The sequence below is a fragment of the Lygodium microphyllum genome, chromosome 30 (assembly GCF_053477565.2).
Source record: "Lygodium microphyllum isolate KBCC chromosome 30, Lygodium_microphyllum_v1.1.10, whole genome shotgun sequence".
Classification (NCBI taxonomy): domain Eukaryota; kingdom Viridiplantae; phylum Streptophyta; class Polypodiopsida; order Schizaeales; family Lygodiaceae; genus Lygodium; species Lygodium microphyllum.
This window is the reverse complement of record NC_141164.1, coordinates 109,330,171-109,618,528: the sequence shown is the minus strand read 5'-3', so window position 1 is coordinate 109,618,528 and position 288,358 is coordinate 109,330,171.

The window sequence follows — 288,358 nt, the reverse complement described above, 5'->3', positions numbered from 1 at the left end:
CCCAGACTGGAACATAACGTTTCATGTACACATAGACGCCTCTAAGTCCGCTATTGGAGCCGTGCTATGCCAGCCTGGTGAACATAACTTAGATTACCCAGTGAGTTTTGCGAGCAGGCAACTCATAGAGACCGAGATGAACTATTCCACGATAGAAAGGGAGGGGTTGGCCATGGTATTTGCGGTAAGGAAATTTAGGCATTACTTATTGGTCACTCCCTTTGTCTTCTTTGTTGACCATCAAGCCTTGCTATATCTTGTGAACAAGCCTTGCGCTACGGGATGCATAGCTAGATGGTTACTCCTTCTACTAGAGTTTGACTTCTCTGTGGTTGTATGCAAAGGAAAGTAGCATTACATGGCTGACCACATGTCCCGCATACCCATAGGAGAAGCCGCTGGACAAGGCATACCTGACGATTTACCAGATGCTCATCTCTTTAACCTGTCTAGCGAGAGAGAATTGTTTAAAGCTGATCTGACACCGTATTGGGCCGATGACATAGTGCAAGTGCTAGAGAGCGGACTACATGAGAGACCCATTGAGAAGGCCAGGCTGAGAAGACTTATCGTGAAAATTCAGCCATACCAACTGATAGCCGGCCAACTCTACAGGTTGGGACAAGACGGTTTATTGTGCAGATGCGTATGTGAGCACAAGATGCACGATGCATTGAAAGAAGCACATGGCGAAATCGCTGGAGGACACTTTAGCGAGGACACAACAGTCCGAATGGTGCTACAATCCCAACTATGGTGGCCACCCTTTTCCGCGATGCAACTAAATTCGTAAAGCACTGCGATGAGTGCCAAAGGACCAAAGTGCCTGTGTGGAAAGACAAGATGGAGTTGACCCCTGTCATACCCCGACAACCCTTTGAAAAATGGGGCATCGATTTTATTGGACCTATCAGTCCTGCAGCACAATATTCCCAAGCTTGCTTTCATCATAGTGGCAACCGATATCTAACGAAGTGGACAGAGGCACGATCCACGAGGAAGAATGATGCTAGAACCACTGTAAAGTTCTTGTGGGAGTAGGTCATTTCACGGTTTGGCTGTCCAATCGAACTTGTAAGTGACCAAGGCATGCACTTCATTAATGAGGTGATTTTCCACCTACTCTCTACCTTCCTAATAATTCATCAGAAGTCCTCTCCCTATTACCCTCAGGCTAATGGCCAAGCCGAATCCACGAATAAAATCTTAGTCAACATGCTTACAAAGGTAGTGTCTACTTCAAGAATTGAATGGGACAAGAGGCCCAAACCCACCAAGAGTGCTCACAAGGCCAAGCAGTCCAAGCTTATATGGGTGCCAAAACGGCAAAGACCACATTCGGGTAGACCACCCAAACGTGATTCTAAACGCCAAAATAATCAGCCAACCATCACGGCCTAACAGACAGTCTAGACGCTATCGACGTAGACGCACAACCACGCCGGGATGGATCCCCAAAGATCTCTTGCGAGCACAAGGATACTACGAGGGCAACCCCTGGATTTGGGTGCCTAAAAATGGCAAGTTTAAAAGCTCATCTACAAGCAATATCAACCCAGTGAGGGAGGCTTGCACACATGGTGCCCAGAGCATAGTCAGCAAACCATTGCCTGCTGTGGCTAGTAAGACCCAACTCATCTATCGACCAAAGCAAATGCCACAAGCCTTAAACTTACCTAATCCAGAGAACTTAAATACCCCCATGACTGCTCACTCAGAACCCAGCACAACTCCCATGCCCCGAGAGCTTCCTACAGCACCTCAAAGTGCTTCAGAGTGCAAAGCCACACCTATGACACCAATGATGGAGTCACCACTATCCAGTCCATTTGCACCATTCCCACCAGCAGGTCTTAAACCTTCCTACGTGGTACGACCTTTCCTTTCCTTGGCTAAAGACCTCGCCGCGACTTCTGGGGATGACTTAGTAACCTGCATCAAGATGTTGGACAAAACTTTCACTACATTCGCTAGAAGTTATGAGAGGCTAGACCTAGGTCTTCTTGACAAAACTCTTACTTCGAATGTTCTTGCATTACCATGCACTTGGGAAGAATACGAACTTATGACCAGTAAATTTCCCAAAATTGCTGTTGAACTGATAGCAAATGACAAAATCTCAAAGGAGCAAGCTGCCCTCTGAAGAATAATCACTTCATATCGTAAGCCTCCTCGTTCTGTTCCTGAGCACGAGTTGCAAGAGCTCACGCAGATGGCAAGCTCGCCTTCCACGTTCTTGCAACAGTGATTTGCTCTGAGAATCCAATGGGAGAAAAAAGGTTGCCGGATAATGACCAATGCTAAGCAACGCAAGGCAGTTAAAATCATCAAATATAGCCCTACTTATGTGGCACCTATCTCGTTTAGGGTTTTGGCCATCACCTGCAACCAGCATTTAGACGACCATGTGCTCGCTCACCCTTACATTGACCAATTCCTTACAGAAGAGGAATTACATGTTGCAAGTTGCCTTAATACTAGAGATCTCTTTCACGATGTCTTGACCTACATCTCCCAAGTCTCCATCCAACCATCTGCTCTTGATTGTCATGCCCAACTCGAATACAATTCAAGCTTCTATGATTGGTTATTGGCTAAGTAAGTCAATCCACGAAAAACAGCATTTGCCTCGTACTTCCTGTGCTAATCCTAGGAAGGATTCCTTGAAAGATCCAAGACGGGGGGGAGCAACGTGAGCAAGAGCAGAGCAAAATGAGAGTCAACAAAATGAGAGTCATGCTATCTAGCAGAATGTTATGATTAATTGAGTTTCAATGGAAGATACTCCAAAGGGAAAACAATAGCAATTGCTGCTGTGAGCTTGTCTCTAAAATTCAAGCCTCTAAGAAAGTATACTAATTTTTGACACATATATTTTTCTCTCAAAATTGAGTTTTGTTAGAAATAAGCCGATTTTTAAGCATTAATGTTGGCATGGTGTGTTGACAGGTAACCACCATGGCAGGACAAGAGAAAGGGGGCAAACTCCCATTTTCTGAAGAAAAGATGACCAAGTTCCGCATCAGCGTCGAGACACGAGGATTCAGTCAATTCACCTTCAAGTACACGCTGAACCGAGATGAGGCCATCTTGGAGGAACCTATAGTCAAAGAATTGGTGGACAGATGCCACCTCCACAAGTATGTGGAAAAGGTGGGGCAGGACATGGATTACGGCATGTGTGTTGAATTTCTGAGGAACTTTGACAAGGGCAGGAACTATGGCACTGTCACAGTGAGGACAGGGAAGCAGGAAAGAAGAGTTGAAGTGCCCCTCAATGCGGCAATCGTAGAGAAGGCCTTGGGGCTCGTACCCAAGAAAGAGAGGCAGCCGAGAAGGGATGTTTACGCCATGCTGGGGGTAAAGAAAGAAGAGGTGCACACAATGGATGGAATCAGCTTGGCTAACATCCCGGATCCAGCAGTGAAGGTGCAAGCAAAGATGATCCACACACTCTTCTCGGGCCAAAGGCACAATGTATTGATGAACAGGATCGGGGTCCCGTTGTTAGAAAGCATCGCATCAGGAGTCCCTGAGGAGGTAGACTGGAATGGTTTCGTGCAGAAAACCATTCAAAGCTCAGCTGCCCTTCTCACTCCAGCAGAAGCACCAGCAAGAGGAGAATCCCTTGTCTCAACAGCACGCTCCACAAGGAAGAAACCTGCCTGAAAGGCGGCCACAATTAGATATGGTGGTGTTTTGACAGCCATCATAAATGAAGCAATGAAGGATGCTGGAGTCATGGAAGAGCAAGCTGCACATCAAAGCCCACCTCACCACGAAGGAGAAGAATCAAGTGAAAGAACAATAAGTGACAAGGGAGAACAGGAGGTGCCGCCTACACAAGCAAGCAAACCAGAAGGACAAAAGAAAGGGGACAAGAGACAAAAGGAAAGGAAAGAGGAATTAAGCAAAGAAGAACGAGTTGAAATCAAGAGGGCTCAAAGAGAGTCTAGGAGGGCTGAGGAAGAAAGAAGAAGGAAAGAGGAGGAAGAGCTTGCAAAGATAAGAGAAGAATCAAAGAAGGTAGAAGAGGACAGGAAAAGAAGGGCGGAAGAAGAAGCTGAAGAGCAGATACTGAAGGAGCTGGCTGAGTTGGCAGAGGCTACACGAAGATCTGTGGAAGAGACCCACGGGGGTGGAGAGCTCGAACCTGTGAACCCCCGTCATAAAGCCGAAGCTAGTTCAAGTGTGGAAGCAGCTCCAGTGGCTGTAGGCAAGGGCAAGTCCCTACTACATCCACTTCCTTCCTCTTTTATGCTTGCAACGACTGAAACCATGACTACAACCACCACACAACCCACACCTCCCCTCGACACGGCACAGCTAATGAACATGATGCAAATGCTAGTGAGCAAAGTGGCCGAGATCGTGCCAGAAACCGGATTGAAAAGGCCCGCTGCCGCAAATACAGAGTCACAGCAAGACCCTAAAAGAAAAAGGCTGGAGGCATCAACCACCACACCCCATACTCCCATGCCTGCCGACACTAACTATGACGCATATGTGGCTGAGCTACTGGCACAACTAGACAAGGTGAAGGAAGAGAAGAAAGTGGCCTTGATGGAGCTAGAAAAAGAAAAAGAAACGTTAGCTGCTCTTAGCCTAGAAGTCTCAAGGCAGGGAGCTGACCGACGAAGAGAAATGAAGGCCCTGCAGGACTAGCTAGTAGCAAAAGCAAAGGAAGCCTAGGACAATGAAAGCCGCCTTAGACAAAGGCTGGAAGACGAAGAGCAGAACCTGGTGGCAGAGCAAAGGAGTCTAAAGCTACTAGTGCAGCAATACAATGATCTACAGCAAAAGGTCGCTCAAGTGGAAACACTAAGACAGGAGGTTCAAGAAGGCGAAGCCAGTACACCACAAGAACATACCATGGAGCTCTGTTTGTAGCAAGAGCTAGAAGAACAAAATAGATTAATAAGTGAAATCAAGTTTGTGAAGAGTGAAGGGCCAGGAGTCTCAGCAGCATAAGCAAAACAGCTACAAGATGAAGCTCAAAGATTACAAGATGCGTTGGAGACGTCCCAGGAAGATGTAGAGGCCCTCATGGCCATAGCTTTCAATCAAAAAAGGCTATTCCTTGCTGAGATCCAAAGCCAAGAGTAGATGGTGCAGGAAAAATCAGAAGTACTGGCCGAGGTGCAACAAAGGCTCAGCATTGTAGATCAAGCTAAAGGGATTGCTGAAGAGCAGCTGGCTTAGAAGTCAAGAGAAAGGAACCAGTTGTGGTTTTTAACAAATGAGCAGCAACACGTAGTGACCACCCTGGCGAGCCAACTGGAGGAAGAGAGAAAAAGGATGGAAGAAAGAGCTATGGATTGGGAAGGGAATAATTTTGACAGGGTGAGAGACTTGACCGAACGCTTGGCAGTGGTAGAATGCAAAAGAGTGATTGCAGAAGCCAGGGTTGAAGCTGCTGAAATAACTACTAAAGCACAGTGGTAGGCCTTCCTCAACACGGTACTCCATGTCACACAAGCTGAGGGTGATGATCCAGTGGAAAAGGTGAAAAGAAAGTTGGAGCTGACCACCCGAGCTCTAAGATATGGTCTTCAAGAGCGGGAGCTCCCAACAAGTACAGGGATCACTAAGGAGTAACAATTCCACTACTTTCGCTGTACGGGCCTTTCCGCTATTGAGCTCAAGGAGCTAGGTTTTGAGGAGCATGAACAGCCACCACCACCACCGCCAATCATCCCATCTGTGCTTGAGCAACATGTCGAAGAGGGTCCGGATTTCAAGCAAGGTGATGAAGAAGAGCAACAAAGAATGCCGAGTCCGCCTCAACCCGATCTCCCACAGGAAGAACCTGCAGATGCCCATCTGCCTGAGCGTATGGTTGCAGCAAGGAGGAGAAGACAAGAATTAGCTGAGGAGGCCCAACACCGAGCACGCACAATTCCAAGACAACTTCCTGAAGAGCCCATGCCACTGAGAGGTGATGCACATCCTGTAGATTGGCCCCAGGAGTTGGTCATCTGGCATCAATAAGAGTTCTAGAAAAGGTTGTTTGAGCTCTCATTTGCTTTCCCATGCTCTCTGGACTGAGCCCTAACTCTAGAAGTCTTAGCCAAGATCAAGGATCTGGCTAATGAACTTGCAAACAGGTGGATTGAAGAGAGGAGCCTGATAATAACTAGGTGGCGACAAGAACCACAGGATTACTGGGAAGATAAGGTCAATCTAGCTCCCAAAACCGTCCAAGGCTATGAGGCATAGCCGAAATGGTGGAGGAGGATTTGGGACACTAATTTTGATACATGGATCGCCTTTTGCAGTTCACTCCCCGAAGAGCGCAATGATCCTATCTACATGCCCTACCCCCGTAGGCATGGAGTGGACTATGATAGAGAATTGGATGGGGATTACGACTTCCCAAAAATATATAATGTAAATGCTAGGATCCCTGAGGAATGCTTAGTGTTTAGGTTAGAAGATATACTTCCTTCTATAAATTGTTTCCTTGCAGACTTCTCTTCCTGCCCAGATCCAGCATTTTGACCACTTGTAATTACCTCCGACTTATCAAATTCATGCTACTCCAAAAACCCATAGCAGAGGAAGCCCATCTCCCCCCACTCTTCTTTGATATCAACCTAGGAATAGATAGTAGAGATATGACTAGGTTAATGATGTGGGCTACTCACCTTCCTTCCTTCTGTCTAGAGCTCTTAGAAAATATGAGTGACACCCGCTTCACAAGGTGTAATCACCCTTTCTTGTCAACCACTCCTTTGAGATCTAAGGCCGATATTAAAGAATACCTACAAAGTTGCGCATTCTTATCTCAATGCCTGCGACCGCCCCGTGATTAAATGGGTGTGATATGCCTTGACAATTGTACTCCCTTTCTCATTCTCAAAAAGAAAAAAGAGAAAAGAAAAGAAAAGAAAAGAAAGCAAAGAGAGAAAAAGCCACAAGGAAACAAAGACAAGGTGACTGGAGAGAAAGACAAGAGCAAAAAATAGCAAAGCTGAAAGATGAATCTACTACTAAGCAAGTTAACAAGGAGAACACTTCACATGTGCTTGCAGTCTCCCTTCATTGTTATTGTGCACCACACTCACTGCATCTAGGGTTCTCCCTAGCCCCTTCCCACTTCACACTTAGGGCACATCAAGGGCAGGACTTTCAGACCTGTCACCCTAAGTTCTGCACCGCACCTCCCCAAGACTTAGACAGGTGCCTGAGTGCCCTACTAGTAGGACCTGGAGAAGACATGAAGACACGGAAAGCAACAATATAGAGGATTGGACGCTGCCGGAGCTGCTTGGATTTATTGACAACCTCGTGGAGCTGGAAGCAGAAACAATGTCGGGATCAAGAGGCGAACGAGGAGAGGACCAATTATACTTCGGAGAATTTCCTACCTTAGTCCAGGAACTGGTCCACAACTACGATCTACTCACTAGGACCGTAATCCAGGGCAGACTTGTAGAGGAAGTGGTAGCAAACCTGGAAGAAGAGAGAAGAGCAATCAAGAGAGCGCTAGAAGGCATAATTGCCTAGAACCATGAGCAAAGGGCTAGAAGGCTACAGCAAGACGTAGATATGTACGAGGCTAGACGAGTGCTAGACCTAGCAAGACGTAGATATGTACTTGAACTATCACTTTCACATATTATAATGCAATAGTACTTGTCTCTTTCTGTCAAGTGTCTGTGTCATTGTTGTCCATATACAAGATTGTGTTTATGAGTTCAAGTCTCAATCTTGAAACCTAATTCACTTGTGTAATAGTTCTCTACATTGTCATGTCAACATGAGTTGTGTCCTTATCTTCCATCCTCCATAGCTTCTGCCTTTTCCATGCTCTAGATCCCACATCTTTGACATGGTATCAGAGCCCAGTCGGGCATGGCATAACTCCCTTCTCTACTCTCTCAGTACCTCTTAACGTGAGGTCAACTCAAGTCCAGCTCATTGTTCCATTTCTCACCTCCATCTCTACTTGACCTTCCTTGACAGCCATAGCCAGTAGCACCCTTCAACTTCAAGATCATGGATCTCTCTCCACAGGTCATATCTGAAACTACTCTCTTCTGGACATTTATTCTTTAACATCCAAGGCTTCTCTGTATCACTTAAGAGCTTGACATTGGCCACTCCATAGCTCAACATTGATCAAATTGTCAATCACTGCCATAGCCTAAATCTGTGACCTGCAGGACATACCTTGATTGGAGTCCCTGGATCTCCCAACACAAAGCATATCTTCTCTTGCTTCCTTCTAAGGAATAATTCCTTACATCAAGTCACTTCATCCCCAGCACCAAAATCCATGACATTGATCACCCTCTGCTCCAGCATTGACGAAATCGCAAAAATCTGGCTGAACTGCACCTGATCACGGTCGTCTTCTCTGTGCGTGCAGTACGGGCCGTGATCTGGATGAAGAGGATAGGGCTTTGGTAGAGCATCACATAAGCTACATTTCCATAAAAAATTTTTTGAAAATAATAAACCATAGCTCCTGCAATGTCAGAAAAACCTGGCCCCTGTCATGAAACCCTAAAATCCACCATAGCCAATTTTTCACTCAAGCTAAAAAATCTCATTATTTTCTCTCTCCTGCCACCTGTAACAACACATTGCCACTCTGATCTATTGTCCCAGCATCAAATCAAGGAGGAGAAGGACCTAGAAAGATTGAAGAAGGATCGACGACCCCGAACAAAGAAGATTCAAGCTCAACATCAACACAGACATAGTCTCCGCATAGTGTGTTTTCACACTGTCATTACTTGTGTCTCTTGACACATTGTAATCTACTCTTCCACTAGTAAATCTCAAATTATGAAGTTGATTTGCTACTATTCCCGTAAGTCTAACATGGGCAAAGACTCTCCAACTGCTCGTTTCAAAGAAGTCGTGTTTCACACTTGGCAGACCTGCATCAAACTCATCCTGATGAAGAAGGGCCTCTAGGCCATTATCACTAGAAAAGAAAAGAAGCCTCATGATGTGGATCTTACTGTAACTTGGCAAAAGAACGATGATAAGACCCAGGCCATTATCAAACTAGAGCTAGACGATAGCTATATCCACCATGTGGATAACTGTGAGACCTCACGGGATACATGGAAGAGACTTGACACCTTGTTCGGTGCACAGTCTAAATCATCAAAGTATGGTCTCTTGATTGAGTTTTTCAGGCTTGAAATGAAGTCCAGCACATCACTTGCCACACATCTAAATTACATGGAAGGACTTCTAACCCAACTTGCAAGAATCAATATTAAAATGGAAGAAGATGTTTGCATCGGTGTTCTACTTAAGAGTTTGCCTCCTGAATATAATAATGTATCAACAACTTTAATCAACATGCCAAATCCTGAACTTGTTGATATCCAGGCATCACTGTTAGAATAGTAAAAGAAGCTAAAAACTAAGGAAGAATCAAGTACCTCTAGAGATGAGCATGCATTATATGTTGGCAACATGTACAAAGGCAAGACGGATCAGCTCTTCTGTGACTTTTGCAAAAGGACCGGACACACCGAGAAGTTCTGCCACACAAGAAAGAGGTCCCAAAAGGCCTATCTAGTTGCAATCAAAGAAGAAGAAGAAAATGGAGCAAAGGAAGAAGAAGACCACCAAGAGAAGAACAAACCTCATCAGTCCTTCTATTCAGATAGACTTTTTTAGTTTTGTATTTCCTAGCCCTAATGTCTAAAAAATAAACTTGTAATATCCTTAGTTATCCTTATACTACAGCCTCTGTATACTTTGTAAGGCCCCTGCTACAGCCTCTGGATGTCCATCATGTTTGTGGTACCCACACTTAGCCTTTTCTACGACAGCCTCTAGTGTTTTGCCATGTTTATGGTGTGCCCACACTTTGCAGGTGTTGCTTTCACTAAAGCCTCTACACACTTTGTACGTTTGGTTGTGATTGAGGAGGGGTGTTGAGATATTTGCAATCACACCTACTTTAGTCCCTTTGTATGGAACAGCTAGGCTAGGAAGATGCAGTCCATTCTAGGAAGAGAGACAGATCCCATATGCACAGTGGATGTTAAGTGCTACCAAAGAACTCTATATAATGATGTACTTGAACTATCACTCTCACATATGATAATGCAATAGTACTTGTCTCTTTCTGTCAAGTGTCTGTGTCATTGTTGTCCATACACAAGATTGTGTTTATGAGTTCAAGTCTCAATCTTGAAATCTAATTCACTTGTGTAACAGTTTTCTACATTGTCATGTCGACATGAGTTGTGTCTTTATCTTCCATCCTCCATAGCTTCTACCTTTGCCATGCTCTAGATCCCGCTTCTTTGACAAATCATGTGTCCATTTTTGAGCCTTTGGACCAACCATCACTTGGCCATGCATTCTATCCAACTATAGACCAAAAGTAGAAGCATGTACCGCCGCATAAGCATTTGGGACAGTCAAGTCTTCCAACAACTTTGGCATACCTCCCTTTCCAAAATTCAAAGCAAGAGGCAATCCCATTTCTTATGCATGGATCTTGCCATCTTTCCAAAAGATAAGCTATCGTGCCAAGGTCTCTTGATAAGTAGCACAATCCTTTCTCTCGTGCTGCAAACTGTCACACCACATACATCTTTTTCGAGGCTTAGGGGCTGCTGCCCATCCCCTTTCCTCTTGTCCTTTTTCGTCCAATTTTGCAACCTTCAATTGAATATTCCGCATCCCTTTGACCAATTCATCCAAGACATCTTTCCTAACAGAGGGAATAATAGCAGGTATAGCCATAGGGTTAGCCACAGAAGTGGGAGGCTTACTGGATACTTCAACTATTTTTCTCGTAACAGTGGGCAAGCTAGAGACATGCAATCTTTCTCTTCTTCTATGCTTCTTCTTCACAAGCAAAATAAGAGCTTCCTTGACATGTCTCCACTCTATTTTCAAACTTGTCTTTGTAGTCTGATCCTCTAGCAAATCATCAAGCTTCTCTTGAAGCTCAGTATGATCAGCTACCTATAGAAACAATTCAATTTTTTGACTTGCAAGAGCTTGTTGTTCTGCGAGATCCAATTGCTCAAATCGACTTTCAAATTCTCTTAACAATTCTATATCCACAAGACCCTTATTGGGTTGTATAACCCACTCTTGAAAAGTCTTGCGTGTAATCAAACTGGTGTCCTCAATGTAAAATTCTTCCATGAGTGTCTTCTTGAAGGCTATCCAGTCTGCATCCTACCTGCGAGTATAATTCAGTAATCCATGCTTTCAGTTCATGAACAGTAACATGTACAAAATACCAGCTCCATGCAGATTGAGCCACTCCAAAGAATTTCATCTTCTGAGCATAGGTATGTACATATGCAGATACATTCCTGCCATTGAATAACTTCACCTCGTGCTCAACTGCTTGCAAAGCATTCATCACAACACTTTCTGTTTGAGTTGAAGCTTGCATCACCTGTTGTTGTTGTACCTACATAAGCATATTCATATTTTGCACCAATTGTTGCAAAACATCACTAGAGATTGTATTCGAAGGTTCTCCCATATTATATTTCCTTCTTTTGTGACGACCTTTCACGTTGGGCTCACCAATGTCGGAGGGATTTTTGTCAAAAGGTTGAATCCACCCGGGATCAGAGGTAGAAGGAAGTAGATATAAGAGATGGAAGAGAAGAAAGAGAATACCCAAGTGGTAAACACTACAAAAACAAATCACAATGAATTGAATCAATATGTATTGAAAGAACCTGAAATCTTTACACTACTCAGAAGCAATCTCCAAGCATTAGATCTCCTTCAGCTTCTTCGTAGAATAAAACGTGCATAAAATTTACAGCTCCTTCTCTGCTACTTGGAACCCAAATTTGATGGCTCGGTTGGTTCCCAAAGGAGGGTAAAACTCTAGGACACCTGCTCCTCGATCTCCCAGATCACTCCTTCTTCTTCTTTCAGTTTAATCTGCAGTTTTGAGCCTATTTACAGCGATCGCGATAATCGCGATTTTGTCAATCTGTCCCTCTTGTGAAAATCCCCTAATTGGCTGAAAAAGCAACTTGCTTTTTGCATGCCATCCTAATCTAGAAGATTTTTCTAAATTTTTTGAATTTTTACAATAAATAATATCAACAATATTCTAAAATTATCCAAAAATCTAGTATTTTTGGATAATCCATCAACTCACACTAGTACTAATGGCTCAGATCACATTGACTCTCTAGATCAATAAAGAAGTCGGATGATGATGCATTCCATACTTTTTCACACTATGTCCTCATAACATCACGACACCGATCACTCATTTTCACTCACCAACATAAGTAAAGCAATAACTAAATATTGTACGCGAACAACCTTTAATGGTTTAAAACTTAAGGTTTTTAAGGTTAGAGTAGTTTAGTTATTGTTTCATTGTTTCATTTCACACTTTCTCTCTTCATCTCTTTATATTCACCACATCTCTCCTATCTGCTACGATGGATGCTCGCGCACACTTTGATGAGGGGATCCACCAGACCATCTCCGCTAGCCACTCTGACGAGATATTTCAAGTTTTCTCTAAGAACTTCAACCTTGAAAGCATGCTCTCATTGTTGGATCCCCCCCTTCAGGTTTTGGAAGACTTTGTGAGTACCATTGCTACCTACACATACTCCATCGAGGGATCTGACATGACTTGGGTGCCTTTTGGAATAGCTCATGGTATTTTAGGTAGGGAAGAACCACCAAAAGTGGTGAATAGCTGTTTGGCCCACATGGATCCTTCGCACAGAGTATGCAATATTCCCATGGGCAGTGCATTAGGTACAACACCTTTGGATATTGTGGAGTGTGATTGCACATTGGCAATTTACTTCCTTGCATTTGATACATCCCTAGAGGAGAAGAGAAACAAAGATACAACTCCAGAGATTGTTGCTATCACATACACATGAGAATAACCGATTGAAGAGCTCATAAATGTTGAAGAGAAACATTGAGTGGTGGCAGAGCGAGGGTTGACTCTCATGCTGCCATCTTCTTTAGAACAGCCACACGTCGACAAACCCAACCTTGCCTCCTTGATGCCCATTGAAGTAGACCATGTACAATACTTGCTTCTATTAGATGTACTGCAATACTTGGAAATTAAGGTAGAAGAGTTATTTTCCATCCTAGTTAGGGATTTGATGGAAGACTTGATTGATTATGATTACATGGATGTGCATCCAATGATGCAAGAGATTGGAAGATATGATGGCACAAGCTTAGTTACAATGAGTGCCATCATAGCAACACACGAGCACATTACATCAGTTGAAGAAGACTACTTTGTACCGAATGCTAAATTTGAAGCACTACAGCATGATTTGTTTGGACCAAGGCCCCAATTTCCTACCAAGGAGTTTGTAGATCCCTTTGCCCAATGAGGTGCCTTGTTGACACATGAGGAAATGAAGATACATAGAAGGTAATATTTCTAACTACCATATATTTTTATGCAACAAAACTTGACGGTAGGGTGCATCAGGTCCCCCAAAGTCCACCGGTGAAATCTTGGCAAAAGATGATGCCTACAGCTACCCCTAGCATCTAGGGCCATTTTTGGCCTACAGCTATCCTATTCAAAGTCTAGTGTCTAGGGCCAGTTTTGGTATGCAGTTGCCCTTTCCAAAGTCTCGCATCTGCAGGCATCAGTTTTAGCCAAGATTTCATTGATGGCCCTAGATGCTAGACTTGAGACATGACAGTTGCAAGCATCATTTTTTGCCAAGATTTGATTGATGGACTCCGGGGGATTCGATGCACCCTACCATCAAGTTTCATCACTTTCAGATAACTCTAGGTTGGTTGCTAGGCCAGAAAGAGGCTCCAGATACCGGACTTTGTACATGGCAATTGTAGGCATCACTTTTTGCCAATATTTCAATTGTGGACTTCGGGGGACTCGATGTACCCTACCATCAAGTTTCATCGATTTATGATAACTCTAATTTAGTTGCTAAATATATTATTTGAGTTGATTTTGTCATTCAGGACATATTGTATATAGATGAGTTTGCATCAAGGCAAGGAGAAGCTCGGCATGCAAATCAATGAAAGGATTCAGCTCTGAAGGAGTACATTGACAACCTTGTTGTAGACTTGGTGGTCTTTCATAACAAGTACTCACCACATGAGGGCAAGAAAAAATCATGAAAATTTGATCTTTGACCAAGTTTGGACCTTTTCAAGAGATACTTGTGACATCTAGTTTGAAGAAGGTGATGCTAATCAAGTGCACCAAGGAACGAATGAGAGTTCTTGTTGGCTATTGGCCTTTTGTATATGCCATCACTATCAACTATCACATGTATTTTTCCTGATGAATATAAGATATTTTAATTTGTCTCTATAAATAAATATTTATTGAATAAATATGTGGCTTGTGTAAGTGTGATGATAATGTGTGGTACGTGAATGACACATTTGCATACGTTAACATAATCCAATTTAATTATGTCAACACGTAGTACTGCACTTGCGATTGTACATAAGCAATAATGTAACTCGTATCTATATGTATTACTACTTTTGATGCATGTGTACGTTAAATAAAAATTTAAGAGTCGCGTGTTTCAAGAAACAAAACAAAACAACTTTACTCAATTATTTGAATTCAGTATACATCGCATGAGATATTATGTATATATATATATATATATATATATTCAAATGTGGTATAGTATACAAAAAATTTTGGCCTTCCAAGATGCTATGGTGCTATAATACCCATATATAATACCTTGCATCATTAATCTCATAACCTATGGAGGAGTCCCTTTATCGTATTGAAGCCGAATGATAAAGTTTATGTCTTTATCTGTGATTGTAAAAAGCTTTGTATGTATGGCCACTAGTTGTGTATCATCAAACAAATCGATGAGAAACCCCTCTGCAGTCATTTGCAGGGCCTCCATAGCTGCAACAGTCCACCCTCCTACTGGTGGGCTATCCCACACTCACGCCCAAAGTCTTCCCATCTCTTTCAGCTCCAAGTCTTGCATGACTTCCCAAACAACCTTATCAAAAGATCTTTTCATGATGAGAAGCTCATATCCACATTGGATTCTCCTTATCTTCGAAAGGAAACAGTGCTTGGTTTCCATCTCTTCTTCTTCTGTGGTGGTCATTGTGCTCTATGGGGAGCACCTGCTACTACACTAGAGGAGGCTCTATCTTGTGCTCCAGGTGGCTGGCCTTGACGTGAGGTCTTCTTGTGGCACGACAACATGCTTGCTTGGTGCAAGCCATGCAAACTTGAGGAGGGAAAGATGGAGAAAAGACAGAGGTTGGGGGTGTGAGAATGGAGGAAGCAAAGAAAGCAAGATATGAAAATGAGAAGAAGAATGAACTTTTAACCCACTTAAACTCCAAAACTGGATTAATGCAGCTTCATATGCATTGTCTATTCACTACAACAGAAACGAGGCATAGACGCGCACGTTAGACGCACAAAGTCGGGCACGTCTATCAGAGCGTCTATAAATGCGTGTAAACGTATGTGTAAATAGACGCGAATTTTGCGTCTATATATCTGCGCAAATAGACGCTAATTTAGATGCACTATCAGACGCACAATTATTTAATCACCTAAAATTAGCAATTCACATAATTGAAAAACCAAAGTTAATAATTATTTAACCACCTGAAATTGATTCTTGAGCATGCACATGTGTGCATGATAAAAACCATAGAATTAAGAATACACATTGAATCATTGAATTAAAAAAATAGAGTTAATAATTACTTTTTCATTGCTCTCTAATGAATGGCAGTTCCTCCAGTTGACAAGCCTGATATAAGTAATTAGCGGCAAGCGACAGAAACCTTACAATTAGTAGCAAGCATTGCAATATGTATCTCGTGATTTCTCTATGTACTTGAAGATGATAAAAGATACTTCCTTTTTATTATGGAAAATTCAATGCTTGCTTTAAAATTGACTATTGATTCTTGAATATACACGTGTGCGCATGATAAAAAGCATAGAATTAGGAATACACATATATTGAATCAATAAGCAAATTAAGTATGTTACAGTGAATGATCCATCTCATCTTCAATGAGATCAACCCTTGCTAAACTATCTACTTCTAGGTCTATGTTACCAAGAGGTAATGAAACAAATAAGTCTATCCCACTATTAGATGTGTTGCTACATTGCTCAATAACTTCATCAATATCATTGACAATCACATTATTGTCTTCTTGTGCGTTTCCTTGAACATCATCGCAAGATTCATCTTGTACTATATCAGGCATATCATCCATTATGGTGTCATCATGCACATCATCATTATTTGTTGGATTGTCATCTGCTATCTCCATGTCGGTAATATTACCATATATTGGTTTTCAACAATTAGATATAGGGATGACATACCACCATTGGTTATTGTCTACCATTGGATGATACACAACCTATATTTGAAAAACAAAAGCAAAAAACTTAAGTACTTATTATATTGTGTATATGTATCACATGTATACATATAAAAAAATTAGCCTTTGCATATATACCTGCTCGCATTGTTGAGGTAGTACTAATGTGTCATTCTTGTTTTGGTGAAATTTTTTAGAGTCAATGATTACAAAACCACTTGGATGATGTCTGATTGTGCAATGCTCACCATTTGTTACCACTTCTTTAAACCACTTCACATCCAGTACATATATAAAGAATCGTCTGAAGTCAAGTTTCAGAATATCTTGGATCAAGCCACATTAACCTTCCATGGTACGATTGGCAGCCTTGAAGTGAGCAAGGACACCACAATCTTGGATATTTCTCTTTTCATCTATACGTTGAGTTTGAAGATGTTTACCCTCACACCAAAGTGCATTGAATAATGTGCACTAGTAGTAAAAGATAAAAGATCAAACATGTCAATTATTTATATAAAATAAAACTTATAGAAACAAATTAATTGATAGTATGTCTCACCTTTGATAAGCAACCTCGCACGTATTCCCACTCTTCTTGAGATATATTAATTTCCTCCTCTTTTTCCATTCTCTCCATTTCCTCGTGTAACCAATCTATGTCAATATGACGTGGGAGCGCATTTAGATGATCTGGAAATGAGATATTACGTCCATATCTAGTGCGAAATTCTTGTCTTTCACTTTTTCTTCTTGCCCTTTCTTCATTATATAGTGTCACCTATTTGCTCATAACATCACTATTGAGCACACAAAAACTATTTAACTTACGAAGTTCTTCTTTTGTTAGCACTTTACTCATTCCTTTTCCTTGAGGTACTATAGAGGTCATCCTCAAGTCTTCATCATCTTTCCATAGTCGTGGTTGAGAGGGATCCACTTTAGCAAGATATTCAGAGATATAAACAAGGGATGATTGCACTAACTAATCCTCAGCCATGCTTCCCTCAGGCCGTGCTTTTTTCCTCACAAAATCTTTCAAGGTTTTCATGAAGCGCTCAAGAAAAAACATCCACCTTACATGAACTGCCCCACAAAGTGCGATCTCATCAATCAAATGTACGAGTAAATGTAATTGAGTAGTCAAAATGGATCGAGGAAAAATTTCCTCCACCAAACAAACCACCTCAATAGATAATACTCGAGCATCTTGCAATGTGTTTGGATCAATTTTCTTCGAGCTCACGTATCTGTCAAGATGCATTTGAGAATTGTTTATTTTTGTGTGGAAATTCAAAGATATATAATGAAAAAATACAATGTATACACACCTCACAAGCTCTCCCATCTTGTAAATGACTGAACGTATATCTTTGGAGGCACAATGGGATATGCTAGTAGAAAGTACGAACTGAATGTAAACAATATTCATAGATACAAATTGTCAGTAGAGGAAAAAGTCATCATACCCCAAAGTTTACACATAGTTACACCACTAATTACTATATTCATGGTTAGAGATACCCTTACTTGAATCATTTTGTGCCAATCGTGGGACTTCAAACCAGATAGTTGCTCCACACCTCTTTTCTTTTTCTTTATGAAGGCTCCCTTGAGACATCTCATACATCCTGTGGGTGTTCGAAAGCTATATATTTGTTCCTTCACTATTTTTTCCTCGTTCTTTGACAATATCCAAGGTGCATGGGGTAGCTCAATCTTTCCTCTGGGTCCAATTCATGGCCAGGCTCGTCTCATGCGACCAATGTTACGTAAATCCTCCCTTACATTAACTGAATCGCGAGCCCCTATCAAGTGATCCCATAATGTAGATACAACATTTTGGAATATGTGCATGGGGTCCAACAGGTGATTGATCTTGAGTTCAATCCAGTACGGAAGATGAAAGAATATAGAGAACCTAACAAACAAACAATATATTATGTAAACATTTCATCATGCTAAATACTTTAAAGTCAATCGAGAGAAATGCACTTCTTATTGACTCATGGCATGTGGAGGGTGGATGTCGGCATTAATCCATCTCTCCTTCCAATCTCGAATGGTTAGAGATTGTGGAGTCATTCCATTAGTAGGGAGAACATATTTGGGATGGTCAATAGGAATAAATCGATGATGATTGTCGTAGATAACCTTCTTTAAACGTGACGGCCTAGAGGAAACTAGAGAGGGACCGCAAATAGGACATGCATGATATCCTGACGTGGTTAAACCTGAAAAAACAAGTGAATTAATAAAATGCAATTGATTCAAGTCTTTAATTTCAAATATAGAGTTATATACATGTACCTGAACACTCTTCATATCCTGGAAAGTCGTGCATGGTCCACAACAACATGGCCTTCAATGTGAAATCTCTAGAGGATGCAGATGCACTTGTATCTTGCACCTCAATACCTTCCCATAACATTTTTAACTCTTCAATCAAAGGCTCTAAGTAAATGTCCATGTTTTCTACCTTGTGCTTTCCAGGAATCAGAAGGGACAACATCACATGTCCCTTTTTAATTGCCATGGATGGAGGAATATTATAGTTCACCAATACCACTGGCCATACACTATATGATGTGCTTTTGATGCCAAATGGATTGATTCCATCCATACCCAAACCAAATCTCAAATTTCTTGGCTCTTCTTTGAAAACGGGCCACAAATTATCTATATGTTGCCATGCAGGTGTGTCTGCAGGGATCCTCCATTTTCCATCACTTGAACGATGACTAGTATGCCATGACATGAGCTTTCCAATAGACTTACACTTGAACATAAGTTTTATACGTGGAACGATCGGAAAATGTCGCAAAACCTTACGAGGCACATCCATTGACTTTATCTCCACTTCGTATCTTGATTCGCCACAAATAGGACACTCTCGTGCGAACTCATGAATCCCACGAAATAAGACATAATCATTGACACATGCATGGATCTTGACATAATCGAGGCCTCCCAAAGATGTCAAGTAATGTCTTGTTTGCTCTCTCTTAGCTAGCAATTTGTTTCCTTTTGGAAGCATTTGTGATAATAACCTACATATATTTTAAAAGTGAGTTAAAAAACCACCAACATATATTTCTGTCTGATTTCAAAATAGAGAGGTTAACAATTAATATTATGATTCATATATAAGCCAAACTGAATCGATACCTACTTCAATAACGCATCCAAACTGACATTACTCCATCCATAAATTGTTTGCAAGTTAAGTATCTCGAGGGACGCACGAAGAATGGAGTACGTACAACCTTCATACAACGGAGTAGATGATGCTACATATAGTGGATCATCTGGCTTTGTAAAGTGACCTTCTCCCTGAATCGGTTATGAAAATAGATGGTGTACCATCTTGTCCAAAATCTCATCCTCTACGACTTGATGGGGCATTTCATGAGGGCTACTATCATGGTCGTCAGTCTCTACTCTTCTTGAAGACTCTGCCTCCTCGCGTCGACCTTTTGCAGCCTCTCGACGCCCGAGAGGGAGCATCTGAGGATGTGGCACCGCATCTTGCTTAACCACAAAAGGGAGTTTCATGTACGTTGATATATAATTCCCGTAACATAGACTAGCAATCTTCATGGTAAAAAAAAACAATGAATACCGGTGATTTTTCTTGGTCCCATTCTCCATACAAGCTGAGGTGTGACATTTCAATTCGACGTGCTCGAAAAATACACCCTCGACAACGATCACACATGCATCTAATTTTTCGTCATAGCCATGCATCTCGATTATAAAGACGCAATGTTTCATCCTCACTTGAGGATGTGCTCATTGACTCACCAACTTGCACCGCACTAGGTGATGACAACGTCGACATGATTAAACCTAATTCATGACAACATCAAAATATTTGTCATTCATATATTTACATAAGATCTTAATTTTAAATACACAAAAATAATCATAAATACACTAAAACTTATGATAATAATTCACTATCAAAACTTATCTTAAAAACAAAAAATTATGATAAATTCCAAATGACGTCTATATCCGCGTTTAACTACGCGTCTATATTCGCGTCTACCTGAACAATAGACGCACATATACACGCGAAAATAGACGCACATGTCAAAATTCAAACCATATTTAAATCATTTCTTTTCAAAATGTACCTTTCCTTTCTTGGGTTTTTTGCGGTTCTGAAGCTTGAGTTTAGCCGACATGCAGTCTCTTCATGCCTTACCTAGTCTCTTCATGCCTCATCTCCTCATGACTCACCTCTTCTTTCATTTCAAACACACAAGAAGGGAAAAAGGAAAGCCAACGAGAGGAAGAAAGAGAGAACAAGAAAGAGGAGAACAAGAAGAAGCAGTAAGCAAGCAAACAAGCATCAAGGGAGGGTAACTTACCAAGGAGAGGAAGAAGGAGAAGGAGAAGTGCCACCACCTGCCATACCAAACACCCAAGGTGAGTCTCTCTCTCTCTCTCTCTCTCTCTTTGTTTCTCTCTTCCTCTCTCTGCTTTGTCTGTGTATTGCTCATTTGTGATTCCATTATAATGTATTGCATTATGTAAATCGTCAATGGCTATCGTCGGTCTAAAATCGGCCGACCCAGCACGTCTGCAAGCGTGTCTACATCTCATTGTAGACGCAGACATAGATGTGCAAAAATTGTCTCCTCTCAGTGCGTCTGAGAGCGCGTCTTACAGCACGTGTGCTGGCGCGTGTGCTCTGCAATGCACACGCGATGATACACGCGCTACACACAAGTTTGACCTGCAGTCTACACGTGATTTTAGATGCACATTGACCTGGGATGCGTGTCTGGCAGCGCGTCTGTGTTGCACGTTAGATGCGCAAATAGACGCACATTCACTTGGGATGTGCTTCTGTGCTGCACGTTAGATGCTCAAATAGACGCGCTGGACAGAAGATGAACAACAATGTTATGTCAAAGGCTTAAAAACTGCAATGTTATACTTTTATACACATTAAAAACTGCAAGGTCCTATTGTGTGATATCACCTAGAGTAGAATCTTGTTGCGTGGTATTGATTAACTCCTAAATAGAAATCTAGTTAGATCTAAAAGTGACAAATTAGGAAATGGTATACTTTTATACACATTTATACAAACATTACGTTCTTTACATAAAGTGAGATTGAAACTTGTGTGTTCTACATGTGGATCTCGTGAATTAGAGCCCTTACCTAGGCATATAGGCCTCAATGTGCCCTCTAGTCTATGGATAGTCACCTCCACCCCTCATCCATGAATTGCTTGTACTACACAATATCCTCCTATATTTTTTGTATGCAAATAATTTTGTCTTTTTTTTGTATTTTTTTTGCAGATGTCGTATCCTTGTTCACCTAGCAATGACCCAGATGTGGATCGCATGAATGATACATTGGCCTCCTTTGGCAGGGGGGTCAATGCATTTTTTGGAGGTTTTCCTAGTAGGGAAGACTTCATGGGAGAGATGACCAGACACCTTGGCCGCTTTCCCACAGCGGACGAGGTGTTCAGTGTCATGTCTAGGACGCCTCTAGCGTCTTTGCCTGGCACTACTTCCTAGACTCCACATGCAGGTACTCCACATACAGGTACTCCATATGCAAGTACTCCATATGCATGTACTCCACGTGCTCCACGTGCATCGGCTGAAGCACAAGCATCTGTAGAAGCTCGTGCGTCCAGCGAGGCAGAGGACAGTCGACAAAGAGGGAGGAGGGAGAGTCGAGGGGGAGGACGAGGGTTGTGTGGGGGTTGCCTAGGAGGTGGCGAGCGATCACCCTCACCAGTAGATCATGTAGAAGAAGTTGTACGCCATTACTATAGAGTTACAGATACCGGTGGCATCTTTCATGATGATGAGGGAAGGGATGTAATGGCGTACATGAGGAGTGTCGTGCATGCGACGTATAAAGATTGTTTCATTGCCTTCAAAAATCAGAAAAGCGGCTTGTGGCAGGAGGTGTTGAGGGCAGTCCATAGGAGGTACCCAAATCCTGAGGGTCAGCAATTCTCGAATGATTCGGGACGTACAAAAGTGAGGGATATGCTTCACAACAAAAGATCCCACCTCATGACACGGGGCACGGACTCACTGCGGAGGCTGGAGGAGCGGCGTGGAGCCTACAGCCAACCACCTATGTGCCACCGCGTAGAGTGGAAGAAAGCCAAGAAGAAAGCAGCAGAGAAAGTGAAGAGTCGCCAGCATGCAGAGGCGTGACGGATCCGAATGGAAATAATGGGATCGTCGCATTACGGATCGGGCGGCAGAGAGTCGTGGGAGGCAGAGTTTGTAAGTATATTTTGATTTCTAGTTTTTTTAAATGTATATTTCTTTAAATTCTTTATATATTTTAGTCTAATATATTGTGACATCTAATTGTTTGTATATCTCTAAATGTTTTACAGACTACCATCGTTGGTAGGACACCTACCCCTAGAGAGGTAGGTTACCATCGAGGCCATAAACGCGCAGCGACATGGCTTCACTTTTATGAGGAGGGTCTCATCACTGAGGACCAATACAACCAGGCCATGAGGATTCGATAGCCAGAGGAGGTATGTTTTTCTTACTTTCCTATTAAAAGTATAACTAATTATAACTTTTTCTCCACCTTGTCTATGTAAGCAACCCTGATCTTTTGTGTGTGTAGGCGAACCCGGATGTGGAGCACAGCGAGGAGGGGGATAGCGACGCTAGTAGCCATGGTGATACTAGCGAGGATGTTTCCTCTTCAGATTCGTAGAGGAGCACCATACCTCCTCATGAGGCCTTCTTTTCTTGTATATGTATGATATCTCTTTGAGCCTACTGCTTGCGGCCACGCTTTAGGTCGCAAGCACTCAAAACTTCCCTTGTAAATGCTTTGATATATAATAAATACATGGACTTTCACTTTCAATTCTCGTGCCCGTAAGGTACATTGTCTTTTTCCCAAATACACAATCTGATGTATGGGAGGGGGAAAAAAAAAACCAGAGAACATACTCTTTGGTTTTCTTTTTTCCAGTTTTGTTTTGCATGTCTATCAGCGCGTCTAAATTGCAGGTAATTCGCGTTTATTCGCGCGTCTATAATGCAGACTACACGCGCTGCATTATTCAAATTAAAAAAGAAAATTAAATATCTTTTTTTTAAAGGACATTTTTTGTTTTCCGTTCGCGTCTATCAGTGCTTGTAAAAGTGCATCTAAAAGCGTGTCTATATGCGCGTGTATATGTGCGTCTATTGCGCGTCTATTTGTGCGTGTAAATTCGTCGATACATGCGATTATAGACGTGGAATGATAGACGCGCAAATAGACGGGTGGATAGACGCGCTCGTAAGTTTTTCTCTGTATTCAAAAATCGCGTCTAAATGTGCGTGTATGAGGCTTTTTTGTTGTAGTGATTGTGCAATCATAAATCCATAATCTTTTATTGAAATGTGGAAAACTTTATACGCATACTCGTTAGGTGGTCGAGGGCCTTTTTTTTTTCAAAAAAAAAAATGCAAACCCCTGGTCCGAAGTTTGGCATCTAAAGTCGTCTAGAGCTACTTTTCTGCTAGGAAAGTGGCTCTAGATGCCAGACTTCAGACCACGGATCTATAGGCATTTTTTTTCTCAAAGAAAAATTTTGGGCCCTTGGCTACCTAACGAGTGTGCGTGTGATGTTTCATAGCATTCCGATATAGTTTAGTATTCTAAAAATTAAATTATGGATGGATTGATAATCGAGATATCAACATTGCAACTACTGGCCCTTAGAAACTTCGCACCACATAGACTATACACAGGCATTAGGAGTAAAGTCAACAACAAGAAATGGCAAATGTTGATAATCGAGATAAAATCGCAACTACTAGCCCTTAGAAACTTCTCACCACATAGACTATACAAAGGCATCAAGAGTAAAGTCAACAACAAGAAATGGCAAATTTTTACATGTTTTTCCTATTGAAATTGACAATGCTAGCAAAAACGGTAAGTAAGAGTTGAAAATACAGCGAAGATGCACACTCAAAGCTAAGAGTGAAGGACAAGAGTAATTCATATTTTAAGGGTGCATACAACAATTTTGCACTAGGACATAGTTATATGTCCAATGCACGAGGAGAACACTATGCCAAAAAAGATAACATTACAAACTGTGTTCATTCCATTGGAATGAATGCATCCTTTAGTGCTTGAAGATTTTTTACAAGTTGGAAGTCCTTGTGAGTTATAGTGATGTGCTTTGCATATATTGCACAATGCTGAGCATCAATCATCATGTCAACTAAAAATGCCTTTACAACACACTATAGAGCATAAAGACATTCTTTTGTGCAATCAGGTCTATCTTGACCTTATGCCAAAAACTAGCTCCTATTTTTTGTGTGGTAGAGGTCTTGCACAATCTCATGAAATATTCTCGAGAAGCTCGCCTTTCGAATGATGAGATCAAAAGAGCATTGACACTACCTGATTTCTCTAAGGGCCACCGTACCTAGCTTCCACTTGCGTGGGGATGCTGAGTAGGACCCTTGTGAGGGCAACCTGAGGAAGCTGGGTTAGGTTGAGAAGGGGATGCATCTCAGCTAGTAGATGATCCAAGGTACTGAACACGATATGGTTCTCTAAGCGGAAGCTTATTTACAACTACCTTAGACCTAGCCATCTTTCCTGCACAAGAGATGTGAGAACTCAATAAATAAGAGAGAAAGTGAAATCCTCTTTTATATAACCCTAAACTGTAAGACTCATCCACATAGATGCACACTCTCTCTTTCTCTCTTAAACTATGAATTGCATTCACACTGAACACATTGTTCATCTTACTATCTTATCTCTCTTTGAATCCATTTGCTGCCTTGTCAATGCCCTATTTCTAGCCACTTGGAATGGTTTTCTTTGGCACTTGAGACTTCATAACGCACTCTTTTAGTGACATGATGTGATTCCATCATATTTGCAGCTGATTCATCAATACTTTCATTTGCTTTCTTTTGCGAGAGTTTAGCTTCATCCGTTGCTATAATCCTATACCACCAATATAGCAATTGGATAATTGGATTTCTACCATTCACCCCTCCACCATGATCGGTTTTTCTTTGGTATGCACCACACACTATCCAATGTGAATTTTCCATCCCTTGTGTAGACCAAACTTCGATGCATCCCTTTTCTACAAAGTATGGCCCATGTGCCTCAAGGATATGCTACAAAGAGACATATCACACATGAGTAAAACTATGCTCAATAGTTTATACAATTCATACAATTTTAAAATATTAACTTAGTACATATCATGTAATGTGTGATAGAGCGTTTTTCCCATGCTCCCAACCATGTTTTCCTAGAAGCTATGCACAACATCAATGAATTCTTGCTTATCTTCATTGTTAAACACCATCTTGCAAAGTAAGGGAGCCAATTTGTTAAGACCTATCCAAACCTTAGCTTTGTCCAACCTTGTTTTTCCTCCATTACTTTGATTAGAAACTGCAAAATGCAACTTTTTCCACCCATCATAGTCATGTGGCCTACGAACCATGACATTTCCTTCCTCATTGATGGGTACTGAGAGAAACTTCATAGCCTTTTTGGCAAGTTACTAGATTTTCCTGATCTCTTCTCATCTTTTTCAATCGTCACTTGATGCTTGTGTAGCCCAATTTCTGATAACACTCGCTCCACATTCCTACACATTGCAATGGCTTCTTTTTTTTGTTGCATCCTATAAGCAAAGCAATTGTATTCATATACAAGTTTCTCCATGATTTTGAAAAAAGCATGCAATGAACAAATGTGAATATGATCCAATGGAATGTTGAAGATGGACTTCCAAGTGGGATCTTCTCTATTGAGCATCGGTGTAGCACTTGTCACCCTTTTCTAGTTCTTCTTTCTATCCTTTCCTTCCACCCTCTTTGTTAAGCAATATAGGCATGGATTCTTTCTATTTACACCATTAGAGATTTCACACATGCATTTTAAAGTTTTCAAGTCTCCTGTAAGATGCCATTCAACCACGTATTGACCATACCCTTCAATCGAGAGTATCTCACCATTTTTCTAATGATCGATGATGCTTGGAATGCTTGTGTGCATAAAGAATAGGTGCAGCACCTCAAATGTTTCCTTAAGAACTTCAAATGTAGCAAGTCGCCACACATGGCACTTGGATTGAACACTAAAGTTCCTTGGGTTGTTCTTGTCAAGTTGTAAAGCTCTATTCATCAAAGTTACACTAACTCTTTCAGCTTTACTCCTTTGACGATCTCACTTTCATCTAATTTTATAAAAAACTGCAATTTACCATTACATTCCTCAACATACATATTATAGTACATTACCATTACCGACTGCACCTTGTACAAATCTAAATAGTAATTATTGAGTTTGATGAACTTCACCTCATATGCATTTTCGGTCCCAACCTTTAGTGTTTCCATGCATTGAACATGCATGGGATCTCCTATCAGCTCCAAAATCTTTGTATTAAGTTTCTGTGGGGCCCTTATTAACTTTGAAGGTTGAGAAAGAGGCACGATTATATTTCTCTTCAACAAATGACGAATCCCAGCCTACACACCTTTGAATATCTTTGAGTACGTCCTTATGCTAATATCGGCCCTATCACAAATGGATTGTGCATCCACAGCTGAGAACTCATTTGACACATCTTCTAATGTGTTCTCAATCACCTTTTTCTTCATAACCTTAAACTTAGGATTGCTCAAAGAATTTTCCAATGTACTTGCCTTCAGCAATCTACTAATACATGATCCAACCTCACTCTCACCTAGGTTCTCATTCTGAGCTACCTTACATGCTTTGATACGTCACTTCCACTGGCCGCTATTCACAATTAACTCATTGATTGGCTTCTTCTTTCGTTTGTGCTCCTGTGTTAGCTTGCTATTGATCTTTCTCAGGTTATCCAATTGTGCCTTTGCCTCCTCATATGAGACACCAATGTCATGGATAATGTCCTACATTGAAATAATTTGATTGTTCTCTTGAATTATAGTGTCACTTAGCTATATCACTTGTCCTATGAGGTGTCGTATATGAAGTTGATGTCTAGCAATCACATCATGACAATTTTTTATGGTTTCTTGGCAAGTTGTAAATACTTTGAACAGCTGATCATTGAGCCGCCTAGTGTAACCAAGCAACCCATTTTCACCCTCGCACACATACTTCAGCAAATTTGTGATTCTTAAGAAAGTTGAGGGTCTATTATTTAAGGGGCCAATTGGGAAGATTTTCCCATCAACCCACAAGTCCACATGTTTCAATCCCATTTGCCTGTAACGCTGCAAAACCTGAGGGTTGATACTAGTACGTTGGGTTCTTTTGATTAATGGGGTGTATTTAATCTCTACCCCAATATGCAGCTCCTTCTTTCGTGTATTCATTTTACTTTTAATAGAAATGGGGAGCCTACTTGGTTGTCACAGCAGATAGAGTGGAGATGCATAGAGAGGCACACAAAGGTGCCAAGGGAAAGGAGGGTGTAAGTAATTCACTTTGTTAATGAAGGTTACATAAATACAGAGAAGAGGTCATAATAGAGCCATGAGAGAGCATAGATAAGGGGAAAAATAGCTCAAAGGGTAGGGATGTTCAAAAATTTTCATATTTTAGACATTTCTATTTTACATCCAAAAACATTTCCAAAAAACACAAAATTTGACCAATTGGTTTTTTTTTTTACAAGAAGCTAGAATACAAAAAATCCCCAAAATATCTTAAAGGGAACTTTTAAATTTTCATTTTTCTTATTCTCGATTTAAAAATCAATTACCTTGTATTTACTAATCATTTTGCATTGAAAACGAAGCATCACACTCTCGTAACTAACTCCTTTGGTTGAAAAAAACCTCTTGAATGAGGAGAGAGAAGGAATTTGAGTATATCTTTGTAAATAATACAAACAAGGAAAAACAAGATTGCAAAAGTGGAGAGAGAAGAGGATTATTTTACTATTCTTCTCTCCTTTTTTCCTTGTTTTAAGGAGGAGAGGGAGTATAAAAGGTCCATTTGTGAGTTCATTTTTTTCCTAATGAGTAGTAGATACAATAAAAGATGTCTACATGTCCTACTAGGCCTTAACTTGAGCAAACTATGGAGGATATGTCAAAAGAAAAGGATCATGTACATGCTAAACCAAAGGAAAAATAGTCAAGCTATAAGTTGGAATCAACTATAAAAACTTCAACTAACTTAGACTAGGAGATAATCTCTTTCCATGGACAATCGTACATACTACAATAGCTTAGAGAAGGCTTAATATCAACTCTAAGTGAAAATTTTGGAGTTTAAGATAATCTATCTCTTACATGTTTGAAATATTATCTTTTTGGTGTTCAAGTTAATGCACTATCATGAAATGCTGCTTTTGGAGTGACATGACAATGTATCGCCTTTAAAGTGTAGTGTGTAATTCTTTTGCTAAAACTATTCTAGTGTTCTAAGCTTAGTTGGGGTATACACTAAATATTTTTTATACATTGTATAATGTAAAAATGGGAGCCATATAACTCTTGCAAGACCCACAAATAGGGGTTTTCCAAGATCCTTTGCTTGTAGGTGATGTGTTTCCTTTACAAATAGTGAATTCCTCAGGATTCCGCATTCCTCTCTTTCTTTTATTCTCTCTCACACACACAATGAGTATCTCATATGATGTAACATTATCATAGTTTCAAATCTCGGGGAAGTTACTATATGTATATCCTCTACATCATGTGTATTTAAGGCCTATTAACACCATATTAGGGAATATGGAAATTTCCCAAAAGTTTGGAACACATTCATGGGAAATCAAGTTGGTGACATAGATGCTGCTGAATTCATCTGTTTTCTCATAGAGCACAGACTTTGCCTCATGGAGCATTACACTGAACAGTTCATAACTTTCTAACCAGATCTTAGATCGCCAAGCTTCAAAAAGGAAATTTGTAGCTCTCTTTCCACTCTATAATTATTCAGAACAACTCAGAGTTAAACTCCTTGATCTGCTACCCTGAAACAACTCTCCACAGTCTGTAGCCCTAAATTCATGCATACTCTATACATCAAACAAAACTATTCTATTCCAAAAGCACAAACTTGCAAAGGGAAAGTCACATTCTTTGACTTTAGATTGTTATTTCAGCAAACCAACAGATACATCTCAGCGTATCTTCCATCGATAAAGAGTTGCGGGAGCTTCGAACTTTATGAACTCGGATTCATTATTTTCTTGGCTACAAATCCTTTTTGATTTCCTCTAACTTGAACTCATGAATTCAACATCTTCCCATAACACATATTCCTAGCCATATACCCAGTTTTAGATGTAGAGATCCTTTACTTCCATTCTTCTCTACTGACACGAAGCCTCACACAACAACTAACCTACATCACTCTCAACATGATGAAGAACATCCCTCCGATGTCTTTCGCTCATATCCATACATCAGAATTGATCTACGAACTCTCTGCCCCACAAAGTAGTAGAAGAAAAAAAAGACAAAAAGAAGACTTATTACCATCATCTGAAAATTGAAAACTCGCATCAGCCCATTATTTTCAGCAGCCCTGCCATCTTGCTCCTTAGCTCCCATAACTTCAGCTTCATGGTCTCTTTCTTCTGACAATTTTTTCTTCTTCTTCTGAGCTTCAAATTTCTCCCTTCTTCAGCTTGCAAGCTTCTTCTTCTCCCTCCCTCTCTCTCTCACTCACACTCTCTCTTTCTCTCGTTTGATTGTGTTGTATCGAACACTTCTCTTCTCTTATTTTTTCTCTTTTTTTAAAGAAACTCCTCGTGTTGTTAGGAACTTTCTGAAAACTGAAAACCCCAAGTCAAATTGTAGTTAGATTTGATTTCTGTTAGCTTAGTTGTTTGTGTGACTATTGTTTTCTCATTTTGTGATTGGATTTTCAGTGATTATCTAGCTTAGGGTTTGTTTCTGTTATTTTGTTTGGTTTGTTGAGTGTGAAGCTTGATCGCCTTGGTCAAGCTTGGTATATTTTTTTGGACAGGTTGGAGTTGGAGTTTTGTTAGTAGCTGTCAAACATTGTGGAACATGGTATGTTTTCCTATCGAGACTCTTGCACATCACGGGGATTATGGACTTACGAGCACTTCACATTGCACTTGTCTATGCACTGCACTCAGGGGTCATCTCCTATTCTTATCAAATACTTCCATGCCATGGATTAGGATTATGCATGTTTTGCACCATTGTTGAGCACTAGCATGGCATGAGGTCTGCTGCAGCTTTATGTAGTAAATCTTAGTTGCACGTGCACATGAGAGAGTACATTCATTGAGCATGCACATTTCTTGCACACACGATATTTGGGATATTCATCACATAGTTAGGAACCTTTGGTTGAGTGGGTAAGGTAGTAGGGTGATTTAGAGGGTCGTGAAGGATGCCACCAATTGTGAGATGGGTTATTCTTATGTAGTCAACATCTTGAGGACCATCATTTCTTGAGTGACTGTGAGATTATGGTCGGATGGAGACGAGTTTGATATCTTATTTTCTTTCTGAGAGTTAAGACGTGAGGATAAGGATTTAAATAATCAAGGAACTATGAATTCATTATGCATGATGCACGAGCATATCTAGATAGGCTAGGTACGATTCTTCAATGCATACATATTTTTGTGTGTAGCAATGATTGATTGGTTCCATATCATGGATCTAACTTTGCATATTTTTTCAAATCATGAATGATTGGGCATGGAGTCCATTTCAAAAAACCATATTCCTACTAGGGCACACTGCATAAAAAACAGGTTCATATCTAGAGAATGTTTATTTTGAAGACTCAAGGATCAAAGGAAAATGTCATAAGTTTTACATCGTCAGCAAGTATTTTTTGAAGAAAAAGAGGATATGTGTGCTGAAAGTATGTGCAATTACAAGAACAATAGGCCAATGAAGGGAATCAGTTGTCCAAGATAAAAGATGGAGAAAAATGATGTGATTTACGAAAATTAATATTTTGGCCCATTTTTTATATATTTTTGCAATTCTGCTTGCATTGGCTTGTCGACAAATGCATTCTAATCCTTTTGAAGTCCCGGATGACTATATTTAGAGTTCATATGAAGAAGTTATGATCCAAACAAGTTGCAAACAAGCATAGGGTAGAAAAGACGAAAATAGTGAAAAGTAGTAGAAAAGCAAAAGCCAAAAGCTGAAAGCAAAAATCCTTATGTATGTGAGAGAACTTGTGAAAACTACATAAGGATGAGGAAGAGAAGGGCAAAGGGCCTTCCCCCTCAATTCTAATTGTACTTTGTGAGAGAGGTGAGAGAAGGGTCACATGCAAGAGCAAACTCTTGTTGTGCTAACTTGTGAAGTTAGAGAATTTGGATGTCGAAGTACCGAGTGTCGGCCAAAGGTTGTCAAGGTATGAGAATACTATTCACTTGGTTTTTTTTTTGAATTGTTGGTGTTTTTAAAATTGTTGAAAGGTTGTGTGATGCTCTACCCAAATTTGGGTTTTTGGACGTTTAAGCTACAAGAAGAGGCATATTGTGTTGTTTGGTTTTGTGTGTGGCTTGTGGTGTTTGTCAACACATTTAAATTTTTTGAGATGTGTTGTGCATCCAACGAAGTCAATTTTCCCAACTGGCACTCCTTAACATCTTGTTATTAGGTTATGAGTAAGGCTTGCTTTCGATCACTGCTCGTGTAACAATGTTTTTGCTTTTACCCCTTTTTTTCCAAGTTTCCCCTTGCATCTCCTTAGTTGCTAGATGGCAAATATGCCCCTTTCCACATAAAATTCCAGTCGGGGACTCAAAATCGGAAGCGAGAACACATTTTCTTCTCTTCCTGCATGAGGCGTGTGTCTCAAAACTGAAATATCACAACCACGTGTCGAATATGCATGCTACCACTTGGGATTTCCATTTATCAACTTGACTCTCGCTACAGGTAAGTTTTATAAAGACAAAAAAATGATACTTGCATGTGTTACCCCACTTGACTTCATGGAGCATCATATCCCCGATCGCTCATTTTCACTCATCAACATTATGCACACATATATTTATCAATAACTTACCCGAGTTTCAAATGTGTGTTTTTGATGCTTCATTAATTGGAAAATTAGATGTGCTTGTAAGTTTTTTTTCAAATTCAAAAAATATATCAATTTGGTCCTCTATGGGACTAATTCTCTGTAGTGTTACAACTTCCTACATGAACCATTTAGAGGGCAAGCTTCTCTTTGGAAACCATGGTCACATCCTATCCCACATTTCATAACTCCTTTGGAATCCTTACACTCTCAATACAATGAGATAATTTGAAAATGAGCATGAACTCATCTAAAGAGGAGAGGAAGAAAACCTCTTTCCATGGACAACCATACATAATCATGATTGAAACCATGGGTGCAAGTGCTAAGATAAGATACAAGGCTTAGAGATTGAGTAGTAGATACAACAAAAGATGTGTACACCTCCTATTAGGCCTTTACTTGAGCATGCTATGGATCATGTTTCAAAAGAAAAAAAGCATGTACACCCTAAAACAAAAGGAAAATAGCCAAGCTATGAGCTAGAGTCAAATATAAAAACTTCCACAACTTGGAAAAGGTTCTAGAAGAGTTTACCTTGAACAATAAAGTGGAATCTACCATAAGAGAGACTTTTGGCATTGCCAACAAAGAGTTTCATGAAGAGATAATTGATATCATTCAAAGAAAACAGCATAAAGTTGGAGATGCGACACATGCTATAATGGTTAAGGGAGAAGAAGAGCCTAGACTATAGGGTACTAAAGTAGTGCATGATAATGATAAAGGTACCAAAGCTAAATTTGTTCGTAGTGGAATGCAATTGTTGAATATTTAAATAAACTAGTAATACTAAAAATGTAGCAACTTGTAGCCATACACAAAAAGGAGTGGGTTAGATGCATTATAGCAATGAAGATGCTAAAAGTATTATACCTAGAAGACATTACACACAAAATCATTGAGCTTATTCAACCATTGATGAAGAGCTACAAGTATTGTACCTAGAGGACACCATATACGAAATCATTGGGCTCATGCAACCACTAAAAAAATAGTGAAAAGTTGGGGATCTTGTGTTAGTTAGGATTGCTCTAATGATCATGGCTTTGAAATCAATGTTATGGTCAAACATTTGTATGAGAATGGAAAATGGTTGGTGGATACAGAGTATGAATGGAGGATGCGAGCTATTAGCATGCTCATAGGGATTTGCATGCATCTTGTCCCAATGTAAATGTGACTACTGGAGGTATTAAAGATGGAAAGTACTTCTTTGTGGAGGTCTTGTATCTTGCAAAAATGATGTGAGAGGATACTTGAGAAAATTGCTTTTATACATTCACACATTATGTTAGTACATTCTACTTGCATATATGCTAAAGAAGCTTTGGGTCTATGAGTGAAATGTTTATGGGTGATCCATTATAAAGAGTTTTCTATGGTTGGGTGGCCTTGACTAGTAAGATAACGTTTCGAACACAAGTGATAGACATGGTTTATAATAGGATGATAGAACAATAGATCCTTTAGGAGAAAAGCATGGTAGAGTACGTGATCTTGAGGCCATGGAAGGTGCTACCACTCTCAATGAACCAAGCATGAGTTCTTATACACAATTGTATGTTAATTCTTGAACCCAAAGGGTATAATGTTTTCGATCTATTTTGTGGAAGATGACCTTTACTACATGCGAGCAAGATCTAGGCCATAGTTACCACTATGGGGCAGTAGAAACTAGTGGGTTGCTATTAATCATCTGATTGCTTGATTTGAATAGATTTGTTTCAAGTTGATGGAAGGAGGAAATGTGAGGGAAAATATTCTAGAATTTGGTACTTTTCTTGAGTGATGAGGCATATACCTTATTCTCCATGTTGGTGAAAGACCTTGGATATCATAGTATCAAGGGGAGTAAACAAGACAAGGGGTGAAAACCTAGTAGAGAGGCAAATTGCTCTCCTCAAAGCATGAATCATTCCAAATATCTTGCACATGCTAGCATTGGGTGGATAATAGGATGACAAGGTGGAACTAAAACATGACAAGGACTTCCCCATGCTCATGTATTAGCAATTGCTATGGATAGTTTTACAAATGCCCAAAATAGGGGCCTAAGCACACAATTCTAACTCATAGTACATAAGCGACTTTGATAGGTCCTGCCATTGGTTCCCTTTCTTCGAAATGAGTACAATTGAATCTTTTATATTTGGTTATTGAACAGAAATATGCATCAAAAGTTATTGTACAAATGGCTTGGCATTTCTACCTAAGTTCGCTCTCCAACATGTGTAGAAAAGCTAAAGTCCATTACATTATTATATTTCATTGTATGATTTTAAACATCAACTAATTTCATTTTGGAAAATATCTCTCATTTTCTATAAAAACTCAACTTCTCTATCATGTTGGACTATGGGTTATTTGTCATATAACTAGTTTTATGTTTGAACACACCTTTTCTTATTGTGAGAACAAATCCTTCTTTTTTAAATTATTTTATGCCTTTGAACTTACATTTTGATTACTATAAATAGGAATAAAATTTTCATAACAATCATTTTTTAATTTAAAATTTATTTCCTCATTATTACATTATATCCTAAAGGAATTGTGTCTATGGAAGTCATATTAGATGCATCACTCTTTTGGCACTTTCTCTTCCAAGCATAAGATGATACATGAGTTTATTGTTGTTGTGTGTGTGGGTGCACATATGTACTTATATGTATATATGTGTATTATGTATATAAACTTGCATGCGCGCGCGCACACACACACACATGTATGCTTGCATTTATGTATGTGTCTATGTGTGTATACATGTATTTCTTATCATGTCTAATAGGAGATAAATATGACATTTCATGGTACTATAGGCCCTACCTCAATAATATAGTATGCAATATGATAGATACTCTTTTGTACAAAAACTACTATTTTCATTTTATTTTCAAGTTCAAGAAAGGGACGTCTATCCATGTGCGTATGAGAAAGATAAACAAATAGACATAGCAGGGACATATGGAACTACTCTTTTTATTTTATTCTTAAGTTCAAGAAAGGTTTATCTATCCATGCACATATGAGAAAGACAAACAAATAGACATAAGGGGCATATGGAACTACTTGTGAAATTGAGATACAGGCATTTATTTCACCTTCATCATTACAAGTAAGATATGATTGACCTTTTTTTGGGTAGTACTGTTTCTTAATGAAAAATTATTCCATTCAAGTCAACCAGAGTCTTAATATACATATGTACCTACATGTGCATAGACATTACTAATAGTTTTGGATCTCAATCCTTTGTAAAGAAAATATACTTTTATGATAGTTGTAAAGTATAAATGCAAGTCGTTTGGATTATGCACTCAATGGTGATTACTTTTTGCAAATGTGTTCGATCACATAACTTAATGGATGAAATAATGTTGTTTATGTTAACTACAAAATTCATAAGGGGCACATCTATACACTATCATAAGAGATATTAGATATACCTCAAATATGTTACAAGTGGTTTCTTTATTGGAAATAAAAGTAATGTGATAGGGATAGCTCTTGAATACTAACTACCTTGGGGTTATAGGTCATAGGAAGGAGAGAGAGAGAAAGAGAGAGAGAGAGAGAGAGAGAGAGAGAGAGAGAGAGAGAGAGAGATCATGTGTGTGTGTATTTTTATTAGCACTAATACTCTCATGCCATATCTCCATAAAACTTAGATATACTATTATACAAAAGGTTAAGGAAAGCCTAGATATAACTTGTACAATATTTAGGTTGGGAGTTAAGATGGTTGTACCATTTTCATTGCAGAGCTAGATTATGTCTAACCTATTAGGTAGCTCAAGTTTACATTTGAAACTTTGGGGATGTTGTGTATACAATTTTTATTTACCCTTTACTAAAGGTTGTCTATTTAGATTTTTTTTACATTCAACTTGTTCAACTTTCACTTAAGTCTACATAAAATGTCATACATAGTTCTTCTACTATTACTCACTCATACGTCTCTCCATGTTTTTCTATTTTAATCACTCATATGTCTCAATATGTTTTGCTATTATGATCACTTTATGCATTGGGTCAAAGAGGCCCCACTGGCATAGCTTAATAATCTTGGATAGTGTATGCATGAGGTCATATAATATTTGTTCAGATTATGTATACTCTTTATCACAAGTGTTTAACAACATAGGTAGTGGGTATACCAATGTACCTATTGATATATACAACCTAGTTAGAGAAATGGATAGGTAGGGGGTATATCAATGTACCTCTTGATGTATACAACCTAGTTAGAGAAATGAATAGAATAAAATGAGCCTTATGTAATTACACATGTACATAAAATTGTTGAGTATTCCCATGTTGTAAGTTGCCAAATCAAGTCTCTGCATTGTATTCAATCGCCTTTTTGGAAACAAAGAAAGAACACAAGCATGATCTCACATCATTTATCAAAATTGCAATACATCACATCATTTCTCATAAAAACTGTAAAAGTTACATTGTCACTATGTTCTACACTCATGAGTTTGTTGGTTCCAAAAATATATTGGCGTAGCAGGTCCAATATCTACTGTCTTGTGCCTTTAGAGTGTCTCATATTTCATAGCTACTTGATTGGGTTGCTTATGCTAGTACTTTGAAATGTAATTTCAAATGGTTTAAGAGATTAGTCCTATACGTTAGGATAGCTAGTGAAAGGGAATGTCTACATTTTGTAGATATTTTTGAAGTGGCTTACTAACTTACTAGTCCCTTTGCACTAGATAATAGTGAAAACAGAACCTGTACATTATGTACACCTTCTGTTTTTCAAAAATCGCCACGTTTTTAATAAAAGCGCTCTCAAAGTCGAACAATTATCGAGTGATTTGCAGGTTTGTTCCCCACAATTTTGTAAGTACGATAAGTGAAACTAACCCTAAATCTTAGAACTAGAACCTTCTCTCCGACGATTTTGGAAGTTTTCTTCAGAGTTCACCAGTGGGTCGCACACATGCAGAACACCCCGTCCAGATTCCAGTACTTTTGGTTCCTTAGTGGAAAGCCTTGCCGTTCTAGTGATGTCCAATGACAGCGGTATGCGATATCCTGAGCTCACTCTCTCTCTCTCACATGAAGCCTTAGAGTCATCAGCGTACTGCTGGGTCAAATATATGTTTTCAGCTGCAGCCTGCTAGAAGGCAATTCAGTAGCATATGTCAAGCTTGACGTAGTGAGCTGATCGATCCAGATTCTACATGAGTCTGCTCAGCTTTATCGTGTAGGCAGTGCGCCCATGTGATTGACTGGAAACGATCAGAGATGAAGAATCGATTTGACTGCGAGCTCTTCTGAATGCTGATCTGATGGCGGACGGCAAGCTTTACCAGCGTTGCGTAGTCCCGACTCCCGAGATGCCGATGCAGCAATATGATGTTGGGTTTGTTCGCAGTATTGATGTGACTTGTTATCATCATGCAAACGAAAGCAGCAGTGCAGCACGCTGGCGTAAAGTACCACATCAGGAAGGTACGTCCCGACTCCCGAGGGCGCGCGATTGAATGGCCTTTCAATATCTTGAAAAACTCAAGCGATACTAGATAGTGCTGCTGGGTGGCCTGATTTATCCTGGTTAAGGTCATGAAGTGTACTGTGTACTTCAGAAAGTCCCGATTCCCCATCGCCCAACTTCGCCTAGCAAAGTAATAGAGGGACCACTGAGCTGTGTCAGTCACGCGCTCTTCAGAACTTGGGCTTAGTGTCAAGTCACAATAACTCAAGCATCACAAACTTATCACTAGGCTCTAGCCAACGTAGCCGTAAATTTCAATGCGCAATTTGATTTTGTTCTTCTTGAATGTGGTGCCTTTCGGCATATCTTTTTCATTAGACGGTTTCACGGTCAGATCTGGCATTTTAGCGAGATACCCTCCCGAGTCCCCTAGCCCGAAGCCCTCAACCAGGAGTAGATCTCAAAAATGAAATAACAAGGACTAAAAAATGTAACCTTGGTTAAGAGTGCATTTCAACCATGGGAGGCTCTATAACTACGGGGAAAATTTTTTGTTTCATTTGTCTCCCAGTTTAATGGGACACAGGGCACAAAGAGAGGATGTTTCTCACTCTCCAAAAATTTTTACCAAGAGGATGTTTCTCACTTTTCCAAAAAAAAAGAGGAATTTTTTTGAATGAAATAATCAAGAGGTAAAATGCTTATATTTGAATGTTTTTATATTAAAATTCATTTGATTTTAAAGGTCTTTTTGCTTCTTAATGTTAGCTTTAGATGTAAATTTCAAAAGGTGGGACTTTACTAAACCTAGGTTCTTTTCAAGTATTAAAGATGATTATATATGTGTTTAATGTGTGCCAACTCGAGCACAATTCACCTTTTTGTCAATATGCAGTTAAACTTCCTCAATTTCCCAATACTTCATGTGTAGAGGATATGAGGATGAGCACATGCAACCCATACAATATTCTTACAGAGCTGAATCACTACTCCAAGATACACTATAATGACTATAGTTTTTGACACAAATTGGTGCAATCGCTATTAGCATCATTATTTGTATCACTAAATGCAAATAGCAATGGCCTACTGAGAACAAAAAAACAATGACGAAAATTTGAGTGTAGCATTTTTAGTGCAAGCTAATGAAAGTGGATGAGAGAGAGAGAGAGAGAGAGAGAGAGAGAGAGAAACTTTGTGTGTGTGTGTGTATCTATGTATAAGCGAGAGAGAGAGAGAGAGAGAGAGAGAGAGAGAGAGAGAGAGAGAGAGAGAGAAACTTTGTGTGTGTGTGTGTATCTATGTATAAGTGAGAGAGAGAGAGAGAGAGAGAGAGAGAGAGAGAGAGAGAGAGAGAGAGAGTCGGACCACCATCACTGCCGCTACCATCTACAAAGAAGGAAAAGAAGAGTGCAAAGGCGAAAAGAGATGAAAGTTGTAAAGACAAAGGGTTTCTTTTTGGAGCCTTTGAGGTAGGTACATTATTTCTCCTCTCTTTATTTTTTATATTTTTTTCTCTTCTCTTTATCTCTTTATTTGTGAAGAGATGCATTGAGAGAGAGAGAGTGTGTGTGTGTGTGTGTGTGAGGGAGGAAAAGAAAGAACAAGGGAGATAAACAAAGAAGGAGAGAGAGGGGTAGAGAAAAAGTTAGACGGAGGGAAAGAAAGAGAAAGGGGAGGAACAAGAGAGAAACAAATAAAGAGAGGGGAAGAGAGAGATAAATGGAGAGGAAGGACAGGAGAGAAAGCAGAAAGTGGGTGAGAAGTAGGAGAGAGACAGAGAGAGAGAGAGAGACACAGAGAGAGAGAGAGAGGGAGAGAGGGATGGAGAGGTGTAGAAACAAATTAGAGGAAGAGAAACAAATAGAAAAAAAGAGAGGGGGAAAGAGAAATAAAGATATGAAGGGAGAGAGAGGGGGGAGTAAAAAATAGAGAGGGAGGGAAAGAAAGAGAGAAACGAGGGAGAGGGGAGAGGAAGAGAAATAAAGGGAGGGAGAATGAGAGAGGAGGAGAGAAACAAAGAGAAAGAGAGGGGGGTAGAGAAACAAAGAGGGAGAGAGAGCGGGAAGGGAAAAATAGAGAGATGGAGGAAGGGAGAGAAATAGAGAGAGAGAGAGAGAGAGAGAGAGATGCGGAGAGAGAGAGAGAGAGACACTACAATAGAAATGAGGCATAGACGCGCATGTTAGACGCGCAAAGTCAGGCGCGTCTATCATTGCGTCTACATGTGCGTGTAAAAGAGTGTGTAAATAGAAGCAAATTTTGCGTCTATATATCTGCGCAAATAGACACCAATATAGACGCGTCAGCAGACGCGCAATTATTTAACCACCTAAAATTAGAATTAATATAATTAAAAAACCAAAGTTAATAATTATTTAACCACCTGAAATTGATTCTTGAGCATGCACGTGTGTGCAAACCATAGAATTAAGAATACACATTAAATCATTGAATAAAAAAACAGAGTTAATAATTATTTTTTCATTGCTCTCTAATGAATGGCAGTTCCTCCAGTTGACAAGCGTGATATAAGTAATTAGCGGCAAGCGACAGAAACCTTATTATACAATTAGTAGCAAGCATTGCAATATGTATCTCGTAATTTCTCTACTTGAAGATGATAAAAAATACTTCCTTTTTATTATGGAAAATTCAATTTAGCTTTAAACTTGACTATTGATTCTTGAGTATGCATGTGTGCACATGATAAAAACCATAGAATTAAGAATACACATTGAATCATTAAGCAAATTAAGTATGTTACAGTGAATGATCCATCTCATCTTCAATGAGATCAGCCCTTGCTAAACTATCTACTTCTAGGTCTATGTTACCAAGAGGTAACGAAACAAATAAGTCTATCCCACTATCAGATGTGTTGCTATATTGCTTAATAACTTCATCAATATCATCGACAATCACATTATTGTCTTCTTCTGTGTTTCCTTGAACATCCTCGCGAGGTTCATCTTGTACTATATCACGCATATCATCCATTATGGTGTCATCATGCACATCATCATTAATTGTTGGATTGTCATCTGCTATCTCCATGTCAGTAATATTACCATATATTGGTTTTGAATGATTAGATATAGGGATGACATACCACCATCGGTTATTGTTTACCATTGGATGATACACAACCTATATTTGAAAAAAAAAAGCAAGAAACTTAAATACTTATTATATTGTGTATATGTATCACATGTATACATATTAAAAAATTAGCCTTTGCATATATACCTGCTCGCATTGTTGAGGTAGTACTAATGTGTCATTCTTGTTTTGGTAAAATTTTGTAGAGTCAATGATTACAAAACCACTTGGATGACGTCTGATTGTGCAATGCTCACCATTTGTTACCACTTCTTTAAACCACTTCACATCCAGTACATATATAAAGAATCGTCGGAAGTCGAGCTTCAGAATATCTTGGATCAAGCCACAATAACCTTCCATGGTACCATTGGCATCCTCGAAGTGAGCAAGGACACCACAATCTTGGGTATTTCTCTTTTCATCTATACGTTGAGTTCGAAGATGTTTACCCTCACACCAAAGTGCATTGAATAATGTGCACTAGTAGTAAAAGATAAAAGATCAAACATGTCAATTATTTATATAAAATAAAACTTATAGAAACAAATTAATTGATAGTATGTCTCACCTTTGATAAGCAACCTCATGCGTATTCCCACTCTTCTTGAGATATATTAATTTCCTCCTCTTTTTCCATTCTCTCCATTTCCTCATGTAACCAATCTATATCAATATGACGTGGGAGCACATTTAGATGATTTGGAAATGAGACATTACGTCCATATCTAGTGCGAAATTCTTGGCTTTCGCTTTTTCTTCTTGCCCTTGCTTCATTATATAGTGTCACCCATTTGCTCATTACATCACTATTGAGCACACAAAAACTATTTAACTTACGAAGTTCTTCTTTTGTTAGCACTTTACTCATTCCTTTTCCTTGAGGTATTATAGAGGTCATCCTCAAGTCTTCATCATCTTTCCATAGTCGTGGTTGAGAGGGATCCACTTCAGCAAGATATTCAGAGATATAAACAAGGGATGATTGCACTAACCAACCCTCAGCCATGCTTCCCTCAGGCCGTGCTTTTTGCCTCACAAAATCTTTCAAGGTTTTCATGAAGTGCTCAAGGAAAAATATCCACCTTGCATGAACTGCCCCACAAAGTGCGATCTCATCAATCAAATGTATGAGTAAATGTATTTGAGTAGTCAAAATGGATCGAGGAAAAATTTTCTCCACCAAACAAACCACCTCAATAGATAATACTCGAGCATCTTGCAATGTGTTTGGATCAATTTCCTTCGAGCTTACGTATGTGTTAGGATGTATTTGAGAATTGTTTATTTTTGTGTAGAAATTCAAAGATATATAATGAAAAAATACAATGTATACACACCTCACAATTGCTCCCATCTTGTAAATGATATCACGTACATCTTTGGATACACAATGGGATATGCTAGTAGGAAGTACGAACTGAATCATTTTGTGCCAATCGTGGGACTTCAAACCAGATAGTTGCTCCACACCTCTTTTCTTTTTCTTTATGAAGGCTCCCTTGAGACGTCTCATACATCCTGTGGGTGTTCGAAAGCTATATATTTGTTCCTTCACTATTTTTTCCTCGTTCTTTGACAACATCCAAGGTGCATGGGGTAGCTCAATCTTTCCTCTGGGTCCAATGCATGGCCAGGCTTGTCTTATGCGACTAATGTTACGTAAATCCTCCCTTACATTGACTGAATCACGAGCCCCTATCAAGTGATCCCATAATATAGATACAACATTTTTGAATATGTGCATGGGGTCCAACAGGTGATTGATCTTGAGTTCAGTCCAGTACGGAAGACGAAAAAATATAGAGAACCTAACAAACAAACAATATATTATGTAAACAATTCATCATGCTAAATACTTTAAAGTCAATCGAGAGAAATGCACTTCTTACTGACTCATGCCGAGTGGAGGGTGGCTGTCGGCATTAATCCATATCTCCTTCCAATCTCAAATGGTTAGAGATTGTGGAGACATTCCATTAGTAGGGAGAACATATTTGGGATGGTCAATAGGAAGAAATCGATGATGATTGTCGTAGATAACCTTCTTTAAACGTGCCGGCCTAGAAGAAACTAGAGAGGGACCGCAAATAGGACATGCATGATATCGTGATGTGGTTAAACCTGAAAAAATAAGTGAATTAATAAAATGCAATTGATTCAAGTCTTTAATTTCAAATATAGAGTTATATACATGTACTTGAACACTCTCCATATCCTGGAAAGTCATGCATGGTCCACAACAACATGGCCTTCAATGTGAAATCTCTAGAGGATGTAGATGCACTTGTATCTTGCATCTCAATACCTTCCCATAACATTTCTAACTCTTCAATCAAAGGCTCTAAGTAAATGTCCATGTTTTTTACCTTGTGCTTTCTAGGAATCAGAAGGGACAACATTACATGTCCCTTTTTAATTGCCATGGATGGAGGAATATTATAGTTCACCAATACCACTGGCCATACACTGTATGATGTGCTTTTGATGCCAAATGGATTGATTCCATCCATACCTAAACCAAATCTCAAATTTCTTGGCTCTTCTTTGAAAACGGGCCACAAATTATCTATATGTTGCCATGCCGATGTGTCTGCAGGGATCCTCCATTTTCCATCACTTGAACAATGACTAGCATGCCATGACATGAGCTTTCCAATAGACTTACACTTGAACATAAGTTTTATACGTGGAACAATGGGAAAATGTCGCAAAAACTTACGAGGCACATCCATTGACTTCATCTCCACTTCGTATCTTGATTTGCCACAAACAGGACACTCTCTCGTGCGAACTCATGAATCCCACGAAATAAGACACAATCATTGACACATGCATGGATCTTGACATAATCGAGGCCTCCCAAAGATGTCAAGTAATGTCTTGCTTGCTCTCTCTTAGTTGACAGTTTGTTTCCTTTTGGAAGCATTTGTGATAATAACCTACATATATTTTTAAAAGTGAGTTAAAAAACCACCAATATATATTTCTGTCTGATTTCAAAATAGAACAATTAATATTATGATTCATAAGCCAAACTGAATTGATACCTGCTTCAATAACGCATCCAAACTGACATTACTCCATCCATAAATTGTTTGTAAGTTAAGTATCTCGAGGGACGCACGAAGAACGGAGTGTGTACAACCTTCATACAACGGAGTAGATGATGCTACATATAGTGGATCATCTAGCTTCATAGAGTGACCTTCTCCTTGAACCGGTTGCGAAAATAGATGGTGTACCATGTTATCCAAAATCTCATCCTCTAGAATTGATGGGGCATTTCATGAGGGCTACTATCATGGTCATGAGTCTCATCCTGCTCAACCACAAAAGGGAGTTTCATGTATGTTGATATATATTGAGTAACATAGACTAGCAATCTTAGTGGTAAAAAAAAACAATGAATACTGGTGATTTTTCTTGGTTCCATTCTTCATACAAGCTGAGGTGTGACATTGCAATTCGACGTGCTCGAAAAATACACCCTCGACAACGATCACACATGCATTTAATTTTTCGTCGTAGCCATGCATCTCGATTATGAAGACGCAATGTTTTATCCTCACTTGAGGATGTGCTCATTGACTCATCAACATGCACCGCACTAGGTGATGACGACGACATGATTAAACCTAATTCATGACAATATCAAAATATTTATCATTCATATTTTTACATAAAAACTCAAAGCTAGCGTATTAATTATTCTAAGATCTCAATTTTAAATACACAAAAATCATCATAAATACATTAAAACTTATGATAATAATTCACTATCAAAACTTATCTTAAAAATAAAAAATTATGATAAAGCCTAAATACGCGTCTATATCCGCATTTACGTATGCGTCTATATTAGCGTCTATTTGCGCGTCTATGCTCGCGTCTATAGTCGCGTCTACATGAACAATAGATGCGCATATACACGCCAAAATAGACGCACACGTCAAAATTCAAACCATACTTCAATCATTTCTTTTCAAACTGCGCCTTTCCTTTCCTACGTTTTTTGCAGTTCTGAAGCTTAAGTTTAGCCGACATGCAGTCTCTTCATGCCTCACCTAGTCTCTTCATGCCTCACCTCCTCATGACTTCCCTCTTCTTTCATTTCAAACACAGAAGAAGGGAAAAAGGAAAGCCAAGGAGAGGAAGAAAGAGAGAACAAGAGAGAGGAGAACAAGAAGAAGCAGCAAGCAAGCATCAAGGGAGGGTAACTTACTAAGGAGAGGAAGAAGGACAAGGAAGAAGTGCCACCACCCGCCATATCATACACCCAAGGTGACTCTCTCTCTCTCTCTCTCTCTCTCTCTCTCTCTCTCTTTGTGTCTCTCTCTTTCTCTCTCTGCTCTGTCTGTGTATTAGGATTTCTGATTCCATTATGTATTGCATTTTGTAAATCATCAATGGCGGTCGTCGGACTAAAATCAACCGACTGAGCGCATTTGCTAGCGCGTCTACATTTCAGTGTAGACGCAGGTATAGATGCAAAAAAATGTTTCCTCTCATTGCGTCTGAGGACGCGTCTTAGAGCGCGTGTGCTGGCGCGTGTGCTCTGCAGTCTACACGCAATGATACACGTGCGTGCAGAGCATTGACCTGGAACTCGTCTGAGAGCGCGTCTAACCTGCAATTTAGACGCGGTTATACATGCACCAGATCTCCCAGCTCTGATAGAAAACAATATATTTTTGCAATGATGAATGTGACCCATCCCATGTTTGTGTTTATCAGTTTTCTTGTTTATGAGAAGCATTAGCACTTAAGTTTTATGCTCAATGTCTAAAGAAAGCTGTTTGAAAATGTAGGTAATATATGATTTTTTGTATGCAAACAAATTTGTCTTTTTCCTATGTTTTTTTTGTAGATGTCATATCCCAGTTCATCTAGCAATGACTCAGATTTGGATCGCATGAATGATACATTGGCCTCGTTTGGCAGGGGGTCAATGCATTTTTTGGAGGTTTTCCTAGTAGCGAAGACTTCATGGGAGAGATGACCAGACACCTTGGCCGCTCTCCCACAGCGGACAGGTGTTCACTGTCATGTCTGGAAGGCCTCTGACGTCTTTGCCAAGCACTACTTTCCAAACTCCAATTGCAGGTACTCCACATGCAGGTACTCCACGTGCAGCACTTGTACATGCATCGGCTGAAGCACAAGCGTCAGCCGACGCACGTGTATCTGCAGAAGCACATGCATCCAGCGAGGCAGAGGGTAGTCAACAGAGAGGGAGGAGGAAGAGTGGAGGGGGAGGACGAGGCTTGTGTGGGGGTTGCCTAGGAGGTGGCGAGCGATCACCCTCACCAGTAGATCACATAGAGAAGCTTTTACGCCAGTACTATAGAGTTACAGATACTGGTGGCATCTTCCATGATGATGAAGGAAGGGATGTAATGGCGTACATGAGGAGCGTCGTGCATGCAACGTATAAAGATTGTTTCATACACTTCAAAAATCAGAAAAGTGGCTTGTGGCAGGAGGTGTTGAGGGCAGTCCATAGGAGATACCCAAATCCTGAGGGTCAGCGATTCTCGGATGATTGGGGATGCACAAAAGTGAGGGATTCGCTTCACAACAAAAGATCCCACCTCATGACACGCGCGAGGGACTCACTGCGGAGGCAGGAGGAGGGGCGTGGAGCCTATAGCCAACCACCTATGTGCCACCGCATAGAGTGGAAGAAAGCCAAGAGGAAAGCAACAAAGAAAGTGAAGAGTCACCAGCACGCAGAGGCGTGACGGATCCAAATGGAAACCATGGGATCGTTGCATTACGGATCGGGCGGCAGAGAGTCGTGGGAGGCAGAGTTTGTAAGTATATTTTGATTTCTAGTTTTTTAAAATTTATATTTCTTTTAATTCTTTATATAATTTATTCTAATACATTGTGTCTCATAATTGTTTGTATATATCATAATTGTTTTGCAGACTACTATCATTGGTAGGATACCTACTCCTAGAGAGGTAGGTTACCATCGAGGCCATAACCGCGCAGCCACATGGCTTCACTTCTATGAGGAGGGTCTCATCACTGAGGACCAATTCGACCGGGCTATGAGGATTCGACAGCGAGAGGAGGTATTTATCTTACTTTCCTATTAAAAGTATAGCTAATTATAACTTTTTCTCCACCATGTCTACGTAAGCAACCTTGACCTTTTGTGTGTGTAGGCAAACTCGGATGTGGAGTATAGCGAGGAGGGGGATAGCGATGCTAGTAGCCATGCTGGTACTAGCGAAGATGTTTCTTCTTCAGATTCGTAGAGGAGCACTATACCTCCTCTATGGCCTTGTTTTCTTGTATATGTATGATCCATCTTTGAGCCTACTGCTTGCGGCCATGCTTTAGATCGCAAGCACTTAAACTTTCCATGTAAATGCTTTTGATCTATAATTAATACATGGACTTTTATTTTCAATTCTCGTGCTTTTAGATCCATTTTCTTTTTCCCAAATGCACAATCTGATGTATGGGAGGGGAAAAAAAAACCAGAGAGCATGTGGTTGCAAAGAAACCACATGCTCTCTGGTTTTTTTTTTCCAGTTCTGTTTTGTGCATCTATTCATGCGTCTAAATTGCAGAAAATGCCCATTTATAAGCGCGTCTATAATGCATAGTACACGCGCTTATACACGTGCTAGCTAATTCAAATTTAAAAAAGAAATTAAATATCTTTTTTTTAATGATATTTTTTGTTTCCGGTTCGCGTCTACGGGTGCTTGTAAAAGTGCGTCTATAAGCGTGTCTATATACCCGTCTAACTGCCAAATAGACGCACTAATAAACACACAAAATATATTAAATAAATAGCAATTTTGGTTTATTATGCGTTTGTATTTACGTGTGTATATGTGTGTCTATTGCGCGTCTATTTTTGCATGTAAATTCGTTCATGCATGCGATTATAGACGCGACATGGTAGACGCGCAAATAGACGGGTGGATAGACGCGCCCGTAAGATTTTCTCTATATTCAAAAATCGCATCTAAAAGTGCATCTATGAGGTCTTTTTGTTGTAGAGAGAGAGAGAGAGAGAGAGAGAAACAAAGAGAGAGACAGACAGACAGAAAGAGAGAGAGAGAGAATGAGAAAAATGGAGAGAATCAAATAAAGAGAAGAGATGAGAGAATGAGATAAAGGGAAATATAAATAAAGAGAGGGAGGGAGGAAGGGAAAGAGAGCAGGAGAGAGAGAGAGACAAAGAGGGGAGAGAGAAGGAAAGAGAAAAATAGAAAGAGAGAGAGATAGAGAGAGAGAGAGAGAGGAAGGGAGGAGAGAAAGGATGAAACAAAGCAGGAGGGGAAGAGAAATATTAATATAGAGGGAAGAGAGAAATACAGAAATAGAGGGAGTGAGAAAAATAAATTAAAAAAATATAAATAAAAAGTTAAAAATAAAACTATAGAAGAAGGGAGAAAGAGAGAGAAATAAAAACATAGAGATAGAGAGAGATAGAACAAGGATAGAGAAGGAGAGAGATAGAAGAAGAAAGCGAGATAAATAGAAACAAGGAGAGGGGGAAGAGAGACAAACATAGAGAGAGAGAGAGAAGGAGAGCAAGGGAGACAAACAAAGAAAGAGGGGACAACAAAAAAATAAACACAAAGAGAGATAGAGAGAGAGAGAGAGAGAGAGAGAGAAGAGAGGGAGGAAGAAAGAGAGTGGGAAAGGGATATATGTGCATCCAGGGAGGAAGAAGCAGAAAGAGAAGTAGATAAAAATATAGAGGGAGGGAGGAAGGGAGAGAGAGGAAAAAAGAGAGTGATCATTTGAGAGAGAAAGGTGTATTGTCCATCGTGATTGAGAGACATATCTCAATCAGCATGTTCTATCCATGTCAATGATGCTTGTCTATAGATCATATGCAATAGTTCGACCAGTTTCAATTGAAAATCATCAATTATGCAATATTGGTGTGGAAACTTCTCGTTTGACCGCCAAGACCCATAGACCGCTTATTGTTTTAAGTGTTTCACTACAAGGATTTGAGCTAGTAGCGACGCCGATTAGCGACAACGGATAGCGACGCTCCACAGGGAAAAAAAGCGGGCCGAAACTGAGCGCGGTTTCATTTCGCGTTTGCACATTGTGTGTTTTGAGAGCAAAAGCGAGGGAGAGAGTGACCGTCGTGAGAGAAGGAGAGGAAGAAGACTTGCCGCCGCCGCCGCCGCCGCCGCCACCATTGTTCGTGAAGGAGAGGAGGAGCCTTCATCGCAAAGAGGAGCCGCCCCACACTCACCATATCTCATCGATGAGTCTCCCTCTCTCTTTCTTTTGCTTGTTTAAGGTTTAAATCACTTTCTCTTTTGCTTGTTTAGGAGAGGAAATGAGACAGAAAGAGAGGGAGAGGGAGAGAGAGAGAGAGAGAGGGAGAGAAAGAGAAAGAGAAAGAGAAAGAGAGGGAGAGGGAGAGGGAGAGGGAGGGAGAGTGCATTCTCTCTCTCCCTCTCCCTTTTGCTTATTTAAGGTTTAAATCACTTTCTTTTTTGCTTGTTTAGAAGGAGAGAAAGAGAGAAAGAGAGGGAGAGGGGGAGGGAGGGGGAGGAAATGAGAGAGGGAGAGAAAGAGAAAGAGAGGGAGAGGGAGAGGGAGAGGGAGGGAGAGTGCATTCTCTCTCTCCCTCTCTCTTTTGCTTGTTTAATGTTTAAATCGCTTTCTTTTTTGCTTGTTTAGGAGAGGAAATGAGAGAGAAAGAGAGAAAGAGAGGGAGAGGGAGAGAGAGGGAGAGAAAGAAAGGGAGAGAAAGAGAGAAAGAGAGGGAGAGGGAGAGAGAGGGAGAGAAAGAGAGGGAGAGGGAGAGGGAGGGGGAGGAAATGAGAGAGGGAGAGAAAGAGAAAGAGAAAGAGAAAGAGAAAGAGAGGGAGAGGGAGAGGGAGAGGGAGAGGGAGGGAGAGTGCATTCTCTCTCGCCCTCTCCCTTTTGCTTATTAAAGGTTTAAATCACTTTCTTTTTTGCTTGTTTAGGAGAGGAAATGAGAGAGAAGGAGAGAAAGAGAGGGAAAGGGAGAGGGAGAGAGAGAGAAAGAGAGGGAGAGGGAGAGGGAGGAAATGAGAGAGGGAGAGAAAGAGAAAGAGAAAGAGAGAGAGAGGGAGAGGGAGAGGGAGAGGGAGAGAGAGTGCATTCTCTCTCTTCCTCTCCCTTTTGCTTTGGAGAGTGTTAAGATATATTGTGAGAGGGAGAGGAAATGCGAGAGAAAGAGAAAGAGAGGGAGGGAGAGGGAGAGAGAGGGAGAGAAAGAGAAAGATAACATATATTGGAATGATAGCATATCCATGATTATGGTAATGGTATCCACTTTGCTTTTTTTATGGGTACCATTACATCGACTCCTTAAGAGGGCTAAAAATTAGTCATACACTTTATAAAGTCTAATTAGGAGATTTAAGATGCACGATAATAGACTTATCGATAATGGTATGCAATGTGCTTTGCCATGGGCCACGTACATTGGTGACTCTTTAAGATGGCTTAAAATTGGTCATGTCCTTCATAATGTCCAAGTAGGGGATCTAATTGTGATATGCATAATTCATTGTTTTTCTATTAACTTTATAGGCATAACAAATTAGAAATCATGCCAACTAGTCAACGGAAGGACTAAAAGAAAATGATACCCTAGCTAATGGTCATTACGGTACTTCATCAAAATGAACCCAAAAGTATTGTTATAGAAGAAGAATCCCTTAAATTGAGCATAGGATATTTTCTCTCAGGTCTTATGACTATGAGTAGAATTGATTGAAACAAATTTTATTACTATAGTTGATAAATTTCATAGATGACATTAATTTTAATACGCGATCCTAGGACAAAAAAACCACATTTCTAAGATGTTTTTTGTTGAGACTGATTTATTATTAGACTAAGAGATCCTCAATGATGCTCATAAATGGATTACTTATACTCAAAGCCCTCTAGTGCAGTTTTTTACAATAACGAATAATTATCTACCGGGACAAACAAATCCTTGAGCATGATATAGGGCCGAGATATAACATCAATAAATCTCTCAACTACTATGTACAATGCAAGATTTATGGTCAACTTGCAACTTGACATACATCTCCATAAAGCTATCCATTTGAGCCTCGTTTGCTGTAATGTAGATAAGATGGAAAACGAAGAAGGTCTTATTGTTCAAGATCGCGACGCATATCTTAATCAGCATGTCCCATGTCCTTGCTCTCAATGCAAGTTGGCAATTAGACGAAAACGCCGATTGTCTATAGAACACGTACGACGATTTGGCGAGTTTCAATCTGAGATCATTGATCAGGCGATTGGGGATTTTCAGCAAACGGTAATTTGAAGTTAATATTAATCATGCATTGTACTCACAAGCTAATTGAAAACCATACACAATAAGATTGGGTCTTGTTGGCAAATTTTCTATCCAGGGAGGTGATGTCTCGACCGAAGGGGGAGTGCACCCTTTGCGGCCAATTAGAAGAGTTCGTGGACGTGCGATGGATGGATTGCAGGAGCCAATCCACCACTCGCAAGGCCCATCTATACCGTCAATGCCAGAGGAGACAGACAACCTTCCCGACATACCTACAATCTTGGAGCCTGAGATGGAGGCGATGATCGATGCATTGATTCCCATGGATGTTGAGACATCTGATCCGCTTAGAGAGGAAGCATCCATACCATTATATGATGGGTGCCGAGTATCTCGGTTGAAGACAATGCTTGCACTCTTAAGTGTGCAAGCAAAATACGGCTGGAGCGATAGAGTGTGGCCGAGTTATTCAGGTACCTTGCACATAGGCTTCATTGATTATTTTTTTTGACACTATTATTACAAACATTTGTGCTTTTTCAAGGTGTTTTATGATTTTTTTCAGGTTATTGAAATATCATATATTACCACCTGCAAATACCATGCATGAGTCTTGTGATGATGCACGACATGTTTTACGGAAGCTTGGCATGGACTACAATAACATCCATGCATGTATCAATGACTGCATACTGTTTCAAGATGAATACGAGACTATGGAGACATGTCCAAAGTGTGGTGCTCACAAGTATCGACAGGACTTGCAAGGGAAAACCATCCCTCAAAAAGTTCTCAGACACTTTCCGCTCATCCCCCGCATAAACCACATGTTTCGCACATCCGGCATGGCAAGCTTGACAACCCGGCATGTGCAGAATAGGTCCATGGATGGAGTTCAATGAATATCAATGGATTCGCGTGCATGGAGCCACATTGACTCTACCTTCCCAGGCTTTGCGGGAGAGCCAAGGAATCTTTGGCTCGGTCTCACAATGGATGGTGTGAACCCATTCGGTCTGCACTCAACTTCTTACAGTATGTGGCCTATAGTGCTTGTCAACTATAACATCCCTCCATGGCTTTCTACGAAGAAAGGACATCTCATCCTTAGCTTGCTCGTCTCAGGCCGCTACAAAGTAAAAAATATGGACATGTATCTTCGTCCATTAGTCGATGAACTTAAGATTTTGTGGGAGGAGGGGGTCACTGTGCAAGATATGAGCAGGCGCAATGGTTGGCGGTCAGCCAACATTCGAGTCATTCTCATGTGGACGATGCATGACTTTTCGGGATTGGGAGAGTGCTCAGGTGAGCAGACCTCCATTCTCGCTGGTAATATCTATATTTTATCTCATTCAATCAGGTATTCACTAGGTCATGGCTCGCCTTACAGGTCTGGTTACCTCAGGTTATCATGCATGTCCATTGTGTGGGCCACAGCTAGACTCCCGAAGGTCACGAACCATGAAGAAGATGGTATATCAAGGACACACCGCTTTCTTGCCAGAGGATCATGAACTCAGTGAAGGTTTCCTTGGACGACCTCCAACACGTATGAACGCCGCAAGCTAGTACGAGCTAAAAATGGTAAACCCGGAATCACATCCAAATGGAATGCGACGGTTCTCTGTTTTCTACGAGTTGCCATATTGGACCCACTTACAGGTCAACCACTTGTTGGATCCCATGCATATTTTCAAGAATGTGGGCAGCTTGCTATGGGACCACATCACAGGAAAGAGAGATACTATAGGGTCACGAATGGATTTGAAGGAGGTAGGTAAGATGGAGGCGCTTTGGCCGTAGTCGAGTGCTGATGGTGGAGTGCAGCTTCCTCACGCTCCTTGGGTTTTGTCCACTAAAGAAGAGCGCATTGTGAAGCAAGTAATCAAGTCTATCCGCACTCCGACGGGTATGATGCGTTCTCTCAGGTCCGCATTTTCTAAAGATGACCAATTGTCGAGGCTAAAATCCCATGATTGGCATAAGATATGTCAGGTTTGTGAACAGAATGGATTGTAATTAGCGTGGGCATTTTACAATTTGAAAAGTGGCCATTATTAATAATGCTTTCTCATTTGTGGCAGTTTGTCATACCGATCGCGATCGCAGGATGGTTACTCTAGAAATTCGCGGAGCCATTTACAAGTTGTCGAGTTTGGTGCAATGGATCTCACAGAAAGAGATTAAGATGTCCTCTATTGAATCCGCGAGGCGGGGAGCAGTGGAGACGGTCTATCTCTTTGAGAAATACCTGCCCACTAGCATGCTCACGATACAAGTCCACCTTCTTGTGTATCTTGTGGACGAAGTGGAGATTGTTGGACCTGTCCATACACGATGGATGTTCTTCTTGGAGCGCTTCATGAAAACCCTGAAAGGCTTTGTGCGACAATGAGCTCGGCCAGAAGGTAGCATGGCCGAAGGTTGGTTGGTGTCAGAGGCGTTAGTGCATATCTCATAATGGCTACCAACAGTGGAACCAGACAATGAAATGCTATGGACGCTGAAGGACGATGATAGACTAACTGGAGATGTGGTGGTTGGAAATGGGGTAGAAAAAAGAATGGATGCCTCACTGGAAGAGAAGGTGAATCGCTTTTGTATGTTGCACCATGCTTCCATGGAGATGTGGCTCGGCAAGTACCAGATTGCAAGGCAAGATCGAGAGGAAGCGCGAGCTGAATTTCGACGCAGTATGCGTCATCGATCGATTCGATATCCTGAAGGCATGGAGGAGATGTCGCGGTTTATGTCAACACGATGGTTGCATGGAGCCTTGACCGTAGCATCCAGCGAAGAGACAAAGGTCTCAATGGAGGAGTGGGAATTCTCGAGGGGATGTAGTCCAAAGGTGATGAGGGGTTTAGAATATGTCGTATCTAAATTTTATATGCGACATCTATTTTGAGTGTTTCAATGTACAGTACAAAATATATAGTGCAGCGTGGTTGCACGGACGGCATTTTCGCGTGGAGCGTATTGACAAAATGCGCTCCAGAATGGACTGTGGCGTCATGGCAAGGTTTGAGCCACAATGGACAAAATGCGCTTCACAATGGACTGTGGTATCATGGCATTTTCGCGTGGAGCGTCATGACAAAATGCGCCGTCTGAGGAAGGAGGCTACAGATTCGCCAGGACGTTGGAGTCAATAGCGCGAGGCAGCGAGGGCACAACTCGAGGCCGGAGTGGTCCATCATCTTGGGAGTGGCGGCCACAAGACATATTTGGAGGACTTTGTAAGTTTCTCTTTTGTTTTTCTTGCTTGTTTTTTTGAAATATTCTTTGTACTGACAATCATGTTTCTAACAATTAACATTTTGTTTTCTTTGCAGTACTCCATTACAAATCGCGATCCGCAAGGCCTTGAGACTCGATATGCAGAGAGGCTCCGTCTCAATGCATTGATCGACCGATTATATAGACGCGGTGGCCCTGTAAGTCACTCATCTTTCTTGTTCGTAGTTACCATGAGATATTTGAATGCATTATTGTATGGTGGATTGATGTGTTCTCTCTTTTTCTGCAGAATCCATTCGATGCTCCTTTGCAGACGGGACGAGCTTTCGGGGGACGAGGATTTGTAGCTCGCCCTTGGATCCTTGGAGCTCACACATCTTTATTTTTTAGTCGCATGATCTATGTAGACATTTTCTATGTATTACTGATATCCTGTCATGATTGTACCAATCGCTTTTTATGCGATCATGTATTTATTTCATGTATCAGTTTTTTGATTTCAGTATACATTCTTTTTGTTTGCAAGCGCTTTGTATACAGTAGTGCAGAAACTATTTTGTATGGCTCTCATACAGCACACAGAGCTATACGTAGCGCTGCCCTGCCACAAATTTTTTTTTCCCTGTTACCGTCGCTATTTGCATCGCAAATTTACTGCTCGCATCGCTATTGGCGTCACTATGTACATCGCAAATTTACTGGTTGCGTCGCTATTGGCGTCGCTATATGCGTCACTATATGCATCGCAAATAGCGACGCATATAGCGACGCCAATAGCGATGCCAATAGCGACGTTTCTATGGCGTCGTCAATAACGACGCTTTTTGCAACGACGGGGGCAAATTTTTTTGTTTGTATTTTCGTCGCTTTAAACGTCGGTATAAGATCTATATCTTGTAGTGTTTCAAGCCAAGTGCAATGGCTACCTCTCAAATAGCCATACATGCTCTCACACCTATAAGTGTAATTAGATTACATCCATGCTCGATGAAGTTGCCTCCTCCCTCAAGCACTCTGGTAGCTCCAAGCTCCACTATCCAAGATGCAAGCTCAAGCAAGATCGATCCTCAAGCTCCAAGCTCCATGCTCCATTACCACTTATGAGATAAGAGAAAAGAAGAGAAGAGAAGAATAAGATAGGAGAAGATGGAGAGCTTCTCCACTATGGTCCCTCACCCTCACACACCCTCTCTCAAAAACTCAAACTCAATAGCTAGTCCCATGGCACTTGCGGGAACTTGTTGATGAGGGCTCAGAGGATGGATGCAGGGCTGCCATGTGGGTCGGTGATGGGGCTTCGTGAGGATTAGATAAGGAAAAGAAGCATAAATTTTTTTGATAAGAGATTGCAAAGTTCGAGGATATATTTGAGTGGGTAATGGGAGCCTCCAATCTTGATGGTTGGTCGTAGTTGTTGTTGAGAAATAGACAAATTATGTATACTCTAGGAAGAGCTCTACTGAATCCCATATGCACAAGGAGGAGAGTTGAACAACCAAACTTCTATAAAGCATTGTACTTGACTATCAATTTCATATGGAATGAATACAATGTCATGATGCTTTGTACTTTTAGTTAAGTGTCTTGTCGTTGTTAGTCCTACACAAGATTGTGTTTATGAGTCCAAGCTTCCATCTTGGAACCTAAATCACTTGTGTAACAGTTTGTCTCTACTTGTCCATGTGATCATGAGTTTGGTTTTCATCTTTCATCCACCATAGCTTCTGTCATGCTCTAGATCCACATCTTTTAACATGGTATCAGAGCCCAGTCAAGCATGGCATAGCTCCTCTCCATCTCTTTTCAGTTCAGTTTGAGTGTTGGACCCCATCCTCAACCTCATTTACATCTATACCTTCAATGAAGCTTCCATGGCAACCATAGTTAGCAGCACCCTATCAGCTTAAGCACTCATATCTCTCTCCACAAGCCAAATCTCTTTGAAATTTCTTCTGAAGAAGTGATCGTCTGCTTCTAGAGCTTATTCCTGGTACATCAATCATTAACATTAGGCAACTGTAGCTCCAGCATTGCACAAACTACTGCTTGTTGTCCTGACTATGTCTGCAGACTACTATACCTACTAACCTTGGAGGAAGTAATGTGATCAAACTAAGGCACCTCAACCCTTGCTCTCTTCAAGAAAGTCGTTCCTTGACTGAAATGCTTCATCCCATCACATCAGAAGTCAAAATTATGCTCTAAAGGACCAGGCATTGTTAAAGAATGTGAAAGAGATGCAGAATTGGTAGACAGAGAATTGACGTGACCTAGTGATCAGCATGATACACAATCTTCCAGATCTTTGTGGGACCTTTGAAGCCCCCCAAGTGGGCATTCTCAAGCCAAAAGGGCTTTCCAAAATTCTCTCTCTATCCATCACAATCAGTGAAACCCTAACTGTCATCCCTATGGGCAGCCATAGCCAAAGCTTCAAAGTTTGACATTTTCCACTGTTTCCTCTCGCTAAAGTTATCAACAGTAATTTTAATCACTAAGAAACATTCTATGAAGTTGATTACACTTGTGAAGGTTCCCGAGGAAGTTCAAAAGTCATCCACAAAGTTCATGAGAGAAAGCAGATCAAGTACCGACTAGTATCCATTAATACTCACATTGATCTTCTTGTGCCTCTTGACACATTAAAATACAACCTTTTTTTTCTGAAGCTTATCAACATGGAAAAGCTTGAGCAAATAGCTAAATTCAATGGTGAATGTTTTCATGCCTGGAAGGAGAAGACCATGTATCACCTTATGCGAAAGGGCTTGTGGGACCTATTTGAAGATGATGCAGATAGCAAGAAGGAAGATGATGAAGACCGGTTCGTTGAAGAAGACCAACTCAAAACCAAAGAATGTAAGAAGATGAATAACAAGGCACTAGGCATCATTGCCTGGGGACTAAGTGATGATGTGCTACATCATATCTCTGGCATTAGAGATGCTAGACTTTCTTGGGAGGAACTTGACAGGATGTTTGGTACCCAAGTAAAGAATTCAAAAGTAAAATTACTCATGCAATTTTATAAACTACATATCAAAGAACGTGCCTCTATGACCCCACACATTAACAAGTTCAAGAACCTAAAAACCCACCTTGCAACTCTTAAGAAGAATATTGATGAAGGTGAAGCAATAGCCGTACTGCTTGCAAGTGTAAATAAGGATCCATATGAGAACCTTGTGTCCACCCTAAGTAATGTTCCCAAACTCTCACTCAAAGACATTGAGCACTCACTGCTTGATGGAGAAAGAAAATTTAAAAGCAAAGATGTAAAAGAGACCAGCTCAAGGGAAAATCTCCTATACACCAAAGGAGCTACTAGACCCAAAGGAAGAGGCCATGATTCAACACCGACAACAGAAGTCGGATGCAATGTCATTATTGTGGTAAGGCTAGCCATATTTCCAATGAATGTTTTCACAAGAAAAGAGCACATCAAATGTAGAATGATCACCACCAAGGTCAATTCATGAATGAAGAAGAAGAAGAAGATACTTCTACTACCATCAACAACTCTCAAAGATTGTTCTAAGGAATGAGTTCCCATAGTGGATTTTCTTTGTAAAAATCCTTGCCAAAAATTTAAGGTCTCAATCTTTAACTTGACTAGGCTGTCTATGAGCTAGTCTCCTGGGCCATGTTATCATGTAGGGGGGGCAAAAGGCAGGAAAGTTGTAAAGTCTCAAGCTTTAACTTAACTAGGCTGTCTATGAGCTAGTCTCCCAAGCCATGTTATCATGTGGGGGGGGGGGGGGAAATCCAAGAAGTGTAGGGACTCATCATTTGAGGGGGGGTATTGAGAAATAGACAAATGATGTATGCTCTAGAAAGAGTTGTACTAAATCCCATAAGCACAAGGAGGAGAGTAGGAGAACCAAACTTCTATAAAGTATTGTACTTGACTATCACTTTCATATGGAATGAATACAATGTTATGATGTTTTGTACTTTCAGTTAAGTGTCTTGTCATTGTTAGTCCTACATAAGATTGTGTTTATGAGTCCAAGCTTCCGTCTTGGAACCTAATTCACTTGTGTAACAGTTTGTGTCTACTTGTCCATGTCATCATGAGTTTGGTTTTCATCTTTTATCTGCCATAGCTTCTATCTTGCTCTAGATCCGTATCTTTTAACTGTTGTTGAGTGTACCTAAAAAGGAAAAAGAAAGTGCACTATCTAGGGAGTATGCCTACCTCACTTTGCAGTGCATGGTGTCCATGCTACTGAAAATGGGAGTTGGGTCAAACCTCAAAGAAGCTCCAAAGAAGCCTATGGTGTTGTCCCACTCTTAAGGACCCAGTTTGTGTACACAATAGGTACTGGAGATGTGACTTAGGGAGACATGTCTAACCATAGGAGCACAAACTCCCAAAGTGTGTCCTACTCCCGAACTCAACAAACATTGGAGTAGCTCACCACTCTTGTTGCCCAGTTAGCCAGCACTCTAGTGCAAGGGAAGACAATGAGTCTAAGCTTGAAGCACACACGACTCTACCATTGAAGAAGGTACATAGCCCACATGACACCATTGGAGATAGGGCTTACACATTTTGCACTTATGCAATTGGTGCACCCTTCCATAGAAATAATGAGTCTCTTTTGATGAGCTCTTTTGTCATCCATTGTTGCAGCGCGTAGGGTTGAAGGTCACTACACGGGTTTGGCAAGAGAAGAATGTATGGGGGTTCAAGAGCTTAGACTCCAGAGATGGTAGAGATAAGAGAAGGGTTGAAGGTTTCAAGCCAAGTTCTTGAAGATAAGTGACAACAGGGTGAAGATTCAAGGAGAGGAGTAGACGGAAGAGAAGGGGTTCTAAGAGATTCAAGATGTAGAAGAATACTTCCAAAAAAAAGAATTAGAAAATATAGAAGAATACTAACAGAGATGAAGCCTGTCAGTTTCTTTCAGCATTATGAGAAAATATAACTCTAAAATACAAAAACATGTACAAAATAATATCTTCCTCTATGCTGCTCAGATCGCCAATTTGATGCTTCCAATGGCTCCGAAAGGGGGGGTTAAATACCACGATGCCTGGCCAGAATCCTGCCAGATCACTCCTTCTTCATCTCCCACTTTTGGAGTGTTGTTCACTGCCTGAAAACAACGATCGCGCATCACGCAATCTCGCTAATCTCTTTTTTTTTTACATAAAATCCTCTCAATTTAGCTGAAAGCTATATGCTTTCTTTTACATGTCATCCTAATCTAGAAGTTTTCTATAGTTTTATGGATTTTTATAAGAGATAATATCTAGAATATCAAAAATTGACTAAAATCTAATATTTTTGAACCATGGACACTAGCACTAATATCTAAAATGGCATTGGCTTTCTAAATCTGAAAGGAAGCCACACTCTAGATTCTTTTACACAGTGTGCACGTAGCGGCACGACATCCACCCCCTCCTAACCTGCACATCTTGTGGCATGTGCCAAAGTCTTACGGATTTACAGTGCAGAAGGAGTATCTTCTACCATGTCAATGTCTTCATCTTCTGCCTCTTCTTCTTCCTCTATGTCTTCATACTCTTGAATTATATTCAAGTCTTCTAGCTCATATGTTGAACTTTCTCTTCATTTGAAGAGCTTGATTCTTTTTCCAACTATGGGTATCTTCATGCTTGTTCCATCCAATTCATCCAATGAATATGTGGCATTGTCATGAACAACCCTTACCACATATGGACAACCAACGCTTCACCATCTTCCTAGAAGCACTATATTGATTGTCTAAGCTGCTGTCAAAGACAAGCACCCAGTCGTTTTCTTGAATTGCTCTTGGCCTAAGTCGATGTCGCTTATCAAAACTTCTTTTGTTCTTTAGTCTTGTTGTCTTTAGCTTCTCAATAGCTGCTTGAACATCTTCAAGCCTTCTTTCTCATTGCCATATACGCAAAGTTAGCAACTCTTCTCTACTAATGCCTTCCTCCCAAGGTAGAAAATTCCATGTGAGAATAGATTTTTCAATTTGCATAATTGGTTGTTGTCTATGCGTAAGTTCAGTTGGCATATAGCCAGTCACTAAACTATGAGTAGTCCGGTCAGCCCATAATGCAAAAGGTAGCATTTTAGGCCATTCTTTAATCTTTCCTCTACAAGACTTTGCTAGAGCTTTGAGAATAGGTTGATGACCTCTCTCACTCTTTCCATTGCCTTCAGGGTTGTAGGCTAATAATAAAGCCAAATTAATACCCAATTGAGCAAAAAATTTGCGTGCCTCATTAGCATCCAACTCTCCTCTATCTGCAATTACTTTACCCACACAACCATGTCTACAAAACACTTCTTCAAGCAAAAAATGACAAATAGCTTGAGTGGATTTGGTTGTTAAGGCTTTGCCTTCAACTTGATTGGTTAGATCCTCTCTTGCAAGCACTAAATACTGCATATTTCATATTCCTGTAGGCGTGGTTATAAGATCAATAACCCATCTATAATGTATAGACAAGGGATAAGTCGGTTGTAACCCATCTCGATGCTTAACCATAGAAAACATTTGACACACATAACATGTTTTAACAAAATGTGCTATGTCTCGATACATGTTTTTCCACCAATATTTTTCTTTGACTTTACTAAAGGTTCCCCATATGCCTCTATGGCCAACCCACAGGCTTTCATGAAATTCCTTCATTACCTGTTGTTGCAATCTTTTGTTACCTAAAACTCAGACAACCACTCCTTTCTTCTTCTTTTCGTGCTTCCATAGATATCCTTCTTTAAGAGAAAAGCCATAAGCTTTCCTCTTGATATACTTGAACTCCTCATCAGTCCAAGTTTCCTTCTTCTTCATTGTGCTCAAATATTGGCCGATCTTCAGCCAATCTTCTTTATAATTTTCTTCAAAGAAATGAATTAGAACTTGAGCAATGCAATGAGCATGCTGGCTTCTAGCTGACCATCCTGTTGTTTTCAGCTTTGGACTAGTATATACAGTAATTGAAAATGTATTTTCAGTAGCCATGGAATGAAATTCAGCAAGTATAGATTCTTCAGCTTCATCTTCTTCCATAAGCTCTTCTTCATTGTCATATCTTGCACGTGATAGCATGTCAGTAACTGGATTCTCCTTTCCTGCAATATGCTTTAATTCGGGGTTGAGAGACTTAATATATGCAATCCATCTTAGCATAGCAATGTCTTGTGTAGAGCAGTTGGCAATCATGCCCAAGAGTGGAAGACAAACAGTTTCTACCACTACGGAAGCACCTATAAAGTATTCACGATCACGCTTTAATGATGTTACAACTCCCCACAATTCCATTTTTACTTGTGCATACCTTCTTTGATGTTCATTGTAAACTTTTCCTCCAAAACGAATTGCATACATGTTACCTTTAAGATCCTCTTGGCCAACAACCCATCCTATCCCAATGGGACTTGTATCCACAGTAAGGATGATGGGTTGACCATTTGAATAGTCAGCCCTTTTGAGAGTGGGGGCTCAAATTAACAGCTTCTTTAATTTGCGCATAGTGAGAGTATGCTCTTCATTCCAAGAGAATCTTTGGCATTTTCTTAATAATTGATCAAGTTTTTTAGCTACATGAGCAAAATGTGGTATCCATATGAGATAGAATACACATGTGTCAAGAAATCTTCTCACCTTTGAAACATTTGTGCATTTTTCTTGCATTTTGCTGATGGCATCTATCTTGATTGGAGAAGGTTTGCATCCATAGGGGCCACATAGATGACCGACCACTAGGACTTCTTCTACTCCAAAAATTGACTCAGCTCCAAAAATGGTAAGATGTACCTCTTCTAGCCTTGTCAAAATCCTGTCAGAATCATGAATACGGTTAACTACAAATGTCCTGCAGACATCTTCGTCAAGCTCCTCATTCTTTTCATTGACTTCACATCCCTTAATAGGTACATCATCAAGAAATGGAAGAGTAAGTTGTGGAATAAAGTCCCTTAAGACTTTGTGCATGGCATTCATCATATGGGCTATGGAGCTTGTTGTACCTTGTGGTAGAGTGCATATGTGGACCAATCCAAGAGGTGTCTTCATTGTGGTAATATCTTGGCTTTCTAATGAAAGCTGAAATTGGTCATATCCTAAATATAGATCACCCATAGAATAAATTTCTCTACCTACAAAAGCTTCAGCAAACTCATCAACAATTGGACCTGAACCAACATTTTGGATTGTGACATGATTAACAGGTTGTAGATCTTGAATGAATCGTAAAGATCCATTTTTCTTGTGCACGATAAACCATTAGTTTGAGTAGGGCGCTAAACAAGGTTCTAAAATCTTCATTCTGATCTTTTCATTTAGAGTTCCAGTAATTTGGGCAAATGCGGCCTTGGAGCAGGAATAGGCTTGAGGTTCCAAGGCACATGTGGAACCGTGAAAATGACCATAGGAGCCACAATATTTGGATCCACATAGCCTATTTCACTTGGTTGAAATGCAAAAGATTTTTCATGTTTCATTAGCATTTTGATAAAATAGTGTTTTTCAGTCGGTGAAAGGAAATAATTTTCACCTATTTTGAGCTCTTTTATACTTTCAAATGTGAACTTGTGACCAATGTTGGAAGGATCCCGAAGACTTGGCTGATTTGTTGCCCTATCAGCCAGCCCTTCACTTCTAGGAGGCAGTGGGACTGCCACAGGTTTGACTTTATTATCCACCGTCTTTTATTTTGTCTCCACTTGTGCTTCAACCTTATTGAGTAAATCAATGTCTTCCTACTCAACAAATTCTTGAATTGTTTGATAAAAATCTAATGTGCATACTTCTATGGACTGATTTTCTGCCTGATTTTTTGCATGAGCAACTGCATATATTTTAGCCAATGTGTTACTAGTAATCAGTCCATAAAAAATTCCCGAAATACCTTCATTTTCAGCCATCATGTCATAAGTTTTCAGCTCCCTTTTTATATGACATAAATATTTTCTTTCAGCCTTAGTCATGGCCGGAAGAGACTTATAACAACCCATACTATTGGTTGTACATACATATAAATTTGCTACAGACACAATTTTTGTTGCATGAGGAGGTTCAATCTTTTTACATGATGCACTACCATAGCCTCCTTTTATAGTAGTGCACCCCGAAAACCCTTGAATTATCGGGCATTAGGAGGCACAGGATAATCACGCAGTCAATCTCTGCTTCGATGATGGTTAACACACAGAGTAAGAAATTGGACAGCTCATTCATTATCCTTGCTTCGGATTCGAGCATAGGAAGAACCATCATCGAGAGCTTTTGTTTCCAACCGGGCTTCAAAAATGTAAGGTTGTCCAAGAATGATAGGGTAACTACAAGAGTCTTGAACAAAAAAGTGAAAATTGCCTTTCATGTCTCCAATAGTTACCTGCACATTAGGGCATGCATCATATAACTCTCCAGAAGAGTTGTTTGCAACTCTCATTCGCCATCCTAGATCAACATCTATGGGCCATCTGCCACTTTCATAGAGACTCCTTGCCATGATGTTTATCTCCGAGCCATGGTCTAAGAGTGCAATACATGGTGTTTCTTTTTCTCCAATTTTGATGACTGTCTCCGTTGTTGCTCTTGCCCAATGCGTAGAGGAGTAGTGACTGCTTGGAATGAACCGAGCCTCTTCCTCCTCATGCATGTACTGTAGACGGCCTTCATTTTGAGAGAGGTGGCTTGCCCAACTGGTTTGGACCAGCTAATCATTATATTTTCAACTTTCACTTCTTTAATTTTTGCATTCATGTTTTCTTTATCTTCAGCTTCAATTGCTGCAATTAATTTTTAATTTCTTCAAGATGAATTCCTTATGAAGTCAGCTTCTCTTCATCCTGCACAAAAACTTGAAGAACTTGCAAAAAAGCATGCACTCTTTCTTCAGCTTCATCACCAACATATTGTCTTTTCCTTTTGATTACATTAATAATTACATCAAGGAATTCACGTTTGGAAATTCCAAGAATTTTTCCCAAGGTGAATTCAATTTTGCTTCCTAGAATTCATTCTTCTAGGACTTGTTTGAGATCAGTTGGCAGATTCTATATTAGACTACAATTTGTAGCCTGGCTGCTTGCCTTTGTTCTTTCCTTCGGTCTTCTTTGCTTGTGGTGCATCTTCCATCTCTTGATTTGGGGTTATATTTTCAGCAAGCTTTGGTTGTTCAGGTATTCTTCTAGTTACCCATTTTGGAGGGCCAGAAGAAGAAGGCCCTGGTTCATCTTCTCTTCTTCTCTTTTCTTCAATCAAGACTTCTTTATGATTGATGCCAGCCAAATGTACAAAGGCAGAAAAAGAATCTAGCGATCCTTTCCAACCAGTTATTTCTCGAATGCACTGACTGGTGTTAGCCAAATCTTCTTTGGCTACTTTATAACGCTCCATTTGATCTAGTGCATGCATCCATACTTTAGATTTCACATTAGCTTTACATGATTTCAAACTTGATTTAGTTGCCTCAATTTGCATCCCATAGGTAGGTGCATCAATTGCTGCATAGGCATTGTTTACAACTAAATCTTCTAATCTTTTCTTCATTCCACCATTGCCAAAATTTGGCTCCAAGACCAGTTTCAGCTGCATGGATTTTTCTGTCTTTCCAAAAGATGAGCTTCTATGCTTCAGCCTCGCGGAAGGTAGAACACTCTCTCTTGTCATGTTGTTGGCAGTCGCACCAAATATAGCACCTCTTAAAGCCTTCTCTCATGGGTCTTTGAGTTGATGATCGTCCTCGCTCTTCAACTTTAACATCCACCTTCTCTACTTTGGAACTAATTTTTGTAAGATTCAAATAAAGATCACGCATGCTTTTAATAAGTTCATCCATGACATCATTTTTAGAAGGAATAGAAGAAGAAAGAGTTGGTTGATTAGTCAAAGGAATAGGGGATTTTGAAGGTGGAACAAGCTCCATCAATGGTGTTGTTGAAGTTGAAGTAGAGCCCAATCTTAGTCACATCCTCTCTCTTCGAGCAATCATGTTAACTGCATTAGTAACATCTGTCCATGCAGTCTTGACTCCTGATTCAGAGGTAGCATCTTCTAGGCGATCAGCAAGCTTTTCTTATAGAATGGGATCTGCACCCTTAAGGAATAATTCAATCTTCTGACCTTCCATACTTTGTTGGTCTTCAGCATCAAGTTGTCCAAATTTACTTTCAAATTCATGGTATAGAGCTATTACAGCTAAACCTTTGTTGGGGTTTTCAACCCATTTAGTGAAACTTTTCTTCGTCATTAGGCCAGAGTCTTCTAAGAAGAATTCTTTGCGTAGGGCTTTTTTGAATGCAGCCCAATCCACATCTTATTGAAAAAGACCATGGATTCTTTCTTGAAGACCATGCTTGGCTAGTCTAGCAAAATAACGGCTCCATGCATGTTGCGGTACACCAAAGAAGAGCATTTTCTCAACATACAAACAAATGAAAATAGAGATATTTTGACCATTAAAATGTTTTAATTCACCCCCAACTTCCTCTAGTGCCTTGATAGCTGTGGAATCAATCTTCTCTTTGTCTTGCCTTTGTTGTTGTTGTTGTAACATTTGGATTTGTTGTTGCTGAGTCTGCTGCAGTATGCCCACCAATCATTGTAGAGTATCTCCTGAATAATCCCCCATCTTGGAGTTCTCCTACACCGACCTTCATATCGGGTTCACCAATGTTGCAGCGCGTAGGGTTGAAGGTCACCACACAAGGGTTTGGCAAGAGAAGAATGTATGGGGATTCAAGAGCTTAGACTCCAGAGATGGTAGAGATAAGAGAACGGTTAAAGGTTTCAAGCAAAGTTCTTGAAGATAAGTGATAGTAGGGTAAATGTAGATTCAAGGAGAGGAGTAGACGGAACAGAAGGGGTTCGAAGAGATTGAAGATGCATAAGAATAATTCCAAAAAAAAGAATTAGAAAATATAGAAGAATACTAACAGAGATGAAGCCTCTCAGTTTCTTTCAGCATTATGAGAAAATATAACTCTAATAGACAAAAATGTGTACAAAATAATTACTTCCTCTATGCTGCTCAAATTGCCAATCTGATGCTTCCAATGGCTCCGAAAGGAGGGTTAAATATCAGGACACCTGGCCAGAATCTTGCCAGATCACTCCTTCTTCATCTCCCACTTTCGAAGTGTTTTTCACTGCTCGCAATTTTGCTAATCTCTCTTTTTACATAAAATCCTCTCAAATTAGCTGAAAGCTACATGCTTTCTTTTACATGTCATCCTAATCTAGAAGTTGTCTATAGTTTTATGGATTTTTACAAGAGATAATATCTAGAATATCAAAAATTGACTAAAATCTAATATTTTTCAACCATGGACACTAACGCTAATGTCTAAAATGGCATTGGCTTTCTAAATCTAAAAGGAAGCCACACTCTAGATTTTTTTACACGGTTTGCGCGTAGCGGCATGACACCATGCAACTAGTCCTTGAGTGAGACCTTTGCCCACCATTGGTACTCTGTCCACCCATGCACTTCCACTATGCAGCTTAGATAGTGATCTAGACAGACAATGGGCAAAGAGGTTAAGGGTAGCTAGAAGAACTCTAACTCGGTGAAAGATAGATTGACAATGGATTTGGAGGGGTCTTCCTTTTATAGTCTAGGAAGGTAGTTTGATCAGCCTATTTGACCATATTATGAATCTTTGTTAGTCAGCCAAGGTATATTTCCTTTATCGTCAAGCTAGGGTGTTCCCCTTAGACCCCCATCAAGGGGGCCATGACACCAAAATAGGGATCCCTCATAGCTCCTCTACCCCATAACTCTATACATCGTGCCTTGAGTTGCTACCAACGTAACTACTCTATCTAACATCGTAAAGGCTAGATCCACAAATGTTACCTTTTTGCGATATGATCACATGGACCTCATCTGACACACAAGTAATGATCCAACTAATATCCCTAATTACACATGGATTCTCCTTATAATGGCGCCGACCTTGCAACTTAGAGTACCATGGATCATTGGAGGTACCTTAGAAGGGTGGGGCATTAAGCATAACTAATGTCCACCCACATGTAAACTACATCCTTGACCCAATGCCAAGTCTCTGAAGATGAACTTGAAATATGTCCTTTTTAAGAGCTTCGGTAAAGATATATGCTCCATTATCCTCTATTGGACTATAGACCAACTCTACTATTCTATCCTTGATCAAGTCACATATATAGTGATATTAAATCTCAATGTGTTTGGTGCATGTATGAAATACTCCATTTTTGGCAATGGCAATGCAACTCTCATTATTATATCTTAGCACTATTGGATCTTCATCCTATGCTTCCATATGCAATAGGATCCTACTTAACCATATTGCTTCACATGCAGCAAAGCAAAGTGCCTTTTGTACTCTGCTTTGATAGAAGATAATGCCACAATCCGTTGCTTCTTACTAACCCAAGAAAAGATTCCTAAACCTAAAGAGAAACAATATATAGAAACTAATTACTTGGAATCACTATCACTTGCCCAATCCGAGTCACAATTTTCCATAAGAGCACTTTTGTAACTATATGCGATATCATAGTCAAGGGTTCTCTTCAAGTATGTGAGTACGTGCATCCCAACTTTTGAATGACTTTCTCGTGGTTTGTTTGAGAATCTGCTCAGAACACCAACAATAGAAGTGATATGTGGCCTAGTATTACATAAGTAGATGAGGATGCCAATCAATCTTTTGTACCTGCCAATGTCTGCTAGTTCTAATGTATCCTCAATGGATAACTTCATATTGATCTTCATTGGTGTAGTTATCTCCTTATACTTAGTTATGCCAAATGCTTTTAAGATCTCCCATGTATACTTCTTTTGAGAGATAAATATTTTTCCAAACTTCAATCCTAAGTAGTAGTGCAACAAGCTTGAGTCTATCATTTCAAAGGTAGAGCTCAAAGTCTTTCAAGTCTAATAGATCATATCTTCATAATCACTTGTAATAAGAAGGTTTTCCACATATAGCAACATCACTACAGACTTTTCACCACAACCCTGTAAACATATGAGTTAGTATCTAAGGCATATATTTTTAAATTTAAGTCTAAAAAACATATATTCTATCTTATAGGTATATTTTCTCTCTTTTGTTTTGTGAGAATTAATATTAATGATTAGTTATTTTAGTTATTCTTAAAGTTCTATGTTTCAGCTATAACATGCACATATTGTGCAAGGTTTATCATGTGGAAAACATAACTCTTGAGAGACTATTTTGATGGTCATTTGTGCTCAATGATATGGATTTTTGCACACTAGGTATTCCTTTCCCTTTTCCTCAAAGCCCTTAAGTTGCTACATATAAATCTCATCATGCAAGTCCCCATGTAAGAAAGATATCTTAACATCCATCTAATAGAGGTCTAGATCAAGCTATGAAACCAAAGCCAAAACCAAGTGTAGGGTAGTCATCTTGATGATAGGAGAGAAGACTTCATCAAAGTCAACACCATGCTCATGCTTAAAACATTTTGCAACTAATCAGGCCTCATATATGCTAGCTTGGGGCATCCATGGGTACTCTTCAACTTGTACATCCACTTATATGGAAAAACACTTTTTTCACTAGGCAAAGTAACCAAATCCCACTTATGATGTTGTTTTAGTGAGACATATTCTGACTGCATGGTCCTCTCCCAAATAAGGTTCAAAGATCCTCGTATGTATCAATCCTACATGTCTATTTAAATGTCCATACAATCCATGCAACTCTTGTATATTTTCATTCATATAATACACAATGTGCTAAGTCATAGAATATCTCAAGTGCTTATCAAAAGTACCTATTCAAATTTGTGTACCATGTGGCTACTATCCTTGTAATAAGCAATTTGTAATACCCACATATACATACAATGTATTGAGTTAGATTAGACTTTGTTCATCATAATGAAACTTCTTTTCCCAAAATTGTCCAAGTATTCTTGTACTGTTCTTTCCATTCTATTTCATGCGAATGATATGATCAAAGTGATGCCTTGAAATTGAATCTATACACTTTGTATCAATATGCATATGTCTATGCATTTTGATATTGATATTTGTGTTTGGTTACAAAAGTGTGAATATCTCTTGATGTCATAGTTGATTTATATGGTATATTGGTGGTTATTGGTAAGCTGTAGAATACCTACTATGTAGGGTTTACCACAACCTTCTTTACATCTATTACCTAGGTTATAATGTGTGACATTAAAACGAGCATGCTCATTATAAAAGTACATTACAAGAAAGATGAAGAAGACAAATGGATCACTAATATGTATCATTGCTCATCCTAGGTACATATGTGTCTAGATATAAAGGAAGCTTCCAACATGAAAGCATAGACGATTGCAAATGTATCAAAGCATTGGAAGGACAAAATGTTAGCTAATAGATAAATGAAGATTAATTCTCACCTTGTAGATAGGCATTGGTATACCACATATTCATGTAAAAAGAAATACATATTACACCCACTATAACCATTTAATGAGACATTGCAAATAGGAAGTCTTTGTAGCACATTAAGAATGAGTAATTTCATGGTATCTATATAAATAATTGTTTTGAATTTACAAAATATACCCTTGGGATTGCTATGAGTGGAAAAATATCAAGAGTTCCACATATTCTTTTAAGTGTTACCATATCAAAATTGGTGAATCTCTTTTCAAGGGTCGTACAGGCAAGCAACTCACAAAAAACCTTCTTTTTTTCTACAACTTCAAGTACATACTACCCATGGGAGTTAAGACTATAGATCCTTGATTCTATGCATACAACAAATCTCAATAGCATAGGATGGGCATTGTATAGTAACAATATTTTACACATGTATTCATACAAAAGTTTCAGCTAACATATTGAACTATACGAAGCCAAGCACTAGCTCAAAGAATGTATACTTAAGCTAGTTCATGCTAGTTGCAATTTTCGTGCATATGTTTAAGGAATATAATGAATTAAGATGTATTAAAAGTACCATGTCATAAAAAGTATATCAGAGGATTATACAATAAGGATACTAAGTAAAAATTGGATATCAAATATCAGTCATAGTTTCAATAGATATTGAACTCTATGAAGCCAAGCACTAGCTCAAAGAATGTACACTTAAGCTAATTTATACTAGTTATAATTTTTACACATATGTTTAAGTAATGGAATTATTTGAGATGTTTGAAAAGCACTATGTCATAAAAAGTAATCGAAGGATTATATAAAAATGATACTAGGCAAAACTTGGATATCAAATATCACTTACAATCCTAACATAATATAGTATCTAGTCAAACATGGCTTTCAAGTAAAATTTTACTCTCTTAATTTACTATGTTGTCACTTTGGATGGATCAACTAACTTTTTTTCCCAATTGTAGATACTTTATTTATGTTATTTAAGTATTGTAGATGGTGGATGCGCAAGGGTGAATGGTTGTGCCTTGATCAAGAAGTGTGTGTGATAGTATTATTGTGGATATTACTCTCATCTATGAAGGTCGCAAGCCCTAAGTGTTGCAAATGGATGTTGTTGGCCCTTGAAAATAATACGTTAAGAAATCACAATGTTAATAGAGAATCCACCTACTTATTTTAAATTAGATGATAGAAAGATTTGAAATCAAGACATACCATTGGAATGTGTGCGGCTCTATATAGTTTACAGATTGTGGAGTCTCCTTAAAAATTCAATCTCTATAAGTTGTAATATCCAACACTTTTAGACTTTCAGATCTTTTCAGCTAATGGAATATATTTGCTTTGCAAAATCATACACTTAAAATATTCTAACTTTTAAGTATTTTTAATATTATCATATATTTATGCAATTATATTTGGAAGTGTTTGAATATCTATACACATTCTTTAAATTTTGAGATAAGATGCATGCATCTAACTTCACATCAAGGGAGAGAAACACCTCCCCTAACCTTAATTTTTTTGAATACATATACACACATTTTTTATTAAGACAAGACACATATATCCACACATCCACCTAGATTTTTAGGGAGAGGTATCTCCCCTGGTTGATAGAATGTGTGTACTATTGTAAGTTACATTTACTATATATAGACATCATTTTTTGAGATATAACACATATATGCACACTACAATGAGTTGGGATGAGGAGAGAGAGAGGGGGGGCTCCTTGCAAATGTTAGTTGATGCAACATGTAACTACCACAATGATATATTTACATATACATGTCAACTTTACAAAGATATTATATAAAAATGTAACTAAACATAATATGAAAATAGCCCTTTAATGGTTTAAAACTTAGGGTGTTTGATATAGAACTAGTTTAATTATTGTTTCATTGTTTGATTTCATACATTCTCTCTTTATCTCTTCACCTCCCTCACATCCCACATATGAGCTGTGATGGATAGTTGTGTATACTTGATAAGTGGATACATGAAACTTGCTTTACTAGCCAAGTTGATGAGATCTTCGAGGTTTTCTCAAAGATCTTCAACCTTCAATCCATACTCTCACTACTAGAGTCCCCCTCTCCTTTAGGTCATGGAACACTTGTGAGTATGATTGCCACTTGTATAAACTCCATCAAAGGATTTGACATGACTTGTGTGCCTTTGGAATACCTCATAAGATTTCAAGCTCTGAAGTACCACCAAAAAGTCATGAAAAAGTGTTTGCCCTCTGTGGATCCTTCACACAGGGCATATACTCTTCCCATGGGGAGTACACTAGGATAGTACCTTTGGAGCTCTTATAGTATGATTGTGCATTAGTGATCTATCTCGTTGCATTGTGACAAAGATACAAATCCAAAGATATTTGCTAGCATATACAAGGGAGAATATCTAATAAATATTTAAGTGAAACATAAGGTAATGCTAGAGTAAGGGTTGAGTCTCATGGCACCATCCTCTTTAGAAGAGTCAGTGGCCAACAAACCAAACCTTAGCTTCTTGACATACATTGAAATATATGGCTTGTAATAATTGCTTCTATCGAATGTGTTCCAATACTTGGAAATGAAGAAAAAAGAGTTGTTCTCCATCATATTTAAGGATTCGATGAAAGACTTGATTGATTAAGATTAGATGGATGTGCACTCAATTATGGTAGAGGCTAGAAGATATGATAGAACAAGCTTAGATGTAGTGAGTTCTATCATAATAGTGCAGGAGAAAATTACCATGGTTGAGGAAGATTACCTTGCACCGGATGTTGAGTTTGAAATATTACAATATAATGTATTTGGACCAAGGCCCCAACTTCTTACCAAGGAGGTTGTGGATCCTTTTGCCCAAATGGGGTACCTTGTTGATACATGAGGAAATGAAAATATAGGATGGGTTAGAAAATGTGAGATTTCTAACTTCCATTTGTTTTCATGCAACAAAACTTGGGTCCCTTGGAGGACGCCAAGTTAAATCTTGGATAGAAATTATGCCTATAACTAGCATGTCCAAAGCCTGTTGTTTGGGCTATTCTTTTGACATGAGATTTGATTGGTGGACTCCCATGTACCTTTAGTTAGTAGTCATGTTTTTTACTTGAGTGTGTCATTTAGAAAATACTATATATAGATGAGTTTGCATCAAGGTAAGGAGGATCTTGCCATGTGGATCAATTGAAGAATTTGGCTCTAAAGGAGAACATTAGGAACCTCTTTGTTGATGTGGTGTTGTTCTATAAGAAATGCTTACCATAAGGGGATGAAAAAATTGATCAAAATTTAGACCTGACCAAGTTTGAACTTGTTGGAGCGATATCTATAATATCTACCTTAGAAAAAGTGATGCTAGTTAAGCTCTCAAACCTTCTTTACTTATTTGACCAAGTATATAATGGAGCAATGCATGTGCTTGCTACATTATAGGAGCTTGCAAAAGTGTCAGACTAGCTTCTCCTAGATGAAGAGTTAAAGGGAAAGCATGTCATTTTTGAAACAAAGAAAGGGCTTCTATTTTCATTTGAAGCTAGCCCCTCCACTCTATCATTGAAAATGCCAAGGATTAAATGAGAGTTCTTATCAGATATTGGGTCTTTGTATTAGTTATTGCTATTAGCTATTAGATGTATTTTTTATTATGAATATGATTATGTAAACACATTATACCTACATATTTGATCATATATAGATAATAACATAACTCGTACATAAGAAAAATGTATGTGATAGCTGATAGCAATGACTAATATAAAGGTGCAAACATGTGTATGTGGTATTGATTGTATTATGCTTGGTGATGGATGGAAGAATACTTATGTATTTAATATCTTGGTCACCATATAATTGGGTATAGTTAATAATTATTATTATTTTGGAGTGCACATTTAATTGTGGAATTTATGTACTTTACATGATGGAAAAATATTAGTCGCATTATATTTTATATGTGCCTATTAGTAGAATGACTTCTATGCACATATGCATAGTAGATTTATTTTGATATATTTATCAAAATATATAAAATATTAGTTTTGATTGTAAAGTTCTTAGAATAGAGTGTGTTTGATTTAATTACATAGAAGCAAGTCATAAAATATTAAGAAAAGAAAGAGCTAAAAAATAATGATTTAAATATATTTTGAGCTCAAAAGCTTGAATCGGTATTATAAATACATCCATGAGGGAGATACTCACTCATGCATGGGGGGAGATTGTACCCAATCTTATGTCGTGCAAGTGTTGGAATTCTCTTCACTTGTACAATTCATTCTCTTATTATTTTTATCTCAATTATAGGTAATTGTATGATGAAGGTTAACAATATCGGTATTAGAGCAAGGTGATTTTGTCTACATGTCAACATCAAGGAGGAGCCATCATCTATGCTTTGACATCTATATCATCTTCATCATCACACATCTCACCTCTATGTACTACTTAAAGACTATGTCCTAAGGATTTGAAGATAGAAGATTCTCTATCACCATTATTCTATTGTACTTCCACAATTTCTTAGAGAATGGGATTTTCAAAAATGTATTTTTCTTCTACTATACTAACAAAACCATAAGTTTCTCTTCAGAACTACCCTTATAGTGTCTTTGAGGAAAGTAAGTGGATTAAAGATCAGAGTACTTTAATCAGTTCTTCTTAGAGCTCAAAACTGTTGCAGATCAACATTTTCCTGATGTTGAAAGAGCCAAAATAATGGGATGGCTACCATTTTGTATCTGCACCTATGCTATCAATGTTTTGGATTGTAATACAAAGTTTCTTAAGCTTTGTTTAAAATCTAAAAGTTTAATAACTTAAGCTTCTATAAAAATGTTTTTGGCTCTAAGGGCGATCATTCTATTTTTCAAGGGCAACGAGGGGGAGGGGGGCACTATAAATGGCATTTTCCATTGATCCTTCTTTATTGAATTGGTCCATATGAGATTGTTCTTATGCATGGCACTTCCCATCTGGTTTTAGCATTTGCAAAGACACTTTAAAATCTTTGTTCCTACGTGTGAGAGAGCTTCCAAGTATTTTCTATCCACAAATAGAAAAGTGGCGAGCTTAATTTGAATATAAGTGCTTGTTCACACATAAGGAAACTAACTTTGTGTGCTTTCTAAGGGATCTTTCACACACAGCAAGATAATATCCTTTCATCCATCTACTAGGCACAACACGACCAATACTATACACACATGTTCACATGATAAGTCATAGATTATACAATAAATAGAAAAAAGCTACAATAATAAAAGTAATAAATATAATTTCGTAATTATAATTTTACTCCTTTGTTGCTCAAATTTATCCAAAAAATGCCTTTCAATAACCCAAAGCATCCACGAATAATAGACATATAGAGGCCTTAAGTAAGATACTCTATAAGCCATGGAATATGAAGTAAACCCTAAGGACATCAGTTCTATCTTGAGCTTTGCTATCACTTATTTTCTCTATAAATTTCACATTTGAACTTTGAATATGGTTGTCAAGATACTCTAATTGAATGGAGCGGACTTGGTCCGACAACCTATGTAGGCAAACTTACTAAAATTAGCTTAGAGTAGTTAAAAATGCCATTTTTTAAAAACATGCTATTTTTTTCTATTTTTAGGCATGTACACCTTGTATCACTCAAGATAACTCCTTGCATGTGTTTTGATCAACCCAAATTTTGCATTAGGTCAATGAAGCTTAATAATGGAAACTTAAGCTAATAAAAGTTAATAATGGAAACTTAGATTATTTCAATGGATCAATTTTGATCCTAAAAGAACTTGCTAATAAAAGTTAATAATGAAAGCTTAGATTATTTCAATGGATCAATTTTGATCCTAAAAGAACTTGCTAGGGTCATGAGCAAGTATCCCATAAGCATATATCTAGAATACTCATATAAATATGTTTTCTTTGCTTTCAATTCATTGAACTTATAACCACATGATATCCACCCTCTCCAAACCTACTACAAACTCAACAGTTAGTTCAAACGCTTTTTCTTCTACTCCAAGTTTCTCATCTTGTGCAAGCTCTTCTTTATCTTTCTTTGCAATGTCATCTTATGCTGTCTCATCTATTAACTCTTCCACTATATACTCTTGTGCTGCTTTCCTCTTAAATATCTCTTTACCTACAACTCAGATCCTCAACACTACATCATCTCACTTCCATGTGGCATTTTCATCCAAATGTTGATGTTGCTACTTTGCATTCATCCTAGTTTTTCAATCCCTACTCTCAAAATTCTCAATTAGGACCACCCCATAGAAAACTACTCATAGCTTTCAATCTGTACCTCAAATCTTCAAGATTTCAAAGAAAAATTATAGCCCCACATCTGATCGACAACATTCATGTAGAGACCAGGATCAAATTTTGAAAGCTTCATCCCCAAAAAAAGTATAGCTTGCAATTCACTTTTCCTACATGCAGTCCACAACAAACATGAATCTTCGAGAACCCATATGTCGTGTCAGTCCCACTATCGCAAATCCTCCCCTCCTTCCCCTCGCCTGCGTTTGTGCGTGCGATAAGGGGGGGGAGCCTCATTTTTTCCTAAAGGCAGTCATCTATTAAACACAACTTTTTTTTAAAACAAAAATAAAATAAAACAAAGAGAAAACCCCAAATTCCCTCCCCTTCCCAACCATTGCCCCCCCGACACGCCCCCCTCACTTCCGCTCCCCTTGAATACCCCCCCTTCCCTTCTCCATCACCTCCCTACTTCTTTTATTTTCCTCCCCCTTTCTTCCCCTCCTCCTCCTCCTCCTCCTTCCTCCTCCTTCCTCCCCTCTTCTTCCTCCCATTGGCCGCCTGCACCGCTTGAAGGCTGCCAGTCGTCACCGCCTTGAATTGCCTTGCCACTTCGCTACCACGCATCAGGGCCTGCCTGGCCCGAAGCTCGCTCACCCGACAAGTGTCTGGTCGTTTGTAGACCGCCGACCACTCACAAAGCCGCCCGATTGCCCCATCTGTCGGTAGGCCTTGCCGCAACTCCCGTCATCGATGACCTCTCCTCTCCTCTCCTCCATGCAGCTCTCGACAATGACCTGTGCGACCTCTCCTCTCCACATTGGCGATGGCCTCCCTACCTCCCCCACCATAGGCCCCTTGCCCACGTGACGTGCCCATCCCCTCCCCAGAAGGCCCCCTACCCACCCATTCGCTAACCCCTCGCCCACTCTGTAATTCCCCCACACCACAAGACCGACCCAGTCCACCCATTAGGATCTCGCCCATCCCCTCCATAACACCCCGCTAACCCCTTTAAAGGTATGCCCCCCTTAATTTTTTTAAAAAAACACTAACCACAACAAAAGAAAAAAGTATTAAATTTTCAATTAACAATTACACCAATCTTAAAAATTAAAAGTTTAAAAAAAATTAAACCACAAAACAAAAAAAGAAATACAATCCCCCTACCCCCAAAAATATACCGATATATATCTATAGATTTTTAAAAATTTCTTTCACAAAACGAAAAAAGGAAAAGAAGTTTAAAAAAAATACAAAACCCTCAGGCCCCCACCACCTACCTACATCACCAAAGCCATTTTCCCCCTTTCCCCCGTATACTTTTCCTCTTTTCACATGTGACCACTCCCTTTCCCACTGTCTCGTATGTGTGTTGCCCTTAAGACCTTGTTCCTGTGCAGATTTTGACCTCGTTGAACGCATTTATGATTGCGATCATTTATGTGCGAGGACGCATATCATTTTATCCACGTGGTGAATAGCTTGTAGCTATTCACAGGTAGTTCGAGATCGGGTACCATATTTTCCTCCTTTTTAATTTTAAAAAAAACATAAACACATAAAAATTTTCTAAAACCATAAAAATTCATATAAAATGAATTTACAAAAAATTGATTTAAAAAATATCCATTTTTTTGTAAAATCGGAGTATTTAATAAGAAATGCCAAGAAAATATAAAAAAATATTACAATCTAAGAAAAAAACAAACTTTTACAACACTTCAATATGTTATAAAATTTCAATAAGATTCTAAAAATAATAAAAAATTTACATTTTAAAGAAAATCTCAAATAAATTTTCATCATGATTATGACTAGTTAAAACTACATCAAAATTAGAAAACATATGCAAAATGATTTATTTGCAGAAAAAACAACTTCAACAATGAGACATTGTGGAAGTTTCCAAAAATGGTTGTTTTAATACCTTTAAAAATTCCAAACAAATTCTCTTCATATTTCTAATATTTGTGTTATCATGTGGATACTCACATTCATCTATTTATTTATTCACAAAAAAACAAACACCAAAATCAACAAGAATTATTTAAACAAAAAACGAAAACAAAACCAAACCCCACTTAAAACATATGCACACAAATGTATGAAAAAAAAATTAAGAAAACAAAAAAAAACCCTAACACATAATTATCTAAGTGCAAAAACCTTTTTTTATCTGTCTTAATTTTTATATTTGAATTTAGTTTTTCGAAACTTCCAAGAGGCCATCTGCCACTTAGTCATCGTTTTGATTGTGCACGAGGATTTACATTTTCTTTTGGATTTTTTGGAAGTGGGATTTTGCGCGTTAGACCTTGCGGGTTTTCACGTGCTGCCAGGTTTTCCTCTTTCCCTCCTTCACAGACACCATAACCACACATGAAATTGTAATTAAAAATCAACCGATCGTTGTATCCACAAAATAAATAGAATGCACATCCTAACTTTTTTAATTAAGAAGAACCGACTGTTTATTTATAAAAGGAAGCCCACCGTCGCATGAGCACATAGCACCATAATTCACTTAATTTGGTAATTTAAAATCCATTCACAAGTGCACGCACACATGCTCTATACACAACTTTAATTTGTAATTATTAATGAACCCCCAAAGTTACACATGCATGTGCTTTGCGCCACAGATCATATAACTTTTTAAAAATGAATCGCATTTGTAGAGATCCCCAATCTAGTCAAGTCAATCTAAGTAGGGGTTGGATTATGAATACAACTCACCATGCATTAACGGAATGATTTAATAATTAACTGTGATTAATTGATCATCTAATAAAAACGAGGCACCTAGTTTTTAGTCGCCCACTTCACCCAACCATAGGTATATGCCATATGATTATGAGGATTGGGATTTTTCTTGGTCGAAGACGAAGATCTTGTCTGTCTATATTTATTGTGATGGTCGGAGTCTATGGTCTAGTCTCGATTTGTGTATTGTGTCAAGGATACGGTATGCATGGAATTTTATTTTCTTTTCAGTGTTTACTTACGAGGTTTATGGATATTTATATGTATGCATCGCATGAAGCTTTCACTCACATATGTGCATAGGTTATGTTGAATTTCTCGAAGAATGTGGAATGCTTGGAGAGCTTTGGAACTAGTCCAATCAATGTGTTCTTGTTGTTATTTTTTTAATCCTATTATTTATCTCACTGAGTGGTCTGTGTCAGTTTTGTAGAAATCCTTCCATCTTTATCTGGTTTTGTGTGTGTGCGTGTGTGTGGATATTCTAGTGTGGTCTAAATGGCATCTTCTTCCACTCCCCCACTTGTGATCCAGCAGGTACCGTTACCGGTTCATGATTATTCTCTTCTCTTGGATGTTGACTGTATTCAAAAGGCTAGCCTTCATATTTTTGTGGCCTTGAAGTTCCCTCCCATGGATGCAAATCTCTATTACTCTTTTATGGAGACTTACAAGAAGCTTTCCGGCTTGGTTTATGGCTGTCAATTTTGTTTATCCCTTGCTACTGCTAATGCATCCTTGTTCCGGTCTTTTGTAGCTTCCCTTGTGCTTAGTGGTAATCATTTATTATCCACTACATAGATCCTTGACCTATTGCAAAAGGAAACTCTACGCTTGTGGTAGTAAATAAGGTTATCACTAGTTCAAAAGTATCAGTGGCATATATTTCGTCTCCTTTATGAAAGTAATTATGCCAATTCCAGCAAGACCGGTTTATGTCAGAGGGAAGTGTGTTTCCAAGTGTTTGTCCCGAGAGCTCTTCACAGCCTCTATCAGGATCCTAGAAGAGGTCAAGCTGAATTGAACAACCTTTTTATTGGAAAAAATTGATCAACATTTTTAGCGAGTCATGAAAGGTCAACTTAGTATTGTGTCCTATGGGTTTTTTTAAAATACAAAAAATCATTCAATTTGGCACCTCCCCTAGGTGGCATTCTTGTGCATGATCTTGTTCCACTTCCATTGAAATCTTCTTCATTTGTTCCTTCTCCTCCTATGGAAGTTAATTTAGATCTAGCGTGTGTACCCCCCTTGCCCAAATCACTTGAAAGAAGCACGTCACATAGGGTCCTTCTGATCCTCTACCTATTCCAACTCGTGTGGTACAAATTCCGATCTCTGAAGTGTTTGGTAGCTCCCTTCCCTCATGCTTGTAGTGTACTAATCTCTTTGCAATGCAATGGGAAGGAAAATTGGATCCATGAATTTCTCCTTCCTTGCACATATTACTTTCTAGATCTATGTTTTCACATCTAGTTTCTAGTGTTCAAAATGCTTTGGAGACTTCCATGACTTCATGTCTTCAAACAATTTGTATGGCAGTGTATACATCATTGTAAGACGAGGTGGAATCTTTGACTAGTAAGCTTAGCAAAGCTCTTGTGCATTTAGCTTCTAAAAGGACTACTTTGAGTTATATCCATACACAAATGATTGCAGCTTCAGCTTTGATGCATTCACAGAAGGCCATAATTAAGGAGTTAGAAGCTAAGGTTGCTACTTTAGAGGAAGTGGATATCTCCTTAACCAAAGAGAAGGATGTCGCTCTTGAGGAAATGATAGAATTTTTTCGTAAGCTTGGTATTTGTGAGGGCCAGTTGCGAATTCTCAAGAAATTGTAGAGTGACAAAAGAAGTTTATTGATGAACTTAATTAGAAAGTTGCTACTCTTTCATTACAGATTTTATGTCAATGTAGAGGGCCTTCAGTAGTGTATGAATTATGTCCAAGAAGATTTTTGAGAGCGGAGTTTTGAGCCCGGGATGTGCCTAAAATTTGCCAAAAGAATCCAGAATTTAGGGGAAAAATATTCAACATCGAAGGCAGCGGCTCTAGCTAGGACGATTTGAAGCACCAAATGAAATACGACTCTTAAAAGGCGCCCGAGTGACACTTGTGGATTTTTGGTAAATTTTCAGACTGCCATGCGAGTTGTCACAAGTTGCCAGTCAATGCGGGATGTCAAGCCGGATGCCCAGGATGTTTCAGAGCTCGATTCGGATGCCGGCGGACGAGGAAATGGCCACAAGATGGGCAAGATTTGAAAAGGTGCACTTGTTTTTGGTCAAATTGGGCATGACCTTTGGGAGCTTGACACCCACCCCCCTAAAAAATTTTAACCAACAAGAAGATCAAAAAGCGTGACATTTCGTGGAGAGGAGGACGTGAAGAAGTGCGCTGAAAATTGTGCTTCAATCCATGGAGATCATGATGCCTGCCTGCAAACAACCTACCCAACTGACAATGGGGGCCAACTACTCCTTACTTGCTGATCATTTTGCTTGTCTTCGCCCGTGAAATGGTGGCCTGAATGCAGAGATGGAAATCTAGTCTTTCTCTCTCTCCTAAGGGGCCGTTCTTGTGTGCAAGAGGAAAATGAAGAATGGTGAAGGAAAACTTGTCCGGTTGGAACCAGATTGCTTCCGGATCGACGAAGACATGAAGATTGCTGATTGTGAAGATGTTGGACATTGAATGTGGGCTGACCCGGAGTCCCACACCAAAGCCGAGATCCCGAGACACGAAGCCTAAGCGGTAATTCAATTTTTATGAAGGAAAAATGAGTTTTTATGCTATTTGGTTGATGAAACATTGTTCCCATGGGATGAATATTCATTATGATGTTGTTTTCTATGATTTTCAACAATTTATGATCAAAAAATCAGAAAATCATAAGTGATATGGCTGAAATTAATGTTATAAAACCCGTAAAATACGCGTTTAAGGGGTAAAAAGGGGATTTTTGCAAAATAAATGGGAAATATAAGACATAATGCCAAAAAAACCCAAAATTTTGCTGTCAAGGAACCTAAGGGCCATAGCCCACAATCAATCTTAATTTTTAGTCATTTTTATTGAAGAAAATAGAGGAAAAATACTAAAAAATAGGTTTTAAATGGGAGAAAATTCCAAAAAATTACATGTGTGTTTGTGCAGCGTATAATGGAGGTAAATCACGAGGTTGGCCTCGGTTTACTCTCATTTCTATGTTTCCGTTTGTGTTTATTGCTTTCTTTGCAAGGAAATATACATAAAACGACCTTTTCACCTATCAACGAATGCAAAACATTAAACGGTAGGGTGAGAACTGTGTCTTTTCTCTTTGCAATACATAAACGTTAGCATGGAAATCATGAAAAGATTTGTTTCGCACGATGCACAATGTTGATTTTATTCTATTTGTGCACTAAACTGTTCACATTATGCACTATGCATAGTTCATGGTATCAACGGAAAAGCTCCTGGACTGCATAGCAATTGTTTTCTTATGAATATTGACCCACGATTAGGAGTGTAAGGTTATCCCTTGCGGTAGGATAGACGGTCGATTTCCTAAGGGAGTGTTAAGCAAGGACACATGGTACATCTCCTGGAAATACGAGAAATAAAAAAGAGTGGAGTTTGTGTTCGATTGTGTTATATGTTGAGTAGCGCATGAAGGGGCTAATCCCTGCGATGTAGGAGAGCTTCAGTGGGGCTGCAATGTTTCTACCGAGAGGTTGCCTCCATGTGTGTGATCGTGGCATTGCTAGTGTGTATGGGTTCTCCCTCTGTGGAGTTTTTAGAAAGGGAAACGTTGGCCTACAAAACAATGAAACTATAAACGCATAGATTAAGCTTTAGGGCAGTTTGTCCCTTAGCAGTAGATAGACGCTCCTGGTCTGCGAGGCCGTGAGGGTGTGTTTGTCTGTTATGAGTATAAGGTCCGGCTAGTGCCATAGCCAGTGCCAGCCCATTTCAGGTCCCATCAGTGGTGCGTTTGCCAGGAGCTACCAATAAGTGGTGGTTCTCGAATTTAGGGTTTTTAGGGACCAAGAAAGATGGTTTATGTCCTCTACCAAGGACCATCAAGCCGAAATACAAAAAGCAGAATGTGTTGAGAGGGCTAGACGATAGTTAGAGATTGTAAGTCATTATTCTCCTCAAAGGAGTAGCCCGATACGCATAAGAGACAGTGGTCTTAGTAGCCCAACTGCTGCACATAGTCCTTTAGGTGCAGGAGAAAACGTAAGTTCTTCCTCTCTTCCATCAAGTCAACCCACTTCAAGTGGGGACATGAGTCCATCAGTTCAACCTCCTATTGTCAATCTGATTGTCGTCATGGCACAACCCATTGCAATTCCTGCAGGAACGCTGGATTTGCTAGCTTTAGGAGTTCCTTTACCCATTTTTAATGGGTTGGCAGAAGAAGATGCGGAGTTTCACATTTGTGAGTTCCAAAGATTAATGTTTGATTATCGCATCCAAGATGAGGGACATCTTATGATGTTCTTTAACATGATATTAAAAGGAAGGGATGTGGTATGGTATCATAGCATAGAGTCTGGAACCATAACCACAATTGACCAATTTTATGCAGCTTTCCGAGGAGAATATGCCCCTGAAAGAGGTGGCCAATATTGGTTGCGTGTGTTGAATGTAACACGCCAAGACCCTCATGAGAATGTGAAAGCCTATGCCAAGAAGCTTAAGGAAGTGTTTCGTAAGTTACAAACTTACATTCCCATCCCGCCCGCTGCCCAATTGCAATACTTCTTGCATGGATTGGATTTCAATATTCAGGTGCAATTGAGCAGTGTGGCTTTGGCTGATATAAACACTGCCATCGTGCGGGCAGGAGTAGAAGCACGATTACAAACGGCCTACTCCTCTCGAATAAATCTTAATGCGGGTTTAGTACTTCGAGGCAATTTACCATTGACAAATGGAAGTCCAGGGATGCCTATGAATAACCCTAATGGGAGAGGAAGCATGGTTCAAAATGTACCTTTATTGCTAGCCCCTCCCAGTGTGACTATGCCTATGGCTAGTCAGTTGGCTCCACTAAATTGTTGGAGGCCAAGTTTCGAACCCTAATGTTGTTCCTGTGAGTCAACAACCAATGCCCAATCAAATTGTTAGGCCAATGGAACGACGGATAGACGATCGAGGCTATGAGTCGAGTGCATCTAATGTCCTTCATGAAGTTAAGGATATGATGAAGTACTACATTGACATGATTTCTGAACAATATCAGCAAATAGCTGTTGACATCAATTTCCTGAAGAAGCAGCAGAATCTGATAGGGAGTCGACGCCCTGAGGGGGGTGGACCCTCAAGATTCAGCTGTAAGTGGTGTGGCAGACAACATTTCCCTAGAAACTGTCCAAATATTAAATGTGATATTTGTGGGAAGTCGGGCCACTTAGCCGCTACCTATTGGAGTAAGATTAGTTCCCTCCAATAAGGGAGTAAACAGCCTAGTCCAGTTAATCATAGAGCGCAAGGTAATAACCTACAGCAAAATGATGGACCAAGACAAATATTGCAAAGGGGAAAGACCACTATAGAAGAGTTGCCACAAGGCAATGGAGTCAGCCTTATTGAGGCTATACGCGTCAATGACGCTGAGACCTCTAACCTAAGAGCCATAACAAGAGGCTAAAAGACTAAAGAGGTTGACAAAGATAATGCAAAATCGGTTGGGGGAAACCCTAAGCAAGGGGAAAAGGGGACGCAAGTCCAGAATCGTGGCGTGGAAGGTGGACCTCTAAGGCTTATTGACAAAAAAGTCGATCCTAAGAAGGATGAGGAAGTGCCAAGAAAGAAGGCAAGAACTAAAAAAGAAGCACTAAAGCTGGTTCCGAGACCAAAAGAAAGGATGGTTTGGCGAGAAAAAAGAGCTTTGGCTACTTATCATGATTTTGATTTAGCAAGTTCTCTTTGCGAAGTTAAACCAGATGTAAACCTCTTACAGTTGATTAAATTATCTCCAGGAGTACGCAAGGAATTCAAGAAGATCCTGCATATTGGGTATATTGTAGAACCTTTGGGCATAGCATGAGTAGGGCAATATTGGTTTGATCATGCTGAAAAGTATTGCCCTAGGATTCCAACATATGTGGATGGAATATTAGTAGAGCATGCTATTGTAGACACTGAATCCTCTGTCAATATCATGAGTTCAGAGTTGATGGAGAGGTTGGGTCTAGGCATCCAAAAAGATAGCTCCACCCTTCTTAGAATGGTTGATGATAGTCTAAGACAACCAGAAGGTTGCGTTACTAGAGTCCATGTTACTATTGCAAGTGTAGAGTGCTTCTTGGACTTTAGGGTGATAAGATTTGCGGGACGTCCTAGCTATTGAGTTTTGCTAGGTAGGCCTTGGATCTTATGAACAGACTATCAAGTCGATATACCTGCCAGTCGAGTGGTTCTAGGTAGAGATGCTAATCTAGTAATAGTCGATGCTTACCCTGAGTCTCCTCAGAGTGAGAGAGCTCCTTTATCCTCTACTGAATTAGAATGTTGAATACAAGAAGGTTGATCTAGAATTCACCAAAAGGGTGCCAATGTACTATGGGACTGTTGAAAGAGCAGCCTCAAACGAGCTACAAGTGTGGCTAAAAACAGCCATTTACCTTCTCTTACTTCCTTTAAATTCTCATATCTTGAGCCTATATCTTAATGCATTACTAGAAACATTGTTAGCTTGCCTCTCATGAAAAGCTTTACCGTGAAGTGACAAAACCAAAGAATGGGGTCTCAAAATAGATTGATAGGATGTAAATGATATTGTGTCTATTCTTGTAAAGAGATAAAGGAGACGAGAAAGGATGTATGTGGGACATTTTCCTAGAGCCCCTAGCAAAGTCACAAATTGTGTAGCAAGAAAGTAGCATATTTCTACAACTACTCCTTTCAACTATAGAAGAATTGGTCAAAGACATGTCAGATTATAGCTTAATCTTGCAAAGCTATAAGAAAATAGGACTTGATTTGCAATCCCAAGAGCCTCAATTTGTGAAGGCCCTGTTTAGCGATATTTAGCACAAAGCATGAGCACAAGGATTGAAAAATATAGGGATGCATTAGGGAAGAAATTGATCTACTTCAAAGATGTAAATTTTCATCTTTGAGGTACAATATTTCCACTCAATACAAACTTTGCAAAGGATGTGATGCAAAAACTAGTTAATGAAATAGGACAAAATGCTTTTGCAGTAGTAGAAGATGCTACTTTTGGCCTATAAATTGAGAGGGATCCTAGATGTATTGCTATGCCATAGATAAAAAAACTAAAATTTGGTTACATGCCATGCATAGTACAAACAATTGAAAGATCCCTATGGATGAATTAAAATGCAAGGAATAGTCTCCAAGAGATGACATGCTAGGATGCTAAAGTGGAATCTTTCTCTATTTACGTATACCTAGCTAAGTATTAAAATACAAATTTCATTATGACATGCTAGGATACTCAATTATATTCTTTCTCTATTTTATGCATATCTACCATGTTGCCAGGTGGCACCTACACGAGGGGATGAGTTCCTTCAATGGCTCTCTATTGTGTGCACATTGATGGGATGAGCGCCTTGAATGGTTCTCCATTAGCGCAGGGCATGTTCCTAAGAGAGAATCACTTTTTTTCTTGGGGAAGGTCAATGGGGATGCCTATCCTTTTCGAGCATGAGACTTCTAGGTGTAAATGTGGGTGAAGCTGTACGTGGGCGATGCCAGAATATTCATATCTCAAGTGCTAACATCTACATGATTTGATTATTTAATAGAATTCCAATTATTATTTGATTTACTATGGCTAGCTATATTTATTCAATTAATTATTTTTCTAACGTGATTTTTTGAATTTCTAGTAGCAGTTGATGTGTAGAGCAAGATGAATTCGATACACATGGAAAGTGCAATTTATTACATAGACTTTTTCATTGAATTATTTAAATAGATACACCGTCGTTTACTCTAAGGTGTGTGCACACTCTCTTTGTAAATATTTATTGATATTTTAGATTTTAGGTGATATATTGAAGATATTATAGAAATTTTTATGGCTCTCAATATTTGTGGTTTGTGTAATGGATTACAACCATCTGTTTAGTGAACTCAAAGTCTTTTATGAAAAGAGTAATTGTAAAGGTCCTATCTTTGGGTAAAGTAAGATTCATTTTAATATTATAAACATGGCATAGAGGAGATACCCACTCCATGTACGGGGGTAGATTGCATCCAATAGTGTGCTACTCAATTTTTCTTTACCCTTTTTTTAACTCTATTTTGAGTTTTATGCTTTGTGCTTTCATTATTATGAGTAAAAAAGAGTGAGAGACATCTTATTCTACTCATTATGCGCAAGGCTCACATCAGATTTGCGCACAATAGTGGTATCACAACCCAATCTACATATGGGGCTTCCAATCACCTAACCTCTTGCATGAAGGTGAGCCCTCTAAAGCAAACAAGCTCTATGGTCAAACCAACTTCATGGCTAGATTCCCAAGGCTTTCAAACCCCAAACCCCCCTAACTCTGCCCAAAAATTTCTCAATCGAGTCCAACATTGAAAAATCACACCCCCTACCATGGCGCCATCATTCTAGAGTTTTTGTGGCCAAAGAAGGTTAAGAATAGCTAATTAATCTTTATGTATTAAGCTTAGTTTAAGCTTTAAGAAGCTTAAAGCTTCTTTATGAATTTCGTGGGGGGAGGATGGGTTTTTTTTGTCGTGGTCGAGTAGGTTGATGGCATCCTTTTGGCCTATAAAGTAAATTGTTTTAAAGACTACAGCATGCAAGCCTTAGGTATCTATCCTCTACTTCACAAACTCCATCTTCTCCTATACCAAGTCACCTGCAAACTTCACTAAGTTGCCTAAATCACAGTTGATTTAGAGTCCTCAAGAGAGGATTCTTGTGCAGTCACTTCAGGACGATGAAACTTCATCAAAATCTCATAAAAAATTCTAGTCTGTCTAGCCTATTCCATCTCATAATTTTGTCAGGAAGACACTCCTTATTTTGGTGCCTTCACACTAAAATTTTATTGCCACAGGAGAAGCGTCTCTTTAACTACAAGCCATCTATATTACTTGGATATTTTCACCAAGTCGTAAGCGATCACCATGTCTCATGAAGGACCGTCCATCATTGAAAATTTTGATTTTAACTACAAGCCATCTATATTTCTCATATATTTTCACCAAGTCGTAAGTGATCACCATGTCTCATGAAGGACCATCCATCATTCACATTGCCACTTCTTGAACCAACCATGGAGCAATGCATGGATTTATTGGCCATGCAACTGGAAGAAGAGCGCCAACATCAAGCGCAATTGGAGCAAGAGCTGTGATCTTCCAAGCATCCAACATCCCAAATTTTCTTTGTCGCAATGCTATGGTCCACACCATCAATGCCACCCTTGAAGTGCAATCCATTTGCAAAGACACAAAGATAAACAAATGCACCTTTAAATTCAATACTTATGATGGTATTAAAGATGGTCGTACGGTTCTCTCCTAGCTACATAAATTTGCATTATTTTTTGATAATGAAAGTTATGCTATAAATGATAAAATCAAGTGTGCTTCACATTATTTTATCGATAAACCTTCTTTTATGATGGGATGTCACATGCAAGAGCTCTTACCATTCTCTTACATGGGAGGCATTTTGTAAGAAGGTTCTCACTAAATTTCTTCTTGCCCAATTGGAGCTTCATGTGCAACAACAATGGGATGTCTTTATGTAGTGAGAGCAAGAGACCATTCCTCGGTACACCAAAAAATTCTGGAGCACTCTGCTACAACTTCAAATGGTCGAGCCTGTAGCCGAATTGACTTTTAAAAGGAAGTATATGTCTAGCCTTATTTCATTTTTCCATGCTAAAGTTAATATGTTTAAACCCAACAAAGAGATGAGCACCTTCAATGGCTCTTCCTTGTATGCACGTTGTCATACCGCTATGTGGACAGTGTGAAAACCCTGGAGTGCATCATCATCTAGTTTTCTTATTAATCTAGAGAGCCAATGTCATGTTAGTCATTAGTGTTACTATCCATACTAGGGATAGTTTCAAAATACAAGATTTTTGGATAATTTTAGTATTTTTTTATATTTTGGATATTGTTTATTGTAAATACAGTCAAAAGATATAGTAAACTTCTAGAATAGGGTGTCATGCAAAAAATAGGTTGCTCTTCATCCAATTTTGGGAGATCTCATGAAAAAAAGAAGAAGGGCTTTTGAATTCACACAGACACAATTACACTTTCAAGCAACAAACAATACTCTGGAGCGATATGGGAGAATTTCGATCAAGTATCTTGGAATTTTACCCCCCTTTCGGAGCCAATGGGACCATCACATTTTTCATTTGAGTAGCAGAGAAGAAGCTAGTATTTGGTGCACGTTTTTCACAAGCATGTAGACTCCCTTGGGATTAGTACAGATGTATACTCTCCCACAGGGTGTGACGAACTTAGTGGCACACATGACAAATGCTATGAATAGGGTACTCAAGGATTTTATACCATAATTGATGATGTCCTTCTTGGATGATGTTCTAATCCTAGGTGTACAATGGATGAAAAGAATGAAGAGGTGGATGCTCATGGGTGTAGAGAGTTTCTTGCAAACCATGTTGTTGATAGTGAAAGAATTTTGATGCATCCAGAAGAGGTGCATTTAAATATTTCTAAATAAAAGTCAGCCTTTGGAGTTAAAGAGATTTTGATTGTTGGGCATATGTATGGGCCCTTGTTGAGAGTGGAAAAAAACTGAATTTTTGACAGATTTTTGTTGTTTTTGGTGGATTAAATGATTGATTTGGTATAATTTTTAATTAATATTAGAATGATTTGGATAGGCTTGGATTGATTTTGATAGCTCATGATATTTTTTGATGCAAATATATTGATATGATAGGTTCTAATGATATTCTGATAGCTTCTGTATGATCCTGTTTGAGCTTGTTGAGCTTCTGTTCTGTTTGAGTAAGTGAGGTTGGGATATTGAATGATGAATTTTGAGGTTTTATGATAGCTTATTGAGTGATTTATGATGGGTTTATTTGGTTTTAGTTGAGCTGATTTTTTTTTGTTTAGTCACACTGTTGAACCTCTGTAGACCTTCTATAGAGCTTCTATAAACCCTTTGTATGCTTCTGTATGTGTTCTGTGATATGAGGGTGTACTTTGGAAAATTTTTCTAACTTTTGGAAAGGATGAATCTAAGTTCAAAAGAGCTTTAAAAAATGGAAGAAGTAGTTGTTGAAGACTCAAGAGAAGACAGAAGTGAAGTGATACTGATGAGCTATGAAGAGACATTGTAGTGACTATGGTGCCCTTTTTTACCTCCCACAACTCATGGAAAGGAATCCACGACCTAAGAAGTATTATTGAGAGTCATTATTGAGTATTGTAGTGAGGAGATGATGTACTATTGATTGAGAGAGAAAGAGAGAGTTGGAGATAGCCAATTCTATCAAAACAATGTATCTATCTATGAGAGTTGAGAGAGAAAACTATGAAGACAATGAAGATGAATCATATGTGGTTATTTCCATTAAAAGTGGTGTATTCTTGTGTTCTTGTTATTTTTTATGGATTCTATAAAGATGTTGAAGATTATGGCTTATTCTATCAAATCCATGGGAGATATCTACTATGATGCTGCGTGAAGATTTGTTATTTTCCTTGTTGTGGTTCTCTAAAGAATGGAACAAAAGCTTGTTGATGTTACAAAATAGATTTTCTTGTAGTAGAAACCCATTTTCCTTGGTTTCTCTCTTGGGGCTCTATGCTTTTGGTGCGCAACCAGGGAAACTTGCCATCAACAAGCATCAGAAGAGGCTAAAAATGAAGGAAACGACATTGCCAAGAAGAAAAGAATTCAATGGATGTTTGCAAAGTCCCTTCTTCCACTAAAGAGTTGAAGATTCTCATTACCAAATCCACTTTCCACAAGAAGTCCATCCCACATTGGCAGAAACATATTACCATCATGATGCAAGCTCTATGTGGTGCACTATTTTCTCTTCCTGTTGAAGCAACAAAGATATACATCTTGGTGGAAAATTGTTTGGGAACAAACTAAAGTGCAAAAATAGAAAGAATGACCATCCATGGAAGATTTGGCATTCATTGAGAAGTTTCCAGACATCATTAAGTGGGAGATCATGAAGAAGCTTCAGGAGTCGTGGTCAGTGGAGGTTCATGAAAACAAGAAAGAAAAGAGTTGGAATTTGTTTGTAGATGCTCAACAACAAGACACGTGGGATACCTGGTACACTGACAATCTCCTGTTTGTCTAATTAGCAACCCACTCGAAATTGGTGGATAGAGTATTCTTCACAACATACACTATTGAAACCATCAGAAGCTGGCATTATTATGATGATGGCACAACAACAATCCTTAGAAGAATGAGTTTTGATACCTTCAGAATGAAATATCTCCCCCCTGTAATGGTTTGAAATCTAAATTCAGAGACATAAAGAAGAAGGAAGTAGAATAGATGTTGGCCAGAGAGTCCTCTAGAGACTGAAGCTCCCTTTGATTCTATTCAGTTAAGTACAGACCAACTGCTTACCCCTTGATAAATGACATAATCAAGAGGCAAGCACTAGAATGAGTCCAAAGGTATGTGAGAAGAGAGAAGGCAAGAATCAAGGCCGAGAACGAGCTTGCAACAGAAGCCTCCTTTGAAGTCTTAAAAGCACGCTTTACAGAAGTCCCCATGGTGAGTCAAGGTCCCCTTCCTAGTCAGATTTTTCCTAGAAATCTTGATGATAGGCCAGCAAATGTAGTCCATTGCCAACTTCTAAGGGAGAGTACAATTAAGACCCTGATCTTCATGTAGCAGAGTTTATGGCAGTATGTGTGGCTATAGTGTTAGAACCCCTGAGCATTGGTTAGCAATATTCCTTGCCACTTTCAAGGGTGCGACATTTGAGTGGTATGAGAGACAAGCAACCAAAAATTTTGGCACATGGGATGACTAGAAGTTGGCATTCCTTACTAAATTCAGATGTGAAGGTTTTGAAGAGCGAATGTGAGTGGAGTTCATGAACCTAAGTGAGTTCTTTGAAGAAAGAGCAGAAGCTTATGTCTCGTGAATGGAATCCATCCTGAAGAGATGGATCGATCATCATTTGGATGAAGGCATCCATAAAGGAGTATTCCTCAGAGGCCTACAATCAGATGTTCGCAAGTTTGTGGAATTGAGAAGACCAGTCAATCTACAAGCTGCAGTGGAAGGTGCAAGAGTGTATGACGAAGTTGAAGCAAGGTTGTCAATGACCTCAGGAAGAGGAGTCTTACCTCCTCCCATGCCAAGAATGGTATACCCACCCAATGCAGTCCCAGGGACAGTTTCCTACCCCTACCCCCAAATGCAAACAATGTCGCATTACAATGCACCTGATCCATAGTGGCTGCAAATGACAATGCCTCAAATAATGGTTCAACCACAATAACAATGGTCTCAAATAGCTCCTCCAATGGCGACTCAACAACGGTGGAATGCTACCCACTGGAATCAACAACACCAAGTCTCAACAAGAGCTCTGAATTAGAACCAAAACAAAGAACCTCTTGGATCAACCCAACCCATGTATGCAGTAATTAGTGAAGCTTCCCAAAACCCTACAACAAGTACTTCAAGAGGTGAAAATTTGAAGGACTACCTATCCAATTCAATGGAAAGTATCAAGAAAGAGCTTATGGATGTGATTATAGAGCAGCTAGAGACACTGAAGGTGAATACTGCCAATATATCCACTCCTACAAAAGGTGCGAAAGATGTGATGCGTTCTAATACTTGGTGCAAAAAGTGCCATCAAGGAGGACATTTAGCTACCGAATGTACCCAAAAATCAACCATTCCTAGAGCCTTCTGTTCATATTGTTTGATGAAGAACCATATAAGGGATATTTGATCTCTAAAAGAGATGCATGAAAGAAGAAAGAAAGATGAAGATGCAAGATTCAACTTGCTAGAATCCAAAATGACAACACAAGACATTGAACCAAAGCCTAGGGAGTTTGGTTCTAATTTTGGTCCAAGGAGGTTTCCCTCTCAAAGTTACAGAGGACGACAGTCTGGCAGTGGTCAGAGATCAGAGGTGGAATGTTATAGATGTGGAGAAAAGGGTCATATCTCACCGAACCCTAGAAGATCTGTGGATTACAAGCCCTTATGAAATCGATGCAAAGGAGAAGGCCACAGTGCAAAAGATTGTCCAAGTCCAGCCCTTGTGAAATCTAATTCTAATACTCAACAAAAGACCCAAGAACCTACTTCAAATTTGGTGGAATTGAAAGTGGCCGCAATAACACTAGCAAAGAAAGGAGAATCTGTAGTTCCAAAAAAGAACATTCCTTCTACCAAGATTATGAAGTTCAACCTTCCTTGAGAAAAGTAGAACAATGAAATCCAAAATAAGAAAGTACAGAGCACTAAAGAGCCATAGAGAGCTATAGAGACAGTTGCAGAGATAGGATCAGAGGTTCAAGAAATAGAGGATATAGAAGTACCTCATCATGAAGAAGAAGTTCCCATGATGCCTCTACTAGAAGAAAAAGAGAAAATAAAAGTGGGTGTGGCCCCATTCCCCAGTCGATTGGAAAAGCCTGTGGATCCTATCAAAGAGTATGATTTGGTCAAAGACCTAAACACTTTTAAACCAAACTTAACATTCCGACAATTGCTGATGTTGTCTCCTAGCTGTCAAAAGAAATTCAAAAGCATACTGACAAGAAGAAAAGGCCTAAGAATTTCTCCCTCTGTGGTGACAAAGTCCAACAGAGCCTCAGAACCCATGAAGGAAGTAGATGTGGCTAACGCATTCCTCGATCCTGAAACCTAGGAGATTGGCGTATGGATTGAAGGGTGCTTTATTGCAGATGCATTGATTGATGGAGGCTCATTAGTAAGCATAGATGTGACAATGAAGGATCTAGGCTTGCAAGGAATGCAACCTACATAGTGGCTTATGATATTGGCAAACCAAAGTAGAATTAAACCATTGGGCATCCTCCCATACATAAAAACAACCCTTGCAGGAAGCTATTGGCTGACATATTTGGTGGTTAAACCAAATTCCTACGGGACCTCTTACCCTCTACTATCGGGAAGACCTTGGATTTTTGAAGCAAGAGCAAGGACGGACTAGTTCAAAGGAACCCTAACCCTAGGCAGAGGACTCAATAAAGTGGTGTTGAAGTTATATGGATCGCAAAAAGGAAATGGATCTATGTCCATCAAAGTCATAACAGATTCCTCCAATGAACTAACAGATGGTACATTAGGAAATGAAGAGGCTGTCAAACAGATCTTTCCCAAGAAAACAGAGGCATAGTCCCTAATAGTGGGCACTGTAAGCCAACTACTGAGTGAAGAAAAGTATTTTTCTATGGGAGAATACATCTTGCTGTCTGAACATGAATTGACTTCTGAAATCACCTCTGACAATAAGATAGAAGCATGTATGTCTTGTTCTCCTTGTTACATGGCAGTCGGCAGAGATAGAGCTAGAGATAGAGATATGAACAGAGCTAGAGATAGAGATAGGAGCAGAGACAGAGATAGACATAGAGATAGGAGCAAAGACAGAGATAGACACAGAGATAGAGGTAGAAGCAGAAGAAAAAGATAGAACAAAGAGCTTGTTCTTCTCTTACAGAGCATCCACAGATGTAGAAATAGAATCTAAAGAGGGTGAAGGTGATAATGCAGACAAAGATTATGAAAGCGAGCTAAAAGGATCTATCCTACTCACAGAAGGCAAAGATGAGGAAGACGTTCTTGACAATCGTGAAGCCTGAGACGTAGAAGATCCCTTTCTGTTTGACAAAATGATTATGGTACCCTTTGGACTGATCCATGAAACATGTCATACGCAAAGCTTCTATAAGAAATGGATTAAGAAGAATAAGCCTTCCTTCGGCATTGGTTCCTGTCCTCCAAAGTTACCCTTCCTTAAAGAATATGATGACGATGCACTCTACCAACAACCCCCGACCCTATTGCTCAAACAAAACACAGGAAGTTCATGTTACGCAACATTCTTGGATGCATCTTCACAAGTCGAATTCTTGAGCCAAGAAGTAACTCATCCCCAACCCAAACTCAAAACCTCAATGACACCCTTTCAGCCTCCCAAAGAGTGAGTCCCTTCCAGTGCATCATCAAAAGATGAGACCACTCCCTTGAAGGAGTCAGATCTCTACCCAAAAGCAATCCATGGGACATTTATGCGTGAAGTGGAAGGTGAAATGCAATTGACGTTCATGGATGTTGACGGTATTGAACGTCACCTGAAAGTGGGTCTAAATCTTCCAGAAGAAGAACTAGTGGTCCTGCGAGACCTACGAAAGGAAAACTTAGATGTGTTTGCATGGTCGTATAAAGATCTAAAGGGGATTGATCCCACAGCCAACACCATATCGATCTAGAGCCTGATGCCAAACCTGTGAGGCAAAGACAAAGGCATATAAATCCCAATCATTTTGCTCTGGTGAAGGCTGAATTATTGAAGCTCCTTGAAGCTGAGTTTATTTATCCCGTGGCTAGTAGTGAATGGGTTTTGCCCATTGTGGTCGTACCCAAGAAGAATGGGAAACTTTGAATATGTGTGGACTTTCGAAAGCTGAATTCCAAGACAAAGAAGGATCATTTCCCTATCCCTTTCACAGATCAACTGTTGGACACAATGGCAGGCCATGAGCTCTATTCCCTCTTGGATGGATTTAGCGCATACAACCAAGTCCAAATCGTAGAAGAGGACCAATCCAAAACAACCTTCACAGCAGAATGGGAAACCTATGCTTATAAAGTGATGCCATTTGGGTTGCTCTGTAATGCTCCTGGCACCTTCCAACAAGTGATGATGGCTACCTTCTAGAACCATCTGCATGATTTCATTGAGGTGTATCTCGATGACTTCTGTGTCTGTAGCCTAATTCATGAGCATTGGGGATACCTAGAGCATTATTTTGACAGATGCTGAGAGTATGGGATTTCTCTCAACCCCAAAAAATGTGTTTTTGGCGTCTCATCAGGAGTTCTTCCAGGTCACATTGTCTTTGCACAAGGGATAGCAACAAATCCTTCTAAGATTAAGAAGATTGCCACCTTGACATAACCAAAAAACCTCAAGCAATTGAGAGGATTTCTTGGCCATGTGGGCTACTACAGAAGATTCACTGCACACTTTGCAACCAAGGCAGCTCCTCTACACAAGCTCCTAATGAGAGATGCTGATTTCCTTTGGACTGATGACTGCGAAGAAGCCTTCAATACCCTAAAATAGTGCCTCATCAGAGCACCCATCCTATAGCCTCATGACTTGACAAAGGAGTTCCATGTGAACACACATACATCGGTCGAAGGGCTAGGCATTGTCTTATGCCAGAAGGGCTCTTCCAAGTTGGATCAACCAATATATTATGCAAGCCTGACAACACCTAAAAACATGCCATTTATTGCAACAATTTTTTGGCAAAACTGTATACAATTGATACCTTATTACTAAATTTTTACATGAATTTAATGCAGATGCGGTGCTTGTTGTTGCTGTTTTTGGGGTGCGTGTCCTTGCAGTTCGGCCAGGAAATGTCGTTACAAAATTCAATCTTTTGGCCTATGTATAACCTACAAGAAGTTCTTATATCTCATTTGCAAAGCATAGGTTATGGAGACCAGGAATTAGAGACTGTAGGACTTTGCAAAATGAAGTCTTTTAAGCTTATGCAATCTACATCTTTAGAGCCACTAGAAGTTATGGCCTTCATGGAAGATTATCTTCTGTTCATCTTCACAGTTAAAAGTTTAGGGTTCTACTTACATGCCTTACATCGTATTAGGGAGAGGATAGGGGTTTGCAAAGCATTTGAGATTGGTTTATAGGTCTGATGGGTAACTTTTACCTCATGGATGGTGGGCATGGCTTACAAGCTACTCACATGGTGTTGTTTATAGCTTATAAGTTGGGTTGCTCTACCTTTATGGGAGGAGTTGGCTACCATGCATATGGTAATGCTGGTTGGTCTAGGTGAGCAAGGGTTGTCCTTGTGTCCTTAAGGTCATCTACGAGCGGTAATACCTCACACAATAACATTTCAAAGGGTGTGAAAGGAAGTTTTTTTAATGTCATGGCAAGACGTGGAATGGTTAGAAGTGGGGCAAATTTCTACTTGGAAACGACTTGATGATCATAATCTATCTACTATTGACTACCAAAAATGGTTTAAAGAGCTATCCATCAAACTACAGGAACAAAACAAAATCAATGGGTCTACACCTATGGATAAGATTCCTGTCTTGGCTTACTTGTGGCAACCTTCGTGGAAATATAAAAAAATTTGTTATGGGAGAGGGGGCCGCATGAAATTGGGGGAGGGTTTAAAAAAATAATAATAATAAAACAAGAAACGCGCGGCCGTTCGGATCAAGAGGGATGCATGGGAAACCAAGGAGGTTGGGGGGAGACGAAGCAGGACGAAAGAAAAAACAGAGGCTCCCTGATCATCATTCTGGACGAAACCTCTCTCATCATTATTCTGAAAATTGGAGGCAATGGCAATCATTAATGTGCCCCTTTCAGGCCCTGTATTGCATCATACAGAATTCTAAATGCTTGACTTCAAAGCGCCTGAAGCCTGGAAGAATGGGAGCGCAGATAAATCTTCAAATTGGACTTGGAGATTACAATGTCTATCTCAAGCAATAAGGGCATAAAATCGTTGCATAAAATCGTCACATTAAAGCCATGAAATAATCGTCATATTCCATGTCGTGCAGACAACAAGGAAAAGAAACATGGCGCCATGTTTCTCAGAACAAACCTTCTTCCTTGAATAAATTTGAATACTATCTTTGGCGAAATCATCAGGCTGCTTAGGATTGCAGTCAGGAAGAGCAAGAGAGAGAGATGGAAGATCATCGCCTGTCCTGGAAGCCATAGCCATGATTTCTGCTTGAAGGTCAAACTGGAGCTTCAATAGAACCACATGATCAGAGATTACATGTTGGGAGAGGAATTTCTTCTGATTCTATCGCTTAACTCCGCGCGACAATCGGAGGAAAGATCAGAAAGATATGGAAATAATCTCTTTGGCCATGGAGAGTCGACGCCTTCTTCAATTCCAAACCTTAGCAAGAGTTTCAATTAACTCTTGATTAAGAGTTAAATCCTTAACTTAAGAGAGAAGGGGCATTTCTATTGTCATAGACTAATAGTCGTGCGGGGAATGGCGAGGGAGTAAAAAATTGGTGAGCTCACGGTCGAAACGAGTGGCTGGACGACAGACCCACCTTGGCCGGACTGCAAGAGGACGCGGACCCCAAAGACGTGACGACGACTCGCGGGTTTTCCAAGTAAGTGTCTAACTGGTTTATCTAAAATAAACGATATGGCATGAAAATTTCTTTAGTTTAATATTTTTAAAACATGTCTTTAAACTTGTTTTCTTATGCTACATGGTTGTTTGTATTTATCTGAACTGGTTTTTATTTATTAAAAATCAAAAACAGTCGAAAACACTAAAAAATGACTCAAAATTATCATAAATAAAATTTTATAAAATTACTGATTGAAAATTTATAAGTTTTGATATTTTTCCTATAAAGCTTATGAGTCAAGGAATTTACTGAATTTCTATCAAGATTTTTAAAGATGCTTTGTTATATTTAAAAATTAGAAAAGAGTTATATTTTAGGAAAAAAAGGCATAGTTTTCCTTTACGTAAAATGTGTTATTTATTGATATAAACTATGGATTCTTAGTGAAATATTGGAAACAAAATCTTTGATTGGTTAGTGCATTTTGGTTGTAAGGGTTAAAGAAAAGAAATAATGATTTAAATAATATTTCACTTAAGAAATGCTTGTATAAAGATATGGTGTTTTGGTTTTGAAAAGAGAAATTATATGCGGTATGAGCATTTAGGAAACATTGGAAATTACAAATAAAAAGTTTGACAACACTTTATAATGATTTATAATGTTAGGTTGCAGTTATAAAATTTAGTTTAAATTAAAACCAAAATAAAATCAAACAATTTAATGATTTGATGGCATGAGGAAAAGCCTTAGCATCCATATTAAATTTTTACATGTTATTCATTTTAAAATCAACTTCTTAAATATATGGAGTGGAGGGCTACTAGGACTCATTGAGAAATTAAAGGGTGCTATGGGAATTTAAAATAAATTATGAATGTGAACCATAAGAGTATGGAAGAACTTGTTTTATTCTGGTTGATGTTTAATAATAGAAAAGAAGGAAAGGACGTTATATTTGCAAAATGAATTAAGTATTTAAAAACTAATAAGCAACGACGAAATTTATATACGGAGTGGGAAATATCTACCAAGGGAGATTAAAATTTAGGGGTTTATGATATGTCAGAAAATTTGATTTGAATGTTTGTTTAAAATTAAACAAATAAAAAAATTTAATTTTAATCAGGTGGAGAGAAACATAAAAAGGAACTTTAAACGGAGATATACAACTAGATCTAAGAGATCTATATCCCTGAAACAATCTTTCCAAAGTCAAACATTAAAAACAGTCCCTGGATAAACCGCCACTAGCATGGCAGGAGAACATTATGAGGAGGTGCCTCTGAGAGATGAGGAGAAACCATAGTTATCTTAGGTTTAGCAATTTAGTGCCCAATATAATTTACTGAAGTTTAGAATCTTTGCAGTTGGACTACTACAAACAACGTTGTAGATTTTAGGGAAGGCTAAGTTGAGTCGAATTAAAACAATTAGTGCAATAATCACTTGTTTAGTGCAACAACTCTTAGGAGTTGGCTTGTTAACCTGGGTAAAAGTGGCTTGGTCTTTGGCCAGTCATTTTTGGTGCGTCTGCCGGGAGCCAAGTGCGCTCGAACAAGTGATAAATCTTCCGGGGGTATTTTAGATCCTAAGTGTTATTTATGAGTGAATACGCAGTCTCTTTTCTAAGGGACTATTTTCCTAATTTGCCCCAGGAGTGTCAAAGAAAAGTGCTAGACTGGGCGAGAGATACGGAGTTAGTAGAGGGAGGCACATATTTTGGGCCACAATTAACTGTGGACGTTGAACAATTATCCTCTTGGAGCTGGGGTTATAACGACTGTGCGCAAACTATAGTTCTACTAGCGACACACTTTGGGTTAATAGACGCGGTAGAGATAAATACAATCAGTGTATCGTACCACTTTGATTGGTATTACCGCACAGCTTATCGGACGTTTAGAAGAGTAGTGTGGGATGATGTGTTGCCTTGGATACGTGTATCCAGAGGTTTAAGAATTTCTTTCGACACGAAAGACGTTAGAGAGGTTGCTGAAATTCTAGGTTTAATCCCCGAGCAAGAAGAAAAGTTACCTTTTGGGGAGATAGACCCAGAGCTGCCGACTATTTTGAACCTTCTAAGTGCGCATACAAGCGATAACTTAATTTTATAGCTTCAAATAAAACGAGAGTAATTTTGGAGTATGACAGTAAAAGCTAGTTTTGTACTCGTGGATGAATTCAGAAGAGAGACGGAAGCAGCAAAACGAAGCTAGGGATCAGCGAGTTAGAGAACGAGTAGTGCGACAAGAGGCTTGGCTATTAGAAAGGCTAGAGAGGGTCAACGCATTGCTGAATTTGGGAGTAGACGCTGTGTCTAACTCAACGGTAGAACCTCTTCAACCTAGCTTATCAACTGATAGAACACTATCAAAGGAAAGTGAAGCAGCTTCATATCAATGGGAACAAGTTGTCTCCAGTACTAGCAGTGTCACTGGGGAAAGAGGTAGGAAAAATAGGGAAACTAGGGAGAGTGAAGCTAATGCTACGGTCGGGAGTATTGAACTGCTCTTTGACAGGGATTTAGAGTCAAATTTCGGATTGCGTCAATTATTTAAGGAACCTCAGGAACCTTCGTGGTTTGATACTATCAACGATTTAGGGTTAGGGCTACTATTTAGAGAAACAATGGCTCGCAACCCAGTCAGATTAGCTGATTTCACGCAATTCGGGGGATTATGGGACGAAGATCCCGATGCCCATTCGCAAAGATTTGAGGTGACTTGTGTCGCCAATGAGATAATAGATGACGACCAAAAGCTTCATATCTTCCCTGCAACATTAAAAGATGAAGCAGCAAAATGGTATGGGAATTTAGATGCTCAACATAAAGGGACCTATGATGCCTTATCAAGAGCTTTTCTAGAAAAATTTAGACGACAAGGTTTTCAAGATAGATTGGCTCTTCAATTGGATTATCTATCCCAAGGAGCAACTGAAAGTGTTGAACATTATATTGAGCGCATGGAGACGATCATTCGTAAGATGAATCCTGCTCCTGACGATCCCACACAAAAACGTAAGTTTATTGATGGACTTAATCCTGAAGTTCATCAGCATGTTAGTTTACAACGACCAGCTACGTTGGCAGATGCTAAAACACATGCTAGATGGTGGGAAGAAGTGCAGCTTAGTCAACAACGGCGGAGAGATCTATTCAAAGAATCTTGGACAGAATATCCAAGCACTTCAGGTGGGGTACCTAAGAACGTGTCTTATGTGACCGTTCCTCTAAATCCCTCGGTAACCGCAAGCTCAAACATGTCGAGTGTACCTCTAAATCCGTACACTTCAATTCCAGCTTATATGATGCAGACAGGAATGCCTTCTATGCCGCAATCTCAATCTCCTCTGGATGAAGCAAAAGTAGCAGATATTATTGCGAAATCTCTAGGAAAATTAAAGGAGGAAATTATGACTGCAGTACAAGCACCTTTGAAGGAAATTTATTCGATAACGACACAAGGATCTAGCGCTCAACAATCGTCGGGAAATTCGACTTCAAACCCACCTCGATCTAATATCTGGTGTGGTAAGTGTCATGGTTACGGCCATGTGGCTACAGAGTGTCCGACGCCTTCAAGGTTAATGCCCGATCATCCACCGTTTTGCTCTTTTTGCCACAAGACTGGTCATTTAGATACAAATTGTTGGCATAAATTAGGTCAAGAGCAACAACAAGCTCGTTCAATGCAAACGAATTACAATTACATGGATCGTAATAATAGGACCTATGAGATTGGACCACCCAATCAACCTTTTAGGCCACCAGGATTGCCCACCCAGGGTAGACCCCCAGTGCCTCGAAACAATTACAACAGTGATGGCAATCGAGGGAGAAATTCTCCTTTTAGAAGAAATAATGGAAATTTTCGTAATTCAATGGGACAAGGTGGTCAACAAAGACCTAGGGGACCAGTAATTTGTTATCGATGCCAACAAGAAGGTCACATAGCCACATATTGTCCAAATGCGCGTAAAAATCAAGACTATACTCCTCTTTGTAGGAGGTGCAGTGGTGAAGGACACTATGAAGAGAATTGTCCTAAGCGAGAGGATAATAAAATGACTGACAAAGGGAAACAAACCTCTAACGAACCTTCAACGTCTGCTGCAAATTTAGTTGAAGTAGAAACAATAAGGAAAGATATTGGAGTTAAATCAAAATTTATACCTCGTAAGGTGACCTTTAGGGCTGATCCTATGATTGGTGTTATTACTCGGGCACAAAAGCAACAACAGAAGGAGCAAGGTTTAGAGGAAAAGAGTTCACAATTAAACGGAGCAGTGAAGGATAAGTCTAAGGACATAGATCCTAATATAGAACTACCTGAATCGGATTCTCCGCAGCATTCCTCTGACCATCCATTATTACCTGTGCCTTTAGTAAATCCTAAGATTCAAGTGGGAGTAGCTCCTTTTCCCGAAAGATTGGTTCCTCCTAAGGAAGGGAGTAAAGATTATGTAGAATCCGTAAATAAGACCTATGATCTTTGGGCTGCATTAGAAGAAATATCATTGACTATTAACCTTCGGCAATTGTTAGAAATAGCGCCTGCTTGTCGGAAACAACTTTACCATAAATTAGTTCGGCGTCGAAGGAAGGGGATTGAAATAAACGCTTCTAAAATCCGTGAAAATTCTTCCAAAGGAAAAACAACTAAGGATGTAAAAATAGTAGATTTATTTGTGGACCCAGGAGCTCCAGTTATCGATACTACTATTAATGGCCACTTGCTACATGAAGTGCAGTTAGATGGTGGCTCAGCAGTTAATTTGATGACAGAACAAGCTATGCAAGAATTAGGGTTGAAGGATCTAGAACCTACTCATATTGTTTTACGTGTGGCTGATCAAAGGAAAGTAACTCCTTTGGGGTTACTGCGGAATGTGAAATCTGTAGTAGCCGGATTAGAATTTCATGTGAACTATTTGATCGTTCGTTCGCAAACAAATATTTCATCATATTCTGTCCTGTTGGGAAGGCCTTGGTTATACCAAGCAAGATGCATTCAGGACTGGTATAAAGGTTCAATTGTGATTGGTCCTCGAAATGATAGGGTTAAGATACAAGTTATTTCAAAAGGATTTTTGAAAGAGTCAGGAGATGAAGCAGTTAGTGAAATGGATGAGAGATCCAACAGTGAGTTTTATGATTCAGAAATGGAGAGGACTGATCATGAAGGGCCTTATGCTTGGTTATTTAAGACACCACACCCAGCAGGAGCAGAGAAAGTAGAGGTCAATATAGTACATCAGCCTCACAAGGTAGAACAGATGGGTATTGGTGAGTATGCTGTAGCGTTTTCATCTGACCATGATTCGGATAGCGATATTACTCAGTGGTTATCTACATCCGAAGATACAACTCTCGACTGCTTAATGCTTTCAGCAGAAGAAGCAGAATATCTTGATGATTCGTTTGAAACATGTTTTCAATTATCTATAAATCAAGAAGGAAATGATCAAGAAGATGTATTTTTTGCTTACAACAGATTTGAAGTGATATCTATGGATGAATTAGAGGAGGAAGAAATGCCTGAGTTAATGTTATCTGATGTGGCTGACATTTCAATAACCTCTTCAGAAGGTATGGGAGAAGATGATGTTACTGATAATCATAATAGTATGCTTGAGAGTAGGATTTTAGAAGCTCTTCCTTATGGGGAAAATGCTTTACCCTTTGGATTTGGACAATTGCCAGATAGAGCTAAAAGGATTTATTACTACCAGCTAGAAGCGAAGGAAAGAGAGAGGAGAAGTAGGCATAGGTGCAAACCCTTACAAAGACCACTATCTCGTGAGGATGAGGACGATTCAGCTTCGGCTTTTAACAGGTTTTCACAGACTTCTCGTGAACATCATGATAATTACGCTAGGATTATTAGAGAATTGGAAGAGGCATTGGAAGTAGAGCGTGAGGCAGCGTTGACTGCTGTAAATGAAGCAATGAAGAAGATTACTGAGTTGCAAAAGGAAAAGGCAGAGTTTCAGTTTAGAGAAAGGCGATATCTAGATGAAATCTCGCTTTTAGAATTTTATTTAGAAGAAGAGAAATCTAAATTTAGTAGGGGTGAGTTACAGATGGACCAAGTGTTATCTATGGATACAAATTATTGGGAAGAACATGAAGACACTGATAGGTTTTTGGAAAAAAATAAATCTAAGAATACTTTTGAACCAGAGACTCAAGAGAAAAACCCTACAAATGTTCCCTGGTTGTGTCATTCTTTTAGGCGTTCGACCGGAATTGCGCAGAAGATTTATCGCCGTTCAAGGGGACCGATAATTGGTTATCAACGAGTCCAATCTGAACCTACTAAGGTTAAATTGCACAATATGCAAGCGGTGGTATTGCCTCATCCAAAAGAAAGAGTAATGGATTTTACTATTTATGGGGATGGGCAAGAGCCACAACTTAGATGGTTTGAACCTGCAGCACCTAGGAATTTTGTGGAACTGAAACAAGTTATACATTATTTGGGCTGTCGAATTCAGGGCGAGGAGGATGAGAATCTACATTCATTAATTCTCAAGCTTAAAGATAATCAATGGTTTTGGAGTTTAGATGATCAGGAATGTCTAGAAAAGAATAATGAAATTTTACGTCGATATCGTCGTAAGTTACATGCTCAATATCCATGTACTTCAGAGCAGATACCTAGCGTAATTGACTCTGTAAGAACCTCATTTACCATGAAATCTCGTAAAAATGTAAATGTCAATAATGGCGATTTAGATAAATACGGGAAGAGATATACTGAAAAATCCTTTCCTGAGTTAGTAAATGTCTATGGAGTAGAAGTTGATGGTGCTACGCAAGATAACCTGGCTATTATTCCTTATAGGGCTTTACCTTTAGTAAATTCTGTGAATGTGGGAGAAGAAGCACCAGAATCAAGTACTAAGAATAACCTGCTTGAAAATGTATTGATGCAGATATCCGAAGATGTGCCCACAATTAAGCCACAAAGAATAGACTCTCTATTTATTGAAGAGCCTGAAGTTGAAGTAGTTAAGCTTAAAATGGCAGAAGGAAAATATTTAAATTTAGGAGACCAATTGGAATCGCCACATCGTGAAAGATTCGAAGAAGTCTTACGAGTGCATGTTGACGCTTTTGCTTGGTCATATAGGGACCTTAAGGGTATCAAAGCTGAATTATGTCAGCATTTTATTGATCTAGAACCAGGCACAAAACCTATATGTCAACGTCAACGACGAACGAACCCTGTGTATGCAGAGTTAGTGAAAGCTGAAATTACTAAGCTTTTAGATGCTGGATTCATTTATCCTGTTGCATACAGTGAATGGGTATCTCCTATTGTTGTAGTACCCAAGAAGAATAGTAAGAAGATTCGCATTTGTGTCGATTATAGAAAGCTGAATAGCAAAACACGTAAAGATCATTTTCCTTTGCCATTTACTGATCAGGTACTTGATAAGGTTGCTGGTCATGAGCTGTATTCTTTCATGGATGGATTTAGCGGTTACAACCAAGTACTAATTCATCCTGAAGATCAATCCAAAACTACATTTACTACTGAATGGGGTACGTTTGCTTATAGAGTAATGCCTTTTGGTTTGTGCAATGCACCCGCAACATTCCAGAGAGTTATGATTGCAGCTTATCAAGATTTTCTACGTCAATGGATGGAAGTTTTCTTAGATGACTTTTGTGTCTATGGTACGGCAAAAGAAATGCCTGAGCTACTAACGCAAGTATTTGAACGTAGTGATGAAGTAGGTATATCCTTGAATCCTGATAAATGTGTTTTTGGAGTACCAAAAGGAACTTTATTGGGGCATATCGTTTCTAAAGAAGGTATTGCAATGGATCCAGCTAAAATTATTAAGATTTCTGCACTTCCACCTCCAACAAATCTTAAGCAATTGCGTGGATTTTTAGGACATCTAAATTATTATCGGAGATTTATTTCCGATTTTGCAAAGGTGGCATCACCTTTGACAAATCTGCTACGAAAGGATACTCCTTTTATTTGGGATGGTGTTTGCCAGAAAGCATTTGAATTTCTTAAACATAAGTTAATTGAAGGACCAGTACTCGCACCCCCAGATTGGACAAAAGAATTCCATATTCATGCTGATGCATCTATGTATGCTGTAGGAGCTGTTTTGTGCCAAGCAGATGATAATAAGGTGGATCATCCAATTTATTATGCGAGTCGAAATTTAAGTGATGCAGAAAGGAATTATACCACCACTGAGAAAGAATGCCTATCAATGGTATTTGCGGTGGAGAAATTTCGTCATTATTTATTAGGGAATAAGTTTACTATATATGTTGATCATGAGGCGTTAAAGTATTTGCTTAATAAAGCAGAACTTTCAGGACGTGTGATTCGTTGGATGTTGTTATTCCAAGAGTTTGATTTTCAAATAGTTACTCGTCCTGGTAGAGCTCATGTGCTAGCAGATCATCTATCACGATTATTAACATCAGACAAAGAGGAAGGTGTGGAAGATGATTTGCCGGATGCATCACTTTTTACTGTGGAGACACAAGTTCCATGGTATGCTGATATTGCGAATTTTCTTAGTACTGCTCAATATCCACCTGGTGCCGATAAGAGCAGGAAACGTCAAATATTTATGCAAGCACGCTCCTATGGACTATTAGGGGGTTACCTTTATAAATTTTTTCCACGCGAAGGTATCTATCGACGTTGTGTAAGGGAAGATGAAGTATCAGTGGTTCTTAAGGCATTGCATGATGAGCCGTGTGGTGGCCATTTTGCCGGTGAATTGACTGCAAGAAAAGTTCTATTAGCCTGTTATTGGTGGCCTACTCTATTTAAAGATACTTATTATTATTGTCGCAAATGCGATGTATGTCAAAGGACTGGTCGTCCTTCTAAGAGTTTTGCAACCCCTTTGACACCTATATTAGCATTAGCACCTTTTGAGAAATGGGGAATTGATTTTGTAGGCCCAATCGATCCGCCTACTAGATATCGATCGAATCGTTATATCTTAGTCTGTACTGACTATATTACAAAGTGGGTGGAAGCGAAAGCGCTTAAAACGGATAAAGCCATTGATGTGGCTAAGTTTATGTATGAGAATATTATTACGCGTTTTGGTTGCCCACTGGAATTAGTAAGTGACCGAGGTTCCCATTTCTTGAATGGTCTTATTAGCGAGTTAATGGAAATCTATAAAATTAAACATCGCAAATCAACACCTTATTATCCCAGAGCTAACGGTCAGGTTGAAGTAACCAATCGCATTATATGTGGGATTTTAACTAAAACGGTTGCTTCCCACAGGCGAGATTGGGATGAGCGTTTATATGAAGCGTTATGGGCCTATAGAACTACTTATAAGGTGACAATGCAAAATACACCTTTCAATTTAGTTTATGGCACTAATGCTATATTCCCTATTGAGCAAGAGTTGCCTACTTTACGAGTAGCTCTATCATTACGATTAGGTGAGGTTGAATCTTTGAAACAACGGATTTTACAATTGGTAAAGTTGGATGAGGAAAGATTATTAGCCCTACAAAGTCTAGAAGCAATGCAAAAACGTCGTAAAGCATGGCACGACCAGAATATTAAAGTACGGGAGTTTAAAGAAGGCGATTTAGTTTTACTTTATGATAGTCGTTATTATAAATTTCCTGGGAAGCTTAAAATTCGTTGGTTGGGACCTTTTAAGGTGATTAATGTTTACGATAATGGTTCTCTTGATGTGCAGGATATTAATGCTGAAAATGAGATATTTAGGGTTAATGGCCTGCGCCTTAAACATTTTGTGACTTAGGCTAGCTAGGTATAGTTAGGTTAGTAGTTAAAATAATATTTTTTCTAATCCACTCTTGGATGTCTTTTCTTTCTTGGGGGGGTTTTTAAATGGGATGCAGGTATGGCCTTTTTGTGGATGGATGCGCTTTACCCTCGTATTGATGCCGATGGTACTGATCCTGTTCATGCTGGACCTTACGATATTCCGCGTTTTCAGACGCATGACAGGTTTTTATATGCACCGAGAGGGGAGGCCTGTTGTGGTTCTTCCTTTGTGATTATTTTTTGTTTACAGTATCATCCACCTTTTGGTTGTAGGTCCTGTCAGCGGCATTTATTTGTGCGTGCTCAGCTCTTGTGTTGGCAGTGTCGCACATACTTTCGACGCTATGGTACCACTGCCATGCAGGAAATGATTGGTTATACCTACCAGCGTCATGATTATAATAGTGTTTTTTCTCCTGAGCGCGGCGCTGGTCAGTCTAGGGTAGGTAGAGAGCAAGCAGAATTTGCGAGATATCGTTCCACTGTCTACCGCCTTACTCCATCTTACCATGATTTGCAGACTAGTGTTCCCTGCCCATGCTGGGATTATATTTGTTGGTACATGGATGCGACCGAGGGGTATTCCTTAGATGCTTTACCAGTGGCCCCTATGCCTTACTATGATGATGCAACTTCGGCTTCGCTCCATGATGTGATGGAGATTCTTAGCGATGCACCTGATAGCGGATCTGTGACTTCTGATATGTCTACGCTAGAGGCTATTCTTGAGCATCCTATAGATGATAGTTTAGTTAATAGGTTTGACTTAGATGGAGTTGATGATTTCGGATTAGGATTATTGTTTTCACTAGAAGATCTCAGAGACTTTGAAGATTTTAGTCTAGATATTTTGTTTTCTTAGTCTTTTATGTTTTTTCTTTTATTCTACATTTTGAAAAAACCAAACAAACAAACATACATATATCATTTTTTTTAAAAAAAACATACAATGCTTTGAGTTATTGATATCCTGTAGGTTTTCATGCACTTTAGTTTTGTTTTCCACGTAGTTAGGTAGTTAGTTGCACGCACGGTCAGGATATTCCTTTCAGTGCTGGAGTTTGGGATATTTAAGTTAGTAAGAAGGACAGTTCTATATGCAAGAATGGTTATCAAGTGGAGAAATATACTGCTTCTTAAATAACCAAGCAGTGGGAGCGTTATGACAGTCTAGTTGATCGAGGTTGTGACATGAGTATTTGACAATTCTTTGGTACAGGGAGAAGTTTTATTATTTATCTAACCCTTTAACATTGTACTGGCTAGTGTATGTTTCATGTGCAGATTTGACTATGATTTTGCGTTATACACTGTTGTATGTTTCTGATTGATTCTTGGAGTTGCAATATCCACGAACATACAAGGTTGTTTCATACCTAAACTTTTTATTTCATATTCATTTTAAAAAAATACATGAATAAAAAAAAATTGATGGAATGGAATTAGAGATGTCGAAGAAGAAGAAAAAAACACTTAAGTAAATTACAGAGGAATTATAAATAAATATTTCATAATTCTCTATATGAAGTCCACTCACAAGGGATGGGACTTAGCATTAGGGAGTGATTAAAAAAAAAAGGGGTGATGTGTGTGCATAACATAGTGAATTTCATTGTATGGGTGTCCGATTAGGAATCCTATAGAGTTTTCCCCTATCTTTTGGTCGCTTTTCTAGCGATATGTGGGATAGCTGAATAACAAGGTTCTCTCCACGAAATTTTGACTAGGAGTAGCGTGGAAGAAAGATGCTGAGCTGGTGAGTATTCTTTGCTTATCATTTGCCTAGGCAGAGTGACTAGTATTATGCGTTAGATTAGATTCCTCGAGCAAAGTTGTTGAGCTGAAATGTTTGACCGTTCAATTAAGTGATGTCTTCTTAGCTTCTTAGTTGATCCTTTAAAAAAAAAAACAACAACAAACAAAACAATCCTTAAAATCCAAATATTAAAAGTTTGGAAGAGTCTATATATTTATTCTTTTTAAAGAAAGAAAGAAAGAATAAAAACAAACAAGGAAAAAAAAAAACACCCTGAGACTGCAGGGTTTGAAAGGAAAAAAAAACAACCAAAAGAAGATAACCATCGCCTCTGAGGTCCTGGTAGGCTGTAGGGATTTCCTTGACGGGTGCCCTGTGTCCGATGCCTTGTATCTCTTTGGGGTGGGACCTTTTGGGAAAGAGAATCAATGTATATACTCTTTTGACATTTAAAAAAAACCATTAAAACATAAACTTTAAAGAAGAGCCTTGGACAATTAGAAGTTATGAACCATTGGCTGGTTGTTCTAGTAGAACATGGAGGGTTAGCAGCTAAACCCTAGGAGTCCTATTTAGTGTTGTAGTATTAGTTTACCTTGTTTGGGTTCTTTGTTAAGTAACGACCTTATCAGTGATGCTATTTCAGAAGCAATATTTTTAGTAGGATAGTAGTGTGGCAAATTATTGCCTAGAGGGATTATTGTTGTTTAGCGGCTCTAGACAGTTTCCTAGTTGGTATATTCTATGCAATGGATGAAGCTCTGTTATGCATTTCAGTATGGAGAGTGAGTAAGGGAGAATGTTAGTTTGCACAAGTTTTTACATCTTTTCATTGAAACATTTATATTGTTTGCACTTTAATATGACACAAATAAGTATCTTTCTACTTTTCCAGTGTCTACTAGTTGTCCATGTGCGGTTTTGCAGATCTTGTAGCTGTGCTCGCGAGGACGCTTCGCAATTAAGTGGAGGAGAGTATATTTTTCTTTCAAAGTTGCGTAGCAGTGTTCGTAGTAGCAGTATTGGTGATGCTGGATGTTCGTGATGTAGCTGTGCTCGCGAGGACGCTTCGCATTTCAGTGGGGGAGAATGACAACACCTAAAAACATGCCATTTATTGCAACAATTTTTTGGCAAAACTGTATACAATTGATACCTTATTACTAAATTTTTACATGAATTTAATGCAGATGCGGTGCTTGTTGTTGCTGTTTTTGGGGTGCGTGTCCTTGCAGTTCGGCCAGGAAATGTCGTTACAAAATTCAATCTTTTGGCCTATGTATAACCTACAAGAAGTTCTTATATCTCATTTGCAAAGCATAGGTTATGGAGACCAGGAATTAGAGACTGTAGGACTTTGCAAAATGAAGTCTTTTAAGCTTATGCAATCTACATCTTTAGAGCCACTAGAAGTTATGGCCTTCATGGAAGATTATCTTCTGTTCATCTTCACAGTTAAAAGTTTAGGGTTCTACTTACATGCCTTACATCGTATTAGGGAGAGGATAGGGGTTTGCAAAGCATTTGAGATTGGTTTATAGGTCTGATGGGTAACTTTTACCTCATGGATGGTGGGCATGGCTTACAAGCTACTCACATGGTGTTGTTTATAGCTTATAAGTTGGGTTGCTCTACCTTTATGGGAGGAGTTGGCTACCATGCATATGGTAATGCTGGTTGGTCTAGGCGAGCAAGGGTTGTCCTTGTGTCCTTAAGGTCATCTACGAGCGGTAATACCTCACACAATAACATTTCAAAGGGTGTGAAAGGAAGTTTTTTTAATGTCATGGCAAGACGTGGAATGGTTAGAAGTGGGGCAAATTTCTACTTGGAAACGACTTGATGATCATAATCTATCTACTATTGACTACCAAAAATGGTTTAAAGAGCTATCCATCAAACTACAGGAACAAAACAAAATCAATGGGTCTACACCTATGGATAAGATTCCTGTCTTGGCTTACTTGTGGCAACCTTCGTGGAAATATAAAAAAATTTGTTATGGGAGAGGGGGCCGCATGAAATTGGGGGAGGGTTTAAAAAAATAATAATAATAAAACAAGAAACGCGCGGCCGTTCGGATCAAGAGGGATGCATGGGAAACCAAGGAGGTTGGGGGGAGACGAAGCAAGACGAAAGAAAAAACAGAGGCTCCCTGATCATCATTCTGGACGAAACCTCTCTCATCATTATTCTGAAAATTGGAGGCAATGGCAATCATTAATGTGCCCCTTTCAGGCCCTGTATTGCATCATACAGAATTCTAAATGCTTGACTTCAAAGCGCCTGAAGCCTGGAAGAATGGGAGCGCAGATAAATCTTCAAATTGGACTTGGAGATTACAATGTCTATCTCAAGCAATAAGGGCATAAAATCGTTGCATAAAATCGTCACATTAAAGCCATGAAATAATCGTCATATTCCATGTCGTGCAGACAACAAGGAAAAGAAACATGGCGCCATGTTTCTCAGAACAAACCTTCTTCCTTGAATAAATTTGAATACTATCTTTGGCGAAATCATCAGGCTGCTTAGGATTGCAGTCAGGAAGAGCAAGAGAGAGAGATGGAAGATCATCGCCTGTCCTGGAAGCCATAGCCATGATTTCTGCTTGAAGGTCAAACTGGAGCTTCAATAGAACCACATGATCAGAGATTACATGTTGGGAGAGGAATTTCTTCTGATTCTATCGCCTAACTCCGCGCGACAATCGGAGGAAAGATCAGAAAGATATGGAAATAATCTCTTTGGCCATGGAGAGTCGACGCCTTCTTCAATTCCAAACCTTAGCAAGAGTTTCAATTAACTCTTGATTAAGAGTTAAATCCTTAACTTAAGAGAGAAGGGGCATTTCTATTGTCATAGACTAATAGTCGTGCGGGGAATGGCGAGGGAGTAAAAAATTGGTGAGCTCATGGTCGAAACGAGTGGCTGGACGACAGACCCACCTTGGCCGGACTGCAAGAGGACGCGGACCCCAAAGACGTGACGACGACTCGCGGGTTTTCCAAGTAAGTGTCTAACTGGTTTATCTAAAATAAACGATATGGCATGAAAATTTCTTTAGTTTAATATTTTTAAAACATGTCTTTAAACCTGTTTTCTTATGCTACATGGTTGTTTGTATTTATCTGAACTGGTTTTTATTTATTAAAAATCAAAAACAGTCGAAAACACTAAAAAATGACTCAAAATTATCATAAATAAAATTTAATAAAATTACTGATTGAAAATTTATAAGTTTTGATATTTTTTCTATAAAGCTTATGAGTCAAGGAATTTACTGAATTTCTATCAAGATTTTTAAAGATGCTTTGTTATATTTAAAAATTAGAAAAGAGTTATATTTTAGGAAAAAAAGGCATAGTTTTCCTTTACGTAAAATGTGTTATTTATTGATATAAACTATGGATTCTTAGTGAAATATTGGAAACAAAATCTTTGATTGGTTAGTGCATTTTGGTTGTAAGGGTTAAAGAAAAGAAATAATGATTTAAATAATATTTCACTTAAGAAATGCTTGTATAAAGATATGGTGTTTTGGTTTTGAAAAGAGAAATTATATGCGGTATGAGCATTTAGGAAACATTGGAAATTACAAATAAAAAGTTTGACAACACTTTATAATGATTTATAATGTTAGGTTGCAGTTATAAAATTTAGTTTAAATTAAAACCAAAATAAAATCAAACAATTTAATGATTTGATGGCATGAGGAAAAGCCTTAGCATCCATATTAAATTTTTACATGTTATTCATTTTAAAATCAACTTCTTAAATATATGGAGTGGAGGGCTACTAGGACTCATTGAGAAATTAAAGGGTGCTATGGGAATTTAAAATAAATTATGAATGTGAACCATAAGAGTATGGAAGAACTTGTTTTATTCTGGTTGATGTTTAATAATAGAAAAGAAGGAAAGGACGTTATATTTGCAAAATGAATTAAGTATTTAAAAACTAATAAGCAACGACGAAATTTATATACGGAGTGGGAAATATCTACCAAGGGAGATTAAAATTTAGGGGTTTATGATATGTCAGAAAATTTGATTTGAATGTTTGTTTAAAATTAAACAAATAAAAAAATTTAATTTTAATCAGGTGGAGAGAAACATAAAAAGGAACTTTAAACGGAGATATACAAATAGATCTAAGAGATCTATATCCCTGAAACAATCTTTCCAAAGTCAAACATTAAAAACATTCCCTGGATAAACCGCCACTAGCATGGCAGGAGAACATTATGAGGAGGTGCCTCTGAGAGATGAGGAGAAACCATAGTTATCTTAGGTTTAGCAATTTAGTGCCCAGTATAATTTACTGAAGTTTAGAATCTTTGCAGTTGGACTACTACAAACAACGTTGTAGATTTTAGGGAAGGCTAAGTTGAGTCGAATTAAAACAATTAGTGCAATAATCACTTGTTTAGTGCAACAACTCTTAGGAGTTGGCTTGTTAACCTGGGTAAAAGTGGCTTGGTCTTTGGCCAGTCAAAGCCAAAAGGTCACTAATAGAGAATGAAACTATATAGTGATAGAGCTTGAGTACTTGGCAATGGTGATTGCATTGGAGAAGTTTCGACACTATCTACTATCAACCCACTTCAACTCTTATGTGGACCATGAAGCCCTGTCCTTCCTGATGAACAAAGTAGATGTCAAAGAACGAATGGTGAGATGGTTGCTCCTGTTCCAGGAGTTCTATTTTTAAGTGGTCACTAAGCGTGGCCATTCCCATGTCCTAGCCAATCATTTATCACGAATCCCTTAAACTGTAGAAGAGGAGTAGGATGATTCGAACCTCCTTGATGCTTCCTTATTGTTGGTTGAGACTGTAACTTCTTGGTATGCATACATAGCCAACCTCCTGGAAACTCAAGAGTATCCCCCTGGCCTCTCTAGTAGAGAGAAGTAGAAGCTTGTTGTTGAGATATCGAGCTCCACTCGTGATATGCCAAGGTGACCGTTGTGCATTTATGTCACCGACGTGTCTGTTGCAGATGCGGTTGGTACACCGCCCATGAATAATAGCTAGATGACAGCTATCCTTATCTACTCTAGTTCGTGGCTCAGTTAGTATGCCACCTTAGTTAGTTGAGTTTGGTTTGAGACCCATATATAGGGTTCTTCTATTTCTTTGTATGGGAGTTCTTTTTTTGGCTTAGACAACTAAGAAGAGGAAAAACTGTTTTCAGCCTCAACCTATGTGTGTATTTTCCCATTGTGCAAGCAAGAAAGCTACAAGTGAGACTCCTTCCTTCTCTCCCACAATCTTGACATGGTATCAGAGCCTTGTTCGTGGTAAGGAGCTCAAGAAAGCAAGCCAAGTTCGCGGTATTCTGGTAAGAGGACCAGTGTTGCTTCTATTTTTCTATTTTGGGAGCAAGTCTCTGCAGGTAGCACAGCCGGAAAGTGCAAGAGTGCATTGTCTCAGGTTGAGACACCCTTCGAGGTGAAGCAAGAGGGCAGTATATGCTGCGGGACAGGGCTTTAGCCCTTGGTGACCCTATTTTCTTAATTTGAGGCCATTTCGGGGCCTGTTTTGGAGGCGGAAGTTTTCTGCACGCACTCAGGAAAAGGCCCGATTTTATGCTGTGCGACCACTGTTCTACAGGTCGGTGAAAAGTTACTGTAGAAATTGCATCGTATGCCTATGTGCAGAGACATCGGGAGTTACAGAATCATCCTTGTTGCCTGTTGATGCAAAATCGTCACTAGGAAGTGACTGTGTGGTCAAATACCACTTTCGTCAATTTTGCAGATTTGCCCTTGTGAGGCTGAAGCTGTGTTCTTTGTAGTGACAGAATTTTTTGCAGTGTTCTGTAATGGCGTCTGATTCTCTTTCACAGATTGTCACTGAAAAGCTTGACAAGAACAACTTCCAAGCATGGAAGTTTAGAATGACGAATTTCCTTATGGGAAAAGGATATTGGGAATTTGTTGCAGGAAATGAAGAAGAACCAGTTCTTCCTGATGTTCCCAATCAACAACAAATGCAGGCATTTAAAGCATGGCATAAGAGAGCCAGGAAAGTTATGTATTGGCTGTCTATCAGCATTTCAGACTCTATGATTGTGCATATTCAAGATGCAAGTACGCCCAAGGAGGCATGGGATACTTTGTCAAAAATGTATAGCACAAATCTGCAAGCCAGGAAAATGCAGCTCAAGCAAGAGTTGCATAATGTGCAAAGAGAAAGTATGAGCATCAATGACTACCACATGAAGGTGAAGAAGATTGCAGATGCACTTGCTTCCATTGGGTCGCCAGTGGAAGATGATGGTTTAGTTTCTATGACCTTGAATGGTCTAGGAAAGGATTATGCACAGTTTCGGACATCCATTTCAATTCGTGAAAGATTTCCTGATTTTGAGGAGTTGATTGCTCTTCTAATTTCTGAGGAGCAGAGAAATGGTGGTGCATCTTCTTCAGGAGGAACTTCAAAAGAAGCTGTCTTCTACTCAAATGCTGGAAGAGGTAGAGGCAGAGGTAGAGAAGGCCGTTTTGGAGGCCGTGGTAGAAATCAGAATATGCAGCAAACTCAAGAAAACCAGTCCTATGGAGGAGAACGTGGTAACTCTAGAGGCAGGGGGAGCCAAAGAGGTCATGGTGGATGGCAAAGAGGCCAAAATGCAAACAGTAATGTTGAATGCTACTACTGTGGTAAAATGGGTCATATGGCTAAAGACTGCTATAAAAAGCAGAATGACATCATGAATGGAAAACTGCAACAAGGAAATTATGCATCTTCTAGTAGACAGGGTGATGACAGAAATGAGCATTTGTTTATGGTGCAGCACATGAACAATTCTATGACAAGTGCAGAAGAAAGCAACGATGTGTGGTATGTTGACTCAGGTGCATCAAACCACATGACAGGTCATGCAGAATGGATGGAGGATGCAAGGAAAATGGAAAAACCAGGATTTGTGGAGACTGGTGATGATACTGCACATCCTATTGTGCAGATTGGAAAAATTCCTTTGTCTATGCAGGATGGGAAAAAGAAATACATGTCCGATGTATTTCATGTCCCGAATATCAGCAAGAATCTGGTTTCTGTTGGTCAAATGGTTGAGCAGGGCTTGCAGGTCAGATTTAATCCTCATGGATGCTTTGTTGAGGATATGAAAAATAAAGGTCGCTTGATAGCAAAAGGAAAGAAGAAGGGCAGAATGTTTATATTGGATGCAGAAATGTCTGAATTGAGTGCAGCAATGTTTGCACATGGGACCGGTGTAGTTGCAAATATTGATATCTGGCACAAACGCATTGGTCATGTTAATGTACAACGACTTAAATCAATGCAGGCCCAAAATATTGTTGCAAGACTGCCAAAATTCAAGATTGCAGAAATGCATAAGGTATGTGAAGCCTGTCAGTTTGGAAAACAGGCAAGGAAACCATTTCCTAGACATGTTCAAGAGAGTAAGAAGCCATTGGAATTAATCCACTCTGATGTGTGGACTACTAAAGCTGCATCTCTTGGAGGCTGTCATTATTTTGTTACTTTTATTGATGACTATAGCAGAAAAGTTTGGGTGTATTTTATGAAAAAGAAAAGTGAAGTTTTTGGGCATTTCAAAACTCTTAAAGCTATGGTTGAAAAAGAAATAGGCCTGCAAATAAAATGCCTAAGGTCAGATGGAGAGGGAGAGTACCTCTCAAATGAGTTTGCAAGGTTCCTGCAGGAGCATGGCATAAAGCAACAATATTCATGCAGTCATACTCCACAACAAAATGGAATTGCAAAAAGGAAAAATAGGCATATTGGAGAGGTATCTCGCGCCATGCTCAATGAAAAAGACTTGCCAGATTTTTATTGGGCTGAGGCAGTTGCTACAGCAGTCTACATAATGAATAGGACTCCCACTGCAGCAATACATGGAATAACTCCAGAGGAGAGGTATACTGGTAGGAAACCAGATATTTCTCATTTGAAAATTTTTGGTTGCATTGCCTATGTACATATGCCAGATGAGTTGAGATCCAAGTTGGATCCAAAAGATGAGAAGTGCATCTTTATTGGTTACTCTCTGCAGCAAAAAGGGTATAGATGCTATAACCCTTCTACTCGTAAGTTTACAGTGAGCAAAGATGTTGTTTTTGATGAGATGAGTAGCTGGTATAAACCAGTAAATGTGATTGATGATGTAGATACACAAAATGGTAATGCTGCACAGAATTCACAGCAGCAGTCACAAAATATTAGTGGACCTGGAGCGTCCTCTAGCAGTGGTTCACATTCTTCACCATGGACAGGCAGATTGAGATCAGGAGAATCTTCTCAAGGCAGTGCAAATAGTGGTATGCAGGTATCACGAAAAGGAAAAGAGAAGGTAGATCAGCCCATGTTTGATGTGAATGCAGGTCACTCTTATGTAGATGGTGAATCCAGTGGCTTAGAACAGAGCATTGATGATGAGTTGGGTATTCCTTCTATTGTTACACCTGGAGTAAGGAAGACCAGGGATGTTTTGAGAGCACCTAGGAGTGAACCTACTTTGCGCAGGTCAACCAGAGTTAGGTATCCTGTAGATAGGCTGAAATATGATGGATTTACAGCCATTCACTATGCATATATGGTCAAAGTGATACAGGAACCATAACCCACTTCTTTTGAGCAAGCCATGGGAAAAGAAAAATGGGAGAAAGCCATGGATGAAGAAATGGATGCCTTGGAAGCAAATGCTACATGGGAATTGGTACCTTTGCCTAAAGGTAAGAATGCAATTGGCTGTAAGTGCGTTTATAAGGTGAAGCACAATGCAGATGGTTCTGTGAACAGATACAAGGCAAGATTGGTAGTCAAGGGGTATGCACAAACATATGGCATTGACTATGAAGAAACATTCAGTCCGGTTGCAAGGATGGCAACCGTAAGAGCAGTCATTGCTATGGCTGCATCAAAGGGATGGTCTTTACATCAGATGGATGTAAAGAATGCCTTTTTGCATGGTGATTTGCAACAAGAGGTCTATATGGAGCAGCCACCAGGTTATGTGCATGCTGTTCATCCTGAGTTTGTTTGCAGGTTGAAGAAAGCCTTGTATGGCTTGAAGCAAGCACCTAGAGCATGGTTTGACAAGATAGGACAGTATCTTGTCACTATTGGCTTTCAGATTTCCAAGGCAGATTTCTCACTTTATGTGAGAAAAACAGAGAAAGGTATTATGCTACTTGTCATTTATGTTGATGATTTGATTATGACAGGTGACAGTGATGAAGATATTTTTCATGTGAAAATGCTATTGAAGCAGAAGTTTGAGATGAAGGATTTGGGAGAGCTGTGTTATTTCTTGGGCATTGAGGTGATTAGATCACCAAGTGGGATACAACTCTTGCAAAGGCAGTATGGATTGGACATGCTATCCAAATATGGGATGACAGGCTGTAAGCCTATTTCAGTTCCTTTGGAGCAGAATGTGAAGCTGAGTGCAGATGCAGGTGAGCTTCTGGAAGACCCTACTATGTACAGACGCATAGTAGGAAGTTTGATTTATATAACAATTACCAGGCCATATTTGAGCTATGCTATTGGATTGGTAAGTCAGTTTATGCAGGCTCCAAGGAAATCGCATTTGGATGCGGCTAGACGCATACTCAGGTATGTGAAGTCCACATTGCAGTATGGACTATTTTATGAGACTGGGGTTCAGATACAGTTGCATGGATACACTGATGCTGATTGGGCTGGTAGTATTTCTGATAGACGATCTACTAGTGGGTATGTGTTCTCTTTTGGGAGTGCTGCAGTCACTTGGAGCAGCAAGAAACAGCCTACAGTTGCCTTGTCGAGCACAGAGGCCGAGTACAGGGGTGCAGCAATGGCTGCATGCGAGGTAGCTTGGTTGCATAAGCTACTTTATGATATGCATCAGCCTACAGATGGGCCAGTTGTCATTTATTGTGACAACATGAGTAGTATACACTTGCAAATAACCCAGTATATCATGCTAGAACAAAGCACATTGAGGTGCATTATCACTATGTGCGAGAGAGGGTTTTACTAGGTCTTATTGATCTAGTTTATGTCAGCACAGAGGATCAGGTAGCTGACATATTTACGAAGGCATTGGGCGCAGAGAAGCTGCGCAAGTTCAGAGACCTGCTTGGTGTGCAGGAATTGGGATTGAGTTCGAGGGGAAGTGTTGAGATATCGAGCTCCACTCGTGATATGCCAGGGTGACCGTTGTGCATTTATGTCACCGACGTGTCAATTGCAGATGCGGTTGGTACACCGCTCATGAATAATAGCTAGATGACAGCTATCCTTATCTACTCTAGTTCGTGGCTCAGTTTGTATGCCACCTTAGTTAGTTGAGTTTGGTTTGAGACCCATATATAGGGTTCTTCTATTTCTTTGTATGTGACTTCTTTTTGGCTTACACAACTAAGAAGAGGAAAACTGTTTTCAGCCTCCACTTTTGTGTGTATTCCCCCATTGTGCAAGCAAGAAAGCTACAAGTGAGACTCCTTCCTTCTCTCCCACAATCTTGACACTTCTGTTGGAATCAACCCCCTACACCTTGCTAGGTGGTACACTGTACAAGAAGGGCAAAGATAAAGTGTTCCGAAGATGTATTGCAGGAGACAAGATCAGGATTGTTCTTAAGGCTTGTCATGATGAGCCTTGTGGAGGATACTTTGCAGGAGAAGCAACAGCCAGAAAGGCTCTGCTCATAGGATACTCGTGGCTGACTCGCCACAAGGATGCTTAGGACTATTGCAAGAGATGCGATGCTTTTCAACAAATAGGGAAACCCATCAAAACAAGTGCGATGTCACTATAGCTTATTCTTCCCCTCAAGCCATTCGAGAAGTGGGGCATCAACTTCGTGGGCCTAATTGACCCTCCCACAAAAAGGAAACAGAACCGATACATCCTGGGTATGCACTGACTATGTAAACAAGTGGTGTGAAGCTAAAGCTCTGAAGCAAGATGATGGTAACATGGTAGCTCTGTTCATGTATGAAAATGTCATCATCCATTTTGGCAGTCCCCTAGAGCTGGTAAGTGACAGAGGTACTCATTTCCTTAACAAGATCATGGAAGAGTTAACAAAGCTATACAAGATTTGTCATCCGAAGTTCACTCCCTATTATCCTAGAGCCAATGGCCAAGTTGAAGTCACCAATCATATCCTCTGCTCGATCCTGACACGGACAATTGCCGCACATCATCAAAACTGCGATGAGCAGCTTACATAGGCCCTCTGGGCATATAGAACCTCTTACAAGGTTGTTACAAGACAGATCCCTTTCCACTTGGTGTATGGTATATAAGCCGTCTTCCCTATTGAGCTGGAGTTACCCTCTTTGTGAGTGGCAGTCAAAGAATGCCTCAGAGATGATGAGTCTCTCTAGTGCCACCTATTGCATTTGGAATGTTGGGATGACATTCGACGAATGGCCCTACAGTGCATTGAATCCACTCAAGTGCGACGCAAGGCCTATCATGACAGCTTCATCAAGCACAAGGAGTTTAAAGAAGGTGATCTCGTCCTAGCCTATGATTCCTGATTTGGTAAGTTTCCAGGCAAGCTCCAACAACATCGGATGGGGCCTTACAACGTACTTGCTGTCAACCCAAATGGTTCTATCAAGTGCAAGTCGTTGATGCTTCTGAGGATCCCTTTCTGATAAATGGCTATCGCCTGAAGAAGTACTTCCCTCCCTGGGGATCTTGACAATCACAATTGACAGTCCCTCCCCCTCTGGATGTCACTCTTTATTCCTGATATTATTTCTAATAGCCATTATGTTCCTACTGATGATGTGGCATGACCCCTTTGTCCCCTCAACTCCACCTTCCGCCCAGGTTCTCCTCTCTTCCATTTCCAACCAACAATTTGGGCAAGGATGGTTCTAAAACTTAGTAGTTCAGCCATTCCATTTATTTTTTAAAAATATATAAAAAATAAATATAGGTATGGGAGAAAAGGACTTCAGTCCCTCTCATGCCGACCTACTCTTTGAGAAAATGTGGAAACACCCTCAGGAGTAGGGAGAAAAATAAGAGAGAAAAAATATAAAATAAAAATAAATCTGCTATGGGAGAAAAGGAAGAAATTCCCTGTCATAGCAAACCTTGTTCCAAGAAAAGGTGCTAAACACCCTTGGATGAAAAGCTGGCTATGGAAAAGGTGGAAACACCTCGTAGTCCCGAACATCGATCAAGATGCAGAGTTGCACCATCAATTGCGCACAAGGCATACAACCTTCGCACAAATGACTGTGGGGATTATATCAATGGGTGTAAGAAATGTGTTTCCCTCTTGTATTCATTAACAAAGCGTGAGATAAGAGGGGGGTAGAGTGTGACTAGTGTGCTCTCAATCAATTCATGAGAGGTGAGGATTGAGGGACGTTACAACATTGATGTCAAGTACACTTTTTGTTTCCCTATGCACACACAGGATGGGTCTCTGCCACCATCACAAGCCATGTCACCCTATTTTGCACATTGCACGACAACGCTCCTTGGCCTTCCTTCTCGCACCGTATGCTAACACCGGGTGGAACACACGAATGCACCATCAATTGTGCACACTGGCATACTCCTTCCAAATCATTTTTCCCTTTTTCAATTGTAAACCAGGTGTGAGTTATGGGATTTCATGCTTACTCATTGAGCGATGTGCGTCATGGGGCGATCGACTATTCTATCATCCTCCTAAGTGCCCGTGAGCTGAGAGTTCTATTCTTCGTCATTGACACTTGAATTGATGGACTTTACCGACAAAGCTACCTCCCAGGGTACTGTTGCATGGTCCCTTCCATGCTAGGCATGTTCTCTGGTGAGCCCTGGTACCTCTTGCCGACGGCTCCGATCTTTCTGCATCAACAATGGCGATTCCCTTCAACCATCTACAAAATGGGCCACGTGTTCATAACCCTACCTTTCAGTTTGCAAGTGCATGTTATGTCTTAAGTGTGGGGACATCAATGTCCAGTCATTTCATAAGTCCTAGGCCATGTTGATCATTCTACCCTAACACGTAAGGTCTTAAGTGTGGGGATGCGTCCCTGCGCATGTGTTGTGCATAACTGTTGCATATATCATTAACCAATCATGCGTGTCTACCACATACTAGTGCTGCTTTAATAGGGTCCCTTGCCCACCCACCCACCCTTGTACCCCCTGTCATCGATGCCATTTCCCTTGCAGTTGCTTTTATTGCGCAAGTTTTTCCATGTTCTATTTGAGCACACCCTACGTTCACCAACCTCCCGATCCAACTTTATGGATCTGTTCGTCCCTTCACACGACACACTTTTCCTTTTTACATCCCCCTGTTCTAGTTTACTATTTTTGAGTTATTAATTTTTCAAGCTTTTCTCGCATAATTGGATGTATTTCCATGCGAACGTGCCCTTATCGCTTCGGAACATCGATTTGACGTACCAACCCTGTCCTACACTTTTCCTTGGACATGTTTCCTTTTAATTGCATGTTATTCCAATGTACGTTTTGTCCGTAATTAATTTTTGTGTGGTTTTGTACCTTTTTCACGTACAATTTTTTACCTTTTTTCATGTGAACCTACCCTATATTCATGGGTCTCCCATTCTGATTGGATAGGCCTATCCAACACGCCTTCATACACATTTTTCCATTTTTCTCCACCCTATTTCAACCCTCGATTTTTTTTAATTGTTATTTTTTTAATGCATTTTCGGGCCTCTTTTTTACATTTGTCTCATGTGAACGCCCCCTAACCCCCCAAAAACGCATTCCAGCATGACAGTCCTGTGAAGTACTATTGTTCGGACATTCTTCCTTTTTACTACCCTTCGTTTCGATGCCCAGATCTTCTTATATTAATTTCCATGTCCCATTTCAGGGGTGATTTTTCGGTTTTTCCATGTGAACAAGTCTTACCTTCATCCGCACTGTGTTCTAACATGATAGGCCTATCCAAACCATGAGTTTTTGCATATTTTTCCTTTTTCTCGAGCTTTATTTCGGTGGGCAGATTTTTCGATATTAATTTTTGTATGCACTTTCGGGCTTGATTTTCGCTTTTTTCCCATGTGAACGCCCTGCATTGTTCTCGGACACCCCGTTGCACTTTTTTGATGTCTTTCCCTCAACTTTTTACACAGCTTTTCTTTTTACAGCATTTCATTCTAGCACACGGTTTGTGTTTTATCAAATTTTCCATCCATTTGTGCCTATCGTGCCTCTCGCGTCGCACATGACTGCCCATTTTTTCAAATTTTAATCATGACGTCGCATCCATCACGTCATCCCGCACCTGCGTCACCGTCCCGGTCCCCATTGCTTCCAATCAATGCAAATCTTTTTACCCCCGCACTCCATTTTTGCGCAGGACGGGGGTAGCACTCCATTTTTTCTTTCTTTCTTTCTTTTTAATTAACAAAACAAAAACCCAATTTTTTTAAAAAACATCCAACAACAATTTTGGAAAAAAAAACAAAACAACACAAAAAAAACCCAAATTTAAAAAAAAACATCCAACAACGATTTTGCAAAGAAAAATAGAAAAAAAAACAAAAGAAAAACCAGTCTCTCCCCTTCTCCCCTCCCTCTCTCTTTCTTTCTTTCTCTCGCTCTTTCTCTCTCTCTCTCTCCCCTCTCTCCCTACTCTTGCACCTCCCTCCTCCTCCTTCTTCCTCTTCTTCTTCTCCCGCCATCTCCCCTTCTTCTTCGTCCTACCCTCTCCCCTTCTTCCTCCTCCTCTCCTTCTCTTCTTCTTCTCCCCACTCCCTCCATCTCCTCCCGTCTCCTACTACTTCTTCTTCTTCTCTTCCTCCCTTCTACCTCTCGCCATCTCTCCCCCCCCCCCCCCCCCCCCCTTCTTCTCTCCTTCTCCTTCCCCCTTCTCTTCCTCCTCTTCTTTCTTCTCCTTCTTCTCCACTCCCCCTTCCATCCTCCTAGCCACCGCCGTCATCCACACCTGCGGCCCGCAGCTTGTGCCGCCCGTTGTCCTCCTCGTCGCCGCCAAATGTCATCGTTGTCATCGCCGCCCGCCATGCCATGTCACCTCCCGCTTGTACCCGCACATCACCCCCTCCCTACCCTCCCCCCTGCCCGCCCGTCCCCTATCCCTCCTCCCACTACCCCTTCCCTACCTTCCCCCCAGCCCCCCCAGCCCCCCTTACCCTCCCTGCCAACCCTCCCCCCCTTCCTTCCTTTTTTTTTTGACACAAAACAAAAAAAAAACAACAAAAACCAGGTCTCCCCTTCCCACCCATCAAAAAACACAAACCACCGACACAAAGATGCACACACACCCCCCTACGCACCCTCCCCTTAGCCCCTATCGTGTGCCGCCCCGTTCTTGCACACAGTCGGTCTTTCCACGTGTTTTTGTGTGCATCAGTGTTCGTGTGACTTGCGTATAAGCGTCTGTTCACGTCCAAAAGCGTGTTTGTGTTCGTGTTCATGTTTGCATTCGTGAGCTGCAAGCAAGTGTGTGACACGCGAGGACGCACCTCTAGACTTGTTCGTATGATAGTGCGTGCCCGTCCGTTCACAAGCAGTTGTTCACACGCAACCGAGTACCCAATTTTTCATTTAAAATTTATAAAAAACCCTAAAGAACACATAAAAATCGACCAAATTTAATAAAAATACCTAAAAATCATTAAAAATACAAAAAATAGCTAAAATTTTATTGGACCAATGAGACAATTTTTGGATTATTTCCTCGAGTTAAAATTCCAAAAATTAATTGAAAAAATTTCAAAAACTTCAAAATTCATTTAAATTCCATTAAAAATTAGTTAAACAATTGTTACAAAAAATAAATACAAATTTAAAAAATATCAAAAAAATAAAAAATTCCATCCACCTTTTTATTTTATTTTTTATTTTTTTTAAAAGCTGAACATGCTTTACAAAATGGTCAAATTTTTATTTTTGGAAAAATTTCTTGAAAAAAGCATATTAAATGGCAAACATAAACATAAAAATGTTAGAAAAATCTAGACACCTTACTGAAATTTGTTGGTTCAGTTTTCACTCATGTTGGATGGTTGAAACGTCATACTTAAAATTTGAAATCTTTTTTAGGTGTCCAACCTAACACATATTTTTAAAAAAATCCAACCTCCAAGATGCTTTTAAATTGGATTCACGCCTAAATATTTCAACTTGGGGGTTTTCTTCATTAAAAACAACAAAACCAAAATAAAACCAAAGTCAACACACAACCAAAACACTAACCCCAACCAAATCAAATACACCCACTCTAATCTTGTCGGTAAAAGTATTGTGTTGCCAAAAATCTAACCAAACACCACATGTTTCTTGTTTTTTTAAAATAATGAGGTGTTGGTTTGGTTTTTTATGAGCTTACCATGTTCAAATATTTTTCAGTTGTTAGCTTTTCTCTTTTGAGACTCATTTGCATTGTGGGATTGATACCTGCACATTTAGTATCCTTGCACACATACACACTCTCAGGTAATTCTTTTTTCCTTCTCATTTATTTTTTCTACCACTCTAAATTCACCTATTAATTCCTAAAATGAGCCCTAATCACCACCAGGACATGCGCATTCGCGCTCAACACACCTTCTTTTTAATTAAATAAAACTCAACGAGTCGTTCACTTTGCATGTGCTACATGCGCTTCAGAGGTACCTTAATTTAAAATAAAATGAACCAACCCTCACAAAAATACATGCATTAAAAAAGAAGAGTGCTTTAGACACATTAACTTCTCAATTCATGAATCTACATTTAGAGACCTCAGTCTGGGTATCGAAGTCCGGGATTTGTTAAAAGCAATGTTCCACCTTAATAAATTATAAATAACAATTTAAAAACGAGCTGCCATTTTCTTTTCTAAGATTTATAACCTAGTAAAATTTCACCCATTTTTAATAATTTATTAAAATGAACCCTTCACTAAAATAATTCCCCTCACTGTACTTTTTTCCCCCTTTTTCCATAAACACGCTTCGTGGGATGGGCACGTGTAGTCTTTAGAATGGTCTTTCTTGTCACTGATGGTGGTCTGAATTTATTTTTCATTTTATCTGCCTAATAGAAGGTCTCGGTGCATGTCTGTTGCATATCACCAAGCTTTCGCTCACATTTGTCTAGAGGTCATGTTGAATTTTTTCTAGGATGTGCCTTGCTTGGGGATAGTCGGTCGAGTCTTATTTCAAAACCTTGGTTAATATCTTATCTTTGGTCTTTTCTTCTAGTTTTGTAGGCATCCCTTTTGTTTGTGAGTTGTGTTGTGTGTCCACTATCTGAATGGCACCCCGTACGCCTCCTCCTATTCAGTACCTCCCATTGATCAGTAGGGATTATTCTTCCCTATTGAGTTTTGAGCCTATTGTGAAAGCTCGCCTTACATCTTTTGTGGCCGCTCCTCTCCCTATGATTCTAGACGATCTAGCCCTTTGTGATGAGTTTCTTGCTTCATACCTTAAGAAATCGGGCTTGGTTCATGGTACTTACATGGTCTTGACACCTAGAGGGTTAGGAAAGGCTTTGTCCCTTCCCTACAAAGGGGAATGCTTTGTCACAACCAGACAGTTATTCTCCAATGAAGAGATCCTTGATGTCAAGAAGGTGATTAACACTTCAGGAGTGTCTTTCTCAATGATCACTGATCCCCTTTGGAAGCTAGTATGCTAATTTCTCCACGACAGGTTTATGCCTGCCAAGACACCATCTCACTACTTGTCCAAGGAGCTCTTCATATCTTCCAGGATGGCTTTAAGAGGGGTTGCCATTGACTAGAGCACTTACCTTCTTACGAAGATGGACCAACATTTGGTCAAGGTGACTAGAGGGACTGTTACCAATGTAACCTTTGGTTCATATTTATATGGTTTTGTGACATATTCTGGCCTTAAGAAGGGTGTTTTACCTCCTTCCCCATCTGATCCAGTCCCTCCCCCTCCACCCTCAGAAGATCTAGAACCCTATAGCAAAGACAATTCCACTAGTCATTCCTTCAGTGTCAGTTCCTAGTACCTCTCGAAGTGAACTCCCTGCCTACCTCACATGCAACAACTTATTCAAGGCATATCGGGAGGGTTCTTTGGATATATCAGTTCCTTTACTGAACCGCTTAGTGACACGAGATGCCATCCCTTTCCTTTGCAAAGACATCTATAGTTCTATTGAACTCTTAGTGATAGCTTGTGCTCAACAGTTATATTCTTCTTTCTATGAAGAATTGAGGAAATCCAAAGACCAGATGAATAAGGCAACCATAGAGCTAGCCTCTCCATCCCAAAGACACTCTTTTCGATCTGTTTAAGCAGATGGATGAGCAGACCAAAATGATTGAGACCCAGAGAGAAGAAATATATTCTTTGAAAATTCAATTAGCATAAGCTTAGTCAGAGGTCACCAAGTTTTCTGAAGAGAAAGAGAAAATGTCCAAAGAAGCTCAAGAGTTCAAGACTCTTCCGGATACGAAACTATCAAACTTGCAGACTGCTCACAATACAGCGGAATCCCAAGCCTCCCAAATTAAACAGCTGAAGGACCAACTGTCGAAGTCACGATCCATTCCCCCAAGTCCCAGTGTCCCCATGATTCCTTCTATGTCTCAACAGGACTTGGCTGCTCTTCACCGAAATGCCACTTTATGTCCTTTATTTCACGCTAAGGTTGAGAGATTGCAGTCTAGAATGGATACCTTATGGACTACTTTTGAGCAGTTTATGGAGTTTATTCCTCTCGACCACTCTTTCTTTGTTCATTATCAACAACACAAATTGGAATTTTATGTTAAACTTCCAACCATGGATTTATCTCCTCCAGAGGAAGGCTAGAGTGGAACCTAGTATATGCGGATCTGTTGTCTAAAGTGGTCAGGATGGTATTTGAGGATTCGGTAGTCTAAGATTCAATGTTGATGTCCTATATGTACCTTAGAGGTGACTTGCTAATTCTAGATGATAAAGACCTCTCTTGGTATGTTGGAGATGTAGTCTTGCAAGTAGTACTCTTTGTACACCAGTTGGAGCTTAAGATTGATGAAATGTTTCAAAAGTATCCTTCTAGAGTAGCTGATTATCCAGAGGATTCTTGGCATCCTATGCTAGATTCTATGATCTTAAATCAAAGCTAGTTAAGCTTCGTCTCACGTATAAAATGTAAACCAACTGAGGGTGGATCTCTTATCCCATCTTTCCAAGCAACCTCCTTTTGATCCTTTATTTTTTTAGGCCTATCTTAGACATTCTTCCTTAGGACCATGAGTTCCATCCTTGACCTACTATCAGCACATGGCTCATAGGTATGATGCTTATCTATCTCTTTTCCAGAATACCCCACATGTCATTTTACCCCTTCTCTTTCAACCTTAAGATGCCTCCCATGTTCCTATTTTTATGCAATGTCCTTTCATCATTGATCGGGTATTTTCTCCCCTTCTTCCTTGTTCTCCCCCATCTTCTCATTTACGGTCCACGTTATCACCACATTTCCTTACTCCCTTTCTTTCTAATACTACTAAATTGCCAGATTCTCCTACCTTATCTTATTCTTCTTTTTACAATTTCTCTTATCCCTAACTTCATCCTTTATCCCTTATTCCATCCCTGTCTCTTTCATATTTTATTCAAACTCCCCCTCAGTTGGTTACAGGATATGAAGGCTTTGATCAAACAATCTCGACAAGAAGAATTTGGAGTACTGGAGATTCTTTTATGGGACCCAAATTAACTAGCATGTGATTCCAGGAGAATGGAAGATTGCAAATTAAGCCTTTCACACAACTGATTACATTTTTCCCAACTTCATTCTCAATCTTTGGATCCATCAGTGAGACTGACTACCCATTTTTCATGGTATCTAGCCTTTAAGCACCGTCACTCTCATAGTGATCAAAAGCAAGTGCCAAAGTTATGTTTGGATGTCAATGTAGATGAGGATACCCATCAGCTGGATGTGCTTTATTTTCATGCTTTGTGCTTGCCAAGAAGATTTGTTATCCTACTGGAGAGAATATGTTGTTTACAATTCTTACAAAATCCTCCAAAAAACTTTGTGGATGAATCTTTATCCCTAGAAAGGTTTACAAATCATCAATCCTTTGTGGATGAATCTTTATCCCTAGAAAGGTTTAAAAATCATCAATCCTTTAAAAAGGATCATCTTCATTGATCCGTTATCCTTTGAAACTTTGATGCTTGATTAGAATACATCTATCTATCTTTTTCCTTCCAAAGAGGTGCCATTTTGATATTGTTTGTGTAAGTGGTGTGAATTGTGGTATGTGTATATTGTTTATCTTTGTTGAATGGAGCTGAAGATGAAGCTGGATCGATGAAAAAGATATTGGATTAAAAGCTAGCAAAAGATTATCCTAATTTAAAGAAAACTCTTATATCCTTTATAAGTTTGTGTTGCTATCAAATTTTTTAAAAATGGAGATACTATCCAAAAGGATGTTTTTCTTTCGTTGTAGTATTATCAGATATATAGGTTACGTGTAGGGGTCATGATTGGATGATTTTATGAAGTGTTGTTGAAGACAAAAGATCACATTGAGCTCCTTACTAAACTTATATTCTTATTTTCCTCAGGTCTCCAGGATGCTTCCTATTTTAAGTGTGGGGATATGGTGAGAGTGGAAAAAGACTAGAGCTTCTTTTGCTCACTACGTGCAAGCCTCGCATTAGATCTGTGCAACATACCTAAATCACAAAATAAAAGTGTCATTATAGAAGAAAAGAGAAAAATGGATCATGGAAATCTACGTATCTCAAAAAGATTTACGAGAGCAACTGGAAGGTCTCATTTAGATTAGTTGTCTCCTACATCTATTGCTTCATAGCATATCATGGGGGAATGTTTCAAAAGGAAAAAATAAAGAGCTCAGAAAGCCAAAATAGAAACAATTAGGATACAAAATGCAATCAGATATAGAGATTGAAACTAGCATGAAGAAAGTTCTTGAAGAGTGTATCTTGAATAGCAATATTGAGTTTACTCTAGATGAAATCCTGGGCATAGCCAAGAGGGGGTTCAATGAGAAAATCATACATGTTATATTTTCCCCAAGAACCCATTGAAGTCCTCAAGTGGTTGACTAAAATACGAGTCCACACGCTAACACATCTAGGCTCCCCTGAAGAATTTGGAAACTTAGTTGGACATGGTGAGAGTGAATATTTAGCAGCATTGTATGGGCATGTTTACACAGATCTCAAGACTTTTTAAAAGTTTTTCAATATATTTGAAGTCTGAAATTCAAGAAAAGTCATGGCAACTACATGTTTTCAAAGGCATAAAAGCCACATCTTAAAGATCATTTAAAATCAAAAGATGGTACAAAGCAGTCGCCATTTTTGTGGCCAAATCTAGAACATCAAAATATATTATTTACATCACAATAGCATAATTACACACAAAATGAATGCCATGATGGTTATATGAGGTAAGAAATTTGGGGTTGGAGGGAGGGGAGCGCAAGTACCTATGTTTTGGCCAAAATTTGAAAAGACATAGCCAAAAAATGAAAGGGTACATTAAGTAAACATAAAAAAGCATGGTTATGAAAAGAGAGAGAGAGAGAGAGAGAGAGAGAGAGAGAGAGAGAGAGAGAAACCTCAAGCCTATTCGTGCTCCAAGGGCGCATTTGCCCAAATTACTGGAACTTCTAAATGAAAAGATCAGAATGAGGATTTTAGAACCTTCTTTAGCACCCTACACAAACCGATGGTTTACCATGCCCAAGAAAAATGGATCTTTACAATTCATTCAAGATCTACAACCTGTTAATCATGTCACAATCCGAAATGTTGGTTCGGGTCCAATTGTTGATGAGTTTGCTGAAGCTTTTGTCGGTAGAGCCATTTATTCTATGGGTGACCTATATTCAGGATATGACCAATTTCAGCTTTCATTAGAAAGCCAAGACATTATGACAATGAAGACACCTCTTGGATTAGTCCGCATGTGCACTCTACCACAAGGTGCAACAAACTCCATAGCCCATATAATGAATGCCATGCACAAAGTCTTAAGAGACTTTATTCCACAACTTACTCTTCCATCTTTTAATGATGTACCTATCAAGGGATGTGAAATCAATGAAAAGAATGAGGAGCTTGATGAAGATGGCTGCAGGACATTTGTAGTTAACCATATTCATGATTGTGTGTTGACAAGACTAGAAGAGGTACATCTTACCCTTTTTGGAGCTAAGTCAATTTTTGGAGTAGAAGAAGTCCTAGTGGTGGGTCATCTATGTGGCCCCTAGGGACGCAAACCTTCTCCAATCAAGATAGATGCCATCAGTAGAATGCAAGAAAAATGCACAAATGTTTCAGAGGTGAGAAGATTTCTTGGTGCATGTGTATTCTATCTCATATGGATATCACATTTTGCTCATGTAGTTGGAAATCTTTATCAATTATTAAGAAAAGGCCAAAGATCGTGAATACTTTATAGGTACTTCCATAGTGGTAGAAATGGATTCTCTTCCACTCTTGGGCACGATTGCCAACTGCTCTAGACCCGACATTGCTATGCTAAGATGGATTTCATATATTAAGTCTCTCAACCCCGAATTAAATCATATTGCAAGAAAGGCAAATCTAGTTGCTGACATGCTATCACGTGCAAGATATGACAATGAAGAAGAGTTGATGGAAGAAGATGAAGCTGAAGAATCTATACTTGCGGAATTTCATTCCATGGCTGCTGAAAATACCTTTTCAGTTATTGCATATATTGGTCCAAAGTTGAAAACAATAGGATGGTCAACTAGAATCCAACATTCTCATTGCATTACTCAAGTTCTAGTTCATTTCCTTGAAGAAAATTATGAAGAAGATTGGCTGAAGATTGGCCAATATTTGAGCTAAATGAAGAAGGAGATTTGGACTGATGAGGAGTTCAAGTATATCAAGAGGAAAGCTTATCGCTTTTTTCTTAAAGAATGACATCTATGGAAGCACTCAAAGAACAAGAAAGGAGCGCCTATCCCAGTTTTAGGTAACAAAAAATTGCAACAACAGGTAATGAAGGAATTTCATGAAAGCCAGTGGACTGGCCATAGAGGCATATGGGGAACCTTTAGTAAAGTCAAAGAAAAATATTGGTGGCAAAACATGTATCGGGACATAGCACATTTTCTTGAAACGTGTTATGTGTGTCAAATGTATTCTATGGTTAAGCATCGAGATGGGTTACAACCGAACTTATCCTTGTCTATACATTATAGATGGGTTATTGATCTTGTAACCATGCCTACAGGAATATGAAATATGTGGTATTTAGTGCTTGCAAGAGAGGATCTAACCAATCAAGTTGAAGGCAAAGCCTTAACAACCAAATCCACTCAAGCTATTAGTCGTTTTTTGCTTGAAGAAGTGTTTTGTAGATATGGTTGTGTGGGTAAAGTAACTGCAGATAGAGGAGAGTTGGATGCTGATGAGGCACGCAACTTTTTTGCTCGATTGGGTATTAAGTTGGCTTTCACATCAGCCTACAACCCTAAAGGCAATGGAAAGAGTGAGAGAGGTCATCAACCTATTCTCAAAGCTCTAGCAAAGTCTTGTAGAGGAAAGATCAAAGAATCGCCTAAAATGCTACCTTTTGCATTATGGGCTGACCGGACTACTCACACTTCAGTGATTGGCTATATGCTAGCTGAACTTATGCATAGACATAGATAACAACCAATTATGCCAATTGAAAAATCTATTCTCACATGGAGTCTTCTACCTTGGGAGGAAGGCATCAGTAGAGAAGAGTTGCTGAATTTGCGCATATGGCAGCGATAAAGAAGGCTTGAAGATGTTCAAGCAGCTATTGAGAAGCTAAAGACAGCAAGACTAAAGAACAAAAGAAGATTTGATAAGCGACATCGACTTTGGCCAAGAGCAATTCAAGAAAACGACTAGGTGCTTGTCTATGACAGCAACTTAGACAATCAATACAGTGCTTCTAGGAAGATGGTGAAGCATTGGTTTGGTCCATATGTGGTAAAGGTCGTTCATGACAATGCCACATATTCATTGGCTGAATTGGATGGAACAAGCATGAAGATACCCATAGTTGGAAAAAGAATCAAGCTCTTCAAACGAAGAGAAAGTTCAACATGTGAGCTAGAAGACTTGAATATAATTCAAGAACATGAAGACATAGAGGAAGAAGAAGAGGCAGAAGATGAAGACATTGACATGGTAGAAGATACTTCTTGTGACATTGCAAATCCGTAAGACTTTGGCACATGCCAGAGGATGTGCAGGTTAGGAGGGGGTGGATGTCGTGCTGCTACATGCACACCGTGTAAAAAAATCTAGAGTGTGGCTTCCTTTTAGATTTAGAAAGCCAATGTCATTTTAGACATTAGTGTTAGTATCCATGGTTCAAAAATATTAGATTTTAGTTAATTTTTGATATTCTAGATATTATCTCTTATAAAAATCCATAAAACTATAGACAACTTCTAGATTAGGATGACATGTAAAAGAAAGCATGTAGCTTTGAGCTAATTTGAGAGGGTTTTATGTAAAAAGAGAGATTAGCAAGATCGCGCGATGCGCGATCGCTATTTTCAGGCAGTGAACAGCACTCCGAAAGTGGGAGATGAAGGAGTGATCTGGCAGGATTCTGGCCAAGCGTCCTAGTATTCAACCCCCCCCTTTTGGAGCCATTGGAAGCATCAGATTGGCAATCTGAGCAGCATAGAGGAAGGTATTGTTTTGTACACGTTTTTGTCTATTAGAGTTATATTTTCTCATAATGCTGAAAGAAACTGACAGGCTTTATCTCTGTTAGTATTCTTCTATATTTTCTAATTCTTTTTTTTTGGAATTATTATTCTACATCTTCAATCTCTTCGAACCCCTTCTCTTCCGGGTACTTCTCTCCTTGAATCTACCTTCACCTTGCTGTCATTTATCTTCAAGAACTTGGCTTGAAACCTTCAACCCTTCTCTTATCTCTACCGTCTCTGGAGTCTAAGCTCTTCAACCCCCATACATTCTTCTCTTGCCAAACCCCTGTGGTGACCTTCAACCCTACACGCTACGACAACGAATGACAAAAGAGCTCATCAAAAGAGACTCATTATTTCTATGGAAGGGTGCACAAGGTCCTTTAGCGATCTTGTGCACAAGGTCATATGTACCTCTATGAACTTGCTACACAGGTGGATTAGAGTGGAGCGCTTATGAAGAGTTCTAAGGATTGATGCGCAGTGTGGCTTGTGTATAGTGAGTGCATTAGTGAACTTGTGTGCACTAGTGTTGGGTGGAGATAGTGTATTGCATTCTACAATTGAGTGTGCAAGGGTTGGTGCACGGTGTTTGATACCCTCAATGCATATGGGAAAAGACTTTAGATGTGAATCCTAAGGTTGTGAGTCCCAAGGTGACTGTACTATGAGTAGCTCTCAATGAGTTGTGATACAAGATAGTCTAGGTGTGTAGAGCATCTAATGATGCATGTGCACTAATGTGCAAGAGTAAAGTTGTATTGTGCACTAAGGTGCACTTGTATGCACTATGCACATCCGCCCAAAAAGCTCACAAGCAAGGCCACACCTTTGATCCTTTAATATGGTTGAAAATAGGGTGTGGAGAGGAAGGAGAGCTTCTACATCCCCTTGAGTGGATAATGTGTCTATATTTTGTTTCACTAGGGTGTTGCCTAATGTGTGTAGATGCGAGTGTTTGTGCACCTTGGGTATTGTGTGCATAGTGTAAGAGGTGTGAATAGTGTGCCATGTATTGCACTAGTGTGAGTGTGGAAGGTGGTGGGTGCTTATGATGTGCTTGTGCATGAAGGGTGATTCCCCAATGCAAGGGTTTAGGCTTGGATGGAAGGTTGTGGCATAGGTGGTGGGTGGTGTGCTATGGGATATGAGGAATATCAAAGGTACATGGATACACATATGTGCACAATGCATTATGATGTAGGATGAGTGTTACAATTTACATGTTTGCACTAGGCGCTCATGGTATGAGTAAATCTTTCGTGCTAGTAAGCATTGGTTTCTTGTGTACTAGTTCAGGGATGCACACTTGTTGCACTAGGCTAGTGGACTATTGCAAGTGTGAAATAGTCCTAAAGGTTGAAGCTAGGTGTGTCTTGTGCACAATGGTACAACAATGTAGGTTGTGGTTTGTGTGAATGTGTCATACGTGGTCTATATACAAGCAATGCTTTTGTCTGATTTGCTGGTTTGCACTGAGTGCAAGGACACATGACACGTTGATTAAGATATGCCTCATGATCTTGGATGTCATGACCATCATCGTTCTCCATTTTGTCTATGTTATGACAAACAATATGTTTTTATTTGTCTCATTGACAATATTCCTCCATTTTAATCTCTACTTATCTTTCTTGATCTCCATTCTTATATTTTTCACCATTCCTTTGATATCTCCTCTATTCATTTCTCTCCCCACCCCTCTTTCTATCTACCTTTTCCTTTCTTTGTTTGCCTCCTTTCACATTGCCAAGAACATGGCATGTTGCTTAACACAAATACCATAACACGATATGCAAAGGTACCAAATACAGTAATAAATGTTGTTTTCAACTTATCTTCCTCTACAATAGCCACTTTGTTATATCTAGAAAAGCAATCCATAAAAGAATAGATATCTCTACCCACTAACTAATCCATAATCTAGTCAACAAATGGCAACTGATAGTAATCTTTGACCGTCTATTTATTGAGCTCCCTAAAATCTACGCAAAGCCAGATTTGATTATTCTTTTTTTTTTGGATAACTAACCCACCAGTGAATACCTGCCTCGAATCTATGCGCCCAATAGATCTACAGGACGCACTCATTCGAGCTACGCCCATAATTTAGGAAGTGTAGGCCAGGCCAAGAAGTAACACAACTTGGTCTTATGATGATCAGAACAGAGGAGCATATAGGCCCCAAGCCAAGAGAGTTCAAGGTCAAAACCGGGGACAAAGAAAGAAAGCAAGGACCAATAATGTCAATAACTTTGTCCTTACCCAAGGTAATGGCCACAATCTTCGTTGTTATTGCAAAAATCCCCTTTTTACCCCTTAAACGTGTGTTTTACGGGTTGTATAACATTAATTTCAGCCATATCACTTATGATTTTCTGATTTTCTGATCATAAACTGTTGAAACTCATAGAAAACAATATCATAATGAATATTCATCCCATGGGAACAATGTTTCATCAACCAAATAGCATAAAAACTCATTTTTCCTTCATAAAAATTGAATTACCGCTTAGGCTTCGTGTCTCGGGATCTGGATTTTGGTGCGGGACTGCGGGTCAGCCCACATTCAATGTCCAACATCTTCCCAATCAGCAATCTTCATGTCTTCGTCGATCCAGAAGCGATCCGGTTCCAACCGGACAAGCTTTCCTTCATCATTCTTCATTTTCCTCTTGCACACAAGAACGGCCCCTTAGGGGAGAGAGAGGGAGGAGAGAGAAAGACTAGATTTCCATCTCTGCATTTAGGCCACCATTTCACGGGCGAAGACAAGCAAAATGATCAGCAAGTAAGGAGTAGTTGGCCCCCATTGTCAGTTGGGTAGGTTGTTTGCAGGCAGGCATCATGATCTCCATGGATTGAAGCGCAATTTTCGGCACAGTTCTTCACGTCCTCCTCTCCACGAAATGTCACGCTTTTTGATCTTCTTGTTGGTTAAAATTTTTTTTGGGGAAGGGGGGGGGGGTCAAGCTCCCAAAGTTCATGCCCAATTTGGCCAAAAACAAGTCCACCTTTTCAAATCTTGCCTATCTTGTGGCCATTTCCTTGTCCGGCATTCGAACTGAGCTCTGAAAAATCCTAGGCATTCGGCTTGACATCCCCCATTGACTGGAAACTCTTGAAAATCTGCACGGTAGTCTGAAAAATTACCAAAAATCCACAAGTGTCGCCGCTCGAGCGCCTTTTAAGAGTCATATTTCACTTGGTGCTTAAAATCGTCCTAGCTAGAGCCGCCGCCTTCGATGTTGAATATTTTTCCCCTAAATTCTAGATTTTTTGAAAAATTTTAGGCACATCCCGAGCTCAAAACTCCGCTCTCATTGGCGACCACGGGATAGGGTGACTCAGCCCGTCGAATCCCACAATAGATCTGCACAAAACAACCAAAGGAAGCATCAAGCTGATACAAAATAGATACATACTTAAAACACGGCACAAAGCTCACCCTACCCCCTGACAAAACCAAGGCATGAAACCCACAAGGAATAGGCCTAGCATAATTTGATAGAAGGTCCGAAGCTAGTCACTAATCGACTGCTCCAACACGGCCAAAATACAAAGAACTATCAAAGAGGTTGCCCTAAGTGGTGGTCTGAACTACCTACCTAACTAAGGACAATACAACCAGGAGCTTCTACTAGGCGAGGACTCCTATAGCCCGATCAAGAAGTATTTTCTTTGAGCACATTTCCTCTTTTAGGGTTTTTATGTTTCCATACTCGGGCATGTAAAAAGGAGGGAGCTGAGCATAGTGACCCAAGGAGAACATGGCATCGGCCTCAGGTCCTGTCTCAGTACCCAAGAACTTACCAAGCCCTTGCAAGGAAACACTTAATCCTTTTCTGACGCTCACTTTTATTTTCGCTCCAACCTTCCTTACTTTCTTATTTTCCAACAAGACGCAACCCCTAGAAAGACAAGGCATCAGCCCCAAGTCTGACTTGTCCCCAGGAACCTACCAGGCCTCCGCAAGGCGATGATCAATCGCTTATAAATTTTCCTTTCTTTTCTTTTCTATTTTTATAGGGGTTAGAACCCCTTTTTACACACCTTTGTATATATCTATTGTCTTTTGGGATATTCATGGTTTTTTTTCTTCTAGCATCATTTTTCCTTTTAGCAGGCTTCTCTAACTGCCTCACAACTAACAAGAACTCCTAGAACAATTGCCTAGCAGGCTACCAAAAAAGGGCCACTAGAACATGTTTCTAAAATAGGTCTCTCGATGCCAGGCAATGTCTTTACAAGAGGCAACGACTACTCAAACCTCCCTCAGACATACCTAACCTAAACCTGGGACTTCATGCCTTGGTCGCCAGTCCCCAATAATAAAAGAAAATCCCTTACAAGTACACAGACACATATAGCAGAAAAACACGGTACTCATAAAGGAGGGATATCACCTGGATAGGGCCACAAGAAGCTTCTGCGCAACAAAAGGCTCCTTCCAAGTTCTTCTTCGAACCTGTCTAGCACATGACTAAAACAAGAAACCATTAACCACACCTGATCTAAACATACAATTGGCCCTCTTGGCCTAATGAAATAAAACACTTCACTACAAAAACTGAGCGGCCCTCTTGGCCTAATGAAAGAAAACATTCAAAACCTCGCAGAATTGGCCCTCCTGGCCTAACGAAATCAAACAAAATAGCACCTACGCATCCCTCCCCGAAGTAGTACAGATATACAATAATAGGCTCCTTTCCAAGGAGGAGAAATAGGGCTCACAACCCTAAACTAAATGCATAGGGTTATGACCCATCTCTCCTGCATATATAGCAAGAGACGTATGCATAACATGTTGTCTAATTAACCTATGGGTCTGGGATAACAACAATAGATTGGTCTCGGCTACTCTTTGCATCACCCATATCAACCATCGTTTGCCATATATTGCATGCTCTGATAGCATTCCCTACAAGCAACCGAGTCATGTTTCATCATTGATAGCAATATCCAAACTAGGACCACAGTTGAAGAAAAGATTTTCTTCATATGCAAGATTTGCCAGTGAGTCCGCAAACTGATTCTAGTAACGTGGAATCAGCTGAAAAGACACTCTCTCAAACTCCTCAAGTAGGGTCATCGCAGTTCGATGATACTGGTACACAGATCGGTCGCAGAATGCTCACGTAGTGAATCCCGAAAGGTCCCCAAGAACAATGAACTCTACCTTTTTGCACAAAAAACAATGTAAAAGCATGAACGACAAGAAGCAAGAGACCAATTGGGTTCAATCTCCCCCCATGCCTTGTGTGAGCGCTTCACAAAGCATGTATTTTATGTATATTTCCATCTTCATGCTCAATAATAGCCCAATTTACAAAAATATGACAAGCTTTTAGCTTTTGAGTTTGCTTTCTACAAAAATAGGAAAATAAAGCTAATGGACGGTACCCATAGAGTCTGGCACGCCCAATCTCAATGTCCAAATAGAAATAACATATCCGTGCGCATAGGCGCATACAAAATAATAATCAATAATCAATGTCTCAATAGACATAACAAAATATAGGCGTGGCGCCTATCAAAATATAATCCAAAGGTCGAATACTCGCTAGACTCCAATGCTTTCCTCCGCCACTGTTGCTATCTCTACACATCAACTGAAGCATTCACAATCGTTAGTAAAATAATACAATTAAACCGACAAAAGTGAATACCTAGCAGTCTTCAGCTACATAAATAAATCAACTGGTTAGAAATAAATCCTAACCTTAATTTATTACAAGTGCGCACTCTAAACTCATAAACGTTTATTAATTTAATATGCATTTTGCGGAATCACCCGCTATGGAATCACCCATGTACACACTAAATTAATGAAACGCCCGAAAAGGACAAGCGTCCCCATCAACTTCTCGCACAAAGAATCCTCTTTGTGTATGAGCCCCGGTCATCTAAGTTTACGGAATCCACCGTAAAACCTCACGGAATCCACCGTGGAATATGCCTCCTAGCATCATACCCCCGGGGTGGGATAGCAATTGACCTCAATTGCTATTAGCTCAATGTGGAGCTAACAGAGTGGGGAAAGCATTTAAGTCTCTAGCGTGCATCCATTGTGCTTTCTCTACAGGATGGTTCTTAAATTTTACTAGATATCTAGAATACCTTCGGCCAGTTCTAGTGGTCATGTAGTCAGTGTCTATGATGGCTTCTAGTTCAAGTATTTCAGTCTCTTCCTCTAATAAAGGTGGGTTTTCATAAACAGGGTGTCCCATGTCTGAGGTTTAGAGATAGTATATGCACGTAAAAGATCTAGAATGGTGCTATTTGTGGCTTCTGTTTGTCCATTTGTTTCTAGATGAAATGCAGATGAGAAATCAATCTTTGTGCCTAGATTTGCAAACAGTGTTATCCAAAAATTGTTACAAAATCTAGAATCACAATCTGAAATAATAACTTTTGGCAATCCATGGTTAGTAAAAATAGTTTTCAAAAATAACTGTGCTGCTTGTGATGTTGTTAAAGTTTTCTTACATTGAATAAAATATGCTTGCTTACTAAATCTATCTACAATTGTCCAAATCATATCATGGTTAGATTTAGTATTCGGTAAACCAGTAATGAAATCCATAGAAATATGTTCCCAAGGTTTAGATGGAATAGACAAAGGCATTAGTAATCCATACTGTTTACTATGATGTCTCTTTATTCTTTGACAAATCAAACATTCAGAAACGAAATTAGATACATCTGTATCCATATGCGGCCAATAAAAATCTTCAGTTAGCATGCGTAATGTAGATATGATACCTCTATGACCTTGATATGGGGGACAATGAATTTCATTCAAAACAAAAGATCGGAATGGAATAGTAACACACAGTCTCTTTTCAAAAAACATAAATCCATCATTATATGACAATGAATCAACAGGAATGAAATTATTTTGAACTAGTTTTTGCCAATCAGAATGAAAAGTAATATCCTGGTGATATGTATCTTTCATAGCAATCAAAGAATCAAAAGATATGATAGAAATATTATGAATTGCAGGTCTTCTACTCAATGCATCAGCAACTACATTTTCTTTTCCAGGTTGGTATTGAATGATAGGATGAAAACTTTGAATGAAAGAAGCCCATTTGATATGACGGTCAGAAATTTGGGGTTGGGTAAGTAGATGTCTAATGCTTTGCTGGTCGGTCTTTATCATGAATTTTGAACCCATTAAATAGTGCTTCCACTGTTTTAATGCTTGTACAACTGCTAATAATTCTTTGTCATAAGTGCAACATTTCAGCTCAAAGGGTTTCAGCTTAGAACTAGAATATGCTATTGGATGATTGTCTTGCATTAGTACGGCTCCTATTCCTGATCCACTAGCATCGGTCACAACTAGAAAGAATGGTCTATTAAAGTCAAGCAATTGTAGAACAGGGGCATTGGTTAATGCACGTTTCAGTAAGTCAAAGGATTTCCGCTGAGTTTCAGTCCATTGATAAACAATTCCTTTCTTAAGAAGTTTGGTTAATGGTAAAGCAAGTAATGAAAAATTACGTACAAACTTCCTATAGAAACTAGCAAGACCAAGGAATGAGCGTAACTCATGCACATTTTTAGGAACAGGCCAATGCAATATTGCATCAATTTTCTTAGGATCAACTTTAATTCCTTCTTTTGATACAATATGACCTAAATATTCTATTTCTGTCTTAAAGAATTCACTCTTTTCAGGATTTGCAAACAATTGATTTTCTTTCAGTAATTGAAAAACTAATGATAAATGCTCATAATGCTCTTTTTCACTTTGACTGAACACCAAAATATCATCAAAGAAAACAATCACACAATACTGATATTTCAAAAAGATACGGTTCATCATTCTACTGAAAGTAGCAGGTGCATTAGTCAATCCGAATGGCATGACTAAGAATTCGTAATGGCCAAACTGTGTTCTGAATGCAGTCTTAAATATGTCGGATCTATCTAGCCTCACCTGATGATATCCAGACTTAAGGTCAATTTTACTAAATATAGAAGATCCTTGCAGTTTGTCCATAAGGTCATCAACTCTAGGTATAGGATACCTATTCTTTACAGTGATCTTATTTAAAGCTCGGTAGTCAATACACATACGATAAGTATTATTCTTTTTCTTGACTAAGAGTACAGGTGCACCGAATGGAGAACTGCTAGGTTGAATTAAGCCTCTATTTAGTAATTCTTCAACTTGACTCTGGATTTCTTTTTGCTCTATTTGATTGTGCCTATATGGTGCTTTGCAAGGTGGTTGTGTGCCAGTGATTAAATTAATCTTATGGTCTTCTGGACGTGAAGGAGGTAAACCTGGTGGTAGGTCTTCTGCAAAACAGTCTTTAAAATATGCAAGAAATTCCTTATGCCTAGGGTGCATATGATTTTCCTTTGCTTGCAATTCATTCACCCAAATGAGATATGATTTAGTACTCTTGCGTAGTGCACGTTTTGCTTGAGTATGCGAAAGCAGTGGAAAAATATTAGATGCATGCATACCATATAATGTAATAGATTTTCCTTGAAAATTAATATTCATTGTGTGCGTGGAATAATCTATATTTGGATTATGCTGGTGTCTCCAAGGCATTCCTAAAATAATGTCGCTTGACTGTAATGGGACAACTAAGAAATTTCTTCTTTCAATATATGAACCAAATTGAATCTCTAAATCTTGTACTTCTTGTGTGCCATTGTACCTAGTGCCTAAAAATGCAGCTTTTATGCGATAATGCGTAGGTACAGTCTGTAATTTCAATTCCTTTACCAATTTTGCTGAAATAAAGTCATGAGTACTACCATCATCATGCAAGATAGTTCTTTCCTTTCCATGCACCATACATTTCATAGTCAACAATGAATGTGGAGTAGGCATACCTGGTAAAGTGTCGGAAATAGTAGTAGGATCATCCTCATCTTCGGTGAAATCAGGCATATCTTCATGCTTGTCTTCGTCCATGGCTCCAAGATAGTTGATATGTGCTGGTGGCTTCTTTGAATGACAATTTGCTGCGAGATGCCCTGGTTGGTGACACTTATAGCATACTGTTGGTTTGGCTTTGGTTACATTATTTGCAATGGCTGGAAGTCTGGGTACATTTGGATTTGCTTGTGGAATAGGCTTAGGATTTGGATTGACATTGGATGGTAATGCAGGTGGTTTAGCCCAATTCTTGCGGAAAGATGGTGATGAGAAACGACCTGGATTAAACCTTCTAAAATTGGAATTGAATTGTTTAGATCCATAATTACCATTGGCTTGGAATTACTGTGGTCGTCTGTCTCTTCCGTGTAATTTATCTTCAGTGTCGTGAGCTAGTGAGATGGCATCTTCAAGGGTAGCAGGCTTGAACATGTTCATTTCAGCGTAGTAATGTCCAAGGAGTCCAGACATATACTTCCGCTTATGTGTCGTCTCTGGTACGTCTTCAAGCATGCGTAGCTGTAGGAGTGCATTCCAAAAACTCTCTGTATACTGTGGAATAAGCTCACGATCCCGTTGTTGAAGTAAATCCCATTGCTTGATAGCCTTCTCATGAAATTGCGGTGGAAGGAAATTCTGCATGAACTTCTTCTTGAAATCTTCCCAAGTAGCAGGACATTCTATGCTCTTGCATACTACAGTCCACCATAGTGATGCTCTGTCTACCAGATGATTAGTAACACACTTGATTTTATCTTTTTCTGGATAGGTTTCCTCATGGAAATAGTCATCAAACTAGCTAATGAATGATAAAACAGTCTTTCCTTCTCGTATGCCATTGAAAGTGCAAAACTTGAAACTTCGTTTACTTATCTTGGATTCCTTGCGAATAGTTTGAGCTTCAAGAGTGGCGTCGATGGTACGTCGAATCAAATCTTCAGCTTGAGGTTCTTCTTTGTCGGTGGACGCTCTTTGTAATTTTGTCAATTGCGCTTGCAATGCTTGCCTAGCCCTTCGTTCTTCTTCCAATTGTAGCATGATTAGATCCAGCTTTTGTTCCATGGTAGGCTCAGGTAGGTCGTCTTCAGTCTAGGATCATCCATATGTGGGGTCGTCATCCTGTAAAACTCAATAAACCTTTCTTACTCAAAATTAGGTTAGCGGGATGAGCGTAGCTCAAATTCGGGGTTACAAGGCTATGTATTTTTAGGTATTTCTTTCTCAATTTTCAGAAAATCTACAATATTTCCATCTTCGTTTGCTGAAAATACTTCAGCGGACCTGTAGATAGGTAGAACACCTTGCCACGAACAACTTTCCAGTTCAGAGTTTTTGCATAGGAACAAGCCTTCTAGGAGTTTTGAGCACTAGTCAGTTCTGACTCCAGTTGACCTATCTAACTTGCAGAGTTGCAGACTTAGCCGACTTACAGAGTTGCAGACTTGCAGAACTTAGGCCGACTTGATGAACTTGCAGGACTTGATTCCACTTGACTTGCAGAACTTGACTTTTGATGCGAAGGACCCGGAGTTTGGTGACTTTGTTGCCCTGTGTGACTTGCAGAAAGCTTAGCTTGACTTAGGAGATTAAGCTTAAAGAGCTTAATCAGTCGTCGCCTGATTTCGTGGGGGGGGGGGGGCGTTTTTCGTGACGGCGCGAAAAACACGGGCCTTCTCAGATAGCTCGATGTGAAATTTGAAGCTTATTAAGCTTCTTAAGCTTCTTCTAAGCTTAACTTAAGCTTAAACTTATGAGAAATAAGAGATGAAATTTTTGTTTTCTCACTGTATAACCACGACTTGATGAAGGAGATGGATGCGTGGTCCTCCGCCTGCACAGCTTGGTCCTTCGCAATCTGACAATAGAAACAGGGGTTCTTGATCGCCAGAAGTCTGCCTGTATCGACGGTTCACGACGAGATTGACTGTAGAGCCCGATCGTTCCTGGAGCTCCGCCTTCGCCCGAGATTGGTAGCGATTGGAAGCTCTTGATCTCAGCTCCGCTCTGATACCACTGGTGCGCAGATCGATCGCAGAATGCTCACGTAGTGAATCCCTGAAGGTCCCCAAGAACAATGAACTCTACCTTTTTGCACAAAAAACAATGTAAAAGCATGAACGACAAGAAGCAAGAGACCAATGGGTTCAATCTCCCCCCATGCCTTGTGTGAGCACTTCACAAAGCATGTATTTTATGTATATTTCCATCTTCATGCTCAATAATAGCAAAATTTACAAAAATATGACAAGCTTTTAGCTTTTGAGTTTGCTTTCTACAAAAATAGGAAAATAAAGCTAATGGACGGTGCCCATAGAGTCTGGCACGCCCAATCTCAATGTCCAAATAGAAATAACATATCCGTGCGCATAGGCGCATACAAAATAATAATCAATAATCAATGTCTCAATAGACATAACAAAATATATGCGTGGCGCCTATCAAAATATAATCCAAAGGTCGAATACTCGCTAGACTCCAATGCTTTCCTCCGCCACTGCTGCTATCTCTACACATCAACTGAAGCATTCACAATCGTTAGTAAAATAATACAATTAAACCGACAAAAGTGAATACCTAGCAGTCTTCAGCTACATAAATAAATCAACTGGTTAGAAATAAATCCTAACCTTAATTTATTACGAGTGCGCACTCTAAACTCATAAACATTTATTAATTTAATATGCATTTTGCGGAATCACCCGCTATGGAATCACCCATGTATACACTAAATTAATGAAACACCCGAAAAGGACAGGCGTCCCCATCAACTTCTCGTACAAAGAATCCTCTTTGTGTATGAGCCCTGGTCATCTAAGTTTACGGAATCCACCGTAAAACCTCACGGAATCCACCGTGGCACAGAATCCACCGTGGAATATGCCTCCTGGCATCAGATACATACAAAGGATGGGATTCCACGCCGTGTATGTCCCATCTAGTTGATTCAGGATCAACTGGGAATCCCCTTTTACTAACAACCGCCGAATACCACCTTGTTTGGCAATATGCAGTCTCATAATCAAGGCTTTATACTCCGCCATATTGTTAGTAAATCCTACCCCGAGGTAAGCAGCTAACTTCATCGTAACTCTACGTCGGGGATCTCGGATTACTACTCCAACACTCCCTTTTTAATTAGGGCCCCTGGACGCTCTGTCAAAATATAATGTGTATGTCCACAATGGGTTTACACAGCCGGCCATCACGAACCCCTCTACTCATAATTATGATAATCGAAGTTTAACATGTTGAGAGGGTGAATTGAGGGCTCCATCCCACCTTCTTCATTGAACTTAACAGGGATAGTTGTCAATAGTCGTAAGCAGTGATGGCAAAAGACTTTGATCTCCCACACAAAGGATCCATCTTCTTGCTCAATCACTTTGTATCCTTTGCTCTACCAGATAAGTTTCCCCTAATGGTATCTCTGCTCCAGATATGGGTGCTCCAAATAAGGAATTAGCCGCCCCATCAACTAGCTTTAAGCTCCTTTGCAGGTCTCAAATCAGCCCCAACATGGACCTGCAATGCATTTTTCTGTATTAGCATACTTAGAAATAATAAGGTTTAATCTTATTAAGATTAACCTTATTTTTAAACTCTACTCCCTACAGATCAACTATTAGAGCCGTAGACCTATTTTTTCATATCCTCACAATCTTGTAGGGGCCATCCCATCGAGGTTCCAACTTCCCTGGAAATAGCTCCCTACACGCATCATAGTACATAACTAATTGCCATTTTTTAAAGGTATACTTCTTTGCTTTAAGGTCATGCAACTGCTTCATCCGACATTTAGCTACCTCCCAGTGTAATAAGCTCTGCAATTTCAGCTCATCCAGGTGGGCTATGGTCGTGAAACGTTCAAAGAGTGAATCCTCATTTCCCAAAGAGTGGTTAATTGAAAACCGTATGGTTGGCAACTCGATTTCAAGGGGTAACACACACTCTTCCCCATAAACTAATTTAAATGGAGTATGGCTGGTAGCTCGCTTGAACGTTGTATTGTACGCCCATACTGCCATATACAACTTCCTGTCCCAGTCTCGTTTCTTCTCAGAGTCTATTTTAGACAAGATACCCACAAGCTGCTTATTAGTACTTTCGACTTGCCCGTTTTCTTGCGGATTATAGGGGGTCGTTTTATTGTGCTTGATTTGCCAGTTAGGCTTTTAATCACCTTATTCAAAAAATGGGTTCCACGGTCCGACACTAGTTCCTTCGGTGGACCAAAACGGCAGATAATCTGCTCTAAAAGAAAACTTGCAGTCTCTTTTGCATTGTCCTACCTCGTTGCCCGCGCTTCTGACCATTTTGTAAAATAATCAGTTACTACTATAATGTACCTCTTCTGGGTAGTAGACGACGGGGTAATAGGACCCACAAAATCAATGCCCCACATCTCAAATGGAAGGATAACCATAATAGGCGTAAGTGGGCATTTCCTATTCTCTCTGTTGTCATGTCTTTGATAGGTATCACATCTCTCCACGTACTCAAAGGAATCTTGGAAGATGGACAGCCATCAATATCCAGCTCTTAAAGCTTTCTGTGCCGTCAACCGCCCCGCGAAGTGCCCTCCACATGTAGAGTCATGGCACTCTTCCAAGATGAAAGAAACCTCGTCAGGCATCACACATCGGCAGTAGATATCATCAACACCCTACCGATATAGTGTTCATGCGATCAAGGAAAACTTCAAAGCTTGTTGTCTGATTTTCCTCTTTTCTGATTTTGATAAACCAGCTCCAGTCTCTCCTATCGATAGATAATGTGTAATGGCAACATACCAAGATGGAATAGAAGCTATATCAATTTTAAACACTTCTTCAATATCACTTCCTTCAGTCAAAGTCTCTTTCGGCTCCCCGAAATCCAAAAGGCATTCCACAATCCCCTGCAACCTCGTTGGCTTACTCTTAATCTCATAATCGAACCCCTACAAAGTGATTAACCACTTTGCCAGACGATCAGGCAGCTGCAGCTTGTTCATAAGCAATCTAAGCCCTTCCGCATTCGTATAGAAAACTACCTTCTCATAGAGGATGTAGTGCCTGAATTTTTTAGTTCCAAAGACCATCACAAGGCACAACTTCTGCATGTAGGTGTAGTTAATCTCTGATATGCCCAATTTTCGACTAGCAAAAGCTATCGGATGATACCACTTTTCCTCCCAAATTTGGGCTAAACAACAGCTAATATTATGCATGGTGGCTGCTGAAAATATGTAAAACACCTCGCCTCTTTTAGGTGCTTTTAAAACGGGTGCTTTTACTAGCTCCTGTTTCACATCCTTGAAAGCTACCTTACAAGGGTCGCTCCATACAAATAGACAACTAAAGGATAATAAGTTCGTTAGTGGCAACGTCCTTTCTACCAAGGCATTTATAAACCTCCGATAATATCCTACCGATGACAGAAAGCTATGTACCTCTTTTGGAGTGCGTGGTGGACTCATAGCAAACATAACCTTGATCTTTTCAAGGTCCTCTTTGAATCACCAACGAGGGTGGCACTTCACAACTCCAGAAATCTCTCAGCATGCGTTGATATTATAGCTGCCAGGAGATTGTCCCCCAAAAAACCAACATATTGCTCCTTTTAAAATTTACTTGCATGCCATAGATTGTTATTATTACATTTTTTATTGACATTGTTCTCCACCAGTATTTCTTTCCGTGATGGTGCTACAACACATCTATTTGCATGATCTTGCCATCCTACATAGTTGACAAGTGATCTAGAGTTTTCACCATTAGGAGGAGTAATAGGTGTGAAGTAGTTTTGGACTATGATCAGAGTTCATAGCATATCCATAAGCAAGAAATTCCCTTCACTTCATGGCTATGTCTTCAACCATTAGCTTTCTTCTCCCTCATTTCATGACAATGCATGTCTTATCCACTTCTTCACAAATCCCTATTGTTAAGAAGATTGAAAGCTTATGTACAAAGAAGATGATGATTCGATTGATCCTTCCAATCCACTCTTTATTCCCAAAGCAAGATTTCTACATGAGACCTTTTTCTTTCTTCCCCTCAATATGCTTTCCCTTCTACTAAATCCAAAATATGACACCTATTTCCTCCTCATGCAGTCACGAAGCATGCCCTTAAAAGTAGCTAGCCTAAAGCTAGTGGAAAACACCAAATGTTAGGAGATTTTACTTGGATTCTTCATCCACTCCCAAGAAAGCAACAAAGAATAAGGATAATCCACACTTCTAAATTCTTATACATCAATCTTATGCTTTGTAAGGATTCTTACTTGCCTTCACTTCGTATTGAATGCATATTACTCATGAATTCCTACTCCCTTTGCACTCATAATATACCTTTGATGCCAAAAGTTATTGACCAATGGGTTCAACTTATCCTTAATTCTCCATTTATTCAACTACTCAAGAGTGACGCCTCCTTAACTTTGCAAACATGGTTTTTCGGGCATGAGTGCTTGGGGTCATAACATTCACCTCCTCCAAACCTACCCATCCCCTAGATGAGCCACATCTACTCATCCTCATCTCCTCCAAGCTCTATGAAATACTCAAGCTCCTCATCATTAGTATCCAAGACAGTATCATCCTCCACTACATCATCCACTACATTGTCATCAAGCTGTCTACCATCGGATCTCATCTTGCCAAATTTTCCACTATATATACATCTTCATCTCTCCTCTTGAAGTTTTTGATCCTCTTGCTCGAATAGGTACCTTTAAGGTTGTCCCATCAAGCTTAGTCAGCTCATAAGTAGCATTGTCATATGCATGCTCAATTCATCCTGTAACGCCCAAACAATCTTCTCACAATCTTGCGAACAGTACTACATTGATTGTCCAAGCTGCTATCATACACCAATACCCAATCTCCCTCCTCCACTACTCTAGGTCATAGCCTATGCTTGCTATCAAACATGTCCTTGTTTGACAGTCTGGCTTCCTAGCTTCATTAAGCTTTTGCACTTTGTAGTGTACATCCCTCATCCTTTACTCAAGTTAGTGAATGGGAAGATCTAATAGCTCCTCTTTAGACATATCCTCCTACCACGATAAAACATTCCAAGTAAATGCACAAGCCTGTATCACCATAACTAGCTTTTTCCCATGCATCAACTCAGAAGGCATATAACATGTGGCAACAATATGAGTAGTGAGATTTGCCCAAAGAGCATAGGGAAACATCCTCTGCCAATCTCCAATCCTTCCAGCACAAGCTTTGGCTAACGCCTTCACTATAGATGGATGACCTCTCTCACTCTTCCTATTTCTTTCTAGATTGTGTGCAGAAGTCAAATCCATTTTAATGCTAAGAATTTCCTAGCCTCATCTACATCCAACTCTCCACGATTTGCAGTAATCTTCCCCACACTGCCATACTTGCAAAAGATCTCCTCAAGCCAAAAAGTTGCATATGACACTAGTAGCCTTCATTCTTACTGCTTTTCCCTCAATGTGATGTCAAGATTGTGGGAGAGAAGGAAGGAGTCTCACTTGTAGCTTTCTTGCTTGCACAATGGGGAAATACACACACAGGTGGAGGCTGAAAACAGTTTTTCCTCTTCTTAGTTGTATAAGCCAAAAAAAGAACTCCTATACAAAGAAATAGAAGAACCCTATATATGGGTCTCAAACCAAACTCAACTAACTAAGGTGGCATACTAACTGAGCCACGAACTAGAGTAGATAAGGATAGCTGTCATCTAGCTGTTATTCATGGGTGGTGTACCAACCGCATCTGCCAACTGACAAGTCGGTGACATAAATGCACAACAGTCACCCTGGCATATCACGAGTGGAGCTCAATATCTCAACACTCCCCCTCGAGATCAATCCCAATTCCTGCACACCAAGCAGGTCTCTGAACTTGCGTAGCTTCTCTGCGCCCAATGCCTTCGTGAATATGTCAGCTACCTGATCCTCTGTGCAGACATAAACTAGATCAATAAGATCTAGTAAAACCCTCTCCCGCACATAGTGATAATGCACCTCAATGTGCTTTGTTCTAGCATGATAGACTGGGTTATTTGCCAAGTGTATACTACTCATGTTGTCACAATAAATGACAACTGGCCCATCTGTAAGCTGATGCATATCATAAAGTAGCTTATGCAACCAAGCTACCTCACAAGCAGCCATTGCTACACCCCTGTACTCAGCCTCTGTGCTCGACAAGGCAACTGTAGGCTGTTTCTTGCTGCTCCAAGTGACTACAGCACTCCCAAAAGAGAACACATATCCACTGGTATATCGTCTATCAGAAATACTACCAGTCCAATCAGCATCAGTGTATCCATGCAACTATATCCGAACCCCAGTCTCATAAAATAGTCCGTACTGCAATGTGGACTTCACATATCTGAGTATGCGTCTAGCTGCATCCAAATGTGGTTTCCTTGGAGCCTGCATAAACTGACTTACCAATCCAACAACATAGCTCAAATCTGGCCTGGTAATAGTCATATAAATCAAACTTCCTACTATGCGTCTGTACATAGTAGGATCTTCCAGAAGCTCACATGCATCTGCGCTCAGCTTCACATTTTGCTCCAAAGGAACTGAAATAGGCTTACAGCCTGTCATCCCATATTTGGACAGCATGTCCAATCCATACTGCCTCTGCAACAAGAGCTGTATCCCACTTGGTGATCTAATCACCTCAATGCCCAAGAAATAACGCAGCTCTCCCAAATCCTTCATCTCAAACTTCTGCTTCAATAGCAATTTCACATGAAGGATATCTTCATCACTATCACCTGTGATAATCAGATCATCAACATAAATGACAAGCAACATAATACCTTTCTCTGTTTTTCTCACATAAAGTGAGAAATCTGCTTTGGAAATCTGAAAGCCAATAGTGACAAGATACTGTCCTATCTTGTCAGACCATGATCTAGGTGCTTGCTTCAAGCCATACAATGCTTTCTTCAACCTGCAAACAAACTCAGGATGAACAACATGCACATAACCTGGTGGCTGCTCCATATATACCTCTTCTTGCAAATCACCATGCAAGAAGGCATTCTTTACATCCATCTGATGTAAAGACCATTCCTTTGATGCAGCCATAGCAATGACTGCTCTTACGGTTGCCATCCTTGCAACCAGATTGAATGTTTCTTCATAATCAATGCCATATATTTGTGCATACCCCTTGACTACTAATCTTGCCTTGTATCTGTTCACAGAACCATCTACATTGTGCTTCACCTTATAAACCCACTTACAGCCAATTGCATTCTTACCTTTAGGCAAAGGTACCAATTCCCATGTAGCATTTGCTTCCAAGGCATCCATTTCTTCATCCATGGCTTTCTCCCATTTTTCTTTTCCCATGGCTTGCTCAAAAGAAGTGGGTTCTGGTTCCTGTATCACTTTGACCATATATGCATAGTGAATGGCTGTAAATCCATCATATTTCAGCCTATCCACAGGATACCTAGCTCTGGTAGACCTACGCAAAGTAGGTTCACTCCCAGGTGCTCTCAAAACATCCCTGATCTTCCTTACTCCAGGTGTAACAATAGAAGGAATACCCAACTCATCATCAATGCTCTGTTCTGAGCCACTGAATTCACCATCCACATAAGAGTGACCTGCATTCACATCAAACATGGGCTGATCTACCTTCTCTTTTCCTTTTCGTGATACCTGCATACCACTATCTGCATTGCTTTGAGAAGATTCTCCTGATCTCAATCTGCCTGTCCATGGCGAAGAATGTGAACCACTGCTAGAGGACGCTCCAGGTCCACTAATATCCTGTGATTGCTGTTGTGAATTCTGTGCAGCATTAACATTTTGTGCATCTACATTATCAATCACATTTACTAGTTTATACCAACTACTCATCTCATAAAAAACAACATCTCTGCTCACTGTAAACTTACGAGTAGAAGGGTTATAGCATCTATACCCTTTCTGTAGAGAGTAACCAATAAAGATGCACTTCTCAGCTTTTGGATCCAACTTGGATCTCAACTCATCTGGTACATGAACATAGGCAATGCAACCAAAAATTTTCAAATAAGAAATATCTTGTTTCCTACCAGTATACCTCTCCTCTGGAGTCATCCCATGTATTGCTGCAGTGGGAGTCCTGTTCATTATGTAGACTGTTGTAGCAACTGCCTCAGCCCAATAAAAATCTGGCAGGTCTTTTTCATTGAGCATGGCAAGTGATACCTCTCCAATATACCTGTTTTTTCTTTCTGCAATTCCATTTTGTTGTGGGGTATGACTACATGAATATTGCTGCTTTATGCCATGCTCCTGCAAGAACCTTGCAAACTCATTTGAGAGGTACTCTCCCCCTCCATCTAACCTTAGGCATTTTATTTGCAGGCCTGTTTCTTTTTCAACCATAGCTTTAAGAGTTTTGAAATACCCAAAAACTTCACTTTTCTTTTTCATAAAATACACCCAAACTTTTTTGCTATAGTCATCAATAAAAGTGACAAAATAATGACAGCCTCCAAGAGATGCAGCTTTAGTAGTCCACACATCAGAGTGGATTAATTCCAATGGCTTCTTACTTTCTTGAACATGTCTAGGAAATGGTTTCCTTGCCTGTTTTCCAAATTGACAGGCTTCACATACCTTATGCATTTCTGCAACCTTGAATTTAGACAATCCTGCAACAATATTTTGGGCCTGCATTGATTTAAGTCGTTGTACATTAACATGACCAATGCGTTTATGCCAGATATCAATGTCTGCAACTACACCGGTCCCGTGTGCAAATATTGCTGCACTCAATTCAGGCATGTCTGCATCCAACGTAAACATTCTGCCCTTCTTCTTTCCTTTTGCTATCAAGCGACCTTTATTTTTCATATCCTCAACAAAGCATCCATGAGGATTAAATCTGACCTGCAAGCCCTGCTCAACCATTTGACCAACAGAAACCAGATTCTTGGTGATATTCGGGACATGAAATACATCGGACAAGTATTTCTTTTTCCCATCCTGCATAGACAAATGAATTTTTCCAATATGCACAATAGGATGTGCAGTATCATCACCAGTCTCCACAAATCCTGGTTTTTCCATTTTCCTTGCGTCCTCTATCCATTCTGCATGACCTGTCATGTGGTTTGATGCACCTAAGTCAATATACCATACATCGTTGCTTTCTTCTACACTTGTCACAGAATTGTTCATGTGCTGCACCATAAACAAATGCTCATTTCTATCATCACCCTGTCTACTAGAAGATGCATAATTCCCTTGTTGCAATTTTCCATTCATGATGTCATTCTGCTTTTTATAGAAGTCTTTAGCCATATGACCCATTTTACCACAGTAGTAGCATTCAACATTATTGTTTGCATTTTGGCCTCTTTGCCATCCACCACGACCTCTTTGGCTCCCTCTGCCTCTAGAGTTACCATGCCCTCCTCCATAGGACTGGTTTTCTTGAGTTTGCTGCATATTCTGATTTCTATCACGGCCTCCAGATCGGCCTCCTCTACCTTTGCCTCTACCTCTTCCAGCATTTGAGTAGAAGACAACTTCTTTTGAAGTTCCTCCTGAAGAAGATGCACCACCATTTCTTCGCTCCTCAGAAATTAGAAGAGCAATCAACTCCTTAAAATCAGGAAATCTTTCACGGACGAAAATGGATGTTCAAAACTGTGCATAATCCTTTCCTAGACCATTCAAGGTCACAGAAACTAAATCATCATCTTCCACTGGCGACCCAATGGAAGCAAGTGCATCTGCAATCTTCTTCACCTTCATGTGGTAGTCATTGATGCTCATATTTTCTCTTTGCACATTATGCAACTCTTGCTTGAGCTGCATTTTTCTGGCTTGTGTATTTGTGCTATACATTTTTGACAAAGTATCCCATGCCTCCTTTGGCGTACTTGCATCTTGAATATGCACAATCATAGAGTCTGAAATGCTGATAGACAGCCAGTACATAACTTTCCTGGCTCTCTCATGCCATGCTTTAAATGCCTGCATTTGCTGTTGATTGGGAACACCAGGAAGAACTGGTTCTTCTTCATTTCCTGCAACAAATTCTCAATATCCTTTTCCCATAAGGAAATTCGTCATTCTAAACTTCCATGCTTGGAAGTTGTTCTTGTCAAGCTTTTCAGTGACAATCTGTGAAAGAGAATCAGACGCCATTACAGAACACTGCAAAAAATTCTGTCACTGCAAAGAACACAGCTTCAGCCTCATAAGGGCAAATCTGCAAAACTGACGAAAGTGGTATTTGACCACACAGTCACTTCCTAGTGACGATTTTGCATCAACAGGCAACAAGGATGATTCGGTAACTCCCGATGTCTCTATGCACAGGCATACGATGCAATTTCTACAGTAACTTTTCACCGACCTGTAGAACAGTGGTCGCACAGCATAAAACTGGGCCTTTTCCTGAGTGCGTGCAGAAAACTTCCGCCTCCAAAACAGGCCTCGAAATGGCCTCAAATCAAGAAAATAGGGTCACCAAAGGCTAAAGCCTTGTCCCGCAGTATATACTGCCCTCTTGCTTCACCGCGAAGGGTGTCTCAACCTGAAACAATGCACTCTTGCACTTTCCGGCTGTGCTACTTGCAGAGACTTGCTCCCAAAACAGAAAAATAGAAGCAACACTGGTCCTCTTACCAGAATACCACGAACTTGGCTTGCTTTCTTGAGCTCCTTACCACGAACAAGGCTCTGATACCATGTCAAGATTGTGGGAGAGAAGGAAGGAGTCTCACTTGTAGCTTTCTTGCTTGCACAATGGGAAAATACACACATAGGTTGAGGCTGAAAACAGTTTTTCCTCTTCTTAGTTGTATAAGCCAAAAAAAGAACTCCCATACAAAGAAATAGAAGAACCCTATATATGGGTCTCAAACCAAACTCAACTAACTAAGGTGGCATACTAACTGAGCCACGAACTAGAGTAGATAAGGATAGCTGTCATCTAGCTATTATTCATGGGCGGTGTACCAACCGCATCTGAAACTGACAAGTCGGTGACATAAATGCACAACGGTCACCCTAGCATATCACGAGTGGAGCTCGATATCTCAACATGTGATTGGTAAGATCCTGCCTTGCAAGCACTATATATACCTCATCTATGAAAGCCCAATTAGCATAGTAATCCAATCAAGAACCCACTTGTAGTGCATATAAAGTGAATACATTGGATGTAGCTCATCCCTATGTCGCACTAAAGAATACAATTGACACTCCTTGCATGTCTTCACAAAGTGTGATACATCCTTATACATCCTTTTCCACCACTAGTGCTATTTAATCCTTTCATAGGTATCCCATACTTCTCTATGTCTAGCCCATAAAATTTAATGAAACTCACACATAACCTGCAGCTGCATAGCCTTGTCACAAACTACACATAAGGGAATTCCAAGTTAAAAATGAAGTAATTCCTAATTGAAAAGTGTGGCGTGTGAGTACAACATGGCCGAGATTTATTTGATGGGCACTAGCAAGCCCAAGCATCAAAGCTAATTAGATAGTATGGTTGTGGATGTAGCACTGCAGAAATATGCAACACATACAGATCCAAGTTTGTCACTCTCCACCCCAATGCTTGGAAAGGGTAAAGAGAATCTTTCCCTAAATTCTAGAAATGGTCACAATGCTTCTCAAAAGAAAGATGATGTTGGGTGGATTCTTCACCATCCAATAGTACTAATCAATAGATAATAGAGGATGTAATTGCATCAGGTTATGATACTAAAGCCATTATCTAGGTACTCCAATCAATGTAGACGATTAAAAATTATGATTTGGAGCTATAAGCATCCACCAAGGATTGAATATTTATGTAATTACTTAAAAGTTTGTTTAGATAGGGTGCATGATTACTATGTTAATATAATTACATTGATTTTTTTATCACTTTTGAGTAGGCACAAGGTAACTTGAAAACCGACTAAAATCCCATTGGGAAAAATAGAAAGCCTGTTGAGCCCGTGGGGTAACATCTATAGTCCAATGGCTTCAAAATTCTATATAAGGGCAAGCTTGAGGAACCTCTAGGGCTTCATTTTGCTACTTCCTCTAGTTAATTTCTCTCCCCCCCTCTCTCTCTCGTGTCTTGTGTGGTGTGAATGTTAGGGTACGCGTGCAAATTGGCAGGCGCCCTGAATTATGTGCATAGATGTCATGGGCCTCTGCCTATCATTGCCCGTCCAGTGTTGCGTGTTGATGGTGAAGGTGTCGATGCCATAGCTCTGCGCCAGCAGGATCTCCTGCTTGAAGCCCTCCACGGTCTCGCTGAAGAGCGGGTTCCACAGCACGTAGTAGGTGAACACCCGGCGCTGTTGTTATGCCTTTGCTGGTTGCACGCCGCCGCCTGCAGCACAACATAAATATATCTTACCAAGGGTTGCTACAGATTGTCGCTTTAAAATAAAATGCAGCTTCATTCATTCATGTTCAATATTGATCCATCGACCCATCGATCATCACAATCTATAATGCACAAGGAGCTTTGAACACCATCCCATATAGTAAAAAAAGAGAAATTTTCTAGATACTTCTCAAAGTATCTAACAAAAGTCTCAACTAGTAAAAGTGGAACACTTTACAAGTTAGTGATATAGTAAAAGATTTCTATATAGAAAATTTTTAAAATTCTAGTTGATGTAGTAAATTATTCCTAGATGAGAAAACTAGTTGGAATAATAGATATAGTAAAATTTTCTTATATAAGAAAACTAGTCGAAACCATTTATACAACAAAATATTCTTGTATAGAATTAACAATTTGAACAAAACTATAATACAAGTTAATTAGTAGAATAAATATGATAATTTTTACTCATACATGGGAAAAAACATCCAACTCATAGATAGGCAAGTAATACCAGTCAAGGATAGAAAAGGTTGCCCAAAATGTTTTTATTGAAATAATTTTGATCAAGTAAAAAAATAATCCACAAAATTCAAGTCACATTAGGGTCATTTAGAATATTGCAATTTGTAAAGCTAAAGAAGCCACACTTGGAGAATTGCCGAGAAACCTATATAAACAAGTGGTTGGTAAAAGCACATCACCTATACTCTCAAGATTCTTCTCAAATGGCAAATAGATTAGCAACAGTCATACAATTAACAATCAAGAATCACAATTTAGAAACCTCCTTAACCCTAGGCCCTCCTCACTCATGAAGGCAACCCTTGCTTAGCAATTACAGTTTCCAACACAAGCAACAACATTTATTTCTATTCTTTTTCGGATTATGGATAGGTATCACTGCAAGATATAGGCCTTATACTGACGTTAAAAGCGACGAAAATGTAACTAAAGAAATTTTCCCCCGTCGCCGCAAAAAGCATCATTATTGGTGACGCCATAGAACAGTCGGTATTAGTGTCGTTATCATCGTCGCTATTTGCATCGCTATTAGCGTCGCACACTGACACAAATAACGACGTTGATAAAATGACACTTTGCGACGCTAATAACGACACCAATAATGATGCGTGCAGGTAAATTTGCGACACTAATAACAACAGTAACAGGGAAAAAAAATTGTGCCAAGGCAGCAAGCTGCCCTGCCACATATAGCACTATCTGCTTTATTTGGGCCATACAAAATAGTTTTTGCACTATGTACAATGCTCGTGTAAATAAAGACAAAGTGTACTTAAATCATAACACTCATACATGAAATAAATACATGATCGCATAATGAAAGTGACTGGTACAATTATGGCAATATATCACTTCTACATAGAAAATGTCTACCCAGATCCAGTGACCAAAAAAGAAGGGTGTGTGAGCTCCAGGGATCCAAGGGAGAGCTATGCATCCTCGCCATCTAAAAGCCCGTCCCACCGCAAAGGAGCATCGAACGGACTTTGCAAAAAAAGAAACAACTACACATCAATCCACCATACAATAATGCATTCTAATTAAATATGGTAACTATAGATAAAAAAGATGAGTGACTTATAGGGCTGCCGCGTCTATACAATCCGTTGATCAATGCAGTGAGACCGTGCCTCTCTGCATATAGAGTCTCAAGGCTGGTCGGATCGGGATTTGTAATAGAGTGCTGTAAAGGAAACAAAATACTAACTGTTAGAAACATGGTTTTTAGTACAAAGGATATTGCAAAAAAATAAGCAAGTAAAACAGAAGAAAAACTTACAAAGTCCTCCACATATGTCCTGTGGCTGCCACTCCCAAGATCATGGACCACTCCGGCGTCTAGTCGTGCCCTCGCTGCCTCACGCTGCTGACTCCAACATCTTGGAGAATCTGTAGCCTCCTCTCTCAGTCGGCGCCAGTTGTCCGCGTATAGCCACTCGGGCTTTGCAGCCCCACTCTTGAGTGCCTTGTATGCGTTCGGTTCTCTGTGTGATATATATGCACGCATGCACTCCATCATCCAGCCCGTAGAAAACCTATCTGTTGTGACTGGAACCTGAAACTCCTCATGTAAGGATGCTACTATGTAGTCCTTGCTCCCCTTCGGTATGTTTTTTCAATGATCTAAGATGTTGTGCCAAAAAACTTGTTGGCACAACTCTCTCATGTGAGCCATCACCCTCCTCATCATTCATGATGATGGCTCCTGACCTATCATTGACAAGATAGGCATACCCCTCTGGGGCATACCTAAGATGGGTCCTCTCCCACTTACGACCACGCTCCTGGGCATATCCAGGAGACCCTTGTACATTTGGTGTACCGACCGGGGTAGTATCTATCGGTGTAGCACCCATAGGGGTGCCACCTACGGAGGACAGCTGAGCAAAAGGAGTAACTGGAGTAGACGTTCCCACAGGTGTGACAAATCCTGGAGGTGACGCAACTCTAGCAGAACGATGAGACGGAGATACCATGTATGTGCCTCCACAACAACCACCTCAGCCACGCTCATTGCATCTGTATCTCTGCAGCATCCCCCTAACCCTGAAGCACTCCCTTCCTCTAGCCCAAGTCTGGAGCATCGAGCTCGTCTGCTCGAAGCTAAAGCATCTGATCATGCCGAACTAGATCTAATAGAGTGGCTTGATGATGTCCGAGATAGCTCCTGGTCCGCCATGTCTCTGAATCTCGCCATCCGATCTGGAGTCATGCACGTGAAGATATCCTATAACTCCTCATTGCTCATTCCTCGACTCATCCTGATGATCTAAGTATCCACAAAGGTCACCTGCATAGACAAAAAATGATGTTAGCATAATCAATTTAAATAATACAAAACACGGTAATATAAATCTTTAAAAAATGGTCTTACTTAAAATGCATATCTTATGTACCCTTATAAGCGATTAGTCAACGAATTGAGTAAGTGGATGCTCCAAGTATGAAGTATCCTATGGTCCCATGTTAATCTCCTGACACAACTCAGAATAAATTGGAAGGTCGATAGACATGTCACCACAAAAGGATGAGTCCACCTCGTTCTCAAAGAATTCTTGGACTCCTGTATTTTCATCATTGTTACCCGATGTTGGCTCCTCTATATGCTTCAGGCTTTCGGTGGCATCTACCCCTTGCAATATCTACCCCTCTATTTGCATATTGTTCTCATCTATGCTCGGAACATCACTTTGATCATATACTCTCGCACTTCAGGGAGCTAAAGGTATAACATACCACCATCGAGGTTGTCGGGGGTTTGGATAGAAGATTACATGTTCACAAACACGTACAAGAGAGATTTAACTATTGTGACATGTATCATATCGTAATACAATTAACAAAAAAATGAGTTCATGCACCTGCTCACAATGGGCCGGAAACACAAAGGTGTCGCGCAAATCCGTCCATTTTTTTTCGGGGTGTTGAGAAATCCAGATGGACCTCGTCGAACTGTTGCTCAAGCTCCTTCAAGTAGTACCACTTTGAACCACTGCACATCGAATAGTATCATAGAGAAGCTATGGTAATCCACCGTAACAATACTTTGCAAGTTTCCAAAATACTCCATCTCATCTATAACCGTGTTTGGATCCGTTGCTCGTCGTCGGCTCTCTTGCTTGAACCTTGCCATGATACCACAATCTGTTGTGGAGCGCATTTTGTCAATATGCTCCACATGAAAATGTCGTCTGCGCGACCATGCTGGACTATATATTTCATACTGTACATTGAAATACTCAATTAGTTGTCACATATAAAATATAGATACGACAAATCCTAAACACATCATAACTTTTAGACTACATCCCCTCGAGAATTTCCACTCCTTGATTGAGACCTCCACCCTTCACGAGACGCTGCGGTCAAAGCTCCATGCAACCATCGCATTGACATAAACCAGGCATCTCCTCCATGCCCTTGGGATATCGAATCGGTCGATGGTGCTTACTACGTTGAAATTTAAATCGCGCTTCTTCTCGATCTTGCCTAGCTTGCTGGTACCTGGTGAGCCACATCTCCATAGAGGCATGGTGCAACATACAAAAGCGATTTAATTTCTTATCCATTGCAGCATTCATTCTTTTTTTTACCCCATTTCCAACCACCACATCTCCAGTCAGTTTATCATCGTCCTTCAGCGACCATAACATATTGTTGTTTCGATCCACCGTTGGTAGCCATTGTGAAATATGCACTAGCGCCTCAGACACCAACCAACCTTTAGTCATGCTACCTTCTGGCCGAGATCATTGTTGCACAAAGCCTTTCAGGGTTTTCATGAAGCACTCCAAGAAGAACATCCGTCACGTATGGACAGGTCCAACAATCTCCACTTCATCTACAAGATGCATAAGAAGGTGGATTTGTATCGTGAGCATGCTGGTAGGCAAGTATTTCTCAAAGAGACAGATCGTCTCCACTGCTCCCCGCCTTGCAGATTCAATAGAGGGCGTCTTAATCTCCTTCTGTGAAATCCATTACACTAAAGTCGACAACTTGTAAATGGCCCCACGTATTTCTGGAGTACGACATCCTGCGATCGCGATTGGTAGTACAAATTGTCAGAAATGAGAAAGCATTATGAACAATGACTACACTCCAAATAGCAAAATGTGCAGGCTACTTACAATCCATTCGTAGTACAAATCTGACATATCTTATGCCAATCATGGGATTCTAGCCCTGATTATTGGTCGTCTTTAGAAAATGCAGACCTGAGAGAATGCATCATACCCATCGGAGTGCGGATAGACTTGACTATTTTCTTCACAATGAGCACTTCTTTAGTGGACAAAACCCAAGTAGTGTAAGGTAGCTACACGCGACCATCAGCACTCTACTGCGGCCAAAGTGCCTCCATCTTGCCTATCTCCTTCAAATCCATTCGTGCCCCTATAGTGTCTCTCTTTCCTATGATGTGGTCCCATAGCAAGCTGCCCACGTTTTTGAAAATATGCATGGGATCCAACAAGTGGTTGATCTGTAAGTGGGTCCAATATGGCAACTCGTAGAAAACTAAGAACTGTCACATTCCGTTTGGATGTGACTCCACGTGGACCATTTTCTGCTCGTACAAGCTTTGGGCATTCATATGTATCATCCAAGAAAAACTTTCCCAAGTTCATGACCCTTTGGCAAGAAAGCGGCGTGTCCTTGATATACCATCTTCTTCATGGTTTGTGACCTTCGGGAGTCTAATTGTGGCCCACATAATGGACATGCATGATAACATGAGGTAACTAGACCTGTTCCAACACCTCTATCCAGTGAATACAAACTTGAACAAGCTATGATAGATATTACCAACGAGAACGGAAGCCTATTTACCTGAGCACTCTTCGAATCCCAGAAAGTCATGCATCGTCCACATGAGAATGGCTCGAATATTGGTGGACCGTTGACCATCGCGCTTACTCATATCTTGTACGGTGACCCCCTCCTCCCACAAAATCTTAAGCTCATCGACTAATGGACGAAGATACACGTCCATATTTTTGACTTTGTAGTGGCCGGGGAAGAGTAAGCTAAGGATGAGAGATGTCCTTTCTTCGTAGAAAGCTATGGAGGGATATTGTAGTTGACAAGGACTATACGCTACACACTGTAAGAAGTTGAGCGCAGATCGAATGGGTTCACGCTATCCATTGCAAGATCGAGTCGAAGATTCCTTGGCTCTCAGGAAAAGCGTGGGAAGGTAGAGTCAATGTGGCTCCATACGCGTGAATCCGCTAATATTCATTGAACTCCATCTGTGGACCTATTCTGCGCATGCCACGTTGTCAAGCTCGCCATGCCGAACGTACGAAACATGTGGTTTATGCGGGGGATAGGCGGAAAGTGTCTAAGAAATTTTTAAGGGATGGTTTGCCCTTGCAAGTCTTGTCGATACTTGTGAGCACCACACTTTGGACATGTCTCCATAGTCTCATATTCTCCTCGAAACAATATGCAATCGTTGATACATGCATGGATGCTGTTGTAGTCCATGCCAAGCTTTCGTAAAACATGTCCTGCATCATCATGAGACTCAGGCATGGTATTTGCAGGTGGTAATATATGATATTTTAGTAACCTGAAAAAAAATCATAAAATACCTTGAAAAATCACAAATGTTTTTAATGATAGTGCCGAAAAGAAATCAACGAAGCGTACGTACAATGTACCTGAACAACTTGATCACACTCGCATCGCTCCACCCGTATTTTGCTTGCAAACTTAGGAGTGCAAGTAGTGTCTTCAGGCGAGATACTCAGCACACCCATCATATAATGGTATGGATGCTTCCTCTCTAAGCGGATTAGAAGTCTCAACATCTATGGGAATCAATGCATCGATCATTGCCTCCATCCATGGGAATCAATGCTTCCTCTCTAAGCGGATTAGAAGTCTCAACATCCATGGGAATCAATGCATCGATCATTGCCTCCATCTCATGCTCCAAGATTCTAGGTAAGTCTAGAAGGCTGCTTATCTCCTGTGGTATTGACGGTATAGATTGAGTAGTACCTTCCAAGTGGTGGATTGGCTCAGGCACTCCATCCATCGCATGCCCATGAACACTTCTAATTGGCCGCAAAGGATGCACTTCTCCTTGGGACGAGATGTCACCTCCCTGGATAGAAAATTTGCCAGTCACATCCAATCTTTTTGTATATGGTATTCAATAAGCTTATGAGTACAATGCATGGTTGATATTAACTTTTCTTACCGTTTGCTAAAAATCCAGGATTTCCTGATCAATGATCTCACATTGAAACTCGTCGAAGTGTCGTACACGTGTTCTATAGACAATCGACGTTTTTGTCTAATTGCCAGCTTGCATTGAGAGCAAGGACATGGGACATGCTGATTAAGATACGCCTTGCGATCTTGAACATCAAGACCTTCATCGTTTTCCATTTTGTCTACGTTACAACAAACATTTTGTTTTTGTTATCATTCTTTTTTTCTTTCTTAAATTGTTTGAGAAGGGATTTCTTCTCTTGTAACTTAGCAAAAATCAACGTATGTAAAGTCTCCATCCACCCACCTACAAATTAACGTATGTTGGAGTGTTTCCTATCTCGTGGTTTTGCACCGGACCTCGCCACAACTCTCTCTTTGTTTTTTATCCATTCATTATCTCCTCTCCTTCCATCTCTCTCTATTTTTCTCTTTCTTTATTATGATGTATGTTTATTCCCTCTCTCTCATTCCTTCTTCTGTTTTCTCTTCCTCTCCCTCTCTCATTTTCTTTAACAAAACATATATCTCTCTCTTCTTCTTCTACTACTACTACTACTACTACTACTACTACTACTACTACTACTACTACTACTACTACTACAACAACAACAACAACAACAACAACAACAACAACAACTATTACTACTACTACTACTACTACTACTACTACTACTACTACTACTACTACAAACAAGAAAAAAAAAGTACTACTATTACTATCACTACTATAACAACAACAAATAAGAAAGCTAGACAACAATAAACAAGAAAACAAAAAAAACCATTGCTACTACTACTACTACTATTACAACAACAACAAATAAGAAAACCACTACTACTACTACAACCACGACTACGATGACTACGACCATGACCACGACCACGACCACGACCACTACCATAATGACGACCGCGACCACGATGTCGACGACAACTACCACCACGACCAGAACCACGGCCACGACCATGACCACTACCACTACCACTACCACTACCACTACCAGTATAATAAACAAGAAAAAAAAAAAAAACAACAACTACTACTACCATGACCACGGCCACGACCATGACAATGACTACCACTACCACTACCACTACCACTATAATAAAACAAGAAAAGAAGAAAAAAAAAACAACCACTACTACTACTACTACTATAATAAACAAGAAAAGAAGGAAAAACTACTACTACTACTACTACTACTACTACTACTACAACAACAACAAACAAGAAAACAACAACCTCTCCCTTGTTCTCTCCCTCCCTCACTCTCCCTCTCTTTCTCTCTTTCCCTATTATGTTTAATATTTTCTCCCTCTCTCTCTCGTTCTTTCTTTCCTTTTCTCTCTTCCTCTCCCTCCCTCACCCTCTTCCTCTCTTTCTCTCTTTCCCTATTATGTTTAATTTTTTTTCTCTTATCTTCTCTCCCTCTCTCATTTCCTCTCCCTCCCTCTCCCTCCCTCTCTCTTTCTCTCTTTCTCTATTATGTTTAATGTTTTTTCTCTTATTTGCTCTCCCTCTCTCATTTCCTTTTCTCTTTTCCTCTCTCTCTCTCATTTCCTCTCCCTCCCTCACTCTCACCCTCTCTTTCTCTCTTTCCCTATTATGTTTAATTTTTTTTCTCTCTTCCTCTCCCTATCTCATTTCCTCTCCGTCTCTCTCCGGTCTCTCCGTCTCTTTCTCTCTTTCCCTATTATGTTTAATGTTTTTTCCTTCCTCTCCCTCTCTTATTTCCTCTCTCTCCCTCACCCTCACCCTCTCTTTTTCTCTTTCCCTATTACGTTTAATGTTTTTTCTTGCTCCTCCCTCTCTCATTTTCTTTTCTCTCTTCCTCTCCCTCTCTCATTTCCTCTCCCTCCCTCACCCTCACCCTTTCTTTCTCTCTTTCCCTATTATGTTTACTCCCTCTCTCACCCTCACCCTCTCTTTCTCTCTTTCCATATTATGTTTAATGTTTTTTCTCTCTCCTCTCCCTCTCTCATTTCCTTTTCTCTCTTCCTCTCCCTCCCTCACCCTCACCCTCTCTTTCTCTCTTTCCCTATTATGTTTAATATTTTTTCTCTCTTTTTCTCTCTCCTCTCCCTCTCTCATTTCCTTTTCTCTCTTCCTCTCCCTCTCATTTCCTCTCCCGCCCTCACCCTCTCTTTATCTCTTTCCCTATTATGTTTAATGTTTTTTCTCCTTCCTCTCCCTCTCTCATTTCCTTTTCTCTCTTCCTCTCCATGTCTCATTTCCTCTCCCTCCCTCTCCCTCTCCCTCTCCGTCTCTTTCTCTCTTTCCCTATTATGTTTAATATTTTTTCCTTCCTCTCCCTCTCTCACTTTCTCTCCCTCCGTCTCCGTCTCCCTCTCCCTCTCTCCCTCTCTTTTTCTCTTTTCCTTTTATGTTTAATGTTTTTTCTCTCTCCTATCTCTCTCATTTCCTTTTCTCTCTTCCTCTCCCTCTCTCATTTCCTCTCCCTCCCTCACCCTCTCCCTTTCGTTCTTTCTTTCCCTATTATGTTTACTCCCTCCCTCACCCTCACCCTCTCTTTCTCTCTTTCTCTATTATGTTTAATGTTTTTTCTCTCTCCTCTCCCTCTCTCATTTCTTTTTCTCTCTTCCTCTCCCTCCCTCACCCTCTCCATCTCTTTCTCTCTTTCCCTATTATGTTTAATGTTTTCTCTCTCTTTTTCTCTCTCCTCTTTCTCTCTCATTTTTTCTCTCTCCTCTCCCTCTCTCATTTCCTTTTCTCTCTTCCTTTCCCTCTCTTATTTCTTCTGCCTCCCTCAACCTCACCCTCTCTTTCTCTCTTTCCCTGTTATGTTTAATGTTTTTTGTCTCTCTTCTCCCTCTCTCATTTCCTTTTCTCTCTTCCTCTCCCTCTCTCATTTCATTTTCTCTCTTCCTCTCCCTCTCTCATTTCCTCTCCCTCCCTCACCCTCTTCCTCTCTTTCTCTCTTTCCTTATTATGTTTAATGTTTTCTCTCTCCTCCCTCTCTCATTTGCTTTTCTCTCCTCCTCTCCCTCTCTCATTTCCTCTCCCTCCCTCTCCCTCTCTCTCTCTTTCTCTCTTTCCCTATTATGTTTAATGTTTTTTCTCTCCTCTCCCTCTCTCATTTCCTCTTCTCTCTTCCTCTCCCTCCCTCACCCTCTCCCTCTATTTCTCTCTTTCCCTATTATGTTTGATGTTTTTTGTCTCTTTTTCTCTGTCCTCTCTCTCTCTCATTTCCTTTTCTCTCTTCCTCTCCCTCTCTTATTTCTTATCCCTCCCTCACCCTCTCCCTTTCTTTCTCTCTTTCCCTATTATGTTTAATGTTTTTTTTCTCTCCTCTCCCTCTCTCATTTCATTTTCTCTCTTCCTCTCCCTCTCTCATTTCCTCTCTCTCCCTATCCCTCTCCCTCTCTCTCTCCCTCTCCCTCTCTTTTTCTCCTTCCCTATTATGTTTAATGTTTTTTCCTTCCTCTCCCTCTCTCATTTCCTCTCCCTCCATTTCTCTCTTTCTCTATTATGTTTAATGTTTTTTCTCTCTTCCTCTCCCTCTCTCTTTCCCTATTATATTGAATGTTTTCATGTCTTTCCTCTCCCTCCCTCTCCCTCTTCCTCTCCCTCTCTTTCTCTCTTTCCCTATTATGTTTAATGCTTTTTCTCTATTCGTCTCCCTCTCTCATTTCCTTTTCTCTCTTCCTCTCCCTCTCTCATTTCCTCCCTCTCCCTCTCCCTCTCCCTCTCCCTCTCCCTCTCTTTCTCCCTTTCCCTATTATGTTTAATGTTTTTTCTCTCTTCCTCTCCCTCTCGCATTTCCTCTCCCTCCCTCTCCCTCTCCCTCTCCCTCTCCCTCTCCCTCTCCCTCTCCCTCTCTTTCTCTCTTTCCCTATTGTGGGAGATTTTTCTCAACCGCCCAAGACCCATGGACCACATATTGTTTCAAGCGTTCCAAGCAAGCTCTAATGGCTATCTCTCACCTAGTCGACACGCCGTCTATCCTACAAGTGTAGCGAGCTTACCTTGATGCCGATATGAGTTGCCTTCTCTCTCGCACACACTGGTAGCTCCACGAGCCTAGATACGAGCTCAAGCATCCTCAAGCCTCCTCCATCTCCAAGCTCCATCCACCATAGCCGCGCACACAAGAGAAGAGAACAGAAGAAGAGAAGAGGAGGTGGTGAAGAGCTTCACCCTCTTGATCTCTCACTCCCACACACTCTCACACTCCCTCTCTCAAGAGCACACACAAGCAAGGAGAAGAGAGGAAGAGAAGAAGAAGAAGAGAGCTCTTGTTAGCCACACACTAAAGAATGAGCTTCCATTCACTTTTTGAACTTTATATAGACAAACCCTAAAACCCCCATGGGCGCCCATCCCTTTTTACATGACCAGTGATTGTGGCAAGGTCCCTTTTTCTAATTCCCTATTCTTGCTTCATGCCCTAAGCCTATACACATCTATTCTTTTACAAGTGGCATAGGAGGGAGCCTGGCGCTCTTTTACAAGAGTTTTTAGAGTTTTTGAGGCGCCTTTCCTTAAAATTGCTCTTTTTGTCTCATTTTAGTTTTAGAGGGCGCCTCTATGCCTTTGCTCTTTTTCCATTCTTTTTTCACTTTTTCATTCATTCTTCAGCCTTCTTGACTTGGGGTTAACATTACCCCCCTTTGAGAGGGGTGGTAGTCCCATGGCACTCTTGGCTGCTGTTGGGGTTTTAAGAGGCCATTGGCGAAGTAGTCATGTGAGGGTAGGGCCACGTGTAAACCCGAGTGCTCTTGGAAGCTTGGTAATAAGGTTTGTTGGAGAAGCCAAATGGATAACAAGTGGATGACGGGGGCCTCCGAAGTTTGTGGTTTGTTGCCTTTGTGATGCCTGGAAGGAAAAGGTGCGGTGCTCTACCTAAGGGAGTGTCCATCTTATTGTGTAGTGTATTGTATATGTGTTGGTGGAATGGGGAGTTGGGTCTAACCACAGGCTAGCTTGGGTGATGTCCCATACTTGATAGCCCCAGTCCTGCAAAGGGAGGTGCATTGCAAGGAGCTTAGGGTGACAGGTCTAACCATAGGTGAGTGGTGTCCCCTTAGGTATGTCCTATCCTTGATGGGCCCTAAGTGTGAAATGGGGGAGCAAAAAGAGCTAGGGGATTAGGAGCCGGGCTAGTCGATCGAAGCTACCGAGCATGCCTAACTTGGGGACCCCTAGGTGCAGTGATCGTGCTTTATGTGGTGCTAAGTGCTTCTATAAGTGAGTTGTTTTTTCCATTTCGTGCATAATGTTCCTCTTTCTTTTCTTTGTATGTTTGTTCTCCCTTGAAAAAAAAGAAATTATTATGCTAGTAGAACAACAACCTGTGCTTAATTCTTCTCATCTGATTTAGGCAGAGAAGGGGGTCGGATGGATTTGCTAAAAAATTGGTAGGTTTGCATGTATCCTTTGAGATTCATGTGGACGTGGAGGGAGATGGTGGAGAGAAAATGATGGTTGTATCTAGTGAACTGGTTATCGTTCATATCCTCTAGAAGAGCTAGGCAAAAAGAGGGGAGAAGGCTAGACCTCATCATTAGACATGCCATGGCACAACTCTCGATGGCGTTAGGGTCAAAAAAGAGGGGAGGTGTGCCACGTTCTTGTGGGGTCAGGTCCTGCTTGAGTAGTAACTTAAGTAACCTAAGATAATTACATGTAGTTACAAAGGATGGATCGGGGCATGAAGAGAAATTCGCGAGGAAACACGTCATGAAATCATTTAGGATTCTCGAGTCGAAGAGGAGGGCATGTTCGAAAGAAGAAGCATTGGAGTTGTAGATGATAGGAAAATCATAACGCCCATGGAGGGTGGCAACAAAATCCACACCTACCCTATAAGGGTATGAGGGCTAGGTGTTGCAAAAAGCCATCTAGGCGAGCATGCTAATATTGTACACTCGCCTCCTCCATAGGGGTTGGCAGTTGTATCCATGTACACTATGTGGCACTTCAAACACCTTGTTTTGCCAAAAATTTGCTTCTTCATTTCTCCACAAAGTGGGGGTCCTCTTCCTTTCTTCTAGGCACTTCTATCCCAGTCGATTGCCAGTCGCGCGATCACCTCCTCCATCACCTTGAGCGGAAGGATCCTCCCCAGGATGTTGGGCATGAGGAAGCTGAAGGTGAATGGGTCTTTTTATCTTTCCTGTCACTCCCAAACCACCAGCTCCGCCTGGAATCCAGCAGGGAGGTCATCGGGGTGCGGATGGCTACACGACCGGTTTGGCTCTTAGCTGCTTCCTCGTTTCTTCAAGTAACTTTCTCTGTCTCTCCCTTAGTGTGGCTTGTCTTTCCACAGATTGATAAACCTGTTGCTGTTCTTGGACACACGGCGAGGGGGGTTGTGGGATCACCTCTTCTCTGAATCTCCCCGTAAAGAATTTAAGCTTAGCCTCTTTCCCCTGCCTGGTTGTGCTCCTTCTTCAAAGCCCATTGCGTCAATTTCTTGGGAGGTTAGGCCAGCTAGTAGCAGGTATTTTCCTTGCTCTTCTAGACTCAGCCTAACCTTCGTAGGTTGAGATGGCATCTGCAACCCTGTATGCAAGGCTCTCCGTGCGATGCTCAGTTTTTTCTGTACCATCTCCAATGACTCCTTTTCCTCTCGGTGGGTCGTGTCCATTAATGTGTTAATGAAGGTCTATTTCGGCTGTCTAGGCGGCCTCTGCTTTACTCTTTGTGAGGATTTTTTCTTTCTCCACCAAAGCGAGGTGCCGTGCTAGAGTCTTCAACCCTTTTTTTATTCTACACTGCCCATTTCTCTGCTCTCTTGTTTATTTCTTCCATGCTTTTTCCCTACTTCTGTATCAGGGTTACAAGCTTCTTCTCTTGGGCTTTCAGTTCCCTAATCATGTTCTCTTGCTCTTTCCTTCCCAAGTGTAGCTGATCGGTCATAGACTCGATCTCCTTTTGCTGCTGCTCCCTCTCTTGCTTTCTCTCCTCTTCTTTGGCATTCAATTCCTCCATCATTTTCTCGATGTTGGTAGTTTTCACCTCCAATTCCCCATGTTGCATCAGGAGGAGCTTATACTCTCTTTGCATTTGCACCAATTCCTGATTCTCATCCTCGAGCCGTTGCTTGTAGCTCTCGTCCGTGTCCTCCTGGGCCTTTAATTCCTGTTTGAGGTCAAAGATCAGTCCTTGCTGCATGGCTATTGTGCGGGTTTTTTTGAGGTGGAAAGTGGCTACCGACTCCTTTTCCAACTCAGCCACCACAGCCATTTTCTTTTTCTCCTTAGCCTTCTCCAATTGGGAGAGCAACTCAGTGACGTACTCATCGTAATTGGCTGGTGGCATCACTGTTGTGTGGATTGGAGTGGTCGAGGCTTCCACTCTCTGACGCTTCTGTTCCTGTCTTGACTCAGCATTTGTAGCTAGTTTCTTTTTTCCCATTGGCCATGGTCTCCGTGCTCTTTCCTTGGGCCATTTATTTATTGATAAAATATTGCATCTATGCCACAAAGTTGGAGACCTCTACGCTAGTGGGGATGCTAGGGGTGAGGGTGGTTGGTTCCATGGGGGGCACCATGAGGGTGGGGATAGGATGAAGAAGGGCCTTGCCTTTGCCTTCAAGGACAGCGTGCGGTGTGACTTCTGGTACCTGCGTGCTTGAACTAGGCCCTTCTTCCCTCGGTGGGCTCCAAGCTCCCAGATCATTGGCCTTTCTCTGTTGCTCAATGGAGCATCGTGTGGCTTTGGCCAAGTCCTCCTCCTCCTTCCTTCTTAGTTCCTCTTCTTCCTCAGAAGCTCTTCTTTGTTTCTCTTCTTCAGTTTTCCTGTACTCTTCGTCCAGTTTCTCTTTTTCTTCCTTTTCTTTACTTTTCCTCTTCTCGGCCTCCTATTTTGATGCCTTTTTAGCCCTGTTGACTTCTTCCTTTGCTTTTTCTTATTCCTGTTTCTTCTTCTTCTCCCTCTCCTCGGCCTCCTTAAGGGATTCTCTTTTTGCCTTTTCCAAATCCTCTTTCTCCTTCTTGCGGCCTTCATCCGGCTTCTTTTTCTTTTGTGCCATCTTCTTTGTGGGTTTCTTGGCCTACTTTTTATCCGATCGTTATTCTTGCTCCTGCCCTTCCTTATCACTCTCAGTCCTGTCGCTGGACCTCTCTTGGTCCTCGTGAGGGGGGGACCTCTCAGGCATTTCTCCTTCCCCTTCTTCTGCATCTTGTGTCTCCTTCACTGCCTCCTGGATGAGCACACTCAAAATGCTTCCACAGGCAATAAACGAGGCCTTGGACGAGGCCTTCTTTCTTTCCGTGGCCTTAGAAGCTAGAGACTCCCCTTCTGCTGGTGTGCTTCCTAAAGCTAGTGCTTTAGCCACCTGGTCGATGATTTTTCATATATATCCATTCCAGTCGACTTCATGCAAGGTGTGAGCCGCTATGTTCTCCAGCACATGCACGTTGATTCGATGCATTAAGGCGTTAGAAGAGTGCGTGTACTAGCTTTGCTTGCAGTCTGGCTTTCGCATCAGGAATGTCCTGGATGTTGATGCCGTCATTAGTTAGCACATCCTCCTTTTTCATTTTCAGCATGGCATACACATCCCTCTTCTGCTTCTTCTCTATCTTTGGCTCCAGTCCCAACGCCTTCTCCACCAAGGGTGGGTTTAAGTGAACCTGTACCTGTTTAGTATTTTCTCCCCTTCCTACCATGACGGTGCTGCACTCACTGTCAGGGTCGTATGTCCTAAGAAACTCCTTCGTGTGGTCAGGTTCTTATACAAATTTCTCAAGGTACTTGGTGAGGTTGCATGGCTTGATGACTCTCTTGGTTTCTTCCTCCTTGGCCACCACACCCTCTACGTTGTGAATGGTTTGGAACTTGAGCTAGTTGTAGGCGCGGCTTTCAAGAGTGATGAGGTATTACACTCTTTCCTCCTTCGTGAACGGAAGTCGGTGGGCGCGGTCTTGCTGCGACATCTTTTGTTCTTGTCATAATCCTGAGCTTCCGTTAGTGCTTCCAAATTAACAATTCACTGGAAAAGTCATAATTAAAAAGAAAGACTCTATATGTTTATTTAATGAAAGCATTAAAATCTCATCCAATGTAGAATCTTCCCTTCCGACTTTAACTTTTTGCCCTTTATTTCAAAGTTGTTTACGTGTTTATGCATTTTGCTTGATTTTCTTTGATTCACCTCACCCCTGATTCACCTCACCCCCCCTCCCCTCTAGCTCGAGAAGAATCCTTCCTAGGATTGAAGGTTTTGGAGGTCGAGGTCATTCTGCAATGGGTCTAGGAGTTACCGATGTAGGAACCAAGTGTAGAAATCTGGGTTGTACTCTAACTGAGCTTCGCGGTCTAGATCAAAAGGTTGAGTGACCACGTGTGTGATGTAAGTGAGAATATTTGTTAGAAAGTCACTGGAAGCGACACGGCTAGCAATATGTAGCTCTTCCTCAGTCAGTAGGTGATTGAGGTAAGGGTGTCCTTTGATGTGCTCTTCCAGGGGTTGGCCAGAAAGAGTGGTTAACACTCTATACAAGGTTGGTGCAACATAAGTGGGATCGTACTCTGCTATTTTAATTACGCAGCGCTGCTCAATGTTTGTCATGACCTAGCACCCTTCTACTTCCCATTGCAACCTAAGAGTGTACCAGCAGAAGTGGTTCACTCATCATATGACGTGATGAGATGCTGTTTGAGGGCTTGCTCTTTAGAGATCTGACTGTTGAGCAATTTAGCAGCGGAGTTAGCTGCTTTTGCGAAAGCAAGTTCAAACGTCTCCCAAGAACAAGGCATCGTACGAACTTTAGTTGCAAAAGGCTCTGGAAACAAGCCTAAGTCCAAGCGGTCGTAGCTCAAAGCTAGCTCTCTAAAAGTGGCATCTAGCTGTCTAATGCAATCAACCATGTCATCCCCAGTATCTTCGGCCAGACCTGAGGCCAATGTCAAAAATGATTTTCGCTCATAGGAGGGTTTAAGACGTGCTGGTGGTTGGGGTTTGATAGCACTAGAGCATTTGACAATGAATCATTGTGGTTGCGAGTGTTCTTGAGGTTGCGGTTGGACTTCCTAGCTTAAGGCTGAGGAAATAGCAGCTACTTCTAATGGACAACTGCCTTCAGAATGGATCATTGTAGTCAGATGGGCTCTAGCGGGTGATGGCTCATGTGATGATGTCTGTCGTTTGGGCCGATAGGCTTGTTAGACTCTCTTGGCCATGTGCCTGGATGAGCTTGATGGATGTGGGTATGGAAAGCACTGTGGTTTATGGATTTGAGGTTCTATAGGGCTTGGGGTGATCAAGCTTGAGGGCGGCATACGAGCGGTGTCCTTGGCCGTGTGGGCTTTAGGGATCCATATCCAAGCATTTCCCTCATAGTAGCCTTGCACATGCAAGAGCGCTTTAGGGACCCACCTTTGCTTGATCATGCGCCGATTTCTGAACTGCACCTTGGTTTCCTAGATTTAGAGCTTCAGGTCTTATGAGAATGTGTGTGTCAACTCCTAGGCGGTGGTTGCGGCTGTTTAGGCCTCCATTGAAACCTAGGCTATTGGGCCTTCGCTTTTACTGCTATGAGTAGCGATTCTTGGGAGGTGGTGGGTGGTGGCCGAAAACTACCCTTCTCCTTAGATTTGGTTGCTAATATTTCTACTGATGGCCGTGTGGACTCGGGTGAGGTTGCGCAGCCCTTGCTGAAAGCTGTAACAATGCGGATGTTGCCTATGGCGAGGTGGATGCGCTGCAACTCATAATCAATGTTGCAACGAGTTTACTTTTTGAAGGTTCGCCCTAGTAGCGACTCCGTGCCTGTGTCTTTGGTGTCTAGCAACATGTAGAAGATCATTGGTACAGTCTCAGACTCGATAGAAACGATGGCCTTGCACTTGCTGAGAAGTACGTATGAGCGGTCCCCACATGGGCTTAATTTGGCATTAATGGGTTGTAGTCAAACTCCAAAATCAGAAGGAGATACTGAGCTATGCATCCTGTAGTGCAAGGTTTATTCATTAAATATAGCAAGGCTTGATGGTCCACAAAAAAAGTAAAGGGTGTAGCTAATAGATAATGTAGGAACTTCTTCACGGGAAACACCATGGCCAAGCCCTCTCTTTCTATCATCGAGTAGTTCATTTCCATCTCAGTGAGTTGTCTACTAGCAAAGCTCACTGGATAGTCTAGGTTGTGCTTGTCAGGTTGGCATAACACTGCCCCCATAGCAAATTTAGAAGCATCGATATGCACGTGGGAGGTAATGGTTTAATTTGGGGCTCGTAGAATTGGTGTTGTTGTTAGAGACTTCTTCAATTCTTCATATGCTCATTGGCATGCTTTAGTCCATTCAAAGACAATCAGCAACTTGTATAAAGTTCTAGCTATGAATGCATAATTCAGCACAAACTGCTGATAGTATCCTGTATGGCCTAAGAAGCTTTGGACTCCCTTGTAGTTGATTGGGGGTGGAAGGTCCACAATGACCCTGACTTTTGAGGAGTCAGTGGCAATGCCGTTCTTGGACACCACGTGGCCTAGGATGCATCCATGCTTCACCCAAAACTGACATTTCAAGGGGTTCAAGGAGAGATGATATAGGCGACACCGCTCAAAGACTGCTTGGAGTTTAGCTAAGTGTTCTACCCAGGTCGAGTGAATGCAGAGATCATTGACAAAGACTTCCAACTCTTTGTAAGGCATGTCTTTAAATATCGTGCACATGAGACATTGGAAGGTGGCAGGGGCATTAGTCAACCTGAAAGGCATGACTATGTAAGCAAAGACGCCCCACTCAGTGGCGAAGCCAGTCTTACTGTCAACAGGATGTACTTGCACCTGACTGTATCTTGAGAAGCCATCCAGAAAACTAACAACAACAACAAACAAGAAAACTAAACAACAATAAACAAGAAAAGAAAAAAGCCTACTACTTCTACAACAACAACAAACAAGAAAACTACTATTACTACTACTAGTACTACTACTACGAGCATGACTATGACTACCACAACAACAACAAACTAGAAGAGAAGAAATTAAATAACAACTACTACTATCACTACCACTACCACTACTACTACTACGACTACCACAACAACAACAAATAAGAAAATAAGAAATTAAACAACGACTACCACTACCACTACCGCTACCACTACCACTACCACTACCACTACCACTACCACCACAAAAACAACAAACAAGAAAATAACAAATTAATCTGAAACTACAGCTACCGCTACCACTACCACTACCCCTACTAGTACCACTACCACTACTATGACTACCACAACAACAACAAACAATAAAAAAAGAAAAGAAGAAACCAAACAAAAACAACAATAACAACAATAACAACAACCTCTCCCTCCTTCTTTCTCTTCCTCCCTCTCCCTCTCTCTCTCCCTCTCTTTCTCTCTTTCCCTATTATGTTTAATGTTTTCTCCCTCTCTCTCTCGTTCCTTCTTTGCTTTTCTCTCTTCCTCTCCCTCTCTCATTTCCTCTCCCTCCCTCACCCTCACCCTCTCTTTCTCTCTTTCCCTACTATGTTTAGTGTTCTCCCTCGAGTCTTATTTCCTCTCCCTCTCTCATTTCCTTTTCTCTCTTCCTCTTCCTCTCTTATTTCCTCTCCCTCCCTCTCCCTCTCCCTCTCTTTCTCTCTTTCCCTATTATGTTTAATGTTTTTTCCCTCTCTCTCTCATTCTTTCTTTCATTTTCTCTCTTCCTCTCCCTCTCTCATTTCTCTTCCTCCCTCTCCCTTTCCCTCTCCCTTTCTTTCTCCCTTTCCCTACTATGTTTAATGCTTTTTCCTTCTCTCTCTCTCTTGTTTCTTCTTTCCTTTTCTCTCTTTCTCTCCCTCTCTCCCTCTCTCCCTCTCCCTCTCTCATTTCCTCTCCCTCCCTCTCCCTCTCCCTCTCCCTCTCTTTCTCTCTTTTCCTATTATGTTTAATGTTTCCCTCTCTTTCCTCTCCCTCTCTCTTCTCTCACTCTCTTTCCTCTCCCTCCCTCTCCCTCTCCCTCTCTTTTTCTCTTTCCCTATTATGTTTAATGTTTCCCTGTCTTTCCTCTCCCTCTTTCTCCCTCTTCCTCTTCCTCTCCCTCTCCCTCTCTCATTTCCTCTTCCTACCTCTCCCTCTCCCTCTCCCTCTCTTTCTCTCTCATTTCCTCTCCCTCTCTCAATACACATGAATTTTAACAAAAAAAGTAAAAAAGAAAGAGAAAACACAAAAACAAAGCAAGAAGGAACAATGCACTCACCGTAAAGGCTCGAGGATGGATTCAACGGCTCCTCTTCGCCCTCTGTACACTTCCTCCTCTTCTTCGCGAACGACGACAGCGGCGGTGAGACGCTTTCCTTCTCCCTCTTTCTCTCTTTCTCTCCCTCTCCTTCTCAAATGCAAGATGTTCGCTCTCTCTTTTGTGTATGCATGCAAAATAGTGCGCTTAGGTTTCGGCTCGCATTTTTTTCATTTGAGTACCGTCGCTATTTGCGTCACTATCAGCGTCGCAAATAGTGACACTATTAACGTCTGAGTACGGTCGCTATTTGCATCACTATTAGCGTCGCTATTTGCGTCACTATTAGCATCACTATTTGCGTCACTATTAGCGTCGCAAATAGTGACACCGCTATTTTGTGTTGGAAAGTGCTATCGCTATACCTCCATTAATAGCGACGCCGCTATTTTGCGTCAGAAAGCGCTATCGCTATACCTCCATATCCTTGTAGTGAAATCCAATCATCCATACTAGAGATTTATTTCCCATTTGGGTCTTCATAAAGTAAGGTTGTTGTGATGTCTATTCAAAGGTTTTAATTATGGCTGAAGACATGTTAAGGTTACTTATATCCGTCAAGTTGCCACAATAGTGGTTGGGAACTTGCTATATTGGTACATGAAGTCAAAACTCTCCTCCTTGTTTTTATATTCAAAGCCCTAGTGATCTTTGAATTTATAGTTTGCTACCTCTCCACATTGTAATGCACATTGTCTTGATCATGATGTCTAACATTAACATTCGAAGATACATGGCTTCTTGCATGATTTTGCTATAGTTTGAGCATGGTGGGAAAATGGTCTCAATACTTTATCGATAATCCTTTTCTATAGGAGAGTCTTTGTGATGTTTGACATAAGCTCATCTTGGGGTTTGAATGGTTGTTGTGTAGTGTAGCTTGTATGACCAAGTAACATAGTAGTTTCTCCTGATATAGTGTTATCTAAAGTATTTACACTAATTTGGCATGAGCTAAACTTGGGCTTATCAACAACTTCCTTGCATTCTCAAGCTTGCAACTCTGCAATTAGTTTCTATGAAGATTTGCAAGCAACACATCAAATCCCAATTCAATTATGCCTCATGATGAAGGCATTTCAACTACTTCAAGATTTCAATATTGAAGCAAATATGACATCAGTTGGGGGTTAGTCAATCCAAGCTTATTTTCTCAAATTGGTTTAATGCTTCCTCATAGAGCTTCGAATTAGAAATCACATTGAACCCTATAAAAATTCCATCAAATTTACTAGATTATTCACCTCAATGGAAGTTGGGAGGATATCATTTGCGAAGGTATCAATTCAACGTATCCATTGCCAAGGCATCAATTCAATGTATATTGTATATGGATACAACATTTTAATTGTTGTTGAAAGCAATATTATATCTAGAACTATATAGATATACTTCTAGCAACATTCAAATTTCTACATGTTTTACATGGATACATCATAGTAGTTGTTGTTGAAAACAATATGATATATCATATTCATAGTATGTGTCACTATTCACTTGCCTCTTTTCAATGTTTCTGTTAAAATAAGAGATAATTTGCTAAGGTATAGATGTCGCCTTCTTCCCTACTTGCAAATGAGTAGATTCTATGTATATTAAACTCAAACCTCACAAAGATGTTTCCAAATTTAAGTTTTTCTATGCTAATAAGACTTGAAAAGTAGTCTCCAATTGTGCTTACTTTGCTAAAAATGAATCATTGTTGCTTGGATAGGCAATTATATGCATTCCAATCCTTGTGTGATTATACAATGAGCCACAATCCTATCTAGTGAACTTGATTTCAAGTCTTTCAAGATGACCTGATCTATTTCTCACTCTAGTCATCATGGTTAGAAGATTCTAGTAGAGTCATATCCAGCAAGTATATGACATGTTTCATTGAGGAACTCTTAACTGTGATATACTGATTAGTTCCATTGAGAAAATTTTTAGAATTTAGTCGTATCCAACATAATAAACAAATTTCAACATAGTCATATCTAGTCAAAAAATTCTAGGAAAGACACTCATTTAGAAAAATTCAAAAATTTAATACCTACAAAACCTAAGTTTGATTTATTTGAGATAATGTGATCTATTTCTCCCTTTGATCCTCATGGTAAAAAAATATTAATAATTTCATATCTAGTGAGTACATGATCTGTTCTGCTTCACAAATGCCTCATTCTCAACTTCACAAAGGTTGTTGACTAGGTGGGCCATGTGCATATTTGAATGATAGGTTGAGGCTTACTATGCACAAAAAATTAAGAGAAACACAAACATGGAGAGAAAGGAGAAGAGAAAGACAACGATAATGGAAAAGAAATCATCACTAAATCTAAAATGGATTATTAATACAATGATGGACTAATCAATCACTGTAAGTAGCCCAAAGCATTAGTAAGGGCACCAAATCAAGGAAAATGATAGGAACATTAGAGAGAGAGATGCAGATGGATGTCAAAGTGTGTAGCTTGCAAAAAAACAAGTGATTTGCCCCACAAAAGTGGCTTGCTAAATAGTAGCAAAACTATCAAACTAGTCACACTTTGTCAAATATGGCACCAAAACTAGTAGTTGATTGTGCTAAATTGGGATAGTACCAATAAATAGTAGTGAAAATGCTAACATGGAATCGTCTAGGGAATTTTGTTTTGAAAGAGCTATGTAGCCTCTAGCAAAGATGGAAAGTATTGCATACCTAGTAGTATGAACAGAGTTGACATTAATTATGAAAGAAATGCAGATAAACTGAATGGGAAAACATAGTTAGATGTTCGATGTCTTTGTCACACTCTAATGAAGCTCACACCTAGGCTAAAATAATACAAATATATCAAAATTGTTATATTTTTAAGATACTCATTGTTAACCTACATAATCATATTAGTCATGGTTAATGTAGTCATAATTGAGCTAGCTAGTATGGTTTAACATAGATTAAATGAATCATCATTATAGTCACATGATGATATATTATAGAATCTATGCAAAAAATTATCTCCATTTTATGATATACTAAATTTTACCATATGGTTATACAACAAATACTCACTATGTAGATAAAATTTCCAACAGAGGTGCCAATATACTATGTGGTACAATGTACCATTATGTTCATTTGTTTGTAGGGAATTCTATCTTTTTTCCTCATTAGAGAATTAGCAAAATCTCATTGTGATAGGGAAGAAGCGTATTGTTTTTACTTTGTCCCACCATGCCAACACCTCTCAATCTCATCTCTTCCAAAACTCCTCTGGCTAGCTACAATTTGCAATACATGCACTATTACTTAATCTTGATGAGTTACACGTGCAAATGATAAATAAGCAATTCATTATGCTCCTCTAGTTATCCATTTTTTATTTTGAACCTCTAATTCTTGTCATGAACCTAAAATTCCCCTTCTTGATCCCTTGAGCTTCTTTTTCCCTCCATGACTGTGGTCTCTTCATCCATCACTATTCTTCCTCCCCTTAAAAAAGCTCCAAAACAAGCTACCCTCTTATTGATGTAGTAGCTAACAATCTGTTTTTCTTCTCTTCTTGATCCTTTCTTGGCCTTTGAGAGATCTTGTAAAATAACATCCCTTTGTCTTCTGTTCAAGTTGTTGATCCCTCTACCTCTCCCTTTATAGTTCCCAAGCATACATTACCTTCCATCCTTTTTCCCCACTCGGATTCTGATGAAAGTCCTTTTTAAGCCCTTTTCTAGTAAAGGACTGACACCCATTTCAAATGCAAAAAAGCGCATGTGACATGACTATATACAAACAGACAAACTCATGTATATCTATATTATCTATTACTTTTGTTGTAGGTTCCATACGTCCCAAACCTCCATAGGGCCTCCCAAACCTACATCACTTTCCCAAACCTATTTTAAAATTTTAGAATTTAAACTCTCATATGTGCATCCCTCTCTCTCTCTCTCTCTCTCTCTCTCTCTCTCTCTCTCTCTCTCTCTCTCTCTCTCCTTGCATGGAGCTCAAGTTGCAAATGCAAGATGCAAATGGAGGTGGGGTTGCAACTCAAGACACACAGTCTCTCTCCCTCTCTCCTCTCTATGTCTCTCTCTCCATCATGTGGATTACTGACAGTCGATCCTTTCTCTCTCTCTCTCTATTGTTGAGAGTTGATTGTGCTCTCTCTCTATATGTATATATGATGCAAGTGATGATGGTTGGAGCTAGTGTCAGGCTAGCACAAGGCTACAATTGGCAAAAGGGGGCACTACATAGCAAAGGTGAACAAGGTGGAGACAAGAAAGTGAGAGTGGCTGTGAAAGCGAACGCATGCACGAGCATAAAAAATCCATAGATGAGGTGGGAAACGTCTAGTAGGGTGGGTGGTGCCCAAAAAAAAAACCCACGAGAGAGAGAGAGAGAGAGAGAGAGAGAGAGAGAGAGCCGAGCGCGGCCAGTCAACATGTGAGCGGAGGCGGGGAGAGAAGTATAGATATGAGCGGCAATGAAAGAGCGGCTAGAAAAAAAATAAAAATAAAATAAAATATATATATATATATATATATATATATATATATATATATATATATATATATTGGAATTCTAAGGTCCCGTATCAAGGACAAGCATTCATGTGGAAGTTGCTGATTGGGGGTCTTCCAACGGGAGAAGTGCTCCGTGCTCGAAATATCTTTGCTGGGTGTTGTGTTTTCTGCACTACGTGTGATGAGACATTGCTTCACCTCTTTTTCTCGTGCCCTGTTGCGAGATAGATCTGAAATTTCATTTCCCGTGTGTGGTCATTGATGACTTAGCACCGCATGTCGGTTCATTTGTGGATTACGAGAAATATGTCCTCTATGCCCTCGTTGAGTTTAGATTGTTACTGCCTATTTCATTTCCTTAGATGGACAGCCATGTGGCATATATGACATACTCACAATGTCTTTATTTTTGATTCACCATTGGGCATCCATGGGCATGTGGCCCATGTGAGTGGAATAGTGTTATGGCAAATCTCCTTTATGATGTCAGTAGACCTAGTTCTTCCGGATATTGCTGCTCCCTGGATGGTGATTGTTCGCTCTACTCCAGTTTTTCCTTCTGTGTCATCTATTAGTAGTGTTCACTTAATAGGTTGTTTTGTTTGTTCTAAGAGCCTACAGGCCTCATGTAAATATTTAGTTACACAGAGAGTGAGAGAGATAGAGTATGCTAACCTACTTGTTTGATGTAATAGAAAGTAAGAGATATAGGTAAGAATGTTGACCTAATGATCTGATGTAAATATTCACTATCTATTTCAATTATATTCATGAAAGAGAGAGAGAGAGAGAGAGAGAGAGAGAGAGAGAGGAGACCAGAGAATAAAAGAGATAAAGAGAAGAAGAGAGAGAGAAGGAGGAAGAGAAAGAGACGAAAGAGAGAGAGAGGAGAGAAGAGGGAGAGAGAGAGAGAGAAAAGAGAATGAAGAGGGGCAAAAAAGAGGGAAGAGGAGATAGGTTTGATGATGAGGAATCACTTCTTATGGAGGATGGAGAGGCTGAAAATTCAGTCAAGGTTGATCGCTTGTGCTTGTATCTTCTTTTGAGGCTTTTTTAGAAGAACTTTATTCAAGTGAGTGGTTCCAAATTGAATGGTATTTGAGTACGCCCACTAAAAGGGCTTATTAGCCCGATGCAGAGTACATGAAGATTAGATGTAATGCCTATGGCTATTTTTTTGCAAAATGGGTTTCTTTGGAAGCATTCTAAGAACTCATTTGTGTGTAGTTTGTGACAAAGCTATGCATTTGCAAGTTATGCATGAGTTTCATAAAAGTTCATGGGTTGGACATAGAGGAGTATGGGCTACTTACGAGAAGATTAAAGAGCGCTATTGGTGGAAAGGAATGTATAAGGATGCATCACACTTTGTGCAGACATGCAATGAGTATCAATTGTATTCTTCAATGCGGCATAGAGATGAGTTGCATCTGATGTATCCACTTTGTATGCACTACAAGTGGATTATTGATTCTTCTATAGGAGAAAAAAGTAATCCTACAGGTGGGTCTGGCTTAGTATTACACTATTAGTAGTTAGGATTACCTAACCTCAATAGTGGATTTGCTTGAGATTTTACCTTCAATTCATCCATAGTGGGTGTTGTCTTTTTCTACTTTGATTATTGTTGTTCATGGTCAGCTCTAGTTAGAAAGTATTAGCTTTGGATAGTTGCAACTTTGGTGGACACTCTCATTGAGAAGGTATAGTAAGTGTGGGCATTGAGAAGGTATACTAAGTGTGGGCATTGAAGATTGAGAAGACAAGGAAGTGGTAGTCATTATTGCTTGAGGATATCTTTCATAGATATGGTTGTATGGGTAAGATTACTATAGATTGTGGAGAGTTGGATGCAGATGAGGCTAGGGAATTCTTCTTGTAATATTTCAACGCAATTAAAAGTTAGTTGGTTAGTTCAAAAGTTAGTTAGTCAATTAATAAGTTAGTAAGATTACTAGCTAAAGACTAACTAAAGTAAAAACTAACTAACATTAAAAACTAACCATTTTTATATAATTAAAAATATTTTTAAAATACCAATAGTCGTAATCCAACATTTTTCTCAGATTGACAAGGACCGTAGCTACCCTTCACAAAAGTTACAACATGAACGAGAGTTATGAGCCATATTAATCACTAGTGTTAATGTGTATAGTATGGATGGTCCAAAAATATTAGATTTTTGGAAAAAACTAACATATTTTAGATATTTCTTATTGTAAATATCCTAAAGAGATATGGAAATTTCTAGAACTTGATGTCATGTAAAAAAAAAAGCGTGATTTTTTATCTAGTTTTGGAAATTTAATACAAAAAAAGAGGGTTTTGTGAAATTGTGCATGCCGCAATCGCAGTTTACAAGGAATAAACAACACTTTCAACAGGAAGAAAAAGAAGAAGTAATCTAGAAGATTTCTAATCAAGTATGTTGGGTTTTACCCCCCTTCTAGAGCCAATGGAACCATCAAATTTATGATTTGAGCATTAGATCACTGATTTTTCCAAGATCCCCTCCACAAAGAGCTCTTCTTCTCAACCACAACCCTTCTTCTCTTGTTTAGCTATAAATATGAGGCATGGGGGGCAGTTGTTGAAAAACGTGGGATCTAGGACATGGCAAGGAGTTATGGTGGATGAAAGAAGAAGAATGAACTCATGATGACAGAGACACTGGACTTGACTGTTACACAAGTGAATTAGGTTCCAGGATGGAAGCTTAGACTCATAAACACAATCTTGTGTATAGATTGACAATGACAAGACACTAACTAAAAAGAGAAAGTATCATGCTATTGCATTTCTCATATATGAAAAAGTGGTAGTCAAGTACAATGCTTTATAGTTGTTTGATGGATAGCAGTTTCCCTTTCTGTGCATATGGGATTCAGTCTACCTATATATCCTAAGCCCAGAACTGCCTCATACAAAGAGGCTACAATAGGTGTGATTGCAAATATCTCAACACCCGTCCTCAATCACAACTAGAAAGTACAAAGTTTGTAGAGGCTTTAGTGAAAACAACACTGCAAAGTGTGGGCACACCATAAACATTGCAAAACACCAAAGGCTGGTGTAGAAAACGCTAAGTGTGGATACCACAAATATGATGGACATCCAAAGGTTGTAACAGGGGCCTCACAAAGTGTATAGAGGCTGTAGTACAAGGCTACATGAGGAGTTTACAAGCTTATGATAAATACATTTGGGCTAGGAATTACAAGACTAAAAAGTCTAGTTAAAATTTGGGTCAAGAACCCATAGGCCCTTGCAATTTTCAACATTTCTTTCGACATAGATTTTCAATTCATTATAGGTCTTTTTGTTAGTGCAGTCTACCTTGCAGTTTTTTATCTTGTACTTGTACATGTTCTTCACTTTTGTCTTTTGGTCCTCTTCTTCTAGATTCTCCTCGTCTGCTTCTTTCTTGACTTTGCTTGCAATTGTCTTCATGTTCATGTCATTCTCATTACTGAGAATCAACCTCAAATCTCTGATTTTGCAATAGAAGAGTTGAAAGAATTTATGTCAAAAAACACAAGTGCAAGGTAGTGTGAAGACACACTTTGTAGTATCAAGAGACTATGTCTTGAGATTGATGATGATTCTTGATGCTTGTCTTGTCACTTGAGCTTGATGATGATTCTTGATGCTTTTTTGGGAATTGAGTAGGAACTCAAATCAGAGTGGCATGAGATTTTTTGAGTCAAGAGAAGTGAGAGAAATGAAGTGGGAGAAGAGCTTGAGGTTGATATTGAATGCTTGGTCTTCCAATCTTCACAGATCTTCCAAAAATCTCCAAGAACTTCCCCTCCTTGATGTGTGGCACTGACTAAATCACTGATTCAAGATGTCAATAGGGTGATCCCAGTGGCACGAGTGAGAAAATAAAAAGTGATTTATGAGCTTGAAGCTCAAAGGCTATGGAGTCTCTACAACTAGGGTTTTGACTCGACTAATAACCCAGCTCGTATAGACAATCGGTGCAACAATTCAAGGCAATTCTTATCAAGGAGAGAGCTTATATTAGGAGCTTCAAATAACCTATATGCGTAGGGTAAGGCATAGCACAAGGGGCGGGCTCCATGAACTGTACGACCATAATGCGTTTTTGAAATGGTACCAACTGGCAAATTGCACAATGCTAGGCTCAAGGTGCACCAATGTTGGGGTCTATGGTAATAGGCATAGGCCCCTAGGTTAGGGAAGATTTTTGTAGAAGAAAGCATGAGAAAATATAGCATGTAGAAGGAGATCAAGAAGCTCCAAGATAGGTGGGTGCATGTTCGCTATGGCTGCGGCTATGGCTGCCAGGTAGAGAGTGTGTGATTCAAGTGAGAAGATGAAGTTAGATACTCTACTTGAACTTGGACTGAGCTGGAGAGGGACTGAGAGAGCAAAGAAGAATTGTGCCATGCCCAACTAGACTCTGATACCATGTCAAAAAACACGGGATCTAGGACATGGCAGGGAGTTAGGGTAGATGAAAGAAGAAGAATGAACTGATGATGACAGAGACACTAGACTTGATTGTTACACAAGTGAATTAGGTTCCAAGATGGAAGCTTGGACTCATAAACACAATCTTGTGTATAGACTGATAATGACAAGTCACTAACTCAAAAGAGAAAGCATCATGCTATTCCATTTCTCATATATGAAAAAGTGGTAGTCAAGTACAATGCTTTATACTTGTTGGATGGGTAGCAGTTTTCCTTTTTGTGAATATGGGAATCAGTCTACCAGGATGTCCTAATCCCAAAATTGCCTCATACAAAGAGGCTACAATAGGTGTGATTGCAAATATCTCAACAACAGTTAGGAAGACACAAGGAAGCACAAGGAGACCCCGAGAGGCTGAGAGAGAGAGAGAGAGAGAGAGAGGAGTTACCCTGAGAGGCTGGAAGGGAGAGAGTTAGCTCAATTTTCCCTATCTCAATCTTTGACTAAGCTATCTTCTCTTACGCTCTACCATCTCAAATTCATTCTTCCTTCTCTATCTCTCAAATCCACCTGCAAATGATGGCCCCCAAGCAAAGAATCTCTTGAAGAAAGGGAGTGTTAATTAATTTTTTGCATAGTATCACTCTTAGATCCCAAGGGGGAGAGTGAATATGCGATGGAAATGATATTGCGTCTATTCTTGCATTTTTGGGAATTTATACAATTGGTTTTTTTGTTGATCTAACAACATCCTAAATGCTTTTACATTCATCAGATTATTGGATTGTCGTTTGGATGATTATTCCAAATGCTTGTGATTGATGGTAAACTCATGGTGGGGGTCTGATGACAAATCTCCATGAGCTTAAAGGAATGTTTTCTTGGAAGATGATATTAGGGGTGACTACCTTGACTGTGCTTGATTCTTAAATGAATTAATTAAGGAAAGGTTCTTTGCACGGGTGGATTCTTAAATTAATTAATTCATGGGCTTGAGGTCCAGTGGTGAAAAGGCCAACCATGGGAATGGTGTTTCACTCCTAGGCACCTTGCGGGTCAGGTGCTCGGGGGGTTCACTATATATATTTCTGTATATAACGTGCGTTGATGGCCTATTTATAAATATCCTAATCTATGATTTTTTCTTGAATATAACACAACCCTTTTCTATTCAATCTGTAAGCAACCCCTTTATATGACACTCTTCTGTATTTTAAAAATATATAAAAATGGTGTTTTAAAAACCCCTTATTTTGAACTCACGTTATATATACATATATTCATGAGTGACCCCCCCAAGGTTAGGTGGAGCTCTAGACACTCCTTGCTAATTCTGGAATGGGTGGTATGGCCTGGTTGTTAGGAACCTTCTGCCACCATGAATGTTGGCATGCAAGAGAAAAAATTCCTTCTCAAGAAAATTAAGGCACTCGAGTTTGGTGGAAAAGGGATAGACGTCGCAGCAGAGGCGGAGATATGGATTGAGTCAATCAATGATTATTTCTCTGCCGTATGAACTACTTCTACCAATCAAGTAATGATAGCCAAACTTAAGTTAGTTGACGAGGCTTGGATATGGTGGAAGCAATGGTGCAAATATCAAGGTGTTTCTGAAGCTGTTGTCATTTGGGTTCAGCTGAAAGATGTTGTACATGGATAATACCTTCCACCAACCTACAAGACTTTGAAGATGAATGAATTATTTAAGTTAAAAAAGCTTGAATTAACCTTGGAAGCCTAGTACTCAAAGTTTGTAACCCTACTAAAATATGCATCACCTATGGATATTGTGCAGCAAGTATGTAAGTTTTGTCATGGTTTGAACACTCCTCTGAACCGCCGTCTTGAAGCAATGCATCCAACATACTTGCGACATGCATTATATCCAGCAAAGCCAATCATCCAAGAACTTAAATCAGACAATTGTGACAAAGATGATTCCTGAGATCAGGAAAAGAGATGCCACATGTGCAAAGAGATAGGGCATATCCGTAAGAGATGTCCCAACCGTTGATGCTTCCACTGCAATGAACTAGGGCATGTCCAAGCAAACTGTCCTAACTTAAGCCCAATAGGTATTGCGCCTCCAAGAAAATGAAGCTACACAAGTGCAGTCTTTGGATATATAGACGAATCAGATGAAGAAGAAGACCTAGAACCTACTACACCTCTTCAAGATGACTAGAAATCCTAGGAATTTTATCGACATGTAGTACAACTTGTATTGGGCTAAACCTTACTCTTGTAACTATAGTTAACCCGAGTAAAACAAGTTGCATAAATTTTGAGCCTAGAACTTAGAAGTGTTCAAAGATACTTTAGCAAGGGATAACAGTTATAACTTATAATGAATTTCTCCTAAGTTGTTTCTTCTCAACTAATATAGATTGGGTCTTACCAGAATATTGAAGCTTGGGAGTATTCTTTAGTATTACCGGCAAAGCCAATTGTCCATGGATCTTAGTCTAAATCTAAAAAGAGGACAATTTGAAAATAGAGTTTCCAAGATAAAGGACCACTTCGGTCCGCTAAAAGGATCCTAGGGCAATTTGGTCTAAAGAAGAAAATCCTGCCAAAGACAACCAAGAATCTTGTGACCACAAGTTGTAAACTTCCGCGCTATTTCTATTGCAAGGAGCTAGGTAACTCAAAAGGAAATGTCCAAAGCACCCTAACCCTAAACAATGATTCTCCTAGTGCCACAACATTGGGCATATCCATGTCAATTGTCCCAACAAGATGCAAAGAGAACTTGAACTTACAAGATATGAAGTTGTACAAGCTTCAATAATCCACAACCTACCAGGAAATTATCAGATACTTAGGAAAAACCTAGAAGATATTTATGAGATGTAACTACAATAAATTTACTCTTGTAATCCAAACTCAGATATATCAAATACCATAAGTTGATTTAAAGACCGCATGCTTATGAATGGTCAAAGTGTCGGAATGAATGTGTGATGGTTATTACCCCACAGGTTCCAGAATGAAACCTCTAGTTCTCTCGAGATGAGGACATCTCGATTTCTCTAAGAGGAGGAAGATATAATATTTTGACACAGTTAAAAGTTAGTTGGTTAGTTCAAAAGTTAGTTAGTCAATTAATAATCTTACTAAAGACTAAGTAAAAACTAACTAACATTAATAACTAGCAATTTTTATTTAATTAAAAACAAACAAACGAAGAGTTGTAATCCCACATTTTTCTCGAATTGACAAGGACCATAGCCACCCTTCACAAAAGTTACAACGTGAATGAGAGTTGTGAGCCATATTAATCACTAGTGTTAATGTGTATAGTATGGACGGTCCAAAAATACTAGATTTTGGGGCAAAACTAATATATTTTAGATATTTTAGATATTACTTATTGTAGATATCTTAAAGAGATATGGAAATTTCTAGAACTTCATGTCATGTAAAAAAAAAAGCAAATGATTTTTAAGCTAGTTTTGGAGATTTAATACAAAAAAACGAGTTTTGTGAAATTGCATGTGCCGCGATCGCAATTTATAGACATTAAACAATACTTTGAACATGGAGAAAAAGAAAGAGTGATCTGGAAATTTCTAATCAAGAGTCTTAGGGTTTTACCCCCCTTTCAGAGCCAATGCAACCATCAAATTTATGATTTGAGTATCAGATCACTGATTTTTTCAAGATCCCCTCCACAAAGAGCTCTTCTTCTAAGCCATAACTCTTCTTCTCTTATTTAGCTATAAATATGAGGCATGGGGAGTAGTTAGGGAGACACAAGGAAGCACAAGCAGACCTCGAGAGGCTGAGAGAGAGAGAGAGAGAGAAAGAGAGAGAGAGAGAGAGAGAGAGAGAGAGAGAGAGAGAGAGAGAGAGAGAGAGAGAGGTTACCCCGAGAGGCTATGAGGGAGACAATTAGCTCAATTCCCCCTATCTCCATCTTCAACTAGGCCATCTTCTCTTATGCTCTCCCATTTTAAATTCATTTCTCCTTCTCTATCTCTCGAATCCACTTGCTAATGATGGCCCTGAAGTGAAGAATTTTGATTGCGGATGGCAATCCCACAACTAGCAACGAAGCCTCGGGTGAGGGTATCACCGCCAATACAACTACGGTACCGGATATAAATAGTACATTTTTAGATTATAGTTGCTTGCTTCGATTTTTCGCATGAGACACATCAAAGCCATACTATGCTACACTAGAATAGGTCATTAAAAATGATAAATTTCATCTCAAATATTCAAAGATGGAGTTTGCAAAGTGTATATATCAAGAGAAATAAATTGAATAGCATAAGCAACATATAAGATTCTTAGGTATTGTCAACTCCCCTTTTCTCGTAAATAATAAATATGTTTTTTACCTCACTGAAAGTATGTTGTAGCTTGCATGCCTGATGGATTGCATGGTAAGCAACCCAGTTTAAAGGAAATTCATTTTAAGGAACTTTAGGTCGTTGCCCAAGATCTTGCTAACATCATGAACAGATAGCCCATGTTTGATAGATTGGGATTTGGATGGTGTGCATAGTTAGTATAAACAATGATCATAAGGATTGATACTAAGATGTCTTGAGATCTATCGGATCACTACTATGTTTATCAATCCAATTCAGGGTGAGGCTAGATACAAACAACAACTCCAGGCCTCACAGGCAAGTGAAGAACTCTAGGGATAAGAAACCCCAAGTCAAAGAGAAGACCGACACTTTTATATTTTTTTAGGAAGAAGGTTGGGTTATCAATCAATATAGGTGATCTATAGAGCTTACGTCTTGTACAGTGTTTGAAACCTTGAAATATACCTTGGCTGAAGAAAGGGATTATTAAGTAAAATTTTGCATAGTATCGCTCTTAGATCCCAAGGGGGAGAGCGAATATGCGATGGAAATGCTATTGCATCTATTCTTGCATTTTTTGGAAATACAATTGGTTTTATTGGTTGATCTAACAACATCCTAAATGCTTTTACATTCATCTGATTATTCGATTGTTGTTTGGATGATTATTCCAAATGCTTTTGATTGATAGTAAAATCATGGTGGGCGTCTGTGATGAAAAATTGCCATGAGGTTAAAGGAATTCTTTCTTGGAAGTTGACATTAGGGTTGACTACCTTAACTGTGCTTGATTCTTAAATGAATTAATTAAGGAAAGGTTATTTGTAGCACGGGTGGATCACCTCCATGATTGCACCGGAGATAAGCGCAAAAAGGGCACTACTCGATTTATGGGCTGAAGGTCAAGTGGTGAAAAGGCCAACCACGGGAATGGTGTTTAACTTCTAGGCAGCTTGCGGATTAGGTGGAGCTCTAGACACCCCTTGCTAAGTCTAGAACGGAGTTGAAGACTGTTGTGGACACAACGTCTATGGCATTGGAAGATCCTATTCTAGATAAAGGATGGAAATTATGGTGCCATGTGATTTGGACCAACTACTTCTACAGGGGCAGAAGGGATATATAATTTCTACTCTATGGGTAGGAGAGACAATGATTTACTTGAAGATAAGTTAAGGAACTTGTTTGTCAAAAAGACAGCTTACTTTGCTTTCATGTCAGTGCTATAAGTTACGGGAATGAAACCTCTTCCCTAAAAGGCTTAATTAAGGAAGTTGGTTTTATATGTCACACATAAATGTGTTAGGACCTAATTAGATAACTAAAGAATGCCTATTGACGAAAGCGGGTGGGCAGGAACCCCGATGGGTCCGCCCAGTGGTCCTAGAGAATAGGGAGGCTTCTTATAAGGTTTTTTCAACGAGGGACCCTTAGTAATTGCTAGGTTAGAATCCTGATTCATGTTGTTTTAGGGGACTTGAATGGGACTATGCTCTATGGGTAGAGAGGTTGAGCCATGTATCCTCTCATTTCCCATTCTCTTTGAACCAAGTGCAGCATGGATCTGCTTGGTCTTGGGTATCTCTGCATAAAGAAGGATGTCCATGACTCGACACTAGAATGCTATCAGGAGACCTTGACCACTAGGAACCCAAAATTCAGGTCGATCAGAATGATGCCAAGAGGCATATTCCATGGTGGATTCCGTGAGACCACGGTGGATTCCGTGAGACCACGGTGGATTCCGTGAGGTTTTTATTCCATCGTCGATTGCGTGAGGTTTTGTGGTGGATTTTGTAAAACTATATTTACTTGCCAGGGCTTGTACACAAGGTGAATTCCTTGTGTGAGAAGTTGACGGGGACATTTGTCCTTTTCAGGCATCATGATAATTTAATGTGCACATGGGTGATTCCACAGCACGTGATTTCGCAAAATACATATCAAATTAATGTACGTTTATGAGTTTAGAGTGTGCACTCGAAGTAAATTAAGGTGGGACAGAGTTCCAACCTATTTAATTATTTGTAGCTGAAGATTGCTAGGTATTCACTATTGTTTGTTTATTTTATTTATAAAAAATTATGAATGCTTCAATTGATGTGTAGAGAAGGTAGCGTATAAGTTGAAACTTCTTTAGTAATAATTAGATCATAGTCCTTAGTACTCTTAATTTATTTATTTTTAATATAGATTATTTTAGAATATGAGATTGAAGATATGCTTTTATTGGAATAAGCTTTCTTTATGGAATACCTTGCTATTTTCTTAATGTGGTTAAGTTTAGAAGGCTTTTCTAGCTTTCTTTATAAAAGCAACAGGATCGCGCGCAAAATAGGAGAAGAGGGTGAAAATCGAGTTTTCTTTTTTTATTCCTCATCCAGAATTGGAATTCAGAGCTTCAAGAGTCGTTTTGGGGGTTTTGGCACGCTCGGACGCGATAGTGATGTCAAAATGTCAAGATTCAGAGCAAAGACTTTTCTAAGCAACTGCAACATGTTTCAGGATACCTCTTGAGTCTTAAAACTATGTATTTCAATTTATATGTGTACTTTCATTGTAATTCTATGTAAGATATGAATAAAAATATCCATGTAAAAACTATAATATATAATTAAGCATGGTAAACCATGGCTTTTGCCATGGGCGAGGTTGGGCCCAATCATATGGTTTTCTCTTGTTTTTCTTAATCTATTGAGAAATTTAAATCCTCTTATGTATTATAATATTGTTTATATTTAATAGTTGAGATGTTTGATTTGTTAGATTTTTTCACTAAGTTCTTTGTTTATGATTGAGATTTGATTTGCTAGATTTGCAGTGTGTTCCGCTTCACACCATCGGTATCACACCTTGGCTACGCTCAGAGTTTTCAATTGTATGATGTTAGTGTATAAAGGTAAACACCATGGAAAAATGGCAATCTACAAGACAAATCACTACACATGAATATTGCTACTGCATTTCTCATGTCTTGGAAAGCCTTATATCCAAAGTTAATTGGCTCGAATTGATCCAATTTGTTCTTCTATGAATTTGGATTATAGCATATACTTGGCTGTGCAAACATGATATTATAGCCAAAAATATTTTGAAGTTTATTTCATAGTAAATCATTGCTTTGTTTTATTTTATAAAAGTTTCAATTTCAAGCATATTAACTCTTTATTTATGTAATAGGCTATATAGAAGAGGCACTTGAAAGTAGTCTAGATATTGCGTATGCTTTACCAAAATCCTCTCGAACAACTATTTTTCAGGTAATATAACTTTTTACTGGTTCATATTTTGAGGATGGTGTAAATTTTTTTTTCAACCCTTAAAAAGATCTACAAATTTTGTTAGATACATATTTTACAAATTCTGAATATTTAGTGAGTTGCTTGAGTCCTAAAGTGACCCTAAATGCAAATTTCACAGCAATATGCAGAAAACTGTGTAGTAGCCAACTTTGAGTCCTATTTTTTATGACCTTACCTTCAGATTTGGTAATCCATCATAGGGACATGAATGGTAGACCTTTTTGTTGTCTACAATTCTCTAGTTATCATCATGACTTGATTCTATCTACAAAGAAAGTTATTTATCTTGAAAGTAGGTCTCGCAATTAACCCAAACATGGTGAAATTTGTACATTTCAACCTATACAGACATCTAATTTCCTAGCATGATAGCTTTTAATCCAATTGGAACTTGAGTATATACCCAAAAGAAAAAAAATTAGCTTGTATAAAGATCTGAAACTTATATTAGACATGGTTTTGTCTAAATATGCATATATTAAAAGATAATCATATCTAAATATGTCATAAAACTTGAATATTACTATTTTTTACCAAGAGACTAGTATTTTATCCAACTTTAGCCTTATCTTTATGTTTATTTCTAAATTCTAGGCTTCAGAAGAAAATGTTTTGTAAAATTCCTTATAAGCTCCAACTCTCTAGTTATAGACTAACTTGATTTACAAGAAGATATAAGTTACTTTTTATTCAAAGTAGGCATTCAATATGATTCTCACTCTAATTTTTGATGATTATAGTATGCCTTTAATGTTGTTATCTTTTGATTTGATAAACATTGAGACTACCAAATTTTTCTTCTTAAAAGTACTTTGGAAAATTCTTCAACTTTCCAATTCTATTACAAATTCACGCTTTCTAGTAAAGATAGAGATCTCCAATCAAGGTAAGATAGGTAAGTCTTTTACTTTTTCTTTTCCTAGGATTCTTAGTTAAATTTTTACTTACTACTAAACTAGAATGAAAATTTTATTTATTACTGTTGATGCTTTGAGTATGAGACCTAGCATTCATAATATTTCTATCTTATCTTTTTACTCTCCTACTCCCATGAAAGACATCTATATCACTAACACTAGTTTTAATCTTATTAGAATCAATTGTTTACTAATAATTAGACTCTCATTTATTCATTGTTCTATACTAGATATTTGGTTAGTACGTTGAAGACGTGCAACGGATGACTGCATGTGCCCTTAGTGCTTACCTTACACTGCTAGCTCCACATTGAGTAACTAATAGCAATTGAGGACAATTGCTATCCCACCCCAGGGGTATGATGCCAAGAGGCATATTCCACGGTGGATTCTCTAAGACCACGGTGGATTCCATGAGGTTTTTATTCCATGGTGGATTCCATGAGGTTTTGCGGTGGATTCCGTAAAACTATATTTATTTGCTAGGGCTCGTACACAAGGTGGATTCCTTCTACAAGAAGTTGATGAGGATGCTTGTCCTTTTTGGACGTCATGTTAATTTAATGTGTACGTGGATGATTCCACAATGAGTGATTCCGTAAAATACATATCAAATTAATGGACGTTTATGAGTTTAGAGTGCGCACTCGAATTAAATTAGGGTTAGGGATAGAGTTCCAACCTATTAAATTATTTGTAGTTGAAGACTACTAGGTATTCACTATTGTTTGTTTATTTTATCTATAAATAATTGTGAATGCTTCACTTGATGTATAGAGCAGGTAACGGTGGCTTTGGGTAGCACTGGGCGTTAGCATAAGTCCAAGCATAAATATTATTATTAAAATTATTACTCTATTTGTAAGTTATAAGTTTAAACTTCTTTAGTAATAATTAGATCATTGTCCTTAGTACTATTAATTTATTTATTTTTAATATAGATTATTTTAGAATATGAGATCTAAGATATGTTTTTATTGAAATAAGCTTTCTTTATGGAAGACCTTGCTATTTTCTTAATGTGGTTAAGTTTAGAAGGCTTATCTAACTTTCTTTATAAAAGCAACAGAATCGCGGGCAAAATAGGAGAAGAGAGTAAAAACTAAGTTTTTTTTTGTTTCTTCCTCATCCAGAATCAGAATTCAGAGCTTCAAGAGTCGTTTTGGGAGTTTTGATATGTTCCGGACGTGATGGTGATGTCAAAATGTCAATATTCATAGCACACAAATTTCTATAGCATGCTATAGGATGCCTCTTGACTCTTAAAACTGTGTATTTCAATTGATATGTATACATTCTTTGTAATTATATGTAAGATATGAATGCAAATATCCATGTAAAAACTATAATATATAATTAATGATAGCAAACTATGGCTTTTTCCATGGGGGAGATTGGGCCCAATTATGTGTTTTTCTCTTGTCTTTCTCAATCTATTGAGTTATTTAAATCCTATTATGTATTATAAATAGTTGAGATGTTTGATTTGTTAGATTTTTCCACTAAGTTCTTTGTTGATGATTGAGATTTGATTTTCTAGATTTTCCGCGTGTTCCACTTCGCACCATTGATATCAGAGCTTGGCTATGCTCCGAGTTTTCAATTGTATGATATCAATGTTAGAATATCAAGCTCACGTTACTCTTCAGTTAGTTTATCTTTAAGTATATGACATTCAATAAGTTGGTATAGTCAGTGACTTAACCATAGTTAGTCTTGCTTAGTTATACCTATGTGTGTAAGTCTCTTTCAGTGAGTATGATGGAATAATAATGCAATAAGAACAACAATGAGCTGAGGCTCATCTTCCTGTAACGTGTCCACTTGCTCACTTGCAGGACACATCTTAGCAGCCCATCAGGAAGAAAGTCTAGAAAGCGCCGCCCGGCACTCCCACGGAATGTCACAGGGTTTGCGATCTAGGTCCTCTCGAGTCTGCCACAAAGTGGAAGTATTCCGGCCGTTTCCACTTAGGACCGACCTGAATCGGGGTTTTCCTAGTGGTCAATTTCCTAGAACGATAACTAGCGCGCACGAACTACTTTACGCAGAAACGTCACGGTCGAAGTGGATTCATGCTACACTTGGTTCAAGGAGAATGAATCCACTTCGACCGTGACGTTTCTGCGTAAAGTAGTAAGTAGAAGTTTCCCATTCTCCTTGAACCAAGTGGAAGTATTCCCCCACTTGAATCAAGGATACTAGGATTCATGCTGTTTTAGGGAAACGTTGACCTAGAATCTAGGATACTAGAGTCCCATTCCGTTCCCCTAAAACAGCATAAATCGGGACTCTAGTATCCTAGATTCTAGGTCAACGTTCCTTGCTATCAACTTCCTTCGAGAAAAGTTCCCGGACAACGGGGACTTTCCATTCGTAGGACGGACCCATGGCCACATCCACCGCACTTTCCTGGGGGTTGTTTTAGTCGTCTAATTATCTACCACATTTAGTTTGACACGCAAAAACAGCTTTCTTAATTAGCCAGTTAATCACCGGTTCCTTCACGTAATCTTAGCAGTGACATAGAAAAACAATGTCAAGCAAGTTTCTTTTCAACAATTGATCTTATTTATCTTTGGAATACATTATATAATCCAGCCTGTAGGCTATTCCATAATCAAGCCTGAAGGCAATCCATAATCCGGCCGAAGGCAATCCACCAATCCTCAAGGATAACTACTCCAAGTTTTCGCCCGTAGACTAGTATGCGGGCCTTGAGATCCAATCCAGAGTCATGTCAGCCTCTTGTGCAGGACCCGGAGGCAAGGAATTTACGGCCAGATCCCCCCCTGGCACCCAAGTGTCCTCCTGCTCCAAGTAGTGCCCAACGGAGAGACGTCTCGCGGTGGGTTCGGTCCACGTTCCCGGCGCGGCTAACAACCCCCTTGGTTAGGGTCAGGCAGACAGTCAGGGGTAACTGATGCTGCCTCTCCCTCCATGCCTTCAACCTGAAGCATTAATTATCTTTCCATATTTAGTTCTTTGAGCAAAGAAAGTACAAACAGTGCTCCTAACTTATACAAACACAAACAATCCAGTGGTCGTTTATTTGGCCAACTCCTAAGGTGTGAATCCTTCTCTCGGAATGCATCCAACATTCGATCCAGGATCAATTGCGACTTGGCAAGATCCCCAAGGGTTTTTTTGTTTACCCTTTTATCCTTGGGTTATACCCTTGTTAACCCAATTAATAAACACCTTAGGTTCCTTAAATTAAGATAGTAAATCCTGGGCAACTTCGTCGCCCCATCTTGATTGATCCTTTGCTTGCTAGGCAATACATAACTTCCCCTAACTTGGCAATCAGCCTAAGAAGGGTGATGTAGCAGTATTTCTACTCATCCTCTTGCAAATTAGACTCACACTAGAACCTACCAACCTTGTTCCGAGGAGTGGCAAATCTATCTTGTGATTTCAACACAAAGCCATGTGACGTTGTAACTTGTTGCATGAGACAAGTGTCGCATCTAACTCGTGGAATCATTTCTCCCATCAAACGGCATTTCTTGGTCAAGATGTAGGTTTGGGAGTTCTCTTGACCCAACCCAATCCCTAACCTTACTAGGCCAATAACGTTTGGCCCTAGGGTTTCTAAACTCAACGGAAGTCTAGTATTTGACCAAATGATCCTTAGGGTAAAACCCTAGATTGTTCTTGCATAGGCGTCCAACTAACCCTAACATTCCGAGAATGTGGGTAGGATCTTTTGGATCAAAAGTCTTGACTTGGCATCCCAAGTGCGATATTAGGCAGACTTTTTATTGTACTAAACCCTACCTAGCACTTTGAAGTGTTCGTCATATCAACTAGTCATGCTTTTACGAATCCTTTGAGGGTTATGCCATTACAAGCGATCTACCGAAAACGATCTAATTGTCTTGCGATGGGAATGATCTTCACTTCAAAGAGATGCAAATACTTTTCCTAAGAGATGCAAATAACTAAATTCAAGATACAACATTCCATGCAAGTATGCGAATCATAGACTTTTACTTCTATGCAACTATAAGGTTTGCAATGACCATTTCTTTTCCTTGCTAGAATTATGATGATTGACGAATTCACGGCTAACTCATATAAAAACCTATGTTGAGTTTCAACAAGAATTATATCTATAACCCTTATGTCCGATGCATTGAATTCGTGATTTTATATGAAATGCATATTTTTCCAAAACAACTTCGATAAAAACGTTTGTGCATGCCGAATGTCATAAGACTATTATTGACTTAATCCTTACAGCGGCACTTAACCCGACTTAAAAATGCAAGCATCCTCGCATGCAATAGGCAAGTTCATGGCTTCATTTCCATGCAATGCAACTACTCGGATAGCATCAACAATGATTTTCTCATACTAATCCACAAGTAGAAATTTACTACGTAAATGCCTTATGAGGTTTTCTTTTTCGCGGCCAATCAAGGATGCACTTAAACAATTCCATCTATTTAAACCTATGCAATATGTGCTTAGGATTTGCAACTTGAAAATGCAAGCAACGCAATGCACGACATGCACTAACTCTTGTAAATCGTTCAAGGAAATAAATTTCCCAAATGTATTTTAACTTGACTACGTGAATTAGAGACATGTGTAAATGAATTCTTCCCATGAAAATTAAACGTGCCTAATGTATTCCTTTATTGCGAAATTATTCTTTTAAGAGCCTGGGCATGAGGACTCGTAGGGATGTCCACGTGTAGACTTGGGGCAGAAACTCCCATGTGAGCACCTCTCGCCATTTTCTTGGGGGCCATTGATTAGTTGAGTTGAGCACTTCTCGAGATGAGGACATCTCAATTCCTCTTTGACTCTTTTGCATATCGAATCCCTTTTTGCCCTAGATCTTCTATTCTGCGTGGGACACAGCCCTTACATAATGTGATTTTAGGCTAACACGCAATGGTGAGGTGAACAAGGCTTATAGAAGCCTTGTTTTAGAAGCTTCTATGCTTCTAAGGAGAAGCTACGTGGAGAGAGAAGAAAGTAGTGGAGTGTGAGAAGATGCCGATGACAAAGATGGAGACAATAATGATGATGGTGATGGTAAAGTGGAGGCGGCAGCAGCGCTGCAATAAGCAGCAGCAGCGGTGTGGGGCGGCAGCTCCCTGAGCGTGGCGGCGCTCCTCTGACAGCACGGCTCCCCTCTACTCTCTCTTTGTGCCTCCGTCCCAAGCTTCAGGGGGGAGGTTATATAGCCTTTAAGGGGGGGATAGCCACCCCCATGGCATACCTACATGACTTCTCCCTCCCCCATGCACTCCACCTCTCATGGACTACTCACCCTCCCTCTCACACTCCTCTCCCCCGCCATGCATCGGCTGAGGGGGGAGGGGATATTAATAAAAAAATGTGCACCAAAATTACCCATTATCCATTTACCTTTCCCGTAGAGAGTGTTCTCGTGTAGCCTTGCAGTCTTTTAGCCTTGGCCTTATCTGCACAATGTGGTTGGGTTTTATTATCACGTGCACGGGGTAAGCTTTTAACTGCCAACATTTTATGATGTGGGAGATCACTTTGGGGTGCCTTATCGCTCGGGGTGTGCGGGGTTTAAGGTTGACTTAATATTTTGAGTGAAATATTACATTCTCTCCCCCTTAGAGGAATCGAGATGTCCTCATCTCAAGAAGAACTGGGGCTATTGTTGGTTGAGAGTACTTTCATCCATCCAAGTGGCATTCTCTTCGAGATAATCTTTCCACTGGACGAGGTATTCTCTCAAGGTTCTGGATCTCAAATGCCTCTCAGTAACATCTAAGATCCTGTCAGGCCGTAGCTCAAGGACTCCTTGGCTAGGCATTACAACTTGTTGATCATCAAGTACGTGGCTAGGGTTAGGTACATACTTCTTTAGTAGGCTGATATGGAACACATTATGAACTTTTAGGTTCTCAAGGAGTTGAAGTCTGTAAGCATTAGGTCCTAGGCACTTGAGGATCTTGTACGGTCCACAATACCTTGGACTTAGCTTCTTGCATTCACTCAAGGATAGGGAACTCTTCTTTGGGCGTACGCGAATGAAGACCATGTCTCCTTCAGTGAAGGATCTATCTTGATATTTCAAATCTGCGTAAGCCTTTTATCTATCCTTGGCGGCTTGGATGTCCTGTCTTATTGACTTGATTTGGTCATCCATATCTTCTAGCATGTCTCGAAGCTTCAACCCTTAGGGTTGGATCCAAAAAGTTTAAAGGACTTCGACAGTCGTGCCTGTACAATGCTTGAAAAGGGGTCATCTGAATGATTTGTTGATAAGAAGCATTGTAGGCAAACTCCACCAGTGGCAAATATTGAATCCACTTTTTGGGCTCGCAGCAGCAATGTGCCCTTAGCATATCCTCAATGACTTGGTTGACTCGCTCCGTTTGACCATCGGTTTGGGGATGGTATGCTGTACTGAAATAGAGTTGAGTCCTAATGGCTTCAAAGATAGCCCTCCAGAAATGTGATGTGAAGAGAGAGTCACGATCACTAATGATTCTTCTAGGTAAAGCATGTAGTTTGAATATCTCCTTGATGAACAACCTTGCAATGTCTGAGGCTTTATAGTTTGTCTTAACAAGAATAAGATGTGCAACTTTGGTAAGCATATCCGCCACAACCATAATGGAGTTGTACCCTCCCTGAACTTGGGGTAGGCCAACAAAAAAGTCCATACTGATGAATTCCCATTTCATTTGGGGAATGTCAAGTGGTTGCAACTTCCTTGGCATTTTGACATGTTTAGCCTTAATGCATTGACAAGACAAACATCTAGTGACATATTTGAGAACGTCATCTTTAAGCATTTCCGAGTAATAGCTCTTTCTAACTGCATTGAGGGTCTTGGCATAGCCAGGATGTCCTGAAAAAGGGGAGTCATGAGCTTCCCAAAGTATCTTTTGCTTGAGTGACCGGCTTGCCGCTATACATAATCTCGTTCTATAGTAGACAAGTCCACTATTGATAGAGAATTCTTGATACTTTGGGGTCTTGATCCTTGATAGGGATACCCCTTAGCATCTTCTGATAGGTTTGATCATGGCATGCCTCTTCTCTAGCTAGCTCAAGTATTGGGTTGTTTGGCATGGATACCTTTGTGGCTAGAGATCTAGCTGTTGATGGATATTGCAAGATTAGAGAATTTAGAAATGCCTTACGATCGAGTGCATAGGCAACTACATTCTCCTTTCTAGGCCGGTATTTGATTTCAAAATCATACTCCTCCAGCACTTCAATCCATCGACGTTGCCTCATGTTGAGCTCATTCTGGGTAAAGATCCATTTGAGACTTTTATGATCCGTCACTAGGGTAAACTTGTTACCCAGCAAGTAGTGTCTCCAAAGCTTGAGAGCATGGATGAAAGCTAATAGCTCCAGATCATGGGCAGCATAATTCCTCTCATGGCTCTTCAGTTTCCTTGAAGAGTATGCTACAGGATGACCTTCTTGCATAAGCACACATCCTAAGGCAAGTGCGTTAGCATCAGTTATCACCTCAAACTCCTTACTAAGGTCCGGAAGTTTCAAGAAAGGTACTAATACCAAGCTTTGCTTTAGTTTATCAAAGCTACATTGTTCAGCAGTTGACCATACAATCGATGTTTGCTTTCTTAGTAGATCCGTCAGAGGCACTGCAATCAAAGCATAGTTTTTTATAAAGACCCTATACCATCCTGTCAATCCAGGAAAGCTACGTATTTCTTGATAGTTGTTGGTGTTGGCCACTCCAGAACATCTCTGACCTTAGCTAGATCCATTGGGATTCCTTCCGCTAATACAATGAATCCTAGATATTCGATCTGTCGCTTGAAGAATTCACACTTCTTCTTTTTGGCATAAAGCTTGTGTGCCCCCATTGTCTCAAGGACAATGCGGAGCTGGGGTTCATGATCTTCTTCCTGTTTGGAGTAAACTAAGGTATCGTCGAAGAAGACGAGTATGAAGTCATCAAGATATGGTCTAAAGATATCCTGCATTAACCTATTGAAGGTGGCAGGTGCATTCGTCAGCCCGAATGACATGACCAGGAACTCAAAATACCCATATCTTGTGCTGAATGCCGTCTTTGGGATATCTTCTTCCTTGATCCTTATCTGATAATATCCAGACTTGAGATCAATCTTGGAGAAGATCTTCGCTCCTTGAAGATGGTCAAGAAGTTCATTCTTGGAATGGGGTATTTGTTCTTAATGGTTGATTGATTCAACCCTCTGTAATCAATACATAGCCGAAGCATTCCATGTTTCTTCTTCTGGAGCTCCCCATGGCGAACTGCTAGGAAGAATGTAGCCTTGATCTAACAGTTGCTTGAGTTGCTCCTTTAGCTCAATCGCTTCCGGAATGGACATTCTATATGGTCTCTTTGCAATTGGCGCAGCTCCTGGTACTAGCTTGATTTCATGATCAACTTCCCTTTAAGGAGGAAGTTCTGTCAGCTCTTTAGGAAATACGTCTGCATACTCCTTTAGCCATGAAGATTCTTCACTAGACTCCTGATTCAGATCTAGCTTATTAAGCTTAATCAAATAGACAAGTAGTCCCTTTCTAACTCCCTTTATTATCCGAGATGCTTTGGCCAATTGAATTTTAGGCTTCCCAGCCTCTCCTTGAGTTGTGACCGATTCCCCTTCAGAATTTCAAAAGGAAACTTGGCCCTTTCCACAATGAATGAGAGCACCATTAGGTTTAATCCATTCCAATCAAACACTCATGGATACCTAGGTTCATAACCCTGAATGTGACCGAAGTCGACTTTCCTCCTAGTCGGAATTCCACCTTAGCAGTTTGCCTGGTACAAGTGACCTCATGACCATTTGCTAATTCCACTAATAAGGTAGGTGCATCTTTTGTGGCTATTCCTAATCTTCTTGCACAAATTGGTGAGATAAAGGAATGTGTACTGCCACAATCAATCAAGGTTTTGAAGCCTTTACCTTGATAATCTGATAGTGTCTGAATCACCGAAAACTGGTGATTTGAGCCTTTCTTGTGAAGGGCGGCATGGATTGTTGCCCTCTCAAAGTCTGCTTCCATGGTCGGGTCTTCTTCTTCCCACATCTCCCTATTGGCAACACAAGCAGTTCTTCCTCTGCCCCGGGTGGTGGCTCCTTAGCCACAGTTGGTTCCTTGGGATGGTCCTTGACGTTGTCCTCTGTTAAGCCTGGGACATTGCCTTTTGAAATGATCGGGCTCGTTGCAATGGAAGCAACGGAGGTTGCGACCATTACCCTGGGTAGGAATAAAAATATTGACATTGTTGGTTCTAGCCTTCTTCCTTTGTCCCTGGTTTTGACCTTGAGCTCTCTTCGCCTGGGACCTATACACTCCTTTGTTTTGATCCTTGTAAGACCAAGTCTTGTTACTTCTTGGCCTGGTCTGCACTTCCTGTATTATGGGTGCAGCTTGAATAAGCATGTCCTGAAGGTCTGTTGGGCGCATTGACTCGAGGCGGGTGTTTATAGGTGGGTTTAATCTGGCACAAAACTTCGACACCTGCTGTGTCATGTCTATTTGTGGCGCATACTTCAAAATGTTGAAAGAGTAGAGAGAGAGAAAGGGAAAGACTCCATATCCATGAGCCTTCAGGCTCTCAAGCTCATTCCTTCATTTCCACACACTAAACTGAAAAGCACACTCCCACTACAAGATAAAGTGACCTAGTGTAAATGTAGACTAGACTGACTAACTCTAGTCAGATCACTGACTGACTACTAACCCGACTTATTTAATGTAGTCACATGTAGACAGCTGTACACACTAGCTGTCATAGATGTCGGTCATATATGAAGACACACTGACGGTGAGCTTGATTTCTAACACTCCCCCTCAAGCTCAAAAACAAAACTCAAATCATCTGCATCACTCCAAGTAGATGTCTAAAGTGAATGAACTTATCTTTACCAAGTGATTTGGTAAAGATGTCTGCTACCTGGTCTTCAATCTTCACATGCTCCAAGTCAATCTGATTTTCTAAAACCATTTCCCTGATGAAATGATAGTGAACCTCAATGTGTTTTGATCTTGCATGATAAAAAGGATTGCTTGCTAACATAACACTACTTAAATTGTCACAGTACAGCTTGACTTTACTGTCCAAGTGTACTCCCAAGTCATTTAGCAACTTCTGTAACCACTTAGCTTCACAGGCCGCTAAGGCTGCACCACGATACTCTGCTTCTGTACTAGACAGTGCAACAGTAGGCTGTTTCTTACTCTGCCAACTGATCATGCTACTTCCCAATCCAAATGCATAGCCACTGGTTGACCTCCTGTCATATGTGCAACCAGCCCAGTCAGCATCAGTGTACCCCATCAAGTCAAGAGTTTTCCCATATGCATAAAACAGCCCATGATCTGTGGTACCCTTTACATATCTCAGAATTCTTCTGACTGCATCCAAGTGTGGTTTGCGAGGCTTCTGCATGAACTGACTGATCAGCCCCACAGCATAACTCAAGTCAGGTCTAGTGATCCTGAGATAGATCAAGCTACCTACCATCTGTATGTACATAGTAACATTCTCAATCTCTGTCCCAACATCAATCTGCAGCTTCACATTCTGCTCCAAAGGCGTATCCATAGGCTTACAATCAGCCATACCATATTTCTGTAACATGTCACGAGCATACTGCTTTTGTAGCATCCATATGCCTTGAGGTGTAGAAACAACCTCAATTCCCAAAAAATATTTCAGCTCTCCAAGATCCTTGACCTTAAACTCAGCCTGTAAACATGTCTTTATTTCTGCAATCCCATTTTCATCATCTCCTGTAATGATTAAGTCATCAACATAGACAACTAGAAAAACATAGCCACTATCTGTCTTCTTCGCAAACAGACTATGATCAGCATCTCCCAATCGGAAACCATGTTGCTGTAAATAACTGCTGATGCGAGCATTCCATGCTCTGGGTGCCTATTTCAACCCATATAATGCATTTTTCAGCCGACATACATGTGCTGGAAATTCTGGATGTACATAGCCTTCAGGCTGTTCCATGTAAACCTCTTCTTGTAATTCTCCATTGAGAAATGCATTCTTTACATCCATCTGCCATAGTTTCCAGCCTCTAGCTGCTGCCAAAGCAATCACAGTTCTAACTGTAGCCATATTTGCTACAGGACTGAAAGTCTCCTCATAATCAAGACCATACTGCTGCGCATACCCTTTTGCAACCAGCCTGGCCTTATATCTTTCCAATGATCCATCTGATTTACATTTTACCTTATACACCCACTTGCATCCAATAGGTGTTTTGCCCTCAGGCAACTGTACCAAATCCCATGTACCATTTTCAGCTAAAGCTGAATATTCCTCATCCATAGCAGCACGCCAATTCTCATCTGAAACTGCCTCATCTAACTTACTTGGTTCTCTAAAACTTGTTACTTTTGTCATATAAGCATAATGACGGGCTGAATATCCAGTGTAAGTACACTTGTCAACAGGTCGTCTGACCCTCTCTGATCTCCTGAGCTATGGCTCACTGTGAGCTTTCCTCTCATGAGGCGGCACATAACAGCTCTGCCTAGCACCTGGCATAACAGACGGAATCCCCAATTCAAAGTCTAAGCTGTCACTGCTAGATGAATCATAACCTGCAGTGAGTGGACCTGTTACATCTTCAAAAACCTTTTCTTTTCCCTTAGCTGTTCCCCCCCTCACTGACATATCCGTGTCAGTGGATGCAGTAGTGCGACTCCGTAATCGTCCTGTCCAAGGACTCACTGTAGATGATACATCACCTATCTGACCAGTCATGGAAGTACTCTCTGCAGGAGTATTTTCAGCATGACTCATACTGGGTGAGCCATCAGTAGGCACTGCAACAGGATTCCCATACCAAGATGCTAACTCATCAAATACCACATCTCTGCTTATGAGTGTCTCATGCGTAGAAGGTACATAACACTTATAAGCTTTCCGTTCCTGTGCATATCCAATAAACACACTTTTCACTGCCTTAGGATCCAATTTCTTCCTCTTCTCATCCGGTATATGCACATATGCAATGCTGCCAAATACCTTCAAGTGTGAAATATCAGGTTTATGACCATACAGCCGTTCATACGGAGTGACATCATGAATCCCTGCTGTAGGGGTTCGATTCAGCACATATACAGCAGTCACCACTGCTTCAGCCCAATAACCATTTGGCAGACATTTTTCATTCAGCATAGCTCTAGCTGACTCCATCAAAACCCTGTTTTTCCTCTCTGCAACACCGTTTTGCTGCGGTGTATAACTGCATGTGAGCTGTTTTCTGATCCTATGTTTAGCAAGATACCTATCAAAGTAGTTTGAGACATATTCACCTCCTCCATCTAATCTCAAACATGATATGTAACAGCCCAATTCATTTTCAGCATGTTTCTTGAAGTCTTTGAATGCATCAAACACATCATCCTTATGTTTCAAGATATAAAGCCAAGTGTACCTGCTGAAATCATCAATAAATGAGACATAATATCGTGCACTGCCAAAGGAAGCATTATGTGAAGGACCCCAGACATCAGAGTGTACCAACTGTAAAGGCCTAGTGCTGTTTTTACATGTCTCATGAAAGGAAACTATGCCTGCTTCCCAAACTGACATGCAGGGCATACATGACCAAAATCATTATACTTGAATTTGGGTAATCCAAGTACTACTTCTTTCTGCTGCATAGATTTCAGCTTTTGTACATTGACATGTCCAATCCGCTTGTGCCAAATCTCTACATCCCGAATGGCACTCTCATCATGAGCAAACATGGCTGCCTTGAGTCCCGGAATGGTCGCATCCAATGTAGACATCCTGCCATCCCTTCTGCCCTTGGCAATTAACTTGCAGCCATTTCCATACTCCTCAATGAAACACCCATCTTTGTTGAACCTCACTTGCAGATTCTGTTCTGCCATTTGACCCACAGACAACAGATTCTTTGTTATGGTTGGTACATGTAATACATCATGCAAGCCTTTCTTATTGCCATCAGGCATCATAAGAGGAACAATCCCTTTATGCTTTATGTCATGTTGGGTGTCATCCCCAGTACATACATGACCATGTGTACCTGCAACCATCTCATCAAACCACTCTCCATGCGGGGTCATGTGGTTTGACGCTTCAGAGTCAATGTACCATCTGTCATCTCTATCATGTCTCGATGCATTTTTAGATACATGCTGCATAGCAAAGAGTCTATCAACTGACTCATCATGAGCACCACTGGAAGATGCATAGTGCCCATGCTGTCTGCCCTTTGCCTTCATATCTCCTTACTTCTTGTAATAATCCTTTGCAATATGCCCATACCGGCCACAATAATGGCAGTCCTTGTCCCTGTTGGACTGATCAGACGACTGCCATGAACCAGAACCACCACTTCTACCTCGGGGTGATCTCCCCCTGCCTCTAAACCCACCAGATCCATGCTGGCCTTGTGTATTTGCACCATGCCAATTACTCTGCTGCTGCTGCTGTCCATAAGTATTACAAGTGTTACCACTACCTCAAAATGAACCACGACCTCTAGATCCTCTGCCACGCTGGCTAGAGTACAACACAGTGTCTCTACTCTGAGATGCACTAGAACCTATATTCAAACCAAGTTTGACTTCCTCATGCAGCAACAAAGCAACTAGCTCTTCCCAGCTAGGGGGCTCTTCTTTGACAGAAATGGAAGTGTCAAAAGCTTTGTGCTCTTTGCCTAAGCCATTCAAAGCAACAGCAATCGTATCATCTTCTGATACACTTGAGCCAATAGTAGCAAGTTGATCAGCTATGGTCTTAATCTCCGTGGTATACGTCTGGATGCTCTTGCCATTCCTAGACATGTTGTTGAACTGCTGTTTCAATTGGATCTTTCTTGCATGTGTCATGGTTCCATAATTTTTCATCAGTATGTCCCAAGCATCCTTCGGAGTCTCACATCCAGTGATTTGAATTACCATAGCATCAGATATAAATAAGGAAAACCAATGCAGCACCTTGCATGCTCTTTCATTCCATAGCCTGTAGGCTCTTTTCTGTTCATTTGTTGGATTGTGTGCAAGCAACTCAGGAGCAACTTCATCTCCTGTACATAAATCCCAATAACCTCTGCCAACCAGAAATTTTTTCATTCTGAATTTCCATAATGTAAAGTTCTTATTATCCAACTTCTCTCTGTAATGTTGTCGTAGATTTTGTGTCAGGGCTGCTGAACACGGAGTTCAAGGTACAGCAATGGAAGAGACTAACAAGAAGAAAATTGAATTGTTGATCCCAAAGTTCACTATATTCCTTGTCAAATGAGTTACAAGAAGTTCATGTTCAGAATAATCTGAAGTTTCTCATAAACTGTTTACATTCAGGTTTTTGAAGACAGTTATGTCTTTGGTACATAGGTTTGAGGAGACTTGAAGAGTTCTGTTGGGCAGCAATTCTGAGCTTTTTCTCGCTTTAAACATTGAGCAATCAACCCATAAATCAGCCCGACATTCAGCACCAGTTCAAGGCTATTTTCAGCATTCAGATTTCAGCAAGATATTGCCACAAGAGAAGACAATAGCAGTGAACAGCCGAGCATGGAAACACTTCAGCTGTATGATTTGAACCCAATACACTCAACAAAGGAGTCATGGGTTTTCCACAAAAAGGAATGTCTAACAAAGGACCCTTTGATAGATTGTATTACATCCTGAAAGAATGTTTTTCAAGCCTCCAGATAGAAACCACCACATCAGTTAGGATTGCACTATAGAGACATGCTTTCTCCCATGCTTCAAAGATCTCATATTTGGATTTTGGAGCCTTTCACTCAGTATACCATCAGCAACAACCAGCAGATCTCCTCTCGTATAACACCATCCGGAAAAGTAAAGGCTAACCAATAGCTATTTTCCTGCTGACCATTTTCAAACGTCCTCTATTCTAGTTCCAAAAATTCGTGGTAATGTCTTCATTCAAAATCCCACCCTCCTGGAGAGCAGAAACATCATTAAGAAGGAGATCAACCAGTCGATGCCTCTCCAACATGTGTTGCGCGGTAGATTCCCCCTTCGTATCCTGCACACGAGTGCAGCCGAATGTAATGCCCATGTTGCAGGCCGATGAGGGTAAGGCAAGAGGAGTAGCAGGTATCATGGACACAGAATCTTCAAAATGACGGTATTAAGCAGACTCTATGACCCTGTCTTGGCTGCACATTTGCTATCACCGATTGGCCCACCAGAGTTCTCAATTCCTGCATCACGCATGTATGGCCCTTCTTCCTAGAGCCTTCTGCTCCAATGTCTTTAAGCCCTACGTGACCTTCCTTAGCACTAAGCCCTCTGCTCCGATGTCATCAAGTTCTGTTTGAAATGTAAGCCTTTGAAGTACCAAGAGACAACGTGATACAACGGAGGGCGGATTGCTTGCTAGTATAAATTGGTACAAGATAGTTGACCCAGTTAAGGTTCTGCTTAAGTTCTCCTTGTTCTTATGATTCGAGATACATTAGACCAAAAGCCTCTACATTCTGGGCATAGAATCAATCATAAACCTCATCAGGCGAGCATGAAGAAGAGGCCAACTACTCCCTGTTGTTACATACATGAGCAGAGCCAATAACCTCTGAGGGAGAGAGGGACAAAGATTCCCTGCTGTTACATACGTAGGCAGAGCCAATAACCTCCGACGGAGCGAGGGACAGGGAGGGGAGAGAGATACCAAGATTGTGTGGGAATGTGTGATAAATTTGGTTGACCTTGAGGCTGTTGTTCACTTCTGAACATGGCGATGGTTGATCGGATGCAGGCGACCAATTCTCCGCACGCGATCACAGAGACGGAAGGTGTGATTGACAACGCGTCGATGATCGACCGATGATTCCGCAAAACAACAAATGAGAGAGAAAGGAAGGGCTCCCCCCATTCGAATTCTGCACAGGCGGCTCCTCACCAGTCCCCCCCTCTTTTCGTTCCGAAAGCGTCCTTCCTTTTCCTGGCTTTTCTGCAAGCCCGCCATTGATAGCATTTCAAAAATATCTCTCTTTTCTTAGCTTTTTCCCTCATTCCGGCCCTTGTATAAAGGTCTGACATGAGCATATAAGCTGAGGCATCATGTGAGTTCAATGAGACAATTTTGTCAAAGCATTGTTGTGCTAGCAATATGTCACCATGCCTTTTGCATTAATTTAACATTGACATCCAAGCAACAAGATTATTTGCAAGAGGCATATCTTGCAGCAACTCTTCTGCCTCCTTTAAATGTCCTTCTTGTAGCATATCTTCAAAACACTTGCACCAAGGCTGTCATGTTGGAGCAAACTTTGACTGCAGAAACAAAAGTGACTTCATTGGGTTGTTTGTAAACAGTAACCTTTTTCCTCAACCCTGAAGTTCCTGGTTTTTGACCTTCATACCGAGATGTATAGCATGTGGTGATCTTAAAGACTGTCATTACACACAGAGCTAGAACAAATAGCAGCAGGACAAAGATCCTTTGGCATCAGTTTTTCATATTTTTCTAATACACACACATCATGCATCCAAACAAAATCATACACATGCACTAAGGGAATATGTACACTGGATGCGGATTATCAAAATGCATCACACAAACAATGAATCACACGCAGAAATTAACACAAATGCACAACAAAAGAAATGGAGGTGTATACGACTTGGATGCGCAGCAACACGACATCCACCCCCTCTAAACCTGCGCATCCTCCGGATGTGCCAACTAACCAGGATCATTCAACTCCACAAACAGGTCGAGTCCATCTTCTGATTCTAGTAGACCTGTTTCTCTATCGGCTTCATCATCTATGTCTTCTGTCTCTTCTGCTTGTCTTTCTCCTACCTGCTCTTCTTCTGTCAATGCTTCAAGTGCATATTCTTCATCTTCTCTTTTCTTGAAAATCTTGACTCGTTTTCCAGCAATAGGCACCCTCAATACTGTTCCATCTAATTCAGCTAGCTCATAGGTACCATTGTCAAAAACCTGTTTCACTTCATACGGTCCAAACCATCTTTGAACCATTTTTCTCATGCTACTATGCTGATTTTCTAGACTACTGTCATAGACTAGAACCCAATCTCCTTCTTTTATGGCTCTAGGCCTCAAGCGATGCCTTAAATCAAACCTGTCCTTATTTTTGAGACGGGCTGCCTTCAAACGATCAACGGCTAGCTGCACATCTTCTGTCCTTCTCTCTAGTTGACGAATCCGAAGGGCTAACAACTCTTCCCTTGATAAATTCTCATGCCACGGAAGAACACTCCAAGTGAGAGCACAAATTTCAGTAGGCATGACAGGTTTTTGCCCATACATCAACTCCGTAGGTATGTATCCAGTAGTCACACTATGTGTAGAGCGATCAGCCCACAATGCAAAAGGTAGTAATCTCGGCCAATCTCCAATCCGACCTCTACAAGCTTTTGCCAATGCTTTAACTATTGGCGGATGTCCTCTTTCACTTTTGCCATTTCCCTCTGGATTATAGGCAGTAGTAAGAGCCAATTTAATCCCAAGCCGTGAGAAGAATTCTCTAGCTTCATCGACATCTAGCTCTCCACGATGTAGTGGTGGTCTTCGTTCGCAACGGTCTACCTTCAACATAGTTTGTAAGATCCTCCCTAGCCAAGACAAGATATCTCATCTGCCAAAGTCCCACTGGCAAAGTAACCAAGTCTACCACCCACTTGTAATGCATACATAGTGGATAAGTCGGATGCAACTCATCACGATGTCGCACTAAAGAGTAAAGCTGGCAATCCCTGCAAGTCTCCACAAAGTGAGAAACATCTTTATACGTCCCTTTCCACCAGTATCTTTCTTTGATTTTCTCATAGGTAGCCCACACACCTCTATGTCTAGCCCATGAGCTCTCATGAAACTCTCGCATAATCTGTATTTGCATCGCTACATCACAAACTACTCTCAAGGGCAAGCCTCCTCTCTTTCTTGGATGCTTCCAAAGAAAACCATATTTCAAGAAATACCCATAAGCCTTCCTTCTGATTTTCTTGAATTCATCATCTGTCCAATCAGCTCTACCTATGCCAATAGGGCTAGTATCAACTGTCAACATGATCGGCCGTCCACACTGATAATCCGCCTTGCGTAGAGTAGGAGCTGATTGCAACAGCTTCTTGAGCTTACGCATGGCTTTTGAATGCTTCTCATCCCAATGAAATTTCTGCCCCTTTCGAAGCAGCTGATAGAGAACATCTGCAATATGAGCAAAATGAGGAATCCAAATCATGTAAAATACACAAGCTCCCACAAATCTCCGCACCTCTGAAGTAGTCGAGCAATACTCTGCAATCCTATTTATGGCATCCACCTTTGCAGGAGAAGGCTTTCTGCCATAATATCCAACCATATGCCCAACTATGATGACTTCATTAACACCAAAGATAGATTTCAGCCCTGAAAGTGTCAAATTTACTGTAACGTGTCCGCTAGAATCATTCCGGACACGTCTTAGCAGTCCATCGGGAAGGATGTCTAGAAAGCTCCGCCCGGCACTCCCATGGAATGTTACGGGACTTGCGATCTAGGTCTTCCCGCGTCTGCCACGTAGCGGAAGTATCCTGGCCGTTCCCACTTAGGATCGACCTGAATTTGGGATTTCCTGTTTGGTCATTAGCTAGCAGCAACTAGCGTCAGCCCTGATCGAACTACTTTACGTAGAAACGCCCGATCCGAAGCGGATTCACACTGCACTTGGTTCAAGGAGAATGGGAAACGAGAGGGATGCAAGGCTCGACCTCTCTGCCATAAGGCATAGTCCCATTCGGTTCCCCTAAAACAGCGTAAATCGGGTAGGATGTAAGTCTAGGTCATCATCCTCGTTATTCGCTTTGACGCTGAAGATTAACCTGCTGCTCGTCGAAGACTATGAGAAAAGTTCCCGGCTAACCAGGACCACCCGTCCATAGGACGGACCCATGGTCCATCCTCCGCACTTTCCTCGGTTTGTTTTAGTTATGTAATTACCTACTACATTAGTTTGACATATACAAACAGCTTCTTTGATTAACCCTGTTATGCACCGGTTCCTTCACGTAATCTTATCACAGGACATAAAGAAAACAATGTCAAACAACTTCTTTATTATCATTTTATCCTTTTATCTTTGAAATACAAGGAGTTTCCCCGCCCGTAGGCGTATTCATAATTCGCCCGAAGGCTATCCAGTAATCCTTCAGTGATTACTTAATCCAAGTTTCCGCCCATAGACTAGTATGCGGGCCTCGAGATCCAATCCCGAGTCACGTTAGTCTCTTGTGCAGGACCCGGAAGGCGAGGGATTTACAGCCAGAGCCCCCCCTGGCACCCAAGCGTCCTCCTGCTCCAAGTAGAACTCAACGGAGAGACCTCTCACGACGGGTTCGGTCCACGTTCCCGGCGCGGCTAACAACCCCCTTGGTTAGGGTCAGGCAGGCAGTCGGGGGTAACTGAAGCTGCCTCTCCCTTCAGGCACCAACCTGAAGCTTTAGATATATTTTCATCCTTTAGTTCATTGAGCAAACAATGCAAACAGTCCTTTCTAAACTGTTACAAACACAATCAATTTCAATGGTCGTTTAGCTGGCAAACTGTTAAGGAGTGACTTCTTTTCTCCGAATGCAACGCGCATTCGATCCGGAATCAATTGCAACTTGGCAAGATTCCTATCATTCTTGGGTTAGGGTCATACCCTTCCAATACTTTAGGTTTGTTGTGGCAGGCTCCAGCGACCATGTCGCTTTAGTTTATTGTCGGGTCATTTTGCAATTACCTAATTTTCCTTTTCCTTGGCAATTATTCCTCAAGAAAAGTGAGTAATAGGATGATTACTCATCCTCTTGTAAATTACGTGCCAACCTCATTTCGAGAGATGATAAACTCTCTTGTGGACAACTCTCAAGACTATACAATGTTGCGGCTTTGTGCATAGGTATTGCATCTATTCCACGGAATCCTTCTATCCATTGCTTAGCGTTTCCCGATCACGGAGTTTACCTCCATCGAGTAACAAGGTTTTATTGGGTATCCTTCAAACCATTCCTAGTTATGTTGGCCCATGGTACTAAAGATAAGCAACTCCGTCGGAGTTTCATCATTTTGAATGATCCTTGGGATAAAACCTTAGATCATTTCATGCATGAACATCCAATTGCTTCGACATTTGTGAATGTGTGTAAGATCTTTAGATTCACAGTTCTTGTCTAAAGCTATGTCGAATCATTATTGCACTAAACCCTAGTTAACACTTAGGATTCCTATCATATTGACTCAGTCATGTCTATACGAATCCTTGTGGTTTGGATTACTTAGTCAATTCAACTAGGTTTGTCTTGCGACAAGGATGATCCTTTTAAGGGTAATAACTAAATCTAACGGGATCAATAGTTATAACTCCTCCAATTCGCGTAGACATGCGATTGATTGCCTCTACGTATCACATGGTTCATGATAACTTTATCTTTCCTTGGTGCACGATAATCTGGCTACTAACTTTGCCTAGGACCTACTAGGTCTTACATCAGTAGTCGTACTTACAACCTTGTTGTCTACACTTTGGCATCTTATGCTTTGACTCCTAATTGCGGCTCTTAATGAATGACATTTTTCACATGACGACTACGCATTTTACAACATTCTCCTAGCTACGAAGTAGTCAATGAACTCATCCAAAGCTAGTGCTAACTTATTCCATCTTACATGCTATTTACAAGTTCATAAGATTATCTTCGTTCTCTATTATTCATTTTGGGATAATACCTTATGGTGTTAACCTTGCCTCATGAAGTTATTATGAGAAGCATGTTGCCTAATGTGCGGCACCCACTTACTCCTACCATGTCTAGGACGAAAGAGAATGCATTTATAAATTCCATTTCTTTGCCTAAGTTTAGACTCATTACCTTGATAAGGTACCAATCTATATGCAACTAGCCTTCTACTCGCTCAAATTCATGACAATTCCAATCTTACCTAACGTTCAAGAGATGTCCTATCACATGTATTTCTTTCCAATTTCCTTATGCATTAAATTTAAGCGTAAAATGCAATTCCTTTTTATGGGCTAAGCGCGCCTTATCATTTCCTTATGGGAGTTGGGGAGATGTCCACTTGCACGTTCGGAGATGAGCCTCCCGCGGTCGCATCTTGGGATCTTTTTGGGGCCATCGAAGACGTAAATTCGACTTCCGATTCGCCTTAGTGGACTATGGAGTGACGGCCCTCGGAATGCGGCTTTCCGACCTCTGCCCTTATCCTTGTATGCGGGAGGGTTCCTCTTCGGGATGGTGCTTGCGACGAAGGCTTTAGGAGTCTTTCAAGAACTCGAACCGGCACGGAATTTAACCTCGGACGGCTTGCGGCATAAAATCTTCTTGCGGAAGTCTTTCGATGGATCTTGCGGGGTCTTTATGGCTTCACCGTCCCCTCTTTAAAAATCCCGGGAAGGGTATTAGTGGATTTTTGGGAGTTGTGGTGGGAAGGGCCTTTTGGAAGGGCCTTTGGGAAGAGGGGGTGGGAAGGGCCTTTAAGGAGGCCCCTCTTAGAAGCTTCCAAAGAAGCTTCTAAGAAGCTTCTGAGCTTCACAGAAGCTCGTGGGGTCGTGATCAGCATGACGGGCGCGTGGTGGTCGTCTGGCGGCTGTGGCGGCAGTGTTGGCGGCTCACGGCGTGGCTGGCGGCAGCAACGGCAGTCTGGGCGGCAGCTTGTCGCTCACGGCGACCTCCCCGTCACGTCCGACAACATGGCGACCTCCTCAGCTCCTCCATCACAACCTCTCTCCTCTCTCCTCTAGCACAGGCCTCCCTTCTCTCTAGCACGGCTTCCCTCCTCCCTAGCACACCCCCTTGATGGGGGGTGTTTATATAGGAATGGGGGGGTGGGGAAGAGGGTCTCCACCCACGTGGAGAGCTTCCTCATGCAATCTTCACTTGGCCATCCCCCCCTCCACACTCCCTCTCCTCCAGCCATGCATCGGCTGGGGGAAGGGATAATAGTAAAAAAAATTTGCCTTAATTTAATTAAAATTGTCCCTCCCAAGAGGGTGTTTTCGTGCGGCTTGCGGTTTTGATCTCCCGGTCTTGATTTACCAAAGCGGAGGACCCCATTTCACGCGCGCGGGTCACACATTACGCGGTCAATAATTTCAATGCAGGAGATACCCTTTGTACGGGGTTTACACGGCGTACAGAAGGTTAATATTTACGGTACGGGTACACGAAAATATTACATTCTCTCCCCCTTAGAAGAATCGAGATGTCCTCATCTCGAGATAAACTGGGGATATTGAAGATTGAGAGAGCTTTCATCCATCCAAGTAGCATCCTCTTTGGGGTAATCTTTCCACTGGACGAGGCATTCTCTCAAGTTCTGGATCTCAGTTGTCTCACCCTAGCATCTAAAATCTTGTCCGGCCTTAGTTCAAGGATTCCTTGACTAGGCATTACAATTTGTTGGTCATCAAGTACATGATTAGGGCTAGGTGCATACTTCATTCTTCAATAGACTGTTATGGAATACATTATGAACCTTTAGGTTTTCAGGGAGTTTGCAGTCTATAAACATTAGGTCTTAAGCACTTGAGGATCTTGTATGGTCCACAATACCTTGGACTTAGCTTCCTACAATCTCTAAGGATAGAGAACTCTTCTTTGGGCATACGTGAATGAAGACCATGTCTCCTTCCTCAAATATTCTATCTTGATACTTCAAATCCGTGTATGCCTTCTGTCTATCCTTCGCAGCTTTTGATGTCCCGATAAAATGAAATCATGAGCTTCGCACAATATCTTCTTTTTAAGTGACTGGCTTGCTGGTATACATAGCCTTGTTCTATAGTAAATAAGTCCATTGTCAATAGAGAATTCATGATACTTTGCTTGCAACTTCAGATTCTGATCCTTGGTAGATATTTCTTTTATCATTGCTTGGTAAGCTAAGTCATGGCATGCTTCCTCTCTAGCTAATTCGAGTATAGGGTTGCTTGGCATAGATACCTTTGTAGCCAAAGATCTGGCCGTTGATGGATTCTGTAAGATTAGGGAGTTTAGGAATGCCTTGCGACTGAGTGCATCGGCAACCACATTCTCCTTTCCTGGCCGATACTTGATTTCAAAATCATATTCCTCCAATACTTCAATCCATCGACGTTGCCTCATGTTGAGCTCGTTCTGGGTAAAAATCCATTTGAGACTCTTATGATCGGTTACTAGAGTGAACTTATTTCCCAACAGATAGTGTCTCCAAAGCTTTAGAGCATGTCTGACAGCTAATAACTCCATATCATGAGTGGCATAATTCTTTTCGTGACTCCTCAATTTCCTTGAAGAATATGCTACTGGATGATTTTCCTACATGAGCACATATCTTTAAGGCAAGCATGCTAGTATCAGTTACTACCTCCACTCCTTACTGTGGTCTAGAAGTTTTAGGATCAGTACTGATACCAAACTTTGCTTCAACCTATCAGAGCTAGTTTATTCGTCAGTTGACCAAGCAATGTTTGCTTCTTCAGTAAGTCCATCAAAGGTGCTGCAATCAAAGCATAGATTTTGATAAAGATCCTATACCATCCTGTCAAGCCAAGAAAACTACGTATCTCTTTGACAGATACTGGTATTGGCCATTCAAGCACATCTCTGACTTTGGCCGGATCCACTGATATTCCTTCTGATGATACTATGAATCCTAGATATTCAATCTGACGTCTGAAGAATGCACACTTCTTCATTTTTGCATACAGCTTATGAGACCTCATTGTCTCTAACGCAATCCGTAGTTGGGGTTCATGATCTCTTTCCTGTTTAGAATAGACTAAAATGTCATCGAAGAAGACAAGCACGAAATCATCAAGATATGGCCTAAAAATATCCTGCATTAACCTATTGAAAGTGGCAGGTGCATTTGTAAGTCCGAATGACATAACCAAGAATTCAAAGTGCCCATATCTTGTATTGAAGGCCGTTTTAGGAATATCCTCATCCTTGATCCTGATTTGCTAGTAACCTGACCTGAGATCAATTTTTGGAAAAGATCTTTGCACCTTGAAGGCGATCAAGAAGCTCATCTATTCTAGGAATAGGGCACTTATTCTTGACTGTTGATTGATTCAACCCACGGTAATCAATACATAGTCGAAGTGTCCATCTTTCTTTTTTCTGGAATAGGACTGGAGCTCTCCATGGGGAACTACCAGGACTGCTGTAGCCTTGGCTTAACAGCTGCTTGAGTTGTTTCTTCAACTCAATTGCTTCCGATATAGACATTCTATAGGTTCTCTTCACAATTGGCACAGCTCCTATTACTGGCTTGATCTCATGATCTTCTTCTCTTTGAAGTGGGAGTTCTGTTAACTCTTCAGAAACTACGTCCACGTATTCCTTCAGCCAAGTGACCAATTCACTTTACTTCTTTCATTCATATCAGCATAGCCCTTTCGGGGTGCAATTATTTCTTGGGGCGATGGAACAAGTTAATTAATTCGAGGAGAATAAGATATTATTGCATTCAGCTACAGGAACTGAGTAGTAGTACGGCTTGGGGTCATCGATTTTCAGGAATCGATAGTTCATTGGAAGATTAGGATATCTTTTCCTTTGATATCCATTCTTCTCATGACGTCCCAAAACCTTGATTCGGTCGGCAGAGATTCTTTGAATCACTTCTTCGTACACCTACTTATTCTGGTTAACCCTTCGACCTCCAACCTGTAGGGTCGCGTTTGCGTGAGCCTCAATAAAGACGAACAGCTTTACGATCTTCAAATCCTCCATCCACTTGATTCTCTTCAAGTTAATTTGAAGGTACGCAGGTTGATAGGCAGTTATGTAATAGATCCCTGAAACACCCATCCATCTCTGTTCCATGTACACAGGCGATGGATTGTAAATGCGGTCTAGGATGTTCATCATCTCAACCCTCTGTCGATAATCCGTGGAATGCATCGCGGTCATGAACATGACTTGGAACACTAAGAACTTGTTCCATGCTTCGTAATTCTGGAAGACAGCAATCAAAGTAAGGAAATGTTTGGGACACAACATTCGCTTTACTTCTTCTTATTAAAATTTCCTAAAAACAAGTCCTTTGTTGGTTTGCTCTGATACCAACTGTAACGTGTCCGCTAGAATCATTCCGGACACGTCTTAGCAGTCCATCGGGAAGGATGTCTAGAAAGCTCCACCCGGCACTCCCATGGAATGTTACAGGACTTACGATCTAGGTCTTCCCGCGTCTGCCACGTAGCGGAAGTATCCTGGCCGTTCCCACTTAGGATCGACCTGAATTTGGGTTTTCCTGTTTGGTCATTAGCTAGCAGCAACTAGCGTCAGCCCCGATCGAACTACTTTACGTAGAAACGCCCAATCCGAAGCGGATTCACACTGCACTTGGTTCAAGGAGAATGGGAAACGAGAGGGATGCAAGGCTCGACCTCTCTGCCATAAGGCATAGTCCCATTCCGTTCCCCTAAAACAGCGTAAATCGGGTAGGATGTAAGTCTAGGTCATCATCCTCGTTATTCGCTTTGACGCTGAAGATTAACCTGCTGCTCGTCGAAGACTATGAGAAAAGTTCCCGGCTAACCGGGACCACCCGTCCATAGGACGGACCCATGGTCCATCCTCCGCACTTTCCTCGGTTTGTTTTAGTTATGTAATTACCTACTACATTAGTTTGACATATACAAACAGCTTCTTTGATTAACCCTGTTATGCACCGGTTCCTTCACGTAATCTTATCACAGGACATAAAGAAAACAATGTCAAACAACTTCTTTATTATCATTTTATCCTTTTATCTTTGAAATACAAGGAGTTTCCCCGCCCGTAGGCGTATTCATAATCCGCCCGAAGGCTATCCAGTAATCCTTCAGTGATTACTTAATCCAAGTTTCCGCCCGTAGACTAGTATGCGGGCCTCGAGATCCAATCCCGAGTCACGTTAGTCTCTTGTGCAGGACCCGGAAGGCGAGGGATTTACAGCCAGAGCCCCCCCTGGCACCCAAGCGTCCTCCTGCTCCAAGTAGAACTCAACGGAGAGACCTCTCACGACGGGTTCGGTCCACGTTCCCGGCGCGGCTAACAACCCCCTTGGTTAGGGTCAGGCAGGCAGTCGGGGGTAACTGAAGCTGCCTCTCCCTTCAGGCACCAACCTGAAGCTTTAGATATATCTTCATCCTTTAGTTCATTGAGCAAACAATGCAAACAGTCCTTTCTAAACTGTTACAAACACAATCAATTTCAATGGTCGTTTAGCTGGCAAACTGTTAAGGAGTGACTTCTTTTCTCCGAATGCAACGCGCATTCGATCCGGAATCAATTGCAACTTGGCAAGATTCCTATCATTCTTGGGTTAGGGTCATACCCTTCCAATACTTTAGGTTTGTTGTGGCAGGCTCCAGCGACCATGTCGCTTTAGTTTATTGTCGGGTCATTTTGCAATTACCTAATTTTCCTTTTCCTTGGCAATTATTCCTCAAGAAAAGTGAGTAATAGGATGATTACTCATCCTCTTGTAAATTACGTGCCAACCTCATTTCGAGAGATGATAAACTCTCTTGTGGACAACTCTCAAGACTATACAATGTTGCGGCTTTGTGCATAGGTATTGCATCTATTCCACGGAATCCTTCTATCCATTGCTTAGCGTTTCCCGATCACGGAGTTTACCTCCATCGAGTAACAAGGTTTTATTGGGTATCCTTCAAACCATTCCTAGTTATGTTGGCCCATGGTACTAAAGATAAGCAACTCCGTCGGAGTTTCATCATTTTGAATGATCCTTGGGATAAAACCTTAGATCATTTCATGCATGAACATCCAATTGCTTCGACATTTGTGAATGTGTGTAAGATCTTTAGATTCACGGTTCTTGTCTAAAGCTAGGTCGAATCATTATTGCACTAAACCCTAGTTAACACTTAGGATTCCTATCATATTGACTCAGTCATGTCTATACGAATCCTTGTGGTTTGGATTACTTAGTCAATTCAACTAGGTTTATCTTGCGACAAGGATGATCCTTTTAAGGGTAATAACTAAATCTAACGGGATCAATAGTTATAACTCCTCCAATTCGCGTAGACATGCGATTGATTGCCTCTACGTATCACATGGTTCATGATAACTTTATCTTTCCTTGGTGCACGATAATCTGGCTACTAACTTTGCCTAGGACCTACTAGGTCTTACATCAGTAGTCGTACTTACAACCTTGTTGTCTACACTTTGGCATCTTATGCTTTGACTCCTAATTGCGGCTCTTAATGAATGACATTTTTCACATGACGACTACGCATTTTACAACATTCTCCTAGCTACGAAGTAGTCAATGAACTCATCCAAAGCTAGTGCTAACTTATTCCATCTTACATGCTATTTACAAGTTCATAAGATTATCTTCGTTCTCTATTATTCATTTTGGGATAATACCTTATGGTGTTAACCTTGCCTCATGAAGTTATTATGAGAAGCATGTTGCCTAATGTGCGGCACCCACTTACTCCTACCATGTCTAGGACGAAAGAGAATGCATTTATAAATTCCATTTCTTTGCCTAAGTTTAGACTCATTACCTTGATAAGGTACCAATCTATATGCAACTAGCCTTCTACTCGCTCAAATTCATGACAATTCCAATCCTACCTAACGTTCAAGAGATGTCCTATCACATGTATTTCTTTCCAATTTTCTTATGCATTAAATTTAAGCGTAAAATGCAATTCCTTTTTATGGGCTAAGCGCGCCGTATCATTTCCTTATGCGGAATTAACTCGAAAGAACCTGGACTTGAGGAGTCGGGGAGATGTCCACTTGCACGTTCGGAGATGAGCCTCCCGCGGTCGCATCTTGGGATCTTTTTGGGGCCATCGAAGACGTAAATTCGACTTCCGATTCGCCTTAGTGGACTATGGAGTGACGGCCCTCGGAATGCGGCTTTCCGACCTCTGCCCTTATCCTTGTATGCGGGAGGGTTCCTCTTCGGGATGGTGCTTGCGACGAAGGCTTTAGGAGTCTTTCAAGAACTCGAACCGGCACGGAATTTAACCTCGGACGGCTTGCGGCATAAAATCTTCTTGCGGAAGTCTTTCGATGGATCTTGCGGGGTCTTTATGGCTTCACCGTCCCCTCTTTAAAAATCCCGGGAAGGGTATTAGTGGATTTTTGGGAGTTGTGGTGGGAAGGGCCTTTTGGAAGGGCCTTTGGGAAGAGGGGGTGGGAAGGGCCTTTAAGGAGGCCCCTCTTAGAAGCTTCCAAAGAAGCTTCTAAGAAGCTTCTGAGCTTCACAGAAGCTCGTGGGGTCGTGATCAGCGTGACGGGCGCGTGGTGGTCGTCTGGCGGCTGTGGCGGCAGCGTTGGCGGCTCACGGCGTGGCTGGCGGCAGCAACGGCAGTCTGGGCGGCAGCTTGTCGCTCACGGCGACCTCCCCGTCACGTCCGACAACATGGCGACCTCCTCAGCTCCTCCATCACAACCTCTCTCCTCTCTCCTCTAGCACAGGCCTCCCTTCTCTCTAGCACGGCTTCCCTCCTCCCTAGCACACCCCCTTGATGGGGGGTGTTTATATAGGAATGGGGGGGTGGGAAAGAGGGTCTCCACCCACGTGGAGAGCTTCCTCATGCAATCTTCACTTGGCCATCCCCCCCTCCACACTCCCTCTCCTCCAGCCATGCATCGGCTGGGGGAAGGGATAATAGTAAAAAAAATTTGCCTTAATTTAATTAAAATTGTCCCTCCCAAGAGGGTGTTTTCGTGCGGCTTGCGGTTTTGATCTCCCGGTCTTGATTTACCAAAGCGGAGGACCCCATTTCACGCGCGCGGGTCACACATTACGCGGTCAATAATTTCAATGCAGGAGATACCCTTTGTACGGGGTTTACACGGCGTACGGAAGGTTAATATTTACGGTACGGGTACGCGGAAATATTACATTTACCTCCTCTAATCGTGTCAATATTTGCTCAGAAGCAATCAAGTGGTCAGCCACAAACTGTCTACATCCACGCAAATCAAGACTTTCATTCTTTTCTTCTTCTGCACAACCCTTAATAGGCACATCATCTAGAAAAGGCATGGTATACTGCGGAATATAGTCTCGAAGAACTCTATGCATAGCATTCATCATATGAGCAACTGAGTTTGTAGCACCTTGTGGCAAGGTACACATCCTCACAAGACCAATAGGTGTCCGCATAGTAGTAATATCCCTGCTTCCCAAGGCAAGCTGAAACTGATCATAACCTGAATACAAGTCACCTAGGGAATAGATAGCTCGTCCTGCAAAAGCCTCAGCAAATTCATCCACAACTGGACCTGTACCCACATTCCTGATTGTCACTTTGTTCACGGGCTGCATATCCTGAATAAATCTCAAAGTACCATTCTTCTTTGGTACAGTAAACCACCTGTTAGAATAAGGTGCAGAAGAGGGTTCCAAAATCCCCATTTTAATCTTCTCATTCAGCAACTCTATCAGCTTTGGCAAGTGTGCTTTAGGCACAGGTATAGGACGTATATTCCATGGTACATGAGGAACAGTGAAGATGACCATAGGTGCAACCAATTCGGGGCTAATGCAGCCAATTTCATGTGGAAAGAAAGCAAATGCCTTACCATGACGTCCAAGCATCTCTCTAAAACATTCTTTTTCCACTGGAAGCAAAAAATCATCATTTCCAATCTTCAATTCTGCAAGAGTTTCAGCTGTAAACTTATGTCCAATATTTGCAGGATCCCTCAACATAGGCTGCTTCATAGCTTTTTCAATCTGTTCATCACTATCAGAAGGAAACGGGCTTGCAACCGGCTTAACCTTCTTATCAACTGTTTTATATTTTGTGTCAACCTTGGCATCATTCAAGCACTCTTTTCTTTGCTGCAATTTCTGCAAATTTTCAGCATCTTTCAACTCTGTTGGCTGAAAAATTTCAACCTTTAGCTCTATGGACTGCACGGGTGCAGCCTGAAACTCTGTATGCAGAAATTTTTCTGCATTCAACTCTGTTGGCTGAATGAATTCAGCCCTCGGCTCTTTGGACTGCATAGATGCATCCTGAAACTCTGTATGCAGAAATTTTTCTGCATTCAACTCTGTTGGCTGAATGGTTTCAGCCCTCTGCAATTCTATTAGCTGATCAAGATCAGCCATAAATTCAGTTTGCTGAGTTTTCTCAGCCTCTAACTCTGTTTGCAGCATAAAACCAGAAATTTCCTGAAACATATCCAAGGTTTGCACAGGTATGATCTTTGAACCCTTGCATACATCAGTTTTCAGCATTGCTCTCATCTCAAACAATGTATCTGCATAAGACATCCCTTCATACAATCCATCCACATGCTCTTCTGCTTGCAAAATACCTGCATTCTTCAACTCTTTCTCCTTACGACCAATGTACTGCCTGGCAGCTCTAGGCAAATCTGAAATTTTCTGATAACTCACTGAACTATCTGAAGTAAACCCAACAAAGTTATTGGAGAAAGACTGGCTGCCAGGAGGCGAGATCTCCTCTTTTCTCCGCTCCGTACCACTGGCGTCTCGCAAGACAGCGGTACCTAATGAAAATCCAACTCCTTCGCAGGTAGTGGTGCCTCACGCAAGGAGTCCCTGTTTCTCGGATGATTTACCCCAACAGTCATAAACTGAACATCTCGCATACCATCTTTACTGCGTATCCGCGCATAAGCTGACCCATCATCCATCACTTTTGTTTCCATTCTTGCTTCTATAATGAAAGGCTGTCCAAGAATAATCGGATAAGAGCATGAATCCTGAACAAAGCAATGATAATCCTCTTCAACATTACCAATAGAAATTCTGATACTCGGACAAGCAGCATACATATCACCAGAAGTATTATTGGCGGCTCTCATGCGCCAGCCATGCTCTGCATCCATAGGCCACTTGCCACTCTCATAAACACCTCGAGCAATAAGATTAATCTCAGAACCATGATCAACTAAAGCAATCAAGGGAATTTGTTTCTCTCCAATCCTTACCACTGTCTCAGTGGTTGCTCTAGCCCAATGACTTCATGAAAAATGGCTACGAGGAATGAGAATAGGGGTCTCATCATCTTCATACTGCATAGGCTACACTATTTTCTCCAATTGAGGATTAACAAAAGCATTCTCAACCATCACTGCATCATCATGCTCTTCCCCAAGAGCTCCATGCCACAATCCCTGTAAAGCAGGTCCTTCCATCGCATGTCGTTTCCTCCGCAAAAGATCCTGCATCTGATCCTGTATTTCTCTTCTAGCAATCCCAAGAGCCTCTCCAATAGTAAAAGTGACTTCACTATTCAAAATTCTTTCATGAAAAATCTTACTCATATCCGTTTGCATATCAAGGTCTGACAAGAGCTTGAATCCTGGCTCTTTTCTTGGTTGCCTCTTTTCTTTCTGCTTGTCTCCCATTGGTTGATCAGAACCTGTTTGAGCTGGAGAATTTGACATAGGTGGAGCTGTAACAGGTGGTGAAACAAAGTCATCCCCTCTAGTCTTTTTGGAGGAGCTAGGACCCTCCTCATCTCTTCTTCTCTTTTCCTCAACCATGGCATCTAAACCCTACGTTTTAGCCATATAAGCAAAAATAGAATACCTGTCAACAGGAGAATCCCATCCTGTTTCTCCTCGGATGCTAGAGCCCACACAAGTCATAGTAGAAGTTTGAACTTTCCCTCTTCTCGCTATCTCCAAGGCAGAAGACCATAAAGCAGAGTCTCCATCAGATTTCTGCTCAAGCTGGACTCCAAAAGCTGAAGCATCTCCTCTAACACTCACATAAGCTGATCGCACAGCCATATCATCAACAAGCTTCTTCATACCTCCCTTACCGAAGTTCGTGTCAAGAGGAGCACCAGTCTCTGTCAGCCATATCTTCCCATCTTGTCCCCAGAACACTACATTCTTCTTACGTGCTTCCTGAAAAGCATCACAATCTCTGCAGTGTTGGTGCTCTGTACTATCACACCAAATACATCGTCGCCCTTTTCTTTGACTAGCTGGAAAAGCAGTCACTGGAGCAGGTGCTACAGCAGGTACTGACATAAGTTGCTCCTTTAACTTACCAACTTCAGCTTTGACTGCTTCAATTGTCAAATCCGCCAAGCCTTTAATAACATCATCTACAGATAAGGGCACTGGAGCAGCAGGAACTGGTGGATTCACAACAGGAGGAGTAGGCTTAGGCAAAAAAGTTGCAGCAGGGGTAGAAGAAGAAGTCTCCAAGGATTTTTCAGGAACTGATCCTGTATTTCGATGCAATCTTACTCTCCTGCGCTGCTTCTTAACAAGAGCATTCACAGCATCAATAACATGTCTCCACTCAGTCTTTAAACCTGAATCAGTAGCTTGATCTTCCAAAAGATCATCCAACTTTTCCTGTAAATCAGCATCTGCAGCTTGCAAAAATAACTCCACTTTCTGCATCTCCAAAGCTTGCTGTTCAGTCCCATCCAACTGATCATAACGGCTTTCAAACTCTCGCAGAAGAGCGGTAACAGAAAGTCCCTTATTAGGCATAGAAACCCATGCTAAAAATTTCCTGCGATTCATAAGACCTGTATCCTCCAGGAAATATTCATCTTTTAATGCCTTTTTAAATTCAGCCCAACCTGCATGTGCCTCTTGAATTTCTGCAATTCGACCTTCAAGAGCGCGCACCACGATCCGCAAGAAGTAGCGGCTCTAAACATCTTGAGAAACCCCAAAAAACTTCATCTTTTCTTCATACAAATGCAGGTAAGTTGACACTTGCTGGCCATTAAACTGCTTCATCTCCTGTTGGACAGCTTTCAAAGCATCCATAGCATCACTGTCACGTTTTGCATGAGCTTGCTGCTGCATATACATGGTAAATGACTGAAACAGGTTCTTCATGACATTATCATCTGTCATCTCTTCTTGCGAGTCTCCCATCTTGCTGATGACGCAGCACTTTCACGTCGGGTTCACCAGAAATGTCGTAGATTTTGTGTAAGGGCTGCTGAACACGGAGTTCAAGGTACAGCAATGGAAGAGACTAACAAGAAGAAAATTGAATTGTTGATCCCAAAGTTCACTATATTCCTTGTCAAATGAGTTACAAGAAGTTCATGTTCAGAATAATCTGAAGTTTCTCATAAACTGTTTACATTCAGGTTTTTGAAGACAGTTATGTCTTTGGTACATAGGTTCGAGGAGACTTGAAGAGTTCTGCTGGGCAGCAATTCTGAGCTTTTTCTCGCTTTAAACATTGAGCAATCAACCCATAAATCAGCCCGACATTCAGCACCAGTTCAAGGCTGTTTTTAGCATTCAGATTTCAGCAAGATATTGCCACAAGAGAAGACAATAGCAGTGAACAGCCGAGCATGGAAACACTTCAGCTGTATGATTTGAACCCAATACACTCAACAAAGGAGTCATGGGTTTTCCACAAAAAGGAATGTCTAACAAAGGACCCTTTGATAGATTGTATTACATCCTGAAAGAATGTTTTTCAAGCCTCTAGATAGAAACCACCACATCAGTTAGGATTGCACTATAAAGACATGCTTTCTCCCATGCTTCAAAGATCTCATATTTGGATTTTGGAGCCTTTCACTCAGTATACCATCAGCAACAACCAGCAGATCTCCTCTCGTATAACACCATCCGGAAAAGTAAAGGCTAACCAATAGCTATTTTCCTGCTGACCATTTTCAAACGTCCTCTATTCTAGTTCCAAAAATTCGTGGTAATGTCTTCATTCAAAATCCCACCCTCCTGGAGAGCAGAAACATCATTAAGAAGGAGATCAACCAGTCGATGCCTCTCCAACATGTGTTGCGCGGTAGATTCCCCCTTCGTATCCTGCACACGAGTGCAGCCGAATGTAATGCCCATGTTGCAGGCCGATCAGGGTAAGGCAAGAGGAGTAGCAGGTATCATGGACACAGAATCTTCAAAATGACGGTATTAAGCAGACTCTATGACCCTGTCTTGGCTGCACATTTGTTATCACCGATTGGTCCACCAGAGTTCTCAATTCCTGCATCACGCATGTATGGCCCTTCTTCCCAGAGCCTTCTGCTCCAATGTCTTTAAGCCCTACGTGACCTTCCTTAGCACTAAGCCCTCTGCTCCGATGTCATCAAGTTCTGTTTGAAATGTAAGCCTTTGAAGTACCAAGAGACAACGTGATACAACGGAGGGCGGATTGCTTGCTAGTATAAATTGGTACAAGATAGTTGACCCAGTTAAGGTTCTGCTTAAGTTCTCCTTGTTCTTATGATTCGAGATACATTAGACCAAAAGCCTCTACATTCTGGGCATAGAATCAATCATAAACCTCATCAGGCGAGCATGAAGAAGAGGCCAACTACTCCCTGTTGTTACATACATGAGCAGAGCCAATAACCTCTGAGGGAGAGAGGGACAAAGATTCCCTGCTGTTACATACGTAGGCAGAGCCAATAACCTCCGACGGAGCGAGGGACAGGGAGGGGAGAGAGATACCAAGATTGTGTGGGAATGTGTGATAAATTTGGTTGACCTTGAGGCTGTTGTTCACTTCTGAACATGGCGATGGTTGATCGGATGCAGGCGACCAATTCTCCGCACGCGATCACAGAGACGGAAGGTGTGATTGACAACGCGTCGATGATCGACCAATGATTCCACAAAACAACAAATGAGAGAGAAAGGAAGGGCTCCCCCCATTCGAATTCTGCACAGGCGGCTCCTGACCAGTCCCCCCCTCTTTTCATTCCGAAAGCGTCCTTCCTTTTCCTGGCTTTTCTGCAAGCCCGCCATTGATAGCATTTCAAAAATATCTCTCTTTTCTTAGCTTTTTCCCTCATTCCGGCCCTTGTATAAAGGTCTGACATGAGCATATAAGCTGAGGCATCATGTGAGTTCAATGAGACAATTTTGTCAAAGCATTGCTGTGCTAGCAATATGTCACCATGCCTTTTGCATTAATTTAACATTGACATCCAAGCAACAAGATTATTTGCAATAGGCATATCTTGCAGTAACTCTTCTGCCTCCTTTAAATGTCCTTCTTGTAGCATATCTTCAAAACACTTGCACCAAGGCTGTCATGTTGGAGCAAACTTTGACCGCAGAAACAAAAGTGACTTCATTGGGTTGTTTGTAAACAGTAACCTTTTTCCTCAACCCTGAAGTTCCTGGTTTTTGACCTTCATACCGAGATGTATAGCATGTGGTGATCTTAAAGACTGTCATTACACATAGAGCTAGAACAAATAGCAGCAGGACAAAGATCCTTTGGCATCAGTTTTTCATATTTTTCTAATACACACACATCATGCATCCAAACAAAATCATACACATGCACTAAGGGAATATGTACACTGGATGCGGATTATCAAAATGCATCACACAAACAATGAATCACACGCAGAAATTAACACAAATGCACAACAAAAGAAATGGAGGTGTATACGACTCGGATGCGCAGCAACATGACAACGTGTCCCCTAGTATCATCTAGGACATGTCTTAGCAGTCCATCGGAAAGGATGTCTAGAAAGCTCTGCCCGGCACTCCCATGGAATGTTACCGATTTTGCGATCTAGCTCTTTCCGCGTCTGCCACGTAGCGGAAGTATCCTGGCCGTTCCCACTTAGGATCGACCGGAATTAGGGTTTTCCTAATGGGTCACTAGCTAACAACAACTAGCGTCAGACCCAAGCGAACTACTTTACGCAGAAACGCCAGGTCCGAAGTGGTTTCACGCTGCAGTTGGTTCAAGGAGAATGGGAAACGAGAGGGATGCAAAGCTCAACCTGGTGCACAGATCGGACGCAGAATGATCACGTGGTGAATCCCGGAAGGTCCCCAAGAACAATGAACTCTACCTTTTTGCACAAAAAACCATGTAAAAGCATGCATGACAAGAAGCAAGAGACAAATTGGGTTCAATCTCCCCCATACCTTGTGTGAGAGCTTCACAAAGCATGTATTTTATGTATATTTCCATCTTCATGCTCAATAATAGCCCAATTTACAAAAATATGACAAGCTTTTAGCTTTTGAGTTTGCTTTCTACAAAAATAGGAAAATAAAGCTAATGGATGGTGCCCATAGAGTCTGGCACGCCCAATCTCAATGTCTAAATAGAAATAACATATCCGGGCGCATAGGCGCATACAAAATAATAATCAATAATCGACATAACAAAATATAGGCGTGGCGCCTATCAAAATATAATCCAAAGGTGGAATACTCGCTAAATTCCAATGCTTTCCTCCGCCACTGCTGCTATCTCTACACATCAACTGAAGCATTCACAATCGTTAGTAAAATAATACAATTAAACCGACAAAAGTGAATACCTAGTAGTCTTTAGCTACATAAATAAATCAATTGGTTAGAAATAAATCCTAACCTTAATTTATTACGAGTGCGCACTCTAAACTCATAAACGTTTATTAATTTAATATGCATTTTGTGGAATCACCCGCTATGGAATCACCCATGTACACACTAAATTAATGAAACGCCCGAAAAGGACAGGCGTCCCCATCAACTTCTCGCACAAAGAATCCTCTTTGTGTATGAGCCCCGGTCATCTAAGTTTACGGAATCCACCGTAAAACCTCACGGAATCCACCGTGGAATATGCCTCCTGGCATCATACCCTCGGGGTGGGATAGCAATTGACCTCAATTGCTATTAGCTCAATGTGGAGCTAACAGAGTGGGGAAAGCATTTAAATCTCTAGCGTGCATCCATTGTGCTTCCTCTACAGGATGGTTCTTAAATTTTACTAGATATCTAGAATACCTGCGGCCAGTTCTAGTGGTCATGTAGTCAGTGTCTATGATGGCTTCTGGTTCAAGTATTTCAGTCTCTTCCTCTAATAAAGGTGGGTTTTCATAAACAGGGTGGATAGGTAATTGGCCTCTAAATGGTCTCAATAAACTAATGTGAAATGTATTATGAATTTTCCAATGAGATGGCAATTCTAACTTGAATGCATTATCATTAATCTTATGAATGATTCTAAATGGTCCATAGAATCTAGGAGCTAATTTGACAACTGGATGATGTCTATCTACACTTTGCAGTCTACGCTTTTCTATTCTAAGCCAAACATAATCATCAACTTTGAAATTCATTGCTTGTCTTTTCTTGTTGGCTTGTTTGGTATATGATTGTTGGGCTTTAGCAATCATATCCTTAACCTCATCAAAAATACTGTTGTGCATAGTAGCAATATCATCAGCACTCTGAATTCTATTAGACAAAGATGCAACAGGTGTAGATAATCTATATCCATAAATGACTTCAAAAGGTGCTTTCTTTGTAGATGTGTGCGGTGCATTGTTGTATGCAAACTGTAATAAATGCAAATGAGTATCCCATGTCTGAGGTTTAGAGATAGTATATGCACGTAAAAGATCTAAAATGGTGCTGTTTGTGGCTTTTGTTTGTCCATTTGTTTCTGGATGAAATGCAGATGAGAAATCAATCTTTGTGCCTAGATTTGCAAATAGTGTAATCCAAAAATTGTTACAAAATCTAGAATCACGATCTGAAATAATCACTTTTGGCAATCCATGGTTAGTAAAAACAGTTTTCAAAAATAACTGTGCTGCTTGTGATGCTGTTAAAGTTTTCTTACATGTAATGAAATATGCTTGCTTACTAAATCTATCTACAATTGTCCAAATCATGTCATGGTTAGATTTAGTATTTGGTAAACCAGTAATGAAATCCATAGAAATATGTTCCCAAGGTTTAGATGGAATAGACAAAGGCATTAATAATCCATACTGTTTACCATGATGTCTCTTTATTCTTTGACAAATCAAACATTCAGAAACGAAATTAGATACATCTGCATCCATATGCGGCCAATAAAAATCTTCAGTTAACATGCGTAATGTAGATATGATACCTCTATGACCTTGATATGGGGGACAATGAATTTCATTCAAAACAAAAGATCGGAATGGAATAGTAACACACAGTCCCTTTTCAAAAAACATAAATCCATCATTATATGACAATGAATCAATAGGAATGAAATTATTTTGAACTAATTTTTGCCAATCAGAATAAAAAGTAATATCCTGGTGATATGTATCTTTCATAGCAATCAAAGAATCAAAAGATATGATAGAAATATTATGAATTGCAGGTCTTCTACTCAATGCATCAGCAACTACATTTTCTTTTCCAGGTTGGTATTGAATGATAGGATGAAAAATTTGAATGAAGGAAGCCCATTTGATATGACGGTCAGAAATTTGGGGTTGGCTAAGTAGATGTCTAATACTTTGTTGGTCGGTCTTTATCATGAATTCTGAACCCATTAAATAGTGCTTCCACTGTTTTAATGCTTGTACAACTGCTAATAGTTCTTTGTCATAAGTGGAATATTTGAGCTCAGAGGGTTTCAGCTTAGAACTAGAATATGCTATTGGATGATTGTCTTGCATTAGTACGGCTCCTATTCCTGATCCGCTAGCATCGGTCACAACTAGAAAGAATGGTCTATTAAAGTCAGGCAATTGTAGAACAGGAGCATTGGTTAATGCACGCTTCAGTAAGTTAAAGGATTTCTGCTGAGTTTCAGTCCATTGATAAGCAATTCCTTTCTTAAGAAGTTTGGTTAATGGTAAAGCAAGTAATGAAAAATTACGTACAAACTTCCTATAGAAACTAGCAAGACCAAGGAATGAGCATAATTCGTGCACATTTTTAGGAACAGGCCAATGCAATATTGCATCAATTTTCTTAGGATCAACTTTAATTCCTTCTTTTGATATAATATGACCTAAATATTCTATTTCTGTCTTAAAGAATTCACTCTTTTCAGGATTTGCAAACAATTGATTTTCTTTCAGTAATTGAAAAACTAATGATAAATGCTCATAATGCTCTTTTTCACTTTGACTGAACACCAAAATATCATCAAAGAAAACAATCACACAATACTGATATTTCAGAAAGATTCGGTTCATCATTCTACTGAAAGTAGCAGGTGCATTAGTTAATCCGAATGGCATGACTAAGAATTCGTAATGGCCAAACTGTGTCCTGAATGCAGTCTTAAATATGTCGGATCTATCTAGCCTCACCTGATGATATCCAGACTTAAGGTCAATTTTACTAAATATAGAAGATCCTTGCAGTTTGTCCATAAGGTCATCAACTCTAGGTATAGGATACCTATTCTTTACAGTGATCTTATTTAATGCTCGGTAGTCAATACACATACGATAGGTATTATTCTTTTTCTTGACTAAGAGTACAGGTGCACCGAATGGAGAACTGCTAGGTCGAATTAAGCCTCTGTTTAGTAATTCTTCAACTTGACTCTGGATTTCTTTTTGATCTATTTGATTGTGTCTATATGGTGCTTTGCAAGGTGGTTGTGTGCCAGGTATCAAATCAATCTTATGGTCTTCTGGACGTGAAGGTGGTAAACCTGGTGGAAGGTCTTCTGCAGAACAGTCCTTAAAATATGCAAGAAATTCCTTATGCCTAGGGTGCATATGATTTTCCTTTGCGTGCAATTCATTCACCCAAATGAGATATGATTTAGTACTCTTGCATAATGCACGTTTTGCTTGAGTATGCAAAAGCAGTGGAAAAATACTAGATGCATGCATACCATATAATGTAATAGATTTTCCTTGAAAATTAATATTCATTGTGTGTGTGGAATAATCTATATTTGGATTATGCTGGTGTCTCCAAGGCATTCCTAAAATAATGTCGCTTGACTGTAATGGAACAACTAAGAAATTTCTTCTTTCAATGTATGCACCAATTTGAATCTCTAAATTTTGTACTTCTTGTGTGCCATTGTACCTAGTGCCTAAAAATGCAGCTTTTATGCGATAATGCGTAGGTACTGTATGTAATTTCAATTCCTTTACCAATTTTGCTGAAATAAAGTCATGAGTACTACCGTCATCATGCAAAATAGTTCTTTCATTTCCATGCACCATACATTTTATAGTCAACAATGAATGTGGAGTAGGCATACCTGGTAAAGTGTCGGAAGTAGTAGTAGGATCATCCTCATCTTCAATGAAATCTGGCATATCCTCATGCTCGTCTTCATCCATGGCTCCAAGATAGTTGATATGTGCTGGTGCCTTCTTTGAATGACAATTCGCTGCGAGATGCCCTGGCTGGTGACACTTATAGCATACTATTGGCTTGGCTTTGGTTACATTATTTGCAATGGCTGGAAGTCTGGGTACATTTGGATTTGCTTGTGGAATAGGCTTAGGATTTGGATTGACATTGGAGGGTAATGCAGGTGGTTTAGGCCAATTCTTGCGGAAAGATGGTGATGAGAAATGACCTGGATTAAATCTTCTAAAATTGGAATTGAATTGTTTAGATCCATAATTACCGTTGGCTTGGAATTGCTGTGGTCGTCTGTCTCTTCCGCATAACTTATCTTCAGTGTCGTGAGCTAAGGAGATGGCGTCTTCAAGGGTAGCAGGCTTGAACATGTTCACTTCAGCGTAGTAATGTCCAAGAAGTCTAGACATATACTTCCGCTTATGTGTCGTCTCTGGTACGTCTTCAAGCATGCGTAGCTGTAGGAGTGCATTCCAAAAATGCTCTGTATATTGTGGAATAGGCTCACGATCCCGTTGTTGAAGTAAATCCCATTGCTTGATAGCCTTCTCATGAAATTGCGGTGGAAGGAAATTCTGCATGAACTTTTTCTTGAAATCTTCCCAAGTAGCACGACATTCTATGCTCTTGCGTACTACAGTCCACCAAAGTGATGCTCCGTCTATCAGATGATTAGTAACACACTTGATTTTATCTTTTTCGGGATAAGTTTCCTCATGGAAATAGTCATCAAACTGGCTAATGAATGATATAACAGTTTTTCCTTCTCGTATGCCATTGAAAGTGCGAAATTTGAAACTTCGTTTACTTATCTTGGATTCCTTGCGAATGGTTTGTGCTTCAAGAGTGGCGTCGATGGTACGTCGAATCAAATCTTCAGCTTGAGGTTCTTCTTTGTCGGTGGACGCTCTTTGTAGTTTTGTCAATTGCGCTTGCAATGCTTGCCTAGCCCTTCGCTCTTCTTCCAATTGTAGCATGATTAGATCCAGCTTTTATTCCATGGTAGGCTCAGGTAAGTCGTCTTCAGTCATAGGATCATCCATATGTGGGATAGTCATCCTGTAAAACTCAATAAACCTTTCTCACTCAAAATCAGGTTAGCAGGATGAGCGTAGCTCAAATTCAGGGTTACAAGGCTATGTATTTTTGGGTATTTCTTTCTCAATTTTCAGAAAATCTGCAATATTTCCGTCTTCGTTTGCTGAAAGTACTTCAACGAACTTGTAGATAGGTAGAACACCTTGCCACGAACAACTTTCCAGTTCAGAGTTTTTGCGTAGGAACAAGCCTTCTAGGAGTTTTGAGCACTAGTCAGTTCTGACTCCAGTTGACTAGTCTAATTTGCAAAGTTGCAGACTTAGCCGACTTACAGAGTTGCAGACTTGCAGAACTTAGACCGACTTGATGAACTTGCAGGACTTGATTCCACGTGACTTGCAGAACTTGACTTTTGCGGTGCAGGACCTGGAGTTTGTGGACTTGTTTGCCTTGTCTGACTTGAGTAGCTTGGCTTGACTTAAGGAAGTTAAGCTTAAAAAACTTAATCAACAGTCGTCTGATTTTCGTGGGGAGGGGGGCCGTTTTTCGTGACGGCGCGAAAAACGCGGCCCTCCTCTGATACCCCGATGAGAAATTGAGAAGCTCTTAAGCTTCTTAAGCTTCTTCTAAGCTTAACTTAAGCTTAACTTATGAGAAATAAGAGATGAAGTTGAAGTTTTTTGTTTTCTCACTGTATAACCACGACTTCATGAAGGAGATGGATGCGTGGTCCTCCGCCTACAGAGCCTGGTCCTTCGCGATCTGACAGTAGAAACAGGGGTTCTTGATCGCCAGAAGTTTGCCTATATCGACGGTTCGCGATGAGATTGACTGTAGAGCCCGTTTGTTCCTGGAGCTCCGCCTTTGCCCGAGATTGGTAGCGATTGGAAGCTCTTGAACTCAACTCCGCTTTGATACCACTGGTGCGCAGATCGGACGCAGAATGCTCGCACAAAAAACCATGTAAAAGCATGCACGACAAGAAGCAAGAGACAAATTGGGTTCAATCTCCCCCATGCCTTGTGTGAGCGCTTCACAAAGCATGTATTTTATGTATATTTCTATCTTCATGCTCAATAATAGCCCAATTTACAAAAATATGACAAGCTTTTAGCTTTTGAGTTTGCTTTCTACAAAATTAGGAAAATAAAGCTAATGGACGGTGCCCATAGAGTATGGCACGCCCAATCTCAATGTCTAAAAAGAAATAACATATCCGGGCGCATAGGCACATACAAAATAATAATCAATAATCGACATAACAAAATATAGGTGTGGCGCCTATCAAAATATAATCCAAAGGTCGAATACTCGCTAAATTCCAATGCTTTCCTCTGCCACTGCTGCTATCTCTACACATCAACTGAAGCATTCACAATCGTTAGTAAAATAATACAATTAAACCGACAAAAGTGAATACCTAACAGTCTTCAGCTACATAAATAAATCAACTGGTTAGAAATAAATCCTAACCTTAATTTATTACGAGTGGGCACTCTAAACTCATAAACGTTTATTAATTTAATATGCATTTTGCGGAATCACCCGCTATGGAATCACCCATGTACACACTAAATTAATGAAACGCTCGAAAAGGACAGGCGTCCCCATCAACTTCTCGCACAAAGAATCCTCTTTCTGTATGAGCCCCGGTCATCTAAGTTTACGGAATCCACCGTAAAACCTCACGGAATCCACCGTGGAATATGCCTCCTGGCATCACAACCTCTCTGCCATAAGGCATAGTCCCATTCCGTTCCCCTAAAACAACGTAAATCGGGTAAGACGTAACTCTAGGTCATCATTCTCGTTATTCTTTTTGATGATGATGATCATTTCGTTGTTCTTCGAGATTTTTGAGAAAAGTTCCCAGCTAACCGGGACCACCCAACCGTAGGACGGACCCATGACCCATCCTCCGCACTTTCCTCCGTTTGTTTTAGTTATGTAATTATCTAACACATTAATTTGACATATAACAATCAGCTTCTTTAATTAATGCTGTTAAGCACGGGTTCCTTCACGTAATCTTATCACGTGACATATAAAAAACAATATCAAGCAAGTTCTTTTAACATCTCATCATTTTATCTTTGAATTCAAGAAGTTCCGCCCGTAGGCTTGTCCATAATCTGCCCGAAGGCTAACCAGTAATCTCCAGGGATCACTATTCCAAGCTTCCGCCTGTCAACTAGTATGCGGGCCTCGAGATCCAATCCCGAGTCACGTTAGCCTCTTGTACAGGACCCGGAAGGCGAGGGATTTACGGCCAGAGCCCCCCCTGGCACCCAAGCGTCCTCCTGCTCCAAGTAGAACTCAACGGAGAGACCTCTCACGGCAGGTTCGGTCCACGTTCCCGGCGCGGTCAACAACCCCCTTGGTTAGGGTCAGGCAGGCAGTCGGGGGTAACTAAAGCTGCCTCTCCCTTCAGGCCTTTAACCTGAAGTATAGGTATTTGTTTAATTTGTAATTCATAATTCAAACAGAGCCCTAAAATCTCTAGTAAGCACAAACATTTCCATTAATCAACCCAGTTGTATGGCAAACTGCTAAGGAAGTGTTCTTTCTTTTTTTCCCTTGTGAATCAATCACAAAATGATTTCATACATGTAACACAAGTCCTGCAATGGAATAATATGTTTAGATTCTTTAGGCTAACGTATGTCAGACCTAGGGTTTCTTCATTTAGGGACAAACCCTAGTTTCTTATCTTTATGAAATTATTGTCCTTACGGTAAAGAAAGTAGTCAAGTGTTAGGGTATGAATGTTTCTATGTTTAGATTGGTTCGGTTAGCTTGTGGAAGGTAATCTTACTTGTCTTGTCACGGTTTTACTATCCTTGTGACAATTAACTTTCCCAAGCAATACAGTTTAATTTGGCATATAGCATAAATGCCAAGATGATACAAAGGCGACAATACTCCTTGGGACAAAAGGCTTAGCTGAGAATTTAGTGTATACACACTTTATTAGTTCCAAGTCCTCAAATAGTAGGGGAAAAGTGTTAATAGAGTGTCATCCAGCAATTCCCCATTACATTTTCTTTCCAAATGGGTTCGTACATCTAATTTTTATACTTGTTAATTCCTAACATTTAACTTCCGTTTTCTTTAAAGATGAATTTATGCCAAATAACAACAGTTGCCTTGCTAAGATGTGCAACTAGCAAAGATAACTCCCTAGTAATTTGAGCATCGAAGGAACCTTCCATGAATTTAGCCATTTTACCATGATTCGTTGCGAAAGGAATAAGACTAATGGTGCAAGATATAATTTCTACACTTTAGGAATATATTACTATAGTAAATGGTTAATCTTGCCTATAATTTTATAATGCTTGATGCAATTTCAAGAAAGCTAATTTGTATACATTGTCATTCATAAGCTAAATCCTTCGTTAAAAATAACTCGAACAAATATATCTTTTCTTAACAATTTTCCTTTGCATGATTGACTTAAAACCGAATTAACACCAAGAAGAAAAACCTGGCTTTGAGGTGAGATATCCACATGGATATCGGGAGATGACCCTCCCACCGCTACACCTTGGACTTTTTTCGGTGGCATCGTAGTTCGAATGTGAGATAGCCTTTTTCTTTTTCTTCTTGGAATTCCACCGTCTTCTCCTTTCTTATATTTTACCTTTTTCCCACTCTTCCTCCTTCACTCCCTCTTTTCACTCCCTCTGCTTCCCTCCCTATCTTTTATATCACGGCTATATTCTTCCTTACGGGATACCATACGAGGTCATGATGATGACTTGGATTTTTAGGACATGGGAGTGTGTGGACACCGGCTTGTTTGATAAGAGTAAGAACACAAAGCTCAGCTACGAGAGCACTTGCACAAAAAGATTTAAAAAGTGAGTGAAGGAATTTATGCAAGAAAAATGGAAGTCTGCAAGGTAGCCTAAGGACAAAGTAGGCTTAGGGGTGTGACTTGAATAGTTTAAAGAAAAATCCGGAGGGGAAAAGGGCAAGGGCTTAGGGGGGGAAAATTAAAACCGGGAGGGGAAACAAGGGGGATTAGGGGGGGAAAATTTAAACCCGGGGGGTAATAAGGGCTTTGGAGAGATTAAAATCCGGAGGGGAAAAAAAAAAAAAACAAGGCTTAGGGGGGAATTATACCGGGAGGGGGGGGGAAACAATGCCTTACGGGGGGTTTAAAAACTCGGGGGGGGGGGGGGGGGGGGGGGGGGGGGGAGAACAAGGGCCTTAGGGGGGGATTTAAAACCCCGGGAGGGGGGGGAGAACAAGGGGCTTAGGGGGGGGATTTAAAACCCCGGGAGGGGGGGAGAGAACAAGGGGCTTAGGGGGGGGGACTTAAAACCCTGGGAGGGGGGGAAGAACAAGGGCTTAAGAAGCCCACCTTGGAACCTTCCAAGGGCCTTCTGGAAGAGCCACGTGGGGGGGGGGGGAAGAAAAGCTAATTCAGTCAAAACGGCGGGACTGGACTGCAGCAGTCGATGGCGACGTGATGGAGGGCAGATGGTCAGCATGGCAGTGGCGATTCGTCTCCCTTTTCTTCAGCTCGGAGCTATGGCGGCGTTCGGTTCTTCTCACGGTCCCCAGCCTTCTATGTACAGTGGCCCCCTCCCCTCGTTTAAATAGTGGAGGGAGGGGGATCTTTGCTTCTTGCGTGTCGACACGCATGTCCCCCCCTCCCTCCAAGGCTCCACCAAGGAGCTTAGTAGCTCCTTCTATTCCCCTCCCCCTCCAGCTCGTCAGTCGGCTGGAGGGATAAGGGGGGGGAATAAAAAAATTTCAAAAGTCTGATTTATTTTTTTCCCACGCGGAATTTTACATTCTCTCCCCCTTGGAGGAATCGAGATGTCCTCATCTCGAGATAAATTGGGGATATTGATGGTTGAGAGTGCCTTCATCTACCCAAGTGGCATCCTCTTCAGCATAATCTTTCCACTAGACAAGGCATTCTTTCAAGGTTCTAGATCTTAACTGTCTTTCCCTAACATCTAAGATCCTTTCTGGCCTTAGTTCAAGGACTCCTTGACTAGGCATTACAATTTGTTGACCATTAAGTACATGATTAGGATTGGGTACATATTTTTTCAATAGGCTGATATGGAATACATTGTGAACCTTTAGGTTTTGAGGGAGTTGCAATCTATAAGCATTGGGTCCTAGGCATTTGAGGATTTTATACGGCCCACAATACCTTGGACTTAGCTTCCTGCATTCTCCTAGGGATAGAGAACTCTTTTTAGGGCGTACTCGAATGAAGACCATGTCTCCTTCTTTGAAGACTCTTTCTTGACGTTTCAAATCTGCATATGCCTTTTGTCTATCCTTGGCTGCTTGTATATCTTGTCTTATCGACCTTATTTGATCATCCATGTCCTCCAACATTTGTCTTGAAGCTTCAACTCTTAGGGTTGGATCAGAAAAGTTTAGGGGACTTCGACAATCATGACCATACAATGCCTGGAAAGGGGTCATTTGAATGCTCTGCTGGTAAGAAGCATTGTAGGCAAATTCAACTAATGGCAAGTATTGAATCCACCTCTTCGGCTCTCGACAGCAGTATGCCCTAAGCATATCCTCAATGATTTGATTCACTCGCTCTGTTTGTCCATCCGTTTGGGGATGGTAGGCGGTGCTAAAACAGAGTTGAGTCCCAATAGCTTCAAAGATAGCTCTCCAGAAGTGTGATGTGAAGAGAGAATCTCGATCACCAATGATTCTTTTAGGTAACCCATGTAGCTTGAATATTTCCTTGATAAACAATCTTGCAATGTCAGAGGCTTTATAGTTTGTCTTTATCGGAATCAGGTGTGCAACCTTGGTAAGCATGTCAACCACAACCATAATGGAATTGTATCCTCCTTGGACTTGGGGTAAGCCCATAACAAAATCCATACTGATGAATTCCCATTTCATTTGGGCAATGTCAAGTGGTTGCAGTTTTCCTGGCATCATGACATGTTCGGCCTTGATACATTGGCAAGACAAACATTCAGTGACATATTTAAGAACGTCACCTTTAAGCCTCTCCCAATGGTAGCTCTTCCTAACTGCATTAAGAGTTTTTGCATAGCCAGGATGTCCTGCGAAAGGGGAATCATGAGCTTCCCATAATATCTTCTACTTAAGTGACTGGCTTGTTGGTATACACAGCCTTGTTCTGTAGTAGACAAGCCTATTATCAATGGAAAATTCCTGATACTTAGCTTGCAACCTATGATTCTGCTCCTTGGTAGATATTTCCTTTATCATTGTTTGGTAGGCCAAATCATGGCATGCTTCCTCTCTAGCTAGTTCAAGTATAGGGTTGTTTGGCATAGATACCTTTGTGGCCAGAGATCTGGCCGTTGATGGATTCTGCAAGATTAGGGAATTTAGGAATGCCTTGCAACTGAGTGCATCGGCAACTACATTCTCTTTCCCTGGTCGGTACTTGATTTCAAAATCATATTCCTCCAATACTTCGATCCACCGACGTTGCCTCATGTTGAGCTCGTTCTGGGTAAAAATCCATTTGAGACTCTTATGATCAATTACTAGAGTAAACTTGTTACCCAACAGGTAGTGTCTCCAAAGCTTTAGAGCATGGATGACAGCTAATAATTCCAGATCATGTGTGGCATAATTCTTTTCATGACTCTTCAATTTCCTTGAAGAGTATGCTACTGGATGACCTTCCTGCATAAGTACACATCCCAAGGCAAGAATGCTGGCATCAGTTACTACCTCGAACTCTTTATTGAGGTCAGGAAGTATTAGAATAGGTGCTGATACCAAACTTTGCTTCAATTTGTTGAAGCTATTTTGTTCGGGAGTTGACCATGTGATAGAAGTCTGCTTCTTTAGTAAGTCTGTAAGAGGTGCTGCAATCAAAGCATAGTTTTTGATAAAGACCCTATACCATCCTGTCAAGCCAAGAAAGCTACGTATTTCTTTGACGGATACTGGTATTGGCCATTCAAGCACATCTCTGACTTTGGCTGGGTCTACTGATATTCCCTCTGATGATACTATGAATCCCAGATATTCAATCTGACGCTTGAAGAATGCACACTTCTTCATTTTTGCATACAGCTTATGGGACCTCATTGTCTCAAGGACAATCCGAAGTTGAGGTTCATGATCTTCTTCCTGTTTAGAATAGACTAAAATTTCATCGAAGAAGGCAAGCACGAAATCATCAAGATATGGTCTAAAAATATCCTGCATTAATCTATTGAAGGTGGCAGGTGCATTTGTAAGCCCGAATGACATAACCAAGAACTCAAAGTGCCCATATCTTGTATTGAAGGCCGTTTTTGGAATATCTTCTTCCTTGATCCTTATTTGATAGTAACCTGACCTGAGATCAATCTTGGAGAAGATCTTTGCACCTTGAAGACGATCCAGAAGCTCATCTATTCTAGGAATAGGATACTTGTTCTTGACTGTTGATTGATTCAACCCTCGGTAATCAATACATAGTCGAAGTGTCCCATCTTTCTTTTTCTGGAATAGTACTGGAGCTCCCCATGGTGAGTTGCTAGGCCGGATGTAACCCTGATCCAACAGTTGCTTGAGCTGTTTCTTCAACTCAATTGCTTTAGGTATGGACATTCTATAAGGTCTCTTTGCAACTGGTGCAGCTCCAGGCACTAGCCTAATTTCATGATCTACTTCTCTTGGAGGCGCAAGTTCAATCAATTCCTCAGGGAATACGTCAGCGTATTCCTTTAGCGAAGAAGGTCCTTCATGAGACTCTTGCTTTTGATCTAACTTGTTGAGTTTGATCAGGTAAACGGGTAATCCTTTTCTCACTCCTTTTATGATCCGAGATACTTTGGCTAATTGGATTCTTGGCACTCCTGCCTCACCTTGAGTTGTGACAAACTCCCTTTCAGAGTTTCGAAAGGAAACTTGACCCTTTCCACAGTGGATGTGGGCATCATTAGGCTTAAGCCAATCCATCCCGAGTAGACACTCATGGATACCTAAATTCATGACTCTGAATTTGACTGAGGTTTTCTTTCCTCCCAGAAAGAATTTTTCCTTAGCAGTTTGCCTGGTACAAGTTACCTCACGACCGTTTGCCAATTCCACAAGGAGGGTAGGTGCTTCTACTATGGCTATTTCTAATCTTTTTGCACATGCTGGTGAGATAAAGGAATGTGTACTGCCACAATCAATCAAGGTTTTGAAACCTTTACCTTGATAGTCCGACGGTGTTTGAATCACCGAGAACTGGCGATTCGGCCCTTTCTTGTGTAAAGCGGCATGGACTGTCGCTCTTTCGAATTCTGCTTCCATAGTCGGATCTTCCTCTTCTTCTTCTTTGCATCTTTGCCTATTGGCAATGCAGGCAGTTCTTCCTCTTCCACGGGTGGCGGCTCCTTGACCGCGGCCTGCACCTTGGAAAGGCGTTTGACGATGTCCCCCGCTGAGCTTGGGACATTGCCTTTTGAAGTGACCGAGTTCATTGCAGTGGAAACATCGGAGGTTTCTGCCATTACTTTGAGTAGGAAGAAAGTTGTTGACGTTATTTGTCCTTGCTTTCTTCCTTTGTCCCTGATTGTGACCTTGAACTCTCTTCACTTGAGGTCTGAATGCTCCTCTGTTCGGGTCACTATAGGACCAAGTTTTGTTACCCCTTGGTCTAGCTTGCACCTCCTGAATTATAGGCGCCGCTCGAATGAGTGCATCCTGCAGATCTGATGGACGCATAGATTCGAGACGGGTATTTACGGGTGGATTTAATCCTGCACAAAATTTGGACACCTGCTGCGTCATGTCCATCTGTGGCGCATACTTTAAAAGTGAGACGAATTTAGAGTAGTATGCATCCAGAGTGAGTCCTAACTGTTTTAGCTCGTAGAACTCATTCATTTTCTGTGTACGATATGCAGGTGGCAAATATCTCCCCTGCACGGCTTTCTTTAACTTCTCCCAGGTAACGGACCCCTCTGAAGTCCCTTGATCCCTGCACCATTGTTTCCACCATAGTCTAGCTTCGCCGGTGAGTTTTAACTTGGCGAGCATGGCCTGATTGGTAGGTGCAATACCAGCTGCTTCAAAGTAATCCTCCATAGATTCAATCCAAATTTCAGCATCAGACTGGATGAATCTGCCTCTCCCGTCAAACTCGGGTGGCTTTATCTGCTTGAGGAGGAACTTCTTCTCCTGGGTCACAACAGTACTTGATGTAGGGGGCGAATTTGGAACCTGTACCTGGGGTTGTGCTTGGATAAAAGTTTTCTTAACGTTATTATATGATAATTGACGTTAGCTTATCTTTAGTTCAGCTATCTCGTAAATCATGAAGCTACTTAACTTTTTAACAACTTTGATGCACAGCCAGATATTGATAAAAGAAGTCCTTATTTATATTTATATGGGCGTAGCCTTATACAACGTCTCGTGTGATGATAATTTAATCATTACATTCAGTTTGGGGAGAACAACGTTGTATTGCATTTGTCTACAGGAACTGTGTAATAGTAGGGTTTTGGGTCATGGATCTTTAGGAATCGATAATTCATTGGAAGTTCAGGATACCCTTTTCGTTGGAATCCATACTTCTCATGGCGGCCCAACACTTTAATCCTGTCGGCTGGGATTACACGGGTTACTTCCTCATATACATATGAGTTCATTTCAACCCTCTGACCTTGAATATGTAAAGTCGAATTTACGTGAGCTTCCACAAAAATGAACAGCTTCACGGCTTTCAAGTCTTCCAACCACTTGATCCTCTTTAGGTTGGTCTGTAGATAAGCGAACCGGTGGGCAGCTATGTAGTAGATTCCTGAAGACCGCGTCCATCTTCGTTCTATGTATAAAGGTGATGGATTATAAATCTGCTCCAGGATGTTCATCATCCCAATTCTTTGTCTATAAAGCGGAGAATGCATTGCAGTCATAAACATGACCCGAAACACCAAAAACTTGTTCCACGCTTCATAGTTCTGCAAGACAGCATTGAAGATGAGGAAATGTTTGGACCGCAACAATTTTTTTATTTCATTTTATTGAGATCTCATAAAAACAATTTCGTTGTTGGTCGGCTCTGATACCAACTGTAACGTGTCCCCTAGTATCATCCAGGACACGTCTTAGCAGTCCATCGGAAAGGATGTCTAGAAAGCTCCGCCCGGCACTCCCATGGAATGTTACGGGTTTTGCGATCTAGCTCTTTCCGCGTCTGCCACGTAGCGGAAGTATCCTGGCCGTTCCCACTTAGGATCGACCGGAATTAGGGTTTTTCTAATGGGTCACTAGCTAACAACAACTAGCGTCAGACCCGAGCGAACTACTTTATGCAGAAACGCCAGGTCCGAAGCGGTTTCACGCTGCACTTAGTTCAAGGAGAATGGGAAACGAGAGGGATGCAAAGCTCAACCTCTCTGCCATAAGGCATAGTCCCATTCCGTTCCCCTAAAACAACGTAAATCGGGTAAGACGTAACTCTAGGTCATCGTTCTCGTTATTCTTTTTGATGATGATGATCATTTCGCTGTTCTTCGAGATTTTTGAGAAAAGTTACCGGCTAACCGGGACCACCCAACCGTAGGACGGACCCATGACCCATCCTCCGCACTTTCCTCGGTTTGTTTTAGTTATGTAATTATCTAACACATTAATTTGACATATAACAATCAGCTTCTTTAATTAATCCTGTTAAGCACGGGTTCCTTCACGTAATCTTATCACGTGACATATAAAAAACAATATCAAGCAAGTTCTTTTAACATCTCATCATTTTATCTTTGAATTCAAGAAGTTCCGCCCGTAGGCTTGTCCATAATCTGCCCGAAGGCTAACCAGTAATCTCCAGGGATCACTATTCCAAGCTTCCGCCCGTCAACTAGTATGCGGGCCTCGAGATCCAATCCCGAGTCACGTTAGCCTCTTGTGCAAGACCCGGAAGGCGAGGGATTTACGGCCAGAGCCCCCCCTAGCACCCAAGCGTCCTTCTGCTCCAAGTAGAACTCAACGGAGAGACCTCTCACGGCGGGTTCGGTCCACGTTCCCGGCGCGGTCAACAACCCCCTTGGTTAGGGTCAGGCAGGCAGTCGGGGGTAATTGAAGCTGCCTCTCCCTTCAAGCCTTTAACCTGAAGTATAGGTATTTGTTTAATTTGTAATTCATAATTCAAACAGAGCCCTAAAATCTCTAGTAAGTACAAACATTTCCATTAATCAACCCAGTTGTATGGCAAACTGCTAAGGAAGTGTTCTTTCTTTTTTTCCCTTGTGAATCAATCACAAAATGATTTCATACATGTTACACAAGTCCTGCGATGGAATAATCTGTTTAGATTCTTTAGGCTGATGTATGTCAGGCCTAGGGTTTCTTCATTTAGGGACAAACCCTAGTTTCTTATCTTTATGAAATTATTGTCCTTACGGTAAAGAAAGTAGTCAAGTGTTAGGGTATGAATGTTTCTATGTTTAGATTGGTTCGGTTAGCTTGTGGAAGGTAATCTTACTTGTCTTGTCACGGTTTTACTATCCTTGTGACAATTAACTTTCCCAATCAATACAATTTAATTTGGCATATAGCATAAATGCCAAGATGATACAAAGGCGACAATACTCCTTGGGACAAAAGGCTTAGCTGAGAATTTAGTGTATACACACTTTATTAGTTCCAAGTCCTCAAATAGTAGGGGAAAAGTGTTAATAGAGTGTCATCCAGCAATTCCCCATTACATTTTCTTTCCAAATGGGTTTGTACATCTAATTTTTATACTTGTTAATTCCTAACATTTAACTTCCGTTTTCTTTAAAGATGAACTTATGCCAAATAACAAGAGTTGCCTTGCTAAGATGTGCAACTAGCAAAGATAACTCCCTAGTAATTTGAGCATCGAAGAAACCTTCCATGAATTTAGCCATTTTACCATGATTCGTTGCGAAAGGAATAAGACTAATGGTGCAAGATATAATTTCTACACTTTAGGAATATATTACTATAGTAAATGGTTAATCTTGCCTATAATTTTATAATGCTTGATGCAATTTGAAGAAAGCTAATTTATATACATTGTCATTCATAAGCTAAATCCTTCATTAAAAATAACTCGAACAAATATATCTTTTCTTAACAATTTTCCTTTGCATGATTGACTTAAAACTGAATTAACACCAAGAAGAAAAACTTGGCTTTGAGGTGAGATATCCACATGGATACTGGGAGATGACCCTCCCGCCGCTACACCTTGGACTTTTTTTGGCGGCATCATAGTTCGAATGTGAGATAGCCTTTTCCTTTTTCTTCTTGGAATTCCACCGTCTTCTCCTTCCTTATCTTTTACCTTTTTCCCACTCTTCCTCCTTCACTCCCTCTGCTTTCCTCCCTATCTTTTATCTCACGGCTATATTCTTCCTTACAGGATACCATACGAGGTCATGATGATGACTTGGATTTTTAGGACATGGGAGTGTGTGGACACCGGCTTGTTTGATAAGACTAAGAACACAAAGCTCAGCTACGAGAGCACTTGCACAAAAAGATTTAAAAAGTGAGTGAAGGAATTTATGCAAGAAAAATGGAAGTCTGCAAGGTAGCCTAAGGACAAAGTAGGCTTAGGGGTGTGACTTGAATAGTTTAAAGAAAAATCCGGAGGGGAAAAGGGCAAGGGCTTAGGGGGGGGAAAATTAAAACCGGGAGGGGAAACAAGGGGGCTTAGGGGGGGGGAAATTTAAACCCGGGGGGTAATAAGGGCTTTGGAGAGATTAATATCCAGAGGGAAAAAAAAAAAACAAGGCTTAGGGGGGAATTATACCGGGAGGGGGGGGAACAATGCCTTACGGGGGGTTTAAAAACCCCGAGGGGGGGGAGAACAAGGGCCTTAGGGGGGGATTTAAAACCCCGGGAGGGGGGGGGGAGAACAAGGGGCTTAGGGGGGGATTTAAAACCCCGGGAGGGGCGGAGAGAACAAGGGGCTTAGGGGGGGGATTTAATACCCCGGGAGGGGGGGGAAGAACAAGGGCTTAAGAAGCCCACCTTGGAACCTTCCAAGGGCCTTCTGGAAGGGCCACGTGGGGGGGAAGAAAAGCTAATTCAGTCAAAACGGCGGGACTGGACTGCAGCAGTCGATGGCGACGTGATGGAGGGCAGATGATCAGCGTGGCAGTGGCGATTCGTCTCCCTTTTCTTCAGCTCGGAGCTATGGCGGCGTTCGGTTCTTCTCACGGCCCCCAGCCTTCTCTGTATAGCGGCCCCCTCCCCTCGTTTAAATAGTGGAGGGAGGGGGATCTTTGCTTCTTGCGTGTCGACACGCATGTCCCCCCCTCCCTCCAAGGCTCCACCAAGGAGCTTAGTAGCTCCTTCTATTCCCCTCCCCCTCCAGCTCGTCAGTCGGCTGGAGGGATAAGGGGGGGGAATAAAAAAATTTCAAAAGGCCAATTTATTTTTTTCCCACGCGGAATTTTACACTCTCCAACAATCTGAGTGATATTGTCAGTCCCATGTGCATTAGCCATGATGCAATAGACTGTCTACCAAGTGCCTCACTCCCTGCAGTCCAATAAGTATGACTGACTAAGTTCAGTCCGTAACAGTTTATGACAGTTTTCTGCACTAAATTGCAGAAAAAAAAACCAAGGTATTTCAGCCCACTAACACCCCAAAACAACCCACAAACAAGTGGTCTCAACTGTAGATATAACTGTCAATACATAAGCTATGTGTTTGCTTCAGCTTAAGCTTCTGTAACCTCACTACCAGGGTACATACATGCAGTCTGAAAACTGTAAACTGTGAGTAACCAGCAGCAATTTCAAGTCCAAAACTGAGTGGTAATCATGTCATACATGTTCCAAAATCTCCCAGGTAGCTGCTAGTACATTTGGCAGTCAAGACATGATCATAAGGGCACAGAACAGTGCATAACCAGCACATACAAGTGTCAACAAATTCAGTTGCAGGTTGTAGTCAACCAGAATTCAGCATACCAAGCTCCAAGCAGCTCCAAAATGTCTTTTGACCATGTCATACATTTACTTTGTAGTGGCAAGTTCAATACATGAGCATCTGAGTAGGCATAGACAACCTGTCTTCATTTACCAATGGCATAAACCTCATGAGCTGTTTGTAATTAACCAGGATAGTGTAACTGCATTTATTTCAGCTTCAAAATTTAGTTTTCAATGATGCTCATTGCTTTCTTCAATTCTCCATGCATTCAGCATGTATAGGCCAGTTCATATAGATGATGGAACCCCCAAGATGACCTGTATTGCTTCAGTAATGCACAGTACTTGTCATTGACTGTGTATGTCAGTTTTTAGTCTGTCATTGATTTTCAGATCTGAGTATTCTGAGCAAAAGATCTCAGCTCCAAGAAATTTGATCCAATGTATACATGCTTTGACACATTCTTGTGCTCCAAAGATGCTTTCTGAGTGTAGTACAAGGCTCTTGTGTGTCAGTAATGATTGAATGCATGCTGTCCATTCATGTTTACAGCAGTTCAAAAATGATTACAGGTCTGTGTCTATCACTCCAGCTCATAACAAAGCTCCCACACAAGCATTTACTCCTTGTACACTTCAAATACCTTCAATAGTGAGCATACATGCTTTATGAACCTTGTCCAGGTGCCCCATTGAAGATTGACAGGTTGATGTCCACTCAGATCAGCAGGCGCAGATTTTCAGACCAGGCGGCGCAGATTTTCAGGCACAAGTTGCTGTCCACTCAGATCAGCAGGCGTAGATTTTCAGACACAGGTTGCTGTCCACTCAGATCAGCAGGCCGCAGATTTTCAGACACAGGTTGCTGATTTTCAGACACAGGTTGCTGATTTTCAGGAGGCAGTCCACGCTGATTTTCAGGAGGCAGTCCACGCTGATTTTCAGGAGGCAGTCCACGCTGATTCCTTCCTTTGACTATGGCTTCATTTGCAAGTGTCCAGCTTCTTCCTCATTCCTTACTTCCATCTCCTTTGCACTGCAAGTTGTCATGCCCATTCTCCCACAGCCTCATGGATGAAGCTCTGATACCATGTTCAAAGAGTAGAGAGAGAGAAAGGGAAAGACTCCATATCCATGAGCCTTCAGGCTCTCAAGCTCATTCCTTCATTTCCACACACTAAACTGAAAAGCACACTCCCAGTACAAGATAAAGTGACCTAGTGTGAATGTAGACTAGACTGACTAACTCTAGTCACGGACTGACTACTAACCCGACTTATTTAATGTAGTCACATGTAGACAGATGTACACACTAGCTGTCATAGATGTCGGTCATAGATGAAGACACACTGACGGTGAGCTTGATTTCTAACACAAAAGAGAGATGAACTTTGAGTAGTATGCGTAAAGAGATAAACCAAGCTATTTCAGCTCATAGAACTCATTCATCTTCTGTGTGCAGTAGGTAGGTGGTAGATATCTTATGCGCATAGCTCTTTCAAGCTTTTCCCAAGTAAACCATTCTGAGATCCCTTGGTCTCTGCACCATTGCTTCCACCAAAGCCTTGCTTCGCCGATAAGCTTCAGCTTGGCGAGCATTGCTTGGTTGGCGGGTGCACTATCTACTGCTTCAAAGTAATCCTCCATGGATTCGATCTAGATCTCGGCATCAATTTGGACGGACCTTCCCTTTCCATCAAACTCTGGTGGCTTGATTTGCTTGAGAAGAAACTTCTTCTCCTGAATCACGGCCGTACCTGGTGTAGGGGTCGGACTAGGAATCTGCAACTGAGGTTGTGCCTGGCATTGAGATACTTTATGTTAAAAACTTACTAAGCATTTTCCACACTACTTTACATACCCAGATTTAGCTTTCAGCCAAGTGACCTAATCGCTTAACTTCTTTACCAATACTCATAGTCAAGACAATCATTGAAAAGAAAAGAGTTTATTCCATTCATATGGGCATAGCTCTTTCGAGTACAATTATTCTTGAGAAAATGGAACAAGCTGATACATTAATTCAGGGAGAATAAGATTGTGTTACATTCAACTACGAGAACTGAGTAATAATATGGATTGTGGTCATGGATTTTCAGGAATTGATAGGTCATTGGAAGATTAGGGTATCCTTTCCTTTGATACCCGTTCCTCTCATAACGTCCCAACACCTTGATTCTGTCGGCAAGGATTATCCGAGCCACTTCCTCGTACACATACTTGTTTTTCTTGACCTTTCGACCGCCGACATGTAGGGTTGCATTTGCATGAGCCTCAACAAAGATGAAGAGCTTCACGATCTTTAGGTCTTCCAACCACTTGACTCTCTTTAAGTTGGTTCGAAGGTATGCAAATCGGTGGGTATGCAAATCTCTGTTCCACGTACATGGGTGAAGGATTGTAGATGCGGTCTAGGATATTCATCATATCGATCCTCCCTCGATAATTGTAACGTATCCACTTGTATCTTCAATATGATTGTAATGTTACAATATGATTGTAACGCATCACGGTCATAAATTGTATCTTCAATATGATTGTAACACATCACGATCATAAATTGTAACGTATCCACTTGTATCTTCAGGACACGTCTTAGCAATCCATTGGAAGGGATGTCTAGAAAGCTCCGCCCGGCACTCCCAAGGAATGTTACAGGGTTTGCCATCTAGGGCTTTTCACGTCTCCCACGTAGCGGAAGTATTCCGGCCGTTCCCACTTAAGATCGACCTGAATTAGGGTTTTTCTTATTGGTCATTTCCTAACGGAAACTAGCGTCAGACCCAAGCGAACTACTTTACGTAGAAACGCTAGGTCCAAAGCAGATTCATGCTGCACTTGGTTCAAGGAGAATGGGAAACGAGAGGGATGCAAAGCTCAACCTCTCTGCCATAAGGTATAGTCCCATTCCGTTCCCCTAAAACAGCATAAATTGGGATCAATCATAACTCTAGGTCAACGCTTTTGTTGTTCTGTTCTTTGACGATCTTCCTGCTGTCCCTCGAGATTTGAGAAAAATTCCCGGCCAACCGAGATCACCCATCCGTAGGACGGACCTATGGCCCATCCTCCGCACTTTCCTTGGGTTGTTTTAGTTATTTAATTATCTGACACATTAGTTTGACATGTAGCAATCAGCTTCTTTAATTAGCCCGCTAGGCACTGGTTCTTTCACGTAATTTTATCACTTGACATAGAAAAATAATATCAGACAAGTTCCTTATTAACAGGTTATCATATTTATCTTTGAAATACAAAGAGTCCAGCCCATAGGCTTATCCACAATCCACCCGAAGGCTATCCAGCAATCCACAAGGATTACCAATCCAAGTTTTCGCCCGTAGACTAGTATGCGAGCCTCGAGATCCAATCCCGAGTCACGTTAGCCTCTTGTGTAGGGCCCAAAAGGTGAGGGATTTACGGCCAGAGCCCCCTTTGGCACCCAAGCGTCCTCCTGCTCCAAGTAGCGCTCAATGGAGAGACCTCACGCGGTGGGTTCGGACCACTTTCTCGGCACAGTTAACAACCCCCTTGGTTAGGGTCAGGCAGATAGTCGGGGGTAATTGAAAGTGCCTCTCCCTTCAGGCCTTCAACCTGAAGTATAGATATCCATTTATCTTTTAATTCATTGATCAAAACAAAGCCAAACAGTGGTCTTAAATCTGTAACAAGCACAAACAGTTTCATTGGTCGTTTTTTTTTGTTGGCAAACTGCAAAGGAATGAATCCTTCCTTTCAAATGCGTCCCGCACTCGATCTGGGATGACTTGCAACTTGGCAAGATCCCTTATATCCTGGGTTAGGGCGTACCCTATTAATCCAACTTAGTCAAACCTTAAGTTTATTGGTTAATTCAGTTTATCGGTTGGTCTATTGCTTCCAAGCAATCTTCTTTACTCCAGAAAGATACTAAATTAGGATGATTATTCATCCTCTTGCAAGATAACTTGCGTAAGGACCCGCCAACCTCATTGCGAAAATTTGGCCATTCTCTTGTGATCAAATCACAAGATAATATGACTCCACACTTGCCGTGCAAATGTCGCATCGAACTATGAGACTTATTCTACGCATTGAACGGAGTCACGAAACAATCTATTCCTGATTACATTAGGGTGACGTCGTTAGACCTAGAGTTTCCAAGTTCCATCTTGTAAGAATCTTAGAGACAACCCTAGCTCACTTTCCAAATATGTTTCACTATCCCTACATTTTGGTGAAAGTGGACAAGTATTTAGGTATAGGAGTTTCAATATGTACTAGTTAGGTTACGTATTAATTCCTAGTGAATTTCTTGGAATTTAAGTCATTCTAAACGAGTACTCCGCGGTTTAGGTGTTTTAGGTTTTATGTCAATTTGTTTAACTCTAGAAGATAATTACATGATCATTTTCACATGACTCGTTATCTATGTGTAAATTGATTTTTCAACCCTAACTTGTCGATTTAAGGTCAGGCTTAGGTTAGGTTAATTCCAACTAATCTTCCTATAACTACGAACAAAATTCATGTTAAACAAGCAACCTTTTTCTTGATAATTTATGCAGTTGACAAATGATAATTTCCTAGAGTTATGCATTGTAAGACTCATCTCATGCCTTGCACTTTCCATGATGATTCATTGTGAAGAGGATATGGGTTAATAGTGCAAGATGCAGTTTATACTTCTAGGCTTAAACGAAGTATACTATTTTAATGGACATTAATCTAATTTTTAATTCATTTCAATGCATAAAGCTATTTTCTAGAAATGCATTTATGCTTCCTTTATTTTGCTTGTTTTATTGAAAGTATTAACGACTAAGTTCCTCAGTCGTGAGCATTAAGGACAAAAATATATCCTATTTCCAACAATTAATCTTGCATGATTGGATTACAACAATACCAAATAAAAATCAGGAAGAAAAACCTGGGCTTGGGGTGAGATGTCCATGTGGATGTTGGGAGATGACCCTCCCGCGGCTGCGCCTTGGACTTTCTTAGGAGGCATTTCTGCCACAGAAGTAGCTTTACAACTCCTTTTTGAAATTCCACCATGGCTCTCTTTTGCAATAACTTGCACCGTCCGTCGAAAGCAGTTTTAGAAGGCTTCCTCCTTGAAGTAGGGATTTCAAAAAGAGGGGTGTTTCACAATATTTTGTGGATAAGACCCGTTAAAGCCATAGGAGGGGCTTAATGGCCTTGTAAAAACTCGCACAAATGGGAAATTTAAAAAAAGTGTGGAATCCCTTACGAGGGTTTTTTTGAGTGGGAAAGGGAGGTGTTAAAAGACCCTTAACACTCTCTTTTCTTTTACGAGTGGGGAAAAAAAACAAAGCTCCAAGAGTATTTTGCATGGGGAAAGAAGAGGGCTAAGGGGGGGCCCTTAGGGGGGATTTGAGATATGGGGGGGGGGGAGGATAAGGCCCTTTAAGGGAGAACTTACAAAAAAGAAACTATAGGAAAAAAAAACTTTTGAGGGGGTGGGAAAAGGGCCTAGGGGTTTAAAACATGGGGGGAAAAGTAGCTTTAAAGGCTATAGGTAAGGGCCTAAGGACCCTTAGGGCAAATTTGGAGGGAGGGGGGTTTCAATAGCACAAAGGAAGGGCCTAAGTGGGTTTTAAGATAGGGGGGTTTTCAAGCCCAAAGGAAGGGTCTAAGGGGGGTTTAAGATAGGGGGTTTTAAGCCCAAAGGAAGGGTTTAAGGGGGTTTTAAGATAGGGGGGTTTCAAGCCCAAAGGAAGGGTCTAAGGGGGTTTCAAGCCCAAAGGAAGGGGACTTAAGAAGGCCCCCCTTGGAATCTTATCCACATGGGGGGGGGTTTCAACTCCGAAACAGTGGCAGAACGTGGCAATGGCAGTGCTGAGTGGCGGCAGGCAGCGAGGACTGAGTGATACGGCGTCTCCTCCTCCAGCAACTCCATGGCGGTCCTCCCCTCTCAAAAGGCCTTCTCTCTCTCACTCATAGTTTCGGAACAGCATCATGGCGGAAGCACTCCGTCTTCATCGCGATCTCTGGCCCCATCCCTTTTCAGCCTCCGGTCCCTCAATTATATAGGGGAGGGGATAAGATCCTCCCCCCCTTTGCGTGTCCTCGGGCATGTATCATTGCCCTGGCAAGCTCTAGCAAGGACCTTGCCTACTTACTAATCCCCTCTTCCTCCAGCTCGATAATCGGTTGGAGGAGAGGGGAAATTTAAAAAATTTGCTTTTATATTTAAGAAAAATTATCCCTATGCTCCAATAGAAGTAGTTCACGCATGATTGGTAGTGTTGGGTATATTACATAAACATAAGTTGAAACACCAAGAATCTGTTCCATGCTTCATGACTCTGCAAGTCAGCATCGATAAGTAAGTAAGGAAATGTTCTTAGCAGCAACATTTTCTCTACTTCTCCTCATTAAGTCTTCTTGTAAATATTAGTTCCTTATTGGTTCGCTCTGATACCAACTATAACGTGTCCACCTGCTCACTTGCAGGACACATCTTAGCAGCCCATCAGGAAGAGAGTCTAGAAATTGCCGCATAGCACTCCCACGAAATGTCACGGGGTTTGCGATCTAGGTTCTCCCGAGTCTGCCATGAAGCGGAAGTATTCCAGCCGTTCCCACTTAGGATCGGGGACCTAAATCGGGGCTTTTCTAATGGTCAATTTCCTAGAATGATAACTAGCATCGAACCCCAGGTGAACTACTTTATGTAGAAATGTCAGGGTCGAAGTGGATTCATGCTCCACTTGGTTTAAGGAGAATGGGAAACGAGAGGGATGCAAAGCTCAACCTCTCTGTCCATAAGGCATAGTCCCATTACGTTCCCCTAAAAAGCATAAATCAGGACTCTAGTATCCTAGATTCTAGGTCAACGTTCCTTGCTGTCAACTTCCTTCGAGAAAAGTTCCTGGCCAATTGAGACCACCCATCCATAGGATGGACCCATGGCCACATCCACCGCACTTTCCTTGGGGTTTCTTTAGTTGTCTAATTATCTACCACATTTAGTTTGACATGCAAAAACAGCTTCCTTAATCAGCCAATTACATTTCAGTTAGTTTATCTTTATGTGTATGACATTCAATAAGTTGGTGTAGTTAGTGACTTAACCATAGTTAGTCTTGCTTAGTTATACCTATGTATGTAAGTCTCTTTCAGTGAGTATGATAGAATAATAATGCAATAAGAATAACAATGAGCTGAGGCTCATCTTCCTATAATGTGTCCACCTGCTCACTTGCAGGACACATCTTAGCAGCCCATCAGGAAGAAAGTCTAGAAAGCGCCGCCCAGCACTCCCACGGAATGTCACGGGGTTTGTGATAGGACCAACCTGAATCGGGGTTTTCCTAGTGGTCAATTTCCTAGAATGATAACCTACGTCGAACCCCAAGCGAACTACTTTACGCAGAAATATCAGGGTCAAAGCGAATTCATGCTGCACTTGGTTCAAGGAGAATGGGAAATGAGAGGGATGCAAAGCTCGATCTCTTTGCCCATAAGGCATAGTCCCATTCCGTTCCCCTAAAACAACATAAATCAGGACTCTAGTATCCTAGATTCTAAGTCAACGTTCCTTGCTGTCAACTTCATTCGAGAAAAGTTCCCGGCCAACCGTGACCACCCATCCGTAGGACGGACCCATGGCCACATCCACCCCACTTTCCTCGGGGTTGCTTTAGTTGTCTAATTATCTACCACATTTTGTTTGACACGCAAAAACAGCTTCTTAATTAGCCAGTTAATCACCGGTTCCTTCACGTAATCTTAGCATGACATAGAAAAACAATGTCAAGCAAGTTCCTTTTCAACAATTGATCTTATTTATCTTTGGAATACATCATATAATCGAACCCATAGGCTATTCCATAATCTAGCCCGAAGGCAATCCATAATCCGCCCGAAGGCGATCTAGCAATCCTTAGGGATTACTAATCCAAGTTTTCGCCCGTAGACTAGTGTGTGGGCCTCGAGATCCAATCCGGATTCACATCGATCTCTTTTGCAGGACCCAGAGGTAAGGGATTTACAGCCGGAGTCCCCCCCCCCCCCCAGCACCCAAGCGTCCTCATGCTCCAAGTAGCGCCCAACGGAGAGACCTCTCACGGCGGGTTCGATCCACGTTCCCGGCATGGCTAACAGCCCCCTTGGTTAGGGTCATGCAGACAGTCAGGGGTAACTGATGTTGCCTCTCCCTCCATGCCTTCAACCTGAAGCATTAATTATCTTTTCATCTTTATAGCAAAGAAAGTACAAACAGTGCTCCTAACTTATACAAACACAAACAATCTAGTAGTAGTTTATTTGGCCAACTCCTAAGGTGTGAATCCTTCTCTCCGAATGCATCCAACATTTGATTCGGGATCAATTGTGACTTGGCAAGATCCCCAAGGGTTTGTTTGTTTACCCTTTTATCATTGGGTTAGGGTTTATACCCTTGTAAACCCAATTAACAAACACCTTAGGTTCCTTAAATTAAGAAAATAAATCCTGGGCAACTTCCTTGACCCATCTTGATTGATCCTTTGCTTGCTAGAAAATACATAACTTCCCCTAACTTGGCAATCAGTCCAAGAAGGGTGATGCAGCAAGATTTCTACTCATCCTCTTGCAAATTAGACTCGCACTAGAACCTGCCAACCTTGTTCCGAGGAGTAGCAAATCTATCTTGTGATTTGCACAAAGCCATGCGACGTTGCAACTTGTTGCATGAGACAAGTGTTGCATCTAACTTGTGGGATCATTTCTCCCATCAAACGGCGTTTCTTGGTCAAAAAATATGTTTGGTCAAGATGTAGGGTTTGGGAGTCCTCTTGACCCAACCCAATCCCTAACCTTACTAGGCCAATAACGTTTGGCCCTAGGGTTTCTAAACTCAACAGAAGTCTAGTATTTGACCAAATGATCCTTAGGGTAAAACGCTAGATTGTTCTTGCATAGGCGTCCAACTAACCCTAACATTTCGAGAATGTGGGTAGGATCTTTTGGATCAAAAGTCTTGATTGGCATCTCAAGTGCGATACTAGGCAGAATTTTTAATGTACTAAACCCTACCTAGCACTTTGAAGTTTTCGTCGTACCAACTAGTCATGCTTTTACGAATCCCTTGAGGGTTATGCCATTACAAGCGATCTACCTAAAACAATCTAATTGTCTTGCGACGGGAATGATCTTTGCTTAGAAGAGATGCAAATACTTTTCCTAAGAGATGCAAATAACTAAATTCAAGATACAACATTCCATGCAAGTATGCGAATCATAGACTTTTACTTCTATGCAACTATAAGGTTTGCAATGACCATTTCTTTTCCTTGCTAGAATTATGATGATTGACAAATTCACGGCTAACTCATATAAAAACCTAGGTTGAGTTTCAACAAGATTTATATCTATAACCCTTATGTCCGATGCATTGAATTCGTGATTTAATATGACATGCATCTTTTTCCAAAACAACTTTGATAAAAAAGTTCGTGCATGCCGAATGTCATAAGACTATTATTGATTTAATCCTTTCAGCAGCACTTAACCCAACTTAAAAATGCAAGCATCCTCGCATGCAACATGCAAGTTCATGGTTTCATTTCCATGCAATACAACTACTTGGACAGCATGGACAATGATTTTCTCATACGAATCCACAAGTAGAAAATTACTACCTAAATGCCTTATGTGCTTTTCTTTTTTGCGGCCAATCAAGGATGCACTTAAACAATTCCATATTTTTAAACCTACGCAATATGCGCTTAGGATTTTCAACTTGGAAATGTAAGCAACCCAATGCACGACATGCATTAACTCTTGTAAATCGTTCAAGGAGATAAATTTCCCAAATGTATTTTAACTTGACTACGTGAATTAGAGACATGTGTAAATGCATTCTTCCCATGAAAATTAAACGTGCCTAATGTATTCCTTTATTGCGGAATTATTCTTTTAAGAACTTGGGCATGAGGACTCGTAGGGATGTCTACGCGTAGACTTGGGGTAGAAACTCCCACGTGAGCGCCTCTCGCCATTTTCTTGGGGGCCATTGACGAGTCGAATTCTGGTTCAACAACTCCTCTTTGACTCTTTCACGTATCGAATCCCTTTCTACCCTCGATCTTCTATTCTGCGCGGGACACAGCCCTTACATAATGTGATTTTAGGCTAACCCGCAATGGTGATGTGAATAAGGCTTATAGAAGCCTTGTTTTAGAAGCTTCTAAAGAAGCTTCCATGCTTCTGAGCAGAAGCTACGTGGAGAGAGAAGAAAGTAGTGGAGTGGGAGAAGATGCCGATGACGAAGATGGAGATGATAATGATGATGGTGATGGTAAAGTGGAGGTGGCAGTAGCGCTGCAACAGGCGGCAGTAGGCGGCATGTGGCGGCAGCTCCCTGGTGTGGCGGCGCTCCTCTGACAGCACGGCTCCCCTCTTCTCTCTCTTCGTGCCTCCCTCCCAAGCTCTAGGGGGGAGGTTATATAGCCTTTAAGGGAGGGATAGACACCCCCATGGCATACTTGCATGACTTCTCCCTCCCCCATGCACTCCACCTCTCATGGACTACTCAACCTCCCTCTCACACTCCTCTCCCCTGCCATGCATCGGCTGAGGGGGAAGGGGATATTAATAAAAAAATTTGCACCAAAATTTGCACCAAAATTACCCATTATCCATTTACCTTTTAGCCTCGTGTGGGAGATCACTTTGGGGTGCCTTATCGCGCGAGGTGTGCGGGGTTTAAGGTTGACTTAATATTTCGACTGGACTTCCACTCCACTCTCTCTCTCTTCCTCTCTTCCAACATGGTATCAAAGCTTGAAGGCATGAAGCATGAAGCCTTTGCAGTGGCCATTTGACATCAAGACTTTAGATCTGAAGAAAACATCATCAAAGGAGACTGTGCCTGCAGCCCATTTTTTTGTACAAGCTATATCTTGCTACAAAAATGGTTTTTGGAGAAATGGCTTGTGATTTTTGATCGTTTCGATGTGGTCTAGAACTTTCCAGAATAAAGTTTTTTCAACTTCCTCATAAATTTTGAGATATTCAGCATAGACCTGTGCAGACTAGTTGTTTACTGTAGTAAATAGCAGGTGATTCGAGGGCACTGGTGGCTTTCATCCTAACAATGTATATGCCCTTATTATCATGCATATGAGCATGATATTATAGTGTTAAATGCTTAGTTTTTGAGCTTATTTGCAGGTTGAAAACATTGAACTAGTTGATGTCCTGAATTTAGAAACAATATACCTGCAGGGTTGGAGTATCTATGATGCTTATTTGCTAGTGACAAATGCTTGGATCATACCACTTAAGTGGTAGATTCTTTTTGGGATATTGTGAGTGCTGAAATTCCAAAGTTTGGACTGATTTGTTGCTGGTTATGCTAGGGTATTGATTGGTTATTGTCTGCAGGAAGGATACCTATCATCTTCACTTGACATACATGCAATATATTATGATCTGTTGGACATGTATCAACTCCTGCATAGAGTGGCAACTGCATAAGATGTTTTGGGGTTGTTTTGAGGTCTGAATACTCTTGTTTTAATAGAGAAAATACTACTAGTTATAGTAGTGGGCTGTCTATATTTGGTCCTGCTACTTGCATTATACAATACAAACATTGATACTTGTATGGATATAGTTTATTACTAGGATGCTTTGCCACTACCATAGAATGTTTTGAACTGATTTGAGCTTGGTTTATGCTTAGTTGACTGTGTTTTTTCATTGTTGGAATACAGTTTACAGCAAGCAGGTTGTTAGGAAAACTGTCCTAGATTGTAGGAAACTATCATGAATACCAGAAAATTGGTCCTGAACTATAGGAAAAGGAGTCAAAATCTTATAGGTTGTATACATCACTGAATACCTAAGCTGCAACTATGGAAAATGCTCAAGACACTTACAATATCACTTAAATTGTGGGAGAAAAGCTGAACAACAAAAATTTTTCTTTATGAAAGTTTCGTATGAAGAAGTTTTTGGTTGGTAGAGGTTATTGAGAATTATGTAGAGGTGATGAGGTTGAACCTGAAATACATGAAAGGAATCTGACAAATGATCGAAAAGGGCTCATAAGTTATGGCCTGAGAGAGCATGCAAGGTGTTACATTGGTTTTCCTTATGTATATCAGATGCTATGGTTATACAAATTACTGGATGCAGTTCCCCAAAGGATGCATGGAACATACTCATGAAGAATTATGGAAATGTAACAAATGCAAGAAAGATTCAACTGAAGCAACAGTTCAATAACATGTCTAGGAATGGCAAAAGCATTTAGGCCTACACTACAGAGATCAACAACATAGCGAATAAGCTTGCCACCATTGGATCTTCAGTGTCTGAGGATGATATGATTGCAGTGACATTGAATAGACTTGGCAAAGAGTATAAATCATTTGGTACGTCTATTTCTGTGAGAGCCAAATCCCCTAATTGGGATGAGCTGATTGTTTTGCTACTGCATGAGGAAGTTACGCTTGGGCTAAATACAGGTTTTAGTATGTCTCAAAGCAGAGACATTGTTCTTTACTCTAGTCAGCGTGGTAGAGGCATGGCTCTTTTTGAGGTCGAGGAGACACTTAAAATGCTTATGGATAGCATCAGCAAAACGCATGGAATGGCACAAATACACATGGCTAGCGTGGATCTGATGACATTAGAGGCAAAGGAAGATCACTCCATGGTAGAGGTGGTGGATTTGGTTCATGGCAGTCAGTCAAATAGAGATAATGACTGTCATTACTACAGCAGATATAGACTCATTGCAAAGGATTGTTACAAGAAGCAAGGAGATATGAAGGAAAAGGGAAAACAAAATGGGCACTATGCATCTTCTAGCGATACTCATGATGAGTAGGCTGACAAATTGTTTGCCATGTAGCATGTGTATAAGAATGCATCTAGGCAAAACAGAGATGAGAGATGGTATATTGATTCAGGGGCTTCAAATCAGATGACACCCCATGGAGAATGGTTTGATGTGATGGTTGCAGGTTCACATGGTTATGTGTGTACTGAGAATGACACCCAACATGACATTCAACACACAAGAATTGTTCCATTGTTGATGCCTGATGGCAAGAAAAAGAGCATGCATGATGTACTACATGTACCTACAATAACCAAGAATATTTTGTCAATTGGACAAATGGCAAAACAAAATCCGCAGTGAGATTTAATAGAGATGGATTCATTATTGAAGAATATGGTAATGGCTACAAATTGATTGCTAGAGGCTACAGAGATGGTAGAATGTTTACTGTTTATGCATCAATTCCAAAATTAAAAGCAGCCATGTTTGCATATGATGATGGTGCTATACGAAATGTTGAGATTGGCCATGTAAATGTACAAAAGTTGAAATCTATGCAACAGAAGGAGATTGTGCTTGGACTGCCTAAGTTCAAGTATCATGACTTTGAACATATATGTGATGCATGTTAGTTTTGAAAGCAGGCAAGGTTTCCATTTAGAGACATATACGGAATAGCTCATGACCCTTGCAGTTGGTACATTCAAATGTATGGGGTTCGTCTCATAATGCTTCGTTTGGTGGTACTCGTTACTGTGTATCCTTCATTGATGATTTCAGCAGATATACTTGGGTTTACATACTGAAACATAAGGATGATGTGTTTGATGCATTCAAGGATTTCAAGAAGCATGTTGAAAATGAGTTGAGCTGTAAAATTTCATGTCTTAGATCAGATGGAGGTGGAGAATATATCTCTAATTACTTTGGCATGTACCTTGCTAAATATGGGATCAGAAGATAGTTAACTTGCAATTATACACCGTAGCAAAATGGTATAGTAGAAAGGAAAAATAGAGTATTGATGTAATCGACAAGAGCTATGCTGAATGAGAAGAGTTTGCCAAATGGTTATTGGATTGAAGTAGTAGTGACTGTTGCCTATGTGCTAAATAAAACTCCTGTAGTAGGGATTCATGATGTAACTCCATATGAGAGGTTGTATGGTCATAAACCTAACATTTCACACTTGAAGGTATTTGACAGCATTGCATATGTGCATGTTCTTGATGAAAAGAGGAAGAAATTAGATCTAAAGCTATCAAGAGTGTGTTCCTTGGTTATGCACAAGACTGGAAAGCTTACAAGTGTTATGTACCATCTACACATGAGACAATATTGATTAGCAAAGATGTTGTGTTTGATGAGCTAGCGTTGTGGTATGGTAATTCTATTGCAGTGGCTACTGATGGATCAGCTAGCACTAGTAATGCTGAAAATACACCTACAGTGAGTACATCTAAGAGTGGTCCTACAGGTGATGGGTCACCTATAGTAAGTCCTTGGTCAGGATGCTTGTGGAGTCGTACTTCTATGTCCACTGACATGGATATGTCAGTGAGGTGGAGATTGGATAAGGGAAAAGAAAATATTCTTGAGGATGTGATAGGTCCACTTACAGTAGGTTATGAGTCATCTAACAATGACAGTTTGGATAGTGAGTTGGGCATTCCATCTATTATGATGCCTACAGCAAGGCAGAGTCGTTATGTACCGCCTCATGAGAGATAAGCTCAAAGTGAGCCACAGTTAAAGAGATCTAAGAGAGTTAGAAAACCAATTGACATGTTTACATACAGTGGTTATTCAGCCCACCATTATGCATATATGGCTAGTGTGACAGGTTACAAAGAACCTACAAAGTTTGATGATGCAATTACAGATGATAATTGGTATGCTGCCATGGATGAGGAGTATGTAGCCCTGGCTGAAAATGAGACATGGGAATTGGTTGAGTTGCCTAAAGGCAAAGTTACTATTGGCTGCAAATGGGTGTACAAGGTTAAGTGCAAGTCATATGGTTCGTTAGAACACTAGGTGAGGCTAGTTGCAAAAGGGTATGCGCAGCAGTATGGCTTTGACTATGAGGAGACTTTCAGTCCACTAGCTAAAATGGCAACAATCAGAACTTTCATTACTTTGGCAGTATGCAAAGGCTCAAATTTAGGGCAAATGGATGTCAAGAATGCTTTCTTGAATGATGATTTGGTTGAGGAAGTATATACGGAGCAGCCTGAAGGCTATGTTCAGCCGGACTTTCCTACACATGTATGTAAGATGAAAAAGGCTTTATATGGACTGGAACATGCACCTAGAGCATGGAATGCTCAGATCAACAGTTATCTATAGCAACATGGGGATTGGGTGATGCAAATCACAGTCTATTCACAAAGAAGACAGATCATGGATATGTGTTTCTAGTGGTTTATGTAGATGATTTTATCATCACTCGAGATGATGAAGAGGACATTGCTGAAATTAAATCATGTTTACAGGTTGAATTTAGAGTCAAATACCTTGGTGAGCTGAAGTATTTTCTTGTAATTGAGGTAGTCTCTATGCCTCAAGGTATATGGCTACTACAGAAGCAGTATGCTCATGACATGTTACAGAATTATGGTATGGTGGAATGCAAGCCTATGGAGACACCTCTTGATCAGAATGTCAAGTTGTAGATTGATGTTGGGAATGCCATAGAGAATGTGACCATGTATCGACGAATGGTGGGTAGCTTGATATACTTGACTATTACCAGACCTATTTTATGTTATGCAGTGGGGCTGATTAGTCAATTCATGCAAAAGCCTTGCAAACCACATTTAGATGCAGCCACGAGCAGCATGAGATATGTAAAGGGTACTATAGATTATGGGCTGTTTTATGCATATGGAAAATCTCTTAACTTGATAGAGTTTACTGATGTTGATTGGGTTAGATGTGCCTATGACATAAGGTCAACGAGTGGTTATGCATTTGGATTGGGCAACAGTATGATTAGTTGGAAGAGTAAGAAATAGCCTACTATTGCATTGTCTAGTACAAAAGCTGAGTACAGAGGAGCTGCCTTAGCGGCTTGCGAAGCAGTTTGGTTAATGAAACTACTGAAAGACTTGGGAATACAACTGGAAAGCAGAGTTAGATTGCATTGTGATAACCTCAGGAGTGTTATGTTGGCTAGCAATCCTTTCTACCATGCTAGGTCCAAACATATTGAGGTTCACTACAATTTCATCAGAGAAATGGTTTTTATAGGGCAGATTGACTTAATTCATGTGAAGACTGAAGACCAAGTAGCAGATATATTTACCAAGTCTCTTCGTAAAGAAAAGTTCATATATTTTAGATAGCTACTTGGAGTTTATCAAATGGTTTGAGCTTGAGGGGGAGTGTTAGAATATTAAAATCTCGTTACTCTTCAATCAGTCTATCTTTGTGTGTGTGACATTCAATAAGTCGGGGTAGTCAGTGACTTAGTCTTGGTTAGTCATACATATGTGTGAAACTCTCTTTCAGTGAGTATGATGGAAGAATAATGGAACAACAACAACAATGAGCTGAGGCTCATCTTCTGCTCCACTCTATCTCTCTCCCTCTCTTCTAACAATCAGTGTATAAAGGCGAACACCGTGGAACAATCACAATCTACAAGAAAAATCACTACATATGAATATTGCAGCTGCATTTTGCATGTTTTGGACAGCCTTATATCTAGAGTTGATTGGCTCGAATTGATCCAATTTGTTCTTCTTTGAATTTCGATTAAAGCATGAACTTGGCTATGCAAACAGGATGTTATAACCAAAAAGCTTTTGAAGTTTATTTCATAGTAAATCACAACTTTGTTTATTTCATAAAAGTTTCAAGTTTAGGCATATTAACTCTTTATTTATGTAATAGACTATATAGAAGAGGCACTTGAAAGTAGTCTAGCTATTGCATATGCTTCACCAAAATCCTCTTGAACAACTATTTTTCAGGTAATGTAACTTTTTATTGGTTCATATTTTGAGGATGGTGTAAAAACAAAAGTTTTAACTATCAAAAAGATCTACAATTGTTGTTAGACACATATTTTACAAATTCTGAATATTTAGTGAGTTATTTGAGTCCTAAAGTGACCCTAAATGCAAATTTCACAGGAGTATGCAGAAAATTGTGTAGTAGCCAACTTTGAGCCCTATTTTTTATGACCTTACCTTCAGATTTGGTAATCCATCCTAGGGACATGAATTATAGACCTTTTTGTTGTCTACAACTCTCTATTTATCATCATGACCTGATTCTATCTACAAAGAAAGTTATTTATATTGAAAGTAGGTCTCACAATTAACCTAAAATTGGTGAAATTTGTAAATTTCAACCTATATAGACATCTAATTTCCTAGCATGATAACTTTTAATCCAATTGGAACTTGAGTATACACCCAAAAGAAAAAGTTTTAGCTTGTACAAAGATCTAAAACTTATATTAGACATGGTTTTGTGTAAATATGCATATATTAAAAGATAATCATATCTAAATATACCATAGAACTTGAATATTACTATTTTTTACCAAGAGACTAGTATTTTATCCAACTTTAGCCTTATCTTTAATATGTTTCTTTTTAAATTCTAGTCTAAGTCATAAGTTAATGTTTTGTAAAATTCCTTATAAGCTCCAACTCTCTAGTTATAGACTAACTTCATTCACAAGAAAATATAAGTTGTTTTTTATTCAAAGTAGGCCTTCAGTATGATTCTCATTCTAATTTTTGACGATTATAGTATGCCTTTAATGTTGTTATCTTTTGATTTGATTAACATTAAGACTACCAAATTTTTCTTAAAAGTACTTTGGTCAATTTCGCAATTCTGTTGCGAATTCACACTTTCTAGTAAAGATAGAGATCTCCAATCAAGGTAAGATAGGTAAGTCTTTCACTCCCTTTTTTTTCCTAGAATTGTTAGTTAAATTTGTACTTACTACTAAACTAGAATAACAATTTTATTTATTATTGTCAATGCTTTGACTATGAGACCTAGCATTCATAATATTTATGCCTTATCTTTTGACTCTCCTACTCCCATGAAAGACATCTATAACACTAACACTAGTTTTTAAACTTATTAGAATCAATTGTTTGATAATAATTCGACTCTGATCAATTCATTGTCCTATACTAGATACTTGGCTGAGTTGAAGACGTGCAATAGATGACTGCCTATGCCCTTAGTGCTTACCTTACATTGCTAGCTCCAGATTGAGCAGCTAATAGCAATTGAGGACAATTGCTATCCCACCCCAGGGGCATGATGCCAGGAGGCATATTCCACGGTGGATTCCATAAGACCACGGTGGATTCCATGAGGTTTTACGGTGGATTCCGTAAAACTATATTTATTTGCCAGGGCTCGTACACAAGGTGGATTCTTTGTGCAAGAAGTTGACGGGGACGTCTGTCCTTTTTTTATGTCATGTTAATTTAATGTGCACGTGGGTGATTCCGCAAAATATATATCAAATTAATGGACGTTTATAAGTTTAGAGTGCGCACTTGACTTAAATTAAGGTTGGGGACAAAGTTCCAACCTATTTATTTATTTGTAGTTGAAGAATGCTAGATATTCACTATTGTTTGTTTATTTTATCTATAAACAATTGTGAATGCTTCAGTTGATATGTAGAGCAAGTAGCGATGGCTTCGGGTAGCACTAGGCGTTAGCGTAAGTCCAATCGTAAATTTGATTGTTAAAATTATTACTCTATTTGTAAGTTATAAGTTTAAACTTATTTAGTAATCATTAGATCATTGTTCTTAGTACTGTTAATTAATTTATTTTTAATAGAAATTATTTTTAGAATATGAGATTTAATATATGCTTTTATTAAAATAAACTTTATTTATGGAATACCTTGCTATTTTCTTAATGTGGTTAAGTTTAGAAGGCTTTTCTAGCTCTCTTTATAAAAGCAACAAGATCGTATACAAAATAGAAAAAAATGGTGAAAACTTAGTTTTTTGGTTTCTCTCACATCCAGAATTGAAATTCAGTGCTTCAAGTGTCATTTTGGGGGTTTTGGCACGCTCCGGATGCAATGGTGATATCAAAATGTCAAGATTCAAAGCACAGAATTTTCTACAGCAACTGTAGCATGTTACATGATATCTCTTGACTCTTAAAACTCTGTATTTCAATTGATATGTGTACTTTGTTTGTAATTATATATAAGATATGAATGTAAATATCCATGTAAAAACTATAATATATAATTAAATATGGCAAACCATGGCTTTTGCCATGGGGGAGATTGGGCCCAATCATGTGTTTTTCTCGTCTTTCTCAATCTATTGAGTTATTTAAATCCTCTTATGTATTAGAATATTGTTTGTATTTAATAGTTGAGATGTTTGATTTGTTAGATTTTTCCACTAAGTTCTTTATTTATGATTGAGCTTCGATTTGCTAGATTTGCCGCATATTCCGCTTCACACCATGAATGTTTCGCTGCGAGGAAGATTTGAGAAACCCTAGGTGACAAACCATGTAATATTCCATGGGAGTGCCAGCAGCATCGCTTAGATTCGTCTCTCGATGGACCACTAAAAACAGGCCCAGATAGCCGATAGGCGGGCATACTACACTTCTCTAAACATGGCATTAAATTACCTTTAACTTCTGCACATAATCCAAAAGAAAATGTGAAGAGTGAGAGAGGTCATCCACCTATAATGAAGGCTTTAGCCAAAGCTTGTGGTGGAAGGATTGAAGATTGGTTGAGGATGTTGCCCTATGATCTGTGAACCGATCGCACTACTCACACTGTAACTATGGGTTTTATACCTTTATAGTTGACGTATAGGCAAAAGCTACTTATGCTGATAGAGGTTTGTGCACTTGCATGGAGTGTTTTACCTTGGCATGAGGATATGTCTAGACAGGAGCTCTTAGCTCTTTGTATTTGGCAACATGAGTGAAGGACACAAGATATATAGAGTGCAATGCAAAAGCTCAAAGAAGATAGGTTGTAGAATAAGGAGAGGTTTGATAGCAAGAATAGGCTACGACCTAAAGTAGTTGAAGAGGGAGATTGGGTATTGATGTATGATAGTAGCTGGCTAGAAAATTAGCATAGCACAGTTTGCAAGATGGTGACAAGGTAGTTTGGACCTTACAAGGTGAAGCATGCATATGACAATGCAACTTATGAGCTAACTAAGGTTGATAGGACAATCTTGAAGACACCCGATGTAGACAAGCAGATCAAAAATTTTAAGAGAAGAGATGAAGTTGAATATGCAGTGGAAAATTTAGTTGAGGATGAGTCTATAGATCAAGAGCTTGACAACTCTTATAGATACAACGAATAAGAAATCACTCTTTGATTGTTAAGATAATGAAGAATTAACAACTCAAGGTATCTCCACTTAGACTCAACTTAAAGCTTGTAGTCCAAAAAAAACAGTTTTTAATATCTCAACTAAAAGCCTTTACTTAAAAAAATTCTTTAGCTTTGGGTGGGCCTATTTAGATTGGATGATCAAGAAAGAAAAAAAAATTAAACATCAATCCCTTGGGAGGGGGCGAAACATTTATGGGGCAATACTGTTGATCTGGAGCACCACACAGGAGGATAATTCTGTTGAAGCAAGATAGAAAGAGCTTTTTTATTGACACTATAGTTGATACACCATCTCTTCTACATTGCAGGCCATCGTGGTTTGAGGAAACGCAGAAGTGAATTGTGGATTCTTTGCCTTACTATTGAATTTGTAGGATATGTGCCCTAGTAATTCACAATATATGGATGAAGCAATAAAAAACACAGTGGAAGAATCATGCCCTTGTGGATGGGTCTTTGGTTTGAAGGAGAAAGGAGTCTTAACTCCATACAAGTTTGTTTTGATTGATGACAACCTTGTTGCAAATTGTCGTAATGCTCTTGAGAAGCACTCTGCCAGGGAGAAAAGCTTGATCTCTGTTGGGGTGCTCTATTCTTTTTTTGATGTGGGTTTTTGAAGTAGGCTCTATAGTACAACAAGCCTTCACTCTAGAAGTTGAAGCTCTATTTTTTTTAGAGCCATCATTATTGTCTTCATCATCTTCATTGCCATATTATATTTTACTACCTACTTATGTGACTCTACTCATGATGACTATCTTGGTGGCTAATTAACATAAGAGGAGAAATCCATGTCAAGCTAGTTGCATGTGATAGAGTTTGAGAGTCTATTTGATTCTCTAAATTCAGAGAAGATGAATTCCTTCAGTCGTCCCCTATGCATCTTCATTCATGATGACACTTAAAGACATAGGCATACATGCAATTCAAATTTCACCTAACAGGACTTTACATGGAGTTATACTAGAGCAAAACTGAAGTTCTTTCTACCTTGCTTTCTTGTCAAGTCTTTTACTCCAATAACCCCATTATATACCTCTCAAGAAAAGGATTTGTGGTTTGGACTTAGAGTAGAGTTGTGAGTCTCTTTAAGTCTTCTAAAAACTGTATCATGATAAAGCTCTTCCATCTACAGATGATCTCCTTCTTTAACTATGGCAACATTGCTTACAACTTACTGATTCCTCATGTGTCAATAGCATGGAGACTTGATCTTGAGTAATCTTCATCTAGGAATTTGTCTTTCATATCTTTAAGACTTCGTTCTTCTTGATATGTTCCTAATCCTCTACAAATTTTTGGCTTGACCCAATTGCAATTTGACATCAACGTTAAACCCAACGTGAAGCCACAAACATGAGGCGTTGGGAAGATAGAATAATAATCCTTTTTTGCAAGTCTATCCATGTCCAAAGTGACGAAATAGCTTCTTCATACACTTATGGAACAACAACAACAATACCATCAGTAGTAGCAGATCTTGCAACAGATGCAGTCACACACCATTGCACAGTATGAGGCTGCCAGTCTGAAAGCTATGGAGGCCACTGATCATGCTTCAACTCTAGATTATGATAAGCCCACACCAATGGTTAGCCAAAGGAGGATAACTTGATTTGGATAAAGTAAAAATTAAAAATTATCCATTGAATTCCACTTGAAGTTTCTCAATTTTCTATGTTACAATCATGTGGATGGTCATGTATATTGTTATAGGTGTATAAAAGCAAATGTGAGTGTACTAAAAATTTATGTTTAAAATAGTATCCTATTCCTAAAAAATATATTAGTTGAAAGTTCTAACTTAAACCAAACCCCAAGAGACTTGAAACTAGCATTAAACCTTTTATCTATTTACAAATGAGAAATTAGATAAAATGAAGGGTAGATTCATATGCAACATGTTCATTTATATTTAAAGTTACATTTTTTGTTTGTGTTATATGAGTTTTTGGATGTATGTATGTGATGATTATCTAACCCTTAATCCATGCTTATGATAGAAGGACCAATAATAGGTTACACTGGGAAAGGTTATTGGGCACAACCAACCCCCATGGCCATATGACTATTAGCCACCTGCTAATTAAAAGATACACAAACTAAGAAATTAAATTTGTACTATCCAACTAGTTGCCCTTCTAGACTCCAAGCAAGGAGATACCAATGTATGTGGTGTAAGACACCACGTCTCACATATATATGTCTCCTCCACTAATTTCCACAGCCCATGACTAATTTTTTTGTATGCAATCCTATTGTTTTTTCCAAGAAAACTAGAAAAGCATTCAATAGATCACCACTTAAAGAAAATAGCAAAGCATTCTATAAAGAAAGCCTATTTTAATAAAAGCATACCTTAAATCTACTATTTTAATATTATTTATATTAAAATGCTAAATAAAATAATCTAAAAGTAATTTTTGATGATTCATTTTAAATTACCACTAAGGAAGTTAGAACTTATAATTCACAAATAAACTAATACTAATATCATGCAAATGCATATTAATATGCATTATGCTTACTATACAAACTCATATAAAGATTATTTATACTCAAAATTTATTTAAAATTATTAATGTAGCTAATTTTATCAAATAATCTGCTCACCATAACACTAAATATATTAGTTCCCAGTCATCTATCCACAAGCATAATGTGATCAGTGTCACGCATAATGCTTATGTATAAAAAATACTGATTATGCTAGAAATAGATAATAAAAATTTATAAATAAATCATTCCAAAATAATTTTATTACTATAATTTTCTATAATATCTAATACAAAATCCTAGGTATAAGTTGATCTCTATCACATTCTTAGCCTTATAACCTACAAAAAAATTACAAAATAATAGATAAAGTCTATTTTCCATAACATACTTTTCTATTGAGAAGTAATGGTCTTTAACTATGTATATTGCTACTCAAGAAACATTGAAATAGTATCAATTCTTTAAAAAAGTACTACAAGTTTAAAATGCTCATGGCAAAGACATAAAAAACTTAAGTATTTTGGTATCCACATACTACACATTCTAGTGTCACATACCACTAGAATATGGAATATGTGATATATTCTGATGAATCCAAATATTATTGGTAACCAATCTCGATAAAAATCAACTTCAAGATATTAGTGTTGCCTCGTGTAGCGAATCTACACTTTTATACTCCATAAGGTAACACATAATGATTCAAGATTCAATAATTCTTTCTAAAAACTAGAGATAATAAATATCAATGAATCAACATAGTAAAGTAACAAAATTAAGGATTTTGAAGTATGAGAAACATGAACATAACTTCTGTGATGATTATAGCTTTTGCTTGTAATGGTCTACTTTGTAGTACTTGATTCTGCTATAGTACATGCCTTCACATAAGATACCAAATGATCAAAAGTTGGAGCATAGCTAAGCACTGAGACCATTGTTATGAAGCAAACCACATGATAAGTCTAACATCTTAAATATTAAACACAAATAACATTATAAAATATATAAAAAATCAAATAAGCTAAGAAATTCAAAAAGGAATAAGAATATACGCAAGATAAGACCCAACCTCCACCATGAAAAAAGTCATGGTTCTCTATCCTCTATTATGAGATATCTATAGTTGATGTAAAAAAACTCTTTATATCGAATCATAACGTTTTGATCCCAGTGTTATGTTTAAAATGTGCCAAAACCTCCAAAAACTCTGAATTCCAACTCCATATGAGGGAAAAACAACAAAACCAAGTTTTTTCCATGTTCTACGATTTTGCATATGGTTATATTGTTTTTACCAAGAAAGCTAAGAAAGCATTCTTTAAAAAACACATAAAGAAAATAACAAAGTATTCCATTTACAAATCTTATTTTAATAAAAGTATATCTTAACTTTATTATTATTTAATTATTTATATTAAAGATAATAAATCAAATGATTTAATAGTAAAGTCCAATGATTTATTTTAAGTTATCCCTAAAGAAGATCAAACTTGTAATTCACGAATAAACTAATACTAATGTCCTATAAATAAATTTTATTATACATTTTACTTACTATATATATTCACTTAAAGATTATTTTATACTAAAATTTATTCAATAATATTAATTTACCTAATTCTACCTAATAATCTACTCATTGGGATACTAAACATATTAGTTTCGTGCCATTTATCTACCAAGCACAATGCAACAAATGTCACATGCAATGCTTACATGTAGTAAGTCATGATAATGTAGCGAATAGATAATGAAAATCTACAAATATATAAATCTAAAATAATATTATTATCATATTATTTTTTATAATATCTATTACACGATCCCATGATATAAAATGATCCCTATCATATTCTTAGTCTTTTTAGCTACAAAACAAAACTCAAAAAATGGCAAGTAAAGTCTATTTTCCATAACATTGAGTCCCATGAGCCATCAACTTGTAGACGTGCAACTTCGAAGGACAAGGGAAAGCCAAAATTGAATTTCATTTTAGCTACCAACAAAAGATTGATTTTTAACCTTCTATGAATTTTTTTTAAAAAAAGTGGAAAGGGATAAACCTAAAACTAGCAAGGATAGAGAGAGACAAAGAGAAAAGGGAAAGGATCATGCTATGGCCCACAAAGGTAAGACCAAGGAGCATGTAAAGTAGGGTGAAGCTAGGACTATGTCTCCTAGAAGACATTATCATACAAGTGGCATCACATGAGTTCAAGGTAAAGAAGACTATGGTATACAAATTCATCTCCTTGGAAGAAAGTCTAACCTCTCATTCATTTAACTCATCGAGCTTTGTCCTAAGATGAAAAGGGAGTGAAAGAGATTAGTGAATTCTAAGGAAAAGAATAAGAAGAGAGGGATAGTAAGGATACTCACTGCAGAGAAATTGCTGGACACCAACTATCCATGCTTAATACAAGGACAAGAATATTGGAGAGTCCTATATTGATGAAGGGCCATATACAAGCTTTTGTTGAGAAATTTAGTATCAATATAATTGAAGGGCTAGGTTTTTAAATAATATTGTCTTATCATGCTCAAATCAAATAACTTGGGATCATACAAGACCTTGAAGTCAAGGTGTATGACGTGCCTCTTAACATCAATTGCTATGTGATGGTAACTAGACTAGGGGTACTTTCGGTAATCTTAGTATTATTGAAATCACAAGAAAATTTACAAAAATTAAGATGATAATCTAATTTATTTTTTATATTTTTTACATTATTTAATTATTGCATGATTATAGCTTGTCGTGGTAGGCTTGCATATGAAACTAGTTACTCATGCTTGGCTATGGTGAATCCTTGTAACATTAGTATTAAAATTACAATTAAAGTTGTAAAAAAAGGGATGATGATGTGGTACTTTTTTCTTTCTATTTTCCATATTTTTTAATTGTTGCATGATTGTAGCTTGCTATATGTAGACCTATGTATTACACTGATTTTTGCTGATGCTTGGTAGTTAAATAGCATGGACTAATGTGCTTTGTGCTTGATATAATAAAATTTTAAATGAAAATGCTATTATTTCAAAGAGCAATTATGGTGCACAAAGTATATTTATTGGGTTCTTGAGTAGCACAAAATTATTTTATTTTGGAGGCATTCTCCTTAGCATGATAGTTGTATGTGCACAAGCACTAGTGATTATTTACATGCTAACTTATAAAATTGTAAAATTATTATTTTTTTGATGTATATCTTGATTAGATTAGGATTGGGAAAGGTGAGTTGTGCAAGGAAGAGACATGTGCGGCTTATTATTGGGATGTCTTTTGTTATTTGAGCACTAAGAGAATAAATTTAAATAAATACATGCATGGGAGATATGCTTACCCATGCATGGGGGATGATTGTACCCAATTGGTCTCTTGTGTACTCTTCTCTCTCAATTCTTCTCTCTATCCTTAGCCTTATTTTAGAAAGGAATAATAACTAATAAGCCATAGCCTTTAGAGTTACTTGTTCTAAGGAGCTAGCACCTCTATCTTCACTACTAGTAGTGGGATAGTTTGTATGAATAGTTCTAATTCCATAGATATATTAAAATTTAAATTTTCAAAATATAGAAAAATATATAATTGATAATAAACATACATAGAAGAATAATACTTACTTGCTCTCATAATAGTTTTTGCCTCATGTTCTTACGATTTGATTATTTGATAGACTTGCGCCACTCGTAGATAGCATCCCCAAGCCAAGTACACTCAACACATTAAACTTAAGAAGTAAAATCATATGGTGATTCCCATGGATAATATTTCTCACCACTACTTTACACTCTAGTTCAAAACACCAAGATACATCATGACTACCATGACATAAAATATCATCCATGACCTCACCAAAGCCTGTTTGAGCACCACTTATGATTAGATATGAAAAGGATCATAGGGAGATTTTATATGTATACCTATAACATGCTCCACTCAAGAACAAATCCTCCAAAGTTACCCTCCAATAACCTAGTAAGGACCGCATCATTTGAAAACTCCAAGTGAGTATTCATTGTCATGAGCATATTTGTAAAAGACCTGAGAAAGACACCCAAGTCATAGTATATTTTGGGGATGTGTGTCACTTCACTTAATATGTATGGAAAACACCATTGTAAAACATTTTGACCTTCTTCTATCTTGTAAGTTTCATTGTATCTACATGGTAAACTTGGCCATCTACCATATTCGATTGAGGATGGAGTTATATTTATAATTGTCTCATATGTATCAAATATTTATTTTTTCCATTGTACAAATGTCTCATAAGTGAATCCATGAATTTTCAGAATGTGTTCAGTGCTAGTATATGCATCTAATCATATACTAGATCAATAGATGGATCAAATCCATAAATATTAGGAAATCTTCATTGAGAAGATCTACCTGATCTCATCCTAGCCATCTACCATATTGGATTGAGGAAGGAATTATCTTCATAACTCTCTCATATGTATCATTTATTTCTTTTTCCAATTGTACAAATGTATCATAAGTAAATCGACGAATTTAGAGAATGTGTTCAATGCTAGTATATGCATGTAATCATATACTAGATCAATAGATGGATCAAATCCATATATATCATGCAATCTCCATAAAGAATATTTACTTGATAAACATGACTCTTTAAACAACTCATTAGGCTAGCCTTGAGTAGTTTGTCTATCAAGATAACTCAAGAATCTCAACATCTCATTTGTAGATTGTCTCATTGGTAGATATCTAAATTGATAACTATTTGATCATATAGATATTTGCTTAACCCTTTGCTTTCCAAAATGGGAATAGCTTTATCTCTCCTTTATCTCTTTGAGAAAATGACTACAGACTTCTCTTGAATGCTCTGATATTACATTAAGGAGAGTGATCCCATGTGACTATCATTAGTATCAGTCAATTTGCAAATGTTTGATGAAAGTTGGATTCATATCCAAAACTAGATGAGCATGCCACATTATACTTCCTTTCAAAGCCTTCAATAAAGAGACTTTCTAGTTCATCTATTAGTGCTTGCCACTCTTGCTAGGTGAAGTGAGTTAGAAGGAGTAGGTGATGTGGCATCTAGACGTTCCACTAAAAGTTTTTCTTTCTTCCTCAAATTGTAAGCTATCTTATGGAGTAGTAAGAAGTAGCCCACTATGGCCCTTTCTTCTATGAAGGCTAATTATCATGCACTTTGTTCTATAACTCAAGTGATAGTTTGGCTCCATCACTTAATAGTGGAGATTGACTTTTCACATATAGGACCTACACAACTATGCATGGACAACTCGACTGCATTATCTCTAATCATGAACCCTTTGTTTTATGCCCACATGACACACATAGAGATGCAAACCACTTTTTACAGGAGCTGATCCTAGATTCCAAGTTAGTAGTGGCCTATTATCCAAGGAGAACAATGTGTAGATCTCTTCAAGAAGCCTCTTCCTCCACAGGCTTCTATGCTTCATAACATGAGGTTGTGGGGTCTTTAGGCACTCCCAACATCTAAGATGGGATGTTATCCTCTAATATTGTGTCCATTTAGTTTGTGTGCATTCCTTTCATAGTTAGTGTCAATTGGTTCACATTGTTGGGTATGCAACATTTTCCATGTTTGCCAAAGGCTACATAGCCATTTATCAAATATTTTCCTCAAAGGGTGCCATGCCATTATTTTCACTAGCATTTATTTTTGGTATCCCAATTTAGCAAGGTAACCCTTTTTTGTGCTATATTTGGCAGGTTGACTAGCTTCATTATTTTGCTACTATTTAGCAAGCCACTTGTGTGGGGAAAATCACTTGTGTTTTTTGCAAATCACACACTCCGACATCCATCTAAATCTCTATCTCCCATGCTATTATCATCTTTAACCTGATCTAGTACCCTCACTGATGCTTTAGACTACTTAAAGTGAATGATCAGTCCCTCATTATATTAAGCATTCGTTTCAAATGCAATGAATATTTCTCTTTCATTCTTATTTTCTTTCTCTTCTCCTTTCTCTCCATGTTTGTTTGCCTTCTCTAATGCTCAACACATATAAATTTGAATATTGTCAAAAGTATATGTATAGTACTAGATATACTCTATTTCTAACACTAATTACAATGGTGTATCCATGTACAATATACATTGAATTGATTCCTTGGCAAAGGACATCCTCCCAACTTCCATTGTGGTGAATTAATCTAGTACATTTGATAGGATTCTTGAACGTTTCAATGTGATTTCTATTGAGATGTAGAGAAAGAAGATATGTAGAGAGAGAGAGAGAGAGAGAGAGAGAGAGAGAGAGAGAGAGAGAGAGAGAGAGAGAAAGAGAGAGAGACCCTATACACTCCCAAAGACTATTAAATTTCATATTGATCACAATCTACATATATATAGGTGAGACATAGTCGAGATAAGCTAAGCTATATATAGCTCCCACATCCCCACTCAAACAAAGGTCTCTAGCTGCTAAGGAAGAAACCCTTGGGGAGCACAAGTCATCGCCTTCAAGAATTAGAAACATCTTTACTTTCCACCCAAGGAATCCTTGTCCTTGAAAGAGAGGGATGGAATGCTGTCCAGAAGGAAATTTGTTGACAATTATAGAATTTGACATAGTTGGTTGAGAGAATATGTACAATATGAGATCACAAAATCTACACACCATATACAAAATGACGACAAAAGTGCAGCACAACAAGTTCTACAGAGAAGCCATATTGTGAAGAAAGACGTTTAGTTCAAAAAGCATACTCCAAAAGAAAGAGACCCAAGATAGACAAAATGTGGGCAAGAATAAAGTGATCCAAAATAAACAAGATGTGAGAGAAAACAAGTCGACCCAACATCATTGATGAGAAATATAAACAACAGTCAAAACATTATCGCTTTACTTTTTGGCCAAGAATAGATGATGACCTAACTAATTCTGAAAGAAATGCAAAAACACAAGACTGAGTAATCGCGATGAAACTTGTGTCATAGAAGTTTGCACAAAAAGCTATTGTCTTATTTGTTTTCCTATTTCAAGTCCAATTTACTTGAACAAACAAAACTTTTGACACTAAACTCTAGATTGAGCATGGATTTTCTAGGAAGAAAGCTTGAGAGTCGTAGCACATCACAAAACTAGTTTTTTTGAGAAAGAAGTTTCCTTAAGAGTTTCTCAAATAGAAACTTTTAGGGTGTCTAAGCAAGGCATATATATAGTTCCACATATCTACAATCTAAATAATGATCGATGGTGATCAAGTGAACTTCTTCTATGCTTAAAATCCATAACATAAGATGCTCATAACATACACAATACATCAAATTTAAGCATTAAAAGAACATGAATCAAGAATAGAAGAGATATTACATATGTATACTTCCTAATTGTCTTCTTCAAGGAATTGGTTGTAGTTAATCATGATAGCTTTGATACCATGTTGAGATGTAGAGAGAGAAGATATGTACAAATGTGAGAGAGAGATAAGAGACATACCATATACACTGCCAAAGACTATTTCATATTGATCACAATCTACATATATATAGGTGAGACCTAGTTGAGATAGGGTGAGCTATATATAGCTCCAACAATTTCTAATCATAAGCTCTATGAGGAAGCACATGACCGATTTGAGGAAATAATCTTGGATGGAGTATCACCAGCTAATGCCATTTTTTTTCAATATTGAAATCTTGTGCAGAGTAGAAAGGACTTCATCATGAGACATAATTGAATTGGGATTGGATATGTGCTAGATATGCTCAATGCTCCATCCTTGTAAAGTGCCACCAATGATCCATGGGAGTCTATGTTGTAAGGCCCCCACTATGAGGAGAAGCCATGTATGAGCACATACAATTGGGTGGGTCGTGAGTTGTATGTCAGAGGAGGTCCATGTGATTGGATGGCTAAAAGGTGAACTTTGTGGATCCAGCCTTTGGATTAGATAGAGTAGTTATGTTGGTAGCAAGTCAAGGTATAATGCATCGAGTTGTAGGATGTGGGAATTATCAGGGACCCCTATTTTGGGATTCAAGGGCAACGCCCCCAATCTGATGATAAAGGGAATATTCTAGGAAATATTCTCTATTTGACTAGTATTCATAATATGGTCCGATGTGTTGACCAAACTACCTCTTTGGGCTATAAAAGGAAGGCCCTTATAAAACCATCGTCAGTCTATCTTTCACCCAGTCAGAGTTCTTCTAGCTACCCTTAAGCTCTTTGCCTATCATTTATCTTGATCGCCATCTAATCTTCATAGTCGAACTACACATATGGACAGAGCCATCTTTGTAACGGTTTGTTTCAAATGAAAGCAATCTCTATTCTTCTCATATTTGATGTGTGTTCTATACTCCTTGCTCATATTTTATCTTTTGTGCAATGTAATTTCTACAATATGCTGCTTGTAAATCTTCATTGTAGCTAAAGACTAACATATGAAATGGTATTCATAATTGATAACCATGCTAACTACAAAGCTCCAAGATCGAGAATGCAAGCATATTGCTGATAAGCCCAATTTCAAGTCATGACAAATCATGGTAAAGACTTTAGATAACAATATATCAAGAGAAGCTGCTACATTTCTTGGTCATGCAAGCTACACCAAACAAAAACCATTCACTCCCCAAGATTATGCAAAGTTCTCCTATAGATGAGGATTATCAAGAAAGTGTTGAGATCATTTCTTCAACATGCTCAAACTACAATGACATCATGCAAGAAGCTGCACATCTAAATTGAATGTTGATTTTGGACATCATGATCAAGCCAATGTGCATTAAAATGTCCAAGGCAACAAACTATAAACTTGAAGATAATTAGTGCTTTGATATCATAGCGAGGAGGAGAGTCTTGACTTCATCTAGCAATGTAGCATGTTGCCAACTTAGTGTGGGTAGTAGCCTTAACATGTTTGCCACTATAATCAAAACCTTGGAATAGACATTACAATGAGCTTATTTTATGAAGACCCAAAGGGAACCACATCACTAGTATGGATGATTACATTTGGGAATCATCGACATAATGCCATATTGATCCTAATATATGGTTTCAAGTCCCTTCACTTCATGTAAGCTTTCTGTCACTAAATTGATTGCTTATTACACATTCTCTATTTAATATATTCATGTCAACAAATTAATGACTCACTTCTCTTTAAGTGTTGATGATGATCTAGCATGGCCATGAGACCATTTAGAGACCAGTATTCTTAATGCATCACTTGATGGGGTGATCAGAGCACTGTGACGGGGATATCTAGTACATGTAGTACAAGCTATGAAAGGGGAAAGAAGTGTTTGCCAAGCGTAAGAGTGTACACCAGAACCAATGAGTTACACATAAATCAAGATGGATTAAGTTCTAAGAAGAGGAAGTGCATTAGCATTGTGTATATGTATTTATGTGTGCATCCACAGATGCTTGGGAATGTTTACTTGTGTGTAATGAGCATTGCATTCATTTGGGGTCATCCTCTCCCCTACAAGTCAAGGTTTAAGGTCTTTTCTTTCATTAAGAAAGACGAGAGAGGGAATTCTCTCACTAAGAAAGACGAGAGACGTGATCCTATGGAAGTGAGGAGAGAAGTGGTTTTCTCTTTCTAAGGTTTAAAATGACACAAGCTTTTGTGTGGAATTCAATCTTAAGGTTGAGGCCCAAGGAAATCTAATGAACTCTCCTTATCTATGACTCAAGGTGGTTGCATGAATCACAAGTTAAGAGTACAGTTGAAAAAGCTATTTTTTGGAAAATCCATTTTTAAAATATCTCACAATGGAAAAACGATCTCTAAACCCGGGCCACGTGGGTTATGGAAAACAACGAGATCTGCAACTTTCTTGTTGGACGTTTTTTCATCCAAGCAACACACAAAGAGATATCTCGAAATTAGTGCTGCAACCAGCTATTGTAACGTGTCTGCTAGAATCCTCTAGGACATGTCTTGGCAGTCCATCGGAAAGGCTGTCTAGAGAACTCCGCCCGGCACTCCCATGGAATGTTACGGGTTTTGCAATCTAGGTCTTTCTGCGTCTACCACGTAGCGGAAGTGTCCTGGCCGTTTCCCACTTAGGATCGACCGGAATTAAGGTTTTCCTGTTTGGTCATTAGCTAGCAGCAACTAGCGTCAGACCCGAGCGAACTACTTTACGCAGAACGCCAGGTCCGAAGCGGATTCACGCTGCACTTGGTTCAAGGAGAATGGGAAACGAGAGGGATGCAATGCTCAACCTCTCTGCCATAAGGCATAGTCCCATTCCGTTCCCCTAAAACAACGTGAATTGGGTAACAGGTAAATCTAAGTCATCGTTCTCGTTATTTGCTTTGGCGATGATGATCATTCCTCTGTTCGTTGAAGATTTTTGAGAAAAGTTCCCGGCTAACCGGGACCACCCATCCATAGGACGGACCCATGGTCCATCCTCCGCACTTTCCTCGGTTTGTTTTAGTTATGTAATTACCTACCACATTAATTTGACATATAACAAACAGCTTCTTTGATTAACCCTGTTAAGCACTGGTTCCTTCACGTAATCTTATCACAGGACATAAAGAAAACAATGTCAAACAACTTCTTTATTATCATTTTATCTTTTTATCTTTGAAATACAAGGAGTTCTGCCCGTAGGCTTGTTCATAATCCGCCCGAAGGCTATCCAGTAATCCACCAGGGATCACTAATCCAAGCTTCTGCCCGTAGACTAGTATGCGGGCCTCGAGATCCAATCCCGAGTCACGTTAGCCTCTTGTGCAGGGCCCGGAAGGCGAGGGATTTACGGCCAGAGCCCCCTCTGGCACCCAAGCATCCTCGTGCTCCAAGTAGAACTCAACGGAGAGACCTCTCACGGCAGGTTCGGTCCACGTCCCCGGCGTGGTTAACAACCCCCTTGGTTAGGGTCAAGCAGGCAGTCGGGGGTAAGTGAAGCTGCCTCTCCCTTCAGGCCTTCAACCTGAAGTATTTAGATATCGTTTCATCCTTTAGTTCATTGAGCAAACAATGCAAACATTGCTTTCTAAACTGTTACAAGCACAATCAATTCCAGTGGTCGTTTTAGCTGGCAAACTGTTAAGGAGTGACTCCTTTTCTCCGAATGCAACCCGCATTCGATCCGGAATCAATTGCAACTTGGCAAGATTCCTATCGTCCTTGGGCTAGGGTCATACCCTGTCAATACTTTAGGTTTGGTTTATGGTAAATTCCGGCGACCATGTCGCTTTAGTTTATTGATTAATCATTTGCGTCCAAGCAAATGCCTAGCTTCCCTTAACTTGACAAAGTTTTCCCTAATGAGGATAGAGTAAAAGGACGACTACCCTTTTCCCCTTGCGAGTTTAAACTGGCGCGAGAACCTGCCAACCTTAATCCACGGAATGGCAAAACTTCTTACGATCAAACCGCAAAGCTAAGTGACGTTGCAATTTATTGCACAAGTGTCGCCTCCATTCTAAGAGATCATTTCACCTAATGAATGGCGTATTCAGGTCACGGAATTAACTTCAGACGAGAAGGAGGGTTTAGGGTGTCTTTTTACCCACCCATCCTTAATTTCACTAAATCGACAGCGTTTAGTCCAACTCAAATCGAGTTTCATCATCTTGAACGCTTGGTCCATAAGGTAGGAATCCTAGATTATTGTTTACATGAGCATCCAATTAACCCAACATTTTTGGGAATATGGTCAGGACTATTGGGTTTGAAGGTTCTGACTTAGCGACAATGGGAAAACTTGGCCGAATCCTTAACGCGCCAACCCCTAGTTAGTGTTTGGGGTATCTAACGTCTTGATTGAACCATGCTCATATGAAATCCTTTGTGGCTAGGTGATTTGGGTAATTCATTATGCTTGTCTTGCGACAAGGATGAATCCTTCCTAGAGATAATAAACTAGATCTAAAAGAGGAAAAATAGTTGCAACTACCACAATACATGTAAACATGTGATTCATCGCCTCTACGCATCACATGGTTCACAACGACTCTATCTTTCCTTGTATCGTAAAAATGCATGATAATCTGGGTACTAACTTTCCTAGGACCTACTAGGACTTACATCAATTAATCATGCCTATAACCTTGTTGTCTACACTTTAGAATCTCGTGCTTTGATAAACCATGCGACCTTTCCTAAATACGGCTCCTGATGAATGAAATTTCTGCATGATGACTATGCAACACGCAACTTTCCCCTAGCTACAATGTAGTTAATGAAGTTCATACCAACTAAAGCTAGTGTTAACTTATTCCATGTTACGTGCTACTTGCAAGTCCATAAGATCATTTTCGTACTCTTCTATTTCTTTTCGGATAATATCTTATGGGTGTTAACTTTTCCTCATGAATCATTACAAGGAAGATGTTGCCTAAAATGCGGCACACGCTTATTCCCACCATGTCTAGTAACCAAATGCACTTATCAATTTCATTTCTTTGCCCTACATGTTTAGTCTCATTACTTTGATAATGTTCCAAAATAGCAACATGCAGCTAGTCTTTTAAGGCGGACAACTCCGGACTTGCAACCGTTTCAATTTCATGACATACATCAACCTTATCTAATGTTTAAAGAGATAATTTATCAAATGTATTTTTAACGCTGCCACATTAAAAATAAGCGTAAAATGCATTCTCCCTTATGGAATTAAGCGCGCCTAAACATTTCTTTATGCGAAAATAAACTCAAAAAAAACTTGGACTTGTGGGCTCGGGGAGATATCCACTTGAATGCTTGGAGATGAACCTCCCGCAGGCGCACCTTGTGACTTTTTAGGGGCCATCGTAGGTCTGGTTTCGGCTTCTGGGTTGCCTTTGCGGTCTATGAATTGACTTGCCTTGGTATGCAGCCTCCAGATCTTTGCCTTTTTCCCTCGTGCGCAAGAGATTCCTTTGCGGGACTTTGGATAAATGGTGCGTGCGGATGAATTCTTTAGGAAAAACCCGAGTGGCTAGGAATGGGTTCACGGATGGCTTGTGGCCTTTGAGGTCCAATTGCGGGAAGCCTCTTACGAAGGATCTTGCGGAAGGCTTTATAGCTTCTTCCTCTTCTCTTCAAAGTCTCGGGGGGGGGGGTATGAATGGACTTTATGGGGATCTAGTGGGAAGGGGGCTTAAGAAGCCCCCTTAGAAGCTTTTTAAGAAGCTTCTAGTCGTCAGCAGCAACGTCGATTGGGGGGGGGGTCGTGATCCAGGCGGGGCGGCGGATTGCGGCGGTCTGGCGGCCGTGGCGGCGAACTATGGCGGGCTGGCGGACTGTGGTGGCAGTGCGGCGGCCTCCCTCCAGCACCGCAACCTCTCTCTAGCACAGCGACCTCCCTCCAGCACGGCGACCTCTCTCCCCTAGCCTCTTCCTAGGGGGGTGTTTATATAGGCATGGGGGGGGGAGAAGGCCTCCACCACGTGGCCCCCCTTGCATGGGTTTCCCCCCTCCCATGCAGGCCACGACTTTCATATCCCCATCCTCCCCACACTCCCTCTTCTCCAGCCATGCATCGGCTGGAGAAAAAGGGGTAAAAATAAAAAAATTTGCCTTGAATTATTCAAATTGCCCCTCCCAAGAGGGTGTTTTTGTGAGACTTGCGGTTTTGAACTTTCGATTTTGATTTACCAATGCGGAGGACCCCATTTCTCGCGTGCGGGTCACACATTACACTGCCATTAATTTCAATGCAAGAGATAACCTTTGCACAAGGTTTACGTCGTGTGCGGGACGTCAATATTCACAGGTGGGAATATTACATTATCTCCCCCTTAGAAGAATCGAGATGTCCTCATCTCGAGATAAACTGGGGATATTGAAGATTGAGAGAGTTTTCATCCATCCAGGTAGCATCCTCTTCGGGATAATCTTTCCACTGGACGAGGCATTCTTTCAAAGTTCTAGATCTTAACTGTCTCTCTCTAACATCTAAAATCTTTTCCGGTCTTAGTTCAAGGACTCCTTGACTAGGCATTACAACTTGTTGGTCATCAAGTACATGATTTGGGTTGGGTACATATTTTTTTAAGAGACTAATATGGAATACATTGTGAACTTTTAGGTTATCTGGGAGTTGCAATTTATAAGCATTGGGTCCCAAGCGTTTGAGGATTTTATACGGTCCACAATACCTTGGACTTAGCTTCTTGCATTCACCTAGAGATAGAGAACTCCTTTTTGGGCGTACGCGAATGAAAACCATGTCTCCTTCTCCGAAGACCCTCTCTTGGCGTTTCAAATCCGCATATGCCTTTTGTCTATCTTTGGCTGCTTGTATGTCTTGTCTTATTGACCTTATTTGGTCATCCATGTCCTCCAACATTTGTCTTGAAGCTTCCACCCTTAGGGTAGGATCAGAAAAGTTTAGGGGACTTCGACAATCATGACCATACAGTGCCTGGAAAGGCGTCATTTGAATGCTCTGCTGGTAAGAAGCATTGTAAGCAAATTCTACTAACGGCAAGTATTGAATCCACCTCTTCGGCTCCCGACAGCAGTAAGCCCTAAGCATATTCTCAATTATTTGATTTACTCGTTCTGTTTGTCCATCTGTTTGGGGATGGTAGGCAGTGCTAAAACAGAGTTGAGTTCCAATAGCTTCAAAGATAGCTCTCCAGAAGTGTGAAGTGAAGAGAGAGTCTCGATCGCTAACGATCCTTCTAGGTAACCCATGTAACTTGAATATTTCTTTGATAAACACTCTTGCAATGTCGGAGGCTTTATAGTTTGTCTTTACTGGAATCAGGTGTGCAACCTTAGTAAGCATGTCAACTACAACCATAATGGAGTTGTATCCTCCTTGGACTTGGGGTAAGCCCACCACAAAATCCATACTGATGAATTCCCATTTCATTTGGGGAATGTCAAGTGGAAGCAATTTTCCTGGCATCATGACATGTTTAGCCTTGATACGTTGGCAAGACAAACATTCAGTGACATATTTGAGAACGCCACCCTTGAGCCTCTCCCAATGATAGCTCTTCCTAACTGCATTAAGAGTTTTTGCATAGCCAGGATGTCCTGCGAAAGGGGAATCATGAGCTTCCCATAATATCTTTTGCTTAAGTGACTGGCTTGTTGGTATACATAACCTTGTTCTATAATAAACAAGTCCATTATCAGTGGAAAATTCCCGATACTTAGCTTGTGACTTCAGATTCTGCTCTTTGGTAGCTATTTCTTTTATCATGGTTTGGTAGGCCAAATCATGGCATGCCTCCTCTCTAGCTAGTTCGAGTATAGGGTTGCTTGGCATAGATACCTTTGTAGCCACAGATCTGGCCGTTGACGGATTCTGCAAGATTAGGGAGTTTAGGAATGCCTTGCGACTGAGTGCATCGGCAACTACATTCTCTTTCCCTGGTCGATACTTGATTTCAAAATCATACTCCTCCAATACTTCAATCCATCGACGTTGCCTCATGTTGAGCTCGTTCTGGGTAAAAATCCATTTGAGACTCTTATGATCGGTTACTAGAGTAAACTTGTTACCCAACAGGTAGTGTCTCCAAAGCTTTAGAGCATGGATGACAGCTAATAACTCCAGATCATGCGTGGCATAATTCTTTTCATGACTCTTCAATTTCCTTGAAGAATATGCTACGGGATGA